Genomic DNA, 288,358 nt, shown 5'->3' with positions numbered 1-288,358 from the left:
AAGTATATGTTTGAGTAGTGTTAAGTATATTCACACTGTTGTGTAATAGATCTCCAGAACTTTTTCATCTTATATGACTGAAACTCCATACCTACTAAACAACTTCATTTTTCCCCTACCATAGCCCTAATAACCACCAGGCTACCTTCTGTTTCTATTTTTTTTCAAAAGTAGCCTTCTTAATGGGTGTGAAGTAGTATCTCACTGTGGTTTTTGTTTGCATTTTCCTGTTGATTAGATATGTTGAGCATCATTTCATGTGTTTTCTGGCCATTCATATATATTCTCTGCAGAAATGCCTGTTCAAATGCTCTGCTGTATTTTAAATTGGGTTGTGTTACTGTTGTTGACTTGTAGGTGTTCTTTATATATTCTGGATATTAACTCTTTGTCACTTAAGTGATTTCCAAATATTTTTCTTCCATGTCAGGGATTGCCTTTTCACTCTCTTGATTATGACCTTTGCTGTTCCTTCCACATTTTTAGTTTTCTTTAAAAAATGCTCATTGGATTTATAGGTTATTAAAATTATATAGGTTTCAAGTGTACAATTCTATAATAAATCATCTTTATGTCGCATTGTGTGTTTACAAAACCAAGTCAATTCTTCTTCCATCACCATTTGTCTCTTTACCCTCTTAAACCTCCCCCCACTCTCCTTTTCCTCCAATAATAACCATACTCTTATCTGCATTTATGAAGTATTTTTTCTTAATCCCTTTAACTTTTTCAACCAACCCTCCAACTCCCCTCCCCTCTGAAAGCTGTCAACCTGCTCTCTGTACTGAAGAGTATGTTTTTATTTATTTTTTATTTATATTGTTCATTAGATTCCACATATAAGGGAAATCATATGGTACTTGTCCTTCTATGACTGGCTTATTTCATTTAGCATAATACTCCCCAGGTCCATCCATGCTGTCATAAATGGTAAGATTTCCTTCTTTATACTACTGTGTAGTATTCCATTGTGTAACTACCATAGCTATTTTTATCCACTTACCACTGATGGAAGACACTTGGACTACTTCCAAATCTTGGCTATAGTAAATAACACTGCAATGAACATATGGGTGCATGTATTTTTTTCAAATTAGTATATTGGGTTTCCTCAGATATATTCCCAAAAGTGGACTTACTGGGTCATTAGGCAGTTCCATTTGTAATTTTTAAAATATTTTTTATTGATTATGCTATTGTTACAGAACAAACAAGGGGGGGGTCTTAGACGATATACTATTACTGAAAGAAGCCCCCAGGTCCGTTATGTCTGCCGCCAGAGGAAAGACGTCTCTCAATATCAGAGATTTGTGAAAAGGAAAGGAAATGTTTATTTAATGCTATACAAACTTAAAGTAGGGACCTAATGTCTTCACCAAAAATCCTAAAGTCCCTTAAAGCACCCACAAACAGACACAGTCCTTCCTTCCTTCCTTCCTCCTTTGCCCAGTCCAGAGTACCGTATCTCCTAAAGCTGCGGGGGTCCCTACTCTGGCAAAGGCACGTGGTCCTCTCTCCCTGGACCACGGGAGTCCCCACTCTGCCAGAGCCACGTGGTTCTCTCCCTCAGGGCCGTGAGAGTCTTCACTCTGCTAAAGCTGTGTGGTTCTCTCTTGCAGGGCTGCGCATGGTTCTCCCCCTTCAAATGGCTACCGCATCTCGGTTTAAATCCCAGCGCCAATCTTCCTCTGAAGCCCCATTTCTGGCTCCTCTCACAATTGGCTACAGCTGCCAGATTCTGGGCAGGTGTGGCCCTGTGATGTGGAGCCAATTATTTCCAGGCTCTTCTGGATCTTATTGCAGATCCCTATTTGAGGCTCCCCTCTTGGCTGCACCCTGTTACACTATTACAGTTCTCCCATTTTTTTTTCTCTTCCTTATTTCTCTCCACCCTGCACCCCTCATCCCACCAGCATTCCCCGCCTTAGTTCATGTCCATGGGCCATACATGCAAGTTATTTGGCTTCTCCATTTCCCATACTATTCTTAACCTCCCCCTGTCCATTTTGTACCTCCTATTTATGCTTCTTCTTCCCTGAACCTTTTCCACCATTCTCCCCCTACTCCTCCTCACTGATAACACTCCATGTGATCTCCATTTCTGTGATTCTGTTCCTGATCTAGTTGTTTGCTTCGTTTATGTATGTATGTATGTATGTATGTATGTATGTATGTATTTATTTATTTTTAGGTTCAGTTGTTGATAGTTCTGAGTTTGTTGTCATTTTAATGTTCATATTTTTATCTTCTTTTTCTTAGATAAGTCCCTTTAACGTTTCATGTAATAATGGCAATGTAATTGGTGATGATGAACTCCTTTAGCTTTACCTTATATGGGAAGCACTTTATCTGACCTTCCATTCTAAATGATAGCTTGCTGGATAGAGTAATCTTGGATGTAGGTCCTTGCCTTTCATGACTTTGGACACTTCTTTCCAGCCCCTTGTTGCCTGCAATGTTTCTATTGAGAAATCAGCTGATAGTCTTACGGGAACTACTTTGTAGGCAATTCTGTTTTTCTCTTGCTGCTTTTAAGATTCTCTCCTTATCTTTAATCTTGGATAATGTAATTATGATGTGTCTTTGTGTATTTCCCCTTGGGTCCACCTTCTTTGGGCCTCTCTGAACTTCCTGGAAGTCTGTTTCCTTCAGCAGACTGGGGAAGTTTTCCTTCATTATTTTTTCAAATATGTTTTCAATTTCTTGATCTTCCTCCTTTACTTCTGACACCCCTATGATTCAGATGTTGGTAAGTTTAAAGTTGTCCTAGAGGTTCCTAAGCCTCTCCTCATTTTATTTTTGAATTATTGTTTCTTTATTCCATGGTGGTTGAAGGTTTCTTTCTTACTTCTGTTCCATATCATCGATTTGAGTCCCTTTTTCCTTCCCTTCAGTGCTGATTCCCTATATATTTTTTATTTCACTTTGTGTAGCCTTCACTTCTTCATTTTGCATCTGTACTCAATCATTTCTCTGAGCATCCTAATTACCAGTGTTTTGAACTCTGCATCTGATATGTTGGCTATCTCCTCATAACTTAGTTCTTTTTCTGGAGTTTTAATCTGTTCTTTTTGTTAGTCTTTGATTTTCACTTTATTTAACTGTGAAAGAACTGAATGGCCCTTTCCCCAAGGTCTGAATGGTTGAACATTTAACATTTCCAACTAGCAAACATTAGCTATACCCCTATTCTCAGAACTGAGAGTGCACATGATCCCTTCTTTCATTTGGGCCATATTACTTTGTCTCAGTACACCAGTTTCATTGTTAGGGGTGGAGCATTACATTTTCACCAGAGTGGGACCACCCACTTCTCTCTCTTGTAGTGCTGTATGTGGGGGAGGGGTCTGAGAGGGAACAATGATGCTTGCTCAGCTCTTGCCCAACTTTCAGTCACTTCCTCTGCTACCCACAAGTGAATTGGGCCCTTCTGGTGCTAATTCCTGGGTAGGTGGGTTTGTGTACATTCTAGGACCCCATAGGTCCCTCCAATGGACTTACCTGTGAGACTGGGAGTTTCTCCCACCACTGCAACCCCCACAGATTTTTTCAGCCAGAGGTTTTGAGGCTTTATTTCTCTGTGCTGGAACCCTGGGTTGTGTGGTCTGTCTTGATCCCCAGTTGCTCCTTCTGGTTTATCTGCATGCAAATGTGGGACCACCTTGTCTGCCAGCTGCTGCCTTGCCATGAGTTCTCTCTGTCCCGGCTACCCGTCTCCACCCCTTCTACAAATCTGGATGAATGTTTCTTTAACTCCCTGGTTGTTGGACTTCCATACAGTTTGATTTTCTGGCAGTTCTGATTATTTTTTGTCTTTAAATTGATTGTTGTCCTTCTTTTGGTTGTGTGAGGAAGCAAAGCATATCTACCTGTATCTCTATCATGGCCAGAAGTCTATTGTTTAATAAACTGTTATTTCGTCTCCATGTCTTTGTGTGTTTTTCAGGTTTTGTATTGTGATTGATTTATTTTTTAAAGTATATTTTATTGGTTATGCTATTATAGTTTTCCCAATTTTTCCCCTTTATCCCCCCTTCACCCTGCACCCCCAACCCTCCAGCTTCTCCCCCAACTTCATGTCCATGGGTTGTACATATAAGTTCTTTGAGTTCTCTGTTTCCTATACCATTTTTGACCTCTCCCCATCTATTGAATACCTACCAATTATGCTGCTTCTTCCCTGTACCTTTTCCCCCTATTCCTCCCCTCTACCTCCCCATTGAAAATACTCCATGTGATGTCCATTTCTCTGATTCTGTTCCTGTTCTAGTTGTTTGCTTAGTTTTTGTTTTCATTGTTCTATTTTTTTTAGGTTCATTTGATGATAGTTGTGAGTTTGTTGTCATTTTACAGTTCATATTTTTCATCTTTTTCTAAGGTAAGTCCCTTTAACATTTCATATAATAATGGTTTAGTGATGATGAAATCCTTTAATTTGACCTTATCTAGGAAGCACTTTATCTGCCCTTCCATCCTAAATGATAGCTTTGCTGGATAGAGTAATCTTGGATGTAGGTCCTTGCCTATCATGACTTCAAATACTTTCCAGCCCCTTCCTGCCTGCAAGGTTTCTTTTGAGAAATCAGCTGATAGTTTTATGGACACCCCTTTGTAGGTAACTCCTTTCCTCTTGCTGCTTTTAAGATTCTCTCTTTATCTTTAATTTTGGGCAACTTAATGATGATATGCCTTGGTGTGTTTTGCCTTGGGTCCAACTTCTTTGGAACTCTCTGGGCTTCCTGAACTTCTTGGCAGTCTATTTCCTTCACCAGACTGGGGAAGTTTTCCTTCATTATTTATTCAAATAAGTTTTCAATTTCTTGCTGTTGTTCTTCTCCTTCTGTCAACCCTATAATTCAGATATTGGAACATTTTAGGCTGTCCCAGAGGTTCCTAAATCTTTCTTCATTTTTATGAATTCTTGTTTCTTCATTCTGTTTCTGTTGGATGTTTATTTCTTCTTTTTGTTCCGAATCATTGCTTTGAGACCTGGTTTCCTTCTTGTCACTGTTGGTTCCCTGAATATTTTGCTTTGTTTCATTTTGTATATCTTTCATTTGTTCTTTCATTTGTTGACCAAGCTCAGTCAGTTCTGTGATTATTTTGATTACCAGGGCTATAAATTCTCCCACAGATAGGTTGACTATCTCCTCTTTGCTTAGCTCTCTTTCTGAAGTTTTGCTCTGTCCTTTAATTTGAGCCCTATTTCTTTGTCTTGGTGCACCTGTTAAGTTGTAAAGGGGTGGGGCCTTAGGTATTCACCCAGGCAGAGCAAACCTCCTTGAACAAGACCACTCTGCATAAGACGAGATGCAGGAGCAGGTACACAGTCATGAAGAAGCTGCCCATCACCAGTTTCCCATAGCTGCAGCCTTCTGAATCATCCAAATAGTGTCCACAGAGGAATGTTCAAGCTTAACACTCAGTCATTTTGAATTCAACAGCCACATGGTACACATGCTCACTCAATGTCATCTACCACCCTGAATGACTAGTACAGTGAAGTCATCATTGTTCACACATGTGCATTTCAATCCACTCTCCTTGGCTGCCAGGTTATATTGATGTTGTACAAACCATCCTCATTATATTAACAATGACTGGACTTTATATGGACAGACCTCATAATTTCATTTTTTTAAAGATTTTATTTATTTATTTTTACAGAGGGAAGGGAGGGAGATAGAGAGAGAGAGAAACATCAATGTGCGGTTGCTGGGGGTCATGGCCTACAACCCAGGCATGTACCCTGACTGGGAATCGAACCTGTGACACTTTGGTTTGCAGCCTGTGCTCAATCTACTGAGCTACGCCAGCCCGGGCAAAATTTCAATCTTCTTAAATTTATTGAGATATGTTTTGTGGCCTAGCATGTGGTCTATCTTAAAAAATATTCCATGTGCACTTGGAAAAAATGTGTATTCTGCTGCTTTGGGATGAAATTCTCTGAATATATCAATTAAATACATCTGACCCAGCCCTGGCTGGCATAGCTCAGTGGATTGAGCACGGGCTGCGAACCAAAGTGTCGCAGGTTCAATTCCCAGCCAGGGTACATGCCTGGGTTGCAGGCCATAGCCCCCAGCAACCGCACATTGATGTTTCTCTCTCTCTCTCTATCTCCCTCCCTTCCCTCTCTAAGAATAAATAAATAAAATCTTAAAAAATATATTTAAAAATAATAAATACATCTGACCCAGTGTGTCAGTTAAAGCCATTGTTTCCTTGTTACTTTTCAGTATGGAAGACTTATCCATTGTTGTCAATGAAGTGTTAAAAGCTCCTACTATGATTGTAGTATTGTCAATTGCTTCCTTTATGCCCATCAAGATTTGCTTTATATATTTAGGTGTTCCTATATTGGATTCATATATGTTTTCAAGGTTTATATACTCTTGTTGGATTTCTCTCTTTATATTTATGTAGTGTCCTTCTTTGCCTTTTAGTATATCTTTTGTTTTAAAATCTGTTTCATCAGATATAAATATTGCTACCTCAGCTTTTTTATTCCATTTTTATGAAATATCTTTATCTATCCCTTTACTTTTAGTCTGTGTGTATATTTTTTTTCTGAAGTAAGTCTCTTGTAAACAGCATACATATGGGTCCCATTTTCTTATCCATTTATTTACCCTGTGTCTTCTGATCAGAGCATTTAATCTATTCATATTTAAAGTGATTATTGATATATACATATTTATTGTATATGTATAAATTTTGTAAAAATTTATTAAATGTATAAATGTAAAAATGGCATGTATTTATTGCCATTTTTATTATTTTAGCTATGTTTTTCTTTTTCTTCCTCCTCTTCTCCTTCTTTTTCTCCTCTTCCTCCTCCTTTATTTTCTGCAAGAAGGCTCTTTAACATTTGTTGAAATACTGATTTGGTGGTAACAAATTCCTCTAGTGCTTTCTTTTCTGGATAGCTCTTTATTTCTCCTTCAATTTTAAATGATAGGCTTGCCAAATAAAGTAGTCTTGGTTGTAGGTCCTTGCTTTTCATCACTCTGAATATTTCATACCCATCCCTTCTGGCCTAAAAATTTTCTGTTGAAAAATCAGCAGTCTCATGGGAGCTCACTTGTAGGTTACTGTGTCTTGGTGCTTTTAAGATTCTCTCCTCATCTTCAACCTTTGTCATTTTAGTTGTGATGTTCTTGGTGTGGACTTCTTTTGGTTCATTTTTTTTTGGGGGGGGGGCTCTCTGAGCTTCCTGGACTTGTGTGTCTTATTCCCTTGCCAGGTTAGGAAATTTTTTGGTCATTATTTCTTCAAAAAGTTTCTCAATCTCTTACTTTCTCTCTTTCCCTTCTGGTACCCCTATGATGCAGATATTGTTATGCATCATGTTGTACAGAAGTTCTGTTAAACTCTTCTCATTTTTAAAATATATTTTTCTTTCTGATGCTTTTATTGGGTGTTTTATTCTACCTTGTTTTCCAAATCACTGATCCGATCCTCTACTTCATTCAACCTACTTTTTATTCCTTCCAGTGTATTCTTCATTTAAGATATTGTATTCTTCATTTTTAACTGGTTTTATGCCCTTTTTCATGCTGCTGTAGTTCTCATTAAGTTCCTTGTCATTCTCACTAAATTCCTTGAGCACCCTTGTAACCATTTTTCTAAACTCAATTAAGTTGTTTGCCTTCATTTCATTTAGACCTTTTTCTGGAGATTTCTCCTCTTCTTTTATTTGGGGCATGTTTCTTTGTCTTCCCATTTTTCATTCCTCTGTGTGTTTGTATGTATCAAGCAGGTATGCTATAGTTGTCAGGGTGACGCCAGCAGAGTTTATCAGGCCCAAACAGACCAAGTTTTGGCTGTGTAAACAAAGGGCTCTGCATGAATTGGGCATGTGAGGAAAAAAATTCCCCAGGCTTAGAGCCACACAACTCAGTCTGTCCCAGATTCTTCTCTAATCCCTATCTAAGCATGGTGGGGCTGCCAAGAGTTGGGAGAGTGTGGCTAGAGGGTCTCATATGAGGTGGAGGTACCTGTTAGGCTTGGGGGATCATAGGTGGAGTAGCTCCTGCCCCAAAGCCACACACTCACTTACTGATACTCCCCTGAGTCTTCCCAGACCTCTATATACCAATGCAGGCAGCTGACTCCTCAGCTGAGAGTAAGCTCTACAGGGTGGGGCAGCAGGGAATAGAGAAGATGGGACTATTACATTCCCCCAGGCTGTTGCATTATGGAGGGGAGTGCTCCACCCAAAGAAGATGGTGTTTGTAGTGTGAGAACAGGACTCAGCTTAGGGATCCTGGCTGCTGTATCTTTAGCTTTATCCCCAGAGCAGCAAACCTCAGTCTTTCCTCACATGACTCTGGTCTGTTCCACCCTCCCTCCACCAGAGCCCAGGGTGAGTGGTTGTGAATGAGATTTTGTGCATTGGTTCTTTAAGAGGGCACTTGTGTTTCTAGCAGACTCTACCCTGTCCCTGATTTTTACAGCCAGATGTTATGTGGGCATCTCTTCCCAGTTCTAGTGCTCTGGGTTAGAGCACCAGAGATGCCCATAGTCTCTAGACTTCCAGAGTTGAGACTCCCATGCTTCTCAGGGACAACCTCCATAGCTGAGATATCCCTGTAGAATCTCAGCTATAGTCCATGAGAGCAGAGCCAGCCCTTTGTGCAACTCCATCCTTCCTACCAGTCTCAATGTGGCTTTATTTGTAAATCTTTGTTTATAAGACTTTTCTTCAGCTAGTTTTCTGTTGGTTATTCAGATTGATTGTTCTATGATTTAGTTGTATTTCCAGGTTTGTCCTTGAAGTAGATGAATGTACCTTCCACCTGCACTGACATCTTGGATCTCTTCATCTCACTTTTTAAAGACAAGAAAATATGCTATAATAGAAAAACAACCCAGTGAGAATGATGCCCAGAGGTTTGCAGCCACATTAGGTAATTTTCCCAAGTTCTTTGTGTTCTGTGTTCTTGAGTTTCAGTTCCCCGGGTGATGCTTCTCTCAAGTTCTTTGTATACTACTTTGTCTTTACCCTATTAGCTCTAGGCTGCTTCTTAGAAAGAACATGTTCCATTCTAAGTACCATTTTACTTTAATTCTCCACAACTTTCTTGCTCCTTTGTCCATTCCTGTGAGATCTCTCTTCTCATCCAACAGCATCATCAGTCTTGGATGTTGTAACATTCCAGTCTCAAATCCACTTGCAACCTCTTTGTCATCCTAGGCAGAGATAAGCTTAAACTCTTTTTTTTTTATAGCAGCCATCAAGGCAGGGCAAAGTATGAAGCCCATGTGATGCATCAAAATTTCTCTGAAAAGAAAGTTGGTCTAATGGAAAGACCATCAGACAATCACTTCCTGGCTGTGTGACTACTGACAGGTCACTTCACCTTTCTGAGTCCCAGTTTCCTATCTGTAAACATGAAGATAGCACAACCCTCCCTGCTGTGGTTTGGCAAGTCTTATTCAGGATAAAACATGTGTGCTGTTGAGATCAGATCCTGAAACACCACGGGAAAACTGCACAGTTGGTAGTTTTTCAGCAAGAAGAAATCACTGTGCCTGGTCAGGGTACATTCCACTCCAAGGCTGTAGAGCACTAAAAGACAGGGACAGAAGAAGTTCCTCACTGACCCCTTGCTTTTGGTATCCCTGTGCCTCAAGAAGCCTAAGTTCTGTGAGAGCCTGCAACTGCCTGGCAGGAGGCCACAAAACATGTCTCATATGGTGAAGCCTTTAGTTGTCTTCAGTTCTTCCTGTACTGGAGTTTTTTCTACCCTCTGACTCACTTTGAGAACTGAAACATTTACTACCTCGCCTTCCCACAGATTTTAGTCTTTCACCAAGCCCTGTAGATTCCACCTCCTAAAAGTCTCTCCAATAGTTTACTTCTTTCACATCTGCCCAAGCTGTTATCAGTTCTTGCCTAGCCTGTATCAGGACATACCCCCTCCACCCACTGACAATGTTTTTCTTGTCTCCTGCTCATGGATCCCTCCAGTCCAGTGTCCATACAACAGCAGCAGGAATGATCTATCTGTAACTTTTATCTATTCCTCTCACTCTCATACTTAAAACTCTTTAATGACTCCCTGGGTGCTCTTTATGGGGGAAGTTCAGACTCCTTCATGTGGTTTACAGACCCTACATAATGTGGCTTTTATCTGTCCAACTGGTGTCGTCTTTCAACACCTCTGCTCCATCACACTCCACATTTCAGTCATATTGGACTTCTTTCAGTTGCTCCAACAAAACAATGCTTTTTCTCAAGGCCTTCACATATTCTTTTCCCCCTAACCTAGAACAGTCTTCTTCTCCCTGGATAACTTTTATGCATCTTGAAGTCTCAGCTAAGATTTCACTTCCTCTGGGAAAGCTCACCCCCCCCACCTGCTGAATTAGGTACTGCATGAGGTTCCCCTTCCATTTTATGATTCATTGTGTCACAGCACTCAACACACTATGTTAAAATTACTGTCTACCTTAGCTAGACTTGGCATTCTGTGAGATCTGGGGCCATGTCTCTTTAGCCTCAGAACCTAATACAGTACCCAGCATATAGCATGTTGTATGTTTGACCAATGTGGTCTTTATCCACTTATTTCCCTGCATTCCAGGCCCTTCCACCTCACTGGAGGGCTTTCTGATCCCCCGACACATTAGACATGGATCATACATATCTCTTTGCCTGTTATGCACACTGGTCTCTGTGGCTGAAATGCACTTGTCCACCCCTCCCCTTTTTACCTAATACACTGCAATTTGTTGTGTAAGTCACAGCTCAAGTTTCATTCCCTTGGTGAAGCCTGTGCCTCAAGTGGTTCATTAAACGAAAGATTTATTCTAGGCAGGTTAATTCTTAGCTCATTCTTCATCATTAATGCTTTATTATTTGAACTCCAATACCTAGCAGCCTTCATCACCTCAAGAGCCAGATGACCCCTTCTCTGGGCTCTTCCAACTCTTTACAGCACCTTCATTATAGCATTTGGGTGCATTATAGCATTCTCAAGACTTTGGGTGATGGGTTTTTGTTTGTTTGTTTCTTTGGTTGTTTTAATTTATTTTCTGGAGGATTTTTTTTTTCTGGAGGAAGTAAGAAGACACAGTGTGACCTTAACCCTCTGCCCCCAGCTCCTTGTAAGGGAAACTTGGCTCATTTCTTCAATTAAAATGAGACATAGCCCTGGCTGGCATAGCTCAGTGGATTGAGTGCGGGCTGCAAACCAAAGCATCACAGGTTTGATTCCCAGTCAGGACACATGCCTGGGTTGCAGGCCACGGCCCCCAGCAACCACACATTGCTGTTTCTCTCTCTCTCTCTTTCTCCCTCCCTTCCCTCTCTAAAAATAAATAAATGAAATCTTTAAAAAAATGAGACATACATTCTGAACCCTCCCCTATCCTTTGTCTTCTCCCTCACAGTGTGCCCATTCATTACCAAGAAGCATTATTTTTCCAATTAGCCTTTGTTTGGAAACAGTGCTATTGCAACTGGACAGTTTTTAGTCCCTGCTGGTGCTAGGAAGCCCAGTCATGCAAAAAGAGGACTGATCCAGGAGTCAGGAGTCCCCAGTGCTATGCCATCTTTGCCCTCTATCTGAGTGTGAATGTGGATAACTTTCTTTACTTTCTTGGGCCTATGTTTCTTCCTCTTTCAAATAATAAGGGGTGTGAATTTGATGTTTTGTTACTTAACTTGTGGTCCACATATAAGGAGCATGGAGCCTCAGTCAGTAGCTTGTTAGAAATGTAGAATCTGCTCCTCCGCTAAACCTCATTAATCAGAAACTGCATTTGAGCAAGATCCTCAGATGATTCTATCCACAATAAATTTAGAGAAGCACTGCGACCTTCTCAAATATAAGAATCACTGAGATTCTTTTTAAACATACAATTTATCTGGCTGCTGTTCTGCAGATCCTAAAGAAGTGAGGCTATGATGTTCCAGAACTTGTATTTGTAAGAAGTGACTCGCATCCATGGGAAAGTTTGGGACACATTGGACAAGTGGTTCATAAGGACCCTTTCACCTTTTGTTTTAAGATTTTATTTATTTATTTTTAGAGAGGGAAGGGAGGGAGATAGAGAGACAGGGAGAGAAACATCAGTCTGTGGTTGCTGGAGGTCATGGCCTGCAACCCAGGCATGTACCCTGACTGTGCGAACCTGCAACACTTTGGTTCGCAGCCCGCGCTCAATCCACTGAGCTACGCCAGCCAGGGCCAGGGCCCTTTCACCTTTGACATTCTCCGGTTCTGTATGAAACTGGCTCATTACTGAGAATGGTGAATAGTAAATAGTACATAATGCAGATCTCCAGGACATAATGTCACAAATCAGGTAAAGTATTTTCAGAAACATCCAGAGCTGTGCAGGCAAGGGGAAAAGGAAGAGAAATGACAAATTTAAGCCAAGTCTTCTCTTTTTTTAATATATATTTCAATATGATATTTATTTATTTATTTATTTATTTTATTTTTTATTTTTTCCCTAGTCAGAATTTTATTTTATTCTTTTCTATTGTTGTTCAAGTTCACTTTTCTGCCTTTCCCCCACCCCTTCCCACCACCCAGCCCTGTCGGCCTCCCTCCCCCATTTCCAGCCCCCTTGTTGTTGTCCATATATCCTTTATAATTATTCCTGTAAACCCTTCACCCTTTCCCCCCATTATGCCCTCCCCTATCCCTTCTGATCACTGTCAGCCTGTTCTCAATTTCAATGACTTTGGCTATACTTTGCTTGCTTGTTGATTAGGTTCCTGTTAATGGTGAGATCATATGCCATTTGTCTTTCACCACCTGGCTTATTTCACTTAGCATAATGCTCTCCAGTTCCATCCATGATGTCACAAAGGATAAGAGCTCCTTCTTTCTTTCTGCTGCATAGAATTCCATTGTGTAGATGCACCATGGTTTTTTTATCCATTCATTTATTGATGGGCACTTAGGTTGCTTCCAGCATTAACCCAAGTCTTCTTGATTGGAGAAAATCAGCATCCTCCAGATTTCAAAGAGAAATTGTCTTACTCCAGACTGTCTCTTTGAAGCAATCAAGCTTGATAAAATCATATTATCTGAAAGACAGAATTAGAGATAGAAGAGGTAGCATCTCTCCCATTCAGGCAAAAGGATTGAGTAGAGGGGGGCCAGATAAGCTGACAAGGAAACCTAAGGAAAGCCTCTCTCAGAAAGACATCATATTTTCCAAATTCTCAGTACAGATGTGCATCCTGACAAGGGATGTTTTCCAGTTCTGGGGTGTGTTTACATAAAATTTTAAAGAAAGTTCTGAAAACAAAATCACATTTAGTTACATGTTTAACCAATCAGCTTTATTTGGGGGTGGGAAACACTTATGATCAGGACTGCCCTGGAAAATTCAGGGTAGTTGCATTTTTTTTCTTCATGTTTAGGTTTGTTTTTCTTATAAATATCCCTTAAGTTCCATTGCTGGTAGCTTTTGGCTACATCTGAGATTTATACAGGTAGAGAGAATGTGGAAGGGCATTCATAGGGTATTTTTTTGGGCAAGGAAAGAAGGGTAGACTCTGTCAGCAAGAGTGAAGTATGAATGACCATTGCATAGGCAGGGCCCATGTCAGGGGAAAGGGTGGATACAAGGGAGGCTACTGAGCTGTGCAGAACAGGGGACCATGTTTGGGGACAGGGAAGCTAGGAATGAATTGCTCATCAAGTTCAGGCTTTTCTGCTTTCACATTTACTCTATACACCCAGTGTCTACCAAATCTTTTCATTTGTATATCAACAGATCCTTATCCCCACCCCTCCTCACCATCACCAGTGCTCTGGCATTAATTCAGGGCCTCCTCATGTTGTCATCTGGACTTTGCAACAGCTGCAAAGACCCACTCTCAATACATATTTACCTATGAAAGTTGGCTCAATCTTGAAATAGTAGTCTTCAGAAAACTAAATATACAGATATCTTCCCAGATTTGACAGTCTCTTAAGTATTTGTTTTTCTGGGCAAGATGCAAACGCTGATTCAAATGGCCCATGACATTATATATGCTATTTAGGTCTTCACTTAGTCCTGAGGAAAAGGAAATGGAATTCACAAGAGCAGGGGTTCTTAAACTAGGGCCTCAAAATCCTTTAGAGGCCTTGTTAAAACAGAAATCACTGGGTCCCACTCCCAGAGTTTCTGATCCAGTATATGCGAGGTGGGATCCAAGAATGTGCATTTCTGACAAGCTCCTAGGTGGCGCTGATGCACTGCTCTGCAGTGTCAGTAACTTGAAGACAGAATCCATTTCATCTCTGTACCCCAGGTCTTTACCACAGGGCCTGGAGTGTAGGAGACTTTCAGTAGCAACTGTTAAAAGAAGGAAATTATAAAAAAAGTAGGAGTGGGTAGGAAGGGAGATGAAAGGAAAGGGGCTGAGGAAGGAGCATGAAGGAAGGGAAAGTAAGAGAAAAACCACTGGTCTAAACCACCCAAACTGTAATTCCAGACTATGAACTTGTATTTTCCTCCCACAAACCTGTATACTGGGCCTATAACCTTGTCACATCAGGTAATTATCAGTTCTTAGAGAGGCTCTTGTATTTCAGCAATTTCCACACTATTTTACCTGCTTAGAATGCTCACTGCCCATCTGGATTTTTTTTTATTATTGTTCAAGTACAGTTGTCTCCACTTTCTCCTGACCACTCCCCCACCCCATCCACCCCTACCTCCCACCCTCAATCCTAACCCCGTTTGGCTTTATTCATGGGTCCTTTATATATGTTCCTTGATGACCCTTCCCCTTCTTTACCCCATTACCCCCTCCCCTCTCCCATCTGGCTACGGTCAGGTTTTTTTTTTTTAATTCAAAATTTCATTTTTTTTTTTACTTTTACAAAAAAGGGAAGGGAGAGAGAAAGAGAAGGAGAGAAACATCAATGTGGGGTTGCCTCTCATGTGCCCCATGGTGGAGACCTGGCCCAAAACCCAGGCATGTGCCTTGAGTAGGAATCAAACTGGCAACCTTTTGGTTTGCAGTCCAGCAATCAATCTACTGAGCCATACAGCCAAGGCAGTTTGTTTTTTATTTCTGTGTCTCTGGTTATATTTTGTTTGCTTGTTGGTTTTGTTGATTAGGTTCCACTTATAGGTGAGATCATATGGTATTTATCTTTCACCAACTGGCTTATTTCACTTAGCATAATGCTCTCCAGTTCCATCTCTGCTGTCGTGAAGGGTAGGAATTCTTTATTTCTGCTGCATAGTATTCAATTGTGTAAGTGTACCAGTTTTTTTGATACACTCATTTATTGATGGGCACTTAGGCTGTTTCCAGCACTTAGCTACTAGAAATAATGCTGCTTTGAACACTGGGGTGCATAGGTTCTTTTGAATTGGTGTATCAGTATTCTTAGGGTATAATCCCAGCAGTGGAATTACGAGATCAAAAGGCAATTCAAATTTTACTTTTTTGAGGAAATTCCATAGTGTTTTCCACAGTGACTGCACCAGTCTGCATTCTCACCAACAGTGTACTAGGGTTCCCTTTTCTCCACAACCTTGTCAGCACTTGTTTGATGATTTGGTTATGAAGTCCATTCTGGCTGTTGTGAAATGGTATCTCATTGTGGTTTTAATTTGCATCTCTCTGATGGCTAGTGATGCTGAGCATTTTTTTTCATGTCTCTGGGCCCTTTGTGTGTCCTCCTTGGAGAAGTATCTCTTCAGATTCTTTGCCCAGTTTTTAATTGGGTTCTTTGTCTTCCTAGAGTGGAGTTGTGTGAGTTCTTTATATATTTTGGTAATCAAACGCTTGTCTGAGGTATCATTGGCAATTATGTGTTCCCATATGGTTGATTCCTTTTTCATTTTGCTGATGTTTTCTTTAGCTGTGCAGAGATTTTTATTTTGATGAAGTCCCATTTGTTTATTATTTCCTTTATGTCTCTTACTCTAGGGGACATATCAGTGAAACTATTGCTGCATGGAATATTGGAGATTTTTCTGCCCATGTTCTCCTCCAGGACTTGTATGGTGTCATGACTTCTATTTACATCTTTTACCCACCTTGAGTTTATTTTTGTGTATGGTGTAAGTTGGTGCTCAAGTTTCATTTTTTTTTTTGCATATGGCTGTCCATTTCTCCTAAAACCATTTGTTGAAAAGGCTATTTTTACTCCATCGTATCCTTCTGCCTCCTTTGTCAAATACTAATTAACCATCAAAACTTGGATTTATTTATGGACTCTTTATTATGTTCCATTGATCTATGCATCTGTTCTTAGGTGAGTACTAGACTGTTTTGATTACAGTGGCCTTGTAATATACTTTGATATAAGGTATTGTGATCCCTCCTACTTTGTTCTTTCTCAAAATTGCTGCAGCTATTTGGGATCATTTATGGTTCTATATAAGTTTTTGAAATATTTGTTTTATATCTGTGAAATATGTCATTGGTATTTTAATAGGGGTTGCATTGAATCTATAAATTGCTTTCGGTAGTATAGGCATTTTGAAGATGTTAATTCTTCCAATCCATGAATATGGTATATGCTTCCATTTATTTGTGTCTTCCTTAACTTCTTTCTTCAGTGTTGTGTAGTTTTCTGAATACAGATCTTTTACCTCCTTGGTTAGGTTTATTTCTAGGTTCTTTCTTTCCTTCCTTCCTTCTTTCTTTCTTTCTTTCTTTCTTTCTTTCTTTCTTTTGTTCTTTCTTTCTTTCTTTCATTCTTTCTTTCTTTCATTCTCTCTCTCTCTCTCTCTCTCTCTCTCTCTCTCTCTCTCTCTCTCTCTCTCTCTCTCTCTCTTTCTTTCTTTCTTGTAATGAAGAAACCATCAGTCTATTTTATTTTATTATTTTTTTAAGATTTTATTTTTTTAGAGAGAGGAGAAGGGAAGGAGAACGTGAGGGAGAGAAACATGAATGTGTGGTTGCCTCTCAAGTGTCCCACTTTGGGGACCTGGCCTGCAATCCAGGCTTGTGACCTGACTGGGAATCGAACCAGTGATCCTTTGGTTCGCAGCCTGCGCTCAATCCGCTGAGTTATACCACCCAGGCTGGTACTTTATTTTTCTTGTTGCCATAGCAAATGGGATTTTTTTTCCTGATTTTTGTTTCTGATATTTTGATGTTGGTGTACAAAAATTCCTCAATTTTTGAATATTGACTTTGTATCCCACTCTTTTGCCAAATTCACTTATTAGGTCCAGTAGTTTCTTGGCAAAGTGTATAGGGTTTTCTATGTACACTCTCAGGTCACCTGAAAACAGTGAGAGTTTTACTTCCTCCTTTCCTTTCCTCCTTTTAATGTTTTTCTTGTCTGATTGCTGTGGCTAGGACTTCCAATACTATGTTGAGTAGAAGTGGTTTAAGGGGGACACCCTTGTCTTGTTCCTGATCTTAATGGGGAAGCTTTTGGGTTTTGCTCATGGGAAAACTTTTAGTTTTTGACCATTGCTTATGATGTTGGCTGTAGGATTCTCATATATGACCTTTATTATGCTGAGGTATGTTCCTTCTACTCACACTTTTCTGAGTGTTTTTATCATAAATGGGTGTGGTACACTATGAACTGCTTTTTCCACACCTATTGATATGATCATGTGATTTTTGTGTTTCCTTTCATGTGATGTATTACATTTATTGATTGGTGAATATTGGACCATCCTTGCATCCCTGGGATGATTCCCACTTGATCATGATGTATGATCTTTTCAATGTATTGCAGGATGCAGCTTGCCAAAATTTTGTTAAGGATTTTAGCATCTATGTTCAGTGATATCCACCTATAGTTTTCTTTCTTTGTTGTATCTTTATTTGGTTTTGCTATTAGAATAATGCTGGCCTTCTAAAAAGAGTTTGGGAGTCTTCCCTCTTCTTCATTTTTTTTTAATAATCTGAGAAGGATAGGGGTTAGCTCTTCCTTAAGTGTTTTGTAAAATTCTCCTGTGAAACCATCTGGCCGAGCGCTTTTGTGTGCTGGGAGTTTTTTTATTACTGCTTCAATTTTGTCAGCTGTAATTTGTCTGTTCAGGCTTTCTGCTTCTTTTTCATTTAGTTTTGGAAGATTATATTTTTCTCGGAATTCATTCATTTCACGCGGATTTTCAAATTTCTTGGCATATAGTTGTTCATAGTAATTTCTTACAATCCTCTGTGGTATTGGTTGTAATTTCTCCTCTTTAATTTATGATTTTATTTATTTGGATCCTCTCTCTTTTTTCTTGATAAGTGTAGTTAAAGGGTTGTCAATTTTGTTTATCTTTTCAAAAAAACAACTCCTGGATTATTGATTCTATGATTTATTTATTTTATTCTCTATTTCATTTAATTCTGCTGTGATCTTGGTTATTTCCTTCCTTCTACTTGCTCTGGGCTTTGTTTGTTTTTGTTTCTCCAATTCTTGTAGATGTAGGGTTAGGTTGTTTATTGGAGATGTTTCTATTTTTCTGGTAGGCCTGTATCACTATGAACTTCCCTCTCAGGGCTGCCTTTACTGTGTCCCATAGGTTTTGGACTCTTCTGTGTTCATTTTCATTTGTTTCCAGAAATGTTTTGACTTCTTCCTTTATCTCATTCTTAATCCATTCATTGTTCAATTATATGCTATTCAATCTCCATGAATTTGAGCGTTTTTGAGTTTCTCTTTGATGTTGGTATATATATATATTTGCTTGGCATATTTTTTCCAACCTTCCTGTCCATTTGCTTGGCATATTCTTTTCCAACCTTCACTTTCAGTTTGTGTTCAGTTTGTGTTCAGGTCTTTTGTTCTGAGGTGGGTCTCTTGCAAGCAGCATATGTATGGGTCACATTTTCTTGTCCATTCAACTCCCCTATGTCTTTTGATTGGAGCATTTAATCAATTTACATTTAAGGTTATTATTGTTAGGTACTTATTCATTGCCATTTTATTCCCTTTGTACTTGTGTTCCTCTCTCTCTCTCACTGTTTCTCTTCATCTTCTTATAGCAGTTCCTTTAGCATATCTTGCAGTGCTGGTTGGGTGAACATGTATTCTTTCAGCTTTCTTTTGTGTGGGAAACTATTTATTTCACCTTCCATTTTAATTGAGAGCCTCACTGGGTAGAGTAGTCATGGTTTAAGGCCTTTGGTTTTCATTACTTGGAATAGCTCTTGCCATTTTCTCCTGGCTTGCAGTGTTTCTGTTGAAAATCAACTGCTAGCCTTATTGGAGTTTCTTTGTATGTTACTTCTTTCTCCCTTGCTGCTTTTAAGATTCTCTCTTTGGCCCCTGGCTGGCATAGCTCAGTGGATTGACCACGGGCTGTGAACCAAAGTGTCGCAGGTTTGATTCCTACCCAGGGTACATGTCTGGGTTGCAGGCCATAACCCCCAGCAACCGCACATTGATGTTTCTCTCTCTCTATCTCCCTCCCTTCCCTCTCTAAAAATAAATAAATACAATCTTTAAAAAAATTCTCTCTTTGTCTTTGAATTTTGTCATTTTAATTAGCATATGTCTTAGAGTAGGCCTCTTTGGGTCCATCCTAATTGGGATCCTCTCTGCTTCCTGAATTTGTACAATTTTTCCCCTCTCCAAGTTCAGAAAATTTTCTGTCATTATTTTTTCAAACAGGGTTTCTATCCTTTGCTCCTTTTCTTCTCCTTCTGGTGTTCCTAGGATTTGAATGTTTTTGTGTTTCATGATATCTTGTAGTTCCCTTAAACTATCTTCATATATATATATATATTTTTTAGTCTTTGTTTGGTGTAGCTGCTCTACCCAGGCATTTCTTTCTACCTTTTCTTCCAGTTCACTAATTTAGTCCTCTGTTTCATTCAGCCTTCTTGTAATTCCTTCTAGTGTATTTTTTAAAAATTTCAGATATTGTATTCTTCATTTCTTCCTAGTCCTTGCTTCTAGTTTCTATTTTTGTTTTCATACTGTTGTAGTTCCCACTCAGTTCCTTGTAGTTGTTAGTTAGTTCTTTCTGCATCCTTATAACCATTTTTTTTGAAATCTATATATCATAGTTTGCTTGCCTCCATTGCATTTAGCTCTTTTACTGGAGAATCTTCCGTTTGTTTTGGTTGCAGGTTTTTTCTTTCTCTCCCCATTTCAGGTAACTCTTTTTGTTTGTTTCTGTGATTTCAGATGCTCTGCTTTATCAGTTGTCTGCACTGGGTGAAGTTCTGTGGTAGAGTTTCTGTGGGACTCAGTGGTGTAGTATCTTTGGTCTTTTTGTCTGGATGCTCTAGGGTTGCCCTTTCTTCCATTTGTGTGAATTCTATTGTTGTACTTGGGCTTTACCTGTTGGTGGCTCCTTTGTTGGTAGGTTCTTCCCTTCAGCAGGTTTACTGGTATTCACAACTCTCACCACGCCTTGTATGCTGTTGTACAGGTGTTGATTAACACAGCAGTATTATCAGACAACCAAACCTATGCCAGCAAAAAGAATCCCCCTTACTACATCATCAGTCTCAACTGCAATTTAACTAATATCAATAAAGGTGAAGAGAGATTGCATATATTATAAGATATGACAAAGGGAATATGAGATGACTAAAAGAGGGGAAAATGTTCTGTGGTAAGAGGGAGGAGAATTGATAAGATTGGGATAGAACCAAGGGGAAGAATGTGAAAGAACAAAATTTAAAACTGAAGTAAAACACAAAAGGATGATGGGAACAATGGGGTGAGAAAACAGTAGAGTATACTATGGGGTTTGAAGTAAAATTGAAAAGGTATTGGACCAATGGGAGCAAAACTGCAGTAAAACCACAGCAGAGTCAATAGCAACAACAGCTGAATGCATTTTAGTAAAGGTACAATGAGACGAAGAATATTGTACAAAAGTGAAAAGTGACTATGAAATGTCTATATAAAGAAAAATGATTTTGAGATGATGGGGAAGTAAACTAATAAGATTAATAAGTGAAGCCTATGTCAAGAGAGGGGAAACAAGAAGAAAAAGGGAGAGAGAAAACAATGAAATGAAATTCCTCACTCAACTGATCAGGTGCAGGGTGAATGCAAAACTGAGTAAGACAGTGGGAGAGTATTTTATGGGATTTAAAGTACAAACAGGCAGTGAGCAAATAGTAGTTCCTTTAGAGAAGTATAGCAATAACCATGATATTTCACACAACTAGCTACTGTTTATAGAAGGTGAAAAAGAAATAAGACACTGATTAGAAAGGAAAAAGAACTTGAGCTCTCTTAAGAAACAAGAGCACTTATGTAGGTTAGATGGAGGATTAATAGTTAAAGTAAGGGATAGAAACTTGGTGTAGTGTGAGAGAAAATAAAGTTAACCGTAACAGTAATAAAGCTCAGGAAAATGGTGAAATGCATTAAGATCAGGGAAGGGTGCTGTGTGGGATTCGGAATAGTAGTATGATAAAAATATATAATCTGAATAAAAAGAATAAAAATTTAGAAGACCAAGAGTGGTGTGGTATTTGGAATATGAGTGAAGTGAAAGAATTAAAATTAAAATGCAATATGAAAGGGAGAATAAAGAAAATAAATCAAACAATAAAAACAAACAAATAAAACAAAATAAACTAAATAAATGGTCAGAAGATAAACAGGATAGCAAAGTGAAATTTGCCTTAGGTGTTGATGTTCACCTTCTGACTTCTTTCTGGATCTGTCTCCATTTTTCTCACAACTCCAGGTCTTATTGTCTTACTCTTGAAAAAAAATAAAAATAAAAAACCTCCTACTGATTTTAAATCTGCCAAGCTGGTTTTGTAGGCCTGCTTGGATCCTGCAGGCAGAGGAGGGCTGGGCTTTCCTGTGGCTTACAAGGATGGGGGTTCAGCCTAGGCTACAATAATCACAGGTGCCCAATTTCTAGCCCATGCCCTCAGAGCCCTGTGTGGCCTGCACTATCCACTCTATGCATTTGCACCAACAAGGAACCAGTAATCCACCTCATTCTGCACCCCTTTGAGCAGTCTGAGTCTTCGAGCAGCACTGAGTGGGAGCAAATTGCGTCCACCCTTCTCCCTCTTTGTTGGCCCAGGTGCTGCACATGCTCAAGGTCCGTACACTGGGGCTCAGTTCACCTATTGAAGAAAGTCTCTCTGGGCACTGCTGTTTCTCCAAGCACCTACTGCCCCTCCTTTCGCTAATTTGTGAGGCACCCAGATTAAGAACAAATCATGCCTACACTCCTGCCTCTTTGCTGGCCTGGCCACTGCACGTCCCTGCAGAGAGCCTAAGTTCCACTTTTGAGAAAAGACCCTTTGAGTACCACCTGCTGCTCCTAACAAGCACATGGCTTTCCACACAGACCAACTCTCTGGCCCATCTCTTTTCCTAGCTCCAGGTGTCACCTGGCTCCCCAGTTTCTCTGGTACTGCCCCAGCCAGCGACTGCTGTACCAGCTGGTGTGCTCTGCCCACAGTATGTCACTTATTGCCTTTTTATCTCCCCTGTGACTTTACACATCCAGTTCTCTCCTGGCATGGGCCTGTGACTTACCCACTCTGGGAAGGGAGGGAGCCACTAGGCAGCTATCACTGACCTGGCTTCCCACCAATGCTCCTGCTGCAGCCATAGTCTCAGGCACAAGGCACAGGGACCTTCCCAGCAGCCTACGAAACCTCCTTAGTGCCTGTTTCTAAGAGTCCTCTGCACACTTTGACTTCCAGACGTATCAGCTGGGATTCTGTTGATTGTTCACTCTGTTCTTCAGTAGATCAGCTAGATGTCCCAGTTGGATGCACAAACAAATGGGCTCAGCTCCCACCTTCATCACCACCATCTTCATTCCCCCACATGAAAAATTCTTATTTTTTACCCCAATACTGCTAATTCTGTGAAGTTTTCCTGACCTTCATTATCCTGGGACATTAATTGACCCAACTTTGGTGTTCACCACTTGCTCCTTTGCACTCAATTCATTTATTTGCAGGTCTGTATTTACTAAGCTGGATCTCCTGGAGGCCTAAGGGTAATGAACATAATTAGTGCTCCAGAGATGCCTTACTGAAAACAATAAAGAGCAGTTGGATTTGATCTAGTGGGCGATAGACAGCTATCATAAACTTCTGGTAAGAGGAATGACACAATCAAAACAATATTTTAGAGAGATTTTATTTGCAATGCAGACCAGGATATAACATTGTGGGAGAAAGTAACATCGTGAGAAATTGATGATGAGAAGGGCCTGATGATAGTGGGGATAAATATTGGCCTGGCTAGCCTGATTATTGTATCTAGCTTTTCTTTGGATAAGGAACACTGAGAAGTTCCTTCTCCATCTACTTTATTTGTCTCTACCAGAGTGATGGTCATGGTGCTAGCTGATAAAATAATGTGTAAAGGAAGCACTTCTAATCATCTCAGTCCTTGGGAATACCTACGATACTTGTATCTTTTCTTCTTTAAACACAGGTCAGGTGGGAGCACCAGGGTTGGCCTTCGTTGTGAGGTTGATCAAACAGTTTTCCAAGATCTCAGTCTCCTTTTTCTATGCCTTTTCTCCCTCCCTTTCTATCAACCTCTTCATGAGCCCAATGACTTATATTCTCCCTATTAATAAAACCTTATCTAAGAAAAATATTTAATTAGGCACTTATGCCTGAGAGTGAATTCTTGTTTAGGTGTTCCTTATCCCAAAGAGTGGTTGTACCATCAGCCTGTGAAGGGAGAATACCCACATTGTCAAAATAATTACAGGCAACAGGTAAAGGTATTTTTGAGGAACCTACATAGAGTCTTCATTCAGTCTCTGAAAACATAATACTAGAAGTGATCACTTATTCTGATGTCACAGAATGACCTTGGCCAAAGCATCTTATGCATAAAAAGAAACCATTTGATTCCTGCTAACTCTGGAAGGGAAATCAAAGATTTTATATATTGCAAATATGCTGTGCTATTAATTATGGTGTTTCCATCATACATTGATCCTCTGCTTCCTCATCTATAAAATTAAGGGTCGGACAAAGTAATGTCTAAATTTCCTGCCAGCTTGGACACTTTGTAGTTATATAATCATCAGTTCAATGCTTTTTTGAAAAAAACAAAGAGCGTCAGCCAGAAATATTGAAATCAAATTTTATTTTTGGAAAATGACATTACACACATCTTGCAAATGTACACAGAAATGAGAATAAGAAGAAGAACAAAGCTTGAAAGCCAAAATTATGCAAGAGCAACTCTTTGGCTGCCCAGTATTGAATGCTATGAATCCTTAGCGTTCAGAGTTCACAACACGCTACACACATGGGGAACTTCTCTAGACTTTGAAGTCCTCTGACCAAAGACAGCCTTCATCAAATTGTAGAAGGAGGAAGAGGGAGATTAACAGGCACAAGAGATGAAAAGGGTCTGCTCCAGCTGCTTTACATGGGTCTCCATGTGGGAACAGCAAACTACAAAGGAGAATGCATTCTTGGAACACTGCTTTTGAATCAGTCTAAGAGCAGGTTAGGCATTGCCTGGGGAACCAATAGCAATGCATATAAACCTATGTCTTTGTATTTTCTGGCTAGAAATATTCTAAAGGGGCAGCTAAAATTTCCTAAATATCTGTTGTTCTTGGTTTTTCTTTTTTCTTTTTAAATAATTATTTGTCATTGGTTGAGCAGATCGTTCTGAAGCCTCCAAATACCTTGAAACTGATGCTAGTATAAGGGATATCATTATCCACTATCTTCTGATTATATGTGATTCTTAGAACTATTCAATTCTGCTAATAAAATGGTCAGTGCCACTCCCAATTTGCCCCTGACTTTTTGCAAAAGGGAGTTGAGTCTTTGATGACAATGCTGTTCTTTGGGAAATGGTCAATAACTGTTGAAAGACTTTTGAGAAATGCCCTTTTTACCCTTTTGGTTTGTTTGTTCTTTTTTTACTTGGCAAACTTTGTGGGCCCTCAAATAAGTTATTTACAACTGTAAGACACCTGAGAGCAGGGAGAGTGAGAGGGCAAGGGAGGGAGGAGGGACCACAAGGAAGAATATATTCTTTACAGAGGCTAAAATGAGTGATTTAAGAAATGTGATGTACAATACCATGCATTTACTCTCCAAAGCTAGTCACTAGCAAGCTAACACCTCTAACACTACAACCACCAATTAAAGCCGTTTTGCTACATTTACTGAGTTCTAACTACAGCTATAGGTCATAAAGGGTAGACTGTTTCCATTTTAACTTTCTCCCTTTGAAATTGGCCATAAAAACATTTTCTGTACAAGTTTAATGGCACAAAAAGATGACCAAAAACATTTAAAGGACTTACCACACATGAGAAATATAAAATTCAATCAAGACATGTGTTAGTTGTAAACAGGTCATAAGAGATCATTGGCTTCCAGCTGCAATATATTATGGGACCAATCATTGAAGATATTTGGAATAACCTGTTACTCAAATCTTTTTAAGAGAATTTATAAAGAAATGACATTGGAAAGGGCACTCCATAAGGTATTGTCAAGCAGTTACAGTCCCAAGGAATGTGCACCCTGTTGAATAATTTAGCCTGGACAAGTTGCCTTCCTTACTTTTATTAGTTAATTTTATATGGACAACCTGAACAGGATCATGAACAATTGGTGTAGATAGTAAATGTTCAGGTGAATTTAGTGATTGAAGAAAAATATATACTTCTATTAAGTGAACATTTCTTTTTATAGTATAAATTTGTTAAATGTCCTTTTCATTTAAATTAACTCCAAGTGCCTATAAGTTTAGCTATAATAATTCAACAGTTGGCAAGCCCAAAACATAAGATTATTACAAAGAGTTTAATGTGTATTGGTAAAACTTGAAACAAATTGCTCCCCACCCAACACCGCCACCCAGTCAAGCCAAATGAAAGGAGAAATTACCTATGGTCTCTCATTATATTATATTGCAGCTTTTCCAACCATGAGCAAATTAAAAACAATTAATAGCATTTAGCCGAGATGAATCCATGGGTGGATTTTTCTGTTCAGCTGATATTTCTCTGAGCACACTTCACTGCTCCACACAATGGCAGACTAAAAAGGAACCACAAAGTATTCTGTACAGTGCTTGGAAGGCAAAGACCAAAAGATCCATCAGCTATAAGGAAACTGCTCGTGTGGATTTACTTCAGGGTATTGCAACTGAAAATGAAGAAGAAGAAAGGGCCAGGTTTGGATTATTTCCACCAACATACTTCTGACTAGACTGGGGTAGGAACAGGGGTGGCTGAGTATGAAAATAATTCTCACCACCAAGGCAAAATCACAGGGCTAAGAAGAGGCATGTGCTAAATTCCTTCCTCCTTAGGAAGGAAAAAATAAGAAAGTTATGAGAGACAAAGAATTGCAGAGAACAAAGGATGGGTGTGTGTACTATGGAGCTAATGTAATAATACAGAATATAAAACTAACAGCAAAAATAGTGAGCTAGAGAAAGAAAGAAAGAGAAGACAAAAAGATACACAGGGGAGGTAGAGAGTGGCAAAAGGCCACTGATTTTCTCAGATTAACCCAGAAATAAGAAGTTCCAAAGCCTGTAAGTTTTTTTTGCCTTAGTTCATAAGGTGTTTGCTCTGACTTCTATTGTGCCATCTGACTTCTCCCAACAAGCCTGTCTAATCAGGAGCAGGAAAATGCCTTAATTTCCAAAGGAAATTCTATACTTTCCTAACCACAGGAATCCAAGGTAAAACAACATTGCCTCTAATACCAGAAGATATTGATGACTATACACTAAGAGATTAAAAATTAGGGAGTCAGAAGGGGGCTTGAAGAGTTTTGTCATATGACAACCAGTGTCACACTACCAAGGCCAAAGTCAAAAGTCTGCATGGATCCTTAATGGGAAACAAGCAGAAAGAACACTAATACTGAGGGGCTGTTGTAAAGATCATGCTAGATCTTTGGGAATGCAGACAAATTCTGGCAAACAGGGTGAGGGAGACAGGAGGAAGTCACATTTTACTGAAGAGATAAGAGTGGCAAAATTCTTTAAACAAGAATACTGAAAGACAGGTGATGGAGATAGAACCTTCTAGTCTCTGAAAAGAAAAAGTGAAGAAGCTAGGAGAAGCTTCGGACAGTCCTAGACCATAGTATGTTGCCCATTGGAGTCAGTGCTCTGTAGGTTTAGAAATGCATTTTTCTCCCAACACACATGAGTTGGCTACTGTGTGACAAGAACCTCCATCCTTTTACCTACCAGAGAAGTGAGGTCTGCTAGCTAGAGGAGGAATAAAATTGGGAGTTCCTTTTAAAGAAAGTATATGTATTGTCTTAGTCCAAAATCACAGCCCTTAAGGATGATTACAAATAATTCACTGAGTATTAAAGCATTAGACTGGGTCTGTGCTATCAACAACCAGAGAACCTGTTGAAGGTACTTCTGCAATTAAAAGGTAGGCATGAGGAATCAATGTAGTATCCTTGCTTCAGGTGGTCACACTTCTATGGAAAAGAAAAACTTGCATAAAAATCATAGAAAAGTAGACAAGGCTACCTACAGGGCCCTCTTTTTATGACAAAGGCAGAAGTTCAACAGATTCAAAGTTCCATATTAAGAGAAAGACCAAGGAAGACCAGCAATTGCAAAGCTCCATTGATATACAAGAGGTGTCAGAACACTTCTGGCATATCAATGACTAGGCTTTTATTCTTTCTAGATTTCAGGTCCTAAAACAAGACTAACCTCTCTTCTATCCAAGATAAGCTTCAAAACACTGATCATTTACTTAGAAAATCAGCCTAAACCTAAGAACTAAATCCCTTAATGCATTGAGGGCAATACATGAGTGAGGAGGCTGTCCTTTGAGATCCAAGTAGCCCCATGTAGTCAAGAACAAGTCCAAATGTTCCTTTTCTTAATTAAAGAAATATCTAATGCCTTTTGTTTCAATAGCAAACTAGATGGTGTAGGAGGTTATTCAAACCCTACAGTCCTAATACATCTGTCTGTGGAAATATCTTGGCATGGCTTTTTCTGAGATGGGCTGGTCTTTGGGAACACTCTCATCAGTCTGCTAGAGCTCATTTTGATGACATTGGCTGGCTTGTTCTCTTATGCAAGGAAGACATGTTTTTTTAAAGCTATTGAGATCCAGATATGAGGTGAATTAGGAGCATGTCCATCCAGAGTATGGAAGGGACTAAGGAAGTAAATACAATTTTGCCCAAGGCAAGCACTGGATTGCTGTTCTAAGACTTGGGTGGATAATTCAAAGAAGGATCTAGGCATTCAGACCCCTTCCTCCTCCTCTTCTTCTTCTTCTTCTTCTTCTTCTTCTTCTTCTTCTTCTTCTTCTTCTTCAGATAACTATACATTTACTTTAAGTTTCCTTAGTCACTTCTGATTGGGGAGAAGAAGCATGAATTAAAGAGAATTTCCTGAGGAATGGGTTATGTAAGCCCAGGTAGAGGTCTCTGGGAATTGAACTAATGAATACCCTTTTGCTCCCAGGAAGAGCCTTGCTGTGAAGAAAACTATGTGTTCAGAACTTATTGCCCTGGTTTCTAGCATGGAAGGCCACGGGAGCAGTGTATACAAGATCAGTATGGTGTGTAGAGCATATAGCTTGTTTATTTTAGTGCAAACACAAGGAACCAATGTTTAACATTGGCCAGAGTACATTTTAGTTGCAAAGTCCCTTGCTTTTACTTGGAAATTGTCCCCATCATGGTAGAATAGCTATGGGGACATTGTGGATAAGGACAATCACAGCAAGGCCAGGTTATTTTCTCTAGCTAGCCTCACTCCCATATATTCAAAGAAATCATTGCCAGTTGAATTGTAGTCATACTCATTTTAAAAACACTGAAAAGCCATCTCAGGAACTCAGTATGAACAAAGCTATTGTTTTCTTATCCTTCCTTCCTTTCTTTGCTCTAAGAACAAGAAACATTTTCCTCAACCTATGAAGACCAATCATTATTATATGAGATGAGGTCAGCTAAGAAAACCAGCCTTTCTATATTTCCATTTGTACAGAACAGAATCTCAGGACTCCTGAAGCCGGGGCAGTGATGCCCCATGTTTGGTGGACATGGTCATGGACCCCATTTTTCCTATTGGTCCTCAACACTTCCTTCTCTTTGGGGACATCTGCAGTCCATGTGGATGGGAACCATGTGAATACAAGGAGAAAGAGCTGTATTAGGTTGCTGGGTAGATTTCCCACTGAGATCAGGGCAGGAGCATATAGCTCCAAGATGTAACATGACTGTGGGAAAGAATTCTTAGGAGCCTAGTGGAAAACAATGTAGTTCAGTAGGAAAAAGCTCTGGAATAAGTGTCAGGAAACATGAGTTCTAATCCCTGGCTTGTCCCTAGCCAGCTGTATGACCTTGGGGAAATTACCTCTGTATCTCTATTCCTGGCCTAAAAATAAGGAATTCAATGTAGATGATGTGATCTTAAGGTTCCTTCCAGCTAAACAACTCTATAATTCAATCTAGGCTAATACTAAAGTTCATAAGGACACAACAAAGTCATGCTAATGGCTATCCTTTCCAAAACAGTGAAGAGAAAAAGAAGTTTTCTCTCAATTTACCCCTAGTTAACACTACTTATGCATTTGTTCAGCCCAGACCCCATATATACATTTTCCCCTTCTTTGTCCCTATTTCTATTTCTGTAAGGGAGAAAATTCAGGAGGTAGGAACAAGCAAAACATAGATTGTGTGTGTGTGTATGTGTGTGTGAAAGAGAGAATTGGGGTAGTGGAGGCAAATTTTTGCTGAATGATATTTGCTAACTATGCAGGAGGTAACACAACGTGACTTTAGTGGTAAAAATGGATTGGGTAAAATCGGCAATGAATAACAAAGGTGAAGAAGCTCAGTTACATTTTATTTGTTGTCTTGAAAATGGGGCCATTTAAAATGCAAATATTGAAGGCTAGAATTTTGAACTATACCAAATCCCTCTGAAGTGGGAATACACAAACATTTCCTTATAATTTATTAGAAGAAAGATGGAAAATCTACTATTATTATAGATTGTTGGTTTAAAGATTATTATAAAGAAAAGGTGTCCACTTAGTATTTCCTAACAATACATATGCTATAAGCATAGAAATGCTCAAAGAGGTAGCATAGGGCCCAGACATAAGAAAATTTCAATTCCTCTTCTGGTCCTGCTTTTTCCAGCAGGTCATTTAGTGGCTTCGGACTCTGTTTCATCTTAGATTGAAATAATTAGACTAAATGAGATCTAGAGAAAGGGTGGAATCTTTGGAGGTCTGATCTGAAGTTTAGAAACAACTCCTACCGCTCTCTATACCACTTTCCTATCCCAAGTACTAATTTTTCCCATTTAACTACAAATTGTTCTGGGATGAACTAAGAAATCCTTGAATTTCTAGAAAGAAGTAAGGGAGCAAGTAAAATGGGCTTCTTAATGGTTTGTAACAAGCCTACAAATAGACGAGAAGGGCAAAAAGACATTTTCACAATTTGAGGTTCTTCAGTGGTCAATTTAACCAGAAATCAATACTACTACCATCTGGACTTTTCTTGAACTAAAAATAGTTCTTGTAGCTTAGGGTATTGGAAACTTATCTAGGGCCATCTGAACTACTCCTTTCACCACTGAATTCTCTCCTTCCCAGTGCTCATCAGCAATGCCACCAAGTTGCCACTGATACATGTTGGGGCATCCTGTAGTATATCTCCTAATTATGAAGTGGTTGCATGCACACATGTGTAAGCATGCACACACACACACACACACACACACACACAGCTCATTCCTGTTAAAATGGAGAAATAGCTGCAAGTCATTCAATAGCCAAGCAGTCACTTGGCACTGAATGCTGCAGTTTTCCAAGTATCTGCACAATTACAAAGAAATAAGGAAATCTTCATATCTTCTGAAAGCAAACAAAATTGGCATGCATGGCTTTCATTTAAATCTAGTTGTCTTTGCCATTATGGGCTATGATTACAGACAAAAACAGTGCTATAAATGTGTACTTCAAAGACTGAGAATTATTTCAAATGATCAGTCTTTAGCAAAGTGAAATATTTTCTAGTATTAAAGACAGGAGAAAGATTTCCATGTCTTCAGTATGAAATGTCAGGGTTATAGATAAAAAAAGGGTCACTTAAAATATGCCATAACATTTCATTTAAAATATAATTAGAATGTCTGGTCCACATTGAAATTATTAATGTAAGCACAACTGTTAAAAAGTTATCAAAAGACTGATTCTATTGAATTGGCCTCTGCTATTTATCTTGTTTTCTCCTAGAGGTCTCTGTTTGGCAGTGATAGCATGATTTCTAAACTACATTACTCTGTATTTTTGGGGGGTAAATTTTCTGCATGTGTTTTTTAGACAAAAGAAAAATCACCAGTCTATAAAAAAAGGAGCCTGAAGAGTTTGCTCCTGAAATACAGACATGAGGTTTTATAAAAAGGATATTGGTTTCTTGCTATAAAAAGCGACTGAAAGGTGTCAGACCTGAAAACAAATTCTCACAGTTTTTTCAGTGTTGGCTGTTTACAAGGCATTCAATAGAACAGAGATAGATGGATACCACACCATTTGTGTAATAACTTGCTATGTTAGATAGCCTCCTAGAGGAACCATATATATGAAGTCCCTTACACCGACTCTTATTATTTGCTTATTAATTCTAAATTGCCCCAGTGGAGGAGTTAACAAAAAATCACTGTGTTTGTTAAACTCTACCAAGATGTCTACAGTGTTTATGAATTCTACCCAGTCTGTTTCAGCCACTCCTCTATCAGGGTCCTAAGCATCTGGTGTCAGAATTATAAGCTGCTGGTGTTTCTCCCTACTGACAGCCAGAATTGATATTAGACAACAAACAAGGGGGTTCAATCAGGAGTGAAAACAAGACTGGGGATCTGCCTTGCCATCTTCCCAGGATCTTACAGCATTCTTGAAATCAAAAAACAAGGAATACTTGTGTTTGTCACTCTAGGATTTGCCAATGATTTTTTCCCACACATAAACATTTTAAGTGCTATGTATGTAAACAACTCTCTACAAAAGGAAGACTATCGTGTATAAACAAAGCAAGATGGGGAAAAATAAAGCAGGTGCCTAAATATTCAATAGAAAGGTCATAAACTAGCACATTTTGCATCCCTAGAGAGTTACCCCAAAGGATGGTTATCAATCTATCTCTTATAATTGGTAGGTATATATCCGTGGCCCAGAGGAGAAATCACAGGAAAATAATCCCAATGCGTTACACTGTATTTTTAAAATAACAACAACAACAACAACAACAACAACAACAACAACAAAATAAAAACTTGAAAGCACCATTAGCCCTGTCAGACACTTGAGTAGAAGTACCCTATTGTAACAGTAAGATTGGATTTGGACTCTGAACATGCTCTCCTCCTTCACATGGAATCACCAAGTGAGTCTGAGTCATCCAAAGACAGAGGCAGGTACAGGTCCTATAAGAAGATAAGAGAAAAAGTTAATCCTCCTTTTCTTAACAAGTTGGGCTCTGAAATGGGAAAGATTATATGACCGCTTTTTAAATTAATATTTTCTCCAATTTTATTTTGAAATAATTATAGATTCATAGGAAGTTGAAGTACAGGGAAGTGTCTTTGTACCAATGTAATCTTCACTCAACTTCCCCAATGGTAACATCTTGTAGTTCCATTTACTTGTGTGTGTGTGTGTGTGTTCCTATGCAGTTTTACCACATGTGCATATGTGTGTGACCATCACCCACAGTGTAGATACAGAGCTGTATCTTCATCAGTGGGCTTCCTTGTGCTATACCTTTATAGCAACATCCACTTCTCTTCCATCTCAAAGCTCTGGCAACCAATAATCTGTTCCCATCTCTAAAATTTTGAGATTTCAAGAATGTTATATAAATGGACCATACAGTATGTAACCATTTAACCATTGAAAGAAATGTGGGATGATTGCAGTTCTGAGCTATTACAAATAAAGCTGCTATAAACACTCATGTGCAGATTTTTGTGTGAACATAAGTTTTTCATTTATCTGGGATAAAGTTGAGGGTATAATTGCTGAATAGCCTGATATTGCATGTTTAATATTGTCACTCAGAATGGCTATATCATTTACATTTTCACCAAAAAAGTATTAGTGATCCAGTTTATCCATATCCTCACCAGTATTTGGTGTTTTCACTACTTTTTATTTTAGCCATTCTTGTAGGTTTGTATTGATATCTCATTGAGGTTTTAATTTCCTTGATGGCTAATGTTGTTAAATATCTTTTCAGGTATATAGTTGATGTCTGTACTTTTTCCTCAGTAAAATGTTTCTTAGTGTCTTTTGTTAATTATTTCAATTGCATTTTTCTTACTGTTAAGTTTTAAGTTATTTTTACATTCTACATATGTCTTTGGTAAGATATGTGGCTTGCAAATATTGTGTCCCAGTCTATAGTTTGTTTTTTCAAACCCTTGGCATAGATTTTGACAGAGCAAAAGTTTTAAATTTTGATGAGTTCCAACATACCATTTTTTTCTTTTAAGATGTTACTTTTTTGTCAAAGTGTTAGAATTCTTTGTGTAGCAAAAGATCAGAAGATTTCCCCTATATTTTCATTCTAAATGTGTTACATTTACATCTAAAAATCTACTTTAGATTTTTTTTTGCCTATGGATATCCAACTGCTCTGGTGTCAATTATTGAAAAGGCTATCTTTTCTCCATTGACTACTTTTTGCATACTTGTCAAAAGTCTGTTGTGGAGATGAGAGATGGTGTCAGGGTAGGAGAGAGCATATTCCACTTCCCCTACACACCAGAGAAAATCCTAGCAGATCTACAGAGTAAAAGAGCAAACATCCAACAGTACCTCAGCATACATGAAAATAAGAGACCAAAAATTGTAGCATACATGGAAAAACCAGATGGTAAGGAGAGTACTTCAGGACAATAAGGTCCCAGGGACCAGTGTGGGGACCAGGGCGCTGCAGACCCAGGCCTAGCAGGTGCTGGGTCTGCCATAGAGTCTTCGGGAGAGAGCTGGGGCAACTGCTCCCTCCCCAGCCAAACAAGGTTTGAGCAGCACTGGGAGAGACGTGGTTGCTTGAAGTCGAAGAGAGGGGAATAAGGTCTAAATGGCAAACACACAGGGGCTGCACCCGCAAAGTCTGTGGATGCTGGCAGAGTTGAGAATCACACAGTGATGGGCCTTGACCCCTATAGTCACCCATTTGACTGGAGAATTGAGCTATGGAGAGGCCAGGCCACTGCACAGAGTGGCAGGCTTGAGTAGGAGGAATTTTTCTAAAAGAAAAAGTGAAGAGACAGACACTGTTTAGGGAATTCTCCTGCAGCAATCACTTTGGTCTCCCTGCCACCCAGCCAGGCAGCAATCCCGAGGTCACATGGAATGTTGTGCGGAAGACCCTGTGCACCCCCATAGCACTGGGAAGGGTGTGCACATGTGGGACCGAGGCAGCCTGGCCAAGTGCATGTGAGCCTGCACCCCAGCCCACAGCGGTAAAGCGGGGGGAGGCCTGGATCCTGCACCCAAGATGCTGGGTAGAGGCGCCAGGCTAGCTCTGGGAGACTGATGGAGTGTAAATGGGAAGGAAGAAAAGCCATACCAGGCACCCATCAGCCTGCTGAAGCCAGCAAGACCAAAAAAACCAGTTTGGCCACTTTGACACCAAGAGGCTTTTTAATTTTATTCTATTTTTATTTTTAATGATTTTTTATTTTTTATTATTTTTTATCTTTCAATTCCTTTTTCCTTTCTTTTCTTCCATCTATTTTTATTCCTTCTTCCTTTCTTTCCAATTTTATCTCTTCTTCCTTCTTTCTGCCTTTTTTTTTTAGCACTTACAAGTGAGACAAAAAAATAAAAAACCTGGAACTGTGAAAAGACCAGAGTTGGACCCAAAGAAGGGGCATAACAACAGCTAAGAGAGTGAGACAGATTTCACTTTGCTATTACAGAGAACCTGCAAGTTATTGCATATTTGTATCATTATTTTTTCATTATTCTTACATCATTTATTTTAATAGTATTTTTGTATTCCTCTTCTTTCTGTTTAGTTTTCTTTGCTTGGCTGGTTATATTGTATCATCTGACAGGTTTCCAATGATCTCTCTTTCATAGTGTATTGCTAATTTACTGTCCTTCACCTCACTTGTGTCCCATTAGCAGACTAATCAAGGTCCTATACTCCCTATTCTTGTTATCCAGATCACATAGATTCTGTCATATGATTCTTGCTTTAATATTATTGTAAATAATAGCTATTCCCTACCATTGTAAATACAACAAACACCCCTCCCAGATATTAGCCCACTTCACGGTTTCCTAAACTTTATTGCTGTAGTGGATAACTCTATTCTCTCACACACTACACCTATTTACTATTCTTTACTCTCACCCTACCTCAGAATCTGCCCTCCCACAGCCTCACTGCTTTCTAGATCCAACTTACAATCCTTTCCTCCCCAATAAGAGTCTTATCTTCTTTCCATCCTTTCTAAAATCTGGCTAGTGGGGTGGAAGATCACAGTTAACACTATACATAGCCAAAGGATCTCCTATTTCTTCTCTACTGGCTGTTACTGTAAATATCATAGAATACTCTCTTGCTGTCTTAAACCATTTTGCCTTCCCCCACCAACTGATCACAAAAAAGAGTAGATGGAAGTTGTGAACACCAGGATACCCACTGAAAGAGGAAACCCCAAAACAAAGGAACCACCAAGAGATAACAGCAAAAGAAAGTGAAGGAGAGAGTGGAAGCCACACTAATTCAACTGAGGACCTATCTGGACATACAACTAAATAGTGGAGACACTACCCAGTACAAACAACTGAACAAGAGCAAGAGAGAATCCTCAAAACTTTGTACACATGGAAGAACCAGTTTCAACACAACCTGCCCTCAGTAGCACAACAAAATACAAGAGGTGGTAGACAGAGTGACTCTCAGTTAACCAGCTGGTGGGAGGACCAACCAGAGAAAGAGCCAGTAACAATCAAAACCCAAAGACAAACACAGAGCCAGCTTAAACAACAGCCCAAGACCAGTGAGCTCGGGAGATCAAGGAGACTGGACCACTGAATCTCACAGGTATTCTACCACAGAAGTTCACATCATAAACCCAGGGAGCCAGAACAGATGAATTTAAGAACCTGAGGCTAACAAGAGGAGTCTCACAAACAATGGGAAAACAAAGAAACAATCCCCAAATGAAAGGGAAAAAGGAAGTCTCAGAAAGAATGTTAAATGAAATAGAAGCAACTCAACTATCAGATATTGAGTTCAAAGCAGTGGTTACAGGAAGCTCAATGAACTCACAATGAACTATCAGAAACTACAGGGAAACTACAATGAACTCACTGGAAACTATATCAACATGAAAAAGGAAATAGAAACTATCAAGAACAGCCAAGAGGAAATGAAGAATACAATTTCTGAACTGAAGAACACAAGAAGGAATCAAAAGCAGGACCGATGAAGCAGAAGATTGGATCAGTGAGGTAGAGGACAACGTAGAAAAAAACTGCCAGAAAGAGCAAGAAAAGTAAAAGAAGCTCAGAAAGAATGAAGGGGGATTAAGAAAATGCAAGACAATATGAAACACAATAATATCCGTATAACAGGGATACCAGAAGAAGAACAAAAAGAGAAAGGGATAGAAAACCTATTTGAAAAAGTAATGATGAAAAACTTCCCTAATTTGACGAGACAAAAAGTCACACAAATCCAGGAAACACAGAGAGTCCCAATCAAAAGGAACCCAAAGAGGCCCATCTCAAGACACATCATAATTAAAATGGCAAAATTTCAAGACAAAGAGAGAATATTAAAGGCAGCAAGGGAAAAACAGGAAGTAACATACAAGGGAGCCCCAATAAGGCTAACAGCTGGCTTCTCAATGGAAACACTCCAAGCCAGAAGAGAATGGCAAGAAATATTCCAAGTAATGAGAACCAGAGGTCTACAACCAAGGCTACTTTACCCAGCAAGGCTCGCAATCCAGATAGAAGGCCAAATAAGAAGCTTCCCAGACAAAAGAAGTCTAAAAGAATACACTTCCACCAAACCAGCTCTGCAAGAGATGCTAAAGGGACTGCTTTAAGGAAAGGAAGGAAAAGAGAGACAGAGAGAGGAACACATGTACATAAAAGACAATGAATAAATACCTATCAATAATAACCTTAAACGTAAATGGATTAAATGCTCCAATAAAAAGACATAGAATAGCTGAATGGAGAAAAAAATGACTCACACATATGCTGCCTACAAAAGACCCACCTCAGGATAGCAGACCTGCACAGGCTGAAAGTGAAGTGCTGGAAAAAAATCTTCTAAGCAAATGGACAGGAAAAAAAAGCCGGGGTAGCAATATTCAAATCAGACAAAATAGACTTCCAAAAAATGTCCATAAAGAGAGACCCAGAAGGTCACTTCATAATACTCAAGGGAAGAATCCACCAAGAAGACATAAATATTGTAAATATATATGCACTCAACATAGGAGGACCCAAATATATAAAGAAAATCTTGGAGGACTTCAAGAAAGATATTGACAGCAACACAATTATAGTACGGGATTTTAGCACCCTACTGTCAAAAATGAACAGCTCTTCTAAACAAAATATCAACAAAGATATTGAGGCATTGAACAATGCCCCACATGAAATAGAGTTAACTGATATATAGAGAGCCCTTCATTCCAAAGAAGAAAAATACAAATTCTTTTCAAATGCACACGGAACATTTCCAAAGATAGACCACATGATAGGACACAAAACAAGTCTCAACAAATTCAAGAAAATTGAAATCATACAAAGCATTTTCTCTGACCAAAAGGGACTGAAACTAGAAACTAACCCCAAAGGAAAAATCTGAAAAAACTAAAAAATCATGGAGATTGAATAGTATGCTATTAAACAATGAATGCGTCAAGAATGCAACTAGGGAAGAAATCAAAAAGTTTCTGGAAACAAATGAAAATGAACTCACAACAACCCAAAACTTATGGGACACAGCAAAGGCAGTCCTGAGAAGGAAGTTCGTAGTGATACAGGCCTACCTAAAAAAGATAGAAACATTTCAAACAAGCAACCTAACCCTATGAGAACTCGAGGAACAACAAAGACAGCCCAGAGCAAGTAGAAGGAAGGAAATAACCAAGATCACAGCAGAATTAAATGACATAGAGACTAAAAATAAAATTCTAATGATCAATAAATCCAGGAGCTGGATCTTTGAAAAGATATACAAAATTGGCAAGCCTTTAATAGGCTCATCAACAAAAAAAGAGAGAGGACCCAAATAAACACAATCAGAAATGAAAGAGGAGAGATTACAACTGACACCACAGAAATACAAAGGATTGTAAGAAATTCCTACGAAGAACTGTATGCCAAGAAATTTTAAAACCTAGGTGAAATGGACAAATTTCTAGAAGAATATAATCTTCCAAAACTCAGTGAAGAAGAAGCAGAAAGCCTAAACAGATCAATAACAGCAGATTAAATTGAAACAGTAATCAAAGAACTCCTGACACACAAAAACCTGGACTTGATGGTTTCACAGGAGAATTCTACAAAGCATTTAAGGAAGACATAACCCCTATCCTTCACAGACTATTCCAAAACATCCAAAAAGATGCAAGACTCCTAAAGTCTTTTTATGAAGCCAGTATCATCCTAATCCCAAAACCAGATAAAGAGACAAGAAAGAAAACTTCAGGCCAATATTGCTGAAGAACATAAATGCTAAAAACCTCAACAAAATATGTGAAAACTGCATCCAACAATATGTTTAAAAGATCATGCACCATGACCAAGTGGGATTCACCCCAGGGATGCAAGCATGGTTCATCATTCGCAAATCAGTAATTGTAATACATCACATAAACAAATATAAAGACAAAAATCACATGATCATATCAATAGATGCAGAAAAAGCATTTGATAAGGTACAGAAACCGTTTAGGATAAAAACACTCAGCAAATCGGGCACTGAGAGAGCATTCCTCAACATAATAAAGGCCAATAGGAGAGATCTACAGCCAACATCATACTCAATGGGCAAAAACTAATATCTTTTCCATAAGATCAGGAACTAGAAAAGGTTGTCCACTTTCACCACTTCTATTCAATATAGTACTGGAAGTTTTAGCCACAACGAACAGTCAAGAAAAGGAAATAAAAGGCATCCAAATTGGAAAGGAGGAAACAAAACTGTCATTGTTTGCAGATGACATGATAGTGTACATAGAAAATCCTATAGACTCGGCCAGAAAACTGCTTGACCTAATAGATGAATTTGTCAAAACAGTGGGATACAAAGTCAATATCCAGAAATCAAAGGCATTTTTGTGTACCAACAATGAAACAGCAGAAGCAGAAATCAAGAAAAAAATCCCATTCAGTATACCAACAAGAACAATAAAATACTTAGGAATAAACCTAACCAAGGAGGTAAAAGGCCTGTACTCAGAAAACTACACAACACAGAAGAAAGAAATTAAGGAAGACAGAAACAAATGGAAACATATACCGTGTTCATGAATCTGAAGAATTAGCATCATCAAAATGTCCATACTACCCAAAGCAATTTACAGATTCAATGCAATACCTATTAAAGTACCAATGGCATATTTCACAGACATAGAACAAACACTTCAAAAATTTATATGGAACCCATTTATGAATGACCCTGAATAGCTGCTGCAATTTTGAGAAAGAAGAGCAAAGTAGGAGGGATCACAGTACCTGATGCCAACCTGTATTAAAAGGCCAATGTAATCAAAGCAGCCTAGTACTGCTATAAAAACAGGCACATGGACTAGTGGAACAAAACAGAGAGCCCAGAAATAAACCCAAGTTTCTATGGTCAATTAATATTTGACAAAGGGGGCAGCAACATAAAATGGAGTAAAAGTAGCCCCTTCAACAAATGATGTTGGGAGAACTGGACAGCTATGTGCAAAAAAAATGAAATTTGAGCACCAACTTACACCATACAAAAAAATAATTTCAAGGTGGATAAAATTTTTTAAAGATTTTATTTATTTATTTTTACAGAGGGAAGTGAGGGGGAGAGAGAGAGAGAGAGAGAAACATCAATGTGCAGTTGCTGGGGGTCATGGCCTGCAACTCAGGCATGTACCCTGACTGGGAATCGAACCTGTGATACTTTGGTCCGCAGCCCGCACTCAATCCACTGAGCTACGCCAGCCAGGGCAATGAAAGTTTTAAGTATAAGCTGTGACACCATTAAAGTCCTAGAGGAGAACATAGGCAGCAAAATCTCAGATATTTCATGCAGAAACATTTTTACTGACATGTCCCCTAGAGCAAGGGACATAAAGGAAAGAATAAACAAATGGGATCTCATCAAAATAAAAAGCTTCTGCACAGCTAAAGAAAACAGTATTAAAATAAAAAGAGAACCAAGTGTATGGGAAAACATATTTGCCAATGATACCTCAGAAAAGGGTTTAATCTCCAAAATATATAAAGAACTTACATGACTCCACTCTAAGAAGACAAGCAACCCAATTAAAAAATGAGCAAAGGACTTGAACAGACACTTCTCCAAGGAGGACATACAGAGGATCCAGAGACACATGAAAAGATGCTCAATATCGCTAGCTATCAGAAAGATGCAAATTGAAACCACGATGTGATACCATTTCACACCAGTCAGAGTGGCCATAATAAACAAAGCAACAAACAACAAGTGTTGGAGAGGTTGTGGAGAAAAGGGAACCCTAATGCACTGTTGGTGAGATTGCAGACCGGTACAACCACTATGGAAAACATTATGGAATTTTCTCAGAAAACTAAAAATGGATCTGCCTTTGGACCTAGCAATTCCACTGCTAGGATTATATCCTAAGAACCCTGAAACACCAATCCAAAAGAAACTATGCACCCCAATGTTCATAGCAACACAATTTACCATAGCCAAGTGTTGGAAGCAACCTACGTGCCCATCAGTAAATGAATCGATCAAAAAACTATGGTATGTTTACATGAGGGAATTCTATGCAGCAGAAAGAAGGAGCTCCTACCCTTTGCTACAGCATGGATTGAACTGGAAAGCATTATGCTAAGGAAAATAAGCCAGGTGGTGAAAGACAAATGCCATATGATCTCACGTTTAACAGGAACCTAAACAACAAAACAAGCAAGCAAAATATAACCAAAGACATTGAAATAGAGAACAGGCTGACAGTGACCAGAGGGAAGACGGGAGGGAATTTCAGGGGAAAAGGGGAAGCGTTTACAGGAACAACTATACAAGACACATGGACAAAAACTAGGGGGCAGTTGAAATGGGAGGGAGGTAGGGAAGGCTGAAAAGGCTATTCACAGGGAGTGTACTCTGAGTAAGGTCAAATAAAAAAGAGCCTTACAAGTGGGAATTTCCAGACAGGTCAAAAAGTGACAAAGAACACATGGAAAAAACCAAGAGGGGGTGAGATCAGGGGAGGGAGGTGGGGATGGTTGGGGTGGGGTGGGCTGGCATGGGAGTAAAAGACAGAAAACTGTACTTGAACAAAAATTAAAATAAAAATTCAAAAAAGTCTGCTGTGAATATTTGAATGTGAGCTTATTTCAGGCTCTGAGAAAACTGCCTGTACAAATGCCTAACCAAGACAATGTACCCCATCTACCTACTTCCAAAGTATTTCCTGATGCTTCCATTTCCAAGAATTAGAATTCATGGCTTTAATAGTGTCTCAAGCATTGTCTTTTGTTTTGAGGGGATGAGAGAATAAAATGGCATTTGATTCCCCATTGTTCCCAGAGCTCTATTTGGAGATCCTTGGGACTTACTTCACCCATTGTCAAAAAATTAATGATTTTCAAATCTATTACTCTTTCTTTCAATCTCTCTCTCTTCTCTCTTTAAAACTATTCATATGAAATTTGCTTGGATGCCCAATACATCAAAAATAAGGTGTAGTTGTTTTAGTGGAATCAGACAATTGGGAGGCAGAATCTCATCTACTTCTAAATGAAGCACAATTTGAAGCCCACTATTTTCATTCACATTATCAACAAAATACTAAAGGCAACTAGAAAATTTAGGGACAATTCTGTGCATATTCAAGAGACCTACCTTGCTAAAATGGAGACACAAAACTTCTGTAGGGAACTGTCCAAGAAAATTGGAAAATACAGTTTGTCTTTGAGGTAGAAGTAAGTAAAGATGAGGAAGAAGAACAAGAATGGAAAGAAGAAGGACTTATTTATCTAACATTGAGAATGCTTTTTGATGGGACAAATAGGGCAGAAAAAGTTTTAGGCAGCTTAGATTGGAAAGAGGAGTAAAGTATATTCAGAAAAATATGGTTTTAATTCTGGCTAATTAGTACTATGGCATTGAACAGCCTTTTGAGTCTTGGTTTCTTCATCAATAAAATGCAGACTTTAGAATGGACAATCTGTAATGTCTCTATTATTTGGAACTGTTAAAATATTAAATCATTAAAAAACACAACAAAGGCAACTACAGAAAACTGACTCACCTCACCAATCCACCATCCTTTTACTTTCACAAATCAAGGGTTTGAAAACTTTTTTGTAAATGGCTAGACAGTATATATTTTAGGCTCCCTTTACTTGCCAAATACAGTTTTTGCTACACAGTCTTATTTGTGTTTTATTTCATTTATGACCCTTTAAAAATGTAAGAAACATTTTTCACATCAAAGTTTCATCTACAAACAACCAAGACAAAGGCAGGATTTGACAACCTTGTTTTGTTTTAAACTACCAAGCAAGAGTTCTTAAAAACTGATAAACAAGTAGGAATTACAAGACTGAAAAAACTACAGGAGTGCAATAAAAACTTGTGAAATTGAACTGAGGCAAAATGGCATAGAATGAAGCTGCATCTCTGAAGAGATTTAATTCTTCAGTACTTGAGTAAAGTGAAAATTGAAAAATAGTCAAAAGTACCTTTGAGCTCTGGACTTCAATAATAGTGGAGAAAGATTCTCTGAAAATCTGCTTTTACATAAATGTAGTTAACACTGGGAAAATGGTCAAAGTCAACTCTTTCAGAACTCTAGAAATTAACCAAAGGCTTGCAACAAAATACCCAAAGTATTTTGAATAAGGATTCAAGAAAAAATGGATAAATCTCAGTTAAGAATATGCATGTGCTGGTGCTTTAATTCATCTTATTTCCATTCTCCCTCTCCCCAAATACAGGGTAGCTTTTAAAACACAGGTGGCAAACACAAGGCCCGTGGGCTGAATCCACCCCTCCACCGTGTTTTATCCGGCCCAGCACCCTGTTTCTACATGGCGGCAGCACCGAGCTCTTTGCCCCTAGTTAAGGAGTAGTTATATTTACATTTACACAGTCCTAAAATTACATTCGGCCCTTTGAAGGCAACCGTGAGGCTGATGTGGCCCCCAGTGAAAATGACTTTGACACCCTTGTTTTAAAACTAATAAACTCTCCACTACAGTATCTGAAAAAACTGCACCCTAGCAGTCACTGGATATTACAGAATGGGGTGGGAGCTCCCCCAAATGTCCCATACTCTGAGAATTGTCACTTTTTATTTTATTTTTTAATTGTTGTTCAAGTACAGTTGTCTGCATTTCCCACCACCACTCTACCCCACCCCAACCATCCCCATGTCCCTCCCCTGATCCCACCCCCTCTTGGTTTTTTCCCTGTGTCCTTCGTCACTTTTTGACCTGCCTGGAAATTCCCACTTGTAAAGCTCTTTTTTATTTGACCTTACTCAGAGAACACTCCCTGTGAACAGCCTTTTCAGGGAGCATTCATTAGCTGCAATTGTTTAAAATCACAGCTGCCTAAGATGGGAGAAACATTTGGGGCAAACAAAGCTACTTAAAGCATTAAAAGGAAAAGCTGGAAAATTAATGTCCATAGGAGACTATGAAAGGCTCCAACATATTTCTAGTTGTCTCTAAAGCCAGGTACATGTTCAGGACAGTGTGTATTCTCAAAAAAAAAAAAAAAAGACCCGAAAAGCTCCTAAAATCTCACCTCTGGTTAGCCTTGAGGCCTTGTGCAAGCAGCAAATGAAAGCTAAGACATAGTTGTAAACTACCTGACAGAACATCGAAATTTTGCCCCAGCACACACACAGAGCCCTCAGCAAAGGCTGGGAGACTTATTGAATCAAGGCATTCAAGGAAATGTAGAATAATTGTCCTTCAAGTACTGAGGATAAATCAAGACAATTTCTAGGTAAACAAAGACAGATTATTCATTACTAAAAAAACATGTCCTACAAGAAATACTAAAGAAAGTCTTTCAGGGAGAAATGAAAGGACAACAGACAGTAATTCAAATCCCCATAAGAAATAAAAACATTGGTAAAAATTAATTTTTGTACTCTTCTTCTATAACCCAATTCAAAAGACAACTGCAGGAAGTAGTAATTGCAAAAATGTGTTGATGGACTTATATATAATGATGTAATTTGTATGTCAATAAGAGCACAAAGGGAGGGTAGAAAGGTACAGTGCTATATTATGACAAAATGTATATATACAATAGAAATTAAGTTGATATTAACTCAAAGTAGATTGTATTAAGCATTGTTGATTATAATCTACAGGGAAAACACTAAGAAAATAACTCAAAATAAATTAGTAAGAATACAATAAGGGAATTAAAATGATATACTGGAAATATGCTCTGTTCAGAAATCAAGGGATAAAGGAACAAAAATGATATAAGACAAATACAAAATAGCAAAATGGGATATAATTCCCACATTCCTAGTAATTGCATTAAATGTAAATAAATTAAAAACTCCAATGAAAATGTGGAGACTGGTAGAATAAAGATGAAAACACGATCCCATTCTATGCTGTTTGAAAGAGACAAAATTTAGATTCAAAGACACAAATACATTGAAAGTAAAGAGATGAAAAAAGACTTATGCAGTTAGTAACCAAAAGGGAGTTGGAGTGACTATACTAATATCAAAAAAATAGAATTTACACTGTATTGAGTGTTTACCACCTCAAGCTGAGTTTCCTTCTATTATCATTTATCCCGCCTAGGCACTCCTGCAACTCCACACACACCCTCTCCCCGGCAATCACCACACTGTTGTGTGTGTCCATAAGTTTTTTCTCTTTTTCTCTTTTTTGCTCAATCCCTCCATTCCCCCCAAACCAGTGCCCCCAACCTACACCTGTCAGCATGCTATCTATGATTCTGTCTCTATTTTACTTGTTAGTTTACTTTGTTCTTTAGATTTCACATATGAGTGAAATAATATGGTATTTGTCTTTCTCTAACTGGCTTATTTTACTTAATATAATGTTCTCCAGGTCCATCCATGCTGTTGCAAAGGGTAGGTGTCCTATAGTCATTGAAGGCCAGGCAGGTTCACATGGGATTCAGGCAGATGGAATAAAATTTGCAGAGCTGGTGAGATGTCTGACATGCCTTTATTCTGGAGTAAAGCAATCCTTGTTCCCTGCAAGCCAAGAGATGTACTGTAGGAAGAGCTGACTCCCTTATATACGAAGTGCACACAAAGTGCCAATATTGACCTTCTAGTTATGTAACAGAACTTCATTTTACACATGTGGGCACTTACTCAAGGCCATATGAATGCTGCCAAGCCACAGTTGCCCAGACACCTGTGTGAGGGAGCCTGACTGACTCCATTTTCCCTACAGTAGGATTCCTTTTGTTTTGTGGCTGAGTAGTATTCCATTGTGTAAAGGTAACAGCTTTTTTTTATCCACTTATCTACTGATGGACACATGGGCTGCTTTCAAATTTTGGCTATCGTAAATAATGCTGTGATGACCCCAATAAATTCAATAGAAAGGAAAAAAAGAAAAAATAACATTCCCTCAAAAGAGAAAAATATAGACTTCAAGACAAAAAATTGTTACTAGAGACAAAGAAGTACATTTTATAATGATAAAAAGGTCAATACATCCAAAAACATAGTTATAAATATATATGCACTTTAACAATAGAGCACCCAAATACATGAAACAAAAATAATGACTGAATTGAAGGGAGAAATAAACAATTCAACTATAATAGTTGAAGACTTAAATACCCTGGACCTTTAATAATGGATAGAAAAACTAGGCAAAAAATCAATAAGGAAAAAGAAGATTTGAATAATACTACAAACAATTACATATCTCCAAAGTATTCCATACAACAACAGTAGGATATAAATTCTTCTCAAACATTCTGCAAGGTTGATCATATATTAGGTCATAAAACAAGTCTCAAGAAATCTAAAAGTACTGAAATTATACAGAATATGTTCTTTAACTATAGTGTAACTAAATTAGAAAGCAATAACAAAGATATTTGGGAAATTCACAATGTAAAAATTAAACAAGGCACTGCTAATAGACAATGAAGAAATTGTAAGGAGTACTAGCAAATACTCTTAAGATAAATAAAAATGAAATAAATAATATAGCAGAAGTTACAGGATCCAGCTAATGCAGTGCTCAGAAGGAAATTTACATGACATGTTCAGTATGTGCTAACTCATAGGAAACAGATAGTAGTAGATTAGTGGCTGCCAGGGCAGGGAAGTGGAGGGGAAAGGGCTCTGACTACCAATGGGTGATGAATATATTCCTGCAAAAATGTGTTACTATATATACTAAGAACCATTAAACTGTACACATTAAAAAGGTGTATATTGTAGTATGTGAAATATATCTGAAGAAGTGCTTATTTTTTTAAAAAATAGTAGTTTTGAAAATCTCTTACATCAACAATTAAATACTATTTATGTGATTTCTGAGTATGAAACCCTATACAGTGATATGCAAGTATATGCATATAGTAATATTCATCGTGTAATGACATGTACAAATATGAGAAAGTTTTGTAGCAGTTTTTTCCTATGATTCCATTGTAACTATTGATGAATTCCACAAGTTAAATTTACATAAAATACAAATCACTGTAGTAGATTGAGGTCAGAATTAGGATTCAGTAGATCTAGGTTCTAGACCTAGTTTGCCATTTAACTTCCCCCTTTTAGAGCCTTTGTTCCTATATCTGAAAATAGTGGCATATGTGGACTATAAAATCTTAAGGGTTCCTTGTAGCTCTAAAATTCTGTAAAATATAATTCAGATAATTTCATTTTGGTTTTCCTTAGTTATACCAAAGCAAGGGAAATGAAACAGACACTGCCAAGTTAGTTCCCTGGACATTTTCCAAGCAGTACAAAAGGCCTTTTCTTTTTTAAAAATACTTTGTTTATTTATTTTTAGAGACAGGGGAAAGGAGAGTGAGAGGGAAAGTCACATTACTGTGTGGTTGCCTCTTGCATGCTCCCAACCAGGGACCTGGCATGCAATGCCCTGAGTGGGAACTGAACCAGCGACCCTTTGGTCTGCAGGCCAGCTCTCAATCCACTGAGCCATACCAGCCAGGGCCAAAAAGGCCTTTTCATTATGGAGACCACTTTGAGTCTAACCACCATGTACCACTGAGCTTCAGCATTCACCTCTGCTCTTAATTGTTCATGGAACAGACCCTTCAGTGTAGTTGGTTGGCTGGTGGAAATAATTATCTGAGAAAATTGTTCCAGTCTCTTATCTCAGAGGACAGGGAGATAGGCCTCAGGGCAAAATTTTGAGTAGGCTCCACTAGCAGCTGCTATGATTTGGAATGGGTAGGGTATGATGAAGGCTATGGAGAGAATCCATATAACTAGGCCTAAGTATGAACTTCTGTTCTCCATCAATTTATTTAATATTCAAAATATACTTCCTTGTATGGGTAGAACAATGTTCAGGAAAATGAATTATCTCAGCATTCTGTTTTTTTATTGATATGTAGAAATACAGAAACACAAGTGTTGCTTAACGATACCAATAATTTGCACCTGAAATTCATTTGCTAAGTCCCTTGGAGCCCTACAGAACAAAATGTTTGTAACAAATACAGCTGTGCTGGCTATACTCTTGCATTAGATAAAAAAATCTTGGTCTCTGGTCCAAGATGCTTATAGTGTGAGTGAAGTCAGAGAGAAGTTTTGAGAAACCTGGCTTCCAGTTTGGGTTTACTTTGCCTCAAATATGCCCTGAGCCTTTCTGATGATATGGTTTTGTTTTTGCTGATTTTTTTAAAGCTGTAATTTCCTGTTCTCTTCACCAGCCATCAAATGCCTACCCAGGCTTAAAGGCCCCACTTAAAAGTCACGTAATCTGTAAAGCTTTCCTTGTCTTCCACCCTCTTTTGTGCTCCTGCAGTCCTTTTGTTTGCTCTTGATTACACTACCAAAATCCACTTACAGTGGTGTCCGTGATTTAAGGGTCAGGACTCTCCTTTATTCACCCAAACTCTCTCCCCAAGCACTTACTGGATGACCCCCCAAAAAAAGTCTGGAAATGCAGAGGAAAAATATATTTAAATAATATTAGTTATATTTATAAATAGTATGTCTAATATATTTTCTTCAATCTCCAGACAACTCTGCAAGCAAAATGCCTCCAAATTTAAAGCCATGAGTACAAATACTGATCTGGAAAAAATATAAAAATAAATGAAAAATGTTCCCTATGTTTCCAAGCTTCTTGGACATCTTTAATATGTTACCTTTTCCAAATTGTTGAATCATATTTGGACTTCTTTAACCTCAGCTCTTCCTTTTTCTCATCTGTAAAATAGAAATGCTACCTGCCCTATCTTTTTCACGAGGTTATCACAAGAGTAAATGAGAAAATGGCTATGCAAAGCATGAAATGTGCTTTGTGCTATGCAGCACAAAAATGTAAAATGTTGTTCTCATTAACTATATGAAGATTTACTTTGTGTCCATATTGTAGCACTTGAGTATGTGGACTTTGGCTAACCTTATCTCAGCTGCATTAAAGATAATTCTCCATGAGCTGCTTAAGAGAGGAAACCAAAAGGTTGATTATAGCTCTGGGCCCTGCCACAGCCATCAAAAGTTACAAAAGGGATGCTGGGACTTCAAGTTTGTTTCCAATTGCACAGGAGGAAAGTCATGGCCTTAGCCACCTGCTTCCTTTCTCCACTATGACTTCCTTTTAGGTCCACTTGGATGGACATTCAGATGAGATCTGCTTAGGCCCACTACCCGAGGACCTTAATAGGGCTAAAGTTCAGGTAGCTGTGTGAAAGGAGGAGCAAGAAGCCAAGACCTGAGCCCCAGGGGACTGAGCCAAGGTCACAAGATTCTTTTTAGCTTATTTAGAAAAACCAGTTTACTTTCCATCATTGATGGCCTAAGCATGAGGCTCTTGTTTCCTGGTAGGATGCACTGAGAGGCACAGAATCACTACTATGACACTTGTGCTTAAATGCACAATCTGAATTTAATCACAAGGAAATAACAGACAAACCTAAATCAAAAAACACTCCACCAAATAACTGGCCTGTACTCCTCAATTCTACAATACACTATTCTAAAAGGTTTTTTTAAAAAACACTGAGGAACTTTAATAAATTAAAGAATACTAAAGAGACATTACAACTAAAGACAATGTGTCATCCTGGATTGGATTCTGGACCAAAAAAAAGAAAGTTATTAGGGCAATCGATAACATTTGAATATGGATTGTAGAGTATATAATAGTATCACAACAGTGCAAATTTTCTGATTTTGATAATTATAATGTGTTTATGAAAGAAAATGTTCTTATTCTTAGGAAATATACACTAAAGTATTAGGAAGTTAAACAGCATGAAGTCTGCAATTTAGCAACTTAATCCAAGATGGTTAAAATATTGTAAAATATGTGTATGTGCATGTGTGTGTGTGTGTGTGTGTGTGTGTGTAAAGAGAGAGAAAAATAGAGGGAGGGAGAGAGACAGAACACAAAAAATAAAGTCAATGGTGCAAAATATATGCAACTGGTCAATTCGTGTATAGATTATACAGAAATTCTTTATTATTCTTTCAACTTTTTGGTAAATTTGGGATGATATCAAAGTGATAAATTTAAAAATTAGTGAGAATTATACCAAAACATAATTTTTTAAAAACTTTGTTCCAAAAATTATATAATTCATTATTTAATGTTTGTTTGCTTAGCTGTCATAAAAACAGTTTATTTAAAAATAAATTGAAACACTGAATATCCCACAGTGAAGAGATGAGGGTATGACAATCTTGCCATCTATATCTTGTTCTAGTCCTTCAGTTGTTGAACTATATTTTAGAATGAAGTCCTAAATAAATAAATAAATAAATAAATAAATAACACAAATAGCCTGCAAAGGCAACCAGGAGAAATAGTTTAACAACACCAGTACTCACCTCAGTGGGCTTATGAATTGAGCACTCAGCCTAAATGAACTGAACATACATGTGAAAAGCAGAGAACTCAAGTGTGCATACCAAGTAAATGCCCATGTTGCTCCCAGTTTTTTGGTGAAGGTACTAATGTAAGTTGCTGGTGTAGCTCACACTTTCCAGGAAAAAATTAAGGACAGAAATGCATAAGGAAAAGATAAAGTAAGAAGTAATGCAGCATAGGATGTTCTGTGTAGACAGTGGAACAATAGAAGTAAGCTATTCCCCATCTTCGAATGTCCACACTAACAAGCTTTGCTGCTCAGAAGAATAACTGACAGCTGACTGTGAAAGCAATTTTCATCCACCTCACAATCTCTGGGTAGTGTTGGCTATAAAGACAGTTGAGCAACTCCTCCTTTGGGGAAACCAAATAGCTCAGCAGGACAATTAGGAGGTCCTGGTCAGGGTCAGTACCAGCAGTTAAAAGAGGCACTAAAGGAATGCAACAGACATTAGGAATGATGGAGCAGGTAATGGTCAGATTAACCAGGAAATTAAAACCCTGATGCAGAGAGAAGGAAATGAAAATGGATGTCAGACAGTAGTGTGCTGTTAAATATTTAACCACTGACTTTATGTGGGAAAAAACAATCTTGATATGTAATCTTTGCTGATTTCCATGGTGTAAATCTTCCCACCACAGCAGCATTCTAGTTAACAACACAATGCTACTGAACACTGAGTTGGGAAGCAATGTACAATCAAGTCTCATGACCTAGTGCAAACTGACTCTAGCATACTGCTGGCAGTGACCTGGGTACCAGTCTTCTGTCTGCTACTACCTAGCTATGTTATCCTACTAAGTGACTTAATGATTCTAGGTTGCAACTTCCTCATCTGTAAAATATTAACCTCACAAGATCACTGAGAGAATCAAATGAAGCTAGTTTATTTCCATCCAAGATCTCCAGTTCTGACTATTTATGGTTCTGTGATAAAGTTGGCCACATTGGTGGCTGTTGCCTTTTCTCATATCATACCAAGTCTTGTGAACAGGCAAAAGACAAGAGAATCCTACAGGAAGCTGCTCTAGAGTGTGGTAATCAGAGCAGAAACCACATTTACATCACCTCAGAGATGACATCCAAGGCAGTGACCACTCCAGATTTTCTATACTGGAGACATTTCAAAGTGGAGATCTATTTGGGAAGTGGAGCTAGAGAATCTAACACTTCTGTTATTTTAATGTTATATTTATTTGAGATGACTTAGAAGTGTACCATGGTGCCTAAGGCCAATGCAATATATATGCTTTTTCTCCTATGTTGTACCAGACTATGCCTGGTAAAGAATACATAGAGAAATTATGGTTTGTTCATATTTTGATGTCCAGCAAATCTAAAGTAACTCAGTGCTAACTTTCTTTGATTGCTATATATTTATGTCATTCCATTGGCTGGTGCCTGGAGGACATAAATTGACTTTAAGGCCCTCTTTGCTATGCCTCTGAACTAGACAAGTGCTCAACCCATCCCCTGAGCCATTATTTAGTGACTATTAACTCAGAATGTGTTTTTGAGACCTCTGTACCTCTTCCTTTTGGTTAAATGTAATCTGGAGTAAATAAATAAGGGATCAGAGGTACAAATAAAAGGGACTGGAAGCTTGGCCCCTGCTGGGATTCCCAGGGTTTCATGCAGATGGACCACATGAAAGGCAATTCTGGCCTTGATGTGCTGTTGAAGTTGATGAAAGAAAACTCATCCAGCTAATCACAGAAGTCCAAAGTGCAAAGGTGTTTAGTAAGGTATAAGAGACATAATACCTTGTGCTTCCGGAGGCTGCCGGGACTGGTGGGCGTAGAGATGGGTGACTGCTTAGACTTTGGGGTAGAGAGCTGGCTGCTGGAGGTTCCATTTGCTAGCCCAAGGCAAGAGAAAAGGAAGGGATAAAAATCAATAGCATACAAAAAAAACCCCAACTTATCCTTCCCCTCTGAAAACACCAAGGACACTGAAACAAGGCACACATATAAACAAATGATAAGATGAGTAGGACAAAGGTAGAAAGAAACATATTCCTCAGAAAGATAAGAAGTGCAATCCTCAAGATAATTAGAACCCTGAGCAGTGCAAGGCAGCAATCTTCCCACCGTTTCCCCTGAGTGCTTCCAATTACAGGATCTGGTTCTTTTCAAACCTTTTTCATATTCATTACCAAGTTTGACCCTAACACCATTTCTGTGAGATAGTCTGGGAACACATTTTTTTTGTTTCAATTTTGTGAGAAAATTTGTGCCTTGCTTTAAATGAGAGGAAATATGGGTGGTTTGGACCAGGGCATATCCGTTTTGGTGACAGATGATGTGGGACATGCAGGACAGCCCCATTGTCAATCTCTCCCTACTCTCTCTTTTCCTGATCAATTTATTGCCCTCTACATACACACAAACACACACACACTCTCTTTCTCTTCCCTGCCTCATCCTAGGCAAAAATATCAGAAGGAAAGAAAGAGAAGGAGGCTAATCAGGGAGAGTAAAAAGTATAGGAAAAACACAGAATGAAAAATAAAGAAAAGCTCACACAGCAAAATGAAGGGAGGAGAGAAATAAAAAATAAGTGAGAGAGATGCCCTGGCTGGTGTGGATCAGTGGTTGAGCACTGGCCTGAGAATTATAGGGTCGCTGGACGGATTCCCAGTTAGAGCACATGCCTGGGTTTCTGGCCAGGTCCCCAGCTGGGGGCACGTGAGAGACAAGCACACACTGATGTTTCCCTCCCTCTCTTTCTCCCTCCCTTCTCCTCTGTCCATAAATAAATAAAATCTTTAAAAAATAAGTGAGAGAAACAAACAAAGAATGGAGGATAGGGGAGACAGGGAGATAGGGTAAGAGATTAGGAGAAGAGAAGAATGAAGAAATTTGAATAAGGACAGAAACAGACAGTCAAAAAAGGTGGCCAAAGTCAAAGTGCACTCCAATTTGTCTCCAGTCAATAAAATGCTAAAAATGAGAGATTTAGTATTAAAAATCTTCATATTCAGTTGTGTTTGCAATTATTTTATGTTCCCTTGCTAATGATGTTTTCAAATATCCAATCAATTAAAAAGAAATGCAATGCATTGAATAGGACAATTAAACAGCTTTCAAAGTTGATTCATGTTCAGATATCTCATGCTAAAATTATATTTTTAATCTAAGCACCTGCATTATTTATCAGAGATATTCTGAAAGGTGCTTTACAGATAAAGGCAAATATGCCAATGGTGTGAGGATAGGGGAAGAGGGAGGGAGAAGGAAAGAAAAAGAAGAAGGGAAGGCAGGAGTGAGGGAGGATAAGGAGAGAGAGAGAGAGAGAGAGAGAGAGAGAGAGAGAAAGAGAGAGAGAATAAAAAATTGAAAAAGTTAAGCAGGATCATGGCCCAAGTGTACTGCCAATAGTCCCACAGGTAAAGCACAAACTGCTGTGTTGTAAATATTTTCTGAGGGTATATTTCTTCTACACCACTTATGGTAATGTTTCCCTAGATTCTGTGACCTGCATACCAATTGTAGAGATGGAATGGACATTGGTGTTTTGTTTGCTGCATTTAACCAACTGCAAGTGAGCTGAAAAATGGGGACTTAGGCATCCACTGTCTGGCTTTGCCTGTGTATTCACTCATCTATTAAGCATTCATTGAGAGACATTTCTCTCTGGTACAGCTTTCTGGAAATCACTCATTCATGTGGCCAATCATTACAGGGCACTTTCTCTAAGCTAGGCCAAGCATTAGACATTGGAGTTTCAGAGATGAGTAAATTACTTCCTGTAGGGAGATAAGCAAGGACACAGTGGGCTAAGTGCTATGAAAAACCCATGTAAGGGTATTACTGGAGCTCAGAAGAAAGGCTTTGAAATCAGGGAACTGGGAAATAAACAAGAGGAGGCAACACCTGAAAAAGGCTTGAAAATGACTGGAATAGACAGATTTATAGAAACAGGAGGTACATCAATTGCTGCTAGGGGCTTGCTAGGAGGAGTGGGAGGAAGGATGGTCTGGGAGAAATAGTGTCTGCTAATAGGTAAAGAGTTTCTTTTAGGGGAATAAAGATGTTTTGGCATTAAATAGTGGTTATTGTTGCACAACTCTGTGGCTAAACTAAAAACCATTAAATTGTACATTTTAAATGAGTAAATTGTTTGCTATGCGACTTGTATCTCAATAAAGTCATAAAAGAGATGAATTGGAACTAGTTAGGCAGAGACAGTTCAAAGGGTATTCTATACTTCAGAATTGCACCAATAGAACCAAAACATGGAGGAGTGAAAGAATATAGTATCTTTACTGAAGTGCAAATAGCTCAAAATGGTTGAACCACACAGTGCCAGCAGTGAGTTATGAGATGAGACTGGGAGGAGGATAAAAGCCAAAGCCTGAGGGCTTTTGTGGGGACTTTTGTGAAGTTTCCATTTGATTTGTGAAAGAAATCTGGAGTGATATCACCAAACATGCATTTTAAAACTATTATTCTACTTACTGTGGTAAGACTGAGATGAAGTGGGTAGGGAAAGAGTAGAAGCAGAGATGAGTTAGAAGACACTGCATTAATCCAGATGAGAGGTGATGATGGCTTAAATTAAAGCACTGGGAAGGGAGATAGAGGACCTGGTGGAAGACTGAGACCTAGAGGTCAGACAGACTTAGAGTACTATGTGCACATACCATATAAACCACTCAAAGAAATACATGACCTGTGCCAAATAGCACAGAAACTGGGAGAACTAAGCTTAGGGCACTAGGCTTTGTGGTGAATATATCAGGCATTTTAGCCATCATTTTCTAAGAGATACACCTAACATGGTCACCAGAATAACAAGTGTTTGATTCCCAAAACAAAAAGTGCCAAAAAGAAAAGGATTTTCTCTATTTTGTTGAATGTTGCATCCCAGTTGCTGGAATAAGGCCTGACACATAGTAGATGCTCAGTAAATACCTACTGAATATTTTTGAAAAGGCTTTTTGGAAAAGGCAAGCATCTGTGAAACCACAGGGGGCCAATGTAATCAATTACTGTTCAGGAAAAGGAAGGAGTTATTGGACTACCTACACTGCCTGAGGGCCTCCCCAGTAGGACCTGCCCCTAGTATTTAAGAGAGAGAGCAATCTTGGTGATCTGTCTGAGAGGACATAATGGAAGTCTTCCCAAAGAGCCCTGACCTCAGCCAGGAAGTCTTACAGATGCAGGCATCCCCAGGTAAGTTATGACATTTTGTTCCACATGATTGCTGTATCCTTTGGTAACAACTATTCTAGTTTCCCAGCATCTGTCAGCAATATTAGAAAGTGAAAATGGTCTTTTCCTCCTACAGTCTTTTTTTAGGTATATTTTATTGATTATGCAATTACAGTTGTCCCATTTTTTTCTGCCCTTCATTCCCCTCCACCCTACATAACCCCTCCCACCAGCATCACCCACCCCCACCTATCGCCTACTTAGTTCATGTCCATGGGTTGTACGTAAAACTTCTTTGGATTCTCCATTTCCTACAGTATTGTTAACCTCCCCTTGTCTATATTGTACCTACCATTTATGCTTCTTATTCCATGTACCTTTTCTCTCACTTTCCCCTCTCCCCCACCCTGCTGATAACCCTCCAGGTGATCTCCATTTTTGAGATTCTGTTCCTATTCTATTTGTTTGCATAGATTTTCTTTTGTTTTTAGGTTCAGTTGTTCATAGCTGTGAGTTTGTTGTCATTGTACTATTCATAGTTTTTGACCATCTTCTATTTCTTAGATAAGTCCCTTGAACATTTCATGTAATAAAGGCTTGGTGATGATGAACTCCTTTAACTTGACCTTATCTGGGAAGCACTTTATCTGCCCTTCCATTCTAAATGATAGCTTTTCTGGATAGAGTCTAACTTGGACATAGGTCCTTGCCTTTCATGGCTTCAAATACTTCTTTCCAGCCTCTTCTTGCCTGTAAGGTTTCTTTTGAAAAATCAGCTGATAGTCTAATGGGAACTCCTTTGTAGGTAACTGTCTCCTTTTCTCTTGCTCCTTTTAATATTCTCTCTTTATCTTTAATGTTAGGTAATGCAATTATGATGTGTCTTGGTGTGTTCCTCTTTGGTTGGATCCAACCGCTTTGGGACTCTCTGAGATTCCTGGACTTCCTGGAAGCCTATTTCATTTGCCAGATTAGGAAAGTTCTCCTTCATTAGGTTTTCAAATAAGTTTTCAATTTCTTGCTCTTGTTCTCCTTCTGGCACTCCTGTGATTTGGATGTTGGAACATTTAAAGTTGTCCCATAGGTTCCTAAGCCTCTCCTCATTTTTTTTTTAATTCTTGTTTCTTCATTCTGCTCTGGTTGAATGTTTATTTCTTCCTTGTTCTCTAAATCACTGATTCAAGTCCTGGCTTCCTTCCTATCACTGTTGGTTCCCTGTATATTTTTCTTTATTTCCCTTTGTATAGCCTTCACTTTTTTCTCTATTTTGTGACCATACTCAGTCATTTCTGTGAGCACCTGGATTACCAGTGTTTTGAACTCTGCATCTGATAGGTTGGCTCTCTCTTCATTGCTTAGTTTCCTTTTTGGAGTTTTGATCTGTTCTTTCATTTGGGCCATATTTCTTTGTCTCAGTGTAGTGTTTCATTGTAAGAGACAGAGGCTTAGGTATTCACCAGGGCATGGCAACCCACTTTGCTGCATTGTGGCACTGTATGTGAGGGAGTGGTCAGAGAAGGAACAATGCCACTTCCTCGGCTATTGCCCCACTTTCAATTACTTCCCCTGCTATCCACAAGCAAATTGGGCTTTTCTGGTGCTGATTCCCGGGTGGGTGGTTTTGTGTATGGGTTCTAGGACCCGTGAGTCTCTCCAATGAACTCTCCTGTGAGGCTGGGAGTTTCTTCCACTGCCTCAATGCTCACAGATTTTTACAGCCAGAGGTTTTGAGGCTTCCTTCGTCCCAGTATGCCACTTTACCACACGTCCTCTCCTCCTGGCTGCCTGCCTCTGCCCCTCCTATCAGTCTGGATGAATGTTTCTTCTTTAACTCCTTCATTGTCAGACTCGATTTTCTGGCATTTCTGGTTGCTTTTTGTTTTTAAATTTGTTGTTGTGCTTTTGGTTGCACAAGGAGACCAAGTGTATCTACCTATGCCTCCATCTTGGCCAGAAGTCATTTTCCCCTATACTCTTGTCTAGGTGAGGATGAGCCCACTGATCAGCCAAAATGTGGAAAATCATTAACCACAGCGTATCTGCATGTGAGCTAGGTTCCAACTATCGGCCATAGATATGCACACAAAGGTTCTTTTGCACTTCTGGTTCTTTTCTCAATATCCTCTGAAACTCTCTGGCCCCAAAGCTTTAGGGTTAAAACTTAAATACATATTCCATCATTACTTCTCTATGTATTCTCTGTGTATATGTTCATATATGTTTCCCTGCCACTCCCCTAGCTAATCAATGTTAAACTATCTGTAGAGGACTTTATTTTGTCCTCAACACTCAAGAAGCATTTTGGAAATCAGTTTTTAATCATTTAACTGTCACTCACTACATTGCTGAGAAATGTACATATTTTCTCAGATTTCCTGATGGAATGAAACCCAAATATGGACATGAGAGAAATGAGAAAGTGTAAACTTTTACCAGCTGAACTTTTGCCTACACTTACAAATTAGAGAAATACATTAATATATGCATTTTTTCTATGGATTCTGTGTGAAAAACCTGGGTGCCATTTGATATGGATTCTGAAACCAATTCATTTAAATATCAAGTAAAAGAAGTAGCAGGGAAAAATGCAAATGTGGTCTGATGAACTGTCCATGGTCTTGGACTGGCAAATCCACATGGAAATCTGTCACAGTTCATTTTGATAGTGGCTGGAAATAACATGACTGTGTGATATCTCTCATTTGTCTTTATTATTCTTTACTAAAAGTCTTTTGCACTTGTCTCTGAGCTTCCATTTTTCAGCTGCAATTTGGAAAAGCATTGGGGGAGTCTTTGCTCTCTTTTAATTGTCTTGCTCTCATTTTCCTCCTCAGAACCACAGCATCATTTCATTGTTGTCATCCTTCACTTACTCATAGTCCAAATTCTTTCACACCTTTCTTCTCATTGTACAGTTAACTTTTTCCCTCTACAACAAGGTATATCAGGAACTTTTCAATCTCCTAAGCCAATTTATCAATCATATCAATAAATACCAGGATAATAATGAATGCTTATTAAGTGTCTATTTCTTTCTTTGTTTCTTCTTCTCCCTATTTGTCATTCTCTCTTTCTCTTTCTCAGACACAGAAACACAGCCACATTTATTCACATTCTTATTTTAGAAATAATTCAACCAAGTTTTAAAATAAGTTTTTAATTCTCTTTTATTGTTGTTCAAGTACAGTTGTCTCCATTTTCCTACACCACTTTCCCCCACCCCACCCACCCCTACCACCCACACTCCTTCGTTCTCCCCCTTTGGCTTTGTCCATGGGTCCTTTATACATGTTCCTGAAAACCCTTCCTCTCCTTTCCCCCATTATCACTCTCCCCACTCCCCTCTGGTTACTATCAGTTTGTTCTTTATTTCAATGTCTCTGATTATATTTTGCTTGCTTGTTTGTTTTGTTGATTAGATTTCACTTATAGGTGAGATCATATGGTGTTTGTCTCTCACTGCTTGGCTTATTTCACTTAGCATAATGCTCTCTATATCCATCCATGCTGTCACAAAGGGTAGCAGTTCCTTCTTTCTTTCTGCTGTGTAGTATTCATTCCACTGTGTAAATGTACCATAGTTGTTTGATCCACTCATTTACTGATGGGCACTTAGGTTGTTTCCAGCACTTAGCTATTGTAACAAGGAGGACACACAGAGGGCCTAGAGACATATAAATAATGTTTTTATCTTTCAATTACAGTTGGCACACATTATTATATTGGGTTCAGGTATACAACATAGTAATTAGACATTTATATAACTTGTGAAGTGATTGCCCTGATAAATCTAGCACCTACCTGACACCATATATAGGTTATTACAATATTATTGACTATATTCCTTATGCTGTATTTTATATCACCATGACTATTCTGTAACTACCAATATGTGCTTCTTAATCCCTTCACCATTTTCACCCATCTCCCCAGCCCCCTCCCATCTGGCAACCATCAAAATATTCTCTGTGCCTATGAGTCTGTTTCTCTTCTACTTATTCATTTATTTTGTTTTATTGATTCCACATATAAGTGAAATCATCTGGCATTTTTCTTTCTCTGACTTATTTCACTTAGCATAATACCATCTAGGTCCATCTATGCTGTTGCAGATGGCAATATTTCATTATTTTTATAACCATTTCATATTCCATTGTATCTATGCTCCACTTCATCTTTATCCATTCATTTATTGATGGATACTTTGGTTTCTTCATGCCATGGTATTGTAAATAATGCTGCAATGAATATATGGCTGCATATGTCTTTTCAATTTAGTGTTTTGGGTTTCTTCAGATAAATATTCAGAAATGAAATTGCTGGGTCCTTCTTTGTCTCTTGTTATAACCTCCATTTTAAAGTTGATTTTGTCTGTTATAAGTATTGCTACTCCAGCCTTTTTTGTTTGTTTATTTCCATTTTCATGAAATATCATTTTTCATCCTTTTACTTTCAGTCTGTGTGTGTCTTTCTATCTGAAGAGAGTCTCTTGTAGACAGCATATGTAAGGGTTTTGTTTTCTTACACATTCAGCCTCCATGTCTTTTAATTGGGGCATTTAATCCATTTGCACTTAATGTAATTGTTGATAAATATGTATTTGTTGTCATTTTAATTTTTATTTTGATCTTTCTTCTTAAGAAAGAGCCTTTAACATTTCTTCTAACACCGGTTTGGTGATCATGAGCTCCTTCATTTTTTTCTTGTCTGGAAAGTTCTTTATCTGACCTTTGATTCTAAGTGATAGTTTTGATGGATAATCTTGGCTGCAGATCCTTACTTTTCATCACTTTGAATATTTCTTGCTAACCCCTCTGGCCAGAAAAGTTTCTGTTGAAAAAAATCAGCTGACAGTCTATGGGAGCTCTGTTATAGGTCACTCACTAACTGCGCTTCTCTTGATGTTCTTAAGGGTCTCTCTTTATTTTAAAACTTTGGCATTTTATGATGTGTCTTGATGTGGATCTCTTTGGGTTCATTTGTGCTTCCTGGACTTCTATGTCTATTTCCTTCATCAGGTTAGAGAAGTTTTCTATCATTTTTTTCAAACAGGTTTTCAATTTCATGCTCTCTCTCTTCTCCTTCTGACATCCACATTATGCGAATGTTGGTACACTTGTAGTTTTCATGGGGACGCCTTAAACTATCCTTGTTTTTTGGATTCTTTTTTCTTTTTGCTGTTCTGATTGGGTATTTTCTGCTTCTTTGCTTTCCAAATTGTTGGCTTGATCTTCTGCTTCATCTAGTCTACTGTTGATTCCCTGTAATGTATTCTTCATTTCAGTTAGTATAGTATTCATTTCTGACTGGTTCTTTCTCTATGTTTCCTGTCTCTTGGTTGAAGTTCTCACTGAGATCATCAAACATCGTTATAAGCAGTATTTTGAATTCTGCTTCTGGTAGATTGCTTGTCTGTATTTTCTTTTACTATCTCTCTGGAGTTCTGTTCTTTCATTTAGAACATTTATTTGTCTCCTCATTTTGGCTGCCTTCCTATGCTTGTTTCCATGTATCAGGTAGAGCTGCTACATTTCCTGATCTTCATAGGTGTTCTATAAGGCCCAGTGGCACAAACTTCCTGGTCCCCTGATCTGAGAGTTCCTGGAGGGAACTGGGATCCACTAGAGACCAAAGTGATTTAATTCTCATTCACTTAGCTCTGGCTTTCCCTCCCATTTTATTTTTATTTTATTTTATTTAAAAATATATTTTATTGATTATGCTATTACAGTTGTCCCATTTTTTCCTTTCATTCCCCTATGCCTTGCACAACCCCTCCCACCAGCATGCCCCCACACTTAGTTCACACCCATGGGTTGCACATAAAAGTTCTTTGGCTTCTCCATTTCCTATATTATTCTTAACCTCCTCCTATTTTGTACCTACTATTTATGCTTCTTATTTCCTGTACCCTTTTCCCCGTTCTCCCCACCATACCTCCCTGCTGATAACTCTCCATGTGATCTAATTTCTGTGATTCTGTTCCTGTTCTAGTTGTTTCCTTACTTTACTTTTTTATTTGTTTTTTTTTCTTCAATTGTTGATAGTTGTGAGCTTGTTGTCATTGTTTTATTCATGTTTTTGATTATCTTCCTTTTCTTAGATAAGTCCCTTTAACATTTCATATAAAAAAAAGGCTTGGTAATGATGAACTCCTTTAACTTGACCTTATCTGGGAAGTACTTTATCTGCCCTTCCATTCTAAGTGATAACTTTGCTGGATAGAGAAATTTTGGATGTAGGTCCTTGCCTTTCATGACTACAAATACTTCTTTCCAGCCTCTTCTTGCCTGTAAATTTTCTTTTGAGAAATCAGCTGATAGTCTTATGGGAACTCCTTTGTAAGTAAGTGCCTCTTTTTCTCTTGCTGCTTTTAAGATTCTGTCCTTGTTTTTAATATTGGCTAATGTAATTATGATGTGCCTTGGTGTGTGCTTCATTGGGTCCAAATTTTGGGGGACTCTCTGAGCTTCCTGGACTTCCTGGAAGTCTATTTCCTTTGCCAGATTGGGGAAGTTCTTCATTATGTTTTCAATTTCTTGCTCTTCTCCTCCTGGCACCCCTATGATTCAGATGTTGGAATGTTTAAAATTATCCCAGAATTTCCTAAACCTCTCCTCTTTTTTTTTTTTTTTTTTTGAACTCTCATTTCTTAATTCTGTTCTGGCTGAATATTCATTTCCTAATTCTGGTCCAAACTGCTGATGTGAGTCCCAGTTTACTTCCTGTCACTATTGGTTCCCTGTACATTTTCCTTTGTTTCACTTTTCATAGCCTTCACTTTTTCCTCTATTTTGCGACTATACTTAACCAATTCCGTGAGCATCTGATTATCAATATTTTGAACTCTGCATCTGATAGGTTGGCAATCTCTTCATTGCTTAGTTTTCTTTTTTTCTGGAGCTTTGGTCTGTTCTTTCATTTGGGTCATTTTTTTTTTGTCTTGGAGCGACTGTTATGCATAGTAAGGGATGGAGTCTTTGGTATTTGCCAGGGTGGGGCAACACATGTCACTGCATTGTCATGCTGTATGTGGGGTAGGGGTCTGAGAGGGAATGATTCCACTTGCTCAGTTATCACTGGCTTTCAGTCACTTCCCCCACTACCCACAAGAAAATTGGGTCCTTCTGGTGCTGATTCCTGGGGGTGGGTGGGGATTGTGTACATTCTAGGACCCTGTGGGTCTCTCCAATGAAGTCTCCTGTGAGGCTGGGAGTTTCTCCTGCTGCCACAATCCCCACAGGTTTTTTCAGTCAGAGGTTTTGAAGCTTTATTTCCCTGCACTGGAGCCCTGGGTTGTTCAGTCTGTGTTGCTCCCATGTCGTTCCTCCCAGTTTATCCATACACAAATGTGGGACTGCCAGGTCCACCAGCCGCTGCCTCATCTGGTCTGCCAGGTGACACCCACCCTGGTCTTCCAGCCACCTCCTTGCCATGAGTCCTTTCCACCCTGGCTGCCCATCTCCACTCTTCCTACAGGTCTGAATGAATGTTTCTTCTTTAACTCCTTGGTGGTTGGACTTCCATACAGTTCGATTTTCTGTCAGTTTTGATTGTTTTTTGTTTTTAAATTTGTTGTTGTCCTTCTTTTGGTTGTGTGAGGAAAGTGTATCTACCTACAGCTCCATCTTAGCTGGAAGTCTCCCTCCATTTTAATCTTAACACTTGAGCTCAACACAAAATCAAGCATATTGATTTTTGTTTGATGCCTATTTTGAAATATTGCTCACTAAAAACAAGCCCAGTGTATCAAGAAGAAGCAATAATAATAATTTCAGAGCTGTCTTAATCATTGCAGTGTTTTAAAATATTTTATTTATTTATTTTTTGGGGAGGGGAATGGAGAGAGAAAGGAGAGAAGCATCAATGTGTGGTTGCCTCTCATGCACCCCCTACTGGGGATCTGGTCCAAAACCCAGGCATGTGCTCTGACTGGGAATCAAATCGGTGACCCCCTGGTTCGTAGGCCTGCACTCAATCCACTAAGCCACACCAGCCAGGGCTTCATCATTGCAGTTTTATTTCAAAAGTTGTTTTCAAAGCATTTACCATATATAAATTCACATGATTCTCCTGATAACTCTAAGAACTGGTGGCCAAGAATCACTGGTTTCCACTTAATCATAAGGATATAGAGGCTGAGAGAGAGTAGGACTTGCTTACATGGTATAAACCATTTCTGCTCGATAGGTAGAGTTTTGGGGATTTGCTCACAGATTCATTTCAAAATTCCCTTAAGGTTAGAACATCACATAACTCACGCCATGACCTTTTAGTAATTGATTCTCTGTCTTGTCTTCTCTAATCCCTTAATGCCTTACGGAGGGAGGTCTCAACACATAGTTCATCTACTTCTTCATTTTTTTGTCTTATTGAGATGCTCTAAGTGTTCTTTCATTCTAGTCTAAAGATACCCTGTATTCTCCCTACATATGCTGGGGGCTTTTTTCTGGAAGACCAACCAACTAGAAACAAGGTGGTTTCAACTTACTTAGGCCAGGAGACAGAACCTGTGGTTTTCACACATTCTTTCCAGAGAGCTGTTGGGTGGGCTGTTTGGATTAGTTTGGCTAATTGTTTCTGCTTACTGGGAAAACTCCGAAGACCCATAAATTAGGGAAGCAAGAATTGACGGCTTAGGAACAGTTCTTCACTGATTTGATCATAGGACTGGTTCTCAGGCCAAATTCAATTGTAGGCTGTGAGATACCATAACTTGAATGTTAAATATATTTCCTACAGAGCTTTGGACAGCATGAAGTTCTGTAAATAAAAGAGAAAATTCAGAGTGTTCCCAGTTGCAAAACTAATATATGTACCCATTCCAGAAATATTTTAAAGATTATTTATTTATTTATGTATTTATGTATTTATTTATTTTTAGAAAGAGGAAAAGAGAGGGATAAAGAGAGGGAGAGAAGCATCAATGTGTGGTTACTTCTCGTGTTTCCCCAACTGGGGACCTGTTCTGCAACCCAAGCATGTGCCCTGACTAGGACTCAAACCAATGACCCTTTGGTTTGCAGGCTGGCACTCAATCTACTGATCCACACCAGCAAGGGCTCCAGCAATATTTTGACATAGATCATTTTCCCTCAAGAAGAGAGCATATGTAAGAAGGCTGCTAGAAGTTCCAGGATAGGTTTTTCACAAAAATTTTCTGATGGGGAGTAGAAAACAGTTTTTTTCTCAAAGTAAATGCTAACATTTTCCATTGAAGGTGGTTCTGCTGAGAATATGTTTCTGGAGAAGCAAGTTTGCTAACAACCAGTTTTATGGGGCAGAAACCAGAACAGACTACACTGCTCTTAATTTTTGGAAAGAACAAATGATTTGAAATCAGTCTAGGTTTTAAATCCTGGATTAACTATTTTTCTAGATGTGTATACTGGAGTGTAACCTAACCTCTGAGAGTCTGCTTCCATATCTGTAACATTTGAATAAAAATAATGTACGGTGTACATCTCAATTATTTGAGGATTACAAAACAGACTATACATATAATGCTTAGCCAAGTGACTTAGTACAAAGAAAGGGCTCAATGACATCTTCAATTGATGTTATTGTGGCCACTACCAAAAATTGAACGAACTGAGTAATTATGCAATATATATACACTGAGTTAGAAAGCCCCCTTTCATAAGAGATGGTATATCAATCGTTACTGGCTCAAGACTAATTCTTTGGCTAGCAGGTCAGGCATTAGAGGACTGACATTTTCTTCAATGAAGATTATTACCTCTGATTTTTGCATTTTATTTCTGTGTGTCCTCAAACCCAGCCCTTGGACCTCTCTTCTCTCTTTTTACTCTCTCCGTATTACCATGGTGAGAAAGGATGTCAGTGAATGCAATGTGGAACCATTGAAGGTTTTGCAGCAGGAAGTAACACAATGGAAATGGTGCTTTAGGACAAATAATGTGGTACCACCACAACAGATGCATAAGGGACAGAGATTTGAAGCAGAAATACTACTTAGGAGTCTGTACAGTAATCCAGGCATCAGGTGATTAGGGACAGGAAGGGACTTCTCTGTGAGTGATATGGAGATGTTTCAATGATTCAACAATGGTGGCAGCAGCATATGGAAAACATGAAGAATTAAAGAGTGGAAAGAGTTAAAATAACACCAAAGTGTTGGGTCTAAGGCATAGAATAATATTGATTCTATTGTGAGAGGAAAAGTGCTTAATTTTAAGACACTTTGGCACATATAAGCAGGGTTGTTGCTTAGGCATTAATGAAATAGATATTCAGAATGAAGATTGGGGTTAGATATGTAGATTTAACAGCTGACTCCCTGTACCCTGATATGTTATATTTATCACTAACTCTGCTCTATGTTCTGATTCCTCCCCACCAGAAATATTCATTTTCTTACAAATTGAAATATAATTTCCCAGAGTTTCAGTCAAATGGTGGAGTATGTAAACACTATACTCATCTCCTCACACAACCACATCAAAATTACAGCTAAGCTACATAATAACCATCATTCAAAATCACCTGAAGTCTAGATTAACCAAAGTCCTATACCTAAACATATGCAGAAGAAGCCACAGGAAGCCTGGTAGAAGATGGTAGAAGAGACAGAGACACTGTACAGGCTGGACCCACACTCATGTGTGGCAGTTTAAAATCAGGAAAGAGAGCTCTGTTTCAGAGTTCCCTGCATGAGAAGTGAGGGCTCTCAGCACCACACAGAGTTCCAATGCTGGAAAGAGAAGTCCCCATTACTTATGGCAATGAAAACCAGCAGGGACTGTGGCTGCATGAGATGGAGGGCTTCTGGAGTCCCAGATGATCCTCTTAAAGGGCACAGATTTACTTTGCTCTGAGCTCCAGTGCTGGAGCTGCAGCTGAAAATGCACCAGGGATATATGGGAAGAAACAAAATTGTTTGGTTTCAAGCAAGGACTTGAGGGCAGCTTTCTTCCACACATAAGTACTAGCAGAGCCCATTGTTCCTTTGCTGAGCCCCTGACCCCCTGAAAACACAAACAGGCTGAATATCTGAGTCTGCACCAACAGGGATAATTGTCCACCCAACCCTGATAATTCCCTGAGACCTCACCCCACCCAGTTTTCAGAAACATCCAAACTGCTTCCAGTGTTTTTTTTTTTTCCATACAAATGGTCTATCTTAGCTCATGCTGCAGACTTTCCTAAAATCTCTCAAAGGTTTACAAATCCCAGACAAGTATACATGGTCTCAGCATGTCCCATACCTCTAATAAGCAGCCTGAAGCCTGGCACTAAAGGCAGCTGGCCTCAGTGTGCAAGTTAGCTCTCCCATGCACCTCCAAACCCAGCACAAGTGGCCATCACCTGCAGATCAATTTGTAGCTCATACAAAGAGACACCAGTCAGGGCACAGGCAGTGGCTGACTTCGGCTTGCATCTCCTAAGAGGCCTCAGAAATGATGTATCTGGTGCCCAGCTTCAGACAACACCAGAGCATCACCCAACCAACTTCACCAATGACATAGTCAAAGGGAAGACTGGGCAGACATCAGAGCTCTGCTAAAGTGAATCCTGCTCCATAGAGTAAGCCCCTGCACATCAGCTCCTCATTGTAGTCATGGCCACTCCTTACATCCAATCTGCCTGAGGGTCATTCTTCCCATTGATGTGACAACAGCAATCAAGCTTCAACTATAACAAGAGGGCACACACAACCCACACAAAAGGCACACCTGATGCATCCAGCTTAGGTGACCAAGGAGACTGTACCAGTTGGTCCTACAGGATACTTACTATATAAGACCATTCTATCAAGACCAGGAGATATAACAGCTCTACCTAATGCATAGAAACAAATACAGGGAGGTATCCAAAATGAGTAGACAAAGAAACATGTCCCCAGAAAAGGACAAAACAAAACTCCAAAAAAAAAAAGAACCAAATAAAATGGATATGAAAAATCTACCAGATGAAGGGTTCAAAAGACTGGTTATAAGGGAGCTCAGTGATCTCAGTGAACTTTAACAAAGAGATAGGAAATGTAAAAATTGAGATAGAAAACATAAAAAGGAACCAGTCAGAAATGAAGAATGCACTAGCTAAAAGAAGAATAAATTAGAGGGAATCAACAATAGATTAAATGAAGCAGAGGATAAAACCAGCTATTTGGAAAATAAGGTTGCAGAAAACACCCAGTTGGAACAGCAAAAAGAAAAAGAACCCCCCCCACCGCAAAATGAAAGTAGTTTAAGGGACCCCTGGGACAACATGAAGCATACCAACATCCACATTACAGGGGTAGGTATCAGACAGAAAAGAGAGAGAACAAAGAATTAAAAATCTAATTGAAAAAATAATGATAGAAACTTTCTTAACATGGTGAAGGATATAGATTATAAGTCTAGGAACCACAGAGAGTCTAAAAGAAGATGAACCCAAAGAGGCCCACATCAAGACACATCATAATTAAAATGTCAAAGGCTTAAGACCAAGAGAGAATCTTAAGAGCATCAAGAGAAAAGCAGTTAGTGAACTACAAGGGAGTTCAGTTCCCATAACACTGTCAGCTGATTCCTCAAAAGAAACTTTTCAGGCTAGGAGGGATTGGCAAAAAATATTCAAAGTGATGAAAACCAAGGACCTAAAACCAAAATTACTCTACCCAGCAAACCTATCACTTAGACTCAAATGATAGATAAAGAGTTTCTCACACAAGAAAAAGTTCAAGCAGTTTATCATCAGCAAACCAGTATTAAGAAGTTAAAGGAACTTCTTTAAGGAGAGCAAAAAATCAAAATATGAATAATAAAATGGCAATAACTACATATCTATTAACAATTACTTTAAATGTAAATTGGTTAAGTGCTCCAATCAAAATGTAAGGTGGCTAAATGGATAAGAAAATGTGAGCCTTATATACCCTGTCTACAAGAGACTAACTTCAGATGAAAAGACACACACAGAAACTAGAGTAAAGGCATGGGAAAAGATTTTTTTGCAAAAATAGGAATGAATAAAAACCCTGGGATAACAGTACTTATACCAGACAAAATAGACAAAACAAAGGCCATAACAAGAGACAAAGATGGGCCCAGCAATTCTACTTCTGGGAATTTATCCAAAGAAACTATAAACATTAATTTGAATAAGACATACAACCATAAGTTCACTGCAGCATTATTTACAATAGCCAAGATATGGAAGCAACCTAAGTATCCATCAATATGTGAATGGATAAAGAAGAAATGTGCATATATAAGTGGAATATGACTCAGCCATAATAAAGAATGGAATTTTGCCATCTTCAATATGTATGAATGAAGAGAATATTGTGCCAAGTGAAATAAGTCAGATAAAGGCAAATGCCATATGATTTCACTTACACGTGGAATCTAAAAAAAACGAACAAAAAAAACAGAAACAAACTCATAGAAACAAAGAACATTTTCATGGTTGCCAGATGGAAGGGAGTTGGGGGGATGGGTATAAAAGGGAGAAGGTGTAAGAAATACAAATTGGTAACTATGAAATAGCCATGAGAATGTTAAGCAGAGCATAAGGAATATAGTCAATAATATTTTAATAAATATGTATGGTGTCAGTTGACTATTCAGCCTGATTTGTCAGACTGATCACTTCATAGGTTATGTAAGTGTTTGGTCATAGTGTTGCACTCCTGAAATATAATATTGTATGTCAACTGTATTTGAAGAAATATTTAATAAAAATACAACTTTTGTTCAAGTCCCAGTTCTTCTAGGAAGCCTCCCTTTAGCACCCAAGCCTCTAATGAGCTCTCTTTCCCATTAACTCAAATAGTTCCTGTATTTCTTGTTTACTTGGCATTTATTTTTAAATTTTTTCTTTAAATTTTTTAAATTTATCAATTTTATTTTTAAAAGTTTTTATTATTGACACCATTACAAAGGTTCCCCATTCACCCCCCCATTTGTTGATTTAATTTTTATTTTTTTTTATTGTGCAATCACAGTTACTTGGTATTTAAACAAACTATTACCTATGAACTCATATTTAGCACCACAGTGCAATAGATAAATTGTGGACTGTGGAGCCAAATTTCCTGAGTTTGAATCCCAGTGTTACCACTTATTAGCTGTGTGACATTGGGAAGGTCACTTAACATTTGTAAGCCCTAGTTTTCTTTTTTATCTCCAAAGTGAGGATAATAATACCTATCTCATAAGGTTGTTTAAATGTTAAATTGGTTAATACAAGTAAAGTGATTAGAAGAGTTGCTTGGCACATAATAAGAATGATATATGTATTTGTAGATAATTTTTGTTAAATTTATATGTATACTGGTTCCCCAAATAAATTATAAGCTTCTTAGTGACAGTGAATTTTTCTTATCATTTCTTTTTCTTACAGCATGTAGCCTTACTAGGTATACCACCAAAACTTTGGAGATTCAAGCCCTGGCTGGCGTAGCTCAGTGGATTGAGCGCGGGCTGTGAACCAAAGTGTCGCAGGTTCGATTCCTAGTCAGGCCACATATGTGGGTTGCAGGCCATGGCCCCCAGCAACCGCACCGCACACTGATATTTCTCTCTCTTTCTCCCTCCCTTCCCTCTCTAAAATTAAATAAATAAAATCTTAAAAAAACTTTGGGGATTCAATTGTATCTAAACAGAAATCCCAAGATATGTCAAGTTGCTGCAAAAACAACAACACTACATCCCATGTCCTGTAGCCCCCACTATACTGTTTCATCCAACCGTTTGGTTAGTAGCTCTCCAATGACAATGAGAAAGTTGCCTTACATATAAGGCAGTTCTTCCATTTAAGCTACACATAAACTGTGATTTTGGAAAGAATAAGAATGAGGTAGGGGGATGGGAAGTTGCTGTCTTCACATAGCTTTGCCAAAGGCATCACTTCTCTTGGGGTGATAGTAAGGGAGCTGATGGAATGTCTATAACTGGGCACTGTAAACAAAGGTTATGCCTAATTACTCATGGCTGTGTCTGTACATCACAAAGAGAATGACACATATACCATCCCATCTCTCTATCTCCCCACATCCTTTGCCTGGAGGTGGGGGAAGGTGGAAGAAAGCAGAGAAGCAAGAAACAGCCTATGGAGACCTTCCTCTTCACCACTCTAGAACTTCGAAACCCTGCCTCAGGTAAACTGCAAGATTGCTTTCCAGGAAGTCAGGAGAGCTGGACCCTGGCTTTTGGGTACTAAATAGTTGTGTGACTTTGGAAAGACCACAGATACTAAATCTCTTTATATATTTTAGTTTCCCAATCTAAAGAAATGCATAAATATCCACTTCTAACCTAATTCATGGTGCTATTATGAATGACAAACAAGGTGACAGATTTGGAAATATTTTGCAAAGTACAGAGCGGTCAAGTCATGTAAGAGATCATTATTTTGGCCCTAGCTGGTGTGGCTCAGTGGATTGAGTGCCGGACTGCATATCAAAAGGTTGCCAGTTTGATCACCAGTCTAGGGCACATGCCTGGGTTGCAGCCATGCCCCCAGTAGGGGGTGTGTGAGAAGCAACCACACACTGATGTTTCTCTAACTCTCTTTCTCCCTTCCTTCCCCTCTCTAAAATAAATGAATAGAGTCTTTAAAAAAAAGAGATCCTTATTTTGGACCTCTCTTAGATAGTGATTTCAAGTATGGCCTTTTGCCTTTTAGATCACTGTCACTCAAAGTGTGGGTACAAAACTTTATACCAGAACATAAACATACTTCTGCCTTCATCAATAAAATCATGTTATGAAAAAAGAGTCAGCTGAAGTAAACAGTTTGCTCAGTGGCATGATTTACATTTGGCACAAGCCCCTAATCTAGTCACAGTGATAAATTGTTCATGGATTGGCAGTAATACATAGACCACATTCTTCAGGTCACTTACTATCCACCAGATACAATTCTATATGACAAATCTCTTTTCTTTCTTTCAGAACTTAGCCTGATCTAACTGTGATAATGGTGCAATTTATCTTGTTTCTCTTTTTTTGAATGTTATAAAGTTCAAAGTCAAATTTGAAGCTCAAGTACATCAGCTATGTTGACACTTACAGGTGGTATTTTTTAACTTCTTGTTTTTGTTTCTGATTTTTTATTTCAAATTTATGTTTGAAGATTATTTCATTACTATACTTTTGCTGGATGATGTCAAAGATGATGACAATTAAGACAATCACAACAATAAGCATTACAGCAAGCATGGCAAAATAGGCCAGATTTCTGTTTTGCATCTACTTGGGTAGAATCAGGATTGCGGGTATGTCTCCATGACTCCAAACAAGTTTGACTGTTTGGTGTCTGAATTCACAGAATTGGTATCATGGAGATACAATGGTGTTCATGAGGGGACTCATCCTCTGCATGCAGAAGGTACTGTCTTCTGTGAATGAAACCATCATACACAGTTAGGAGAACACTCACCATCTTGGTCGTTACCTGAGTCAGCTGGAGACTTGCTCCGGCGCATGGGGCCAGGGCTCTTGGCTAAACTCTTCTGAGGTGTTGGAGATGCCTTGGGGCCTGCTGTGGCTGGAGGGTTTCCTTTCATGACTCGGCATTCTGGTGGGAAAAGGACAAGACAACTTATTAGAGCCAGGGGAGAACTGAGACTGAGCATATTACCAACCTGTGGAAGTTGGAATAACTACCACAGGTCAAAGCACCTAATGGCTCAGGACAACAATGTGGTCCTCATTTTTTGCAAGAATGGTGGTTCTGGGGAGAGATCCATGGGAGAAACTTTCAAAAGTCACCTGGCTAAACCAGGTGCTTACACTCTTGGATTATGAAAACAAGGGAAGAAGTTGAAAAGCAAGTTGTATAGGTAATTAGTCAACTCAGTCATTATTGGAAAGACCAGTCATGTCTCAGAATAGCACTTGTTGACATGACTAATTAACATCTTTGGGGAAAAGGTAGATAGTTTAGAGGTAGCAGCCACACAGATGAAACATTCACTAGTATTTTAAAGGAGTGGAAGGGAGATACCATTTATTGTTTATTACATGTTATGTATTGTACTAGGCATGTTTGGGATGTCATGTTATTTTACAAATAAGCACAACTACCATCACCACTATCTTGCATTTATAGAGTTCTTTTTCGTTTAAATTCACATGTTTTCATAATCTCCTATGCTGATTTAATGAATAAATGCAAGCAGTGACTCAGCCACTTGTAACTTATAGAAAATTCATAAGTGTGTAGGAGAGTCTGTCAAATGTTCTTGCTACTTGCCCCAATCCCAGTCTGACACATTTGGAGCTGAGCATCTTTTCATTCAGGTCACTAAGCACCCCTACTATGGCAATTTGGGGCACTGATTGTGATAATGTATTAGAAGTATTATACTCACTTTACTGATAAGAATACAAAGAGCTCAAGCCTCTTGCTTAGGGTCACAAAGGAAGAAGAAGAAGAAGAAGGAGGAGGAGGAGGAGGAGAAGGAGAAGAAGAAGAAGAAGGAGGAGGAAGAGGAGAGGAGAGGAGGAAGAAGAACTAGCAGTCAAGTCTCCTGAGTCCAAGTCTAGTGCTCTTTCCACTCTATTTTATAGTTTTTCCATCTTTGTGCTGCTCATAGTAGAATCAAAGAACTTGATAGGGGTTCATTTATTTTTGATACTTCATTGCGACCTTCTACTTAAAGATATTTTAAAATATAATTTAGCCAAAAAGATTAGGAGATCTTTTCTGGTAATCTGAGATTTTCAGGAAACTGAGTTGAGCAGAAAGTTAATTTTTGTTTGTTTTACTTTTTGTTTCGGCTGATGAACTTTAGTTATCACTGTCCAGAGCTACAGACATAGAAGGTATAGAAAATTGGACACAGCCTGGAATTTATTTAGCTATTTTATGGTCTTTGTCTCTTCTAAAGGAAACATAGCAGAAATGCCACCACTCTCAGGGTCCTTCTCATTTCAGTTGTCTGTAAAGTCTGTATTACTACAACTCAGTTTGTTTCTCTCACACTTTATTCCTCATAAATGGGAAATATATTTTGAATGTGTCTTTCCAGCATGATCATTTCCTAAACCTTGTGCTGTGTCACCTAATTCGCCATTAACTTACATCTGGTTCTTGGACTCGGCAAAGGGAGATGAGCAGATGTTTCACCTCCTTCCTGTAATTAACAATCCTCTGGACTCTTGAGTCAAAAAGCAAGAAGTATAGGGCAGCAAACCAGAGGGTGGGAAAAGGAGAAATATTTTATAGTATGAAAACTCTGGGAAAATCTTTTAAATAGAATCATCAACATGGGCCAAATAGCTAGAGGATATTGACTGGAAAAAATGCATACATACACTATCCAAGTTGATTTCAAATGTTTCTTCCTGTGGTCTGATTGTATCTGTGAGCCATGTGACACAATATGTGGTTTAAGAAATATGGCCAGTGTTGGGATTGAGAGTGAGATTTATTGAGTTTGAAGGGTGGTAATTTGGAACATCTAATCAACCTTTCAATTAATGACTCATGTATTCAAAAATATGAGAGAAAGACTAACAATATTTGCCCTTTAGTGACCAAGAATGGATGTGATCCAGGCCATATGAACCCATGAATATCCTAAGGGATATAAGGAAGGAGAACAATAGAGCAATAAAATCTAGTGGCTGTGCTTACCATTTTCATCAAGAGAAAAGTCATCCTGAGCATAACGAAATTTTTCAGGACCACAGGCAATAAATACATCGTCATCACCAAAGAAATCATGGAGACAGGTTACCTGTGGAGAAAGTAGAATCACTGAATTGGTATCTAATGGTTTTATAACAATGAACTTCATACCATGTTTGCAGAGGGGGAAAATCGCATCTGAGCCATTATATCTAGCCCCCAAGGATCTCCCAAAATACTAGGCTCATAGTCTGTACCACAGCTACTGTGAGTAAAGATAACTGAGTGCCATTGTCTTTCTGTGTTTCACATGTTATAGTCTTGTATCAAGAGTAGCTTTGGAACTATGTCCAAATGAAATGTCCCCCTCTGAATAGAAGTCAACAACCAGATGGCTCTACAAATGTTCCCTTTCCTTAGAGCCTCAGAGACAGAGTACTCCCATCCCAACTCTGGGGCCAGGAGTCTAGGCTAAGGCAGATGAGAAAGATCTGTTGAAGCATGTTGTGGATACACTCTGTGACTGACCAAGAAGTATAAATTCCTCTCTTCATCTTCATTAGCTTTAAAAGAAGGACAACAACTCTTTTTTAAAAAATATTTTATTTATTTATTTTTAGAGAGAAGGGAAGGGAGGGAGAAAGAAAGGTAGAAAAACATCAATGTGTGGTTGCCTTTCATGTGTCCTCCTGCACTGGGGACTTGGCCTGCAACCCACGCATGTGCTCTGACTGGGAATCAAATTGGTGACCCGTTGGTTCGCATGCTGGCACTCAATCCACTGAGCCACACTAACCAGGGCAAGAAGGACACCAATTCTTAACTGCTTTGGACACTCCCCAAAGATTGAACTTTTGCTAAAAAGGACCCAGAACCTGATCAAGGCCCAGAATACCATTTCTCCCTAAAGAACAAGGAGGGGAAAACTGTCCTGACTACTACTTAAAACCTAATCAAGAGCAATGGATCCCCACAGGCTTGAGAGTCTGCCAGTAAAGTCATGGTCTCAGGATTCTTCCCACCCTCTAGTGCCCTATGCATTGTTGCTTGTACACAATAGAGAGATGGTCTTATAAACCCATTTTCTACACAAAGAAACAAGGGTCCCTGTGAAAATATGCTGAATTTTGCAATCACCCCAATTCTCAACTTCCCTAATTACACCTGATAGTTAATTTGGCACACTAAGGAAAACCCAGGAGAAACCATGGAGTCAAAGTACTGTTATCCAAAACTTAGCTTGAAAGTATTAAAAGCTTCTAGTTTTTCTAAGCTACCCACTCAAGCTTCTAGCAATGAATTTCCAGAGGCATGGTGTTCACAAACTATCAACACTTTGTTGGGTGCACAGAGGAATATGTTACATTTGAAAAATGTTTATATTAATAATATTATCACCCACCCTGGGTCTATTTAATTTCTGTTCCCCTAGCCAATATGATTGCAAACTTTACACAAAGCAAAAGATGCCTAAAGATTACCTCCATTTTCTCAGCCTCCCAATCATCCAATAGATGCCAAGAGAAGGGAAGGAGACTTGGGAAACTGCCAGGGTCATTCCTATTAAACTTCCAAGCCCTGGGTTTGGACCTCATCAAATAAGCCAACATCCTTCTTCAGCCCACTTGTCCCTCACTCATTCACTCATCCCATGATCATGTAATGTCAATCAGAGCTACCATTAATTAAATGTTTACTCCATGACAGGCACTCTGCTAAGTACTTCCAAATCTGTCATCTCATTTAACTCTTACAACAAACACTAGAAGTCAGTATTATTATCTCCACTATTTTACAAATGAGAAAACTAAGGCCCAGAGACAATAAGTAAATTATTCAGGTGGAAAGTGATGAAGCATAACAAATGCAAATTAAACTCCATAGTCTGTGCTTTTGGCCATTCAATAATACAAAGCACTTACATATATTTCAGACATTGGGGAGACAAAGATGAATCAGACTCAGGTCATGACTTCATGGAGCTCACAATCTGATGGAGTGAGACACATTGAAACAGAGGACTTCAATGACTGATAGGATGCCAGGATATGTAGGTGCCATGGGAGTTATTTAGTAGTACATCTAAGTGAACCTGTCACTGACTGGCACTGTTAGTTCAATAAGTATCCTGTATACTGTCCTGGAAGCAGATCCAATGACAGAGATTACATGGCTTGAACCGGGCCACAGATTCCTACTGACATATTGGGCCTTGGCTCAATAAAATCTGGAGCCTCTAACTTCAACACATTGTGTATCTCTGAAATTTTTACTCCCTGACATCTCCTTGATTCTGAAAAGGTTGACCCTGATCCTAACTGGCTGCCTTTAGTTTTGATCATGACTGTGGGAAACCTTACCCTTGGGTGTCCCTACACCAGTAATCTCTAGAATTTATCACTTTGTTTTAAGACTTGCCTATATTTTCATGAGTACTCACCTAGTCCTTCCCATTAGAGCACAAGCTTCCTGAATGTAAATGCCAAGTTTATCCCTCCTGCTGCATCTATCCATGGTTCCTGGTAGAGAGCTTATCACATAGTAAGAATGTAGCCAGAACTGTTTTTGCCTCAACAAAATGTAAAAAACAAAACAAAATAAACAAAGAACAATGAAGCTTTGTAAGGATATATAATGGCAGACAAGTAGAAACCAGAAAGAAGAATTTGGTTGTGGCAGACAATAAAAATTAGCCTTCAGGTGTTTTGAATGATAATGAATACACAAATTTAGGAATAAGAAAGGAACAATGACTGTGATGTCAGAAGTTAATGTTTGCATAACTATGCCAACTAGTTTTAAAACTTAGATGAAATGCATTATTTAAAAAAACCCTAAATAATGAAATTAGCTAAAAAATATATAGAAAACCTGAAGCAACTAACTACTAGCCATAGAAAGAATTTAGTAAATACTTCAAACAGCAATGCTTCACCAAAAGGCACCAGAGTATTCATTTTGGAGGTATTTGTGGAAATTTCTTCCCAAGAAGAAAACTGAAAAGTTCAAAAGCAGCCATTTCAGTGACATGCCATGATATCCTATTGTAGGTCAGAAAAGCCTTCACATATTGTTCTGGGGGTTGTTGTCACAGTGACCTATCCTTCTCCAACCCCAACCTTATTTGCCCCAGCAAGCTTTGGGAAATCTTTGGATAACCCCTCATTTGAGGAGATTTAAAAAAAAAACAGTCTGACAAAGTCACAATGGTGGGACTGGCTTCAAACATATTCATTTTGCAATCCAGCTATTTAGCATCAGGTTTCTTGTGTGATCCCACCCCACATTTTACTGGCTCCCAAATTTAGACAAATTCACATTGTCCATGTGGATATCCAAGTTTCCCAAATGATTTGGATACTAAAACACAACAGCCCTCCTCCACTTTGTTACATAGCTAGGAAAATAGGAAGCTCTCCATCTTAAATATGAGGAATTTAAGTACAGAGTCAAAGTGGCTCAAGGATACATAGGTAGCTCATGCAGAGTTGAGACTAGCACTCAAGTGTCTTGATTCAATTGAGGACAAAACAATTAAATTTTCTGATAGAATATGCCTCCTAAAGCCCTGACTTGAAATGCTTGAGTCCCCATTTGTTCTCATCAATGCCTGATACACATTAGTCCATTTTACTGGATTGAAGAAAAGAAAGCATCTTTTTTTAAAGATTGTATTTATTTATTTTTAGAGAGGGAAGGGAGGGAGAAAGAGAGAGAGACAGAAACATCAACGTGTGGTTGCTGGGGGTCATGGCCTGCAACCCAGGCATGTACCCTGACTGGGAATCGAACCTGCGACACTTTGGTTCACAGCCCGCGCTCAATCCACTGAGCTATGCCAGCCAGGGCAAAAAAGAAAGCATCTTAACAGATCATATTTTTAATCTATGAAAAAGAGAACTCATATTCATTACTCTAACTGGCAACTGAGTATGCTATAGGGGAGAACAAGGAGAAAGAGAATGAGAATAGGAAAAGAAAGAGGAAGAACGAAGGAAGAAGGAGGACAAGAATGGAGTATATGAAATAATTCCCAAATGAAATTCACACACACATTTTTTTTAATTCCATGAAGTAATGCAACACAAAGTACACCTGAGTTTATGTTGCAAATATATAATTTCTAAATTAAATTTTTTGAGATAAAATGTCCATGATGAAGAGGCAACACAAGTGGTAAAAATAGTAATCATTATAATACTACTCACAGCATCCTCAGAGAGGAAGAGTCTTGCTGACATAAATTTTTGTATGAATCACACTTGAGTATTCAAGTCAGAGATAAGAACACAAAAGCATTACACCTGTCTTTGTAATTAACAACTGCAAGCACAAAATCAATAAAATCAACTCACATTAACATTGAACCATTAAATCAATTTTCTTCCTTTGAAAAAATCAGTAGCTATTGGGGGAAGGGAAGCTTGATTGTGCTTTAGTGTGAACATTTGATTGTATGGACCACCTAGTGGCTTAAATGTTAAAGTACAAATGGGAAAATAAAAACAAAAGATCATCATGTGAGAGCAGTTTGAGTCTATTAGCTGCACATCTCAAATTCATTCTGTGACTTTATTTAACCTTGATTAGATTCTCCATACAGATACTGGCAGTTAGTTCTCATATGTGCTTATGGCTGGTAGATTCTGGATTTCACTATCTAATCATTTAGAAAGAAATGTTATTTTTGGAAGTAAGATTTTGCTTGTATATCTATTAGACCCACTTTCAACATGCAAAAGATTTTCTTTTTATTGAATTTATTGGGTTGACGTTGGTTAATAAAATTATATGGGTTTCAGCCCTGGCCCATGTGGCTCAGTTGGCTGGGTGTCATCCTGCAGACTGAACGGTCACAGGTTTGATTCCTTGTCAGGGCACTTGCAGCATAATCAATTGATGTTTCTCTCTCACATTGATGTTTCTATCCCTCTTTCTCCCTCCCTTCCCCTCTCCCTAAAAATAATTTTATGAGTTTCAGGTGTACAGTTCTATAATACCTCACCTGTATATTGTTTTTTCTGTTCATCACCTCAAGCCAAGTCTCCTTCCATCACCATTTATTCCCCCTACCGTCTTTTACCTCCTTACTCCCAACTTTTCCTATGGTAACACCCTACTGTTGTCAGTGTCTATGAGGGGTTTTTTTTGGCTAATCCCTTCACCTTTTTTACCCAACTCAACAACTGTCCTCCCATTGAAAGTTCCATTCCACTAATATCATAATTAAGCACTATGGAAAAAGATACAGAGAGAGAGATACAGAACTGTACAATAAAAAGCCTCTGTCTTTGAAAGTGACAGCATAATAAGAAAGTCAGTCCTATAGAAATAATTGAAACACAAAGCAGTGTTAACACTATTATAGAGGCAAAAAGAGTAAGGGGAACACAGAAGACAAAGAGAACAATTCTAATCATGAAGGATATGGGTTGATGGAGACAAGAATAAAGAGTATTTCAGGTAATACTGCACAAGTAAAGGCAGAAAAGCAGGAAGATACCTTTTTCTTAACAGCCCTGGAAAAAAGAACTGTATCTTGTAGATTATAGTCACAGAGATGCTACCTCCCCAGAGCACAATTTTTTTTATTTTAATTTTATTTTTTTAAGTTTTTAAATTGTTCAAATACAGTCTTCTGCCTTTCCCCCCCAACCACCCCAGCCCTCTCTGCCTCCCTCCCCAATTTCCATCCCCCTTGTTATTGTCCATATGTCCTTTATAATTATTTATGTAAACCTTTCATCCTTTTCCCCTATTATCCCCTCCCCTTTCCCTTCTGATCACTGTCAACCTGTTCTCAATTTCAGTGTCCCAAAGCACAATTTCTTAAACTCATCTGCCAGGTTCTGCACAGACAAAACATAGAGTTGCCTACTGGTAGAATTCAGGGTGAATAGAAAGGCAGAGAGTGTCTATGGGGAGAAGAGTGACCCTGGTGGTGAAGAAGAGGGAATCTTGTGGCAAGGAAGACAAACCACACTGATTTCCCAGTCTTGCCAACAGTGTGCCCTGCCCATAGAGTGGCTAACAAGCTTCATAAAATAAATTAATGAAAGATTCAGTAAACATTATGAATGAGATTTTTTTCAACTCTCATTCTGGAGCATTTCCTGCCTGCCAGCCCTAGATGGGCTCCAGTCAGAGGGTGGCACAGTGTTGTCTTGAAGAATGTGGGCAATGTTTCTGAGATAGCCCTGGCATTCTTATCAAACATGTTTTCATGAAGTTATCTTGAGGTCTTACTTGTGGGTTTTTCCTGTCAACATTTTTGCCTGAGTAAACAGCTCCTGTGTTCTGCAGTGCCTCTATTGGCACAGCTCTCTTTATTCAATGTTTTAAACTTCCTTAAGATCTCTGGTGAAATAATAACAATGACACTTGTATGTGCAAAATATATTTAGTGTTTTCAAAACACTTCCACATTTATAGGATGTTATATTTTCTTTTATACTTCCAATGTTCCTCTCAACCCAATCCAAACAGGCTTTCTTCCTCATCCCTCCACCAAGGCTGCTCTCATCGAAGTCAACAATGACTTCCACATTGTCAAATCCCACGATCACTTCTCTGGCTTCATCTTACTAAATGACTCCTCAGAAGCATTAGATGTAAATTGAGCTAGTCCTCCTCCTTAAATACTTGTCCCTCTTAGCTTCTGGGATACTGCAGATTTCTAGAATTCCTCTTACCTCAATCTCCACTGCTGGATTCTCTTCCTCTTCCAGACTGCTCAATATTTGGAAGCCACAGGGATCAGTTCTCAGACCTCATCACTTGTTTATTTACATTTATTTACTAAGTGATCATATCTAGTCCCAAAGCTTTATATACCATCTATACAAGATGACTCATGCATTGATATCTTCTGGCCCTTTTTATCCTTCAAGTCTAGACTCATACAAGGTCTGTCCAGAAGGTATCCAGCCATGTAATATAAAAATGGAATCTTTCATTGAAGAAAATACAAGATACAAGAAATATTGTACATAGGACAATGACCCCTCAGTCCCCTTCAAAGTAGGCACCTTGGGACTTCACACAATTCTCCCAGTCACCATCAGTTGCCCCGTCATATTTTCCTCAATCTCATTGGCAGTATGAAATCTCTTCCCTTTCAAAGGTGATTTTAATTTGGGGGAAAGCCAGAAGTCACAGGGTGCAAAATCTGGGATGTAGGGGGTGGAGCAGAATCACCTGGGTGATTTGATATTTTACCAAAGAACCCTGCATGAGATATGTTGCATAAGTAGGTGTATTGACTTGAAGAAGCTGCCCATCACCAGTTGCCCACAGTGGCTTTCTGAATCATCTGAATGGTTGCTGCAGGGGAATGTTCAAGCTTAATGCAAAATTTGATGCAGATTCATTGCTCTACTAGCTCAGTCATTTAGAATGTGACAGCCCCACAGTACACATGCTCACTCAATGGCATCTACCATCCACACTGACTAGTACAGTGAAATCATCATTGTTCACACATGTGAATTCCAGTCCATTCTCCTTGGTTGCCAGGTTACATCGATGTTGTGCAAACCATTCTCATTATGTTAACAATGGCTGGACTTTTTCCGGACAGACCACCTATATTCAACTTCCTTCTTGATAACTCCTTTTTGTTATCTGATAGGCATGTGAAATTTAGTATTTTCTCAAGACTAAACACTTATTTCTCCCCCTCTAAATCCTGCATCCCTCTTGCTTTCCTCATCTCAATTAGATAGTACCATAAATACCCTAGTTGCCTAAACCAGAAAACCTTTTTTTGCTGAAAGTCATATTTTTCCCCTATTGTCACTGTCTTAGTTCAAGATAAAATACAATAGCTTTATAGCCAGTTTCTGTACATCCACTGTCGGCAACACAATCCTGTCCCCACCGCCTATACAAACACATATATTGTTTTCCATACTGCAGTAACAGTAGTACTTTACAATTTTACTCAGGCATATCACTCTGCTCCTTAAAATTCTGCAAGGCCTGACCATAAAAAGAGAGGATAAAATCCAGACCTTTTATCTTGGCTTTGTATTATCCAATCTCTTCTACCACGTGTGCCAGCTAACTCCAGTCACACTGGCCTTCTTTCTGCTACTCAAATACATCAAGACCATTAATTCCTGCTTGAAGCCCTTCACTCTTGCAGCTCCTTCTATGTAGAATATATTCTTCCCAGATATTTCACAGGGCTAATTGCCTCTTCACAGTCAAGTCTAAAGTATCACATATTTAAGTCTGTGCATCCTTCAACTTACATGTTATTGTTACTTAAAATTTAAGTTATTTTATTTAATCCCACAAATTAGCCATTATTATTTTAATGATTATATATATAAAATATTGTTTACAGTTATTTATATATTTATCAGTTTATTTGCTCACCATTTCTTATTATATGTCAGGTTTTTGTTCTGAGGTCATTTTAAAAATAGGCAAATATTAGACTTAACCACCCTATATTCCATGTCACAACTTAATCTTCATGTTTCATCTTCTTAACTCTTGGTGCTACATTCTGGAAAATACTTTCAAATTTTGCAGTTCATTCCTTCTCTCCTCAGATGTGTTTAATTTTCCATTTAACCCATTCATTGAGCTTCAAACATCAGTGATTATAATTTTGATTTTTAGAAATTCTATTTCATTTTCCCTCATATTTACCTGGGAACAGCTGATAGTCTTTTTTGCATATCATAGTTTGATTACATGTTTTGTTTCTTTAAACTATCTGTATAAAGTTATTTTATATCCTGTAGCTGATCATTCTAATATCTAAAGTCCTTAGGGATACAAATCTGTTGTTTCAGCTAAACTTCCCTCATTGTGTCTTGTTTCCTTGTATGTCTGATACTTTCTTTTTAATGTGAGTTCACATTTGGTCAAACTAAATCTCTGAGGATCTTGCAGGGTCTAAGTTGGAGGTGCTTTTCTCTGAAAAATATGGGAATTTGCTTATGCCAGATGTCAGGGGGCACTGACAATGTGGGACCATCTTCTCTCAGCTATGGTTTTGCTAGTGACATGAGTAGTATCAATTTTAAATTCATACTTTGTGAGAGCAAGCTTTGGGTTGCAAACTCTCAAACAGATACTTGCAGTAGCAGCAGCCACAGCAGCAGTAAAGGAAGTGCTCTTATTTTTTTTAAAACCTCACCTGAGGACATGCTCATTGATTTTCCAGAGAGGGGAAGGGACAGAGAGAGAGGCAGAGAAACATCAGTTGGTTGCTTGTCACTCACACCCTGACTGTGGACAAACCTGTAACCTAGGCATGTGTCCTGACTGGAAATTGAACACATGACCTTTCAGTTTATAGGACAATGCTCCAACCAGCTGAGCAACACAGACCAGGGCAGTAGTGTTCTTGTTTATTTCCTACCTGGAGTCATGATAGAGACAAAGTTTATTGGTAGATTTCCTTTAAGGGTCCTGACTTAATGTGAAAGTTGTAGCTTTCTGTCCCTCACTTCTTAAGATTTTGTGTGCCCTGCTTTTTTGTGAATACCCAAAGCTCTGGGCTCCAGTTAGGGGGGTTTTCTTCCTTGGAAGCCCAGTCTTTTACATACTGTCTGCTGCTTAGGTTTTAACTTCTGGTTCCTTTTCCCTCTCTTGTCTTTCTTTTCTGCAAGCTTAGAAAAGCATTTCAAAAATGTTTGTTGCAGGTTTCTCAATAATCTAAAAATAGAATTACTGTATAATTGGGTTCTTGATCCAATTTTAACATGTGAGAACGGTGGGAAGTGATTTTCCACACCCTCTGTAAGCAATGATCTGACACCAGCTGAATGTTTACAATTCAACTCAATTCGGACACTCTTAATCCAGATATAACATCAGATTGCACAGGTAAAGAATTCAGTTCTACAAGAATGCCACTCCATTCAAATATTAGTGAAAAGTCTAGGTTGTTACCTGTAACTCTGACTGACCAGCTGTAAATCAGAAGTTAAATTTCTCTAAATTGGGGTAAGTAGCAAAGACTTGTTTAAGATCCTTTAATGTTGGGGGCCTAGCAGAGGACCCTTAAGCCTCCCAACCTTTGGTATTGCTATGTCAAAACATTTATTTTAACCCCATCAATGTCAATTTTAGTTATCCCATTTCTTAACATGGTCATGCATCACTTAATATCAGGGGCACAGTCTGAGAAATGCATCCTTGGGCAATTTAGTCATTGTGTGAATATCACAGAGTGTATTTATAGAAACCTAGACATTATCATCTGCCACACAACTAGGCGATATACTATAACATATTGCTTCTAGGCTACAAACTTGTACAGTATATAACTATACTAGCTATAGAGTAGGTAATTGTAACCCAATGGTATTTTCGTATCTAAACATATCTAAACATAGAAAAGATACAGTAAAAATATGGTATAAAATATAAAAAATAGTATGCTTGTATAGGGCACTTACCATGAATAGAGTTCACAGGGCTGGAAGTTGCTCTAGGTGAGTCAGTGAGTGAGTGTTCAGTGACTATAAGGCCCAGGACACATTTTACACTTAGGATAGGCTAAATTTATAAAAAAAAATTCCCTTTCTTCAGTAATAAATAAACCTTAGCTACTTAACTTTGTTTTTACTTTAGAAGCCTTTTAATTATTTAACATTTTAAATTTTTGTAATAATACAGCTTAAAACCCATATTGTACAGCTTCACAAAGATATGTTACTATTTACACTCTTATTCTAGAAGCTTTTTTTTTCCTATATTAAGAGTTTATTTTTTGGAGAGATGATGGAAGTGAGATAAGTGGGAGTAGAGTCCACTTCCCCCTGCACACGGGTAAAACATCTAGCTGATCTTCTGAGGAACAGAGTGAACACCCTTCAATATATGAAGATTGGAGACCAAAACTTGTGCAGGACACTGAAAAATCAGACAAGTAGGTGGAAGCTGTGAACACCAGGATACCTGCTGGAACAGAAAACCCGACAACAAAGGAACCACCAACAGATAACAACAGAAGAAGATGAAGCAGGCAATGGAAGGGCAATAACTCAACCCAGGACCTATCTGGAAATACAACGAAATGGTGTAGAAGTTACCCAGAACAAACAACTAAACAAGAACAAGAGAGAATCCTCAAAATTTTTTACACATGGAACAACCAGCTTCAACACAACGTGCCCATACCTGCACAACAGAATACAAGATGCTGTGGACAGAGTGACCCTTAGTAGAACAGCTGAAGGGAAGGGCCCACCAAAGAAAGACTCACAACAATCAAAACACAAAGACATACAGAGAGGCAACATAAGTGACATCCTAAGACCAGTGAGCTCAGGAGATCAAGGAGACTGTACCACTGAATCTCATAGGCATTCCACCATAGAGGTTTACAACATAAACCCAGGGAGTCAGAACAGAACAATTTAAGAAACAGAGGCTAACAAGAAAAGTCTCAAAAACAATGGCAAGAAAAAGAAACAATACCCAAATGAAAGGAAAGGATGAAGCCTCAGAAAGAATAGTAAATGAAATAAATGCAGGCAAGTCAGCTATCAGATACTGAGTTCAAAGCAATAATTACAAGGTAGCTCAACGAGCTCACAGAGAATTAACAAAAACTACAGGAAAGCTACAATGAACTCAGTGAAAACCACATCAACATGTAAAAGGAATAGAAACTATCAACAAGAGACAAGAGGAAATGAAGAATACAGATTCTAAACTGAAGAACACAGTAGAAGGAATCAAAAACAGGCTAGATGAAGCAGAGGATCAGATCAACAAGCTGGAGGACAAGGTAGAAAAAACACAAAGAATAAGCAAGAAAAAGAAAAGAGGCTCAGAAAGAATGAAGAGGGGTTAAGAAAAATTCAGGACAACATGAAAGATAATAATATCCATATAATAAGGATTAGATAGATTAGAATAGGAGGAGAAGAAGAAAAGCAGGGATAGAAAAGCTGTTTCAAAACATAATGATGTAAAACTTCCCTAATTTCATGAGAGAAAGTCACACAAAACCAGGAAACACAGAGAGTCCCAATCAAGAAGAAGCCAAAGAGACCCACTTCAAGACACATCATAGTTAAAATAGCAAAATTCCAAGACAAAGAGATAATCTTAAAGGCACAAAGGGAGAAACAGGAAGCAACATACAAGGGACCGCCAATAAGTTTAGCAGCTGACTTCTCAATGCAAATGCTCAAAGCCAGAAAGGAATGGCAAGAAATATTCCAAGTAATGAGAAACAGAGGCTGGCAACCAAGATTACCTCAACCAGCAAGGCTCTCAATTAAAATGGAAGGTCAAAAAGGAGTTTCCCAGACAAAGAAGCCTCAAAGAATAGACCTGCTGCAAACCAGCTATGCAAGAGATGCTAAAGTTTTTGCTTTAAGAACAGAAATAAAAAGAGAGAAACAGAGAGAAAAACAGGAACAAAAAAGGGCAATGAGTAAGTATTTATTAATAATAACCTTAAATATAAATGGATTAAATGCTCCAATCAAAACACACAGAATAGCAGAATGGATAAGAAAACATGACCCACACATATGCTGCCTACAAGAGACCCACTGCAGAACAGAAGACTTACAAAGATTGAAAGTGAAGGACTGGAGACACATATTCCAGGCAAAAGAACAAGGGAAAAAAAGCCAGGGTAGCAATACTCATACAAGACAAAATAGACTTCCAAAAAAAGGGCCATAAAAAGAGACCCAGAAGGTCACTTCATAATACTCAAGGGAAGAATCCACCAAGAAGACATAAACAGTGTAAATACATATGCACCCAAAAAAGAAGCACTCAAATACATAAAGAAAATCTTGGAGGACTTCAAGAAAAATATTGACAGCAATGCAATTATAGTAGGATATTTTAACACCACACTGTCAAAAATGGGCAAATCTTTTGAACAAAATATCAACAAAGATATTGTGATATTGAACAATGCCCCACATGAAATAGACTTAACTGATATATAGAGAGCCCTTCATTCCAAAGAAGGAAAATAAAATTTCTTTTCAAATGCAAATGGAACATTTTCAAAGATAGACCACATGATAGGACACAAAACAAGTCTCAAAAAATTAAAGAAAATTGAAATCATATCAAGCATTTTCTCTGATCACAAGGGACTGACACTAGAAACCAACCCCAAAGAAAAAAATACAAAACACACAAACTCATGGAGATTGAATAGCATGCTAATAAACAATGAATGGTTAAAGAATGAGATTAGGGGAAGAAATAAAAAAGTTTCGGGAAAAAAAGTGAAAATGAACTCACAACAATCCAAAACTTCTGGGACACAGCAAAGGCAGTCCTGAGAGGGAAGTTCATAGCTGTACACTCCTACCTAAGAAAGATAGAAACATTTCAAACAGAAAACCTAACCTTATGCCTACAAGAACTCAGGGAATGACAACAAAGATAGCCACAGCAAATAGAAGGAAGGAAATAACCAAGATCAGAGCAGAATTAAATAACATAGAGACTAAAAGCAAAATTCTAAGGATCAATGAATAAAGGAACTGGTTCTTTGAAAAGTTAGACAAAATCAACAATCCTTTAAGCAGGCTCATCTGGAAAAAAAAAAAAACAGAGAGGACCCAAATAAACACACTCAGAAATGAAAAAGGAGAGATTACAGCTGATACCACAAAAATACAAAGGATTGTAAGAAATTTCTACAAAGAAATCTATAAAGAAATTTGAAAACCTTGGAAAAATGGACAAATTTCTAGAAAAATATAATCTTCCAAAACTCAATGAAGAAGAAGCAGAAAGCCTGAACACACCAATAACTCCTGATGAAATTGAAACAGTAATAAAAAAAAAGTTCTGACACACAAAAGTCCTGGACCAGACAGTTTCACAGGAGAAGTTTAAAAAGCATTTAAGGGAGAGCTAACCCCCATACTCTACAGATTATTTCAAGAAATTCAAGAAGATGGAGGACTCCAAAATTCTTTTTATAAAGCCAGCATCATACTAATCCCAAAACCGGGTAAAGAAATAACAAAGAAAATGTCAAGCCAATATTTCTGATGAACAGAGAGGCTAAAATCTTCAACAAAATATTGACAAACTGCATCCAGCAATACCTTGAAAAGATCATACACCATGATCAAGTGGGATTTAACCCAAGGATGAATGGATGGTACATTATTAGCAAATCCATAAACGTGATGCACCACATAAACAAAACAAAAGGCAAAAATCATATGATCATATCAATAGATGCAGAAAAAGAGTTTGATAAGGTACAGCACCCATTTATGATAAAAACACTCAGCAAAGTGCGAATAGAGAGAGCATTCCTCAACATAATAAAGGCCATATAGGAGAGACCTACAGCCAACATCAAACTCAATGGACAACAAGTTAGAGCTTTCCCACTAAGATGTAGAACAAGACAGAGATGCCAGCTTTCACCACTCCTATTCAACATAGTACTGGAAGTCCTAGCCACAGAAAGGAGACAAGAAAAGAAATAAAAGACATCCAATTTAGAAAGGAGGAAGTAAAACTGTCACTGTTTGCAGATGACATGATAGTGTATATAGAAAATCCTTTAGACTCCACCAAAAAACTATTTGACCTAATAAATGAATTTGGCAAAACAGCCAGATACAAAGTCAATACTGAAATAATCAAAGGCATTTTTGTACACCAACACTAAAAAATCAGAAGCAGAAATCAAGGGAAAAAAATCCCATTTGATATAGCAACAAGAAAAATAAAGTACCTAGGAATAAACCTAACCGAGGAGGTAAAAGACCTGTACTCAGAAAACTATGTAACACTGAAGAAAGAAATTAAGGAAGTCACAAACAAGCCACAGCGATCAGACAAGAAAAGGAAGAAAAGGCATCCAAATCAGAAAGGAGGAAACAAAACTGTCGCTGTTTGCACATGACATGATAGTGTACACAGAAAATCCTATAGACTCTACCAAAAAACTGCTTGATGTAACAAACCAATTTGGCAAAACAGCGGGATACAAAGTTAATATCCAGAAATCAAAGGCATTTTTTTAGTATATCAACAAGGAAACAACAGAAGCAGAAATCAAGAATAAAATCCCATTTGATATAGCAAAAAGAAAAATAAAATATGTAGGAATAAATCTAACCAAGAAAGTACAAGATCTGTATACAGAAAACTACACAACACTGAAGAAAGAAATTAAGGAAGACACAAACATATGGAAACATATACCATGTTCATGGATCGGAAGAATTAACATTATCAAAATGTCCATACTACCCAAAGCAATTTACAGATTCAATGCAAGACCTATTAAAGTACCAATGGCATATTTCACAGACATAGAACAAACATTTCAAAAATTTATATGGAACCATAAATGACCCGAATAGCTGCTGTAATTTTGAGAAAGAAAAGCAAAGTAGGAGGGATCACAATACCTGATATAAAACTGTATTACAAGGCCACTGTAATCAAAACAGATTGGCACTGGAATAAGAACAGACATATGGACCAATGGAACAGAACAGAGAGCCCAGAAATAAGGCCATGTCTCTACAGCCAATTAATATTTGACAAAGGGCGCAGCAACATAAAATGGAGTAAAAACAGTCTCTTCAACAAATGATGATGGGAGAACTGTACAGCTACACGCAAAAAAAACTGAAACTCGAGCACCAACTTACATCATACACAAAAAATAAATTCAAGGTGGATAAAAGACTTAAATATAAGCTTTGTCACCATCAAAGTCCTAAAGGAGAACATAGGCAGCAAAATCTCAGATATTTCACACAGAAATATTTTTACTGACATGTTCCCTAGAGCAAGGTACAAAAAAGGAAACAATAAACAAATGGGATCTCATCAAAATACAAAGCTTCTGCACAGCTAAAGAAAACAGTATTAAAATAAAAGAGAACCAACCATATGGGAGAACATATTTGCCAATGATACCTCAGACAAGGGTTTAATCTCCAAAATATATAAAGAACTTACATGACTCCACTCTAAGAAGACAAGCAACCCAATTAAAAAATGGGCAAAGGACTTGAACAGACACTTCTTCAAGGAGGACATACAGAGGATCCAAAGATGCATGAAAAGATGTTCAATATTGCTAGCCATCAGACAGATGCAAATTAAAACCACAATGAGATACCACCCCACACCAATCAGAATGACCATCATAAACAAAGCAACAAACAACAAATGTTGGAGAGGTTGGGGAGAAAAGGGGACCCTAGTGCACTGTTGGTAGGATTGCAGACTGGTATAACGACTTTGGAAAACAGTATGGAATTTTCTCAAAAAACTAAAAATGTATCTGCCTTTTGACCCAGCAATTCCACCGCTAGGATTATATCCTAAGAACCCTGAAACACCAATCCAAAAGAACCTATGCACCCCAATGTTTAAAGCAGCACAATTTACAATAGCCAAGTGGTGGAAGCAACCTAGGTGCTCATCAGTAAATGAATGGATCAAAAAACTGTGGTACATTTACACAATGGAATTCTATGCAGCAGAAAGAAAGAAGGAGCTCCTATCCTTTGCAACAGCATGCATGGAACTGGAAAGCATTATGCTAAGCGAAATAAGCCAGGTGGTGAAAGACAAATACCATATGATCTCACCTTTAAAAGTAACCCAAAGAACAAAACAAAGAAACAAGCAAAATATAAACAAAGACACTGAAATAGAGAACAGTCTGACAGTATTCATAGGGGAGTGGAAAGGGAATTTCAGGGGAAAAGGGGAAGGGTTTACAGGAAGAAGTATAAAGGACTCATGGATAAAAACTAGGGGTGGGTGGAAATGGGAGAGAGCAGGGGAGGGCTGGGTGCGTGGGTTGGAATGGGAGTAAAAGATAGAAAATTGTACTGCAACAACAATAAATAAACTGAAAAAAAAAAAGGAAGACACAAACAAATGGAACCATATACTATGCTCATGGATTGGAAGAATTAACATAATCAAAATGGCCATACTACCCAAAGTGATTTATAGATTCAATGCAATCTCTATTAAAGTACCAATGACATATTCCACAGATATAAAACAAACATTTCAGAAATTTATATGGATTCATAAATGACCCCGAATAGCTGTAGCGATTTTGAGAAAGAAGAACAAAGCAGGAGGGATCACAATACCTGATTTCAAACTGTATTACAAGGCCACTGTAATCAAATCAGCCTGGTACTGGCATAAAAAGAGGCACATAGACCAAAGGAACAAAATAGAGAGCTCAGAAATAAATCAAAGTCTCTACAGTCAATTAATATTTGACAAAAGGGGAAGAAGCATAAAATGGAGTAAAAATAGCTTCTTCAACAAATGGTGTTGGGAGATCTGGACATCTACATGCAAAGAAATGAAACTCGACCACAAACTTACACCATACACAAAAATAAATTCAAGGTGGATAAAAGATTTAAATATAAGTCATGACACCATAAAAGTCCTAGAGGAAAACATCAGCAGGAAAATCTCAGACATTCCACATAGCAACATCTTCACTGATATGTACCCTAAAGCAAGGGACATAAAAGATAAAATAAACAAATGGGACCTCATAAAATTCAAAAGCTTCTGCATGGCTAAAGAAAACAGCATTAAAATGAAAAGAGAATCAACTATATGGGAAAACATAATTGCCAATGATACCTTGGAGAAGGATTTGATCTCCAAAATATATAAAGAACTCACATGACTCTACTCCAGGAAGACAAACCACCCAATTAAAAAATGGGCAAAAGACTTTAACAGACACTTCTTTAAGGAGGACATACAGAGGGCCCAGAGACATATGGAAAGATGCTCAGCATCACTAGCAATCAGAGAGATGCAAATTAAAACCACAATGAGATACCACCCCACACCAGTCAGAATGGCCATCATAAACAAATCAATAAAAAAGTGTTGGAGGGGATGTGGAGAAAAGGGAACCCTAGTGCACTGTTGGTGGGAATGCAGACTGGTGCAGGCTCTGTGGAAAACAGTATGGAATTTCCTCAGAAAACTGAAAATGGAACTGTCTTTTGACCCAGCAATTCCACTGCTGGGATTATACTCTAAGAACCCTGAAACACCAATCCATAAGAATCTTAGTGGCCATAAGAGTCGTGAAACACCCATCCAAAAGAACCTATACACCCCAGTGGTCATAGCAGCACAATTTACAATAGTAAAGTGCTGGAAGCAACCTAAGTGCCCATCAGCAAATGAGTGGATCAAAAAACTATGGTACATTTACACAATGGAATTCAACACAGCAGAATGAAAGGAGCTCCTACCCTTTGCAACAGAATGGATGGAACTGGAAAGCATTATGCTAAGTGAAATAAGCCAGGCAGTGAAGGACAAATGCCATGTGATCTCACCTTTAACTGGAACATAATTAACAAAAGAAAAATGTAAGACAAATGTAACCAGAGACATTGAAATTTAGAGCAATCTAACAATCGCCAGAGGGGAAGAATTGGGGACAGAGGAGAGAAGGGTTTTCAGGAACTATTATAAAGGACACATGGACAAAACCAAGGGGGATAATGGAAGCAAGGGAGGGATGTGGGTTTGGCTGGTGTGGGGAGGTTGGTGGGGAGAAAATGCAGACAACTGTAATTGAACAACAATAAAGTAATTTAATAAAATAATTTAGTTTTCTTTTTAAATGCTTTCGTTAAAAACTGAGGCACAAACACACATTAGCCTAGCCCTACAGAACACTAAGTTCATCAATATTGCTCTTTTACCTCCACATCTTATCTCACTAGAAGGTCTTGAGGGGCTGTCTTCTCCTTTAATAATAATGGTTTCTGCTAGAAAACCTCCTGAAGAACCTTCCTGTAGCTCTTCTTAAAAAGGTGTCACTCTTTTAAAAATATGTCCATTGTGGTTGGCTTGGTTTGTTTTCTTTTTCATCATAGATTTGCTTGTAAGCAGATAATGCACTATGAACATTCTCCTCTTTTAATAAAAACCTTCCACTTAGGGTCCATATTTTCAAACCTTTAAAGGAGCTTGTGGAGGTCTGCAAAACCTTCTGCTAAAACCTTTACTGTGAATTTTCTTCTTTTCTTTTCCTGCAGTTTCCTTTTCTCTTGCCCCTTATTCAGCCAGGCATTCCTGTTGCAGTTCCAACAACTCCTCTTTAGTCAATTCTCAGGAACCACCTCTAGCTCTTCAATGTCATCTTCATCCACATCCAGGTTAAAATAGTTTTGTGATCTCAACCACAGTTTCACTGATTTTTGCAACCTCCTCATCGTTAGAAAATCCTTTGAAGTTATAGATGAACCTCTTCATGTCTTCTTCTGTATTCCATTTATACATTCCCTGTATAAAGGGAATGGTGACATCACCCTACACTCAAGAAAGGTTGTTGATGTAGTCATAGATGTTGTAATCCTTCTATAATTGAAGCAGCATCTTCTCAGGTCTTTCTCACTTGCACCAATAGTCTAGACAAAGGCCATTCTCAGGTAGTAGGCCTTAAAAGCTGCTGTAACTTCTTGATCCATTGCTTGGATCAAAGAGGTGTTATTTGGAGGGAGAAATACCACCTTGATATTGGGATGAAGATGACTAATAAAAGGAGGATGTCTGGGTATATCATCAACAATAAGCAAAAATTTGAAAAGTATGTTATTATACAAACAGTAATTCTCCATTTTGTTTATACAGTAATTCAGGAGAGCATCTTGGAAAAGGAGCTGAGTCATCTATGAGTTCTCATTGCTCCTGTAGCACATTGGCAGTGTGTGCTGCTTGATAACCTTGAAAGCCTGGAGTTCTCATAGTACCCAATCACAAAGTGTTTTAATTTGTAGCCTGCAATATTGCCCCAAGCAAGACTATTACTCTGTCCTTAAAAGCCTTGAAACTTGGCATTGACTTGGTTTCTTTATGAATAAAAGTCCTTTCAGGCATCTGTTTTCAGAAAAGGGAGGTTTCATTCATATTGAATATGTGCTCTGGCAAGTAGTTTTACTCTATAATCAGCTTATCTAGATAGAGTCTTCAAAAAAATTTCAGCTATCTTCACATCAGCACAGACTCACCACTTACTTTCACATTATGTAATGAATAAGAACTCTTGAATCATTTAAGCCACCCAGAGCTAGCAGTGAAATTTAACATCATAATAAAGCCTAGCCTTTTCTTTCAACATCACAAACAAACTTTTTGCTTTGGTCAGTATCGTCATGGTGCTGAGAGGGACCTCTATGTTTGCTCTTCAGTCCAGGTTGTTAGAAGTTTCTCTTTGGGTTGCAGGCACACAATGTAACATACAGATAAAGTATCATAGAAATGTACACTTTAAACCTATATAATCTTATTAATCAATGTCACCCCAATAAATTTAATTTAAAAAGTTTCTATCACCCTGGCCAGTGTGGCTCAGTTGGTTGGAGCATCGTTCCATAACCAGAATGTTGTGGGTTTGATTCCCAGTCAGAGCACATACCTAGGTTGAGAGATTGATCCCTGGTATGGGAGTGTAAGGAAGGCAACCCATCGATGCTTCTGTCTTGCATCGATGTTTCTCTTTCTTCCCTTCTTTCTCTATTCCTCTCTAAAAAGCAATGCAAAAATGTCCTCAGGCAAAAATAAAATAATTTTAATTAAAAAATAAAGATTTTCCATTTCTAATATAGACCCATCTCAAATTTTGTTGGTCTCATTGCCTTCAATGAAGTAGGTCTTTTAATGGCTTCTGTAACTTTGTTCTTGTTATTGAAGATCATAGTTATGATTCAATGGGACATTTCTGACTGGTGAGTAATAATCATCACTGGTTTTCCACTTTCATATTTTTTAATCATTTTAAAATTTATTTCCAGGTCATCACTCAATGTGGCCTCTTACTGGCAATATTAGCAGTGGCTTTTGTATGCTTAGGAGCCATGAAGAACAAAACAACACAAGATTATATCAAGCACAAGAGAAAGTGATGCAAACAAGAGATATGGTAAACACAAAGATATATGAGGCTGCTGCTGTGGAATGTGGCACATTGTTTTACGGAGAACTTGGTTTTTATATATAAGTAAAAAAAGTACACTATACAATAATGATTGAAAGTGTAGTACAGTAAATATATAAGCCAGTAACATAGTGGTTTACTGTCACTATCAAGTATTATGTACTGTACATAATTGTATTTGCTATAATTTAATATGATTAGCAGCACAGTAGGCTTGTTTTCACCAGCATCACCACAACCATGTGAGTGATGTGTTGTGCTACAATATTACAATGACTAAAACATCATTAAGTGATAGGAATTTTTAGCTCCATTATAAGCTTATGGGATCACCATCATACATGTGTTCTGTCATTGACTGAAATGTTATGCAGCACATGACTATATTTCTTATTATCACAATATCAAACCATAAGATCCAGGAATTATATGTCTAGGTATATACATAAAAGAATTAAAATCAGAGACTCACATTGATACTTGTACGTAATGTTTGTTACAACATTATTCACAAAAACAAAAAGATAGAAACAATCCAAATGTCCATCAACACATGAATGGATAAACAAAATGTGGTGCAAACATACAATGGAGTCACACTGTATTCATTTTATTCAAATAATTCAATCACAAAAGGAATGCAGTTCTGACATATGTGACTCAAACTTTCAAACTACTATGCTAAATGAAATAAACTAGACAGAATGATTCCATTTGTATGAAATATTGAGAATAGATAAATTCATTGAGACATAAAGTAGACTGGAGGTTAACTAGAGGCTAGAGGAAAGGAGAATTAGGGATTTATTGCTTAACAGTTACAAAATTTCTGTGTAAGGTGATGAAAGTTCTTTAACTAGATAGTAGTGATAGTGATACAACATTGTTAATGTAATCAATGCCATTGAATTGCATATATAAAATAGTTAAAATGAAAAATTTTTGTTATATATACTTACCACAATTAAAAACATTAATAATACATTATGTCAAAGCCATTGAATTATACACTTTAAATGAGTGACTTGTACGGTATTGAATATATATAAATAAAGCTATTAAAAAAGAAAAATGTAAAAAAAAAGTTGTTATAAAACTTACAGTAACCAGAGGGGAGGTGGAAGGGGATAATGGGGAAAAGGGGGAAAGGATTTCAGTAACATGTATAAAGGACACATGGACAAAACCAAAGTGGGGTAGGATCAAAGGTGGGAAGTGGGGGTGGCTGGGGTAAGAGGAGTGGTGGAGAGAAAATGGACAACTGTACTTGAACAACAATAAAAATTATTAAAATATTGTTATAATTTATCCAGGATTTAGTTATATTGAAGAAGGAAGACTTTAAAAATGAGTTCTAGCCAAGATAGAGGTGTACATAAAAACACTTTGCTTTCTTGCACAACTTAAAGAGGTATAACAACCAATTCAAAAACAATAAACAACCAGAAGTGCCAGAAAAATCAGACTGCATGGAACTCCGACAACCAAGGAGTTAAAGAAACATTCACACAGACCAGTAGGAGGGGCTGAGAAGAGAGACAAGCAGCCTAGCTGAGGAGATGCTCCACAAGACAGTGGACTGTATGGGCGAGGCATAGCTGGCTGAATGGGAAACTGAAGACTCAAAGCTAGCTCTAAAATACTGCAGGGGTTGTGATGGTGGGACAAATTCTGTCTCATAGGAGAGATCATTGGAAAGTGGGGCTAGAGCAGAGAAAGTGAAGAGCATTGTTCCCTCTCTGATCCCTTCCCCACAGGCAGTGCCACAACAAAGCAGAGGGTTGCCCCGCCCTGGCAAAAACCTAAGGCTCCACACCCTTAAAGCATAATAGGTGTGCTGAGATAAAGAAATGTGGTCCAAATAAAAGAACAGATAAAAACTCCAGAAAAAGAGCTATGTGACAAGGACATAGACAACCAATCTGACACAGAATTCAAAACACTGGTAATTAGGATGCTCACAGAACTGGTTGAGATCAGTCACAAAATGAAGGAAGAAATGAAGGCTACACAAAGTGAAATAAAGCAAAATATACAGGGAACAAATAGTGAAAAGAAGGAAACTGGGACTCAAATCAATGATTTAGAAGAAAAGGAAGAAATAAATATCCAACTGGAACAAAATGAAGACACAAGAATTCAAAAAAAAAAATGAGGAGAGACTTAGGAACTTATGAGACAACTTTAAGTGATATAACATCTGAATTATAGTGGTGCCAGAAGGAGAAGAACAAGAGCAAAAAATTGAAAACTTATTTGAACTAATAATGAAGGAAAATTTCCCCAGTCTGGTGAAGGAAATAGACTTCCAAGAAGCCCAGAGAGTCCCAAAGAAATTGGACCCAAGGCAGAACACACCAAGGCACATCATAATTAAATTACCCAAGATAAAAGATAGAGAGAGAATCTTAAAAGCAGCAAGAGGAAAGTGGAGAGTTATCTACAAAGGAGTTCCCATAAGACTAACAGCTGATTTCTCAAAAGAAACCTTACAGGCAAGAAGGAGTTGGAAAGTATTTGAAGTCATTGAACGGCAAGGACCTGCATCCAAGATTACTCTATCCTGCAAAGCTATCATTTAGAGTGGAAGTGCAGGTAAAGTACTTCTCAGATAAGGTCAAGTTAAAGGATTTCATCATCATGAAGCCATTATTATATGAAATGTTAAAGGGACTTATCTAAGAAGTAGAAGATCAAAAACTACAAACAGTAAAATGACAACAAACTCATAACTATCAACAACTGAACTCAAATAATGAAAACAAAAACTAAGCAAACAGCTATAACAGGAACAGAACCAGAGAAATGGAGATCCCATGGAGGGTTTTCAGTGGGGAGGGGGAAGGGGAAAGGTACAGGAAATAAGAAGCATAATTGGTAGCCATATAATAGATAGAGAAAGGTTAAAAAGGGTATAAGATACAGAGAAGCCAAAAAACTTACAAGTACAACCCATGGATATGAACTAAGTTGGGGGAGGGGAGAGGAATGCTGGAGGGCTGGGGAATGTAGGGCAGAGTGGGGAGAAAAGGGTGAAAAAATTGGGAAAACTGTAATAGCATAATCAATAAAATGTATTTTAAAATAAACAAAACTAGCTCTGAATCATTTATAAAATATAAAATAAAGTAAAATACTTAGTGTGCCATATTGCAGAAGCAGAAGTCAAATTTCACCTACAAGAGGTCTTCCTTATCTCCCAATGTAAACTAGAACCACCACCACAACCATATAAGCTCCAAGAGATCAGAGCTCACATCAGTCTTGTTCACCATTGTATCCCCACTATGTTGAAGTGCAAAAAATCAAATATTTGAAAATATTATCATTAGTACTAGAAAAAGTAAAAATAGTCTAAGAACCATAATAATTCTTAGTTTCATAATTAAGGATTTTACAGTATAATAAGGTTATTGTAATCACTGGAGATCAATTTCTTCTATACCACATGTTAGAGAAAGCTGTAAGCAATAAATATTGATTTTTAAGACTTTATTTATTTATTTTTAGAGAGGGAAGGGAGGGAGGAAGAGAGAGAGAGAGAGAGGGAGAGAGAGAGAGAGAGAGAGAGAGAGAGGGAGGGAGAGAGATATCAATGTGCAGTCGCTGAGGGTCATGGCCTGCAACCCAGGCATGCACCCCAACTGGGAATCGAACCCATGGCGCCTGGTTCGCAGCCCACACTCAATCCACTGAGCTACGCCAGTCAGGGCTAAATATTGATTTTTGTACCAAATTCTGTATCTATTTGTTTTCTAATTGTTTGAATAAAGACAGTACAATATAAACCCCTTGCCCCACTAAAGGTCATTTCTTTAAGCATTTTAGCTGTCCTATAGACTTTGCCTTTTCCTTTCATCCAGCAAAGAATCTATTTTTTTTAATATTTTTTTATTTTATTTTTTCAGTTACAATTTTATTTTGTATTAGTTTCAGGTGTACAGCATAGTAAATAGACAATTATATACTTTACAAAGTGACCTCCACCTCCTTGATATTTCTAGCACCCATCTAGCACCATACATAGTTATTACAATATTACTGACTATATTTTTAAAAAGCATTTGTAGTTTTTAAATTTTTACTGAATTTATTAAAGTGACTTTGGTTAATAAAATTATACAGGCTGGGGCAAAAGAAAGTTTACACTTGTGAGTACAGAAAACAGAGTTTATTCTTGTATTGTTATTTATTAATCATTATATTATTTTCCATATGAACAACTATAAGCTCACTTTTGCCCCACCCACTAAAGGTTTCAGGTGAACAATTCTATAATACATCGTCTTTATATTGTATTGTCTGTTCACTATCCCAAGTCAAGTCTCCTTCCATCAACATTTATTCCACCCCTTCCCTCTGGTAATCTCCATAGTGTTGTCTGTGTCTATGAGTTTTTTTATTTGCTTAACTCCTTTACCTTTTTTCACACAGCCCCCCAGTCGCCTTCCACTCTAACAGTGGTCATTCAGTTCTCTGTATCTATGAATCTGTTTCTACTTTATTTTGTTCATTAGATTACACATATGAGTGAAATCATATGGTCCTTGTCTTTCTCTGACTGGCTTATTTCATTTAGCATAATACTCTCCAGGCCCAATCATGCTGTTGCAAAAGGTAAGATCTTTCTTTTTTTATAGCCAAGTAGTATTCCATTGTGTAAATGTACCATAGCACTTTTATACATTCATCTGTTGATGGGCACTTGGAATGCTTCCAAATCTTATCTATTGTAAATAATGCTACAGTGAACATAGGGGTGTGTATGTTCTTCCAAATCAGTGTTTTAGGTTTCTTCAGATATATTCCCAGAAGTGGAATTGCTGGATCATAAGGCAGTTCCATCTTTAATTTTTTGAGGTAGCTGCATAGTGCTTTTCACAGTGGCTGCACCAGTCTGCATTCTCACCAATAGTGTACAAGGGTCCCCTTTTTTCTGTATTCTGACCAACACTTGTTGTCTGTTGATTTATTGATGATAGCCACTCTGACAGGTGAAAATTAATATCCCAGTGAGGTTTTAATTTGCATTTCTCTAATAGTTAGTGATGCTGAGCATCTTTTTCATGTGTCTATTTGCTATCTGCATGTCCTGGAGAAGTGTCTATTTAGGTCCATTGCCCATTTTCTAATTGGACTTTCTTTGATGTTGAGTTGTATACATTCTTTATAAACTTTGGATATTAACTCCTGATCAGATGGATCATTGCCAAATATGTTTTCCCATTCAGTGGGTTGTTTTCTTCATTTTCTGATAGTTTTATTTGCTGTGGAAAGCCTTTCAGTTTGATATAGTCCCATTTATTTATTTTATCTTATGTTTCCCTTGCCCAAGGAGATATCTCACCAAAAATATTGCCATGAGAAATGTCTGAGATTTTACTGTCTATGTGTTCTTCTAGTATTTTTATGGTTTCCAGTCTTACATTTGAGTCTTTAATCTATTTTGAGTTTATTACTGTTCATGGTCTAAGAAGATGGTCTAGTTTCATTTTTTTGCATGTATCCATCCAATTTTCTCAACATCATTTATTGAATATACTCTTTACTCTGTTGCATGTTCTTTTATACTTTGTCAAATATTATATGACTATAAAGTTATGGGTTTATTTCTGGGCTCTGTATACTGTTCCATTGATCTACATGTCTGTTTTTATGCTGGTACCATTCTATTTTGTTTGCTATGGCCTTGTAGTATAGTTTGATATTAGGCAGCCTGCCTGATTCCCCCAACTTTGTTCTTCTTTCTCAAGACTGTTGTGGCTATGTGGGGTCTTTTGTGGTTCCATATAATTGTTGAAATATTTGTTCTAGTTTTGTGAAATATGAAATTGAATCTTGATAAGAATTGCATTGGATCTGTAGATTACTTTTGGTAGTATGGACATTTTAGTGATGTCAATTCTTTCTCTCCATGAACATGGTGTATGCTTCCAATTATTTGTATCTTCTTTAATTTTTTTAGTGCCTTACAATTTTCTGAGTACAACTCTGTTATATCATTGGCTTAATTTATCCCTAAGTATTTTATTTTATTGATTGATTCAATTTTATTTATTTATTATTTTTAAAGATTTTATTTATTTATTTTTAGAGAGTGAATGGAGGGAGAAAGAGAGAGAGAGAGAAACATCAATGCGTGGTTGCTGGGGGTCATGGCCTGCAACCCAGGCATGTACCCTGATTGGGAATCGAGCCTGCGACACTTTGGTTCTCAGCCCATGCTCAATCCACTGAGCTATGCCAGCCAGGGCTTTATTGATTCCATTTTAAATGGGATTGTTTTTTTAGTTTTCCTTCCTGATAGTATACTATTCATGTATAAAAATGGAACTGATTTCTGGATATTCATTTTTAGTATGATGCTAGCGGTGGGTTTGTCATGTATAGCTTTTATTATGTTGAGTTATGTTTCCTTTATTTCCAATTTGTTGAAAGTTTGTATGATAAATAAGGGCTGAATTTTATCAAATGCTGAAAGCACACATTTCTCTTTTGTTTGGGTGGATAAAGAAGGGTTTTTATTGTTTTTCTATTACAGTTGTCCCAAATTTTCCCCATTGCTTTCCACTGCCCTGCCCACACTCCTCTCCCACAGTCAATCCCCACCCAGTTGTCCATGTCCCTGGGTCATTTATACTTGTACTTTAACTAGACCATTCCCCATGTATCTTCGCTTATCCCCCACCTCCTTCCCTTCTGGCCCTTTTCAGTTTATTTGATGTTTCCATGGCTATGGTTTTATTTTGCTTATTTACTTGTTTTGTTTATTAATTCCTGTTATAAATGAGATCATATGGTATTTGTCTTCCACTGCCTGGCTTGTTTCACATAGCATAATACTCTCCAGTTCCATCCATGCTATCCTGAAGAGTAGGAGCTCCTTTTTTCTTTCTCCTGTGTAGTACTCCATTGTGTAAATGTACCACAGTTTTATGACCCACTCACTTACTCATGGACCCTTAAGGTGTTTCCAGTGCTTCACTATTGTAAATAATACTGCTATGAACATAGGGGTGCATGAATTCTTTTGAATGAGTGTTTCAGAATTCTTAGGGTATAATCCCAGAAGTGGAATCACTTGGTCAAAAGACAGTTCCATTTTTAGTTTTCTGAGGAAATTCCATACTGTTTCCTACAATGCCCGCACCAGTCTGCCTTCCCACCAATAGTGCACTAGGGTTCCCTTTTCTCCACATCCTCTCCAACGCTTGTTGTTTGTTCATTTGTTAATGATGGTTGCTTTGACATGAGGTGGTATCTCATTGTGGTTTTAATTTGCATGTCCCTGATGGCTTGTGATGTTGAGCATCCTTTCATATCTCTGGGCCTTCAAGAAGTCCTCTTTGGAGAAATGTCTGTTTAGGGCCCTTGCCCATCTTTTAATTGGATTGTTTGTCTTCCTGCTATTGAGTTATATGAGTTCTTTAATATTTTGGAAATCAAATTCTTGTCCCAGGTATCATTGGAAATATTTTTCCCCATACATTTGGTTCCCTTTTCATTTTGCTAAATTTTTTTAGCAATGCAGAAGCTTTTTAATTTGATGTAGTCAAATTTGTTTATTCTTTCCTTTATTTCCCTTGTCCTAGAGGATATATTGGTGAAAATATTGCTGTGCGGGATAACTAAAATTTTACTGCCTATGTTTTCTTTTAAGACTTTTATGGTGTTGCAGCTTATGTTTAAGTCCTTTTTCCATTAAGCTTATCCTGGCATATAGTGTAAGTTGTTGGTCTAGTTTCACTATTTTGGCGTGTACCATTTCAGATATCTCAGCACCATTTGTTGAAGAGGCTATTTTAACTCCATTATATGCTCCTGCCCACTTTGTCAAGTATTAATTGACCATAGAGACAAGGGTTTATTTCTGGTCTCTCTATTCTATTCCATTGATCTATTTGGTCTTATGCCAGTACCAAACTGTTTTGATTACAGTGGCCTTGTAGTATAGTTTGACATCAGGTAATGTGATCCCTCCTATGCTGTTCTTCTTTCTCAAGATTTCTTAGGCTATTTGGGGTTGTTTTTGGTTCTATATAATTTTTTGAAATATTTGTTCTAAATCTGTGATATATATCATTGGTATTTTGATACCAACTGCATTGAATCTATAGATTTCTTTGGGTACTATGGACATTTTAATATGCTGATTCTTCCAATCCATGAACATGGTATATGCTTCCATATGTTTGTATCTTCTTTAATTTCTTTCTTCAGTGTTCTGTAGTTTTCCAAGTACTGATCTTTTACATCTTTGGTTAACTTTATACCTAAATACTTTATTTTTATATAGTGTCCTCCTTTGCCTCTATTTATGGTCTTTGTTTTGAAATCTATTTTGTCTGATATAAGTACTGCTACCCCAGCTTTTTTTTCATGTCCATTTGCTTGGAATATTTTTCCCTCTGTTCACTTTCAGTCTGTGTAGATGTTTTGTTTGAGGTGGGTCTCTTGTAGACAACATATAGGCAGGTCATGTTTTCTTATCCATTCTGCTACTCTATGTGTTTGATTGGAGCATTTAATCCATTCACATTTAAGGTTGTTATTGATAGATACTTATTCATTGCCATTTTTTTCCTTTGGTAGTACTTGTGTTTCTCTCTCTCACTATTTTCTTTCATCTTCTTAAAGTATTCTCTTTAGCATGTCTTGCAATGCTGGTTTGGTGGAAGTGTATTCTTCCAGCTTTCTTTGTCTGGGAAACTCCTTATTTCACCTTCCATTTCACATGAAAGCATTGCTGGGTAGAATAGTCTTGGTTACAGGCCTTAGGTTTTCATTACTTGGAATATTTCTTGCCATTCCCCCTGGTGTGTAGTGTTTCTGTTAAGATACCAGCTGCTAGCCTTGTTGGGGCTCCCTTGCATGTTACTAGCTGTTTCTCTCTTACTGCCTTGAATATTCTTTTTGCCTTTAAATTTTACCATTTTTATTATGATATGTCTTGGAGTAGGCCTCTTTCTATTCATCTTGATTGGGACCCTCTGTGTTTCCTGGACTTGCATGGCTTTTTCTCTCATCAAGGTAGGGAAATTTTCTGTCATTACTTTTTCAAACAGGTTTCCTATACCTTGGCCCCCTTCTTCTCTTTCTGGTATTCCTATGATATGGACATTATTACATTTCATGTTGTCCTGCATATCCCTTAACCCCTCTTAATTCTTTTTGAGTCCTTTTTCATTTTGTGCTTTGTCTGGGATTTTTATTTTTATCTTATCCTCCATCTCACTTATTTAATCCTCTGCTTTACTAGTATGCTTTTAATTCCTTCTACTATTTTCTTCAATTCACAAATTGTATTCTTCATTTCCTTCTGGCTTGTATTTATTGTTTCTGTGTCCTTTTTCATGCTGGTGTAGTTTACAGTAAGTTCTTTGTAGCTAGCTTCCCTGTTGTTCTTTGTAAGTCACACTGACCTCATTAAGTTTATTTATAACCATTATTTTTAACTCAGTGACTGATAATCTACTTGCTTCTATTTTGTTTAGCACTCTTTCTTGGGATTTCTCCTTTCCTTTCAATCGGGGACTGTTTCTTTGTCTCCCCACTTTAGGGGAGACTCTTCTTTGTTTCTGTTTCTTATATTGATCTGCTTTGACTCCCTTTCTTCATGGTGTGACCTCCTATAGTAGGAAACCTTTGGGATTCAGTGGTGCAGTCTCCTTGACCTTCTGAATTTGATATTCTTGGGATGTCCTTTATGCTATGTATGTTGGCTCTCTAGCTGTAATTGGGTTTTGATTGTTGTTGGGTCATTCTTTGGTGGGTCCTTCCCTCCAGCTGGCTGAGAGTCACTCTGCCCACCACACTTTGTATACTGTTGTGCAGGTGCTGCTAGAAGAAAACCACACAGCCCAGGAAACAAACTCATACCTGCAAAAAACCTTCCCCCTACAATCACACTATCAACAGCAAATTACCCAGTATTAATAAGGGTATAAAAAGATCAAGACTATTATAAGATAAGGGAAACAAATATGAGATTACTAACTGAAAGAAAAATTATTTTGAAAGGGTAGAGAGAGGAGCAATAATAAGAGTATGGAATCAAGGCAATACAAAGAGAGAAAGAATAAAATTTACATCAAATAAAAAGGGAATGAAGAAGACAGAATGGAAAAAGTGAGGGGAAGCATATAGTATTAGGTTTAAACAGGAATTTTAAAAATATATAGTGAGAGAAATAAAAAGAAAATAGATAGATAGATAGATAGATAGATAGATAAAAGAACCACATTGGAGAAAAATTTCCACCACAGCTCTATAAACAACAAATGAGCTAAGATTAATATTGGTGTAATAGGAATAAGAAGGAAAGAAAAGCTTAAGAGTTGTCTAGAGGAAAGGGAAAGGATTTTAGGATGATATAGGGAGAAGGAATACTAAGAGTGAGGAATGAAAACAAAGCTAAGACAGGGAAAAATTAAAATTTGAGATAAAAAAAGAAAGGGCAGGAGGAAGGCAAAATAGAGTAAGAGAGAGGAATAATAACATTTGTGATCTGAAATATCAAAATAGTGAAGATCTAGAGATAACATTGAAAAAAATCAACACAACCACCCTATCCATAACCAAGGAGCCAAGAATGATAAAGGTAGAGAGAGAACACAGGTATTTTAAGAGCGGGAAAAAGACTTTGAGATGGCCACTGACAAGAAAAATTGTTTTGAGAGGCTGGATGGAGGAGAAATAGTAAAAGTGTGGAATGGAAACAAGTTGTAGCAAGAGAGAAAACAAAATTTAAAAATAAAAATAAGAAAAGGATAGAAGAAGGTAAAATGAGGTAGGAAAAGGGAGGAGCAAAATATGAGACTTGAAATAAACTATAATATAAAATCTGATGAGTTAATATGCACACACTTGAGGACAAAAAAATGAAAGTTAAAAAGCCATGCAGGAGAGAAAATATCACAAATCATGTAGAAGGCTATGATGGGATTTGTTTTGGTGGCATCTAGTATTTACCACTGGTTTTGCTTTCTGAATCCATCTCTGGTGATGTCAGATGGTGTCCCAGTCTGGTTTTAGGCAGCCTGTTTGAGAGTACCAGGGACCCACAGTCTATTGCTGACTCTTTCAGTTATTAATCTAGTCACTCTGCACTCAGCAGTTAGGCTTAAGCACTACAAGGTGGGGCTGAGTAATTCTTGTGGCCAGGGCTATTGCTTCCCCTCAGGCTGATCCATTCAGAGATGACTGCTCTGCCTGGGGAGATGGTTCCTGCTGTATGGGGGATGACTCAGCACTGGGATCCTGGCAGCTGCTCCCTCAGTTCTCTCCCAAAAGCCACTGTCTCTAGACTCCTCAAGTGTTTCTAGTCCACTTTGCCCCATTCCCTTTGCCAGAGCCCAAGGTGTGAGTGCAAATGAAATTTATGTGTTGGCCCTTTAAAAAGCTCTCTGTAACTCCAGCTCTCTGTCCATGGCAGAGAGATACCCAGCCACTCTTCATGACTGGATGTTATCTGGTTTCTTTTTGGGCTCTGGTGCTGTAGCCTGGGGATCCCAGTTTGGAGTTTAGACCCCACACTTCTCAGGGGGAACCCCACAGCCACTGAACTATTCCTCTGCCACTTCAGCTGCCTCCCATGGGAGTATAGCCAGCCTTCTCTCATCTCTACACTCCATACCAGTCACATTGTAGTGATGCTGTTTCTTCTTCTGCCAACGGTCATAAGGCTGCTCTCCCCCTATTATTCAATTGTTTATTCTGGATGATTCCTCTACAATTTAGTTGTAATTCCAGATTGGTCCTGGAAGGAAGTTAGTGTAACTTCCACTTAGTCCTCTGCCATCTTGGATTCTAAGAAAAAAACATCCATTTCTTGAAGGCACTGACTATGTGTCTGATTTCCTTTTTCTTGCTTCATGGTGCTTTGCTTTAGCATTTCACCCATCCCAGGGCCTTCGAAAACAGTGTTGACTGCTTTATTGTGACAAAAGTAATTGATATTCTGTTCCTACTATTTTGTGCCCCACTCTGGGAATTTTCTGCCCCTCTGCAAGCAAGTCTACTTATTCCTATGGCAAGTCATATGATACTGATTCCTCCTGATACTCAAGCACTAGAGCTGACGTGCATCTCTTCTTCCTCGGCTGGTGAAGAGTGATCAGTCCTTAGATGCTCTTCTCATAGGTGTCTAGGATGTAAATTACCATGGGAGAGTCCAGGAATAGATTGTTTCTGCCAAGCAATTATTTTTCACTGATTTTTCATAAATTCACAGCCAGTGGCAACTCTTCTTTCCCACTCCATTCTGGAATTTCCCCCAGAAAACCCAGTTAAACTGAAATCTAGGTAGCCATATCTGAGGTCGGCTATCACGGTTATTCTTTTTTTTTTCTTTTTTTTTAAGTGAAAGCTCTGATCCAACAACTTTTTAAAAAAAATATTTATTTACTATTTTTAGAGAGGGAAGGGAGGAAGAGAGAGAGAGAGAGAGAGAAACATCAATATGCGGTTGCTGGGGGTCATGACCTGCAACCCAGGCATGTACCCTGACTGGGAATCGAACCTGCGACACTTTGGTCCACAGCCCGCACTCAATCCACTGAGCTACTCCAGCCAGGGCTACACTTATTCTTTTCAACCTTAAAATAATTTATCTTTGAGTAATGAAATGTCATAATAACCTCACCTAACTTTCATTGCTTTGCGTTTGTCAAGAGCCCTCACCTCCATTACTTCATTTGGTTCATTAACCTCATTTTTTTATGTATGATGCAGGAAAGCCCATCAATGTTAAGTGACTTGAAGAAGATCACATTGCTAGTTAGTCACAGAGCTGATAATAGAAGCCAAGACTGCTTCTTTCACTCTGACATATTAGGTACCTAAGTTATATCACAGAGGCACTTATTTTCTAGAGGGAGATCTGGGTAAGGAAATATAGTAGGGGACTCTGGGTAGTATGAAAATACTCATGACCTGGTAAAGTTGGGCATAGAAGGAGATATGGGAAGAAATAGGGCTTTCTACCCTATTTTATCAGGAGCAGGTATGATTTAATAACCTGAGCTAGGCAGTGCCAGCTCCCCTGGAAGTCTGGCAACCCCTTAAGGCCCAAGGATATTTTTTTTCCTATTTTTTGTTTGCCATTTTTCCAAGATTCTCTGTGTTAACTCTCGCAGGGTGCCTCACAGGGATGAGAACAGCTGCAGAGGGGCTAGGGTTGGGCTACTGAGCCCATGCCCAGGACTGACACCTGCCTCTCCACAGAGCCTTGGGGACAAGTTGGCTCAGAGAAATGGGGATGAGACAGAACTTCATTCATCAGAGAAAACCGGGATGGAAAAACCCTGCTTGATCCCTTGGCAGCAATAAGCTCTAGGGTTGGCCTCGAGCCCCACAAAACTCTAGATTCTGTTTAGCAGGATAAATTAAAATAAGAAAGTATGTTTGTAGGTCCCATTGCAGTTATCAATTGTAGCTAACACTTAGCTGGTGTCTGCTAGGCATGAAGTATAGTGGAAGTATGGCTTTGGAATTCAGTAGAGGAAGGAAAGTTTTGTTTAAAAAAAAAGAAATTAATGTCTACCTACATTCTAGGTTAAACACTGGCATTGACTTATTGTGGAATCCCGGGTAAGTTGCTTTCTCTCTGGGCCTCAGTTCCCTGAACTGTAAGGTAAAGGTATTAGTCTAGAGTCTTTTGAGGCCTATGTCTTTTGTGTATCACAAGCCTTTTTGAGTATTTTACAAAAACTATGGATCTCCTCCCCAGAAAATACATATGTGCACAGAGATAGCTGATTTCCATAGAATTTATGGGATTTAAGGATTTCCTTGAAGCCTGTCTATAGATCCTAAGTTGAGAACCTCTGGACTTGTTGATTTCTGAGTTCTCTTCCAGCTCTGACAGTGTATGAAACATTCCAGGTTGGACACAATTAATGAGCAGAGACACCAGGGCCAGAATGTTGGCAGCTGTCATGGAATCCCAGAGGCTTAACTGTACCCCCTTCCCAGGCTTCCTGAAACTCCAGTCCAAGAGAAGCAAAAGAATGTAAGTTCATTCTATGCAGACTGAGTCCAGGGGAAGTAAAGGCGTGCAAACTGGTTTACAGCAAACCAGAGACTAAAGTGTGCATCAGAAAGTTGCCTCCCAGGTTGCTTGAATTTAGCAAGGATATGAACTTTATGGGAGAGAGTAGGCACGAGATTCATGGCTCTAAATGTCTTTCAATGGTTGACTGGGGATAGAACAAAGAGCATGGACTACCCAATTTGTAAGGAACATACAGCTTGCTTATAGATGTTCTGAGATTGTGATTTAAAGAGCTATTTCTCAACATGACTAGACAGAATACTAATGGCCATAAACCTACTGCATTTTCCTTACATAAGGTCTCCTTATTTAAAACTATATATTTCACTACAAAAAAGGTCAGTAGAGAAGAAAAGAAAGACATTTAGTGGGTACATCAGTCAGAGTCCCACTAAGAAACACATGGCACAACTCAGAGTGGACAAATTGAGTCAAGTTTAATAAAGGATATTGATTACAAAAATATGGGCAGGGTATAATGAAATCATAGAAGGTACTGAAGAATCCCAGGACTAGTTATAGTGGGATCCATTACCACCCTTAGGCCTGAAAGAGAGAGGGGAAGTAGCAGTTACCAAAACCCAGAGGGAGGACAGTCAGTACATGAAAAAAACTCCCTGCTAGAAACAACCTCTCAGGCAGGATGCATTTACAAAAGCTTCTACAAGTTTCATGCTACTGTCACCCCATTGTCTCATCTGAACCATATAGTTACTATATAGGCAAACAGGTAGTTTTATTTTATGCACGAGGAAACTGATGTTCAGCTAACCTAAGGTGATTTGAAAGATCAAATATCTATAAAAAGGAAAACAGAGACTAGAACTTGAGGTTGGACTCCTAGTATAAGACCATTTCCACTATATCCTATTGTCTTTTTTGTATAATGTTTCACTTTTTTGTATATCCTATTGTCTTTTTTGTATAACTTGAGGTTGGACTCCTAGTATAAGACCATTTCCACTATATCCTATTGTCTTTTTTGTATAATGAAGGCATGTCTGTTTGAACATGCCTTCAGAGGACTCCTACTTCTGACAGACATGACAATGCATCTCAAGGGCAACAATGAATTAAAAATTGCATATATTTCTTCACATATTTCAGAAAGGGTCAGTATAAAGTGTAGTAAGAAAACAGACTGGGTTAGAAGATAGATAAGTGAGTACAATATTCCTCACAACTATTTTCCAAAGCAGAGATTCTTAGATCTAGTTTTCATCAAATGGCCCTAGTCTAAGTATTTTATTCTCTATCCTTCCTCTTCATTTTTGGCCTCTGGGTTTTCCACCTCATCAGCTACATACTTCCATTGTGAAGGGTATGGTTGGATGAAAGTAGGAAGAAATGGAAATACATAAATACAAACTCAAGGTAAATAATAAGAAAACAGAAATATAACATGTCTTTTGCAACTCACCTGTTAACAGTAAAAAGTATTTTCAGATTTGTCACAATTTTCATGTAAACCAAGAATTAAAACCATGAGCATATTTATCCTTGAGTTTGCAATTTAGTAGTATTTGAGGGAAATTCTGAGGGTTCAATATTCCTATGAACTGCAATAGTGCTTAATGGGAGAGATGAGCCATGGACTAGATATTAAAAGAAAACATTTGGGAAAGATTGGATGGCAGATCTTTAGATTCCCTGCTCTGAGAATCATTTAGATGCCCGTGAATCCTAAAAGGCTCAAGATCAATATTTTCACAATCTATATTTTCTAGAGAAGCAGTTCTCAACCCAGGCCATTTTACCTCTCATTAACTCCCCAAAGGGCATTGGACAATATCTGAAGACAGTTTTGGTTGTCACAACTTGTGGGGGGTGTGCTACTGACATCCAGTGAGTAGAGGGCAAAGAGGCTGATAAATGTTCTACAATGAACAGAACAGTGCCACACACCAAAGAACTATTGGGTCCCAAATGCCAATAATGCCAAGGTTGTAGAACCCTGTTCTAGGCCATTTCTTTCCTATCAAGATACTAACTTTGCTATGATCACCACATTTTCCACTACCCACCTGTACAGATGACTTCATTGCTCTCACCTATGGATCTCAGACCAGCTACTCCTTAGAATCAACTCCATTTCAACTGGCTTCTTGGATAAGGCAGAATTTATCTCATTTTCCAGGATTGTACTATTGTTGTTACTATTGTACACTGCTATTAATTTTTGACCCTTGGTCTTTCTTTAACCCCAATAAGCTGATTTCCTAGTTTCTAACTGCTTTTCTGGTTAATGACTCATAGACTGCCTAGACCTCTGGTTTCTGCAAAGTCCTTGGCTCTTTTAGTCCTGGCATCCTTTCCAGGCTCTGAGGTCTAACTTCATCCATGGTTTCAGAACAAAACTGTCTTATTCTATTTTAGGATACCAAATAAGGTTTGGGCTGGTAATTAGATCTGTTACCCTTGAAACTGTGTGAAAAAGTTGTCACCTGAGGAAAGAAAGAACTCAATGAAATAACACCTAGTACAAGAGGTCTTCTTGCCATGACTGTCAAAGAAAGCTGTAAGACAGAGGAAGAGAAGATGCATTCTGAGGCAGCACATCCAGAAGACTTTTGTGTCAGCTGGTTTAATTGGAGACATAAAGATGTCCTACACAATGTTATTTTAAGTCTAGTTAAGCATGCATTTCATGTTTGAAGAAGAAAAAAAGCCGAGAATAAATTGAGACCTCAGAATTAATGCCTGATTTGGTCATTTTTCGTGTCAACCTCATATGACTAGAAAGGAGTATAAAGAAGCAACTTGAAACAACAAGAAACAGTATGAAGATTATAACCTTAAAGGCAGTAGAAATAACTTGTTTTCCTAAGAAACTTCCATTCCAAAATTTTTAAAATTAGGGTGACTTCTAGTGCTGATTCTGTCCCACATTGCTACGTGATCATGGTCAGGTCATTTAAACACTCTATACCTCAAGTTCTGCATCTGAAAACTGGAACTAGCATTACTTTTAATGTCTCATAGTGGTATTTTTTTCCAATTTGAAACAGATGAGATGCTGTGTATGAAGGTGCCTGGAAAATCATTAGTGCTGTATGAATGAAAATTATTATCATTTCTTTATAAAAGATGTGTGACCTAAGAGGAGAAAATGAAGGTGAATATGGTGGTATTCAGAAAAGCTGGTAAATTAAATTGGTTTTGGCTAAGAAATAGAGACAGAGAAATAGAATGAGAGAAAACGAGAGGGCGGGGGAGAGAACCTTGTATGAACTACCTTCATCCTGATTCATAACACCCACACTGGAAGGAAAATGCACTGTCTTTCTGTACCTCTAAAGAGCACTTTACTTACATATCCTAGGTATACTAGTGTTGTATCTATCTTCTTTTATAAAATATATACAATAACACTCGCCAACACTATTTGGTAATTCATGCCAGAATCAATCTTTAAATCAAGAAATTCTTCTGAATTCCTTCACTTACTGAATATCATTCACTGAGTGCTCATGAGAATTCAACCACCATGGTAACTGTTAAGGATACAGACAGAATAAGGTGCAGCTGTTGTCCTCAAGGAGCTGTTAGTCTGGTGTGAATTTCTTGGTTAAATCACTTATTTTATTATTTGACTCTCTTCTTGTGTCTGACCTACACTTAACTGTCTGAAAATTTGACTTTTGGAACTTGTTTATACAATCATCTAAACCACTTAGCCATCCCAAGTCTTGACTCATACCATTTGTTTTGGAGGCCTTTGAGATTGATTTACATGGTTAAATTAGTTTCCCTTAAGAAGAATCCAAGTCTAATATATTGGCAAAGAACAGCAACTGGTTGCTGGGAAAGGACAAGTTGGCTGCAAATTTCTGATAAGCAAATGAACACTAGAGTGTCCGTAGATTAATCTGCATCTTACCCAGAGTTGGAGGTAATGCCTAGATAGGACCATAACTGAATCTAAGAAATAAGGAAGGATCTAATCATAGGCATATTATATCCCTTAAAATTAAGTGAAAAATTTAGTGAAAGGTATTTGAGGGCCTTTAATGTCTTCTTCAAATCACTCTCTTCATGTAAAACATCTTTAGAGTTCCATTAGTTCATCTTCCTATTATGTCAGTCACCATTGTTTAATGGCCAAATTGGTTCAAACTCAGCTAGATGTCAAATATGCAAAGAAGTAAGGCTGATGTCTATTCTAAAAGAGGGTTTCTTTGATAGCCTTAAGGAGGCTAGGAGACAAATTGCTTCTCTGAAAACATTGGGAGAAACAGCCTGTGAAAGTCCTATATTCTTCCCCCTCCTCACAAAAAGGTCTTTCTTTTTTCCTTCTTCAAATCCATCCCACCTCCCACACAGAGAGGCAAGACTAGTGGCAAGTTTAAGCAGAAATGCAAATTAAGGGATGTGTACAGGAAGACAGAAATAGCCTGTATAAAATGGCAACCAGTGTGATAATCTGGAATGAGTTCAACTCAAAACTTTCTACCGAAGGCAAAGCAACCCCTGTTTATATTTGTCCTTTTCATGGGCTTTCAATAGTTTATAGAAACAGAATAACCATTTGGGGAGCCTAAATCTTATTTCTCACTGTACCTCTTACCCAAATGAGTGGTAAGATCCACACTGAAGTGACAAGAACCTTAGCTGGATTGAGCCTGCATGACGAGATTTCCCAGTCCCAATATAGACCAGGTTTGTTGCAGCTTCTACAAAGGAACTCACAGCACTAGGTGGGGAGACAAGCTGCATCATTTTAATCTAATTTTCTTTGCACTTACAGCAGATCAAGGGTCATTTAACTAACATACAGTTGGAACAGAAAGTTTGGAAGGCCTCATTTGCTTGTCATTGAAAGTTAGCCTTTTGAAATATTTACTTACATTTTGATTCCAAAACTTGTTAAAGAAAAGGCTTAAAAAATACAGCTAAGCTCCAGAGTCTGGCTATTTTTCATTCATATATTAAAGTAGAACAGTTTTTTAAATTATTGTAACATCTTTAACATAATCTTTGCATCCTGACAGTATCTAGCTCAGGACTGATCACAAGGTAGGTTTACACACAAAAATATCTGTTGCTTTTAGTGTTCTAATGAATCACCATTTTACTGTATTTTTGTATATTTACATAACCTATATCCTTTCCTTTTCACTTGTGTACAGCATGAATTGCATCTATTATTAACTTAATCTCTTCAATTTCATGAAATTGTTTCCTGTTTTGCTTATTATCTCTGTCACTAACAGTCACTAATGTAGACCCCTATCTGGAACTCAAGACAAAGTGTGCATTCTTTTGGTCATCTTTGTGCTGAGGTTATACCCTAGCCATCCAAATTTAGCTCAGAAGTGAAAAACTACAGCAATACAAGAACATGGAACCAAGAGAAGGGAAAAAGACAAGGAGAGCCATCTGAAATGGTGCTGGGCCATGGTTCAGAGAAAACTGCCTCCCTAGAATTGGCTGTCCTTCTAGGCCAGGCCTCTGTCAATAACACATTTATTGGCCATTAAACACATTTATTGGTGAATCGGAGGCTGTCTTCAGCCTCCGATTCACCCAATTCAAATATAATTTTTCCAAGAAATAGTTCTCCTGGTCATGGCCCCTGACCATTACAAATAATGATGTTGAAAGGTCCAAATGAAAGGGGCAATTTTTTCTAAATGAGTCACCACCACCTGGAAAGTTCTTAGGAAATGGAAGAGGTGCCAGAAGGTTAAAGGCAAGAAAATGTTGCCCCAGTTTTGAAAAGAGGAAGAAGCATATCTCAAAAATATAAACCAATAATTAACTTGATGTAGATATTCAGAAAAATATCTAAAAAGGAGTATTAAAATATTGTTTGTGTACATTCAAGAAAAATTATGATCACCAGACACAAAGAAAGGTTGACATGCCCAGTTAAATTTTTTGTAAAATTATTAGACATATAGGGGAGTGTAAAATGTATTTTAAAGCATTTTTGAGTAGTGGGTATGTCCTGGGTCAGGGTTGGCAAAATATTTCCCTCCTGAGCCCATGGCAGAAATCATTAACCCCTCATGACACTCTTTGCCACTAAATTTCTACCCAATCTCACAGTCCTTCTCAGTAGGCAGTCACCATAGTCACCTGCCATTGCAGGCTCGGGGTCTGGTGATGCAGAGAATAAATAACACCCTTAAGGAATTCATAAATAGTAGAGTAAGTATGTTGCATATTAATATTTTGTTTTAGTATAGAATCAGACCTATCAATTTTACTTCAAGGGTAAGGAATAGGGACACAGTAATATTTTATAGAAGAGATGATATTTGAAATGGGTCTCAATAGATAAAAAGGACTTTTCGATATAAGGGAGGAGAAATGCCATAAAATGTGACTCTGAAGTTTTTGAAATTTGGTCTTGATTATACATTTGTTGGCAAATTAAAGAACTAAGAGTTGAGTGTCAGTATGGTGAGTCATAGCCTTACTTGAACAGTTCTGCCAAAAGAAATTGATCAATGTTGGATGACAGAATTAAGATTTAGAAAGTTTTAAAAGGAAGGACTGATGGGGAAAAACAAAAATGTCGAATGTTCCCATTTTGGAGAGATTTTATTTAATACACTTAATAAATGTAAAGTTCCACATTTAGATGTACAAAATTCAACTGTAAAAATGAAACAAATGGATATTAACAGCAGCCCTAAGATTTCAGTTGATCCTAAGGTTAATATGAGTCATTAAGTTGGGGAGGTTAATAATGAGGGCTCATTATGACATAGTAAAAAGAACTCTGAAATGGGAATTAAGAGACCCAAGTTTAGTTCTATCTTGATAAATAACTGTGTGACGACCTCAGTAAGTCATTTCTCCTCTCTGAGCTACATTGTCTTCTGAAGAAGTTGGACTCAATTTGTGGTTTAAAAACTATATTTTTCAGATCCTCTGGATTCTTCTTGGGCTACATTAGGAAAAAAAGAAGGAAGTTGAAATGATGAAGGTCCTGTACCCTCTCACCTTCTTTTCATTTCAATAAGAAAATCCAGCAAGGCTCTCAATCAAGATAGATGGCCAAATAAGAAGCTTCCCAGACAAAAGAAGTCTAAAAGAATACACCTCCACGAAACCGGCTCTGCAAGAAGTGCTAAAGGGACTGCTTTAAGGAAGAAAAGAAAAAGAGAGAGAGAGAAAGGAACACTCATACATAAAAGACAATGAATAAGTACCTATCAATACTAACCTTAAACATAAATGGATTAAATGCTCCAATAAAAAGACATAGAATAGCTGAATGGATAACAAAAAATGACCCACATATATGCTGCCTCCAAGAGACCCACCTCAGGATAAAAGACCTGCACAGGCTGAAAGTAAAGGGCTGGAAACAAATCTTCCAAGCAAATGGACAGGAAAAAAAAGCCTGGGTACCAATACTCATATCAGACAAAATAGACTTCCAAAAAAGGTCCATAAAGAGAGACCCAGAAGGTCACTTCATAATACTCAAGGGAAGAATCCATCAAGAAGACATAAATATTGTAAATATATATGCACCCAACATAGGAGCACCCAGATACATAAACAAAATCTTGGAGGACTTCAAGAAAGATATGGACAGCAACACAATTATAGTACGGGATTTTAACACCCCACTGACAAAAATGGACAGATCTTCCAAAGAAAATATCAACAAAGATATTGTGGCATTGAACAATACCCTTGATGAAATGGACTTTACTGATATATACCGAGCCCTCCATCCAAAAGAATCTAAATACACATTCTTTTCAAATGTACACGGAATATTTTCAAAGATTGACCACGTGAAAGGACACAAAACAAGCCTCAAGAATTTCAAGAAAATTGAAATCATACCAAGCATTTTTCTCACCCCACAAGGGACTGAAGCTAGAAACCAACCCGAAGGGGAAAAAAAAAAACCAAACACTCAAAATCATAGAGATTGAATAGCATGCTACTAAAGAATGAATGGGTCAAGAATGCTATTAGGGAAGAAATCAAAAGGTTTCTGGAAACAAATGAAACCGAACTCACAACAACCCAAAATTTATGGGACACAGCCAAGGCAGTCCTGAGAGGGAAGTTCATAGCAATACAGGCCCACCTAAAAAAGGTAGAAACATTCCAAACAAATAACCTACCCCTACGTCTATAAGAACTCGAGGAACAATAACAAAGACAGCCCAGAGCAAGCAGAAGGAAGGAAATAACCAAGATCAGAGCAGAATTAAATGACATAGAGACTAAAAGCACAATTCAAATGATCAATGAATCCAAGAGCTGGCTCTTTGAAAAGATAAACAAAATTGACAAGCCTTTAAGCAGACTCATCAAGAAAAAAAGAGAGAAGACCCAAATAAACACAATCAGAAATGAAAGAGGAGAGATTACAACACATACCACAGAAATACAAAGGACTGTAAGAAATTACTACAAAAAACTGTAAGCCAAGAAATTTGAAAACCTAGGTGAAATGGACAAATTTCTAGAAAAATATAATCTTCCAAAATTCAATGAAAAAGAAGCAGAAAGCCTGAACAGACCAATAACAACAAAATAAATTGAAGCAGTAATAAAAAAACTCCCAACACACAAAAGCCCTGGGACAGATGATTTCACAGGAGAATTCTCCAAAGCATTTAAGGAAGAGCTAACCCTTATCCTTCAAAGACTATTCCAAAAAATCCAAAAAGATGGGAGACTCCCAACCTCTTTTTATGAGGCCAAAATCATCCTAATTCCAAAACCAGATAAAGACACAACAAAGAAAGAAAACTTCAGGCCAATATCACTGATGAACATTGATGCTAATATCCTCAACAAAATACTGGCAAACTGCATCCAACAATTAAAAAGATCATACACCATGACCAAGTGGGATTCATTCCAGGGATGCAAGGATGGTACAATATTCGCAAATCAGTAAATGTAATACATCACATAAGCAAAAGCAAAGACAAAAACCACATGATCATATCAATACATGCAGAAAAAGCATTTGATAAGGTACAGCACCCATTCATGATAAAAACACTCGGTAAAGTGGGAATAGATGGAGCATTACTCAACATAATAAAGGCCATATATGAGAGACCTACAGCCAACATCATACTCAATGGGCAAAAATTAAAATATTTTCCACTAAGATCAGCAATAAGACAAGGCTGTCCACTTTCACCACTTCTATTCAATATAGTACTGGAAGTTTTAGCCACAGCAATCAGACAAGAAAAAGAAATAAAAGGCATCCAAATCAGAAAGGAGGAAACAAAACTGTCACTGTTTGCATATGACATGATAGTATACATAGAAAATCCTATAGACTCCACCAAAAAACTGCTTGACCTAATAAATGAATTTGGCAAAACAGCAGGATACAAAGGCAATATCCAGAAATGAAAGGCATTTCTGTACACCAACAATGAAACAGCAGAAGCAGAGATCAAGGAAAAAATCCATTTCAAAGAGCAAAAAGAAAAATAAAATATCTAGGAATAAACCTACCAAAGAGGTAAAAGACCTGTATTCAGAAAAGCACATAACACTGAGGAAAGAAATCAAGGAAGACACAAACAACTGGAAACATATACCGTGTTCATGGATTGGAAGAATTAATATCATCAAAATGTCCATACTACCAAAAGCAATTTATGCATTCAATGCAATTCCTATTAAAGTACCCATGGCATATTTCACAGACATAGAACAAACAATTCATAAATTTATATGGAATCATAAACAATCCCAAAGAGCTCCTGCAATTTTGAGAAAGAAGAGTAAAGTAGGAGGGATCACAATACCTGACACTAAACTATACCACAAGGCCACTGTAATCAAAACAGCCTGGTACTGGCATAGAAACAGGCACATAGACCAATGGAACAGAACAGAGAGCCCAGTAATAAACCCAAGTCTCTATGGTCAATTAATATTTGACAAAGGAGGCAGCAACATAAAATGGAATAAAAATAGCCTCTTGAACAAATGGTGCTGGGAGAACTGGACAGACAGGTGCAAAAAAATGAAACTCGAGCACCAACTTACACCATATACAAAAATAAATTCAAGGTGGATAAAAGACTTAAATATAAAAGGTGACACCATTGAAGTCCTAGAGGAGAACGTAGGTAGGGAAATCTCACATATTTCACGCAGAAACTTTTTTACTGACTTGTCCCCTAGAGCAAGGGACATAAAGGTAAGAATAAACAAATGGGATCTCATAAAAAAAAGCTTCTACACAACATGCACAGCTAAAGAAAACAGTATCAAAATTAAAGGAGAACCAACTGTATTGGAAAACATATTTGCCAATGATACCTCAGACAAGGGTTTAATCTCCAAAACATATAAAGAACTTACACGACTATACTCTAAGAAGACAAGGAATCCAATTAAAAAAATGGGCAAAGGACTTGAACAGACACTTCTCCAAGGAGGACATAGAGAAAACCCAAAGACACATGAAAGAATGTTCAATATCGCTAGCTATCAGAGAGATGCAAATTAAAACCACAATGAGATACCACTTCACACCAGTCAGAATGGCCATCATAAACAAAGCAACAAACAACAAGTGTTGAAGAGGTTGTGGAGAAAAGGGGTCCCTGGTGCATTGTTGGTGGGACTGCAGACTGGTTCAACCACTATGGAAAACAGTATGGAACTTCTTCAGAAAACTAAAAATAAATCTGCCTTTTGACCCAGAAATTCCACTGCTGGGACTCTATTCTAAGAATACTGAAACACCAATCCAAAAGAACCTATGCATCCCAATGTTCATAGCAGCACAATTTACAATAGCTAGATGCTGGAAGCAACCAAGATACCCATCAGTAAATGAGTGGATCAAAAAACTATGGTACATTTACACAATGGGATTCTATACAGCAGAAAGAAAGAAGGAGCTCCTACCCTTTGCAACAGCTTGGATGCAGCTGGAAAACATTATGCTAAGCGAAATAAGCCAGTCAGTGAAAGACAAATACCATATGATCTCACCTTTAACAGGAATCTAAACAACAAAACAAAGAAACAAGCAAAATATAACCAAAGACACTGAAATAGAGGACAGGCTGACAGTGACCATAGTGGAGAGAAGAGGGAATTTCAGGGGACAGTTGGAAGGGTTCATGGGAACAAAATTAAAGGACACATGGACAATAACTAGGGGGAAGGTGGTAATGGGAGGGAAGTGTGGAGAGTTGGGAGGCGGGGCTGGGTTGGGAGTAAAAGGGAGAAAACTGTACTTGAACAATGATTAAAATTTTAAAAAAAGAAAAAAGAGAAGACTGAAATAAACACAATCAGAAATGAAAGAGGAGAGATTACAATTGACTCCACAGACAAGAAAGGATTGTAAGAAATTACTATGAAGATCTGTATGCCAAGAAATTTGAAAACCTAAATGGCATGGACAAATTTCTAGAAAAATATAATCTTCCAACACTCAGTGAAGAAGAAGCAGAAAGCCTGAACAGACCAATAAGAGCAGACAAAAATGAAGCAGTAATAAAAAACTCCCAACACACAGAAGCCCTGGACTTGATGGTTTCACAGGAGAATTGAACAAAGCATTTAAGAAAGAGCTAACCCTCATCCTTCACAGAGTATTCCAAAAAATCCAAAATGATGGAAGATTCCCAAACTCTTTTCATGAAGCCAGCATGATCCTAATCCCAAAACCAGATAAAGACACAACGAATAAAGAAAATTTCAGGCCAATATTGCTGATGAACATAGATGCAAAAATCCTCACCAAAATACTGGCAAACGGCATCCAACAATACATTAAAAAGATCATACACCATGACCAATTGGGATTCATCCCAGGGATGCAAGGATGGTACAATATTCACAAATCAGTAAATATAATACTTCACATAAACAAAGGCAAAGGCAAAATTCACATGATTATATCAATATATGTGGAAAAACTATTTGATAAGGTACAGCACTCATTTAAGATAAAAACACTGGGCAGATGGTAATAGAGGGAGCGTTTCTCAACCATATATTTGAGACCTATAGCCAACATCATACGCAATGGGCAAAAACTAAAGGTTTTCCTATTAAGATCAGGAAAAAGACAAGCTTGTCAACTTTCACCACTTCTATTAAGTATAGTATTGGAAGTTTTATCCATAGCAATGAAACAAGAAAAGGAAATAAAAGGCATCCAAATTGTCATTGTTTGCAGATGACATGATAGTGTACATAGAAAATCTTAGCCTTGGCTGGTGTAGCTCAGTGGATTGAGCACAGGCTGCGAACCAAAGTGTCGCAGGTTCATTTCCCAGTCAGAGTACATGCCTAGGTTGCAGGCCATGACCCCCAGCAATCTCACATTGATGTCTTGCTCTCTGTCTCTCTATCTCTAAAAATAAATAAATAATATCTTAAAAAATAAAAATAAATAAAAATACAATTAAAAAAAAAGAAAAGAAAATTGTATAGACTCATCCAGAAAACTGCTTGACCTAATAAATGAATTTGGCAAAACAGCGGGATACAAAGTCAATATCCAGAAATTGAGGGAATTTTTATATACCAACAATGATACAGCAGAAGCAGAAATCAAGAAAAAAAAATCCCATTTGATATAGCAAAAAGAAAAATAAAATACCTAGGAATAAACCTAACCAAGAGGGTAAAAGACCTGGACTCAGAAAACTACACAACACTGAAGTAAGAAATCAAGGAAGACACAAAGAAATGGAAACATATACCATGTTCATGGATCGGAAAATATTAACATCATTAAAATCTCCATACTACCCTAAGCAATTTACACATTCAGTGCAATACCTATTAAAGTACCAATGGCATATTTCACAGACATAGAACAAACACTTCAAAAATTAATATGGAACCAAAAACAACCCCAAATAACTGCTGCAATTTTGAGAAAGAAGAGTAAAGTAGGAGGGATCACAGTACCTGATACCAAACTGTATTACAAGACACTCTAATCAAAACAGCCTGGTACTGGCATAAAAACAGGCACATGGACCAATGGAACTGAACAGAGAGCCCAGAAACAAACCCAAGTCTCTACAGTCAACTAATATTCAACGAAGGGGACAGCAACATAAAATGGAGTAAAAATAGCCTCTTCAACAAATGCTGTTGGGAGAACTGGATAGCTACATGCAAAAAAAATGAAATTCGAGCATCAACTGACACCATACACAAAAAAATTCAAGGTGGATGAAAGACTTAAATATAATCCATGACACTATTAAAGTCATAGAGGAGAACATAGGCAGCAAAATCTCAGATATTTCACAGAAACATTTTTACTGACATGTTCCCTAGAGCAAGGGACAAAAAAGGAAAGAATAAACAAATGGGATCTCATCAAAGAAAACTAAAAATGTATCTGCCTTTTTACCCAGCAATTCTGTTACAGCGTGCAGCCAAGAGGGGGGACCCCAAATGGGCATTTGAAATGGGGTCCAGAACTTAAGGTGTCCAGGAGATTTTAAGATGTCTCCATCCCCCCACCCAGGGTGTGGGTTGGGGGAAGGGACAAATGGAGCAGGGCCATTGAGATCTGTTTTGCATAGCAACAGCCTTGCAACTACCCTCTGGCGTGGTCATTTAACATATCTATAGCCTTTGGCTGGTCGCTTTGATATGTTAAATAGCTGTGATCATCTCTGAGCCAGGGGAATGGAAGTAACTTCCCCACCAAGACAGGACTGGGGGCAGATCCCCCAAGCTACAGCGCCTGCGTGGGAGCTCGGAGAAGACTGGCTCCAGGACACAGGGCCACACCTGCCCAGACTCAAGATGGCAGCCCAGTAAAGCTGGAAGGATACGAGTTCCGGCATGTGAAGCCGAGTGTGGGAGGAGTTGGAAATGAGGCTGCAGAGGAAGATTGGCCGCGGGGATTTAAAACCCAGACTTGGTGGCCATTAGAAAAGAGAACCACGCGGCTTTGGCAGAGTGAGGACTCTCCCTTCCCGCAGCCATAGGAGAGAGAACCATGCGGCTTTGATGGAGTGGAGACTCCTGCATCCCAGAGAGAACCGTGCTGCTTTAGGAAGGAGAGCCATGCGCAGCCCTGAGAAGGAGAGAACCGTGGTGCTTTAGGAGAGAGAGCCATGTGCAGCCCTGAGAAGGAGAGCCATGCGCAGCCCTGAAAAAGAAAGAGAACCACGCGGCTTTGGCAGAGTAGGGACTCTCCCCTTCCCACAGCCCTGAGAGAGAGAACCACGAGGCCTGGACAGAGTGGGGACCCCCACAGCTTTAGAAGGGGGAACCACCACCTGGTTTTAGCAGAGATCCTGGCGACTCAGCCGAGGGTGCCGGGTACCCAGGGAGGTCTCCCAGTTGAGATGGAGGACTAACTAAGAACCAGAGGACTGTCTGAGCCATGGACTTCTATTTCTTTTCCTGAGATACGGAACTCTGGACTGGGCAAAGGGGGAAGGAAGGAAGGACTGTGTCTGTTTGTGGGTGTTTTGGGGGACTTTGGGATTTTTGATAAAGACATTAGGTCATTACTTTAAGTTTGTATAGCATTAAATAAACATTTTCTTTCCTTTTCACGAATCTCTGGCATTGAGAGACATCTTTCCTTGGGCGGCGGACATGACGGACCTGGGGGCCTTTTAAATAATAGTATATCATCCCAGGCCCCGCTTGTTCTGTTCTGTAACAATTCCACTGCTAGGATTATATCCTAAGAACCCTGAAACACCAGTCCAAAAGAACCTATGCACCCCAATGTTTAAAGCAGCACAATTTACAACAGCCAAGTGGTGGAAGCAACCTAGGTGCCCATCAGGAAATAAATGGATCAAAAACCTGTGGTACATTTACACAATGGAATTCTATGCAGCCGAAAGAAAGAAGGAGCTCCTACCCTTTGCTACAGCATGCCTGGAACTGGAAAGCACTATGGTAAGCGAGATAAGCCAGGCGGTGAGAGACAAATACTATACTATCTCACCTTTAACAGGTACCTAAATCAACAAAACAGACAAACAAGGAAAATATCACCAAAGACACTGAAGTAGAGAACAGGCTGACAGTAACCAGAGGGTAGAGGAGAGAGAATTTCAGGGGAATTTCAGGGGAAAAGGGGAATGGTCTGCAGGAAAAAGTATAAAGGACACATGGCCAAAAACTAGGTGGGGTGGAAATGGGAGGTAGGTGGGGAGGGTTGGGTGGGTGGGCTGGGATGGTAGCAAAAGAAAGAAAACTGTACTTGAACTAAAGTAAGTGTACTTAAATTAAATTAAAATTAAAAAAAAGAAAATGCTACAGAACCTCAGAAGAGGGCTAGATCACAAAGCAAAAATACTCAAAACTAAAAAAAAAAAGATAATTATGTGATCTTATTTATTTAAGAAGAAAAGATATATTTATCTCCATTTCCATCTCTATGTATAAAAATATCAGGGTTTTCAACTTTGACACTATTGAAATTTAGGGCCATATGATTCTTTCTTTCTAAGGAGCTGTCCTGTGCCCTGTGGGATATTTAGCCACATCCCTGGCTTCTATCTGCTAGGTGCCAGTAGCATCCTGTCCCCAGCTGTGACAACCAAAAATGTCTTCACACATTGACAAATGTCCCCTGGGAGCAAAATTGCCAGGTTAAGAACTACTGGTATAAATACATATATTTTTAAGGGTTAGAAGGATACACATTGAACAGTCAAAAATGCTCACCTCTGGTGGGAGAAAAAAAGATGTGGAAAAGGGGAGAAGACTTTCACATATTCTTTATATACTTTTAAAATGTTTGAATCACCTAAACATTATAATGGGCTAATATATTGTGTGTGTGTTTTTTTAAAGACAACAAAAAGCAATGAGCTTCTTATCTCCAGAGATGTTCAGAGTTTAAATTGGTAAGAGTAGTTTTTATTTCGCATGGGTGATGAAACTAGGTGACCCCATAAGGTTAACTCTTTGGCCCTAAAAAGTTCCATGCTTTTAAGAGAAAAAATTGTCTCTCTCTTTCTTTCTCTCTTTTCTTTCTCTTTCTTTCTTTCTTTCTTTCTTTCTTTCTTTTCTTTCTTTTTTTCATTTTTATTTTTTATTATTTATTTTTTAATTTTTAAATTTCTTTTACCCTAATCTTTATGTAAAAAAATGTTATTACATTGTATTTCTACTCTTTTTCTGTGTAAATATATGTATTTATTTTTATTGTTTTTCAAGTACAGTTGTTTCCATTTTCACCCCTGGGGAAAAATGGGGAAAGGGCCATCAAGGAACATGTAGTTTAAAAAGTTTTTATTGTTGTTCTATTATAGCTATCCCAATTCCCTACCCCACCCCCATTGCTCTCCCCTTTCTGGCCCACACCCCCTCTCCCACAGTCAATCCTCACCTTGTTGTTCCTGTCCATGTCTGTATCTTTAAAATAGTTAGACTTTAAACTCTTTCTTTAATTTCAACACATTTTGAAGTTTGGTTTTATTCATTTCACCTAAGCTGCTAAACTGTTCTTATAAATCCAGTCTTCAGGCCTATTGGGAACTGTCTCTTTATAAAATGTGAAAAATAAACCAATCATACATACTGAACTAAGAAAATAACCAAGTTATTTTCTATCAAAGGCTCATTTGCAGCTTCTTTTTTCCTCAATAACTGGCTTTAAGTCATCTGTACATTTCTTTTACAGTAAAATTCACAGCTACAGTGCACAATGCTAATTCAGGGTTTACCCTTATCATGGCTGACTTGTTCTTGTCCTTCAATGAATGCTGGCAAACATAAACATGAAAATAAAATTAGTGATACACAAGCCAACTGCTTTATCTAGGTCTTGAGTTTATGGGATTAGTAATGGTCTCCCTGGAAATCTCTAGGTTGTATAAATAAGAGCTATTCCAGTTAGTAGTAATCGTGCAGCTGATGTGGTAAAAGCATTCATTCTTTCACCTTTCTCCTCATATCTGTATCATGTTGGGAACCACCCTGCCTGGTTTTAGAAGGTGTAACCCCCCATGGCTAAGGCTGAGTGAGAGACCTTGGGACCATAAGCCTCCAAGGAGACAAAGCTTATCTCCCTGGCAGGGGAACCACCTCTGTCCCCTTTATTTCACCCTGCTTGGCTCTGAAACTGATCGGTTAGCCAATGATGGGTACGATTCCTCAAAGGAGGGATGACCTAAGACAGGCTTGGTCATGAGGGGATCCTCAGGGAAGGACTTGGTGGGCTATAGAAAAAGGGGGTGATGGACCCTCACCCCTTGGCTTTGACATAGGCTGAGTCCTCATAATGTCTTCAAGAAGTCTCCTAATCTCTTGGCTACCTTACTTCCCCTACCTGACTTAAGCCTGAAACAATGTCAGAGGTGGGTGCAGCCCTGTACTGGAAAGGGCGAGTTCCCCAGGGTGATCAGGCCTAAGAAAGAGTGCATAAAATCCTATGAAACCTGCTTTGTTAATGCCCTCAATGTAAATGATAAGGGTCCGAGCATGAAATGAGTTTGTTTCCCAAAAGTTTTATGGCCCTTCAGCTAACTGACCCTGACTCAGAATAAGCCCTCAAAGTTCTTTGAATGTTATCTATTGTTTTATCCTTACTGCCTGACAATGATTGATGAGTTTTACATATACACCCTGTGTTCCTATGCAAATGAACCCAATAAAAGCCCATTGAGGTAAAGGCTCCTGGTCCTTCTCCCTTGAGAGATCAGCCACCTTTCCTCCCCAAGCATATCTTGTCTTGGTAGACTTATTCTCATCCGTGGTGGCTAGGGGGGCCCTGTGGGTGGAGGCCCCCCACAATATCTGTATCTTGGGTCATAGGAGAGAGTGTGGGGATGCAGTTAGAATGCTATTTTTGCTATTGGTGGTCAGAGGTATAAGTCCTTGTAAGATGTCAGTGTGATAGGTAAGAGGTCAAGAGAAGGATTGGGGAAAAAGAGCAGTGTTTGAAAAAGAGGTAAAATCAAATGGTTTAGAAGAGGTCAGAAAGCATCACTACTTTATTTCATTATAATTCTTTTGAATCAAAGCTTGAGTCAATGTTTATTAAAACACCATCTATGTTCCATTTTCAGCATGTTTGTAACACCCTTCATCTTCTCATTCCATGACAAGCAAGTAAGTAATATATTGGCAGATTCCCGAAGCAATTATGATACATGAAATGCACCAGTATAACCTTGTTTCAAATTTAATGGAAATTCAGTCCCCATGTTATTCTGCTGCCATCCCAGTTCTAATACTTACTGGCACTGTTTTACCCCGAGCCCCCAAGAAATAAAATGGTCCTCTGCCTGCTAATCTGCCTCTGTCCTGGAGAAGACAATGGCTTTCAGATCACCGGGAAATACTACTATCAAAGACAGGCTTCATTCTCAATCATACCCAACCTTCCTAGATAAAAGTACTATTGACAGATTCAGGGGATGGCTATGGCTGGGGACAGCTTATACAAAGGTGGATTGTGGACTCAACAGTATGAGATGTCTCCCTAGGGTGAGGGTAGAGAGATCATGAGATTCTCTACCCCTCACAAAGCCTTCTTCCCACTGTCCTGCCTGAATACCTGGCTTTTCTCCATTCTAAGGACATCAGAGACACAACTATTTTTTTTTAATCAACAAATTCTATTTAGCACATATGGAGCAGACACTGTGCTAGGTACTAGGAATACACTGATGAACAAAAATAGACATGGTTCTTGCTCCCATGTATGTTACAGACTAGTAGAGGAGACCGATACTGACCAGTCAGCAAAATAAATGTAAAATTACAACAGTAGTAAGGCTACTAACATGAGATACATGATGCATATACAAAGGAAACACAGTTTAGACTACTTGTCTACCTATGTACATCCATACCTGACCCCCACCTACTTCCAAATGAAGACCATCACTGTAATAGTTGATAGTAAGGCAGAGATAAACCTGCCTAAACTCAGACAAAGGTGCAGAAACCCCTGCCCTTCTCACAACACCTCTTCTGGAACTGGTGAAAACAGTCTGTTTCACCATAGATACCAGCGAAATGGAACAGTGATAAGGCAGAAGATATCTTCCACCTATGGGGGCAGAGGGGTGGCAGTCAAGCAACAAATTGGTATCAAGGATTTGAAATGTTTTATATCCATAGTCTTCCAGAAGATAGGAAGACCCCAAGGAAATAGAGTAGGATGGTGTATGCCCCAGGTGGCAAACACAAGGCCTGAAGGCCGAATCCAGCCCTCCACCTTGTTTTATCCTGCTCGGCACCTTGTTTCTGCCTGGTGGCAGCACCGAGCTCCTTACCCCTAGTTAAGGAATATTTACATTTATACAGTTCTAAAATTACATTCAACCCTTTGAAGGGAACCTCAAGGCTGATGTGGCCCCCGGTGAAAATGAATTTGACACCCCTGGATAGGATGGGGCAACCAAAAGGCTGGAGGGGATCAGAAAAACCAGATTGGGTACAATTCAATTTGACCATACCCAATCTGGCCAAGGGCCAGTTCTGCTTGTGTCTTTGGAAGACATTATTCTGATCCTGAAGGTCACTAGAACTAAATCAATCATCTAATTCATCACAAGGGGCATGACTTACAAGCACTCTAGTTTTAAATAATGCCTAACAGTCTTGAAGAAACTATCTAGTTTTATTCCTTAGCCACTACATATCCCATATTATATATTTTCCTTGCCATGTCTTTTTCAGCTTATGGTTAAGGGGAGAGAAAACTAGTTAATATAATTACTTATTTGTAGTGGTCACAATCACCCAACCCCATTTTTGATATTCTCATGTGGGCTAGACAACAGGTGTTCTTAATAAAGATTAACTTAAATTTAATGGATCTAATTACCATTTGCATGGGCAGCAGATACCATTCAGTTCACATGCTGCCTTTCATGGCTCTTTATTCCTTACCACATAACAGATTTTTGTCTGGCTGGAGGGAATCTGACTGGCAGTACCTGCTGGCTCCTCGGTGTCAAGATGCTGGCATAGCAAAGGCTCACATTACAGGGAAACCTGGAGCAGTGACAAGAATGGGCCTGGCTGATTTGTTTCTTAATGTAGTTACTTTGTTCGGTTCTCAGGAATGGCAAAAAAAAGGGTCCTTTTGGTCTGTTTGGAACTCAGAATCTGTCTTAGGTCTTAAGGATAGGCAAGACACTGGGTAGGCTGACACTCAGTTTTCATACAAACCTGATCCTGCTCTCTTTTGTTCTTAAAACTATTGGAAATGTCTTATAATACAAAAGTGAGCAAGAGATATGAACACCGCAGTCCAAAGAAGAGAATATACAACAGGTTCAACAAATACATAAAGAGGTGCTCAACATCATCAGTAACAAGAGAAATGAAAATTAAAACAAAGGAAAATTACTGTTTCTCAACCATTTGATTGACAAATATGAAACACAAAGATAAGTATCAAGTGTTAGTGAGAATGTCAGGGAATTAAATTTGTGGGCTTTTTAAAAGGCAATTGGTAGTAGCTGATAAAATTTTACATATGCGTTTTTCCATAATCTAGCAATTTTCATTCCAATACTCACTTTAGGGAACTCCTAGCAAGCATGTTCAAGGAGGCATAAATGAAGCAGCATTTGCCATAATAGCCCCAGATCAAAAATAACCAAAATGTTTATTTTGAGATGAAAAAAATAATGAGATGATGTACATTTTCTATAGCTGCATATAATATATAGTAGTCCCTTCTAATCCACAGGAGATATGTTCAATGAAACCCAGTGGATGCCTGAAAACAAGGATAGTACACAAGTCCATATATACTATGGGGTTTTTTTCTATACATAAATTGTACCTATGATACATTTAAGTCTTTGAATTAGGTAATTTCACAGATAGAAGACCTTACCAACATCAGTGTACTTTTTTTCTTTCCTTATTAAGTAGAGAACTTTCACCGTTTCACTTGAAAGAAGCATGTTACCACTTTTCTTTGGCATGTCTGAATTACCAGTACCACTACTCTTGTGCTTTGGGGCCATGATTAAATAAAATAAGGGTTACTTGAACACAAGCACTGCAACATTGCAACAGTCTTCTGACAACATGGCTACTAAGTGACTAACAAGTGGGGTAGCAATGATTCACATCCCAGGCAAGACAGTGCAGAATGACATGAGATTATATCAAAATTCTCAGAACAGCACAAAATTAAAATCTTTTGAATTGTTTATTTCTGGGATATTCCATTTAATAATTTTGGGCCACAGTTGACTGTGGGTATCTGAAATCACAGAAAGTGAAACTGCAGATGAGGGGGGACTATTGTATGTGTAAATGTATAGATAAAGCTCTGAGCCCCAGCTGATGTGGCTCAGTGGATTGATTGTAAGCCTGTGAACAAAAAGGTTGCTGGTTCAAATCCTAGTCAGGGAACATGCCTGGGTTGTGGCTCAGGTCCCCAGTTGGGGGCGTGTGAAAGGCAACCACAAATTGATGTTTCTCTCCCTCTCTTTCTTCCTCCCTTCCCCTCTCTCCAAAAATATATAGATAAAATATTTGACAAAAAAAGTGCTGAAAGTTCACAGCCACAAAACTACTTACATTTGAGAAGGGGAGTGAGGTGGGAAAAGCCAAGTTGTTCAAACAGATCTTTGGTGTTATCTGTAATACTGTAATATTTTATAAGCAGAATGTGTTCACATATTATTTATATAATTATATTTTAATTTTAAAATGTAAAGGTAGTATAGTTATATTATAAAATTTTTAAATGATAGAAAAAAAAGATGCATAATGTTGGTAACTAGACACTCCCCTAGTATAACAATGATGTATATCATTACAGTCTTTTTTATCTGCATATCTTATATAGCTATGATCTATAAATTATAGCTTATTTCTTTGTTTAATACATGGTTTCTCAATGATAGCATTATTGACATTTTGGATTGGATAATTGTTTTTTATTGGGGGTTGTCCTGTGCACTGTAAGATGTTTAGCAACATCCCAGGCCTCTACCTACTAGATGACAGTAGCACCCCTACAGTTAAGACAATCAAAAATACCTCGGGAGAGAAAGACAAAGACCATATAATTTCACTTATATGTAGAATCTAAAGAACAAAATAAACAAACAAAAAATAGAAACATTTATAAATACAGAGATCAGAGTGATGGATGCCAGATGGGAGGGGATTTGGGGCTGGGTGAAAAAAGCAAAGGGGTTAAAACATACAAATTGGTAGTTATAAAATAGTCATGGGGATGTAAAGTACAGCTTAGGGAATATAATCAACAATATTGTAATATGTAATAACTATGTATGGTGCCAGATGGGTACCTGAAATATCAGGAGGACTGTTTTGTAAAGTAGATAATTGTCCAGTGGTTATTCTTTACACCTGAAACTAATACAAAATAATGTTGAATGCAAAATGTAATTGAAAAATAGAATTTAAAAAATCTCTGGGCATTGTTAAATATCATATGGAAAAGTTGCCCCTGGTTTAGAACCATTACATCTTTAGCATAATGTCATGATATAAATTTTCATAACCTATCCTATGTTTCCAAATGTAATGGCAATGTGTTGTCTATTTTACTCTCAGATCCTGGCCTGTGGATCTCATCCCTGGCCTTGATAATTTGACCTTGCTTTCTTACTGCTCCTTTTCTAGGTAAGTTGGTTTGGAATTCCTCAAACAAAACTGTACTCTGACTTATCACTACTAACGTAATTAGACAATGAAGCCAAGCCTCTTCCTCTGACATCTGTGGACTAATTTTCAGATCATGGATCAGGAAAGAGGGATAGTGATAAGGAAACCCAATAAGACTGTAGAAAGTAATTGTTCCAGATCCACAGACGTAAGTCAAAGCCAGGGGGCTAAGGGGGCTGAGAAGTGGAACCCAACTAGATCTCACCCCAGGAACAGATTTCAGCACAATCAATAGCATGGCTGCTTGGCTAACAATGCTTCCCTACTCCTTGTCTGTTTTATGCAGGCATTGTCCAGGCTCCCAGGGCACCAATCCAGAGGACAGACATTGGCCATGGAAGGGATGGCATCTACCTGATGAAGTCAAAACAGAGAACCCAAAGCTTATATTACAAAGAGATAAGGAGAGGCTGATGACAGGTTTTAGGCTTACTCTTTAATTAAACATTTACTGAATGCCACATATTAAACACTGTGCTAGGTGCTAAGGATGCCAAGATGACTCCAGAATGATTTAGTATAAAATCTATTTACCACGTAATTTCTAGAAAGAAAACAACTCTCAACAGTTAATATGTAAAACCAGTGAGAATACCTCTCATTTGAGGCACTTAATTAGAGCATGTATCACACTCTATCCCATTCTCTCAGTATTTCAGTTTGCCTCCCACAGGGTACGGGAAGTGAAAATTGCATTGTGAGACTTTTTGCCTTTGAGGTCATGATTCAAGAAAAGGACTGAGTTCCTTTCCAGAGCATAGGGAGGCTGATATCAGATTTCATCATATAAGCTTATGACATGAAAATTTGAATTTCCTGCTCCCTAAACTTCAAAATGCTCATCTGGCCCAGGTTTCTTCAGCTCTGAGCTAAGTTGGAGATAACCCTTCTTGTTTCACTGCCTATCTAGCCCCTCACTCACCAGTGCCTTGAAGGAGTGGAGATAGTGTGAGGATTTTATTTCCTCAGGGGCTGGATCACTTCCCTGCCTGCCCATCTGGCCTTTTACTGATAAGATGTTTCCTGACAATTATGATAAAGATCTGCAGACACAAGGAAATGGAGCCAAGTTAGACTGACCCTGGTGTGAAATCTGGAGAGATGATGAAAATCTCTTCCTAGAAGGAAAAGGAGCATTCCAGAATATTATTATGCCTTGTAAATAACTCATTGTTCTCTGAAGAGTGAAATGAGTTCAATAAGAGAAGTCTCCACAATGCTTTCTTCAAAATTTAGGGATTTATTGCTTCCAGATTCACTCATTGGCCAAATGTTAGACTACCTCCTATTGTCATCCAACAGAGATAATTCTTTTTGTGGAATACATATGTAGTGACTTTACTGAATGCCTATTCCCTTTGTCTTCTTGTAGTTTTTCCTTTGTCCTATGTTTCTCTGACATTAATAGGCCCTAAGGAACTGACAAATGGCAAGTGATGTACTCCAGGGTAGCGTACACAGTGGCCCTATGGGACAGATTCACAATTCTGGGTCCCATTGGTAGCGCTGTCTCAATTTATGTTTACAAGTCCAGGAATTTCTGGTCATACTCACAGATAGGGGGAGTCTAGAACAAAATTTTAAAAAGGACCAGTTTGTTCTGTTAGCTCCCAACCTCCTAGTTGGGAACCCCTCACCCCAATACTGGGCCATTCTTTCCCAAGTTGATGAAACCGTCCTGTCCCATTCCTTAGAGATGCCTTCATTTTTAGCAAGATATAAACACTGAAAATAGCTAAATTTGCTATTTTTCTTCCCAAGGCTTTTCAAGCCACAAGTTGTAGGGTGGGAGAAGAGCTCTTTACCATGTTTGAAACTGTACAAGTTGCATGTTCAACTAGCATGAGCTCAGTCCTAGGACCAAGGGTTCTAGGTCCTAGGCCCTTCCATTTCTGTTTTTTTTTTAAGATTTATTGAAGTGCTCTGCCAGTTATGCTCCAGTTGTGCCATTCCAAACTACTTACAGTGAGTTCATGGAAAGCCACATGTAGAAAGACAGGCATTCTCCCTCTGTGACTTTGGAGCCTTTGGTCACAGGACTATATGAGATAATTGTGGTTTAAATATCACCTCTTCCAAAACCATATTCTCCATTTCAATGAAAAAATCCAATTTTATCAGGCTTCAGGTTCTGCAGCTGTTTGTAGAAAGCAACAATGGTCAGAGTGGCTTAACCTAATTTAAACAGTTTCCAGAACTGTTGGACAGTGTCAATCCCTATACTTTATTAATGATGCTAAAATTATTTTATCTTAGGAAACCTGGCTTTATTTCTTTGATGCATTCAAACATTTCTTGGATGTATGTTTTTCCAAACAAATAATCTAATGTTGAACAACTTAATAATAGTTGGGATCACTTGCAACTTGATTCAAAGGTATAGAAATAGGTTTATGGAGAGTTGAACATTTTGGGAAGAATCCCAATTCCTGCCCTACATATCTTGTTTTGATGTTTCCTTCTCTGTTGGTAGAACTATCACTTCTCTCCTATCATATGTTATTCCAGGGTCCCACTAGTTATCTCTTAATCAATATCATATATATATGACAACTTTATTGAGGCATAAGTCACATGCTACACAATTCACAATTGAAAAGTATACAAGTCAAAGGGTTTTAGTATATTCACAGAGTTGTACAACCATTACCACAATCAATTTTAGGATACTTTCATCACTCCAAAAAAAAATCCTAATACCTATTAGCAATTACTCCCCATTTCCCTCCAATCTTCCCAGCCTAGGAAATGACCAATCTACTATCTATATATACAATAATACATATATTTTAACAGGAACCTTTAGAAAACCTGCCCTATTCAAGGGGATAGTCCCCAAGGGATGTTTTCGGGTATTGTGTCAGACTCATAAAAGGAAATATGTGGAACAGTTGTGGGTGGCCTTATAGCTGCCACATCTGAAATCACATAATCTATTAGCACACATTTTCAAGAGTCTAAGGTAGTGAGAAAAAGTACCCTGACAGCAAAGCAGATTAAGCCAGCAACACTAAATGAGTCCCCTCTTTGGACCAGTTCTTTCTCCTAGGGCCTGGGCCTTTAGTTCTTACCACAAAGCTTTTTTTCTGACAAAGGAACAGGTAAAATGTCACCCCTTACTCCAAGGTCACATACCACACTGACCTTGATCTATAGGTTTCTAACTTACAACAAAGGTGAATAATAACACACAAATACTTTAAGTTGTCCTGCTTCCATCCAAGGGGTGAGGAGTACATTCCAGGAGGGTACATTCATTTCAGTGCTATCAATTTCAGTGGAAAGCTGCTGAAGAGCATTCTTTTCTGGCCTTGAAGGGATTCATGACTATCTTCTGCCCCAGTAAATATTTTTGTTTTGCTTCTCTATCATCTACCTACAGAGTTATAAATAATTTTTCACTTGGTTCAACAAACATTTTGAACTAGTTACTATGCTGGGTACCAGACATATGAAAAATGAATAAGACAGCTTCTACAAACCCAGTTTGGGTAAACCTGCTTCTAAAACCTCTGTTAAGAAAGGTTGCCATATTTCCCCAAAGGTGCCACGAAACAAAATGCATCTCTCTTGTTGGTTGTGCTTAGTTCCTGAAATTCTCATCCAAGTAAGTCTTTGGTTGAAGGCTTTGATGGCCCTGGTAACTGAAAAAAAAAACGTATTAACCAATTTCCTGCAATTACTCCTTAGTACTTTCTCAGGATAACAAAACCCCAACAGAGACTTGAAAGGATGGAACTCTAAATAGGCAGGATTTGGTGAAGGGATAAAGAGAGAATAGGTCCTTTTGTTACTCAATAAATGGTCTCCAGACCAGTAGCATGGACATCACCAGAGGGATTCTAAGAAACACAGAATCTCAGACCTCACCACAGACTTTATGAATCAGAAATTGCACCTTAACAAGATTCCTAGGTAACATATGCACTAATGAGAAGTACTAGTCTACAGCAGGTTTACTCAACTTCAACATTACTGGCATTTGGGGCCATATAATTCTTTCTTGGCAGGGGTTGGAAGAACTGTCTTGTGCATTGTAGTATATTTATTAGTATCCCTGATCCCTAACTACTGGATAGGAGTACTGTCCCTACCCATGAGTCATGACAACCAAAAATATCTCCAGACATTGCCAAATATCCCCTATGCAGGGCGGGGGGCGGGGGGGCAAATCACCTCAGATTGAAAACCACTGGTCTAGAGCAATCCTTACTAATTTATAGTCATTTAAATGTCAACTTTATACTTTTTGCCATCTCCACATATACTTTTTAAAAATGACTATTTTTAAGATGCAAATATATGTGTGTGTGTGTGTGTGTGTGTGTGTGTGTGTGTGTTTTACAGATTTTTGAAGCCCAATTTAATACAGGGTGGAGCAAAAGTAGGTTTACAGTCATTCATATGGAAAATAATACAATAATTAATAAATCATAACAGGAGTAAACTCTTGTTTTGTGTACTCACAACTATAAACCTACTTTTCCCTACTCTATATTATATATTAAACATTTTTTATGTTCCTACATATTATCAAAAACCATTGTTTTTTTAACTTTTTAAGTGCAGTTGATATACTTATTATTTTACATTAATTTCAGGTTTGCAGCATAGTGGTTAGACAAATATATAATTTACAAACTGTCCCCACCCAATAATTCCAGTACCCACCAGGCACCACACATAGTTATTGCAATATTATTGACTATATTCCCTATTCTGTACTTCATATCTTGTTACTATTTTGTAACTGCCAATGTGTACTTCTTAATTGTTTTACCTTTTTTACCCAATCCCCCAGTACCCCTCCTATCTGTCAACCCTCAGTTTCTTCTCTGTATCTATGAATACAGAGATACTGTATTCATACTGTTCTGTTTTTCTTGTTTCTTTTGTTGCTTAGATGCCACATATAAGTAAAATCATATGGTATTTGTTTTACTCTCTCTGACTTATTTCAATTAACATAATAGCCTCTAGGTCCATCCATGTTGTTGCAAATCACAAATAGTAAGAATTTATTATTATTTATGGCCAAGTAATATTCCATTGTATATATATATCACTTCCTTATGCTCTCATCTATTGATTGTCTTTGGGGTTGCTTCTATATCTGGCTATTGTAAATAATGCTGCAATGAACCTAGGGGTACATGTACCTTTTCAACTTACTGTTTTGGTTTTCTTTGGATACATACTCAGAAGTGAAATTGCTGGGTCCTAAGGTAGTTCTATTTTTAATTTTTCAGAATCTCCATCCTGTTTTCCATAGTGGCTGCACCAATTTGTGATCCTGATGTATAAGGTGTCCCCTTTCTTCACCTCATCACCAGCACTTGTTGGTTGACTTATTTATGATAGGAACTCTGATAGGTGTGAAGTGACATCTCACTGAGGTTTAATTTGCATTTTTCTGATGATTAATTACTTTAAGCATTTTTTCATATGTCTATTGGCCATTCATACATCTTTTTTTAAAAATGATTATTTTCTCCCTGCTGACCTTCTGTATCTGGCCCAAAGTCCTTTCTATGCTCATTTCTAACTGCCTAGATGCAGGAAGAAGACTGCAGACAGAGGTTTGAATCTCAGTGACACAATCTACAAGTATGGAAGCTTGGATGATACTGCCACAGTGTGAAATTTCTCCAAATTGAAATTAATAAACAATGGTATAAGAACTAGATCTCCAAGATGATGGCCTAGGTAAACACTGTTCACTTCCTTGCACAACCACATCAAAATTACAACTATAGAACAACCATCACTCAGAACCATAAGAAACTGAGTTGAATGGAAGTCCAACAACTATGGAATTAAAGAAACCACATCCACCAAGACTGGTAGGAGGGGCATAGAGATGGAGACACAGACATGCAAAACAGATTATTCCCATACCGATATGTGGTGGATAAAAATTCTGGAGGGATATCTCATGAGTGAGGGGTCCCAGCCCCACACCAGGCTACCCCCAACAGTTCATGATTCCAGGGCCAGGAAGATAAGTCCTCATAACTTCTGACTGCAAATACCATTGGGATTGAGTCAATGAAAGAATCTGCTGGACTCCAAAGCAGTTCTACTTAATGAAGCCGCACATGGACTTACTCACACACATACCTCTGAGTTCTAGCACCAACAGAGGGGTATCAGCTTGAATGGCATCAGTGGCATATGGGCAGGAACTGAATTGCCTGACATCAGGACAAGAGCTGAGGGACAGCTTTTTTCCAAACAGAAAGGCAGGCAGAGGCCATTGTTCCTTTTCTGAATCATCCCCCCACAGAGCCACAGAGCTGGCAAGCTGATGCCATATCTAAGACTCCATCAACCTGGCCACCACTGTTTGCCCTGCTCTGGAGATCTCCTGAGACTCCATCCCACCCAACTTATGGACTCATCCAAGCTGTTCGCAGTGGCTATCCCATATGAATAGCTTGTCTAGGTTTACGCTTCACATCTTCCTAGACACTCTCAAACAAGCAACAGTTAGTCTGATCAAGTCCCCAGCCCCCATATTACTTGCTAAGTGGCCCCAGGCCCAGCACTAGCAGCAGCCAGCCTAGGTTCACAGCTTGGCTGTGTCTGAGGCCCTCTAAGCCAGCACAAGTAACAGCCATCTGTAGATTGCTTTGTAGCTCATGCAGTGTGGCCCTGAGTAGAAAACAGGTGGTGGCTGAACTTCACCTGTACCACCTAGGAAACCCCAGGGCCTGCTCACCAAGTGGACTGCTACAGACCATGTCAGTGTGTCACCATACTGCTCCTGCACAGCTGATCCTTCATGGAGGGGAAAGGTTGGTGGTCAGTGGTCTCAGTCAGTCCTTCCAGCTTATTGACCTGACTAAATCCCTCCCATTGATTTGCCAACAGTAATCAAGGCTCAACTACAAGAGAAGGGTGTACTCAGCACACATGGAGTGAACACCTTGAGTACCCAGCATGGGTGACAGGGGAGGCTATGTCACTGAACCTTACAAAACACCTACTACCTTAGGCCACACTACCAAGACAGGGAGTAATAGCAGCTGTACCTAACACATAGAAACAAATGCAGGAAGGCTGCCAACATGAGGAGACAAAGATACATAGCCCAAATGAAAGAATATATGAAAACTCCAGAAAAAGAACTAAACAAAATGAGGATAAGCAATCTATCACATTCAAAGTTCAAAACACTGGTTGTAAGGATGCTCAAGGAACTTAGTGAAGACCTCAACAGCATAAAAATGATCCAGTCAGAAATGAAGGATACATTAATTGAAATAAAGAACAATTTACAGAGAATCAACAGTAGAGTAGATGAAGCTGAGAATCAAATCAATGATTTGGAATGTAAGGAAGCAAAAACCAACCAATCAGAACAGTAAGGAAAAGCAATCCAAAAAAATAAGGAAGTGTAAGGAGCCTCTGGGACAACTTCAAGCATTCCAACAAAGATCCAAATCATAGGGATGTCAGAAGGAGAAGTAAAAAAGCAAAAAATTGGCAATCTATTTGAAAAAAATAACGAAAGAAAAATTCCTTAATTTGGTAAATAAAATAGGCATGCAAGTCCAGGAAGCACAGAGAATTTCAAACAAGATGGATGCAAGGAGGCCCACTCCAAGACACATCATAATTGAAATGCCAAAGTTTAAAGATAGAGAGACAATCTTAAAAGTAGCAAGTGAAAAGCAGTTAGTTACCTACAGGGGATTTCTCATAAGACTGTCAGCTGATTTTTCAAAAGAAACTTTGCAGGCTAGAAGGACAAGGAATATGCAAAGTGATGAGATACTCTACAACCAAGATTACTCTACCCAGCAAAGCCATCATTTAGAATTGAAGGACAGATAAAGAGCTTCCCAGACAAGAAAAAGCTAAAGGAGTTCATCATCACCAAACCATTATTATATGAAATATTAAAGGTACTTAATTAAGAAAAAGAAGATTAAAACTATGAACAACATAATGGCAATACATACATATTTATCAACAATTGAAGCTAAAAAACAAACTAAGCAAGCAAGCGGAACAGAAACAAAACTATAGATATGGAGAACAGTTTTATGACAACAAGATGGGAGGGGGTGCTGGAGAATAGATGAAAAGGTGCAGGGATCAAGATGTACAAATAGGTAGTTGCAGAATAGCCATGGGGATGGTAAGTACAGTATACAAAAAGAAGTAGCCAAAGAACTTATATGCATGACTTATGGACATAAAGAAAGGTGTGAGGATTTCCTGAGGGAGTGGAGAGTGCTGGGTTGAGGGAGGGAAAGGAGAAAAGTTGGGACAACTGTAATAGCAAAATCAATAAAATGTGATTTTTACCTATAGAAATTAGCCTCATTCTAAGCTATAGTATTGATAAAATAAGATTGATGTGATTTTTTCTAATCCACCTAAAAAACAACTCACAACTACTAGAATTTGAAATGCTTCTCTAGGAATCCAATAAAAAGTATCTTGCAACACAGAAGGAATGTCTACCACCTTTTGGAAAAACCTAGACCAGAATATATTTCCTGAGTAAGGTAGACCCAAGGCTCTGGCAAAATCTGGACTTCCAGGAGTGTTAACAAGATGCATGATACTTGGGAGGTAGAGTGGAGCCATTAAAAGTAAATTTATTTTTCTACTTAATTTTGTTTCTGGGCAGGCTAACTTAGTAGTTTTGGGTATTGGAACATTACACCTACCCATGTTTTGGAGATTCCATGTGTAATCATATTGACTTAATCTAGAATATGGCTCTAATTTCATTTCCTTCACTCTGAACTATTAGTGACTGTACCGGTTCCCCAAATGAATCCACTATAGTCTGACACAAATTTCATATAACCCTCTTTGGCCATATGTTAGTCTACTTAAAGAGTCCCAGCTTCTCTTGGTAGAACTGCCTTCCCCATGCAGGGAAGAGACAATCCCCTGTACGAGTTACATTAATGATAAAAAGACCCAGTTCAGTGCTTCTCAGCTGAATCAGCAGCCAGTGACCACTGGCACATTGATTAGAGAAATAATTATTTTTCTATTTTTTTTATTGTGGTTCAAGTACAGTGGTCTCCATGTTCCCCTCACCTCTCCCCATACCCCACCCACCCCCACCTCCCACCCTCAATCCTATTCCTCTTTGCTTTTGTCCATGGGTCCATTATACATGTTCTTTGACTTGACCCTTCCCATTCTTTCCCCCATTATCTCCCTCCCCCTCCCCTCTGGTCACTATCAGTTTGCTCTTTATTTCCATGTCTCTGGTTCTATTTTGCTCCCTTGTTGGTTTTGTTCATTAGGTTTCACTTATAGGTGAGATCATTTGGCATTTGTCTTTCACTGATTGGCTTATTTCACTTAGCATAAAGATCTCCAGTTCCATCCATGCTGTCATGAAGGGTAGGAGTTCCTTCTTTCAGAAAGAACTATTTTTATGTGAATTTCACCTATGGGTCATTTAAAACATGAGTCCTTTCCCATGTACAAGTCCTTACAAATCCACAACACTGCAGTCGGGTGGAGAGAGAGACAGAGGAGAGAGAGAGAGAGAGAGAGAGAGAGAGAGAGAGAGAGAGAGAGAGAGAGAGAGAGAGAGAGAGAGAGAGAGAGAGAGAGAGAGAGAGAGAGAAATCTAGAGTAGGTACGGAGGTACACAGAAAATATGTGGCAAATGCTCTTAGGAGAGCTCACAGGCTGAAGCTCTGGGATCCTGGGGTTTCTGCTCCCTTCAAAGAAACAAAGAGTGCTTGTTTGAGAACACAATCTCAGATCAGATTCTTCTAAAGAAGAGACAATAAAACAGAAGCAAAAATTCAGGAAACCTAGAACTCCCTCTTTCATGGCCTGTGTTCAACGCTAGCTGTCTTGCCAATCTCTGAGGCAAAAAATGAGTGCTTCTTCAGCAACTGCATAATGGAGGCATAGGTGAGGCAGAACCTGAAGCAATGGTATGGTAGCTGGGAGAGGGAGGTGATTGCCATCTATAATTTATTTGACACTGTTCATTTTATTCTTTCCCATGCTGTTTTCACCTAGAAGAAATGTTTGAAAGTAAGTGAGAATGCAGGGACTAAAGATATACAAGAGAAGGAGAGATAAATTACCACTGGCTGACATGTCATTAGGACACATTCAGTTTCAGACCCAGGGACACATTGTGAATTGGTTTCGAGAACCTAGTGAACATTATGTTTATTTTAAAGATTCTTTATAATCACCTTGAGAGTTTTTATTTAACCTCTGCCTGGGCCCTACTCTAGACTAATTTATTTCTGAAACTCTGAGATAATCCCAGGCATCAGTATTTTTTTATTAATGTTTTATTGTTTATGCTATTACAGTAGTCCCAATTTCCCCCCTTGACCCCAAATCCAGCCCACTTACCACTTCTGTAGTCAATACCCTCACCATTGTTCACGTGCCTAGATCCATCATATATATTTGTTGACTAATGCTTTCACCTTATTTTAATAATTCTCCCTCCCCCCCTCTTTTCTTATAGTTGTCAGTCTATTCCATGGTTCTATGCCTCTGATTCTATTTTCCTTATTAGTTTATATTGTTCATTAGGATCCTCTTATAAGTGAGATCATATGGTATTTGTCTTTCATAGGCTGGCTTATTTCACTTAGCATAATAGTCTCCAGTTTCATCCATGCTGTTGCAAATGTAGGAATTCCTTCTTTTTTCCGATGCATAGTATTCCATTGTATAAATGTACAAGGGTTTTTTAATCAACTCATCTACTGACGGGAACTTAGGATTTTCACAAATCTTGGCTATGGTAAATAGTGATTTTATGAACATTGGGGTGCATAGTTTCTTTTGAATTTGTGTTTTGGGATTCTTAGGGTATATTTCCAGCTGTGGAATCACTGGGTCAAAAGGTAGTACCATTTTTAGTTTTTTGAGGAAATTCCATAATGCTTCCCACAGTGCCTGCATCAGTCTGCATTCCCACAAACAGTGCAGTAAGGATCCCTTTTCTCCACATCTTTGCCACTACTTGTTATTTGTTGATTTATTAATGATGGCCATTCTGACCTGTGTGAGGTGATCTGTCATAGTGGTTTTCATTTACATCTCTCTGATGGCTAGTGATGTTGAGCATTCTTTCATATGTCTGTGGGCCATCTGTATGTCCTAGGAGAAATATCTACTTAGATCCTTTGCCCATTTTTTAATTGGATAGTTTGTCTTCCTGGTGTTGACTCATATGCATTTTTTATATATTTTGGCGATTAAATCCTTCTCCAAAGTATCAATCACAAATATGTTCTCCCATATTATGGGTTCCTTTTTCATTTTGAAGATGTTTTCTCTGGCTCTAAAGAAGCTGTATAATTTGATGTAGTCCTATTTGTTTATTTTTTCCTTTATTTCCCTTCCCCTAGGAGATATATTGGCAAAAATATTTCTACGTGTGATATCTGAAATCACACATTAATTTTATTTCCTATGTTTTCCGCTAAAATTTTTATTGCCTATGATTTCCCCTAAAATTTTTGTGGGGTCACAACTTATATTTAGGTCTTTTATCCATTTTGAGTGTATTCTCTTTGATGGTGTATGTTGGTGGCCTTGTTTCTATTTTTTGCATGTACCAGTTCAGTTCTCCAACACCATTTATTGAAGAAACTAGCTTTACTCCACTGTATGCTCTCGCATATTTTTAAAGTATTTTTCTTTTCTTTTCTCTTTTTTTAAAATTTTATTTTAAACATTGATCAAGTACAGTTTTCTGCCCCTTACCCCCATTCCAGCCCACTCACCCATCCCTCCCCACCTCCCTCTCTTTTCCACTGCCCCCCTAGTTTTTGTCTATGTGTCCTTTATATTTATTCCTGTAAACCCTTCCCATTCTCCCCTGAAATTCCCTCCCCTCTCCCCTCTGGACACTGTCAGCCTGTCCTCTATTTCAGTGTCTTTGACTATATTTTGCTTGTTTCTTTGTTTTGTTGTATAGATTCCTGTTAAAAGTGAGATCATATGGTATTTGTCTTTCACTGCCTGGCTTATTTCGCTTAGCATAATGCTTTCCAGTTCCATGCATGCTGTTGCAAAGGGTAGAAGCTCCTTCTTTCTTTCTGCTGCATAGAATTCCATTGTGTAAATGTACCATAGTTTTCTGATCCATTGATTTACTGAAGGGAACCTAAGTTGCTTCCAGCACTTAGCTATTGTAAATTGTGTGCTATGAACATTGAGGTGCATATGTTCTTTTGGACTGGTGTTTCAGGGTTCTTAGGATATAGTCCCAGTGGAATTGCTGGGTCAAAAGGAAGATCCATTTTTAGTTTTCTGAGGAAGTTCCATGCTGTTTTCCATAGTGATTGCACCACTCTGCAGTCCCACCAACAGTGCACTAGGGTCCCCTTTTCTCCAAACCTCTCCAACACTTATTGTCTGTTGCTTTGTTTATGATGGCTATTCTGACTGGTGTGAAGTGGTATTTCATTGTGGTTTTAATTTGCATCTCTCTGATAGTTAGCAATACTGAGCATCTTTTCATGTGTTTCTGGATCCTCTGTATGTCCTCCTTGAAGAAGTGTCTGTTCAAGTCCTTTGCCCATTTTTTAATTGGGTTGCTTGTCTTCTTAGAGTGGAGTCCTGTAAGTTCTTTGTATATTTTGGAGATTAAACCCTTGTCTGAGGTATCTTTGGCAATATGTTTTCCTATACAGTTGGTTCTCTTTTTATTTTAATACTGTTTTCTTTAGCCATGCAGAAGCTTTTTATTTTTTTGATGAGATCCCATTTGTTTATTCTTTCCTTTATGTCCCCTACTCTAGGGGATATGTCAGTAAAAATGTTTCTGCATGAAATATCTGAGATTTTCCTACCTACGTTCTCCTGTACGACTTTAATGGTGTCACTGTTTATATTTAAGTCTTTATCCACCTTGAATTTATTTTTGTGTAAGGTGTAACTTCGTTCTTGAGTTTCATTTTTTTTTTTTTTTGCACATAGCTATCCAGTTCTCCCAACACCATTTGTTGAAGAGGCTATTTTTACTCCATTTTATGTTGCTGGCACTTTTGTCAAACATTAACTGACCATAGAGACTTGGGTTTATTTCTGGGCTCTCTGCTCTGTTCCATTGGTCCATGTGCCTGTTTTTATGCCAGTACCAGGCTGCTTTGATTATAGTGGCCTTGCAATATAGTTTAGTATTAAGTGTTGTGATCCCTCCTACTTTATACTTTTTTCTCAAAATTGCAGCAGCTATTCGGGGTGGTTTATAGTTCCATATAAATTTCTGAAGTGTTTGTTCTAAGTCTGTAAAATATGCCATTGGTACTTTAGTAGGTATTGCACTGAAATTGTAAATTGCTTTGGGTAGTATGGACATTTTGATAATGTTAATTCTTCCAATCCATGAACACGGTATATGTTTCCATTTGTTTGTGTCTTCCTTGATTTCTTTCATCAGTGTTATGTAGTTTTCTGAATACAGGTCTTCTACCTCTTTGGTTAGGTTTATTTCTGTTTTTTTTTTTTTTTTTGCTATATCAAATTGGATTTTTTCTTGATTTCTGCTTGTTCTGTTTCATTGTTGGTGTACAGAAATGCCTTTGATTTCTGAATATTGACTTTGTATCCCACTGTTTTGCCAAATTCATTTATTAGGTCAAGCAGTTTTTTGGTGGAGTCTATAGGATTTTCTATGTAAACTATCATGTCATCTGCAACCAGTGACAGTTTCGTTTCCTCCTTTCTGACTTGGATGACTTTTATTTCTTTATCTTGTCTGATTGCTGTGGCTAAAACTTACAGTACTATATTTATTAAATGTGGTGAAAGTAGACAGCCTTGTCTTATTGCTGATCTTAGTGGAAAAGATTTTAGTTTTTGCCCATTGAGTATGATGTTGACTGTAGGTCTCTCATATATGGCCTGTCTTATGTTGAGGAATGCACCTTCTGTTCCCACTTTGCTGAGTGTTTTTATCATAAATGGGTGATGTACTTTATCCAATGATTTTTCTGCATCTATGGATATGATCATGTGATTTTTGTCTTTGCTTTTGTTTCTGTGATGTATTACATTTACTGATTTGCAAATATTGAACCGTCCTTGCATCCCTGGAATGAATCCCACTTGGTCATGGTGTATAATCTTTTTAATGTATTGTTGAATGTGGTTTGCCAATATTTTGTGGAGGATTTCAGCATCTATGTTGACCAGCGATATTGGCCTGAAGGTTGCTTTCTTTGTTGTGTCTTTATCTGATTTGGGGATTAGGATCATGCTGGCCTCATAAAAAGGGTTTGAGAGTCTTCCATCTTTTTAGATTTTTTGGAATAGTCTGTGAAGGATAGGAGTTTGTTCTTTCTTAAATGTTTTGTAGAATTCTCCTGTGAAACCATCTGGTCCAGGGGTTTTGTGTGTCGGGAGTTTTTTGATCATCACTTCAATTTCATTTACAGTTACTGGTCTGTTCAGGCTTTCTGCTTCTTCTTCATTGAGTTTTGGAAGATTATATTTTTCTAGAAATTTGTCCATTTCCCCAAAGTTTTCAAATTTCTTGGCATACAGTTCTTCATAGTAATTTCTTACAATCCTTTGTGGTTCTGTGGTGTCAATTGTAATCTCTCCTCTTTCATTTCTGATTGTGTTTATTTGGGTCTTCTCTCTTTTTTTCTTGATGAGTCTGCTTAAAAGATTGTCCATTTTGTTTATCTTTTCAAAGAACCAGCTCCTGGATTCATTGATCCTTAGAATTGTGCTTTTAGTCTCTATGTCATTTAATTCTGCTGTGATCTTGGTTATTTCCTTCCTCCTACTTCCTCTGGGCTGTCTTTGTTGTTGTCCCTCGAGTTCTTATGGACATAGGGTTAGGTTGTTTGTTTGAAATGTTTTTCTTTTTTACATAGGCCTGTGTTGCTATGAAGTTCCCATTAAGGTCTGCCTTTGCTGTGCCCCATGAGATTTGGATTGTTGTGAGTTCATTTTCTTTTGTTTCCAGAAACATTTTCATTTCTTCCTTAATTTCATTCTTGACCCATTATTCTTTAATAGCATGCTATTCAATCTCCATGATTTTGAGTGTTGGGGTTTTTTTCCTTGGGGTTGGTTTCTAGCGTCAGTCCCTTGTGATCTGAGAAAATGCTTAGTATGAGTTCAATTTTCTTGAATTTGTTGAAGCTTGTTTTGAGTCCTATCATGTGGTCAATCTTTGAAAATTTTCCATGTGCATTTGAAAAGAATGTGCATTTAGCTTCTTTGGGATGGAGGTCTCAGTATATATCAGTTAAGTCCATTTCATCTAGGGTATTGTTCAATGCCTCAATATCTTTGTTGATATTTTGTTTGGAAGATCTGTCCATTTTTGTCAGTGGGGTGTTAAAATCCTGTACTATAATTGTGTTGCTGTCAATATCTTTTTTGAAGTCCTCTAAGATTGTCTTTATGTATTTGGGTGCTCCTATCTTGGGTACTTATATATTTACAATGTTTATCTTCTTGGTGGATTCTTCCCTTGAGTATTATGAAGTGACCTTCTGGGTCTCTCAGTATGGCCCTTTTTTGGAAGTCTATTTTGTCTGATATGAGTATTGCTACCCGAGATTTTTTTCCTATCCATTTGCTTGCTAAATTTGTTTTTAGCCCTTCACTTTCAGCCTGTGCAGCTCTTTTATCCTGAGGTGGGTCTCTAGTAGGAATCCTATGTGTGGGTCATGTTTTTTTATCCATTCAGCTATTCTATGTCTTTTGACTGGAGCATTTAATCCATTTATGTTTAAGGTTATTATTGATAGGTACTTATTCATTGCCATTTACATACCTGTGTTCCTCTCTGTCTCTCTCTTTTCCTTCCTTTCCTTAAAGCAGTCCCTTTAGCATCTCTTGCAGAGCTGGTTTGGTGGAGGAGTATTCTTTTAGACTTCTTGTCCGAGAAGCTTCTTATTTGGCCTTCTATCATGATTTAGAGCCTTGCTGGGTAAAGTAGCCTTCATTGCTGACCTCTGGTTCTCATTATTTGGAATATTTCTTGCCATTCTATTCTGCCTTGGAGTGTTTCCATTGAGAAGGCAGTTGCTAGCCTTATTGGGGTTCCCTTGTATGTTACGTCCTGTTTCTTCCTTGCTGCCTTTAAGATTCTTTGTCTTGAAATTTTGCCATTTTAATTATGATGTGTCTTGAGGTGGGCCTCTTTGGGTTCCTCTTGATTGGGACTCTCTGTGTTTCCTGGATTTGTGTGACTTTTTCTCTCATCAAATTAAGGAAGTTTTCCATCATTACTTTTTCAGATAGGTTTTCTATCCCTTGCTCTTCTTCTTCTCCTTCTGGTATCCCTATTATATGGATATTATTAAGTTTCCTATTGTCTTGCATTTCTCTGAATCCCTCTTTATTCTTTCTGGGCCTCTTTTTTTTTTCCTGTTTTTTTCTGGGTGTTTTTTTCTACTTTGTCCTCCAATTTGCTGATCCGATCTTCTGCTTCATTGATCCTGCTTTTCATTCCTTCTACTGTGTTCTTCAGTTCAGAAGTTGTATTCTTCATTTCCTCTTGGCCCTTGTTGATAGTTTCTATTTCTTTTTTCATGTTGATATACTTTCCAATGAGGTCGTTGTAGCTTCCCTGTTGTTTCTAGTTGCTCATTGTGAGCTCATTGAGCTTCCTGATAATCATTTCTTCAAACTCAGTGTATGATTGTTGAGTCACTTCTATTTCATTTAGCATTCTTTCTGAGGCTTCCTCCTTTCCCTTCATTTGGGGATTGTTTCTTTGTCTTCTCATTGCTCGTAGGAATCTTCTTGTTAGCCTCTGTTTTTTAAATTGATCTGTTCTTGTTCCCTGGGTTTATGTTGTGAACTTCTGTCAATATACCTGTGAGATTCAGTGGTGCAGTCTCCTTGGTGTATCCTGGTGTTCACAGCTTCCCCCTAGTCTTTTTTGTGATGAGTTGGAGGAGTGAGGCAAAATGGTTTAAGACAGCAGGAGAATATTCTATGATATTTATAGTAGCAGCCAGTAGAGAAGAGATAGGAGATTCTTGGCTATGTATAGTGTTAACCATGATATTCCACCCCACTAGCCACTTTTTAGAAAGGATGGAAAGAAGATAAGACTCTTATTGTGGAGGAAAGGATTGTGAGTTGGATCTAGAAAGCAGTGAAGCTGTGGGAGTTCAGATTCTGAGGTAGGGTGAGAGTAAAGAATAGTAAATAGGTGTAGTGTGTGAAAGAATTGAGTTAACTACTACAGTAATAGAGTTCAGGAATCCACGAAGTGGGCTGAGATCTGGGAAGGGTGTTATGTACTATTTAAAATTTTATGGAATAGGTCTTATTTACAGTTATATTAGAGCAACAATCATATGGTAGAATCTATGAGATCTAGATAACCAGAATAGGGAGTAGTGTACTAATGGAACACAAGTGAAAGACAGTAAATTAGAAATACACTATGAATGAGATAACAGGGGAAACGTATGAAATGATACAGTAGAAGTAGCCAAGCAAAGAAGACTATACAGAAAGAAGAGTAATAATAAAATACTATTAAGATAAAAAATGTAAGAATAATGAAAAAAAGGTAATAAAAATTTGCAGTAACTTGCAGGTTCAAAAAAAAAAGGAAAAAAAGCAGAGGGTGGAATGAAGAAGGGATAAATTTGGAAAGGAAGGGATAACACTAGGGTGAAAGAAGGAGAAGCATAAGGAATTGATAGATATAAAAATAATAAGAAATAAAAAATGAAATGTTATTTTTAAAAGATAAAATCAAACAATTAAACAACAACAATAAAACCTGGTGTTGGTTTCTAACTGGCCAAACCAGTTTTTCTGGTCTTGCTGCCTTCAGCAGGCTGAGGGGCGATTGGAATGCTTTTCTCCCTTCAGAGTCAGAGCTTAATCAGCCTCCCCAGTACTGTCCCCAGGGCCAGTCTGGTGCCTCTCCGCAGGGCACTAGGTGTGGGTCTGGGCACTCCCAAGCATGCTCTCCAGAGCTCACCCCTGCAGGCTCCCAGACTCCAGGATTCTGTGGAGTGCCAGCGTTTTTTCCAGGTTCACAATATGAGCTCTAGTGACCCCGAGGGGGTGTACACTTCCCCCAAGTTCACTGCTGCAGGCTCCACGATCCCACAGAGCACCCACGCCTTTTCTGGGTTCACGGTGTAAGCTCTGGGGATGCCGAGGGGGCGCACACTTCCCCCGAGTTCACTGCCATGGGCTCCAGGATCCTGTGAGCACCTGTGCCTTTTCCATGTTCAGGGCTGTGGGGCCTGGATCTTCCACAAATCCACACTATCTCTGGGAGGGGGTGCAGGCACACAGCCAGGCCACCTTTGGTCCCACAGGCTAGGGCACCCACTCTTCCCAGGGCTATGCGTGGGTGCTTGAAGCCCCTGTGTGATTGTCTCTCAGTCCTCACTCCCTTCTCTGTGCCTTCAGGCAACCAGGCCTCCCCTGGTGTTGTTCAATCCTTGTTTGGCCAAGGAGAGAGCAGTTGACCCTGCTCTCTCCTGAGTACCCTGAAGCAGACCCAGGAGCACTGTGCCTGGGGGCTGCAACCTCCCTGGTCCCTGTACTGATCTCTGGGCCCTTATTATCCTGAAGCAGTCTCCTTACTGTCTGGTTTTTCAATGTCCACTATAATTTTTGATGTGCTATTTTCATAAATGTTGTGATATTGTTGTCCCTTTGCTCTGTTCCTCCATAGATCAGTTAGTTTCTCTCTCATGCATATGGGGAAGTGGAATCTGCTGCCTTCTTCCTCCTTTTTAAAATATTAATTGACCATAAAGATATAGGTTTATTTCTGGTCTTTTTTTTCTGTCCCATTGATCTACAAGGTCTGTCCAGAGGGCATCCAGCCATGTAGTATGAAAAATAGAGACTTTCATTAAAGAAGATACAAGATACAAGAAATATTGTACATAGGACAATGGTGCTTCAGTCCCCTGCAAAGCAGGTGCCTTGGGACCACACACAGTTCTCTCAGTTGCCATCAGTTTCCCCATTACATTTTCCTGAATCTCATCAACAGTTTGAAGTCTCTTCCTTTTTAAAGGTGGTTTTAGTTTTTGGAAAATCCAGAAGTTGCAGGGTGCCAAATTTGGGCTGTAGAGGGGCTGAGCCACCTGAGTGATTTGGTTTCACCAAAAAACTCTTTACGAGATGTGATACATGAGCAGGTACATTGTTGTGATGGAGCTGCCAATCATCTGTTGCCCATAGCCATGGCCTTCTGAATCATCCAAATAGTTTCCATGGAGGAATGTTCAAGCTCAGTGCAAAATTTGATGCAGATTCACTACTCTACTCAATCATTTTGAATGTGACAGCCACATACTACACATGCTCACTCAATGGTGTCTACTGCTCCCACTGACTAGTACAGTGAAGTTGCCGTTGTTCACACATGCTTTTTCCAGTCCACTCTCCTTGGCTGTCAGGTTACAGCAATGTCATGCAAACCATTCTCATTATATTAACTATGGTAGGACTTTTCCCACACAGACCTCATATGTATCTGTTTTTATTCCAGTACCAGAGTGTTTTGATTACAGTGGCCTTGTAGTATAGTTTGATATCAGGTATTGTGATCCCTCCTACTTTGTTCTTTCTCAAGATTGTTAAGGCTATTCAGGGTTTTTTTTTGGTTCCATGTATATATTTTGGAATATTTGTCTGGATCTCTGAAATCTGCCATTGGTATTTTATTAGGAATTGTGTTGAATCTATAGATAGCTTTGAGTACTATGGACATTTTAATGGTGTTAATTCTTCCAAACCATGAACATGGTATATACTTCCACTTATTTGTATCTTCCTGAATTCATTTCTTCAGTGTTCTATGGTTTTCCAAGTATAGGTCTCTTACATCCTCGGTTAAATTTATTCCTAGGTACTTTTTTATTGCTATAGTAAGTGGGATTTTTCTTTTAGTTTCTCTTTCTGATAGTTCATTGTTGATGTACAAAAATGCCATCAGTTTCTGAATATTGACTTTTTATCCTGCTACTTTGCCAAAATTACTTATTCAGTTGAGTGGAATCAGTATTTTTAAAAAGCTACTCAAGTGATTCTAATTTTGTTTCCCAACATTTTATTATAACCATGTTCAAATATATAGTAAAATCTGTATCACTTACATTCTATAGTTAGCATTTGCTATATTGCCTTATCACTTATCTATCCCTCAATCTAGACCTCAATCAACTAATGTTATTTTTATTTATTTATTTATTTTTAGAGAGGGAAGGGAGGGAGAAAGAGAGAGAGAAACATCAATGTGCTGTTGCTGGGGGCCATGGCTTGCAACCCAGGCATGTGCCCTGCAACCTAGGCATGTGCCCTGACTGGGAATCAAACCTGCGATGCTTTGGTTCGCAGCCCGTGTTCAATCCACTGAGCTACACCAGCCAGGGAAAATGTTATTTTTTGATACATTTCAAAATAGGTTGTAGATAGTAGTACACTTCACCCTTGGACAATTCTGTGGGCATATAATTAATTAGAGTTCAATATTTATTTGAGATTAATTTTTATTAGATAACACATACAATGAAATGCATAAATTATAAGTGTACCATTTGATTAGTTCTGACAAATGCATACATGTGGATAATTTAAACCCCTAGCACCTCATGCATTTTCCCAATAAATACCCACTACAACCTCTGAGAGGCAATCACTGTTTGTTCTCTTCTGATTTTTTTCCAAGTAATTCCAGTTTGCAGCCAGGAGGCAAACCCTTTAAAGAGAAACAGACAAATTCCAGCTCCCAGCTCTTTATAATTGAGGCTGTAGAGCTTCTAGGTTAACAGCTCTGGGGTCAGGTAGCATGAGGCCAAGTCCAGCTAGGCCAGTTGCTATTTGTAAGATTCTGGGCAAGTTAACATCTCTCAACTTCAGTTTCCTCACCTATAAAATAAGGATCATAATAGTACCTACCACACCAAGTTGATTGGGAGCCTTAAATGATATAACATAAATAAAATAGTGATAAAGTCAATGTTTATTAAGTGCCTTCAATTTGTTAGGCACTAAGCTAATTACATGAATTATCTCATCTAATCCTCCCTACTGCTATGATTCCCATTACAGATAGGAAAAGAGGATTAGAAAGGGTAATTATCTTGCCCCAAATCACACTATGTGTTAGTTGGAAGAGCCAGAATATAATCCCAAAGTGGTTTGTTCCAAGAATTACATTTCCACACTGTTACCCATCACACTTCCTTCTGTATGCCTGACACACATAGTAATGTTACAGGGTGCAGCCAAGAGGGGGGACCCCAAATGGGCATTTGAAATGGGGTCCAGAACTTAAGGTGTCCAGGAGATTTTAAGATGTCTCCAAACCCCCCCACCCAGGGTGTGGGTTGGGGGAAGGGACAAATGGAGCAGGACCACTGAGAGCTGTTTTGCATAGCAACAGCCTTGCAGCTAAGCTCTGGCATGGTCACTTAACATATCTATAGCCTTTGGCTGGTCGCTCTGATATGTTAAATAGCTGTGATCATCTCTGAGCCAGGGGAATGGAAGTAACTTCCCCACCAAGACATGACTGGGGGCAGATCCCCCAAGCTACAGCGCTTGCGTGGGAGCTCGGAGAAGATTGGCTCCAGGACATGGGCCACACCTGCCCAGACTCATGATGGCAGCCCAGTAAAGCTGGAAGGATATGAATTCTGGCAAGTGAAGCCGAGTGTGGGAGGAGTCGGAAATGAGGCTGCAGAGGAAGATTGGCCGCAGGGATTTAAAACCCAGACTTGGCGGCCATTAGGAGAGAGAACCATGCTGCTTTGAGAAGGAGAGCCATGCGCAGCCCTGGGGGGAGAGAACCATGCAGCTTTAGCAGAATAGGGAGGACCTCAGCCATTGAGGGAGAACCATGCTGCTTTAGGAGAGAGAACCACGCGGCCTTGACAGAGTGGAGACTCCCGCAGCCCTGAGAGGGAGAACCATGAGGCCTGGACAGAGCAGGGACCCCCACAGCTTTAGAAGGGGAACCACCACCTGGTTTTAGCAGAGATCCCAGCGACTCAGCCGAGGGTGCCGGGAACCCAAGGAGGTCTCCCAGTCGAGATGGAGTATTAACTGTGAAGAACCAGAGGACTGCCTGAGCCATGGACTTCTATTTCCTTTCCTGAGGTACGGTACTCTGGACTGGGCAAAGGGGGAAGGAAGGAAGGACTGCGTGTTTGTGGGTGTTTTGGGGGACTTTGGGATTTTTGATAAAGACATTAGGTCACTACTTTAAGTTAATATAGCATTAAATAAACATTTCCTTTCCTTTTCACGAATCTCTGGCATTGAGAGACGTCTTTCCTCTGGCGGCGGACATAACGGACCCGGGGCCTTCTTTCAATAATAGTATATCGTCCCAGGCCCCCCTCCTTGTTGTGTGTTCTTTGACAGTAAGAGCTCACAAAATGCTATGTATTTATTATGTGCACATTGTATTTTTGATATAAATGTGTATATATACTTGCCCATCAGTTGTATAATTTATTCAGTTAAAGAGTCCAAATGAAGGCATAGGACCTCTGACACCTAAGCAGAAAAAGCTTAGAAATTTCAGCAGCCCATTGTTGCTGATCCACATTTTGGTGTGATCATCTGCATCCATTGTGTTCCTAACAAAGCCCTTTCTCTCCTGACTTTGAGAAACTCCAGCAATAAGACTAGCCACCTTGCTAACCAACACAAAAAAACTCCAAGTGATAACATCCCTCTGAAAGAAAGAACTAAGGAAAGCACTTTTTTCCATTAACATTTTCAGCTCCCTGGCACTTTTTTTGGCAGCTGTGCTGCAGTTGCTCAGACAAAGGAATTGCTGGAAAATCAGTTACATCATCCACTTCATTTTTGACAGACTGGTCAGGAACAGTTTGATTAACATCACAGAATCAGAGAGTGGGCAGGGCTTACTTAAGTTACATTATGCTATTCTTTTCCTTAATGAAAATCCCATTAAATTGGACAATTATCCACACCCAATCTGATGTGGCTGTTTATGTGCATCAGAGTCCATTTTCTTCCTAAGTAAGGCAATACCACACAGAGCTGTTTCTTACCCTTCATTCTTCCTTGTTGGACCACTCATTTCTAACAGCCTGCCTCACAGGCTTGATGGCACTAGTTGGTTGGCAAAAGGAAGAGAGTGGCACTGTGTGGGCAGGACAGCAGATGAGTGACAGCTGAAAACAGAATAGTCTGGTAAATAAATTTCAAAGTTTTTTGGAGGCTCAGTTTAGCAGGCAGGCAGAAAAGAGAATGGGGAGAATATAAGGAGAAGTGCTGAGCCTGAAAGCCCAGTGGCTCATTTGGAATCTCAGACTTCCAGGCTTCTCTTAATCATGTAAATAAAGGCTATTAGGGTCTCTTCTGCCAGGGAAGGGAAATAGATAGCAATTTAGCTAAACAAGTGCCTGGGGTTATGATGAAGTGAGCAGTCAAAGGATCCTTTTCAATGGGAATGCTGATAACACAAATTCAGTGAAATAAAATTCTGTTAGAAACGTCAATGTTCCATTAGTGAAACACCATTGGAGTTCAGACAAAGGAACTCCATTGGAGTACACACAAATGGTGTTTTCTGAGCCAAGAAAATGGGAATAAATGGTTGTATTCACTCTTGTTTCTAGGAATAATTGTAGCACCCAAGAAACATCTGTCAGACATGCCAGAAATAGACAGCATTAAGTTCTAGCCAACAAGAGAGTCTGATCCACCATGAATAGCCCAGATGTATCCAGGTTCCCTGAGAAGTAATTTTTTTAATTAATAATACTAGTAGATGCCATTTTGAATGCCTACTCTGTACCAGGCACTTCATAACAGCTATATCTAATTATCACAAGAGCTTTGTGAAGTAGGCATAGTGTCTGGCATAAAGAAACTGCTCAATAAAAAGGGCCTATTAAGCATCATTGTACTCATTTTACAGATGATAAACTCAGGCTAAAAGAGGCTTAGTAACTTACTTAGGGCCACGATCTATAATTAATTGTGGTGGTACTTTAAGAAGACTTGGAAATGGATACACCCTGTCTTTTTCTCTCCTAGACAAACCCCAGCTCCTTGAAGTAACAGCTATGGGCTTCCTGTATCTGTCCTTTTCCTACTTTGATCCCCGCAGTGACTACAGAGTCCATAAAATTGCACTGAATATGTCTAGCAGGTGTCCATGTGTAGTAAACCACCACTATAAAGACTTAGGAGTGTGCCACAAAACTTATTAAACTATAGTGCATGCCACAGTCAGAACCCTGAAAAAAAAACAAGAAAACCAAGGTCAAGTGGTTAGAGTTGGAAGGAATTAGGGTAGGCTAATTACTTCTAGTTATGTGGGTCCTGCTCTCCACCCAACTGAGCATAGCCCAGGATTGCTTTAAGAACCTTTCTTTGAATGAACTATGCAGCATTCTTCAGTTCCCTTATCTTTAAGGCTGATTTTATGGTTAAGATGATTTGTGAGTTCTACTCTAGCTTGATTGCTAATTTCATATATTGGTGTTCTCCCCACTAATTCATATTTGTAGTGTAGTACTTGGGGAATGATCCATTGCTCTTAATTAAACATACACTTTACATAGAGCCCTACCTGTCAGAATAATATATAATTACCCAAGCTAGGAGCACCTTTCTCTGCCATTCCACTGGAAAAGCACCTTGATTTCAGAGAACATTTTTTTTTTAAATTTGACCCCAATGGCAAGGGAAGTAAAGGCAAAAGTAAATGAATGTGACCATATTAAACTAAAAAGCTTCAGCACAGCAAAAGAAATCAACAAAAAAACAAAGAGGCAATGGACTAAATGGGAGATGTTATTTGCAAACAATAGTTCAGACAAAAGTTTAATATCCAAATTATATAAAGAACTCATAGAACAACACCAAAAAAATCCAATTAAAAAATGAGCAGAGTACCTAATCAGACACCTCCCCCAAGAAGACATACAAATGGTGAACAGATACATGAAAAGATGTTCAACCTCACTAAGTATTAGGGAGATACAAATCAAAACTACCATGTGATACCATCTCACATCTGTTAGAATGTGACATGTGATAATAAGTGTTGGAGAGGTTGTGGAGAAAAGGGAACCCTCATTCACTACTGGTGGAATTTAGACTAGTATAGCCACTATGGAAAACATTCTGACAGTTCCTGAAAAAATTGTGAATAGAATTACCATATGACCCAGCAATCCCACTCCTGGGTATCCACCCTTTAAAAACTCAAAAACATATTTCCATGGATATATTCACCTCTATGCTTGTTGTAGCATTATTCATTGTGGCCAAGACATGGAGACAACCAAAGTGCCCTTTTATAGATGACTGGATAAAGAAGATATGGTACATATACACAATAGGAACTATTCAGCCATAAGACAAAATACTGACATTTATTACAACATGGATGGACCTTGAGAATATTATACTGATATGTCAGTCAATAAAAGGTAAGAATCATATGATTTCACTTATATGTGGAATATAAAAATGAAACTCATGGATACATACAGCAATGTGGTGATAGCCAGAGGGAAGGGGATGGGGAGATAGGGAGTGGAGGGGACCTAATATATGATGACAGAAGATGGTTCAACTGTAGGTGGTGGGCACACAGTGCAATATACAGATTTAGTATCCTAGAAATGTACACTTGAAACCTGCATGATCCTATTACCTAATGTCATCCCAATAAATTTAATTAAAGAAATGTAAAAAAAGAAAATGTTATATATATATATATATATATATATATATATATATATATATATATATATATGTGTGTGTGTGTGTGTGTGTGTGTGTGTGTGTGTGTGTATTTGGAATATTATTCAGCCATAAAATGAAGGAAATCCTGCTATTTGTGACAACGTGGATGGACCTTGAGGGCATTATGCTAATTGAAGTAAGTCAAACAGAGAAAGAAAAACACTAAAGGGTATCGTATGTGGATTTTTTTTTTCAATTGAACTCATACAAACAGCAAATAGAATGGTGGTTGACAAGGGCTGGGGGTCAGGGAAACAGGGAAAGACTGGTAAAAGGGCACACATTTTTGGTTATGAACAAGATCTGAGGATCTAATGTTTACCAGGGTGACTATAGTTGATAATACTGCATTGTGTAAATAAAATTTGCAATTTTATTTGTCAGTTTTACCTCAGCAAACCTGAAAAAAATAAAAGCACGAGAGAAAGGCTTTGGCCTATAAAACAATATGTATAATTATCCTCTTCATCTTGAGTAAGTGATATGATGTAATTACCAAATTCATTATGTTGTCTCCAGTGGAAAATGAAAAACAAAGGATGGACTACTACAGATTGTCAAGAAACATGTATAAAGGACCCATGGACAAAGCCAAAGGGGAGTAAGATTGAGGGTGGTAGGTGGGGATGGGTGGGGTGGAGGAAAGTGGGGGTGGGAAAATGGAGACAACTGTACTTGAACAACAATAAAAAAGAAAAGAAGACTTCCGGCCAAGATGGAGGCATAGGTAGACACACTGTGCCTCTTTGCACAACCAAGATAGAGATGACAACAATTTAGAAACAGAATAACAACCAAAACTGACAGAAAATTGATCTGAATGGAAATCGGACAACCAAGAAAATAGACGCATTCATCCAGATCAGTAGGAGGGGCAGAGTCAGGAAGCCAGACATGGGTCTCAGCGCAGAGAGCAGAGCATTTGGATTGGGCGTGTGAAGCATCCGGGGTGCACAAGACCACAGTGAGTGGACCTTGAACATGCAAGTGGCAGCTGGCAGTCCCCAGCCGAGGGGTGGCAACTGTCAGACCCAGCGAGGCAGCGATTGTGAAGCAAGGCACTGTGCACAACCCAGGATCACAGCTCTGGGAAATAGAGCCTTGGGGCACTGATTGAGGGCACCTGTGGGGATTGAGGAGCAGGGAGGGACTCCCAGACTCTCAGGAGAGGTCCTTGGAGGGTCCCACAGCATGTACAAGCCCACCCACATGAGAATTGGTAACAGAGGGGTCCAGTTTGCTCGGGGGAAGGAGTGTAAGGGACTGAGGTCCCACAGGGAGCCGAGAAAGCACCATTGTTCCCTCTTGGACCTCACCCCCACATACAATGTTACAACCCAGTGACAGGGGTGCCCCGCCCTGGTGAAAACCTAAGGCTCTGCCCCCATATGTAACAGGCACAACCAGACCAAAGGGGGGGGGAAGATGGCTCAAACAGAATTGAAAGTCCCAGAGCCAGTTTTTTTAAGTGACCGAGAGATAGCCAGCCTATCAGATGCACAGTTCAAAGCACTGGTGATCAGGATGCTCACAGAGTTGGCTGATTTTGGTCTCAAATTAGATGAACAAATGAAGGCTACAATAAGTGAAATGAAGAAAAATGCACAGGGAACCAACAGTGATGGAATGAAAGCTGGGTCTCACATCAATGAAGTGAACCAGAAGGAAGAAAAAAACAAACAACCAGAAAAGAATGAAGAAATAAGAATTCAAAAAAAAATGAGGAGAGGCTTAGGAACCTCCAGGACATCTTTAAATGATCCAACATCTGAATTATAGGGGTACCAGAAGGAGAAGAAGAAGAGCAACAAGTGGAAAACTTATTTGAACAAATAATAAAGGAGAACTTCCCCATTCTGGCAAAGGAAATAAACTTCCAGTAAGTCCAGGAAGCTCAGAGAATCCCAAGAAGTTGGACCCAAGAAGGAATACACCAAGGCACATCATAATTACATTAATCAAGGTAAAAATGCAGGAGAAAATCCTAAAAGCAGCAAGAGACAAGGAGACAGTAACTTACAAAGAAGTTCCCATCAGACTGTTAGCTGATTTCTCAAAAGAGACTTTACAGGCAAGAAGGGGCTGAAAAGAAGTATTCAAAGTCATGGAAGGCAAGGACCTACATGCCATATTGCCCTATCCAGCAAAGCTTTCATTTAGCATGGAAGGGCAGATAAAGTGCTTCTCAGATAAGGTCAATTTAAAGGAATTCGTCATCAACAAGCCCTTATTTTATGAAATGTTAAAGGGACTTATCTAAGAAAAAGAGGATAAAAAACATGTGTTGTAAAATGACAGCAAACTCACAATTATTAATGACCACACCTAAAACAAAAACAAAAAGAAACTTAGCAAACAACTAGAACAGGAACAGAACCACAGAAATGGAGATCACATGGAGGGTTAGCAACAGGGGAGTGGGAGGAGGAGAGAGGGGGAAAAGGTATGGAGAATAAGTAGCATAGATGGTAGGTAGAAAGTAGACGGGAAGGCAAGAATAGTATGGGAAATGTAGAAGCTAAAGAATTTATGACACATAGACATGAAGTAAAGAGGGGGAATGTGGGTGGGAGAGGGTGGGCAGGGTGGAGGGGAATGAAGGGAGGAAATGGGACACCTGTAATAGTATAATCAATAAAATATATTTTAAAAAAGAAAAGAATAAAAAATGAATAGACTACTACAATAATTCAGCTTATCCTCCTTTGCCTATGTTTTCCACAAAGATTTCTAAGGTTAGGATAAAAAAAAAAATTCAGCACCATGGACAACATTACTGGATGCCAGTTATTATGAGAAACAGGCTATGGGATACAGTGGCTCCTGGAGTTTCTCCTATAGATTCTGCTTTCCTCCCTTAGTAATAAGATATTACTGAAGACAGAGAAATGGGGTTCTGTACTGTTCTATAGGAAGAAACAGGAATGAGGCAGGGGAGGGGCTTTTGAAAACAGACTTAGGGAAAAATTAGAATTGAGGACAGCTGTGATTCAAAACAACTTAAGTGGATAGAAATGTGTCTTTAGCCAGTTACTCCTACATATCAATACTCCCATGGACAAAGTCCTTTGTCTAGTGCTGAGATGGAGCATGCCTGCAGCAGTCAAGAACCTTGCTGACCCTTGCAGAAACCATCTTCACACTGGCCTTTGGCAAAATGGACCCTAGAATTCCTTGCCAATTTTGTCAAAGGAGGAGATGGAGTGTATGAAAACGAGAGGCTACAAGGGCAAATAAAGATGAAAATATAAGGAAGATCTTTGTGTTATGAAAGAGAGTTCTCCAAACTAGTTTGGAATAAATACCTAAGGAGAATGGGAATGAGGAGTACATGCTATTTCAAATAACCAGCTGACTCCTGGGGCTTGCCAAGCAGTAAACAGAATCGGTGAAAGAAAGAGCTGAAAGGGTCCTTAAAGATTCTCTAGCTTGGCCCTGGCTGGTGTAGCTCAGTGAATTGAACGCAGGCCTGTGAACCAAACCATTGCCAGTTTGATTTCCAGTCAGGGCACGTGCTTGGGTTGCAGGCCATATCCCCAGTATGGGGTGTGCTAGAGGCAACCACACATTGATGTTTCATTCCCTCTTTCTCCCTCCCTTCCCCAGCTCTCTAAAATAAATAAAATCCTAAAAAAAAAAGATTCTCTACAGTGGTTCTCAAACGTGAACTTCCATTAGAAACACCAGGAGGCCTTATTAAAACAGATTGTAGGGCCCCAGCTCCAGAGTTTCTGATTCAGAAGGTGTGGCATAGAGCCTGGCAATCTGAATTTCTAACAAATTCCCAAGTAATGTTTATGCTTCTGATGGAGGAGGGGGCATACTTTGAAAACAATACTCTAGTACAACTCCTTTAGAGCACAGGAAAGGCAACTGAGGCCTAAAAGAGCAGTGACTTAACTAAGATCACACAGTTGGTTAACAGTCCATCCATCAAGCCCCAAAACCCAGGCCTCCTGGTTTCCAGTCATGTGTTTTTACCCTAGAGCATCACACTCTGATTTAGTCACTAGGCTAGCATCTGATGGCTAAGTAGATGATAGCGATAGAAATGGATTCAGCCTTTTCTTTGTTTGACTCTATACAGAACTCCTGACTTCAGCTTCTAGTATATTGGTCAAAGCACTGCCAAAGCAGAGGCTTGACCCTCCATAACAGCACCACAATCATGTCTATCCCTACTTCTACTACTCTTTTGGTATCAATCCCACACAAAATTCATGGGAAATTGATTGAATACTAGGTAGGGTTGCCATATTTAGCAAATAAAAATACAGAATGCCCAGTGAAATTTGAATTCTTCAGTGTTTATCTGCAATTCAAATGTAACTTGGTATTTTGTATTTAATCTAGCAATCCTAACCCTAGGAAACTGTTGGTCAGTTTGAAGAAAGGGGGTTAACTTCTTCGTTGATGGTTCAGCTATGCCCCCACTCTAGCCTAGATTGTAAAGAGGCTAAGGAGCAACTTGCCCCTCCACCTCCCTTCCACCTGCTGGGCTTGTTGGGTCTCTATTTAACAAGAGTAGAAAGACTATGATTTGAAGAGCAGGAAAAAAAAGCAGCAGCTGAACTTGTATCCTCTAGTATTTCTCAGTTCTATAAAAAGTTTGATTCTGGTTTCATGCCCTGCGATTAACCAAAACAAGAGGAAGACAAATAAAATTCTGTACAGATGTTTCACACTGACAGACCTGACCTTCCCAGCTGAGGGTTCTTTGTGCTGGGAATTGTTGCCTAGCAACCAGGCCTTGCAGCTGCCACTCTGAACACTGAAAGCATGGCTTACAGAAAAGAAGCCAGGAGAAGAAGGGTGAGGTGGGTATACATCAATCTGAGCTTTATCTTGGCATTTAATACTATATTCCCGTAAGGGTAAATAAACAGGAATTGAAGCTCTTTCCTGTTGTGATTAAATTGCTAAATTAGGCTGGTTGGGTTCAGCAGTCACCTGCTCTGGCAGTCACCCCTGGGTGAGAAAATGGTAGGGTTGAGGGAGGAAGGGGAATGAAGATGCTTCCCAGAGATGTCAAATACTCTGCCTGGTACACATAGCTTTTTTTCTTTGACACTGGAGCACATCTCCAGTCTCCAATACACATCTCTAACAATTGGGCATTTCTTTCCCCCCCCCACCTCTTCCTCCTCATATTCTTTTCTTCATTTCCTACTCTTCCCCTCCCTCCACTCCCTCCTATAATCTCTCTCAAAGTGTAAGCAAAAGGGCCCACCATCTGTTTTTTTAAAACTCCCCAGGTGTTGAGAACTTGCCAATACTGCAGAAGGTGAATGATTACCTCAGTGAATTTCACATATTAGTACTTAAATGAATCGCCTTGCCCGCTCCTTTTTCTTCAAAATTTTTTATTATATTTTATTGACTATGCTATTACAGTTGTCCAAACTTTCCCCTCTTTCCCCCCTCCACCCAGCACTCTACTCCCTCAGACAATTCCCACACCTTCATTCATGTCCATGGGTCACACAAATACATTCTTTGGCTACTCCCTTTCCTATACTGTACTTACCATACCTATGACTATTCTGTAACTATTTGTACTTATTTGTAACTATTTCTACCTATTTGTACATCTTAATCCCTGCACGTTTTCATCTATTCTCCAACACCCCCTCCATCTTGTTGCCATCAAACTGTTCTCCATATCTATGATTTTGTTTCCGTTCTGCTTGTTTGCTTAGTTTGTTTTTTAGCTTCAATTGTTGATAGATATGCATGTATTGCCACTATATTGTTCATAGTTTTGATCTTCTTAATTAAGTCCCTTTAATATTTCATATAATAATGGCTTGGTGATGATGAACTCCTTTAGCTTCTTCTTGTCTGGGAAGCTCTTTATTTGCCCTTCCATTCTAAATGTCTTTGTTGGGTAGAGCAATCTTGGCTTGTAGGTCCCTGCTTTTCATGACTTTGAATATTTCTTGTCATTCCCTTCTAGCCTGAAAAGTTACTTTTGAGAAATAAGCTGACAGTCTTATGGGAACTTCCCTGTAGGGAACTAACTGCTTTTCTCTTGCTGCTTTTAAGATTATCTCTTTATCTTTAACCTTTGGCATTTCAATTATGATGTGTCTTGTAGCCTCTTTGCATCCACCCTGTTTGGGACTCTCTGTGCTTCCTGGACTTGCGTGTCTATTTCATTCACCAAGTTAGGGAAGTTTTCTTTCATTACTTTTTCAAATAGATTTCTGATTTCTTGCTCTTTCTCATCTCTTCCTGGCACCACTGCGATGTGAATGTTGGAATACTTGAAGTTGTCCCAGAGGCTGCTTATACCATCTTTATTTGTTTGGATTCTTTTTTCTTCTTGTTCTGATTGTTTTTTTTTTGTTTTTTTTTTTTTTTGCTTCCTCACATTCCTTGGCTTCATTCACTTTATTGTTGTTTCCCTATAAATATTTCCTTATTGAATTAATGTATCCTTTATTTCTTTTTAAAATATATTTTATTGACTATGTTATTACAGTTGTCCCACTTTTTTCTGCCCTTTATTTCCTTTCACCCTGCACCCCTCCTACCACCAGCATTCACTCCCACTTTGTTCATGCCCATGGATTGTACATATAAGTTCTTTGGCTTCTCCATTTCCTATACTATTCTTAACCTCCCACTCTCTGTTTTGTGCCTACCAATTATGCTTCTTATTCCCTGTACCTTTTTTTCAAATTCTCTTCCCTGCTCCTCCCTGTTGATAACCCTCAATGTGATCTCCATTTATGTGATTCTGTTCCTGTTCTTGGGTAATGCCATTATGATGTGCCTTGGTGTGTGCTCCCTTGGATCCAATTTCTTTGGGATTCTCTATGCTTTCTAGACTTTCTGAAAGTCTATTTCCTTTGCCAGATTGGGGAAGTTATCCTTCATTACTTTTTCAAATAGGTTTTCAATTTCTTGCTCTTCCTCTTCTCCTTCTGGCACCCCAATGATTCAGAAGTTGGAATGCTAAAAGTTGTCCCAGAGTTTCCTAAGCTTCTCCTCATTTTTTTTTTAATTCTTGTCTCTTCATTCTATTCTGGTTCAATATTAATTTCTTCCTTCTGCTCCAAACCATTGATTTGAGTACCAGTTTCCTTCCCTTCACTCCTGGTTCCCTGTACATTTTCCTTTATTTCACTTTTCAGAGCCTTCACTTTTTCCTCTATTTTGTGACCATATTCAACAATTTCTGTGGGCATTCTGATTACCAGTGTTTTGAACCTTACATCTGATAGGTTGGTTATCTGTTCATCACTTAGTTGTATTTTTTCTTGAGCTTTGATCTGTTCTTTCATTTGGGCCGTATTTTTTTGTCTTGGTGTGCCTGTTACATAGTGAGTAAGAGAGGGTGCCTTAGGTATTTTCCAGGGCCGGGCAACCCATATCACTGCATTTTGGCATTCTATGTAGGGGAGGGGTCTGAGAGGGAACAATGCCATTTGCTCAGCTCTTGTCCATCATTCAGTCACTTCCTCCACTACACACAAGCAAATTGGGCCCTTCTGGTGCTGATTCCCAGGTGGGTAGTTTTGTGTACATTCTAGGATGCTGTAGGCCTCTCCAATAAACTCTCTTCTGAGGCTGGGAAATTCTCAACCCCCACAGGTAAGAGGTTTTGAAACTTTATTTCCCCACACTGGAACCCTGGGTTGCACCATCTATCTTGCTCTCCAGTTGTTCCTCCTGGTTTATCCTCATACAAATGTGGGACTACCTACTCTGCCAGCCACCACCTTGCCACGAGACCTCTCCACCCCCAGCTGCCTGTCTACACCCCTCCCACCTGTCTGGATGAATGTTTCTTCTTTAACTCCTTGGTTGTCGTACTTTTATACAGTTTAATTTTCTGGCAGTTCTGGTTATATTTTCTTTTTAAACTTTGTTATCCCTCTGTTGCTTATGTGAGGAGGCAAAGTGTATCTACATATGCCTCCATCTTGTGTGGAAGTCCCATACTAAACGATTTCCATCAGCATCCTAATTATCAGTGTTGAACTCTGCATCTGGTAGGTTGGCTATCTCTTCATTGCTTAGATCCATTTTTGGAGTTTTGATCTGTTCTTTCATTAGGGCCATTTTTTTTTTTTTTTGGTCTCACCATGCCTGTTATGTTGTAAGGGATGAAGCCTTAAGTATTGGCCAGGGAGGGGCCACCCAACTCTACGTTGTGACACTGTCTGTGGTGGAGGGATCAGAGAGGTAACAATGCCACTTGCTTGGCTCTTGCCAGCTTTCAGTCACTTCCCCTGCTACCCAAAAGCAAATTGAGTCCTTTTGGTGCTGATTCTGTGTGGGTGGGATGTGTACATTCTAGGACCCTGTGGGTCTCTCCAAAGAACTCTCATGTGAGAATGGGAGTTTCTCTCACCACCACAACCCTCACAGGTTTTTTACAGCCAGAAGTTTTGAGACTTTATTTCCCTGTGCTGGAAGCCTGGAATGTGCAGTCTCTCTTGCTCCCCAGTTGTTCCTCTAGAGTTATCTGCATGCAAATGTGGGACTGCCCAGTCTGCCAGCCACCACCTTGCCCACCCAGTCCTCAAGCTGCCACCTTGCTGCACATCCTCTCTGCCTCAGCTGCCCATCACCTCCCTTCCTACCAGTCTGAATGAATATTTCTTCTTTAACTCCTTGGTTGTCATACTTCCACACAATTTGACTTTCTGGAAGTTCTTGTTTTTAAATTTGTTTTTGTCCATCTTTTGGTTATGCAAGGAGGCAAAGTGTACCTATCTATGCCTTCATCTTGGCAGGAAGTCTATATCCTTCATTTCTGACTGGATCCCTTTTATGCTGTTGAGGCCCTCGCTAAGTTCCTTGAGCATCCTTATAACCAATGTTTTGAACTCTGTGTCTGGATAGATTGTTTATCTCCATTTTGTTTACTTCTTTTTCTCGAGTTTTGATATATTCTTTCATTTGGGCCATGTTTCTCTGTCTCCTTATGTTGACAGCCTCTCTGTGTTTGTTTCTATGTATTAGGTAGAGCTGCTTTGACTCCGTGGCTTGTTAGTGTGGCCTAATGTAGTGGGTGCCCTGTAGGTTCCAGTGGCACAGCCTCCCCTATCACCCAAGCTAGGTACTCTAGGCATGCCATTTGTATGAGCTGAGTACACCCTGCTCTTGTAGTTGAGCCTTGATTGCTCTTGGAAGGTCAATGGGAGGGATTTACCCAGGCCAGTCAGTTGCAAGGATTGGCTGTGACCAATGACCACCAACCACTGCTCTCCATGCAGGGGCAGGGTGGTGGTGTCCAACATTTTGTGTAGCTGTCCACTGGGTTCACTGGCCCTGGGATTACCTGGGTTGTGCAGGCCAAGTTCAGTCCCCACCTGTGTTTTTCCTGGGGCCACTCTGCCTGAATTGTAGATCCATCTGAGATGGCTTATACTTGTGTTGGGCTTCCTGCTGTGGAGATTCCCAAGTGAAGGCAAGCTGTAAATCTAGGCTGGCTGCTGCTAGTGCAATGTCTAGGGCTACTTAGCAAGAGGTACAGGGGCTGGAGCTCACTGAGGCCAGCTGTTGCTTGTTTGAAAGGATTTAGGGAGTTGTGCAGCTTGATCCATGACCAGCCATTCATATGGGAAAGCTACTGTTAACAGCTGTAAATTGGGTGGGCTGGAGCCTCAGCGAATCTCCACAGCAGGGCAAACATTATTAGCCAGGCTGATGGAGTCTCAGATATGGCACCTGTCCGCGGGCTCTGTGGCACTACCCACCTTTCTGTCTGGGAGAAAGATGTCCCCCAGCTCTTTCCTGATGTCCTACACTTCAGTCCCTCCCTTTATGCCACTGGTGACTTTCAAGTTGTACCCAGGTGCTGGAGCTCAGAGAATGAATCTGAGTAGGTGAGTCCATGTGTGGGTTCTTTAAGAGGAAATGCTTGGGTGTCCACATGTTTCTTCCACCAACTGAGTCCCTGCTGGGTTTTGCAGCCTCAGATATGGAAACTTATCTTCCTGGCACTGGAACCTTGGGATGGGATGGGGGCCTGATGTGGAGTTGGGACCCCTTGTTCCCAAGATATCCCTCCCAAAGTTTTATCCACCACACATAGTTATGGGACCAGCTTCTTCCACATCTCTGCCCCTCCTACCAGTCTGAATGGATGTGGTTTCTTTAATTCCATAGTTGTCATACTTCCATTTAACTTGATTTCTGCCAGTTCTGAGTGATGGTTGTTCTATAATTTAGTTGTAATTTTGATGTGGTTGTGTGAGGAGATGAGACATGTTTACCTATCCTGCCATCTTGACTGAAAGTCAGGAAGTCTTTTTTTTTTTTTTTGCCATCTCCTTAAACTGAAGAGTCCTGTGTCCCACTCTCTAGCTGCTAGAGTCTAGCAAACTTGATTTAGTAGGTTTGAAATGGGGTCCAGTAAATCTTCATTTATAACAAGCTCCCTACAAAATGAGATCTATGAACAACACTGCAAAATAAATATTTATGCTATTTTTTGAAATAAAAGGTTTTTTTTTAATTTTTATGTAATTAAATAGTATTCTTCACACCAGTTTACCAATCTTCCCTAAGAGATAACCATCTTCCAACTTCATATGTTTAATGGGGAAGGACCCAGTTTCTGTCTCTGGGTGTGAAGAGCCACTTCAGGGGGGGCCATTATTGGCTTGAGCTACTACTATAGTTGTCTGTCTACTAAGCATCCATTTTGTTTTTGTATCCTACTACATTGATATAAAAACAAGATTGGAATTGAATGGACTGCCATTTCAGAGACTTCACATTGGTTACATTGTGATTGGGTTATTCAGCTCACAGCCCTTTAGCAACAGCAAATATCCAAATTCAGATGCAAAAGATAGCACCTACCCCTTAACTTCATCTCACCTTCTTCAATCCCATATTCACAAAAAGTTTGTATAGTTTTCTATTGCTGTGTGACAAACTTAGTGGATTAAAACAATGTCCATTCATTATCTCAGAGTTTTCAGAAATCAGGAGTCCCTTCACAGCTTAACTGGGTCCTCTGCTCACACTTTCACAAGGCTGCAGTCAAGGTATAAGCTGTGTTGTAGTTCTCACTGGGTCCCATATTTTCTTCCAGGTTCATTCAGGTTGTCATCAGAAGTTAGTTCTTCACAATTATAAGACCAAGGTCCTTCCTTTATTGCTGACTGTCAGTCAGCAATAAAGGAAGGAGCCACACTCAGCTCCTAGAAACAACCTACCCACAGACACTCTTATATGACAATATAGTAGTTCACTTTTTCACCAGTGGCAGAAAAACTTTCTGACTTCTATCTCTGACCTCCAGGCTCTCTTCAATATTTTTTACTTTAAGTCTGTTATTGTATGTGATCACTTGGAGATTTTGTGTTTAAACTTTAAAGCAGTAAAGCATTGTAAACTGTGATATATATTTAATTGATGAGAGTCCATTGTACTTCATACCTGAACTATATTACTGAATTTGAGTAGCTTTAAAATATAAACTTATTTCTGTTTTTTTATTTTCTTTTTATTTATTTTTGTGTTGTTGTTTGGTTACAGTTGTCCTTCCTTTTTTCCATTACTCTCCCCTGACCCATCCCCATCCCTTCTCTCACAGTCAATCCCCCACATTGTCTGTGGCCATGAGTCCTCTATTCATGTTCCTTGACTACACAGTTCCCCTTATTTCCCCTGTTATCCCCCTTCCCCCTCCCCTCTGGTCACTGTCAGTTTGTTCTTTATTTCAATGTCTTTGGTTCTATTGCACTCATTTGTTTGTTTTGTTGATTAGGTTCCACTTACAGGTGAGATCATATGGTATTTGTCTTTTAGTACCTGGCTTACTTCACTTAGCATAAGGCTCTCCAGATCCATCCATGCTGTTGTGAAGGGTAGGAGCTCCTTCTTCTTTCTGTTGCATAGTATTCCCGTGTGTAAATGTACTAGTTTTTTTATCCATTCATTTACTGATGGGCACTTAGGCTGTTTCTAGCACTTGGCTATTGTAAATTGTGCTGTTATGAACATTGGCATGCATAGGTTCTTTTGAATTGGTGTTTCAGGAATCTTAGGGTATAATCCCAGCACTGGAATTGCTAGGTCAAAAGGCAGTTCCATTTTTAGTTTTCTAAGGAAATTCCATATTTTTTTCTGCAATGGCTGCACCAATCTGTATTCCCACCAACAGTACACTAGGGTTCTCTTTTCTCCGCAACCTCACCAGCACTTGTTGTTTGTTGATTTGTTTATGATGGCCATTCTGACCAGTGTGAAGTTGTATCTCATTATGGTTTTAATTTGTATCTCTCTGATGGTTGGTGATACTGAGCATATTTTCATGTCAATGGGTCCTCTATGTGTCCTCCTTGGAGAAGTATCTGTTCAGGTCCTTTGCCCATTTATTAACTGGGTTGTTTGTCTTCCTGGAGTGGATTGTGTGAGTTCTTTATATATTTTGGAGATCAAACCCTTGTCCAAGGTATCATTTGCAAATATATTTTCCCATACATTTGGTTCCCTTTTCATCCTGCTGATGTTTTCTTTCGCTGTGCAGAAGCTTTTTATTTTGATGAGAATCCATTTGTTTATTCTTTCCTTTATGTTGATTACTCTAGGGGACATATCAGTGAAAATATTGGTGCATGGAATATCTGAGGTTTTCATGCCTATGTTCTCCTCTAGGATTTTTCTTATTTCTTGAGATAGACCTCTAATGATGTAAACTGCCCTCTTATTATCAAGTTTGCTGTATCCCAAAAGTTTTGATGTCATATTGTCATTTTCATTTGTCTCTATATATCTTTTGATCTCTCCTTTTATTTCTTCTTTAACCCAGTCATTCTTTAGTAGCATGTTGTTTAATTCCACATATTTGTTGGCTTTCTCACTTTTTTGGCAGTTGATTTCCAATTTCAAAGAATTGTGATCAGAGAATATGCTTGGTATTCTGGGGGTAATGTAGACCGGTACAGCCACTATGGGAACAGTCAGGACATTCCTCAAAAAAATTAAGAATAGAGTTACCATGTGACCCAGCAACTCTTCTGGGTATCTACCTGAAAACTTTGAGAACTGTTATTCCTAAAGATATATGCACACCCCTATATTCATTGCAGCATTATTCATGGTGGCTAGGATGTGAAAACAATTGAAGTGTATTTCAATAGATAATTGGATAAAGAGGATTTTATATATATTTAGATATAGATATAGATACCTAGATATAAATATAGAAGATTTTATATAGAGAGATATAGATATATATGTATATAGATATATATGTACATAGGTAGATAAATACACACAGAGTCAGACAGAAATAACATTTGCTTGAGTGTGGTTGGTAGGGTAATAATATGGGTATAATAATTTATAGTTTTAATCTGAACATTTCACCTAAAATGTCATATGGTGTGCTTCAGTGTGATATTGTTATGTTACAGAATTACATGATTATAATTTTGTAATAAAACGGGGTGTTATTTGTGCTGGACCATGTGTGTGTGTTTTTGTATATATTCTATATATATATATAGAATATATACAAAAATATAATGAAATATATATTATTTCATATTATATATATATAATGAAATAATACTCAGCCATCATAAAAGATGAAATACTGCCATGTGCAACTTCGGAATGTTATGCTAACCAAAATAAGTTAGATGGAAAAAGTCAAGAACCACACGACTTTTATTCATGTGAAATATATAACTGAAAGCAACAAATGAAAAAACAAGACAAACAAACAAATAAAAACTCATAGACAACAGTATGGTGGTTGCAAGAGGGAAGATGATTAGGGAGGTAGGAAAGGGTAAAGGGGGTCAAGTATATGGTGAAGAGGGGCAAATATATGATGACTTTGGGTGGTAAACACAAAGCAATATATAGGTTATGTACTATAGAATTGTACACTTGAATCTTATATAATTTTATTAACCAATGTTACCCTAATAAATTTAATAAAATTTTAAAAAAGAAAACCACTGATAATTTGAAAACGTTGGGTGTTTTGTTTATTATGTATGTTATATATAATTAAAATCTACTAATATCTGAGATTATTGCTAGTGTGGAATCACTTCTAAACATCAAGAAGAAGCAGTATAAGCTTGCCTATCTGAGATCTTCCAGATTTGAGTTAAAGAATCATAAAACTTTAAGTATAGAAAGGACTAAAGTACATAGAATGTTTGCACTATGAAAGAAAGTTTTGGGGTAATCTATTCTACAAATCAGAAACTGAGATCCAATAAGGGGTAGCGATTTACTCTAGATTACCCAGTGCTTTAGTGACAGAGCAAGAGTCCCTGGGTCTCTTGCCCAAGGCTCTTCTCCATCATCCTTCTCTCTATTGCAGTGATTGGCAAACTTGTTCTGTAGAAGATCATGCCTTCAGACTCCAAATTTAAACATCAACTCTTTGCTGGGTCTTTTGCCTGCTAGCCAGGCCCCACAATCAATTAAGCCAACTCCATAAAATAAATTTCTTTATAATTATACACATCCTATTGGTTATGTTTCTCTGAAGAATCCTAGTTAACACAGGCCTTATAATAGATATGTTGGACTTTGTGATCCCCCATGGACTCTCTTCCATATTTTTCTTCCTTTTTAAAAAACCTATCATGTGCTGGCCCTGATCTATTGTATTATAATGGAAAATCAAGTTCTCCTTTTTATTTCAAAGGAAAGATTTCTAGAGTCTGCAAACACTGATCAACCTTAATTTTTATAATTATATTTTACTCAGATTATTCTTGTTGTGTATCTCCAATTCATTGGCCTTTTGTGTGAAGATTTACACTGTCTGTACTTTGCATTTATGCTTTATGTGTTACATACACAAACCCAGCTACCCAACACCATTCTGTTGTACTTCAGGTTAAGACTTGATGGGTAAGGGCAATGTGGAGCAGATGCTATCATCCTCAAAAACCACTGTCAGCTGAGGAGATGGAAAAATATTGACTTAAACAGATTATTTTTTGCTTTACAAGAAGGAAGGGAGTGAGATCGCTTAATCTGACCTCAAGGTCCCAGCAAGATCACTATGGAATGCCGAACTCCATACCGCTCATTGAACTAAACCACAGCCAAGACTGTTAAACTGAGTAGGGTAACTAGGGATTTGTTAGCTTGCTCGGTAACAGCTTTTTACTCTGGAGTCTGAGTCCTAGCCCTAGTCCCAGTTGGAAGAAAATCTGAAAGCAAAGGTGGCTATATAACCTACAAGAAGACACATTTAAATGCTCACTTTCTACATTGGTTCATTCCCTATCCCATTAACTACCAACTTTCAGATAGGGCTTATTGGTAGACCTTTAGCTAACAAACTCTTCAGCAGCCAACAAAACAGCAGTGATACCAGTGTTGACATTCAGAACTGCATTCCAGGCTGTTGCTAAGGAAGATTATGGGTGGGGTTGAGATAGAGGTGTCTATATTAAATACCACTAAGAATAGACATGGATTAAAACCAGTCCCAACACTGTTTTCTCTGGATGAGCTACAATAATCTATCTCCTTGCTAATCAACTTCCACACCCTCTTTTACTCAGCTGCCATCTGCAGGGTCACAGGCTAACTGACAGAAGCAGTTCCAGCCTGGAAATAAATGATACCACATATCAATCCTAGCAGTGTCTCCTTGAAGATGCTGAAGAGGCAGATTACTATTCCCAATTCTGAGTCCAACCAAGCCAGAGAAAATGCTGACTATTGACAGCATTTTATCATGCTTTGTACAGTGGGTAAAGCATGTTAGAAATAAACTAGAAGGGTTCTACATGGCATTGATCAATTATTAGTTAGGGGGGTCTAAAAACCTACCAGCCTCTTGGAGTGAATCCTTAATCATAGCATTGCTATTTATTGCTTGGCTGATGTGAGGTTATAATATCAAGCCAGGAAACATAACCCACTATATCCTAATTTAGTTATTCATTAGTTACAGTAGGCACAGTGCCTAGAGCCCACCATACTTTCATGGACCCATAAAATGATTTAATTAATTTTAAAATCATAAAAAATAAATTTAATGTTGAAGAAAATACTTAAATATATTAAATCAATATATTTCTTTTAATAACAGCACAGTGATCATTACCAGTTTTAGTGGAGGAAAGGGCCCACAAAAGCAAAAGTACGTAGAGCCCACAAAAGTCATAATGCAACTGTAAGTGTATGAACTACTTCTGAAGATCCAAAATCTAAAGGGTAGGATTGCCCACTACAGAACCCTCAGTTTTTTAAATCAGGGGAGTCCATGGGAATGCACAAACATCAATTCCCAGAAGGCAGCGAGCCAAACACTTGACACTCCAAGCAAACAAGTCTCTATTCTCTTTGCAAACAAGAGGAAATTCACCTATCAACTGCCATATTAAATAAACTGTGGAGGCAAAGACTGCCAGAGGAAACCATTTTATCATGGCTGTAATGTCTCTGGTAAGACCAGAAATGTCCTGACATACAGCTATTTATATACAACTTCATCAGATGAGACGGCCAATAAGGGCACCGACATGCATAGACAGACAAAAAGACACTTCAGAAGGTATTGGTCTCTGGACCAAAACCTGTTTTAAGAAATTTTATCATGCTGGGTGAAACATTTCACCTGCTATGGTCTTCCAAATTGTTGCCAGCTAGAGAAGCATGGACTTGGTGCAATCTATATACAAAAGTGTGCAGTATGCATATGTGGCAAGCATTACTTATGGTAGTTAAGTCTAATTAGTTAACTAGTCTCTGATTCCTCCAGTGAGACTCTGCAATATGGAAGGAGTGCTGGTTGTACAGGACTAAATCTATTGTGAATATTCTAAACCTGGCAATGGATTTGGTGTTGCTACCTCTTTACCACAGTGGTCAGAGAAGCCAAACTGTAATGCCTGTGACCAAAAGTTGTAATCTCTTACAACTTTGGAGGACTCTTGACACATCAAGACAAATCTCACCTTTGAGCAATTTCTGCTTTTCCCTCTTGAGTCTATATCAGAGACTAATGCTCTCAAACCCTAGCCTGACTATGGGAGAATAGGTGCTACCTTTGTGGTGATTATCAATACTCTTACCTACAAAAGTCCTCTGCCCCAGTTTATCACCACTGTCAAAATGTAATGGTGCCTGTTTTGTTTCCATCTAATTATTCCTTTGGACCTTGAAGGTTTTTTTTCTTTTCAATATTCTCTTACTAAAGCATGAATAAATACCCAAGGTAGAGGCCTGTGGTTCCCAAAGTGCAATCTACCATATGGTTCTAGTTATTATTTTTAAAGGTTTGATGTTCAAACAAGTTTAGGGAGAACACTGGACTAAAGCAAGTCAAGAAGGTTTCTTTACATTTTGTTTGTTAGTTCATTTTGTTCATTAGATGCCCCTAATAGGTGAGATCATATGGTATTTGTCTTTCACCAACTGGCTTATTTCACTTAGCATAATATTCTCCAGTTCAATGCATGCTGTTGCAAAAGGTAGGAGTTTCTTCCTTCTTTCTGCTAAATAGTATTCCATCCTGTAAATACCACAGGTATGGAAACATGGAACAGACTGAAAGTGACCAGAGGGGAGAGGGGAGAAGGATAATGGTGGAAAAAAGCAGAAGGGTGTAGACAAAGAACATGTGAGAACATGTGTGAATGACCCAGAGACCTGGACCACAGTGTGGGAACTGACTGTGGGACCGTGGGGTGGGATGAGCTGAGGAGGGCAAAGGGGGAAAATTGGGACAACTGTAATAGAATAACAGTAAAAATGATTTTAAAAAGGGTTCTTTACAGACAGCTTATTAGACTCTTTTTCTAATAAGTTTTGCTTCTATGGAATGTTACTAAACTTATTCAACCAAAGAACATTTGATTAGACTAGTATTATATATAACATAATTTTAAAAATATGTTATAAACATATCGGAGCTCACATGTAGAGTGAGGATTGATTTGTTAGAGTCTTCTCAACTGAATCTATGAGCTGAGATTGAGGCTCTGAGAAAAATCAAATCCAAAAAAGGTTTAACTTATCTGAATACAGGACCTTAAGTTATAAGGTGGGACAGCACAATTGGACAAAGGGCCAGGTCTGCATACTAAAATGCATATATGACATAAATTATATCAAGGGAATTTTAGCGAACATGTATAACACAAGAGTGAGAGGACATGAAGGCCATAGGAAAATGGAACAGGCACATTGTAATCGATTTAGAGGATGAGGAGCTGCCAAAGAAGCATCGAATCCCATAGCTTGACCCAGTCATGACTCCATCTGCCTAGGTGTCTCTGAGGCTCTTCCTAAGCCAGCTCATGCCAGCCAATATACTAGAGATTTTGTCTCCTGTTCCCGGTAAGATTAACTATTCAAGTAACCTAAATTTGGCTGGTTTGATACCCTAAATCTTCATGTGAAACAGCCCTTAATCTGCCACATTTGACATAGTTTCATACTCCTGCCTCAAAACTATTCTCTTGGCCTCTCTGGACACATCTTCATCTAGTTCTCCATGGTTCTCTCTAACAATTCCTGGATTCTTCCTTCTACCTATACTTTGAATGCAAATACTCCTTTAATGATATTTTCCTAGAACAACTTCTCACATAAACCCTTGGTGAGCTAATTTACCTGCCTGATTGTAACAACCTTTATAGTAGGTACCAAAATCTGTACCTCCAGCGCATGCTTTTTTCCTGAGTTCCAGACCCATATATACCTCTACTTTCTGGAGATTCCACTTATATAGCAAGGCATCCCAAGTTCAGTGTACCCAAACTTTACTTCTTGCTCTGGATTTCCCTACATAAGTGAATGGCCCTACCATTCATTCATATATTTAAGCCATAAACCTCAGAGGCATCTGATCCTCCCGCTCTGTCATCTGCAGTAGGCAGAATTCTAAAACTGATCTTTGCCCTTGTATCATCTCCTCCCATGAGTGTGCTAGGTACCTGTGAATATGTGTCATTCCTAAGATTATGTTCTATAACATGGCAAAAGAAGACTTTTCAGGTATAATTAAGGTTAATAAGCAGTTGATTTGGAATTAATCAAAGGGAAGATTATTATACAGGTTGTAGTAATTTAATCACATGAGCCTTTTAAAAGCAGAAAGTTTGCTCTGACTGGTGGCAAAAGGGGAAGTTAAAGAGATTCTAAGCATGAGAAGGATTTGATGTATACTTGTTGGCCTGAAGATGAAGAGAGCCATGTGAGAAGCGTGTGGGTAGCATCAAGCTGCAAATGGCTTCCAGCTGATAATCAGCAAGGAAATGGGAACCTCAGACCTACAGGTCCGAAAAACTAAATTATTTGAAAACCCTGAATGAACCTATAACTGGATTCATCCCTAGAGCCTCAAGATAAGTTCAAACCATCTGACTTTACTTTAGCTATATGAGACCCCTAACCAGAGAACAGAGTCAAGTCTGCTGTAACTCTGACCTACAGGACAGTTCAATAATAAATGGATGTTGTTCTAAGATGCTATGTTTGTGGTAATTTATATATGGTAGTAGAAAACTAATACATACCCAAATTCAATTAAGCACTAAGCTTTCCAATTTCTTTTTTAAAAATTATTTTATTGTTGTTCAATTACAGTTCTCTGTGTTTGCCCACCACCACTCCCCCCCCCCAACCCTAGCCAAACCCACCTCCCTCTCTTGCTTCTACACCCCTTGGTTTTATCCATGTGTCCTTTATAGTTGTTCCTGAAAACCCTTCCCCTCATTATCCCCTCTCACCTCCCCTCTGGTTACTGTTAGATTGCTCTAAATTTCAATGTCTCTGGTTACATTGAGCTTGCTTTTTTCTTTTGTTGATTATGTTCCAGTTAAAGGTGAGATCATATGGTATTAGTCCCTCACTGCCTGGCTTATTTCAATTAGCATAAGGCTCTCCAGTTCCATCCATGCTGTCACAAAGGGTAGAAGCTCATTCTTTCTCTCTGCTGCATAGTACTCCATTGTAAAAATGTACCATAGTTTTTTGATACATTCATTTACTGATGGGCACTTGGGTTGCTTCCAGCACCGGGCTATTATAAATTGTGCTGCTATGAACATTGGGGTGCATAGGTTCTTATGGATTGGTGTTTCAGGGTTCTTAGGATATAATCCCAACAGTGGAATTGCTGGGTCAAAAGGTAGTTTCCTTTTTAGTTTTCTGAGGAAATTCCATACTATTTTCTACAGTGACTGTACCAGTCTGCAATCCCACCAACAGTGCACTAGGGTTCCCTTTTCTTCACATCCTCTGCAACACTTGTTTATTGATTTGTTTATGATGGCCATTCTGACCGGTGGAAGGTGATATGATATTGTGGTTTTAATTTGCATCTCTTTGATGGCTGGTGATGCTGAGCATTTTTTCATATGTCTCTGGGCCCTGTGCATGTCTTCCTTGGAGAAGTGTCTATTCAAGTCTTTTGCCCATTTATTAATTGGTTGTTTGTCTTCCTGGAGTGGAGTTATGTGAGTTCTTTAAATATTTTGGAGATCAAACCCTTGTCCGAGGTATCATTGGCAATTATCTTTTCCCATAGAGTTGGTTCTCTTTTCATTTTAACACTGTTTTCTTTAACTATGCAGAAGCTTTTTAATTTTATGAGGTTCTATTTGTTTATTCTTTCCTTTATGTTTCTTATTTTAGGGGTCATATTGGTGAAGATATTGCTGCAGGGAATGTCTGAAATTTTCCTGCCAATGTTTTCCTCTAGGTCTTTTATGGTGTAACAACTTATATTTAAGTCTTTTATCCACCTTGAATTTATTTTTGTGTATGGTGTAAGTTGGTGATCGAGTTTCATTTTTTTTTTTTTTGCATGTTAAGCATTCCAATTTCTACCTCCCAAAATTTTTTAAGATTTATTCATTTATTTTTATTTTTAGAGAGCAGGTGATAGTGGGAGAAAGAGATGGAGAGAAACATCAATGTGTGGTTGCCTCCCATGTGCACCTGCTCTGCCACTGAGAACACAGCCTGCAGCCCAAGCACACGCCCAGACCAAGAATCAAACTGGCAACCCCTTGATTTGCACCCAGTGCTCAATCCACTCAGCCACACTGGCAAGGGCTATTTTTGAAATTCCTTACTCCTTTTCTATGCCCACTACCACTGCCAGAGTTTAGATCTGTCTATTCTTCCTGTACTAGCACATAGTCTCCTACCTGCCTACCCTGTTTTTTGTCTTTCTCAAGTCCAAAGCAACAGAGTGAACTCCGCAAACTGCAAATATGATCATGTTATCCCTTTGCTTGAAATCTTTCAGTGGCTTCTATCCCTACAGGATAACATCCAAGCTCCTTAATATAGATTTTACAAGGTGTGCCTTGTGTTTCATCCTATAATGTAGTGTGTCTCAACCATAGCATAACTGACACATTGGATCAAGTAAATCTTCATTTGAAGGGACTTTATGTGCATTGTGTGATATTTAGCAGGATCCCTGCTAACTTTTGAGGTCAGGGTACTCCTGGATGTGAGGATATGAGCCACTATTATTTCTAAGTGTCAGATTAAATTTAAAATATAAGAGACCTCACTTTTTTTCAAAAAATTGATGCTGGATAAATTAGATATATGTGTGTGCTTCCAAAACAAACAAACAAACAAAAAAACAAAACAAAAACCTGGCCCTTATTTCATGCCACACACAAAAATTAACTCAAAATAGATCACATACTTAAGCATAAGAGATAAAACTATAAAGCTTCTAGAAGAAAACATGGAAGAAAAATTTTGGAACCTTGGGTTAGGTAAAGAATTCTTATTTATGACACCAATGCATAATACATATAAGAAAAAATAATAAATTACACTTCATCAAAATAAAAAACCTCTTTTGAAAAGTTAAGACAGCTGTTAAGAAGATGAAAAGACATGCTACAGATTGGGAGAAAATATTTCTAAATTGTATATGTGACAAAAGACATTAATCCACAATATATGAGAATACTTATAACTCAATAAGAAGAAGACAAAGGAGATTCAGAGATGTGGAATGGGCTTCCACACACACATGTAGCAATTAAAAAATAGGGAGAGATGACCCTGGCTGGTGTGGTTCAGTGGATTGAATGATGGCCTGTGAACCAAAGGATCACTGGTTTGATTCCCAGTCAGGGCACATACCTGGGTTGCAGGCCAGGGCCCCAGTAGGGGGAGTGTAAGAGCCAACCACACACTGATCTTTCTGTCCCTCTCTTTCTCCTTCCCTTCCCCTTTCTCTAAAAATAAATAAATAAAATCTTTTTAAAAAAATAGAGGAGAGATGTCTCAGCTACAGAGTTTCCCCTTGAGGAGTGAGGGGTCCCAGCCTCATGCAAGGCCCCCAACCCAGGATTTCAGTGTCAGTAATAGAAGACACAATAACTTCTGGCGGTGAAAGCCAGTGTAAATTCTATCCCAGTGAGATAAGGGTTTCTGGAGTCTCAGGCAGTCCTCTTAAAGGGCCCGTGCATAAACTTACCTGCTGATGAACTCATTCACTCTGAGCTCCAGTATTGGGCAGCAGCTTGAAAAGCACCAGGATTGTACCAGGAGGAACTGAATTATCTGGCTTCAGGGCAAAAGTTGGAGGGGCAGCTGTCTTCCAGACAGAAGTGTTGGCAGAGGCCATTGTTTCCTTTTCTAAGTATTTCATCTGCAGGTGGTCACCATATTTGAGTCTGTATCAATTGAGCTAACACTGTTTGTCCTGCCCTGATGATTCCCTGAGACCCCAACTCACCCAACTTGCTTCCAGTAACTTTTCCATACAAGGGGCCTGCCATGGCACATGCTGCATACTTTCCTAAAATCTCTCAAAGATTTACAAACTCCAAACACACAGAATCTAACATTAGCATGCCCTGTACCTCTTGCTAAGCAGCAAGCCCTGAACTAGTTTCAACCAGCCTCAGTTTGAAGCTTAGCTACTCTCAGGTACCTCCAAGCCCAGCATAAGTGACAAACATCTGCAGATCATATTGTAGCTTGTACTGAGTGGCCCTAGGCAGAACACAGGCAGTGGCTGACCTAGGCCTGTACCTCCCAAGAAAATAGGTACCCAATTGCCAGCTTCAGGCAACACCAGAGCACCACCCAACCACCTTCACAAGTGATATAGTCAAAGAGAATACTGGTCAGGCACCATAACCCCCCTAAAGTGACTCCTACTCTGTAGAGTCAGCCCTGGCACTTCAGCTCCTCATTGTAGTCACAGCCACTCCTTATATCTAATCTGCCTGAGGGTCAATCCCTCCCATTTGTATGCCAACTGCAATCAAGGTTTAATTATAACAGGAGGGCACACACAATCCAAAAAAAAAGACACAATGGAAACACCCAGCTCAGATAACTAAGGAAACTATGACACTGGGCCAGACAGAATACCTACTATATAAGACCATTCTGTCAAGACTGGGAAACATAGCAGCTCTACCTAATACAGAGAAACAAACAAAGGGAGGCTGCCAAAATAAGGAGACACAGAAGCATGTCTCAAATAAAAGAACAGAACAAAATTCCAGAAAAAGAACTAAATAAAATGGTGACAAGCAATCTACCATATGTAGAATTGAAAAAATCAGTTATAAAGGAGTTCAACGATCTCAATGAGAACTTTAACAAGGGGATAGAAAACATAAAAATTGAGATATAAAAATAAAAAAATAGGTGAGAAATGAGTAATATACTAACTGAAATGAAGATGGAATCAACAGTAGATTAAATGAAGCAGAGGATCAAATCAACATTTTGGAAGTTAAGGTAGAAGAAAACACCCAATCAGAATTGCAAAAAGCAAAAAAGAAAATTAAAAAATGAGGATAGTTTAAGTTGTCTTTGGGGCAACACTAGGTGCATCTACATTTACCTTACAAGGGTACCAGAGGGAAAAGAGAGAGAGCAAAAAACTGAAAATCTATTTGAAGAAATAATAACACCTTACCTAGTGAAGGAAACATATATACAAGGCCAGGAAGCACAGAGAGTCCCAAACAAGATGAACCCAAAGAGGCCCACAACAAGACACATCACAATTAAGATGCCAAAGGCTTAAGACCCAGAGAGATTCTTAAAAGCAGCTAGAGAAAAGCAGGTAGTTATCTACAAGGGAGCTCCCATAAGATTTCTCAGTAGAAACTTTGAAGGCCAGAAGGGATGGGCAAGAAATATTCAAAGTGATAAAAAGCAAGGACCTACAACCAAGATTACCCTTCCCATCAAAGCTATCATTTAGAATCAAAGGACAAATAAAGAGTTTTCCAGACAATAAAAGCTAAAGGAAGTTCATCATCACCAAACCAATTTACAGGAAATGGTAAAGGGACTTCAAGAAGAAAAAATACATAAAAATGTGAATAGTACAATGGCATTAACTCCATATTTATCAACAACTACTTTAAATGGAAATGGATTAAATGTTCAAATCAAAAGATACAGGGTGGCTTATTGGATATGAAAAAAAAAGACCCTTACTTATGTTGTCTACAAGAGACTCACTTCAGATGTAAAGACACAAACACTAAAAGTAAAAAGACGGAAAAAGATATTTCATGAAAATGGAAACAATAAAAGCTTGAGTAACAATACTTATACCAGACAAAATAAACTTTTAAAAAGCTAATGAGACTAGAAAGACCCAGCAATTCCTCTTCTTGGTATTTATCTGAAGAAACTCAAAACATCAATTCAAAAAGACATAATCATTCATATATTCATTGCAGCATTATTTACAATAGCCAAGATATGAAAACAAACTAAGTGTCCATCAATAAATGAATGGATAAAAAAGTGGTAAACATATGCATTAGAATATGACTCAGCCATAAAAAAATGAAATCTTTATATTTGAAACCACACAGGTAGATCTAGAAGGTATTTTTCTGAGTGAAATAAGTCAGACAAATAAGTCAGAAAAGACAAATGCCAGGTGATTTTGCTTCTATGTAAAATCTAAAAACAAAATAACAGATTTCCAGATACAGAGAACATTTTGATGGTTGTCAAAAGAAGGGAGGTTAGAAGGATGGGTAAAAAAGGTAAAGGAATTAAGAAGTACACATTGGTAGTTATAGAATAGTCATCGGTATGCAAAGTACAGCATAGGGAAATATAGTTAATACTATTATAATAAATATGTATGGTGTCAGATGGGTACTAGATTTGTTGGGGTGATCATTTTGTAAAATATATAAATGTCTAATCATTGTGTTATATACCTGAAACTAATATAATATTATATGTCAATTGTAATTAAAAATAAAAATTATTTTAAAATAAAAAGGCAAATAACAATTTTAAAAGTGGGCAAAGGATATAAATATACTTTTTTCCCCAGTAAGGATATACAAATTCCAATAAATATGTGAAAATATATTCTATATCATTAGTCATTAGGGAAATGCCAATAAAAACTACAATGAAATCCCACTTCTCCCCCACTAGGATGACTAAATAAAAAGATAGATAATAACAAGTGTTATTAGAGCATATGGAGGAAGTGGAATCCCCATACATTGCAATTAAGGATATAAAATGGTGCAGCCAATATAGAAACAGATTGGCAGTTTCTTAAATCTTTAAACATACATATAACTGTACAACCCAGTAAACACCATTGGTAAATACCATTCCTAGGTATTTACCCAAGATAAATGAAATCATATGTCCACATAAAATGTGAACATGAATGCTCATAGTAGCATTACTCATAATAGCAATAAGGTATCAGCAACCCAAATTTCCATCAACTGATGAATAAATAAATAAAATGTGGCATATCTGCAACAATAGAATGTCATTCAGCCATGAAAAGAAATAAAGTATTACTATGCTACCACATGATGAACTTTTAAAACATGCTAGGTTGAGAAGCCAGTAAACCAAGGATCACATATTATGTGATTCTATTCATTTTAAATGTTTAGAATGGGCAAATTTGCAGAGAGAGAAAGTAGATAGATGATGGCCTAGGCATTAGTGGGATTGCAGGACTGGGGCATGATGTCTAAAGGGTGTAGAGTTTCTTTTTGTGGTGATGAAATTGCTTTAAAATCAATTGTGGTGATGACTACAAAACTCTGAATATACTATAAATCATCGAATTGTACACTTAAAATGGGTGAACTGTATGATATGGGGATTTTATGTGAATAAAGCTATTTTTAAAACTGTATTTGGAGAAAATGTGTGTTTTTTTTTTGCCACTTTGAAGAAATGACAGTAATGACAAAGATTAAAATAAAGAACTAAGAACAAGATACTATTTACTTCACTGGGTGGTAGTATAGCAGTCTGCATCTCTGGATAAATCCCCACTTGATTCTCTTCAGTTTAATCAAGCAGTAACACTGATGCTAACCTCCATTGGCAACAGTCCTTTCCAGGACCTAAAAGAACACCACTGTGGAATAGATGCCTTAATAATGGCACTGTCAAATGCTTGTCACAATTTTATCAGGCTGGCTTGTATCTTGCTTTGCTTTTTCTGAATGATTTGTCTACTCAGTACTCATATCCACATTGGAAAGAAAAGGAAATCAAATAAAAATTACAAGTTTGAAAATATTCTTTGATCATGTCAACATAAGTGGCAAAAAAAGATCTGAATATAAGGGCTGTGCAAATACCATTTAGGGTCCACCCTAGAATACAATGTATCCACCACGATGAGTATTACATCATATTGGAGATTCTAGAAGCATAGAAAGGTGGAGGGTATTGAGAAGATTAGAAGCTTGGTTACAAATATCTAGAAAGAAGCAACATTGTGAGATATATACTCTGTTATCATAGAGTTAGAAGTACTCTTAAAGGTCATGTACTTATCTACACAACTAAGGCCCAGAGAAGTGATTGTCCCCATAATACATAGCTAGTAGAGAATAGACTAGAACTCAGGTTTCTAAATCCCAGTCTAGGTCTCTTTCCATATGTTGATTGTTGGATATCAATAGACTTAACAGTGTGGAAGACTGGAATACTATGCCAAAGCTTTTGATTTAAAGGGCCAACCCTACCTTATTCACTGCTCAGAGCCAGGAGCATCTCATCAATGATAAAACTCTAAAAAGTATAAATTAATTAAATAACCAATAACAAGGTTACACTTGTTTTTTTTTTTCTCTCTCCAGAAGGACAGTATATTTGATGTTTGGCCACCTCCATAATAAGCACTCTTTTAAAGTACAAAATCTACCTCAGCATGAGGTATCTTGAAGTATACTCTATATATGGCAAGGAAGTTTACATACTGTCTCCTTTCACAGAGCCCAGCCTGGCTCCCCATATTTGCTTTTATTAATTTCATGTCCAAACTAATCCTCTTAAAGTTTGTCTCCAGGAATCAAATCTGTGAAAGGTTGCAGGAGGGTGGGGGAGAGGGCAGAATTTTGGTAATACTAACATTGCCTTTCCAGCCTTGATTTACTTAAGGTAATGTGAATGATAAATGACTTCCCTCTTGGGGCATAATTTATAGCCATGTGGCCTTTTCCTTTGAGCCCAATGTTGACTGACAGGGTCATAATTCTAGGAGGAGAGAGAGGCTGGCTCTGGGAGAGCTGGAGGCCAGGTAGTATAAGTAAGGCCAGATGTGACTAGAGGGGGCAGAGATGATGGAGGGAGGGGAAACCCAGCTACACAGGCCCAGTAAAGACCTTGGGAAAAGCATTTAAAATTTGTAAGGTTAAATCCAACTTGTCTTCCTATGTTTCCTGCAATTGCCTTTGTGCTTGCAGCACCCAGTTATTTAGTATAGCAAACTGGAAGGGATAAATCTTTCCTGGAATACTTGGCAGTGGTTCAAACATCGTGTCCTCATTTTCTTATTCCACCACCGTATGGTTCAAACCATTTCTTAAAACTCTCTTCTAGCTTCAAAAGGTACAGATAATCTTGGAATCAGCTTAAATCTCTTTTTTTGTTATTCTAAGACCCAAAATTCCTTATCCAAGTAGTTGGTAATAGAAGGATATAGACAGAAACATGAAATAAATTCACTCAATTAAAAATTGGCCTAACAAAGCTAATGCAAATACTAAGAGCCAAAGTTATCCCTTAGGTACTTATAGTGAGGCAATAGTGAATCTTTGACTTCACAGATCTTGAATGTGGACAAAACTGACACTAGAGATGCCAGTAAATGTAGCATAGAAATGCATGGTGTTAGGACCAGCTGTACCCCTGTGTAAGAGGCCAAAAAGCTGGGATAACTTTGGCTCTTAGTATTTGCATTAGCTTTGTTAGGCCAATTTTTAATTGAGTGAATTTATTTCATGTTTCTGTCTATATCCTTCTATTACCAACTACTTGGATAAGGAATTTTGGGTCTTAGAATAACAAAAAAGAGATTTAAGCTGATTCCAAGATTATCTGTACCTTTAGAAGGTAGAAGAGAGTTTTAAGAAATGGTTTGAACCATACAGTGGTGGAATAAGAAAATGAGGACACGAGGTCTATTATTAAAGCTCTGCATTACTAACAGAAACACCATGCTTTGAGCTTTACAGAAATGAATTTAAGGCTAGATAGACCATGTATGTACTGAGCCAGAAAGTTAACCAGAAATTTGGATTCCAGGTTTTATGCATCCATGATCTTTAAGCATAAAGGTAAGTGTATCTTGATCAAAGAAATTAATTGTTGGGTAATTTTGTCAACATACCACAACAACTCCAGCTACTAAGGAATCAATAGAATAATGTCACCTGAGAGTGAACTAATATACATCATTATCTAACCCTTCACCATGTTTTCCCTGACCAAAAAGAAATCCATTACAGCCCATGGGAGTATCTAGGGAGCTACCCCCATTCCTAATTACATTAGCAAATTGTTTTTGAGGTGAGGAATGAATTGGGACTCCTTTCTACTGGTGATGGTTAGTTTCCCTGCCTATACAAACTGTAATACCTTAGAGGCAAAACGTCGGGAATTCAGTCTTTTATACTGGCAAAACATGAGACCTAAAAACACCAAAGGTTCCAAAAGCACATCCAATCAAAATAAAAATGGAGATAAAGAGATGAGAACCATGTCCGCAAATTGTTTGTCAAATGGTACACATGGAAATAGAAGCAACAATCAATCTGGTATGATCAACCGGGTTGTTTGAAACATAGGAGAAAAACATTTGTTCTAATTTATCTGGGATCCAGTTGGAACAAGACAAAAATCAAGTGAAGGCCTTAATTTCATGTTAAAATTGTTAATAAAAAATAGCCTTGACCATACTTTGTCCTTTCTACTAAAAACAGGCTAAACGGGATCTCATCCAAGCAAGTCCAAGCCATTACAACATATGTGCCTTCTGCCTGAATAGAGGAAGAACATATTCCCAAGTAGTAAGAATACCCACCAATAATCAGTGACTGATAGGTGTTAACATTAGAGCTGTCATCACTAGAATTGGGAAATGGGCTGGGATCCATGATTTTGAGTTTGGCACCAACTTTCAGTATACTTAGAGCCTGTTCTGTAATTAGTAGATTTGTCCCTGTACCCCCAAATATTGTTATTTAATGTCCTTGCTGTAACCACACAACAATGTTTGATTAGTGGGTTACCCCATGCATACCAATCTTACCAGTGAGGTTAGAACAGTTACTTTTCAATTATTCAGCATCTCCTGTAAATAGCATTTCCTAGTGTGCTTTGAAGAATATATGTGTATGTGTATATTCCACTATATATATTCCATTATATATATTCCACAATACATACATTCCATATTATATATTCTACAATGCACATTCTTTTTAAGTGTATCTTATCAATTATGCTATTACAGTTGTCCCACTTTTTTCTACCCTTTATCCCCCCTCCACCCTGCACCTCCCTTCCCTCCAGAATTCCCGCTCCCCTTAGTTCATGTCCATGAGTTGTACATGTAAGTTCTTCGGCTTCTATATTTCCTATACTATTCTTAACCTCCCACTGTCTATTTTGTGCCTACCAATTATACTTCTTATCCCTGTACCTTTTCCCCATTCTCCCTCTCCCCCTTCCCACTGATAACCCTCCATGGGATCTCCATTTCTGCGATTCTGTTCCTCTTCTACTTATTTGCTTAGTTTTTGTTTCTTAGGTTCAATTATTGATAGTTGTGAGTTTGCTGTCATTTTACTGTTTGTAGTTTTTCAGCTTATTCTATTTCTTAGATAAGTCCCTTTAACATTTCATATAATAAGGGCTTGGGAATGATGAACTCCTTTAACTTGACCTTATCTGGAAAGCACTTTACCTGCCCTTCAATTCTAAATGAAAGCTTTGCTGGATAGAGTGATCTTGGATGGAGGTCCTTGTCTTTCATGATTCTGAATACTTGTTTCAAGCCCCTTCATGCCTGCAAGGTCTCCTTTGAGAAATCAGCTGACAGTCTGATGGGAACTCCTTTATAGGTAACTCTCCTCTTTCCTCTTGCTGCTTTTAAGATTCTCTCTTTATCTTTCATCTTGGGTAACTTAATTATGATGTGCCTTGGTGTATTCCTCCTTGGGTCCAATTTCTTTGGGACTTTCTGAGCTTCCTGGACTTCCTGGAAGTCTATTCGGTTTGCCAGATTGGGGGAGTTAACCATTATTTGTTCAAATAAGTTTTCAATTTCTTGCTCTTCCTCTTCTCCTTCTGGTAGCCCTACAATTTGGATGTTGGAACATTTAAAGTTGCCTCAGAGGTTCCTAAGCCTCTCCTCATTTTTTTGAATTCTTCTTTGTCCATTTTGTTCTAGTTGGATGTTTATTTCTTCCTTTTCTTCCAAATCATTGATTTGAGTCCCAGTTTCCTTCCCTTCACCATTGGTTCCCTGTATATTTTGCTTTATTTCACTTTGGGTAACCTTCTTTTCTTCCTTCATTTTCTGACTGAGCTCAATCTATTCTGTGAGTATCCTGATCACCAGTGTTTTGAACTCTGTATCAGATGGGTTGTCTATCTCCTCATTGCTTAGCTCTTTTTCTGGAGTTTTGATCTGTTCTTTCATTTGGACCATATTTCTTTGTCTTGGCATACCTGTTATGTTATAAGGGGGCAGAACCTTAGGCATTCACCTGGGTGGGGCAAGTCTCTTTGCTACATTGTAGTGCTGTCTGTTAGGGAGGGTTCAGAGAGGGAACAATGCTGTTTGCTCATTCTGCTGTTGCCCCAATTTCCAATGAACTCTCCTGTGAGCCTGGGAGTTTCTCCCATCTTTATAACCCCCTCAATATTTACAGCTAGACCTTTTGAGTCTTAGCTTCCCTATGAGCCAGCCCCTCCTCACCAGTGCAGTTCAGTCCACTGCCTTGCTGCTGGTCCTCTCTACCCGCTTGGCTGCCCGTCTCCTCATCACCCCTCCTACTGGTCTGGATGTATATTTCTTTTTTAATTTTTTATTGTTCAAGTACAGTTGTCTCCATTTTCACCCCACCACAGCCCCTCCCCCACCCTTCCCCACCTCCTACCCTCAAACCTACCCCCTTTGGATTTGTCCATGTGTCCTTTATACATGTTCCTTGATGGCCCTTTCCCTAACATCCCCTATTATCCTCCTCCCCCTTCTTGGTTACTGTCAGTTTGTTCTTTATTTTAATGTCTCCGGTTATATTTTGATTGCTTGTTTGTTTTGTTAATTAGGTTCCACTTACAGGTGAGATCATATGGTATTTGTCTTTCACCCTGTGGCTTATTTCACTTAGCATAATGCTCTCCAGTTTATTTAACACCTTGGTTGTCAGAGTTTCATGCAGATTGCTATTGTGGCAGTTCTGGGTTATTTTTTATTGGCTGTTATCCTTTTGGTTATGTGAGGAAGCAAAGTGTTTTTATCTACACCTCCATTTTGGTGGGAACCCCTGTCCCATTACATATTCTGTTATATATTGATATATATTCTATTATATATATTCATATATACATATATAAATATACATACATATGTATATGTGTGTGTGTGTGTGTATATTTCATACAACATATTTGTGTTAAATAATACTGGGAAATTCTGGGGCTAAATTAAATGGATTTCCTTTCTGCAGGACTTCTCAGAATATTTAATATACTAATAAACACTATGAATCTCTAAGAAAGGCATATGATTTGTAGCATTTTTACAAACTTATTTGGCCACAGCAACCTTTTATAGAGTTTCTCAGGCCAAGGTTGTAGGGATAGTTCTTACCATATACTTTGGGAAATACTGCTTTAAAAGTCTGCCCTCAGTGACTTCCAAATAAGTAAGGTACAGGAGCCTCTCCTGTAGAATATCCACTCTTTTGGAAAGGCATCTATCTCTTCAGATAGACCTAAGGAAAGTGTCTAGAGCTTTGAAAGCAGAGGGTGTCTCAGAACATCTACCTGAGCCATATGAGAATCTCTTTATGTTAGTTCATTCAATCGGCAAACATTTATAGAGCATCCACAATGTATCAGGAACTGACCATTTAAAAACGTTAAGATTGTTTTAACTTTGCATAGTGGAGACAGAGTTTCAGAGATAACATAACATGAACCAGGCCTTAAAAGATAACTCCCAGGGGTCAAAATAGGCAGAGGGAAACTTTTTAAAGAGAAGGAACACTATCAACAGTAACACTGATGCCTGACAAAGCATTGTTTTGCTCCTTTGAGCACTGCCTATTGACACTTTTGTACACACATCATATCATACACTGGCATCTTGTAATGTACTGCCCCCCAGAATGGGAGATGATGCTTGAAAGAGTTGGATTGCTATTCTGTGTGTCCTGCTATAAGGTAAAAATCTACCCATCACTGGACTGGAACTTGCTTGCCCAGGAGGTGGAGATGTCCCTTTATTTATTATTAGAAGAAGTCACAGAATGCCAAAGTATGATATATCACCACAAAAATGTTGGAAGTTCAATCTAAGAATGATTGAGGTAAAGGGAAGAGATCTAACATTTATTTATATATACATATATACATATATATTACATTTCCATTTACATATTTATCTTATTTAATGAATATTATGCATACATATTTATATCATGTGTTTTACTTTATAGAGTGCTTTCAGATCCATGATTTCCTTTAATCCTCATGAGAATCCTGTGAGCATGGGTAGAGCAGGTGTGATCATCCCCTTTGTTCAAACACCAAAGGTATTTTATGAGGTAGAAAGTATAGACTAATAATAATCTACACTTATCTTCTCTGATGGGGGACTAGGATTCTCTTTAGAGCCAACAGACCCAGCCACTCTTCCAATTTCCTTGGAACATTTTTTTTGTCACATATTTACAGCTCCCTATGCTCAAGAGAATGGTGCATCTGTCTAATGGTGATGTCTGGCTACATTCTTTCCCAGATATTAATATAGGTGGTACTTTAGTAGCATAACCAATGACATGAAGATACTGATTTGAAAGAGAACAGATGGCAGCATCTTCCTGGGCTAATTTTAGGATCCTGAAACAGTCCCTTTCTCACACAAACCATCAGCAGAATGAAAATAAGATAGCCACATACATGGAAAACAAAGAGAGAAAAAATACATGGTGTAGTGAGGCAAAGACAACAAACCAGATATTTTAGTGCTTCCACCAGATGTGACTTTTATCATAGGATACATGAGTTACTTCAATCTCTTTTCAACAGAATGAATGCTGAATACCAATGTAAGGAAATCGAATAATAAATGAGTGGGGGAAGCCCATTTTTAGTCACATACATTGAACAAGGGAGCTTGCCTTATGTAATAGCTAAATTCATATACATAAAAATGTAGGACATAGGTTCTAACACATCTTTTCTTAAAAGGTAAGAAAGTTGAGGCTGTGATCATTTTACTTGGTAAGTCAGAAGCAGACTGAATTTAAAAGCCTCAGATTCTTGGTCCATTGCTTTGTCTGCTAAAAAGACTTTTCTTACAAATGAGACATAAAATATCAGATTGCAATGATGAGAGGTGGAGGAAGAGTCCCTTAACCAGAAATGATGCCTTATGTATAAGATAACCATCCACGGATTTAGAACAAATGAGAAAAAAAGTAGTCTGAAAAAGCCACATACCTGTTTTCCATCCAGGGTGTAGAGTTTTTTGACAACCCCGGTCTCTAGTTTGATGGCTTCAGTGATGTCAGTGAGGACTTGCTCAAAAGAGTGGGCTGTTTTCTTGTTCAGAAGCACACGCACAGCCTTCCGAGGCTTCACTCCACTGCGGATGATGGTCACCAGCTTGGGGCGCACAAAGTCCTTGTTCTCCCTGGCCTGGGCACTGTTGCTGCTAGCCAGGGACTGGGGGGCTTTCATATTGGCAGATGTCTTCACATTGACAGACCAATTGGGATTGACATTCTTGGTGTACTCCACCTTTTTAAAGAAGTTGTCTGAAGAACAAACATAGCTTTCCCCTAAGGGAAGACATAAGAGGTAATTAGTTTAATAGCAGATATATGGACTATTCTACCAACTAATATACACTGATCTGAAAGTACAACTTTTGGAGAAACAGTGATAATAAACAACCTTAAGTACAATTTCTAATTGGGCTCTCTAACAACTTAGCTTATTCAAATTCAAGAGCAAGTAATCAGAAAAACATTCTTCATTATAATGGCACACTTGGTTTAATTAAAAACCCTATAGCCCTGGCTGGTGTGGCTCAGTGGCTGAGTGCTGGCCTGTGGATCAGGGGGATGCCAGTTTGATTCCCAGTCCAGGGCACATACCCGGGTTGTGGGCTGGGTCCTCAGTGGGGGGCGCATGTAAGACAACCACACATTGATGTTTCTGTCCCCCTCTTTCTCCCTCCCTTCCCACCTCTAAAAAGTAAATCAAATCTTTTAAAAAATCCTATGAAACTAAGGGTCCCAAAGACAATGAACACACTTAAATATAACCTAGCAAGTATGGTCTTATTAGAATTGAAATGTTTATGTTAATTTCTAGGATGTTTGTTAACATCTATGGGCATTCCTGGAGTGTCTCTCACATGTATCTCTTCCTTAATGTCCCTGTCCTGTTTCTGGGCTCATAGCCCTGTCCCATTGTTATATTATAAACCAAGAACTTTCAAAGTTGATAATTTTTATTCCAAATTAAAATGACACGATAACCCTGTATATTGGGCATATAGTACATACTTGCCAAGAAGTCAGATTGTCCTTTGCAGAGAGAACATAGCTAACCAGCAGAATATTGAAATGGGAAATATATGTGTGTTGAATGTACATATGTATTAATAATTGTGCCCTCTATTGCTCACACCCAGCTGGAAAAATTGTCTGAATAACAACCTGTATACACACAAACACAATATTCTTTGTGTCTGCAAGTTATAATTCTTGCTTGAGAAAAACTCTTATTTGTCTCTACCACCCACCCTCATCTTTGCATCTTCTCAAATGCATCACTGTGTTCAAGGCCATCTTCATCAGTGTTCACCCTTGCCTGCTGCAAGTAATGAGGTTAAGATGTAAGAGTATATGACATAGCCTGATTTATGGATTGGAGGGATCCAGTGTAATTTTCACATGTACCTTGGGGATAAAGAAATAACTAATACTATGAAGAAATACAAGGGCCAGACACAAAAGGAGGTGATTAGACACCTGAGACTAGAAGTTGGGAAAAACAAAAGAGGTAGACTCAGCCTGGGGGAGAGAATATTGGAAAAGGTTGAATTTGTTAAATAAAATTCATTTGCCTTAAGGTATGCAGAAGTTCATCCAGAGGTCAAGCTGGAGAAAAACAGTATGAGTTAATTAGGCTTAACTTACCAGTAGTGACTCAAATACATAAATAAATAAATAAATAAATAAACCAACTCTAGTCAGTACAAAGAAAACACTAAATATACTTATGGTCTGGTGGCTCTTCTTCCTTTGGTCTCAGCAGGACAAGCATGCAGAGACATTCAGAAACACTGGGTTGGTAATGCACTCTATTTGCAAATATTGATTGCTTTGCTGTAGCACCAAATCCTTTAAGTCATGGTAATTAATAAATTTCTCAGTTACTGCTGAGAAAAGATTAAGTCAGAATCTCTAGGGCACCTTTGAGAACATTTATGGGTGTGTGTGGAGGGAAAGGGTAAGTGGCTTCCAACATATGCTCAGTGGCTTCCAACACTGTTCTGAGTGCCAGAAGCTGCTAGTGTCCTCTCATGCTTTGTATGTAACCATGGGCACCCTGGTGCACACACATACACACACACACAATAGGGTGGTTAAAAACCTTAGATAAAAGAAACCCTGATTTCTGTGGCTCTCTTGTTGGTTAATACAAATCAACCAGCGTTATAGTCTAGGATCTTTCATTTGTGACTTAAAATGATGAAAGGAAGGGTCTTTCAATTCCCCCATATATTTATAGCCAATATCCCCCCTACCCTAGAAACATCCTATTGCTTAGCACTTCACCAGTTTCATGGGCACTTTCTAAGAGACCACTGTCTTTACATCAGATGTTTTTCATAACTTGTCATACACTTTAAAACTCAGACAACTAGACAACTAGTGGTGTAGAAATGTGTGAGGCTATATATTTCTTATTTCACTAACCTACAGTCTCTTCTAGGGAGTCAGCTCTTGACCCTATTAGGAATTTGGACTTTTTTTTGCTCCCATATCTCTTAAACCTCTTAATCCTCTGAACTATGAATATGATTAAGTACTCCCAGATGAAACTGAACATGATAGTAGAGAGCTACAGCATCATATGGCATCCAAGAATTTTCCAGAGAGCCCAGCCCTCAGCCAAATCTACATTAAGCATCTTTGAAAAGTACCTTTCAGTCTCTCCACTCTCTCTCCTTTGGCCCCAAACTGAAGTAATGGAAAAAGAGCAGCTGATGTGATGTCAGTCAGAATGAGGTCCTCAGTACTTACTCCTATATCATTGGGCAAATTATCTAACTGCCTTTGGCTCAGTTACTTGTACGCAAAGTGGGGACTATAGTAACAATCCCTACCCCATAATGTTATTTTGAGGCACAAATCACATGACAGACATGAAGTGTTGAGCCCATAGCCTGGTACATAGTAAGCACTTGATAAATTACAGCTATACTTATTATTAATGCTTTTATTTGAAGAGAACAAGAAGGAAAGAGCAAAAATGGAAAAGAGGAAGAAACAGCTGGCAGGAAGAAAAAGAGGAGGAATAGAAACTGAAGGAAAGAAATGGGAAAGTAGCAAGGGCAGCCATCTTAGAACTGAGCTATAATCATCACAGAACATGAGGACAGCCTGGGTCTCATGCCTCAAAGATAAGATTTTCTACCAGTTAAGAGGAGGCTCCAGTTGCTGCAAATTGGAAATATAGAAGCTCTATGGCTAATAAAGCGATATGCTGTCACTGCTTATGCATACTGAGGGCAAGATTTTTTTTAATTTTATTATTTAGAGAAGTTTTAGGTTCACAGTAAAATTAAAAGGAAGGTACAGAGATTTCCCATATACCATTTGCCCCCAAGCATGCATAGTCTCCTCCATTATCAGCATCCCTCATTCCACACATACACAGAAGCAGAATATTTATAGTGGTTAAAAGCAGTGAAATAGGGAGTCAGACGTTCTTGGATTCAAATCCCAATCAAGCATTTACAAACTATGTGGGTTCAGGCAAATCACTTAATCTCTGAGTCTCAGCTTTTTCACCTATAAATTGAAGATATTACACTAGTGACATGGAGTCCTTTCTAATTCTAGAGCTCTATTAGAAGGAATTTTCTTTTTTTTTTTTCTGTATCCCAAATGGACTTTAGAAGACAAAGCTATTATGGCACTTAAATATTAAAGAAATCATTTCCTACCACTGAGGAATCTCCAATTCTACTATTAGAAAGACATCAAATATGCTAATTTCTCTAGACCAAGGCTTCCTTGTTCCAATTTTGCAAATGTCTGCAACACCTGCTGTCAGAGCTCAAATGTTTCCTGCACATTGAGTTGCCTGGCACTTGGAGTTGGGTGGGGTGTGTTACCACTTTACACAGCTGAGTTCTCATTTTGTCACAGATTCCAAGGGCCATTTCCTACCCATTGGGAGCCCAAAAGAAAAACTGACTTCAGAGAGCCAAGCAACATGACGATTTGCTGGAATTGACAAAGTACTTCAGTGTGAGGGGGTAAGGAAATAAAGTCATTCAAGTACAGCTAAAAGCGCAGGAAGGGAACAAATTGTGGGCTCAAGATGATCTAATGTCTACCTCCCTTCATTTTTAGTAGGGCTCCATTTTAAAAAAACATTAAACATTTATATTTTCTCAGTGCAAAAGCACTTCTGCCTGGGCTCTCTTCTTTTTTCCATGGCTTCATTACTCAAAAAGAAACATATAAAATGGTACTTTATTGTATCATCATACCTATTAATGATACATCTCTCCCAGGTATGCTAAAGTCTTCCTCTTTGGCAATGTACTTGCTTTAGTAGTCAGAGAATAAATTAGTGAGAAGGTATTTTCATCTCATTGGAACAAATGATCTATGGCAAAGGAAATAAATCATAGCTAGTGTCACTATACAGCTCATATTTTCTAACAACACTGTCTCAATTATACATATTCTGTCCCATGGTCTGCATAATAATGCTCAAAATGCCTGTAAGATTGTTCTGAATATTCATATATAAGAAATTTGAGAAAGATTTGGATAGGATATTAGGGGAAGGAAAAAGGTTCAATGATGAAGACTAAGCAAGACAAAAGGAAAAGTCACTCATGGATTTTAGTCCTTGGGAATATAGCTAATAAGGACCATGTTCTACATTACTTTGCTAAGATCCTTGGTATAACCAGAGATCTATGGAAAAGCTGACATCAAACTGAGTTTGGTCCCAAATTTTCCCCTTGCTACTTTCAGTATCTAGCAGCAGACACTGGACTAGAGGCATTAGACAAAGGAGTGCCACAAGGCAAGAGTGATTATTAGATGACTGCTTTTTATTTCATTTGATTTTAGGCTAGATATTTAATAATGTGGCCATTTGAAAATGTAGTATGTTCTATGCTCCATTATTCCTTTAAGATCTAAAAAAAAACAAAAAAAACCCACAAAAAAAAACAAGGATTTCTGCATGCTAAGGAACTCCCACCACTGTAGTTAGCTGAAGGGGACCATCAATATCACCTAATCCAGTATTTCCAAGTCTAAGTGGTGATAGGAATCACCTGGGAATTTTGTAAGGACACACATTCTGGAGCCATTGTCATGGGGATTCTAATTCAATAGATCTAGGATGTGGCCCAGGAATTTATATTATTCTAAAACTCTGAAAGATTCTTAAAGGCAGACAGATATGGAAACCACTGACCATTCCAATGCCTCACAATCATCATCATCATTATCATCATCATCATCATTATTTTTACATCATTGACAATAATGGTACCTTGCAGCTGTAGTTTTACTTTGGCAATGTGCTTTGACATCTATTATTTGATCCTATCCTTACAACTGCCATAATAGATAAAGAAGATAGGTTTACTAGTTTCATTTTATAGATAATTATATTACAATAAACACCAAATATATTCTATGCATATATAGAATATTATTCCTCAATAAAAAAATGAAGTGTATATACATGGTATAACATGGATAAGCCTTGACAACATTTTTCTAAGTGAAAGGAGCCAGTCACAAAAAAGTACATAGTGTATGAATCAATTTACATAAAATGCCCAGAGTAGGAAAATCTGTAGAGACCTAAAGTAGATTGGGACTGGAGAGTAAGGAAAATAGTCAGTGGCAGCTAATTGCTACAGAATTTATTTTCTTTTTGTAAAAAAATATTTTATTTATTTATGTTTAGAGAGAGAAGAAGGGAGGGACAAAAACACCAATGTAAGAAAGAAACAACAATCACCCCGACCAGGGACTGAGCCCACAACACAAGCATTTGCCTTCACCAGGAATCAAACTGGTGATCTTTTTGTTTTGGGGGATGATGCCCAACCAACTGAGCCACAATGGTCAAGGTTGGGTTTCTTTTTAGGGTGATGAAAATGGTCTAAAATGAATTATGATGATGGTTATACCAGTTAGTAAATTTTCTAAAAAGTAATCAAAGTATACACTTAAATGGGTGAGTTTTATGGTATGTGACTTATACCTTAGTAAAGTTGTTTTTTAAAGATGAGTTGTTTTAAAAAGAGAGAACATTAGTCACTGTGATGAGAATGATAAATCTATGGTTATATAGCTAATGAACTATAAAGTAGGATGATTCAAAGACTAATACCTACCCTTTATTGAGTGCTACTGTGTGCAAGGCAGAATACTAAACACAATATACATTGTCTTATTTAATTCTCAGAGCAGTTATTCTAACTTTATTGATGAAAAATTGAGGCTCAGGTAGTAAAAATGGTTTCCCCAAGGTTACAAGGTAACAATTGGCAGATCTTGAATTTGAATCAAATCTAATTACAAATAGTTTTCCATTTTTATCTTCTCCCTCTAAGACTGGAACCTAATGCCCCTGATTCTTCACCCAGAGATCTTTCTAAACTTTTTCAGTTTGAAGTCTCATGGGAAGCAATGTATATGACTTTTTATATCTTTCATTCAACTTCTTCCAAAAGTGACCAAAGTAAGGGACTTCTGCTCTCCATTCCTAGATGAGTAGTTAGTTCCAAATGACAAAATGAGAGAAGAAAATACTCTTTTTTCTTTATCCTCCTCATTCTGATACCTTTTCTTATTTTCCTCTGTGGTAGTGGGAAAACCGATTACATTTCTCAACACTATGTCAGAGATACCCCAGAATTTCCTTGACTAAATGGGCAGTAATGATGAGTGGGGGGGCATTGATGGCCACTGAAGCCTGTGGTTGTAGATGACATGTGAATAAATGCAACTCAGACATGTTTATACTCTACATAGTCCAGTAATTCACCAGGAAGTATTATCGCTGCAGGTAGGAATTGTAAATGAGAGGAGTACAATCTAACAGGACTCAAAAGGATCAAGAAAAAAGGAAGCTACAGCCTTCAAAATTATACTTATTACCTACATTGAACTGAGATTATTATAACATACACACAAATCTGAGGTTGAGGGAGAATCAATAGCAAGGGCTTATATGAGCAACACATGTTAAAAATAGATTTGGGGAAAAATCAGTGCATGACAACTTTCTTATATCAAACACAAAAACATTCTATTCTTGCTCTGAATACAATGTCACTTGGTTCAGAAGCTTGTGGTAGTGTCTATCATGGTCTTTAGAAGATCACAGCTAGTGAAAATGAGGATATATTGGGTAATTCACGTTGCTTTGTTTGTGAAAATTATTACAGAAAAAACCCTCAAATTCAACTGAGATGTGTATTTTACAGGACAAAAGACACACACCTTATCGATTACTCTGTTGGATAGCTCCCTCAATCTAACTTGAATCCCTTCTTCCAGTTTTCCCTGACTCTCCTTTATTTTAAGATATACACTAGGATGACCAATCCTTCAATGTTCAGTAAAAGCCTAGGATTAACCTCTGTCTGGCCATCTAACACATGATCAAATAATCTAAGATTCCCTTGCATCATTTTCCAAGGTCACTTATATAGAAAAACCTCAGACTTGAACCCTGAGACCTAGATCCAGCAGCTATATAGACACTGTCTCTTAAAAGTAACTGGCCCCAAATCTCTTGACCTGACTTGGAAAATAGCAGCTACTTGCAAGAATAGCAGCTACTTGGCTGTACAAGGGAAGCCCTCATGCTCCTTTGTCTCAGAACACAAGAAACCTAGAAGCAATGAAGCAGAGGCGGGGCACTCCCACACCAAGTCATTGAATGTGCTGTTTCTCATTCTTTGTTGGCTGTTTTATAATTTGATTTCCCTAGAAATCTGTGTGCTGTAAACTCACCATTGCTCAGGGAATGAAGAGTGAAGAAGAAAGGTTGGAGTGTGGGGCAGAGGTTAGGCAGGAGTATTTTTATTATTACCACTATTTGAGGCTGACCTTTAAAGCATTGTGTTCAAGTTAAATTGATCAAATATATTATACCAATTTAAAAGTGGGGGTAGGGAGGCATTCCTAATATAATTTATTTGATCAAGTAAAATATAAGAATGCACCCTAAGATCTATTTCTAAATGACTACAAAAAAGGCTTCATGAAAGACCAAGTTTTGGTAAGAGCTGGGCCCCTGTTTGGGGGTGGGTAGATAGGTTGTCAGGATTTTCAGCAATCTAGTCATAAAATTCAATTGCAAAACCAAAATGTAAAGAGGATTTAAAAGAATTTATGTACAGTGAGTCAGTTTCTATTCTAATAGAAAGAGTCTTTATTAAAATACCAGACATACCTACAGCTTTCTTTGGTATTTCTCTTAATGACCTCAGCCTTAGGGACACACCCTGAAGTGGGCTTATTAGAAGCAACAGCTGAGCAGTGACCACTTACCTAAAAGTATAATCCTTTGTGAACATGTCCAGGAAGTCCTGCTTTTAGGATGCACATTTCCATGAGTTGTAATTCACAAATAGTCTCTTAGCAGTTCAAAGGATATTTGGGTATATTTCCTTTCTGTTAATCCAACCAAACTTCTTTCCTCATTTACAACCCTTAATGATTTCACGGTTTGCCTTAATAGTGCTTCTGAGAGATAATTATTAAGATCTAGAGTAAATGATGCAATTCAGGTTTTCCTTTGTAAACCCTGGCAAGTAAGTACAATGCATTATTGCCACCAACTACACTTCAACCCCAGCAGAGACTGAAGGCCATGAAAGGTGATAGCTAATGGTTCTGTTGATGCCTATAGAATCAGAAGCCTGACCATCAACCTGGTGTTTAACAAATACACTCCCTAATTTCTTTCAATGAAATCCAAGAAATGTAGCCATAACCAATGATACCACCTCCCACAAAGGGCCACCACCCACTCCTTGAATTACCTTCCTCCAGTTCATCCATGCTTCCGATTTTCCTGGATCCATCAATGGTGTAAATGTAACGCACTCCCTGAGGCAGGTTGATATTGTCAGACAGAGATCGAGTTAGGTCAGCCAGCAAGGCATCGAAGCTGCGAAAACGGTCAGAGGACACAGCGTACACAATCCCCTTGAAGTAACGGTCCCCATTGCGGTAGAAACGTACCTTCTTGGCTTTCTTCTCATTGCTCAGTGCCTGCAAGGTTCTGGTTCGGTAGAAGCTACAATGCGCACTGTGAGTGGGGCTAGGCAACCCATTCATCCGTGAACCTCGCATGTTCCTGGATGTCTTATCTCTTTCATCAAAATGTCCAAAATCAAGTTCCATATTTTGGTGGAACCTCAGAGACCTGAGTGTTGGAGAAAAGGGTCAGGGTGAAAAGAGGCCAAGAAAAAAAAAAGTGGTCGGGGAGAAAAAGAAATCAAATATTAGCCAGATACAGATCTGCAATCTGCTCCTTGTGAAAAGAACTGGTTGGAAAAAGCCTGTGACCCATCTGCTGCTTGCTCCTGAGCTGCAGGAATATTGATCTTAAAAGAGAAAAAGGAGGGGCTAAGGGAGTGCTGATGGTTGTGGGGGCTGGGGTGACAGCTAGAGAGAGGCAAATTTGGCACTGTTCTAAACAGGAGTAGGAGGGATTTTGAAATAGCTTAAAATCCTGAGACCTACTGACACTGGCTCCTATCAAATTGTAACTTAGGGTTAAATACATTAAAACTGACATCTGTTTCCTCACACATGCTTACATGACTACCAGTTGTAAATTAATCCTTAGCCTAACAAAATTCTCCTTGAAGAGAACAGAAGTAGCTAGGCAAGGTTAGCATCTCCAGTTTAGAAATCAATTTTTGCACCTCAGTAAAATGACTATGAAGGGGAGTGTTTCAATATTATTCCAAACTCTCTTTCTTACCCTAGAATAAACTAGGATTCTCCTTTAAAGGGACAGCCTCCAGGGAATAGCCAATGTCTTTGTGCTATTCATCAACCCCTTTCCTCCCAAGCTGGTGCAGCTATCCAACATTCATAAGAAATAAGCTGGAAAAAAATGATTAGGCAAATCAGCTATTTAACGTTATTAGATTGCTTCCCTCTGGTACAAAATTTGGTCACAAAATCCTTTTCTAGTTTTTTAGATGCTTTATCCCCTCCACATCGATGCATCCCCACTCTTAATGGAATAATTTAATTGTTGAAAGATTCCTAAATGAGTCCATGAATAGCATAGGTGGCCTTTAGAATCAAGCACACCTTTCATTGTTCTGAATTTCTACCCTGACTGAAGGGACATTTTTACCCCACAGCAGACAATTCACCCCCAACTTGTGTATTGTGCAGGTATGTAACCAGAGAAAAATATGGTCATTTGTAAGATTTTCTTTCCCCCCTTCTGAGGAAGGAAGGAAAGAAGGAAGGAAGGAAAGAAGGAAGGAAGGAAGGAAGGAAGGAAGGAAGGAAGGAAGGAAGGAAGGAAGGAAGGAAGGAAGGAAGGGAGGGAGGGAGGGAGGGAGGGAGGGAGGGAGGGAGGAAGGGAGGAAGGGAGGAAGGGAGGAAGGAGAGAGAGAGGGGTGGGGAAAGAAAGAAAAGAGAAGAAAATCACAACATGAAACAGAAGACACAACAGAAGTCTGAAATGCCAGCAAAGGTGGTGACAGCTTTAGAAACAAACTATTAACATGCATCTCACATACTGGGATAAAAAGACTCACAAAGCAAGCAGGATTCAGCTGCTATACATTGTCATGTTGAGATATTTGCAAGGGACCAGGACGACAGGAGATAAAGGAGGACTGGTGCCTAACAGGTTTGCCAGGCTTGGCCCCGCTTTTCTCCCAATGTCATCATGACCTGTGCTGAGCTCAGCATTGTCTTTGTCAGACAACCTGCAGTATTGAGAAACCCCACCTCCTCAAGACCAGTAGCAAGCATTTCCCCAGGCTTGCTTTAACGCTTGGCTTTGCTCTAGTGTCAGGGGTTATTATTCTAAATCAACATCATGGTGAAAACAAAGAAACATCAAACTCACTTTTCCAAAGGGAAATTCCAGGTAGATGCTTAAGGAAAGAATCCAATAATAAGGAAGGGGGAAAGAGACAGGAGAGGAGAGGAGAGGAGAGGAGAGGAGAGGAGAGGAGAGGAGAGGGAGAGGAGAGGAGAGGAGAGGAGAGGAGAGGAGAGGAGAGGAGAGGAGAGGACGAGCACTTTGCCTTGTGCTTTTCCCATTTGACATATGTTACATGCTGCCTGAAAATAACTTGAAAGCCCCACTCACCGGTTTTCTGCTGGTTGGGTGGAGATGCTGAGAGAAAGAAAACCAATCTCTCTGTGCCTTTGTTGTCCGAGCTCCAAGCAAGAAATTCCTGCCAGGGTGGATAGATGCCTTCTAGGTCCTAGTGCCTTGTTCAGCTTCTCCCATATACTCAGGCTTAGTGAATCCTCCCACCTGCTATGATTAATTGCAAGTTTTTTTTTTCAAATCACAGGTTGGATTAACAGATAGAAAGGTTTCATTTACAACCAACAGAAAATTGCATGGTAGCAAAAAGATTTCACAGGCAAATTTAGAATGCTCTAATGAGCAATGTGCTAGCCTTTTCTTTTAGGGAACTGGCAATTTTGCTTGGTCAAAACCTTGGCTTAATCTTCCTGAAAGCTAGACTGAATCAGGCCAGGCTTCTTAGAAACTGTTGCTCTCTTCCTTTCACCTTCTTGAGAAAAAAAAAGCAATAAAATCAGCAAATTCTTTACAGAATTTTAGTTCTTGCACCCAACAACTGTGTATTTTTAAAATAAGGATAGTGGAGTAGACTAAGAGGGAGTAGGAAATATAACACAAGGGAAATGTATTCTAGAATTTCATGGAGGATGAAGGGGAAAAAAGACCCAAAGACCTTTTAGGTTCATGTAATAATTTGGTTAATGGGATCTGTGACATTTACCTTTGAGAGTTTGAAAGTTCTGGATTTGGTTGTAAAACCCAGAGACCTTTCTATGTGAAGTGAGTCTGATGACTACAAGATAAATAGTAAGAGCTTTCTCCTCAAATTGCCCATTTGTTACTAATCAGCTTCATTATATCAAAAATATAAAGGTCAAGAAAGCATCCAAGTTGAAATCATTAAATGTAGCCAAAGTATAAGACAAAAGAAGAGAAAGGTTAGAGACAAAAGTGGGGTAGGCTACCATTTTCATAACTGAGTATACACGATGCATTAATATTTAAGTCTTGAACTATTATTGTTCCATTTTTACTTGGCTTTAAGGAAGTTCAGAGATAGCATGCTGAGTAGTTGTCTTATATCTGATTCCTAGTATCATGAACCCTCCTTTTTTATATATAGCTCCTGCTGATTTACAGTTAAGCACTCTCTGTGCATGTGTTTTACTGTAAGCGACCTCAAAGTGGGATAAAAAATATGATTTTTCTTCTCTGCAAGATGTTGGCTCAACAAAGCCTAAACTATATGTTAGCTGGGCAGTGAGCCTCAAGTGTGCAATGTACACAGTCAAGTCCTCCTTGCTGCTGCTCTCCTGATTTCTAAATAAGTCCCTGAGGTAACTGCATGTGTCTCTCCTGTTCTCTTCCATTTATTCCTGCCTTACATTGTGTCTACCTCTTGAAAAAACAGGGTTATTCAGATAAGGGGCACAGAAATATAAAGGAATTGATGAGGGACTCAAATGTTAGAAAAATTTTAGTTTTAGGTAATGCTGATAAGCTTAGCAATCAATGTATGCAAAAAGCTATTGTTTTAGGAACTGAAAGTATGACTCACCTTGACTCCAGGAGACCATAAGTAGTTCCACCTTTGTGCCTCAAGAGGACTGCAAGCAATCAAGGTGGTATCTGAGCCATTGTACTCCAGGGTGAGACACCCACCACCCAGGGCACAGATGAAAGAACGCTGCAGCTTTTAACTAATTAACTATCTAATTAACTTTTCCCCTGAATTCCAATCCCCTTAACTATACTTTTCTTCTCCTTATAAAACAGGTTGGCTTAAAATGGAATTTAAGATTGTCTGTTAGGGTCTTCTCAGAATGCCAATTGTCTGAATAAAGTGCCCATAAAAATTCAATCCCTGTCTCTACTTACTGGTTTGGTAGTGACAGGCAACACAAAAGCTGGCTTTTCTGATTTAAGAAAGGGAGCAGGAAAATATGGAAATTCCATTCAATGGTTGCAACTTCCTTGTCCAGCAAGGCCAATGTCTTAAATATTTTTGGCACAGCATAAGCATTCTGTAAATATAACAAATGATTTTTCATCAAAATTAAAACTCACTTTTTTCCAATGAGGATATAAAAATGGATAGGATTGTAAAACTTAAAGGATTTGGAATATATTTTAGAGGAAATTTCTTCATCATGTAAAATTTCTAACACTACTATGAATGTTGCAAAATGTTTTTTTAAAATTTTGATTGATTATGCTATTACAGTTGTACCAATTTTGCCCTCTTTGCCCTCTCTATCCAGCAACCCATACTCCCTCTGGCAATCCCCCCTCCTTTGTTCATGTCAATGGGTCACATGTGTATGTTCTTTGGCAACTCCATCTTGCTTATTCTGTACCTACCAATTTGTGCTTCTTAATCCCTTCACCTTTTCTGCTGTTCTCCCAGACCTCCCTCCCACTGGTCACCACCCCAATGTTCTCCATATCTATGATTAGTTTCTGTCCTGCTTGTTTGCTCAGTTGTGTTTGGATTCAATGTTGATAGTTATGTATTTATTGCCATTTTATTTTATCTTTTAAAGATTATATTTATTTATTTTTAGAGAGAGAGGAAAGAAAGGAGAAAGAGAGGGAAAGAAACATCAATGTGTGGTTGCCTCTGATGCACCCCCTACTGGGGATCTGGCTTGAAACTCAGGCATGTGTCCTAGACTCAGAATAGAACTAGTGACTCTTTGGTTTGAGGCCGGCACTCAATCCACTGAACCACACCAGCCAGGGCTATTTATTGTCATGTTAATGTTCATAGTTTTGATCTTTTTCTTAAATAGGTCTCTTTAACATTTCGTATAATAATGGCTTGGTGATGATGAACTCTTTTAATTTTTTCTTCTCTAGGAAGCTCTTTATCTTCCCCTCCATTCTAAATTACAGCTTTGCTGGATAGAGTAATCTAGGTTGTAGGTTGTAGGTTGTAGGTAGCCTTTCATGACTTCGAATACTTCTTGCCAGTCCCCTCTAGCCTGCAAAGTTTCTTTAGAGAAATCAGCTGACAATCTTATGGGAAATCCTTTGTAGGTAATTACCTGCTTTTCTCTTTCTGCTTTTAAGATTCTTTCCTTATCTTTAACCTTTGGTATCTTGATTATGATATGTCTTGGTGTGGTCCTCTTTGCATCTATCTTGTGTAGGACTCTCTGTGTTTCCTGGACTTGCACATCTATTTCCTTCACTAAATTAGGGAAGTTTTCTTTTATTATTTTTTTTCAAATAGGTTTCTGATTTTTTGCTCTTTCCTTTCCCTTCCTGGCACCCATATGATGTGAATGTTGGAATACTTGAAGTTGTCCCAGAGGCTCCTTACACTCTCCTCAATATTTTGAATTCTTTTTTTTTTCTTGTTGTTGAACTGATTGGTTGTCTTTTTCTTCCTTCAGTTCCAAATCATTGATTTGATTCTCGGCTTCATGCCCTTCACTGTTGATTCCCAGTAAATTTTTCTTTGTTTCAATTAGTGTCTCCTTCATTTCTGATTGGATCACTTTTTTATGCTGTTGAAATACCCACTGAATTCCTTGAACACCCTTATAACCAGTGTTTTAAACACTGCATCTGATAGCTTATCTCCATTTTGTTTAGTTCTTTTTCTGGAGTTTTGGTCTGTTCTTTCATTTAGGCAATATTTCTTTTTTTCCTCATTTGGTAGTCTCCCTGTATTTGTTTCTATATATTAGGTAAAGCTACTACTCTGTGTCTTGGTAACATGGCCTAATATATTAGGATTAGGGTCCCTACACTTCTAAGGTCCAATGGCACAGCCTCCCCAACTCCTAAGCTGGGTACTCAAGGTACATACTCCATGTGAGCTGAATACTTACTATCTCCTCTTATAGTTGAGTCCTGATTGCTATCAGCAAGTCAATGGGAGAAATTTACCTATTCCAAACAGCTGGTTGGACTTCCTATGTCTCCTGGCCTGCAACCATCTCCCTCTATGGTTAGTGGAGATATTTAGGGGGTGGTGCTCTGATATGGTCTGTAACTGTCCATGGGAGTTCAAGCTCGAGTTTCCTGGGTGGTGTAGGTAAAGGTCAGTCTCCACCTGTGTTCTGTCTGTAGCCTCTTGGCATAAGCTATAACGTGATCTTCAGATGGCTGCTTCTAGTGCCAGGCCTGGGGTCACTTACTGAGATGTTTGGGCACTGAGCTATTGCTTGTTTGAGCATATTTAGGATCATCTGAAGCCTGAACCTAGCCCAGCCATTCACATGGAAAACCCACTGTTACCAGCTTGGATGAGCCAGTAAGTTTGATGGGGCAGAGCCTTAGGTAATCATCAGGCCAGGATTTTCCATGTAAGCCAGGTTGATGGAGACTCAGATATGGTGCCACTGTACTGTGGCTCTATGTGGGAGAATGCTCAAAAAAGGATCAATGCTGCTGTCTGCAGTTCTGTCTGGGAGGAAGCTGTCCCTTAGCTCTCTCCCTCATGCCAGACACTTCAGTTCCACCTCATATGCCACTGGTGTCCTTCAAGATGCCACCCTGGTGCTGGCACTCAGCAGGTGTGAGTCTGGGTAAGTTTGAGGAGATGCCTGAAAATCCCGCAGTTTCTTCTGCTGACACAACCCTCACTGGTTTATACATTCAGAAGTTATGGGAATTTATCTTCCTGACACTGGAACCCTTGGCTGGGTGGTCTGGTATGGGGCCAGGATCCCTTGCTCCCAAGATATCCCTCTGTTTTATATCCAGTACATATGGGTTTGGGACCAGTCCATTCCATGTCTCTGCCCCTCCATTCCTCCATGCATCTGGATGAATATGGCTTCTTTAATTTCTTTGTTGTTGGACTTCCATATAGCATGATTTTCTGAAAGTTCTGAGTGATATTGTCCTGTAGTTTAGCTGCAATTTTGCTGTGATTATGCAAGGAGGTGAGTTGCATTTACCTACACTGCTATCTTGACTGGAAGTCACAAAATGTTTCTAAGAGACAGTCTAGAGGGAGATCCAAGATGGCAGAGGGTTAAGTGGAAGCTACACCAACTTTCTCCCAGGACCAATCTGGAATTACAACTAAATTGTAGAGAAGTCATCTTGAATAACCAACTGAACAATAATAGCTGGAGAGAAGCCTTATAACCACGAGCAGACAGAAGAAAACACTTCAGCACAACATGACTGGTAGGGAGTGTAGAGGAGACACAAGAGGGCAGGCTGGGCTCCCACTGGTGGTATCTGAATGGCATAGGGATATTTCAGCAGCCAGGGGGTTCCCCCTGGGAAGGATGGGATCTAAATCCCAAGCTGGGCTCCCCAGACTAAGCACCAGAGTCAGAAAAGAACCCATATAACATACAGCTATGAAATTAGCAGAGGTTCTGTTGGCTGGTGATGCAGAGAGCCTTTTAAAGGGCTAAGGAAAAAAATTCATTTGCAGAGACTTACCCTGGGTGCCAGCAAAGGGAGGGCAGAGTGGACTAGAGATACTTGGGGAGAGTCTGGGATTGGTGGCTCTGGGGAAACAGTCACCAGGATCCATGTATTAAGTCACCCCCATACTACAGGAGCCATCTCTTTCAGGCAGAGCATTCATCTCTGAATGGCATCAGCCTGAGGATAAGCAATAGCCCCAACCACAGGGACCAATCTGCCCCACCCTGTGGTGCTTAAGCCTGACTGTGGATTCCAGTTTGATTACACTAACAACTGATCAGATTGACAGCTGATTAGTTTAACACCTAAGGCAGAAAATACAAACAAGCAGCCAAAATCGGAAGACAAAGAAACAGACCCCAAATGAAACAAGAGAATTTCCCAGAAGAACTAGATGAAATGGAAGTAAGCAATTTATCAGAGAGTATAGAGTAATGATTATAAGGATACTCAACAGCATGAAAAAAGACATAGAAACCATATAAAAGGATCAGTCAGAAATAATGAATGTGCCCTGAGTGGTGTGGCTCAGTGGACTGAATGCTAGCCTGAAAACCAAGGGTTCGCCAGTTCAGCTCCCAATGGGGGCACATGTCTGGGTTGCAGGCCAGGTCTCTGGTTGGATACATGCAGGAGGCAGTCATGCATTGATGTTTTTCTTCCTTTCTTTCTCTCTCTCTTGCCCTCTTTCAAATAAATATAAATAAATAAATAAATAAATAAATAAATAAATAAACTATTTAAAAAATAAAGAATTCAATATTTGAGATAAATAATACACTGGCAGGAATAAACAGTAAGTTTGAAGAAGCAGAAGATTGAATCAGTATTTTGGAAGACAAGGTAGAAAAAAAACAACCAGGAAGAGTGACAAAAAGGAAAAAATATTTTAAAAATGAGGAGAGCTTAAGAAACATCTTGGGCAACATGAAGCATAACAACATCTTCATCATGCAAATACTAGAAGGAGAAGAGAGTGAGCAAGGGATTGAGAACCTATTTGAAGAAATAGTGACTGAAAACTCACGTAATCTGGTGAGGGAAAAAGACACACAAGTGCAGAAAGCTCAGAAAATCCCAAACAAGTTGGACCCAAAGATGCCTACACCATGACACATCATAATTAAAATGACAAGACTTAAAGGTAAGGAGAGAATCCTATTGGCCACAAGAGAAAAGCAAATAGCTACCAAAAAGAGAGTACCAATAGCACTGTCATCTGATTACTCATCAGAAACATTTTAGGCCAGAAGGGAGTGGTGTGAAATATTCAAGGTGATGAAAAGCAAGGACCTACAACCAAGGTTACTTTACCCAGCAAGGCTATCAGTTAAAATCAAAGGAGAAATAAGGAGCTTCCCAGATAAGAGAAAGCTAAAGGAGTTTGTTATCGCCAAACCAATACTGCAACAAATGTCAAAGGCTTTACTTCAAGAAGAAGAAGAAAAGAAGAAAGGAAAAAAAAACAGAGGAAACAGTCTAACAATAAAATGACACTACATATGAATCTATCAAAAATCACTTTAAATGTAAATGGCTTCAAAGCACCAACCAAAAAACAGAGGGCAGCTGAATGGATAAAAAAAGAAGACGTATATATGTGCTGCCTCCAAGAGACCCATCTCAGATCAAAACACATACACAGACTAAAAGGAAAGGGTTGATCAAAGATAATTCATGCAAATGGGAAAGAAAAAAAAAGCTGGGTTAGTAGTACTTATATATGACAAAATAGACTTTAAAACCAAGGCTATAGTAAGAGACAAAGAAACACACTATACAATGGAACAATCCAATAAGAGGATATAACCCTATAACCATTTATACACCCAACATAAGAGCAACTAAAAATGTAAAGCAAATCTTGATGGACAAAACAGGAGAGATTGATAGAAATACAGTTATAGTTGGGGATTTTAATACCACATTGACTTCAATTGATGGATCTTCCAGACAGAAAATGAGCAAGGAGACAGTGGTCTTAAAAGGCACACTAGATCAAATGGATTTAATTGATATTTTCAGAGGATTTCACTCCAAAGAAGTAGAATATACATACTTTTCAAGTGCACATGGAACATTTGCTAGGATAGACCATATGCTAGGACACAAAACAACTCTCAATAAATTAAAAAAGATTGAAATACCATATGATCTCACCTATAAGTGGAATGTAATCAACAAAAACAGCAAGCAAGCAAAATATAACTAGAGACATTGAAATTAAGAACAAACTGACAGTAACCAGAGGGGAAGTGGGAGGGAATAATGGGGGAGAAAACAGGGAAGGGTTTTCAGGAACATCTATAGAGGACACATGGACAAAACCAAAGAGGGGTAAGATCAAGGGTGGGAAGTGGGGATGGCTGGAGTATGGGTGGGAGGGAGGGGAATGGAATCAACTGTACTGGAGTAAAAATAAAGTAAAAAAAAAAAGACTGAAATCAAGCATCTTCTCTAATCACAATGCTATAAAACTAGAAATCAATCAAGTGAAGAACTCTGAAAAAATTGCAAAGATATGGAGGCTAAATAGCATGTTATTACATAATGAATGGGCCAACAACTAGATAAAGAAATCAAATGATACCTTGTAACAAATGAAAATTAGGACAAAACAATCCAAAATCTGTAGGATACTGGGAAAACAATCTTAGGAGAGAAATTCATAGCATTACAGGCCTATCTAAAAAAAAAATTAAAAAGAAAAAGCTCAAATAAACATCTAACTTCACACTTAAAAGAACTTGTAAAAGAACAACAAACAAAGCTCAATGTGAGTAGAAGGAATTACGATCAGATCACAAATAAATGAAATAGATTCTGAAAAATGATTTTTAAAAATATCAATGAATCCAAGGGCTACTTCTTTGAAAAGATGAAAAATATTGACAAACTTTTAACCAGACCAAAATAAATAAAATCAGAAATGAAAGAGGGGAAATAACAACTGACTCCAAAGAAATACAAAGAACTGTAAGATGTTATGAACAACTAACTATATGCTAACAAACTGGACAACCTGGACAAAATGGATAAATTCCTAGAAACATACAATCTTCCAAAACTGAATCAGGAATAATCAGAGACTCTGAATAGACAGATTACACCTAATGAAATTGAAGCAGTAATCAAAAAACTCCCAGCAAACAAAAACCCTGGACCAGATGGCTTCACAGGTGAATATTACCAAATATTCCCAGAAAAACTAACACCTCTCCTCCTCAAATTATTTCATAAAATTCAAGAGGAAGGAAACCTCCCAAAGTCATTTTACAAGGCCAGTATTATCCTAATTCCAAAACCAAATAAAGATACCATAAAGAAAGAAAATTATAGACCAATATCCCTGATGAACATAGATGCTAAAATTCTCAGCAAAATACTAGCAAACTGAATACAGCAATACATTAAACAGATCATACACCATGATCAAGTGGTATTTATTCTGGGATTGCAAGATTGGTACAACATTCACAAATTAATAAATGTGATTGACCACATAAAGAAAACTAAGGATAAAAACCACACAATTACATCACTAAATGCAGAAAAAGCATTTGATAAAATCCAGCACCCATTTCTGATAAAAACTCTCAGCAAAGTGGAAATAAAGAGAATATACCTAAACATAGTAAAGGCTTTATATGAAAAACTCACTGCTCATACTCAAAGGGCGAAAACTACAAGTGTCCCCATTAAGATTGGTAGCAACACAGGGATGTCCACTTTCATCTCTCTTATGCAACATAGTACTGGAAGTCTTAGCCACAGTGATCAAAAAAGAATAAAAGCCATCCAAATTGGGAAGGAAAAAGTAAAACTATCTTTATTTGAAGATTACATGATACTGTGCATAGAGAACCCCAAAGATTCCACCAAGAAACTATTAGAACTGACAAATGAATACAACATAGTAGCAGGGTACAAAATTAATATTCAGAAATCTGTTGCACTTTTATGTCAATAACAAAGCAACAGAAAGAGAAATTAAAAAATAATTACCATTCACAATTACTTCAAAAAAAAAATACTGGAGGTCTGGCCAAGATGGAGATGTAGGCAGAAACACTTCACTTCCTCACAAACCAAAAAAAGGTTGACAACCAATTTAAAAACAAAAAACAGCTAGAACTTCCAGAAAAAAAACAAACAAACATTGCATGGAAGTCCAAAATGAAGGAATTAAAGAAACATTTATGCAGACTGGTAGGAGGGGCAGAGACCAGCAGCTGGGCAGCTGGGTGGCGAGGACGTGAGGCAAGGCATCAGCTGGTGGACCATATGGGTGATCCCACATTGGCATGCAGACAAGCTTGTGAAAACAATGGGGGAGCAAGACAAGACAGAAAAACCTGGGGTTTCAGCATGGGAAACTAAAGACTCAAAACCTGAGGCTATAAAAAGTCCATGGGAGCTGTGGCAGCAGGATAAACTCCCAGCCTCACAGAAGAGTTCATTGGAGAGATGCACAGGGTCCTAAAACAGACACAAAGTGACCCACCTGTGAATTGACACATGAAAGGGCACAATCCACTTGTGGGAAACGAGGGAAGTGACCGAAAGTGGGATGACAGCGGATCAAGCAGCACTATATCCTCTCTGACCCCTCCTCCACAGACAGACCCACAATGCAGCAAAGAGGCTAGCCCTGCCCTGGCAAACACGTAAGGCTCCTCCCCTTACCACATAACAGGTGTGCTGAGACAAAGAAATATGACCTAAATGAAAGAGAGATCAAAACTCCAGAAAAAGAACTAAGCATTGAAGAAGTAGACAACCTATCTGATACAGAGTTCAAAACACTGGTAATCAGGATACTCACATAATTAGTTTGAGCTTGGTCACAAAATGAAGGAAGAAATGAAGGCCACACAAAATGAAATAAAGCAAAATATACAGGGAATCAAGAATGAAGGGAAGGAAACTGGACTCAAATCAATGATTTGGAACAAAAGGGAGAACTAAGCATCCAATCAAAACAGAATAAAGAAACAAGAATTCAAAAAAACAAGGAGAGGCTTAGGGACATATTGGACAACTTTAAGTGTTCCAACATCTGAATCATGGGTGTGCCAGAAGTAGAAGATGAAGAACGAGATATTGAAAACTTATTTGAACAAATAATGAAGGAGAACTCCCCCAATATGGCAAAGAAAATACACCTCCAGGAAGTCCAGGAAGCCCAGAGAATACCAAAGAATTTGGACCCAAGGAATAGCACAACAAGACACATCATACTTAAGTTACCAAAGGTTAAAGATAAAGAGAGAATCTTAAAAGCAGCAAGAGGAAAGGAGACAGTTGCCTACAAAAGAGTTACCATAGACTGTCAGCTGATTTCTCAAAAGAAACCTTGCAGGCAAGAAGAGGCTGGAAAGAAGTATTTGAAGCCATGAAAGGCAAGGACCTCCATCCAAGATTACTCTACCCAGCAAAGTTATCATTTAGAATGGAAGGGCAGATAATGTACTTCGCAGATAAGGTCAAGTTGAAGAAGTTCACCATCACCAAGCCCTTACTATATGAAATGTTAAAGGGACTTATCTAAGAAATAGAATACCAAAAACTATGAACAGTAAAGGACAACAAACTCACAACTATCAAAAACTGAACCTAAAAAACAAAAACAAAAACTTAGCAAACAACTAGAACAGGAACAGAATCACAGAAATGAAGACCACATGTAGGGTTGTCATTGGGGAGGGGAAAGGGGAGATTGGGGAGAAAAGGTACAGGAAATAAGAAGCATAATAGGTAGGCACAAAATAAATGGGGGGAGGTTAAGAATAGTGTAGGAAATAGAGAATCCAAAGAACTTACATGTTCAGCCCATGGACATGAACTGAGGGGAAGGGAATGCTAAAGGGTAAGGGAGGCTGTGCAGGGAGGAGGGCAATAAACTGGAGAAAAAAAAATGGGGCAACTGTAATAGAATGATCAATAAAATATACTTAAAAAAGAATAAAATACCTAGGAATAAACCTAACCAAAAAAGTAAAAGACCTATACATGGAAAATTATAAGACACTGAAGAAAGAAATTAAGAAGACACAAATAAGTAAAAGCACATACCATGTTCATGGATAAGATGAATTAGCATCATTAAAGTGTCCATAATACCCAAAGAAATCCATAGATTCAATGAAATTCCTATCAAAATTCTAATGAAGTATTTCAGTAACTAGAACAAATACTTCAAAAATTTATATGGAACCACAAAATGCCCCACATAGCAACAGCAATCCTGAAAAATAGGAACAAAGTTGGAAGAATCGTGTTACCTAATATCAAACTATATTAAGGCCATAGTAATCAAAACAGCCAGGTACTGGCATAAAGGCAGACACATAGATCAATGAAACACAATAGAGAGCCCAGTAATAAACCCATACTCTAATAGTCAATTAATTGACAGGTGAAGCAAACACATACAATGGGCTAAAGATAGTTTATTCAATAAATGGATTTGGAAAAATTGAACAAATACATGCAGAAGAAAGAAACTACACCACCTTCTTATACCACACACAAAGATAAATTCTAACTGGATCAAAAACTTAAATGTTATACCTGAATCCATAAAAATCCTAGAAGAAAACATAAGCAGCAAAATCTTGGACATTGCTCAAAGTAACTTTGTATTGGATATATCTACCCAGGCAAGGGAAACGGAAGAAAAATAAATGGGACTTTAGGAAGACGGTGGCTTTGTTGGAGGGAGTGTAATCCCCTTCCTCTATGCAGGGGAGAGAAACTCACAGATCTGCGGAGGAACAGAGCAAAGGGCTAGGATATCGCAACATTTATGAAAACAGGACATCAAAAATTATAGCGGACATTGAAAAACCAGATGGAAAGGAGACTGCTTCAGGATAATAAGGGCCCAGGGATTAGCGCTGGGACCAGGGAGGTTGCAGACCCCAAGCCTGGTGCTCCCAGGTCTGCTTCAGGGCACCTGGGAGAGCAGAGTCTCTGCTCCCTCCCTGGATAACAAGGATTGAGCAGCACCAGGGGAGGCCTTGTTGCTTGAAGGCCTAGAGAGGGGAATGAGACTGAAAGAAAATCACACAGGGGCTGTGAGCACCCACGCCTAGCCTTGGGAAAAGTGAGTGCCCCAGCCTGTGCAACCAAGGGCAGCCTGGCCAGGCACCCATGCCCCCAACCCAGTGGGAGTGTGGTTCTGTGGAAGACCCAGACCCCACAGCCCTGAGCAAGAAAAGGGCTCGAGCGTTAGTGAGTTTCTGGAGCCTGTGGTGGTGAACTGGGGGGAGCGTGTGCCCCTTTGGGATTCCCGACTCTCACACTGTGAACCCAGGAAATACACGGCACTTCATGGGTTCCTGGAGCCTGCAGCAGGGAAATTAGGGGAAGGGCACAACCCCTTGTGATCCCTGGAGCTTATGCCATGAAGCCGGAAAAAGCACCGTTGCTCTGCGGAGCCCCGAGCCTGGGAGACTGTGGCAGTGAGCTCTGGAGAGCGTGCTTGGGAGCACCCATACCCATACCCAGGGCCCTGCAGGAAGGCATCAGATCAGGCTATGGGGAGCAAGATGCTAGCCCTCAGGACAGTACAGTAGAGACTGACTGAGTACTGACTGGGAAGAGTGAAAAGCATTCCAATCGCTCCTCAGCCTGATGAAGTCAGCAAGACAAGAAAAACTGGTTTGGCCAGTTAGAAAACAACAAGAGGGTTTTTTTTTTCTTTTGTTTTGTTTTTTTGTTTTTTTTTTACTGTTGTTGTTTGATTGTTTGATTTTATCTTGTTTTTTTGAAGTGACTTTTTATTTTCTAATTTTTATTATTTTTATATCTCTCAGTTCCTTATGTTTCTCTTCCTTTAATCCTAGTGTTACTCCTTCTTTTCCAAATTTATCTCTCCTGCATTCCATCTTCTGCTTTTTTTCTTTTTTTTGAGCCTGTAAGTTACTGCAAATTTGTATTATCTTTTTTCTCACTTTTCTGACATTTTTAATTTTAATAGTATTTTGGTATTCTTTTTCTTTCTGTGTAATCTTCTTTCCTTAGCTGGTTATACTGTCATTTGGTAGGTTCCCCCTGTTATCTCATTCACAGTGTGTTGATAATTTACTGTCCTTCATATGTGTTCCATTAGTACACCACTCAAGGTTCTATACTCCTTATTGTTCTTATCTAGATCTCATAGATTCTGCCACATTATTGTTGCTTTAATATTACTGTAAATAAGACCTAGTTCATACAGTTGTAAATACTACATGACACCCCTCCCAGATCTCAGACCACTTTGCAATTTCCTGAACTCTATTATTATGGGGATTGTCTCTATTCTTCTACACACCACTCCTATTTACTAATCTTTATTCCAACCCTACCACAGAATCTGATCTCCCACAGCCTCACAGCTTTCTAGATCCAACTAACATTCCTTTCCTCCCCAATAAGAGTCTTATCTTCTTTCCATCTTTTCTACAACGTGGCTAGTGAGGAAGAAGATCACAGTTAACACGATACTTAGCCAAAGGATATCCTATCTCTTCCCTACTGGCTGCTACTGTGAATATCATAGATTATTTTCTTGCTGTCTTAAACCATTTTGCCTTACTCCTCCAACTGATTAAAAAAAAAGAGTAGGGGGAAGCTGTGAACACCAGAATACATGAAGGAGACTGCATCACTGGATCTCACAGGTATTCTACCACAGAAGTTCACACCATAATCACAGGGAAACAAAACAGATCAATTTAAGAAGCAGAGGCTAACAAGAAGAGTCTCATGAACAATGAGAAAACAAAGAAACAATCCCGAAATGAAGGGAACAGGGGAAGCCTCAGAAAGAATGCTAAATAAAATAGAGGCAACTCAACTATCAGATACTGAGTTCAAAACAATGATTATCAGGAACCTCAATGAACCCACAATGAGCTACCAGAAACTACAGGGAAGCTACAACAATATCACTGCAAACTATATTAACATGAAAAAAGGAAATAGAAGCTATCAACAAGGGTCAAGAGGAAATGAAGAATACAATTTCTGAACTGAAGAATACAGTAGAAGGAATGAAAACCAAGATCAATGAAGCAGAAGACCGGATTAGCGAATTGGATGACAAAGTACAAAAAAATAAACACCCAGAAAGAGCAAGGAAAAAAAAAAACAGGCTGAGAATGAACAAAAAGGGATTAAGAGAAATGCAAGACAATATGAAACGTAAAAATATCCATATAATAGGGATACCAGAAGGAGAAGAAGAAGAGCAAGGGATAGAAAACCTCTTTGAAAAAGTAATGAGGTAAACCTTCCCTAATTTCATGAGAGAAAAAGTCACAAAAATCCAGGAAACACAGAGAGTCCCAATCAAGAGGAACCCAAAGACACATCATAATTAAAATGGCTAAATTTCAAGACAAAGAGAGAATCTTAAAGGCAGCAAGGGAGAAACAGGAAGTAACATACAAGGGAGCCCCAATAAGGCTAAAAGCTGACTTCTCAATGGAAACACTCCAAGCCAGAACAGAATGGCAAAAAATATTGCAAGTAATGAAACCAGAGGTCTGCAACAAAGGCTACTTTACCCAGCAAGGCTCTCAATCAAGACAGAAGGCCCAATGAGAAGCTTCGCAGACAAAAGAAGTCTAAAAGAATACACCTCCACCAAACCAGCTCTGCAAGAGATGCTAAAGGGACCGCTTTAAGGAAAGAAAGGAAAAGAGAGAGAAGGGAACACAGGTATGTAAATGGCAATGAATAAGTACCTATCAATAATAACCTTAAACATAAATTGATTAAATGCTACCATCAAAAGACATAGAATAGCTGAATGCATAAGAAAACATGACCCAAAGATAGGCTGCCTACAAGAGACCCACTTCAGGACAAAAGACATGCACAGACTGAAAGTGAAGGGCTGGAAACAAATTTTCCAAGCAAACAAACAGGAAAAAAGAGCCGAGGTAGCAATACTCAAATCAGACAAAATAGATTTCAAAAAAAGGGCCATAAAGAGAGACCCAGAAGGTCACTTCATAATACTCAAGGGAAGAATCCACCAAGAAGACATAAATATTGTAAATATATATGCACCCAACATAGAAACACCCAAATACATAAAGAAAATCTTAGAGGACTTCAAAAAAGATATTGACAGCAACACAATTATAGTAGGGGATTTTATCACCCCACTGTCAAAAATGGACAGATCTTCCAAACAAAATATCAACAAAGATATTGAGGCATTGAACAATACCTTAGATTAAATGGACTTAACTGATATATACCGAGCCCTCCATCCAAAAGAATCTAAATACACATTCTTTTCAAATGCACACGGAATATTTTCAAAGACTGACCACATGATAGGACACAAAACAAGCTTCAACAAATTCAAGAAATTTGAAATCATACCAAGCATTTTCTAGGATAACAAGGGACTGAAGCTAGAAACTAACCTCAAGGAAAAAAACCCAAAACACTAAAAATCATGGAGAATAAATAGCATGCTATTAAACAACGAATGGGTCAAGAAGGAAAGTAGGGAAGAATTCAAAAGGTTTCTGGAAACAAATGAAAATGAACTCACAACAACCCAAAACTTATGGGACGCAGCCAAGGCAGTCCTGAGAGGGAAGTTCATAGTGATACAGGAATACCTAAAAAAGATAGAAATATTTCAAAGAAACAACCTAACCCTACATCCATAAGAACTTGAGGAACAACAACAACAGCCCAGAGCAAGTAGAAGAGAGGAAATAACCAAGATCAGAGCAGAATTAAGTGACATAAAGACTAAAAGCACAATTCTAAGGATCAATGAATGCAAGAGGTGGTTCTTTGAAAAGATAAACAAAATCAACAAGCCTTTAAGCAGACTCATCAAGAAAAAAAAGAGGGAAGACCCAAATAAAAACAATTAGAAATGAAAGAGGAAAGAGTACAACTGATACCACAGAAATACAAAAGAATGCAAGAAATTACTATGAAGAACTGTATGCCAAGAAATTTGAAAAACTAGGTGAAATGGACACATTTCTAGAAAAATATAATCTTTCAAACTTAATGGAAAAGAAGCAGAAAGCCTGAATAGAGCAATAACAGCAAAAGAAATTGAAGCAGTAATCAAAAAACTCCCAACACATAAAAGCCCTGGACCACATGGTTTCACAGGAGAATGATACAAAGCATTTAAGGAAGACATAACCACTATCCTTCACAGACTATTCCAAAAAATCCAAAAAGATGGAAGACTCCCAAACACTTTTTATGAGGCCAACATCATCCTAATTCCAAAACCAAATAAAGACACAACAAAGAAAGAAAACTTCAGGCCAATATCGCTGATGAACATTGACAGTAAAATCCTCAACAAAATACTGGCAAACCACATCCAACAATACATTAAAAAGATCATACACCATGACCAAGTGGGATTCATTCCAGGGATGAAAGGATGGTACAATATTCGCAAATCAGTAAATATAATACATCACATAAACAAAAGCAAAGACAAAAACCACATGATCATATCAGTAGGTGCAGAAAAGCATTTGATAAGGTACAACACCCATTTATGATAAAAACACTCAGCAAAGTGGGAATAGAGGGAGCATTCCTCAACATAATAAAGGCCATATCTGAGAGACCTAGAGCCAACATCACACTCAATGGGCAAAAATTAAAATCTTTTCCATTAAGATCAGCAACAAGACAAGGCTGTCCACTTTCACCACTTCTATTCAATATAGTACTGGAAGTTTTAGTCACAGCAATGAGACAAGAAAAAGAAATAAAAGGCATCCAAATTGGAACGGAGAAAACAAAACTGTCATTGTTTGCAGATGGCATAATAGTGTACATAGAAAATCCTATAGACTCAGGCAGAAAGGTGATTGAGCAAATAAATGCATTTGGCAAAAGAGCAGGATACAAAGTCAATATCCAAAAATCAAAGGCATTTCTGTACACCAACCATGAAACAGCAGAAGCAGAAATCAAGAAAAATATCCCATTCGATATGGCAAAAATAAATAAATAAATAAAATACCTAGGAATGACCCAGAGCTGCTGCAATTTTGAGAACGAAGAGTAAAGTAGGAGGGATCACAATACCTGACACTAAACTATACTACAAGGCCACTGTAATCAAAACAGCTTGGCACTGGCATAAGAACAGACATATGGACCAATGGAACAGAACAGAGAGCCCAGAAATAAGCCCATGTCTCTACAGCCAATTAATATTTGACAAAGGAAGCAGCAACATAAAACGGAGTAAAAATAGCCTCTTCAACAAATGGTGTTGGGAGACCTGGACAGCTACGTGCAAAAAAATGAAACTCAAGCACCAACTTACACCTTATACAAAAATAAATTCAAGGTGATAAAAGACTTAAATATAAACTGTGACACCATTAAAGTCCTAGAGGAAAACGTAGGTAAGAAAATCTCAGATATTTCATGCAGAAACTTTTTTACTGACATGTCCCCTCAAGCAAGGGACATAAAGGAAAGAATAAACAAATAAGTCCTCATCAAAATAAAAAGCTTCTGCACAGCTAAAGAAAACAGTATCAAAATAAAAAGAGAACCAACTGTATGGGAAAACATATTTGCCAATGATACCTCAGAAAAGGCTTTAATCTCCAAAATATGTAAAGAACTTACACGACTCCACTCTAAGAAGACAAGCAACCCCATTAAAAAATGGGCAAAGGACTTGAACAGACACTCCTCTAAAGAGGGCATACAGAGTATCCAAAGACACATGAAACGATGTTCAATATCGTTAACTATCAGAGAAATGCAAATTAAAACCACAATGAGATACCACTTTACACCAGTCAGGATGGCTATCATAAACAAAGCAACAAACAAGTGTTGGAGAGGTTGTGGAGAAAAGGGGTCCCTAGTGCACTGTTGGTGGGACTGCAGACTGGTACAACCACTATGGAAAACAGTATGGAACTTCCTCAGAAAACTAAAAATGGATCTGCCTTTTGACCCTGCAATTCCACTGCTGGGACTATATCCTAAAAACACTAAAACACCAATACAAAAGAACCTTTGCACCCCAATGCTCATAGCAGCACAATTTACAATAGCTAAGTGCTGGAAGCAACGTAGATGCCCATCAGTAAATGAATGGATCAAAACTGTGGTACATTTACACAATGGAATTCTATACAGCAGAAAGAAAGAAGGAGCTCCTACCCTTTGCACCAACTTGGATGGGGCTGGAAACCATTATGTTAAGTGAAACAAGTCAGGCAGTGAAAGACAAATACCATATGATCTCACCTTTAACAGGAACCTAAACAACAAAACAAAGAAACAAGCAAAATATAACCAAAGACACTGACATAGAGGACAGGCTGACAGTGACCACAGGGGAGAGAAGAGGGAATTTCAGGGGACAAGGGAAGGGTTCACGGGAACAAATTTAAAGGATACATGGACAAAAACTAGGGGGAGGGTGGTAATGGGAGGGAACTAGGGAGGGTGGGGGGGCTGGATTGGGAGTAAAAGGGAGAAAACTGTACTTGAACAATGATTAAAATAAAATAAAAAAAACAGTAGGATCTAGGGTGGGGTGATATAAGCAAACAGGGAGTGAGGTTGGAAATATATACATATTGTTTATATAGACAACAAAACTATAAATCACACAGGAAAGAGTCAAAAAAATATATGTAGCAATTTTATTCTGAAAAATCAGAATTATTGAACAACATAACAGATGCTGTATATAAATATAGAGCTAGGCCATACTAGTGGATGGCAAGATGCAATATTGTATGGATATCAATCCTCTTTAGAGTAATCTAAATAAAGAAATTCAAACTGAAATCCCCAACAAAAATTTTTGTGAAATTCACAAATATCAGTTCTTGTGAAATATCTGTTATGATGATAATTACACTAGTAAATATAAAGACTTAAATGTGAGTCGTGACACCATAGAGGTCCTAGAGGAGAACACCGGCAGAAAAATCTCAGATATTCCACACAGCAATATTTTCACTGATGTATCCCCTAGAGCAAGGGACATAAAGGAAAGAATAATCAAATAGGATCTCATCAAAATAAAAAACTTGTGCATGGCTAAAGAAAACAGCATTAAAATGAATAAAAAAAAAACTAACCATATGGAAAACACATTTGCCAATGATACCTCAGACAAGGGTTTGTTCTCCAAAATATATAAAGAACTCACTCAACTCCACTCCAGGAAGACAAAAAAAACAAAACAAAACAAAACAAAAAAAAAACAATTAAAAAATGGGAAATGGACTTGAACAGACACTTCTCTAAGGAGGATCATACAGAGGGCCAAGGGACATATGAAAAGATGCTCAGCATCACTAGCCATTAGAGACATGCAAATTAAAACCACAAGGAGATACCACTTCACACCATTGAGAATGGCCATCATAAACAAAGGAACAAAGAACGAGTGCTGGCAAGGATGTGGAGAAAAAAGAACCCTAGTGCTTTATTGGGGGGAATGCACACTGGTGCAGCCACTGTGGAAAACAGTATGAAATTTCCTCAGCAAACTAAAAAGGGAACTGCCTTTTGACCCAGCAATTCCACTGCTAGGATTATACCCTAAGAACCCTGAAACATCAATCCAAAGGAACCTATGCACTCCTATGTTCATAGAAGCACAATTTACAATAGCCAAGTGCTGGAAGCAACCTAAGTTCCCATCAGTAAATGAATGTATAAAAAAACTGTAGTACATTTACACAATGGAATACTATACAGCAGAAAGAAAGAAGGAGCTCCTACCCTCTGTGACAGCATGGATAGAACTGGAGACCATTATGCTAAGTGAAATAAGCCAGGAGGTGAGGGACAAATACCATAAGATCTCACCTTTAAGTGGAACCTAGTCAACAAAACAAATAAGCAAGCAAAATATAACCAGAGATATTGAAATTAAGAACAAACTGACAGTAACCAGAGGGAAGGTGAGAGGGGATAATGGAGGGAAAGGGGGAAGCATTTTCAGGAATATCTATAAAGGACACATGAACAAAACCAAGGGGAGGTGGGATCAGGGGTGGGAGGTGGGAACGGCTGCAATGGGGGGAGTGGTATGGGGAAAATGGAGACAACTGTACTTGAAAAACAATAAAAAAAGAAGAAATAAATTAGTAAATATATGTAAAGCGCTTAGTACAAACCATGGCACATGGTATGTATATTAGCCTTATTATCCCCCAGATACACACATGCAAATTCCCTCCTTCTTTTGAGTCTTTGCTCAAATATTAATTTTTAATGTGACCAATCTGGACCAACATATTTAAAGTTACAATTTCTCTCCCAGTACTTCCAATTTCCCATATACTGCTCAGTTTTTTTCTATACTACTTGTTGTCTTCTAACATACTACATAATATACTAATTTATGATGTTTATTATATATTTCCAAAAAATAGACTAAAAATTCCACAGAGGAATAAATATTCCCTCATTTTTAAAGGAAAAAAATGTTTTATTTGACATGATTATTCCTCAGCAGTCTCTTTTACTAAACTGTGCATTTTTGTTCATTTTAAGTATATTTTGTTGATTATGCTATTATAGTTGTCCCAGTTTTTGTCACTGCTTAATCCCCCCTTGGCCTACACCCCCACTCTCCAGCACCCCACCTTAGTTTATGTCCATGGGTTGTACATATAAATTCTTTGGATTTTCTGTTTTGCATACTATTCTTAACCTCCCCCTGTCTATTTTGTACCTACCAATCATGCTTCTTATTCCCTGTACCTTCCCCTTATTTTCCCCCTCCCTATCCCCACTGATAACCCTCCAGGTGAACTCCATTTCTGTGAAACTATTCCTCTTCTAGTTGTTTGCTTAGTTTGTTTTTGTTTTTTAGGTTCAGTTGTTGATAGTTGTGAGTTTGTTGTCATTTTACTGTTCACAGTTTTTGAGCTTCTTCTATTTCTAGATAACTCCCTTTAACATTTCATATAATAAGGGCTTGGTAATGATGAACTCCTTTAACTTGACCTTATCTGGGAAGCACATTATCTGCCCTTCCATTCTAAATGGTAACTTTGCTGGGTAGAGTAATCTTGGATGGAGGTCCTTGCCTTTCATGACTTCAAATACTTATTTCCAGCCCCTTCTTGCCTGCAAGATTTTTGTTGCAAAATCAGCTGATGGTCTTATGTAGGTAACTGTAGGTAAACTCCTTTGTAGGTAATGTCTCCTTTCCGCTTGCTGCTTTTAAAGTTTTCTCCTTATCTTTTAATCTTGGGTAACTTAATTATGATGTGTCTTGGTGTGTTCCTCCTTGGGTCAAATTTCTTTGGGACTCTCTGAGCTTCCTGGACTTCCTGGAAGTCTATTTCCTTTGATAGATTGGGGAAGTTTTTCTTGATTATTTGTTCAAATATGTTTTCTCTTTCTTGCTGTTCTTCTTCTTCTGGCATCACTATAATTCAGATGTTGGATTCTTAAAGTTGTTCTATAAGTTCCTAAGCCTCTCCTCATTTTTTTTAAATTCTTCTTATTTCTTCATTCTGTTCTGGTTGGATGTTTATTTCTTTTTCTTCCAAATCATTGATTTGAGTCCTAGTTTCCTTCCCTTCACTCTTGGTTGTCTGTATATTTTGCTTTATTTCATTTTGTGTGGCCTTCATTTCTTCCTTCATTTTGCAACCAAGCTCAATAAATTCTGTGATCATCATGATTACCAGCATTTTGAACTCTGAACCAGAGGTTGTCTATTTCTTTGTTGCTTACTTCTTTTTCTAGACTTCTGTTCTGTTCTTTCATTTGGGCCATTTCTTTGTCTCAGCACACCTGTTATTGTAAGGAGGCAGAGCCTTAGGTATTCACCATGGTGGGGAAACCCTCTTTTCTGTGTTGTGGTGCTCCCTGTGTGGGAGGGGTCAGATAAGGTAAAATGCTGCTCACTGGCTCTAGCCCCACTTTACAATGAACTCTCCTATGAGGCTTTCTCCCACTGTTGAAACTCCCAAAGTATTTTGTAGTTGAAGGTTTTGAGTCTTTAGTTCCTGTTATGCCATCCCTGCCTCACCCAGATAGCACGCTGCCTTACTTCACATCCTCTCTTCTCAGCTGCTCATCTCCCCCACTCCTAGCATACTGCATGAATGTTTCTTTAACTCCTTTGTTGTCAGAGTTCCATAGAGTTTGATTTTCTGTCACTGCTGGTTGTTTATTGTTTTTAAATTGGTTGTTATCCTTCTTTTAGTTTTGTGAGGAAGCAAAGTGTTTCTACCTATTCCTCCATCTTGGCCAGAACTCCTAAACTGTCTGTTTTGGTTTTAATAAATATAATTCACAATACAATTGGTAATAGTTTGTTTTTCTTTTAATTTTTATTGTTGTTCAATTAATGCTGTCCCCATTTTCTCCTGATTACTCTCCCCTGCCCTACTCATCCCCAGTCTCCCACATTAAATCCTCCTCTCCACTGTTGTCTTTGCCCAAGGGTCCTTTATACATGTTCCTTAAATTGAACCTTCAAATTCTTTCTCCTCTTATCCTCATCCCTCTCCCCACTGATCACATTCAGTTTGTTCTTTATTTCCATGTATCTGATTCTATTTTGCTTGCTTATTTGTTTTGTTGAATAGTTTCCACTTAAGGGGAATATCATATGGCATTTTTCTTTCACTGCCTGACTTGTTTCAGTTAGCATAATACTCTAGGAGTTCTATCTGTGCTGACAGGAGAGTTAGGAGTTCCTTCTTTCTTTCTGCTGCATAGTATCCTATCGTGTAAATGTACCACAGTTTTTTGGTGCACTCATTTACTGCTATGCACTTAGGCTCTTTCCACAACCTGGCTATTGTAAATAGTGCTGCTATGAACATTGGGGTGAATAGGTTAGTTTGAATTGGTGTTTCAGGACTCTTAGCGTATAATCCCAGCAGCGAAATTGTCAGGTGAAAAGGCAGTTCCATTTTCAGTTTTTTGAGGAAATTCCATACTGTTTTCCACAGTGGCTTCACCAATCTGCACTCCCACCTATAGTGTATTAGGGTTCACTTTTCTGCACATCCTTGCCAGTATTTGTTGCTTGTTGCTTTGTTAATGGTGGCCATTCTGACTTTTGTAAAATGGTATTTCATTGTGATTTTAATTTACATCTCTCTGATGGCTAGTGATATTTTATATTTGTTTATGTGTCTATGAGTCTTCTGTGGGTTCTCCTGGAGAAGTGTCTGTTCAGGTACTTTACCCAATTTTTAATTGGATTGTTTGTCTTTCTGGAGTGGGGTCATGTAACTTCTTAATATATTTTGGAGATCAAACCCTTGTCCGAGATATCATTGGCAAATATATTGTCCCATATAGTTTGTTGCCTTTTCATTCTGCTGATATTGTTTTTACCTGTGCAAAAGGTTTTTGAATTGATGAAACTCCATTTATTCAGTTTTTGTTTTACATCCCTTGCTCTAGGAGACATATTGGTGAAAGTATTGCTGTCTGGAAATCAGATTTTCCTGCCTATGTTCTCCTCTAGGAATTTTATGGTGTCACAACCTTTTTTTATTCTTTTATCCATCTTGAGTTTGTTTTGTGTATGGTATTAGTTGGTGGTCTAGTTTCATTATTTTTTTGCATGTAGCTGTCCCAATCTCCCAACAGCATTTCTTGAAGAGGCTATTTTTACTCTATTTTATGCTTCCCCACCTTGGTTGATATTAATTGACCATGAAGACATGAGTTCATTTCTGGGCTCTCTATTTGTTCCATTGATCTATGTGCCTGTTCTTATGCCAGTTCTTTTGTTCTTCTGTTTATGTGGCCTTGTGATATAGTTTAATGTCAGGTATTGTGCTCCCTCCAACTTTGTTCTTCTTTCTCAAAATTACAGCAGCTAGTTGGGGGCATTTATAGTTCCATATAAATATTTGAAATGTTTGTTCTATATCTGTGAAATATGTAATTGGTATTTTAATAAGGATTGTATTGAATATATAACTTCCTTTGGGTAGTATGGACATTTTGATGATATTAATTCTTCAGTCCATGAACACGGCATATGTTTCCATTTGTTTGTGTCTTCCTTAATTTCTTTCTTCAGTATTGTGTGGTTTGCTGAGTACAGGTTTTTTCCCTCCTTGCTTAGGTTTATTCCAAGGTATGTTATTTTTCTGCTTGCTATATCAAATGGGACTTTTTTCCTGGTTTCTGTTTCTGATATTTCATTGTTGGTATACAAAAATGCCTTTCATTCCTGAATATTGACTTTGTATCACACTGTTTTTCCAAATTCACTTATTAGGTCAAGCAGTTTTTTGGTGGAGTCTGAAGGATTTTTTATGTACACTTTCATTTCATCTGCGAACAGTGACAGTTTTGTTTCCTTTCTTTCAATTTGGATGCCTTTGATTTCCTTTTCTTGTCTGATTACTGTGGCTAGGATTTCCAATACTATGTTGAATAAAAGTGGTGAAAGTGGACAACCTTGTCTTGTTCCTGATCTTAGTAGGAAAGCCTTTAGCTTTTTGCCCATTGAGTATAATGTTGGCTGTAGGTCTCTCATATATGCCCTTTATTATGTTGAGGAATGCTCCTATTCCCACTTTGTTGATGGTTTTTATCATAAATGGGTGTGGTACCTTATCAAATGCTTTTTTTCTTCTGTTGATATGATAATGTGATTTTTGTCTTTGCTTTTGCTTATGTGATGTATTACGTTTGTTGATTTGTGAACATTATACCATCCTTGGATCCCTGGAATGGACCCCACTTGGTCATGGTGTATTGTTTTCCATTATTTGGTTGAGGATTTTAGAATCTATGTTCATCAGTGATATTGACCTGTAGTGTTCTTTATTCATTGTGTCTTTATCTGGTTTTGGAATTAGGATAATGCTGGCCTCATAAAAAGAGTTTGGGAGTCTTTCCTCTTCTTGGATGTTTTTGAATAGTCTCATAAGGATAGGGTTTATTTCTTCCTTAAATGTTTTGTAAAATTCTCCTGTGAAACCATTTGGTCCAGGGCTTTTGTGTGCTGGGAGTTTTTTTTATTACTGCTCCTATATCACCCGCTCTTATTGGTCTGTTCAGGTTTTCTGCTTCTTATTCATTCGGGTTTGCAAGATTATATTTTTTCTAGAAATTTGTCCATTTCACTCAGGTTTTCAAATCTTGGCATGTACTTCTTTGTGTTAATTTCTTATGATCCTTTTTATTTCTGTGGTATCCATTGTAATCTCTTATTTTTCATTTCTGATTCTGTTTATATGGGTCTTTTATCTTTTTTTTTCCTCATGATGAGTTGTGTTAAAAGCTTGTCAATTTCACTTACCTTGTCAGGGAACCAGCTCCTGGATTTATTGATTCTTTGAATTTTTCTTTTCTTCTCTATGTCATTTAATTCTGCTCTGATATTGGTTTCTTCCTTCCTTTTACTTGCTCTGGGCTTTGTTTGTTGTTGTTTCTTCAGTACTTGTACATGTAGGGTTAGGTTGTTTATTTGAAATTTTTCTATCTTTTTTAGGTAGGCCTGTATCACTCTGACCTTCCTTCTCAGGACTACCTTTGCTGTGTCCCATAAGTTTTGGACATAAGTTGTGTGTTCATTTTCATTTGTTTCCAGGAACTTTTTGATTTCTTCCTTGATCTCATTTTCCAACCATTCAGTGGTTATAGTATGCTGTTCATCTTCATTAGTTTGAGTGTTTTTGAGTTGTGTTCTTGAGGCTGGTTTTTAGTTTCAGGCCCCTGTGGTCCAAGAAAATGCTTGATATGATTTAAATTTTCTTGAATTTGTTGAGGCTTGTTTTGTATCCTATTATGTGGTCTGTCTTTGAAATGTCCCACATGTATTTGAAAAGTGTATATTTTGCCTCTTTGGGATTACAGGTTGTATATAATCAGTTAAGTCCATTTGATCTAGGGCATTGTTCAATGCTGCAATATCCTAGTTGATACTTTGCTTGGAAGATATATTCATTGTTGACAATGGGGTATTAAAGTCCCCTAGTATATGTATGTTGCTGTCTGTATCTTTCTGGAAGTCCTGCAAGATTTTCCTTGTACATTTGGGTGCTCCTACGTTGGGTGCATATATGTTAATAATGTTTATGTCTTCTTGATGGATTCTTCCCTTGAGTATTATGAAGTGTCCTTCTGGGTCTCTTTTTATAGCCTTTGTTTTGAAGTCTGTTTTGTCTGATATGAATATTGTTACCCTGGCTTTTTTTCCTGTCCCATTGCTTAGAATATTTTTTTCCAACCTTTCCATTTCAGTTTGTGTAGGTCTTTTGTTCTGAGGTGAGTCTTTTGTAGGCAGCATATATATGAGTAATGTTTTCTTATCTGTTCAACTCCCCTATGTATTTTGATTGGAATATTTAATCCATTTACATTTAAGGTTATTATTGACAGGTACTTATTCACTGCCATTTTACTCACTTTGTACTTGTGTTCCTCTCACTCTGACTGTTTTATTTTTTTTTCTTAAAGCAAACACTTTAGCATATCTTGCAGTGATGATTTGGTGGAGGTATGTTCTTTCAGTCTTCTTTTGTCTGGTAAACTCCTTATTTTGCCTTCCATTTTAATTGAGAGCCTTGCTGGTTAGAGTAATCTTGGTTGCAGGCTTTTGCTTTTCATTCCTTGGAATATTTCTTGCCATCCTTGTCTGGCTTGTAGTGTTTCAGTTGAGAAGTCAGCTGCTAGCCTTATCAGGGCTCCCTAGTATGTTACTTCCTTTTTCTCCCTTACTGCCTTTGAGATTCTCTCTTTGTGTTGGAATTTTGCCATTTTAATTATGATGTGTCTTGGATTAGGCATCTTTGGGTTCGTCTTGATTGGGATTCTCTGTGTTTCCTGGATTTTTGTGACTTTTTCTCTCATCAAATTAGAGAAGTTTTCCTTCATTACTTTTTCAAATAGTTTTTCTATCCTTTGCTCTTCTTCTGCTCTTTCTGCTATCCCTATTATATGGTTATTATTATGTTTCATGTTTTTCTGAAGTTCCCTTTAGCCCCCTGTTGTTCTTTTGGATCTTTTTTCCTTTTACTGTTGTTTTTCAGAATTTTTTTCTATCTTGTCCTCCAGCTCACTGATTCGATCCTCTGCTTCATCAAGTGTGCTTTTGATTCCTTCTACTGTGTTCTTCAAATCATAAATTGCATTCTTCATTTTCCCTTGGTTCTTGTGGATAGTTTCTCTGTCTTTTGTCATACTAATACAGTTTTCAGTAATTTTCTCATACTTTCCCTGTAGTTTTTGGTAATTTTCACTGAGCTCATTGTGTTTATTTATAACCATTGTTTTGAACTGAATGTGATAGTTGACTTGCTTCTATTTCATTTAGCACTTTTTCCTGAAGATTTCTCCTTTCTTTTTGATTGAGTGTTGTTTCTTTGTATTCCCATTCTTTGTGAGACTCTTCTTGTTAGCTTCTGCTTCTTAAATTGATCTGTTTTGACTCCCTGAGTTTGTGTTGTGAACTTCTATGGTAGGATACCTGTGAGATTTAGTGGTTTAGTCTCCGTGATCTCCTGAACTTGATGTCCTTTTTGCTATTTATGTTGTCTCTCTGGATTTAATTAGGTTTTTATTGGCATTTGGTTGTCCTTTGGTGTGTTCTTCCCTGAATCTGGTTGACTGAGTGTCTCTCTGCCCACCACGTCTTGTATGCTATTGTGCAGTTGCTGTCAGAACAAAACTACAAAGCCCACGGAACAAACCCACATCTCAAATATATCTCCTTCCCACAATCCCACTATCAAGAGTCAGTGAGTGAGTATTAATAAGGGTATAAAAAGATTAAGACTATTATAATAAAGTGATATTATAGTTTATTTCCTATAACACAAATTCTAGTGACTTAATAAGCACAAAGTTGCTGGACAATAAAGAATGTTAAAAAGCTAAGCCTGAAAGAAAATATCACTGATCATGGAGAAGACCACAGTAGATTTAATCTCTGTAGCCTCTAGTGTTTACCACTGTCTTTTTCAGTGTTGTTTGACTTGTATTTAAAAATTATTTTATGCATGTTTTCTATCTTGATAAGTTGTCCCTTGTCTGGTTGTTTGCTTAGAGAGAGCAGAGTTTTGTTGGGGTTTCCTTTATATCTACTGGTGTTCCTGGATTGCTGGTTTCTTCAACTTCAAGTCTGGGAAATATGAGATAAAAAGAGAAATCACCATTGTGTCATTCTTTGGGTCCTGAGACCTCTAGTCAACCTCCCTTCTTTCCTCCACCTTTTAGAATTTTTGCATGTTTGTTTTATACATAATGATCATGGTTTCCAACAGTACTTACTGAGAGGAAGAGGAAATCATACATCTACTCCTTATTCCTGGACCTGATTTATGTTTGCATTGCCCTAGTCTCTTTCATTCCTTCAGTGTGACTTCCAATGTTATTTCACACAAAGACCATAAGACTGGAAATGTGAGAAATAATAAATCAAAAGTATGTTTAATTGCGGACACAGAGAAAGAAATACAACTTGATTTATTTGTGTCTGTGTGTTTTTATAGACAGAACCAATAGAAAATTAGTTATTCTCATTGCCACTATCCCAAATTGATCAAATTCTGTGGGGATAGAACACAGAATAATTTTTTTTAGGAGAGACAGGGAAGAAGCAAGATGGATACACAGGCAGGAAAATAGAAGTGACATTTAAGTAGTAATGCCAAGCGTAACCCTCTTTACTAAGGAGACTTGACTTTTTCTGAATACATATTTTTATAAAATGTAGTGCAGACAAATCCCCTAATTGTTACTGCCATTTCTACACAGATTGCTGCTCTTAAGCCTCTGCTTATAATCTATTCTAAAATTTATACTGGCCTAAGGCATAGTCCAGAGCAAGAGGACAGAAAGATTATGAACCTATGGGCCTATGGTGAATGCAGTGCTAGTCCAAAATACTTACCTGAGTTGCCAGGAAAGAGTATCCCACAAAAGATTACATCTAAGCTAAATCTGAAAAGATGAATGGAAGGTTTTGTTTTGTTTTGTTTTGTTTTATAAAAGGATGAAGGATGGTAGGTCCACTCTGGCTGCATGAGAATATTCTAAGAATCTTCCTGTGTAAGTCCACTTGGTCTTCCATAAAAAAAATACTATAGAAATGTCATTTAAACAATAGACATTTGTTTTCACACAATTGTGGAGTTTTGTAGTCCAGGGTCAACATAAGATTCTGATGAAAACTCTCTTCTTAGCTTATAGATGGATACTTTCTTCCTGTGTGCTCACATGGCCTTTTGTTAGTGCATGTGCATAGACAAAGAGGGATTATCTCTTTTTACTCTTATAAGGCCACAAATCCCACTGCATTACTACCCTATCCTTGTGATTTCATGACCTCTATTAACTGTAGTTTCCTCACAAAAGCCTTATCTCCAAATATAGTCATATTGGCAGTTAGAGCTTTAACATTTGAATTTTGAGGGTACACAATTCAGTTCATAAAACTTGCTAAAAATTAAATTTTAACACAATGTAATCATTTGTGTATCTAAACATAGAAAAGGTACAGTAAAAGTATGGTATAAAAATAAAGTATATATCTGCACACATGTTGTTGGTATACGAGAAGGGCTGTGAGAGGATGTGCCACCTGACAGACAGTAGAAGTCAGGAAAATTGAGGAAGGGACAGAGAGAAGAAAGAAAAAGGGAGAGAAAAGGAGAGCAAAAATCAAGAGACCCTGAGAAATAAAGCCTTAGGTTAGAAATGACAAAATGGAGAAGGGAAGGAGAGAGAGGGACTGAGAGAGTATGGCAGGGAGGAAAGGCACTGGGAAGAGAGATAAAGAGAAATGGAGGGAAGGGAGGTGAGTTTGTGTGCCAAGTGTGTATGCATGTACATGTGCAGGGGCTGGCATGGGCAGAAGGGAAGTGAGCTCAAGCTCCACTACTCCCTGTCTTGCTCCTGTTGCTTCCTTGCCAAGTCCAGGCACCAGCCACAGGCAGGTGCAGAGTAGTTGGACAGCATGTTGACTCTACTCATCCATTTAAGCTACCAAAAAAACTAACAGTAAATTCAACATTGTAGACAGGTCCTGCCTTTTCTGTCAATATTGCAGACAAACTTCCTGCTTATACTCTATTATAATTTCATGGGACCACCATTGTATATGTGGTCTGTCATTGACCAAAACATAATTATGCAGTGTATGACTGTATATATTTGCTATAAGTTATAATATTACAACAATATAGTTGAGCAGTCAAAGGTGATACATTAAATAATAGGTGCCTGTTACAAGAATGCCATTAAGTGTTGGCCTGGTTAGTATAAACACTAGTGGTAGCAGGAGGAAGGGACAACTGAATGAACAAACACAAGGAGGTAGGAATAAGTATGATGTTATTTCTGGGGATGAAGGCCCATCTACCTGATGGAAGACCTTTACATAGGAGCAGGGAGAAAAGGAGTTGGTGGGTTAGGTGAGGCCAAGTATATACAGAAGTCATGGAAAATAAGAGGAAAGTATTTTTACTTGATATGGTAGACCAATGGCTCAACACTTGCTGAAAGAACCACATGAAAGAACAGCCAAACTGCAACCACATTGGGTTTCTCCCCTCACTTCTCTAATGAATTGCTTGGCACTCCCCAGGCATAGTGGGTAGAAAATGATCTCTTTGTGAGGAACTATGCATAGAGAAGTGGTGGAACAACTCTGATGACAACCTAAGAACTCTAGGATTAAGGGATCAGATATAAAAATAGAATCTTTCTAAAAGAAAAAGGTAGTGATGCAAAGATACAAGAAGTAATAAGATGAGGTCATACATAGTGATATACCCAGAACCAGGGACTTTTAGGGATTATCAATGTCTAATTTCATATCTTGTGTTTCCCAAAATGCCTATGCACTAATAATGTCTAAGTGATTTGAGCAGAAAGAAAATGATTTGTTTTCATTTAGCCTCCTGATCATACATTCTTTTTTATATTGTTCAAAACAGTTGCCTTCATTTTCCCCACAATGCTCTCTACCACCCCACACACCCCCACCTCCCACATTCAATCCTAGCACACCCTTTGGCTTTGTCCATGGGCCCTTATACATGTTCCTTCATGACTCTTACCCATCTTTCCCCTATAATCCTCCTGCCCCTCCCCTCTGGTTACTATCAATTTGCTCTTTATCTCAATGTCTGTGGTTATACTTTGCTTGCTTGTTTGTTTTATTGACTTAGGTTCCACTTATAGATGAGATCATATGGTATTTGTTTTTCACTGTCTGGCTTATTTCATTAGCATAATGCTCTCCAGTTCTATCCATGCTGTCACGAAGGGCAGGCATTCTTTATTTCTTTCTGATGTGTAATATTCCATTGTGTAAATGTTCCACAGTTGTTTCATCCGCTCATTTGCTGATGGGCACTTAGGTTACTTCCAGCACTTGACTGTTATAAATTGTGCTGCAATGAACATTGGGATGCATAGGTTCTTTTGAATTGGTGATTCAGGATTTTTAGGATATAATCCCAGCAGTAGAATGGCTGTGTCAAAAGGCAGTTCCCTTTTTAGTTTTCTGAGGCAATTCCATACTGTTTCCCACAGTGGCTGCACCAGTCTGCATTCCTACCAACAGCATTCTACACACAGCAATATTTTCACTGATATGTCCCCTAGAGCAAGGGACATAAAGAAAATAATAAACAAATGGGACTCCATCCAAATAAAAAGCTTTTGCATGGCTAAAGAAAACATCAGCAAGCTCTCGCTGGTGTGGCTCAGTGGATTGAGCACCAGCCTGCAAACCAAAGGGTTGCTGGCCAGATTCCTAGTCAGGGCACATGTCTGGGTTGCAGGCCAGGTCCCTAGTAGAAGGTGTGTGAGAGACAACAACATATTGATGTTTCTCTCCCTCTTTGTCCTTCACTTCCCCTCTGAGAATAAATAAAATCTTTAAAATAAAAAGAAAACATCAGCAAAATGAAAAAGGAACCAACAGTATGGGAAAATATATTTGCCAATGATTTATACATTCTTAAAGCTCCTAGAGTAAGATTAACTGAATAGTCAAGACAATCTTTCTTCAGGAGTAATGCAAGACCTTAATCAAAACAGCTCTTATATGTTTAAAACACTACTTGTACAATAGACTGCATAACTGCACCTTCCTAGAAAGATTAATAACATCCATGATTTCAATTTCCACAGGCAGATACTATTAAGAGAGGCAGTGTCATGTAATGGTTAAGAACATGGATTTTTATTTTAGGCTCATCTATATTTTAGTCTTTGCTGTGTCAATTACTTACAGTTTGACTTTGGGCAATTTACCTTCTCTGTACCTCATTTTGCTCAATTATAAATGTGATAATGATAGTACCTACCACCCAGGATGTGGTAAATTAAAAATTAATGAAGCTAACATGCTTCATTAGTTCCTGGAACATGATAAGTTTTTAGTAAATTTTAGATATTATTATTATTATCACTCAGCCTCTCTTAAGCATCATCTTTTATTGATATTAGTTATTAATATAATTGGTTAACTGCACATAGATCTTAGCCAAAAGTCTTATTGACTATAAATATACTGTTCTTATAGCTATAGGATAATTGCTACTGACCTTCTTGCTCTGGTGAGAAAAATACAGGTAGATTGCCACTTGCAGGCTTTGGAGTCAGATTGCCTTGGTTCCAATATAAGTTCTGTTTTATACTAATGGTGTGAGCCAGAACAAGTTACTTTAACTCACTGAGCCTTTAGGATTTCTCACCTGTGACTCAAGGATAATATTATACACCTCATAGGGTTATTGTGAGGCTTAAAAGGGATAATGAGTGTAAAGTGGCACAGTTCTGGCTTAGAGTAGGTGGTTAATAATAGATAAATGGCACACACTGTAACCCTTGGAAGGAAGAGGAACAAGGGATTGGAACTCCCTCCTTCCACTTAGCATAAGTGTTCTAGTGTAGAACAAGAATAAAATGAACTCTGCAGTTCACAGAGTCATACAAGTAGACTACCCTGCTAGGGTGGATTTACAGGAAACATAAATAAAACTGGCTTAAGGCAAACAAACTGTAGCTTTCTTTTGGCTCTCTTGAAGCCTTTCTTTCCTGTATAGTTTGCTCTTTTTATTCCTTCTCATCCCAGTGGATTGGTGCAGTAAGACAGCATTCTCCAGCTCTTCAAAATTTGTACAGGACCAAGGTGTAGCTCAGGGGAAAAGAGATATAAAGTAAATGACTTAGCTCATTAAGGTCTTATAAAAAATGAAAAGGGAGATGAGACAGATTGGGGAAAAGAACACTTTTTTCCCATGCCCTCGCTTATTTCCTCCTTTCAGGCTAGGTTCTAAAATCTAGTAAAGAAGAATGTGGTGTGAACCATGAAGAGAAGCACCAAAGAGCATCCTCAGATCCTTATGAGCTTGACTTCTTGTATAAACCTAGTGCTGGATGGGAAAAAGGAGTCTTTGGCAGTATACATAACCATATCCAGGACTGAATAAAGAGTGCTTTCTCAGTGTTATTTACCTCTTGGGCACTGTATATGTTATTTTTGATGGCCACAGATTCACTGAAACTCCTCTCATTGAGGTTTGGAGTCTATGTTCCATCTCTTTGAATCAAAGTAGCCTTGTGACTGCTTCAATGAATACAATGTGACAGAAGCAACATTATATTACTTCTGATGTTAAATCATAAAAAATGTGCAACTTCCACCTGGTTCTTTTAGGATAATAACTCTGAGGGAAGCCTGTTATACTGTTAGAATTTCAATAACCCTGAGGCTGCTATGCTAAAGAAGCCACATGTAGACACTATAGGAAACAATGTCAGCAGATCCAGTCTTCCAGCCATTGCCACCAAAGCAACAGACACGGAAGTTAAGCAATCTTGGATCCTTCATATCTCAATTCACACCATAAGGAGTGAAACAATCACTGAGCCAATCTCTACCCAAATTCCTAAACCACGGAATCCATGAGCATAATAAAAATGTTGTTGTGTCACTAAGCTTGGGGTGGTTTATTATGCAGCAATTGTTGTTGAAACAAATAGTTAGGATCTGAAGATGGCTAGTTGAGGTTTGAGGCACCCAAAGTAACCCATTCAAATATCTTTCTATGGAATATGACTCTAACTTTAAGGTGATGCTTCTCTTTTGCCTCATTTTAGCTCATTTTTAATAATATGTGTATGGCCAAACACCAGCTATGTGGTAATGGGGCCAACTTGACTAGGTCCAAGAGTTGGAAGAGCTGAAAGAGAAAAATAAACACAGGAGGTAAATGTAGTACTTCTTATGTGATTTTGAGAAGAGGAAGTGCCAGGTGGACTTGGGCAAGTTTCTGAAGCTGTTACTAGCTCTCTTTATCTTAAGACTTTATCCCTGCTTGTTCCAGATCCAGGGGGACAGCCACAGATGTCAGTTCATTCCCATCATCAGCATAGCTGCCTTCTCCTATTACTTCATGTGAATTCATTCTGAAAAACTGGGAGTGATAATAACCATGATCATCTTGTTTAAAATCTTTGTGAAGGCCAGTAAGGTTGGTGCAAACTGAGAGGAGGACTTAGAAATGGCAAAAGAACCAATGTTTTACCATCTGGTTTTCAATCATAAACTTTGATAATTTAAAGGAAATTGTGACATTTACAAGGAAGCATACAAGGTGAGGTGTCTACTGTTAGTTAGAATCCTAGAATTTGGGGGCATAAAGACCCTCAGAGTTCTAGTCCAATTCACTCATTGTGCCCACGATGGCCCTGAAGCTCAGAAAAAGGAAGTGATTTGCACAAATTTATTAAACAAGTACATGGCAGAAGCAGGGGGAAAAAAACCTGTTTTTCAGACTGGTCTTCCAGTCAAGATGGAGGCATAAATAAACATGTCTCACATCCTTGCACAACCAAAGCAAAAATTACAACTAGACTACAAAACAAATATTACCCAGAACTGTCAGAAAATTGAGCTGTATGGAAGTCTGACAACCAAGGAATTAAACAAGCCACATTCATTCAGATAGGTAGGAGGGGCAGAGAACTGTCAGAAAAATTGAGCTGTATGGGAGTCAGACAACCAAAAAAATTAAAGAAGCCACATTTATCCAGATGGGTAGGAGGGGCAGAGACATAGAGAGGCATGGAGACATAGAACAGGCAGTCCCATACTCATGGGTGTTAGATAAAAATTGGGAGGGGTATCTTGGGAATGAGGGATCCCAGCCACACATCAGACCAACCAGCTCACAGATCCAGCACCAGGAAGATAAGTGCCCATAACTTCTGGCTGTAAAAACCACTGGGGGTTGGGGTGGCAGAAGAAACTTCAGGATTCCCAGGAGCCTCCTCTTAATGGGCACACAATGGACTTAGGACTTATGTATATGAACTCCTTCTGGATTTCAAAACCAGGGCAATAGCTGGAAGGGCACCAGTGGCATACAGGGGGACACTGAAGTGTCTGCTATCAGGATGAGTGCTGGAGGACAGTATCCTCTTGGACAAAACTCCAGAGGCCAGGCAGTGGCATTGTCCCCTCTCTGAGCCCTCCTCTACACAGAGCCATAGAGCAGTAACAAAGATTGCCCAACATTGGCAACTATCTAAGGTTCTGCCCATTCCAACTTACTGGTGAACTTTTCTACAATACGCCACACTACTAAAACAGGGAGTCAAAGCAGTTCTACCTAATACATAGAAACAAACACAGGGAAGCTTCCAAAATAGGGAGACAAAGAAATGTGGCCCAAATGAAAGAACACAACAAAACTCTAGAAAAAGAACTAAATGAAATGGAGATAAACAATCTATCAGATATAGAGTTCAAAACACTGGTTATAAGGATGCTCAAGGAACTCAGTGGGTACTTCAGCATAAAATGATCCAATCAGAAATGAAGGAGACACTAATTGAAATAAAGAACAATTTATAGGGAACCAACAGTAGAGTGGATGAAGCTGAGAATCAAATCAATGATTTAGAACATAAGGAAGAAAAAAAATGCAATCAGAACAGCAAGAACAAAAAATAATAAAAAAAACAAAGATAGGCTAAATAGCCCCTGAGAAATCTTCAAATGTAGCAACATTTGAATCATATGGGTGTCAGAAGAACAGGAAGAGCAAGAAATGAAAAACTTATTTGAAAAAATAATGAAAGAAAACTTACCTAATTTGGTGAAGGAAATAGACATACAAGTTCAGGAAGCTCAGAAAGTCCCAAATATGATGGACAAAAAGAGGACTACACCAAGACACATCGTAATTAAAATGCCAAAGGTTAAAGACAAAGAGAATCTTAAAAGCAGCAAGAGAAAAGCAGATAGTTACCCACAAAAGAGTTACCTTAAGACTGTCAGTTGATTTCTCAAAAGAAACTTTGCAGGCTAGATGGAACTGGCAAGAAGTATTTAAAGTAATCAAAAGTGAAGCCCTACAACCTAGATTACTCTAGCCAGAAAAGCTATCATTTGGAATAGAAGGGCAGATAAAGTGCTTCCCAGACAAGAAAAAGCTAAAGGAGTTCAATGATACAAAGTCATTGTTTTATGAAATGTTAAAAGGACTTAAGAAAAACAAGAACATCAAAAATATGGACAACAACAAGGGGGGTGGAAATGGGGGAGGGAGGTGGGGAATATTAGGGTGGTAGGGAGGGGTGGGGGAAAAGGCAGAAAACTATGCTTGAGAAACAATAAAAAAGTAAAAAAAACTATGAACATTAAAATGACAATAAACTTGCCACTATCAACAATTAAATCTAAAAAACAAACTAAGCAAACAAACCAAATAAGCAGAATCATAAATATGAGGATCATTCGAGGGTTATCCGTGGGGAGGGTGAAGGGGAAGAATGGGGGAAAAGGTGCAGGGATTACAAAGCACAAATTGGTAGGTAAAAAATAGACGGGGAGGTTAAGAACAGTATAAGAAATGGAGTAGCCATAGAACTTATATACATGACCCTTGGACATGAACTAAGTGGGTGATTGCTGGAGGGAATAGGGGCATGGGGTGGAGGGAGGCAAAGTGGGAAACTGGAACAACTAATAGCATAATCAATAAAGTATATTAAAAAAAACACCCTGATTTTCCAATCCTAATCCAGAGTATCCTCACCATACTCTACATCAATGCCTCACAAGCTTCAATGTACACACAAATCACTTGGGTAGCTTGTTTTAACTGAGAACCATTAAGGACTAAGATTCTGAATTTTTAAACAGCTCTCAGGCGATGCTAGTGCTGCTGGTCCTTGGAATATGCCTTGAGTCTCAAGGCTATTGGGCATAACTAATTGAAGAAGCCAACAGATCCTTTCTCTAGAAATGTAACCATCACTGTGAGTGATCTGTAGTTTGTGTCTTTTACCCTGAGTAGACTATTTTTTTTACTTGCCATCTTATAATCCCCCTTCCTTCTGAAATTTTTGACACTTGCCTTGAAATTAGCACCAGGTGATAATAATATAAGCACGCACAGGAGAAAAGATATGAAGGAATGTAATGGCATGGGTAAGTCCATTTTACTTCTTAGTGGAGTTTTGCAAAAGATTTGTTGAAGATGGAGGTAGAAACTGGCTTTAAAACGTTTGAAGTTATTTCTGGATTTCGTGTCCCCTGTATTCATGGAAAATCTACAGCATGCACTATGAATATATAATAGTATGCCTAGTTTTCTTGTGTGGTTTTTGTAAACTGGTCACATTTCTTTATAGCCACACCACATATATTTAAAGATTATAGATATGTGATGAGGTTTTAGTGGAAATGATTCAGAAAATTGCTTTAATCCTTTATTTTGCCAATAAAGTTCTGGCTTGAGCTTACAGAAGAAGCAAAATAAGAACAGGGAAGATTATGCCTTCTATTTATACTAACCAGGCCTTTCAACTTAAGCAAGATTATTTCCCTTCCCAATTATATGTATGTATGTATGTATGTATATATGTGTGTGTATTCATATTCAAATATGTGTGTGTGTGTGAATATATATATATATATTTACATGGAAACTGGTCCTATGCCTTTCCAGCTCTGTGACCCCTATTACCTTAAGTAGTTCACTTTGCCCTCTGGAACTCAGTTCCCTCATTTGTAGAATGAGGGACTGGACTACTTCTAAAATTTTATATTCCAATTACACCTCCAGGTATGGATAGTAGTCACTGATAAGCAAGATGATGACTAAGACCTTGAAAACATCTGCTTCAACCTAGTCTTCCAGGTGCTCTTACTTTGTAATGTAGAAAAGAGACACACATATTAGAAAAATTTTCAGCAACAAAGATTGAAACAATACCTTTTCTGGTTATCTGTTAGTTACCCTGAAAAATAAACCAGAAACTTTCTCTCAGTCACCAAGAGTTCTGGTAACCTGGGGCTTTCCTCTGATAAGCTTTTCTGCTTGCATCCTTAATGCTTGCTGGTGACAAGTAGGACTAGACGTAGGACTCAGAATAGCTGGAGTCTAGACTCAGTGGAATGCAGGATGGGCTGAAAATCATCTCTTTTTTTTTGTTAGATTTCAGGAATGACCTTGAGTGATATATGAAATATGTACAATTTCAGGAAGTGTTTAGCAGATCTTTCAAAGGAAGTTCAGATTAAAATTCCTTTGTCACCATTTAGAAAGAAAGCAGAAGAGAGGGAAATGTCAGGCTAAGGTTGACTCCCTGACCTTATAACTTAGGTCTTCAAGAGTCCCCTTGATTCACCAGTACTATGCCTCTCATGCATGTAGGCACTCAATGTTTTAAGAACTGACTTGAATGCTTATGGTTTAGGAAGAAATTTTAAAACAAAATTATATACTAAAATATGGATTAGCCCAAATCCAACTGCATTATATCTCTATAGGTCCTCACCTTGGAGTTAGACACTACCTGTTTTATTTCTCCTTTATTTATTTATCTATTTTGGGGGGTTACCTGGCTTGTGAGAGAAATCTAAAAGGCCTTCTAATGTACAACATTATTTCACTTGGATCTAATTCTACATAAAGCAGGCTTTCTTAACCTTGATATTATTGACATTTGGAGCTGGATAATTCTTTGTTGTGTGGGAGATGTCTTGTGCATTGTAGGATGTTTAGCAAAATCTCTGGTCTCTACCCATTAGGTTCCAGTAACAACTTCCTCCCAGTTGTGAGAGTCAAAAATGTTTCCAGACATGGCCAAAAATTTCCTGGATGTGTGGGGTGGGGGGTATGGGTGGAATAACCCATCTTCTTCCAATATATCTGGACCCCATGTAAGAAGCCCGTATTTCAATTTAAGGTGATCAAAAAAATTGCTATGCATACCTTGGAGCCTGTCCAAAGATCCAGGTTATGAGGACAGATATCATTTGTCTTAGCTTGACACTTTCATCTGCCATGATCTCTCTCCTGGAAGTTCTCTATAACAATGACAAATGAATTACAACACAGAGCTAAGATCTGGTTTGTTTAAGAAAACCGTTGCACTTAATTTTGAGTTTTTGGTTCTGAGAAGTATTGGCAGCTTCTGTAGTTCAAATAGAGATAAGAGATGAAGGAAGGGAGGGAGGGAGGCTAAAAGAAAAAAGAAAGAAACAGAGAGAGAGGAAAAAATAGAGCATGCCTGGTCTATTCTTCACATCTAAAGAAGTAGAAACCTAAGCCAGCTCAGGAAGAATTGGCCATAAAATGTTTTTAAATGCCCATATATGGAAATTTCACACTGCAACCTTTCAATAATGGTAATTCTAATCATGATTATCCTATTTCATATAAGACTTCTATTTTCTTGAGTTATAAAAGGAGGTCCACTTATAATTTATAAATCTTTTATCCCATATCACGTTAGGAAGGAAACAGAGCTGAAAATAGGAATTTTTAAGTGTAGCAGACAAAGCTGATAGCCCAGAAACCTGGGTTTTCAGCTCAAGGTCTTCCAACCAGGAGTATGATCTTGAGCCAGTCATCCTTCTACAGCCTTAATTCTTTAAACTGGGAAATTAAATAAAGCTGGACTGTAAAATCTCTAAGTTCTCTTTTTCTAAAACAATATACCAACTCTTTGGTTCTTAAAATGTGCTAAACAGCACCTTGGAATTTAATTTCCAAGTAACTAATGGCACCATCTTGTGGCCAGAACAAGGGTTTTTCTTTGTTTTAAAGATGACTCTCCAGATAAGGCACAGATGATAATTTGTAGTCACTCAGTGCATTTTCTTTCATTCTTTCTATCTATCTATTTACCTATCTACCCACCTAGCTATATATTCATCTATCCACCATATTTTTACTTTTGTTGAGGTATAACACTATTCATAGGTTGATAAATATTCACAAACTGAGCATACCTAGCACCCAGATCATGAAACAAAACATTACTATATCCCAAAGCCCCATTATACCCCTTTTTAGTCACTCCCCCATACCTATAGACACAATGAATTTAATAAATGTAATGTTGAGGAAAAGGATCCAAATGCAAAGTTTACAAAGGCTCTCTCTCCAAGAATTACCATTATCCTGATTACTAATAGCATTAACTAGTTTTGCTTTACATTGTACTTAATATAAATTGAATTTTGTAGTATGTACCCTTCTGCATAGTATCCTTTCACTCAGCATTATGCTTGTGAAATTCACCCATATTGTTGCATGTGGTCATAGAACACTCTCTTTGCTATGTAGTATTTCTCAAGAGCCCTTTAAAAAGTATCTGTAGTTAAAATAAGTTATATTTTTAGTATAAAAGTAATGTGATGTGCAAGGTAGAAACATTAAAAAATGTTACTGATAATCCTCCACTGAAAGGCAATGATCATTAATATTTTGGTATACAATAACTTGGTGTGTAAATATCTTAAAATTAAAAACTCAATGAACATCCTTGATCATAAAATGTCTTCTGTTTTTCAGGGGATTTTCTTGTAATAGTATATCAGAACTAGGACTATTGGGTTGAAGCCTTTAGAATCAGGAGACAGCTTTAGTTTGTGCCTAGAATGCAGTGGTAAGAAGATGGGGAAGGAACTGACACATACTGAGTTCTTAGTAATATATTTCCCAGACATTGTGTTGGGTGCTTTGCTGACATTCTTTCATTTAATTATCACAAAAACCCTACAAGGTCCATATAAATTGCATTATTGAGAGAGAAACATTAAGGTTAAGAAAGGTTAAATAACTTTCCCAAAGGCACATAAAGAGTAAAGTGGTAGAGCCAAAATTCAGACATTTTGTGTCTGTCTGGCTACAAAGTTTGTGATCTTTCAACTCTACCACCTTGCCCCTAAAAGTTCAATTTCAGTTAGGTTACTGTGATGTGCCATCTTCTCTAATTATCTTCTCCACATGTCTGTCACAGTTCCTAAGGAACTGATGATATTCTCTGAGCAGGGGTAAATTATACTTTTCTCACCCTTTACACTGAACCAAGACTGTCAAAGTAGGTTTGGTCTTCCAGTGAACCTAAGAGATAGAGATTCGGCCCCAAGAAAATGTGAACTATGCTTTTCATTCATGTTTATACTTCTTAAATTTCCTCTACAGTAAAATGAGCATTTTCTTTTCTGATTTGTTTCTATTGTATCAACCCATCTGGGTACTCTCTCTTTCCAGTCCCACCCCTTTGACTTTTCTCTGACTTCAATGTTGTCATAGCCAACTGTGGCACTACTGAAATTGTTCTGTCTTTCCTTTCTGCAAAAACTAAAGCCCTATTGCTGAGTTTTTGGATGCCCTTTTTGTTCATAGTCCAGCTACTTTCTATTTTTTTCATTTCTTCCTCCTCCTGTTAAGTCCATGTTCTTTATTCCCGCATCTCTTCTTATTAGTACCACCACCACCACCACCACCACCACCACCACCACCAGTAGAATCTTAGTTGATCTCCCAAGTTATCTGCTATCACTTTGGGAAGAAGAGAGTAGAGTACTGAAATGATAGGAAGGGGAAAGAGGAAAAAGGTCTGTGCTTGGGTCCATGAGAAGTCAAGGCCTCTCAGCTCAATTCACTTGCTGCATGTTCTCAAGAGCAACATGAGCACTAAAAATGCCTACTATGAAGACAAATCCATTCTTCTGCACTCTGGTTTAGGGCCAAGGCCTGAGGGAGATGTCAATATGTCCTTCTTTGTTCTGAATTGCCCAACAAGAAGGCCCTTTCTCAGATGTGTACTTCCCACTCCTCCAAACTGGCACCAAACTAAAACTCAATGGAACAACCTCAACCTGATGCTAAACTTTATATCAAGTTTGGGCCACTGATGGACACAAGGCTACTAAGCATTAATATTGTATTAGTTTAAAAAATGTTGCAGGAACAATTGGTTACCCATGTGCAGAAATAAATAATTACCCTTATACATCATATGATATACAAACATTAACACAAAATTGATCATAGACCTAAATGTTGGAGCTAGAACTATAAAAGTCTTACAAGAAAACACATAAGTAAATATTTTTACCTTGAGTTAGTTAATACATATGATGATAAAAGTATGAGTGACAAAAGAAAAAGTAGAAAAATTGGATTTAGTGAAAATTTAAAAAGACTTGCAGCAAGGTGTCAGCTGGAAGACCAGGAGGTTCCACATTTGTGTATGGATAAACTGAGAAAAACAACTGGGGAGGGAGATGGAGTGAGCCACCCAGGGTTCCAGAATGGGGGAACAAAACCTCAAAACCTCTGACTGTAAAACCTGTGGGAGTTCAAGCACTGAGAGAAACTACCAGCCTCACAGGAGAGTTTGTTGGACAGATGCACACAGTCCTACAACATACACAAATCCACCCACCTGGGAATCAGCACCAGAAGGGCCCAGTTTTCTTGTCGGTAGTGGAAGTTACTGAAAGCCAGCAAAAAACCAAGTAAGTGGAATTGTTCCCTTTCTCCCCTCCCCCAAATACATCATAACAACACAGCAATATGGGTTGCCCTGCCCTGATGAATACCTAGAGCTCTGCCCCTTACTACATAACAGTTGTGCTAAGACAAAAAAATATGGCCCAAATGAAAGAACAGATCAAAGCTCCAGAAAAAATACAACTAAGCAATGAAGACATAGCCAATCTAAAAGATGCAGAGTTCAAAAGACTGGTAATCAGGATGCTCACAGAATTGGCTGAGTATGGTCACAAAATAGAGGGAGAAGTGAAGACTAGACAAAGTGTAATAAATGAAAATGTACAGGGAACCAACAATGATGGGAAGGAATCTGGGACTCAAATCAACCATTTGGACCAGGAGGAAGAAAGAAACATTCAACCAGGACACAATGAAGAAACAAGAATTCAAAAAAAAAAAAATGAGGAGAGGCTTGGGAAACTCTGGGACAACTTTTAACATTCCAACATCTGAATCATAGGGGTGCCAGAAGAAGAAGAGGAAAAGCAAGAAATTGAAAACGTATTTGAACAAATAACAAAGGAGAACTTCCACAGTCTGGCAAAGGAAATAAACTTCCAGGAAGTCGAGAAAGCTCAGAGAATCCCAAAGAAGTTGGACCCAAGGGAGCACACACCAAGGCACATCATAATTACATTACCCAAAATTAAAGATAAGGAAAGAATCTTAAAAGCAGCAAGAGAAAAGGAGACAGTTACCTACAAAGGAGTTTCTATTAGACTGTCAGCTGATTTCTCCAAAGAAATCTTGCAGGCAAGAAGGGGCTGGAAAGAAGTATTCCAAGTCATGAAAGGCAAGGACCTACATCCAAGATGACTCTATCCAGCAAAGCTATCATTTAGAATGGAAGGGCAGACAAAGTAATTCCCAGATAAGGTCAAGTTAAAGGGCCTCATCATCACCAAGCCCTTATTATATAAAATGTTAAAGGGACTTATCTAAAAGAAAGAAGATCAAAATTATGAATAGTAAAATGACAACAATATGGATATGCCTATCCATAACCAAACTGAAAATTAAAAACAAAAACAAAACAAAACTAAGCAAACAACTAGAAGAGGAACAAAATTACAGAAATGGAGATCACATGGAGGGTTATCAGTGGGGAGGGGACGGGGGAGAATGAGGAAAAAGGTACAGGGAATAAGAAGCATAAAGGGTAGATACAAAATAGACAGGGGGAGGTCAAGAATAGTATGCAAAATGGAGAAGCTGAACAACTTATGTGTATGACCCATGGACGTGAACTAAGGTGGGGGAATGCTGATGGGAACAGGGGTACAGGTTGGAGGGGAATGAAGGGGAGAGAAAATGGAACAACTGTAATAGCATAACTAATAAAATATATTTTTTAAAAAAGTAAAAAAAATACTATTTTGATCAGTGGAAAAATGTCTAGATAGGCATATTGCATCAAATGGAAAATACTTTGAAGGTGACTGAAGTTTAAACATGAAAAACAAATATACAATTTTTGTAAGTAAATTCCAGGTTTTTGGGGTCCACCCTCATATATCTTAATAAAGCTCTTATCAAAAAATAAAAATCTGTGTTAGAAATGTTAATGACTCTTAGCTATCCAGTGAATCGTTAGACATATGTCTAAAATTGAGAGGAGAGGTTCAAGATGGAGATATAATGTTGAGAGTCATCAGCATGTTGATGGCATTTTTTTCAGTAATCTATTGCTATGTTAAAAGAAACCCCATAACTGAATAGCTTAAAGCAACAGTGAATTATTATTTTGAATGATTCTGTGGTTTTGTTATGACTTATGTGGTTGCAATGATCTGGTAGCTCAGCTGCAGCTGGCAGGTACATCCATGTCTGAGATCTTGGTGCTGTCATCTGAGGTATTTTTGCTCTCCTCCATGTTACCTTTGCCTCTCCACATGGCCTCTTTTCACTTACTTGTGTAACACAAGCTTCATACGGGAGAACTGAGTTCCAGGAAACAGAAGCAGAAACTACTAGACCTCTTAAGCTCTAGACCCAGAACTGGCATATTCCAATTTCACCACAGTCTGTGGGTCAAAGCAAGTTATAAGGCCAGCCCAGATTTAAGAAGGAGAAGAAGCAGTCACCACCTCTTCATAGGAGAAACAATGTGGACATCCAGCAATGGGAGGAATTGTTGGCCATCTTTGCAGATAATGCATCACAATATTTAAAGTCATGAAATTGAATGAGATTGTTAAGGGAGTGAATACACAGTTGGCCCTTGAAAAACACATGACTATACAGGTCCACTTACATGTGGATTTTTTCAATAAATATATTGAAAAAAATTCTGAAGATTTAAAAAAAGGTTTTATTTACATACTTTTTTACAGAGGGGTAGGGAGAGAGAAAGAGTGGGAGAGAAACATAAATGTATGGTTGTCTCTTGTGCACTACCTACTGGGGACCTGACGGGCAACCCTGACTGGGAATCAAACTGGCAACCCTTTGATTTGCAGGCCTGCATGCAATCCACTGAGCAATACCAGCCAGGGATTCGAAGATTTTCTTAGCACCATGAAGCAATTGTGTCAGTTACACTAAGCTATCATAAAGCACCCATATTGCTGCATCTTCATTATAAATGCATGAATTGTTATACCTGTACATAAATATAAATTTCTTTTCAAATTATCTTTCAACTTTTGATGTCTAGTGTTAGTAATACATATAACATCTACAGTGTTTTGCATCATATTAGACAGTATTGATGTAGATAATTATGATTCATTTTGTAAACAGATTATGTAAATTTATAGTATTGCTAAATATAGTATAATACTATAAGTGTATTTTCTCTTCATTATGATTTTATTAACAACATTTAATCTTTTCTAGCTTACTTTATTGTAAGAATACAGAATATAGTAATATAACATACAAAATGTGTGTTAATTGACTGTTTATGTTATTGATAAGGATCCTGGTCAACACAGGCTGTTAGTTGTTAAGTTTTGGGGGTGTCAAAAGATATGTGGATTTTCACCTGCACGGGGTGGGGGATGAGGGAGGGGAGCCAGAGCCCCCATCTCCCATCTTGTTCAAAGGTCAATTGTAAATAAACATAAGGTTTGAGGATTGAGGTTTGGGACACTCCAATGATGGAGAGGAACCTGTAAAGGAGACTGAAAAATAGTAATCTATGTGGTTTATGAAAACCAGGAGATAGACCTAGGTTCAAATTCTGGCTTTTCTACTTACTAGCTGTGTTACCTTAGATACCTACTTGACCCTGAGTAAACTTATTAACGTTGCATAAAATGAGGATAATAATAGTACCTACTTGTTTACTCTTGTCTTTATCACAAGGCAGAGAAATAATTAATGATTAAGTAAATTCAAGGTCTGTCCAGAAGGTATCCAGCTCTGAAATGTGAAAAACAGAGACATTTGTTGAAGAAGATACAAGATATAAGAAACATTGTACACAGGACAATGACTCCTCAGTCCTCTTTAAAGTAGGCACATTGAGACCTCTCACAGTTCTCCCAATCACCATCAGCTACCCCACTGTGTATTCCTGAATCTGATGGACAGTCTGAAATATCTTCTCTTTCAAAGGTGATTTTAGTTTTGGGAAAAGCCAGAAGTCATAGGGTACCACATCTGGGGTGTAGGGGGGCTGAGTCACCTGGGTGATTTAATGTTTTGCCAAGAAACTCTGCACAAGATGTGATGCATAAGGAGGCACATTGTCCTGATGGAGCTGCCAGTCACCAGTTGCCCATAGTTGTGGCCTTCTGAATCATCTGAATAGTTTCTGGAGAGGAATGTTCAAGCTTAATGCAAAATTTGATGCAGGTTCATTGCTCTACTTGGTCATTTTTAATATGATGGCCACACAGTACACATTCTCACTCAAGGACATCTACTGACACTCACTGACTAGTACAGTGAAGACATCATTGTTCACGCATGCACATTCCAGTCCATTCTCCTTGGTTGCCAGTTCACATTGATGTCACACAAACTGTTCTCTTTATATTAATAATGGCTGGACTTTTTCCAGACAGACCTCAAATATAAATATATAAAATACATAAATAAATGTATACATAAATAATATTGTCCTTTGGATCAAACACAAGAAAGCTGTTAGTTACTTTGGAAAGTGAGATATTGGGAGCAGAGGAGAAACTGGCTGAGGGATGAATTGCAGCCTCTTTCAGGAAGCTTATTTATAAAGAAAATATAGAGGCTAGAGTGCAATGAAGTATCAATTATGAAGTTTTTTTAAGTATAGTAGAAAAGAAGGAAATTAGCAATGACATGGATGGACCTTGAAAGCATTATGGTAAGTGAAATAAATCAGAGGAAGACAAATACTGTATTATTTCATTTATATGTGTGATCTAAAACAAACAAGCTGAGCTCATGGATACAAAGAACATTTTGGTGGTTGCCAGAGGTAGGGGTAGAGAGTCAGCAACATTAACAAAGGGGGTCAAAAGGTACAAACTTCCGGATATAAACTAAATAAGTCATGGAATATAACATACAGTATGGTTGTTACAGAACAAACAAGGGGGGCCTGGGACAATATACTATTATTGAAAGAAGGCCCCGGGTCTGTTATGTCCGCCGCCCTAGGAAAGACGTCTCTCAATGCCAGAGATTTGTGAAAAGGAAAGGAAATGTTTATTTAAGGCTATACAAACTTCAAGTAGTGACCTAATGTCTTTATCAAAAATCCTAAAGTCCCTTAAAACACCCACAAACAGACACAGTCCTTCCTTCCTTCCCCCTTTGCCCAGTCCAGAGTACTGTATCTCAGGAAAGGAAATAGAAGTCCATGGCTCCGGCAGTCCTCTGGTTCTTCCCAGTTAGTACTCCATCTCGACTGGGAGACCTCCCTGGGTTCCCGGCACCCTCAGCTGAATCGCTGGGATCTCTGCTAAAACCAGGTGGTGGTTCCCCTTCTAAAGCTGCGGGGGGTCCCCACTCTGTCCAGACCACGTGGTTCTCCCTCTCAGGGATGTGGGAGTCTTCACTCTGCTAAAGCTGTGTGGCTCTCTCTCTAATGGCCATGATCCTCTCTGCACCTCCACAGCCACATGGTTCTCTCTCCTAATGGCCGCCAAGTCTGGGTTTTAAATCCCCGCGGCCAATCTTCCTCTGCAGCCTCATTTCCGACTCCTCCCACACTCGGCTTCACATGGCAGAACTCATATCCTTCCAGCTTTACTGGGCTGCCATCATGAGTCTGGGCAGGCGTGGCCCCATGTCCTGGAGTCAATTATCTCCAAGCTCCCACGCAGGCGCTGTAACTCGGGGGACCTGCCAGCCCAGTTACATCTTGGTGGGGAAGTTACTTCCATTCCCCTAGCTCAGGGCATGGCCACAGCTATTTAACATATCTAAGTGACCAGCCAAAGGCTATAGATATGTTAAATGACCACGCCAGAGCTTAGCTGCAAGGCTGTTGCTATGCAAAACAGCTCTCAATGGCCCTGCTCCATTTGTCCCTTCCCCCAACCCACACCCTGGGTGGGGGGGGGGGAAATGGAGACATCTTAAAATCTCCTGGACACCTTAAGTTCTGGACCCCATTTCAAATGCCCATTTGGGGTCCCCTCTCTTGGCTGCACCCTGTAACATGGTGACTATAATTAATAATTGTACTGTATATTTGAAAGTTGCTAAGAGAGTCAATCTTAAAAGTTCTCATCATGAGAAAAGTTTTTGTAACTTTATATTGTGGTGGATGTTAACTGAACATTATGTTGTGCACCTGAAATTAATATGTGGTATGTCAATTATATTCCAATTTAAAGAAGATAATAGATACTTGAACATGATTAAATGCTGATGAGTAGAAGCTAGTAGAGAGAAGATAAAAGATGAGACATGGTCTTCACAGTATGAAAAGAATGGAATCAATGTACAAGTGGGATCACTAAGTTTGGGCAGGAGGGAGGAGTCCTTTTCTTCCAAATCAGGATGCAAACAGATTATGGAGGAGTACAGGTTTAGGTAAGCTTGTAGGCAGTATTTGTTTTTTAGTGACTCAGAGAAGAAATGTGTATAATGGAGAGAGGCTGGTGGTGAGGCTGAGAGTGACAAATGTTGAAAGAGTATGGAGAATGAAAGCAACTTCTGAGGAGGTGGGACAGATCAAAGGGTAGTCCCCTGCTGAGCCACCAATGAGCATGCTGCTGTGATTTCCTCCAGCAGAGCTCTGCAGTCCTGGAGAAGAAACAGAGATGACCTGAAGGGATGGCATGATACAGGCTTGAGTTTTATAGGGTAGACATTTTGCTAATTTTAATGCTGCCTTTTAGGAAGACTGAGGGTGAAAAGTCAGGTAGGGAGTCTGTGCTGAGCTTAAATTCTTTTCAACACATGAAACATCCAAACCTGTAAGAATTTTTATGAGTTTATTTGAGCCAAACGCTAGGAAGCAAAATCTCAACAGACTATGAAAAAGCTCCAAAAAATGCAATTTCACCACTTATTTTATACATCAGAATCAAAGGGTAACATGTAAGAGGGTTACATAAAATTAATTGCTGGTAGATTAAGGAGGTGGGAGAAAACAAAGGGGAGGGGAATCTCTAGGATTGGATAAGAATTAAAATAATAGACACACACTACTTTTACATTGGTGGGTACAGGATATTTAACAGTTAACAATTAACATGATAACAATAACAATGAGGGGCTCTGTGGTCTTACAATCTGGTGGGAGATTGTGCCCTGAGGGATCTGGAAAAAGGAAATTGCCCTGACATTTCAAAGATGTATCATTTTAGATGCAAAAATCAAATAATCAGGCTCAGTTAAGGTAAAAATTGACCTTTGTCAAGAAAGACACCTGCCTAGGATATGACTACCTGCCATGACTTGCATTTAGCTAGAAAGTTTTAGTTTCAGACCATTCTATGTGGTAACTTTACGTCTCTGAGTTTGTAAGGCCCACCATGCAGGCTTCCCCTGAGCTTGTCAGGTTTAGAATATGGCCCCTTTCTCATCCATATTCTTATTCATGGTAATAACCAATGATGTAGAAATGTCCAGGAACTAAGAAAGAAGGAAACTGAAAATTTCTGAGAACCTACCATTCACCAGGGGCACAGAATACATATGTACATTTTATCATTTAAACCTCACAACCACCATAAATTATCTTTGTTTTAAAGATGAAAATCATCAAGGCTCATTGAGTCTAAGGAACATGCCTGAGTCTAATTTTCTGGTTGTGCTTCCTTGGGAATTCGAAGACAGACTGAATATTGATGGGGCAAATTGCACATGGGGCATGATTAGCTTTATGACATTAGTTGGAGACTTCACACATACTGCATGCTTGGCGTTCATCTGGAAAATAATGGAAAGGAGGCCAATCAGCAGGCCTCTCTCTGCCCGGATGAGGGGGAATGTACTCATTTATAATTCTGTCTTTTAAGACACCAGTATTACTGCTAGAGACTCCATCTAGCCTTGCTCTCTTTCTCATTACATTTTCTTGAAGGAGAGTGTCTCTTCTTTTTGCCAGCCCTAGCCCAGACCCTGTCTTTTAAAATCTCATTCAGTGGCTCCTCTAGTTCCCTTTTTGTAGTGGTCTCTCTTAAATTTCTTTTTGATTAGGGTCAGAAGGTCACTACTTATTGTCATATTGTAACAGAATACAGCCAGGGCCCCCCTAAAGGCAAATTTATAATGGGGTCCAGAACTTCGGGTGTCCAGAAATATAGGATATCCCCACCCCCACAATCCTGGCTGGGGGATGGGACACATGGAGCAGGTCCCTGAGAGTTACTTTGCATACCAATAACAGCAGACTATAGATCTATATGCAAAAATGGTTATAGACTTCAGATCTATATGCAAAAATAGTTATTTGGCATATCAACAGGATAGCTAGGGATATGGGCATGACTTTGATGCATGATGTAGCTGGGAGGCAGCTCTCCTTACATTACCTGCATGAGAGCTTGGAGATGGTTCACTCCATGCCACAGGGCCACGCCTGTCTGGACTGACTATGGCAGCCAAGAAAGGCAGAAAAATACGAGAGTGGTGGCAGGTGTAGCCAATAGTGGGAAGATTCAGACCATGTGGGAAGGAAAGCAGTGAAAGGACTCTAGCTGGTGGGTCATGAGGAGGTGCCTCGTGGTTTTGGATTAAGAACTGGGGATTGCAGCAACACAGCTGGTGGTGCTAGGGACTGCAGGAGACCTGCCCAGCTGATCATGGATTACTGGAAAGAACTGGGAGTCTAGCCAAGCTATGGACTTCTATTTCTTTTTCCTGAGATACAGTAACCCCGACTGGCCTGGTTGGGCAAAGGAAGTGGGGAGGCAGTACTGTGCGTATGTGTGGGTATATGTTTCAAAGGGACTTTGGGATTTTAACAGCAACATTCCACCATTACTCTAAACCCATATAATTTTTGAATAAATAGTTCCTTTCCTTTTTACCAAACACTGGCATTGAGAGTCATAGTTCCTACCTGGAGGTAGACAAGATGAACCTAGTACAAAAGGACCCCAGGGGGCTTCTTTTGGTAACAGTATTTAGGCTCTCCCCCACAACAGGTTCCTTTCGATAATAATATCTTTATATTGGATTAATGACATCACCAATTACTTTCCTCACCAGCTCCCTTACTTAATCACAAAGGGAATCTCTCATGTTTTAGAGATAGAGAAACCAAGACACAACCAAGACACAGTGTCAGCCATGACCAGGTTTGTGGGATGTTTGCTAATACTATGTCTCAGCTGTGAATGATTGTTACAGAACAGACAAGGGGGGGCGGTCTGGGACGATATACTATTATTGAAAGAAGGCCCCGGGTCCGTTATGTCCGCCGCCAGAGGAAAGACGTCTCTCAATGCCAGAGATTTGTGAAAAGGAAAGGAAATGTTTATGTAGTGCTATACTAACTTAAAGTAGTGACCTAATGTCTTTATCAAAAATCCCAAAGTCCCCCAAAACACCCACAAACAGACACAGTCCTTCCTTCCTTCCCCCTTTGCCCAGTCCAGAGTACTGTATCTCAGGAAAGGAAATAGAAGTCCATGGCTTAGGCAGTCCTCTGGTTCTTCCCAGTTAGTCCTCCATCTCAATGGGAGACCTCCCGGGGTTCCCGGCACCCTCGGCTGAGTCGCTGGGATCTCTGCTAAAACCAGGTGGTGGTTCCCCTTCTAAAGCTGTGGGGGTCTCCACTCTGTCAAGGCCTCTCTCCTAAAGCAGCACGGTTCTTCCTCAATGGCTGAGGTCCTCTCCATTCTGCTAAAGCCGCAAGGTTCTCTCTTCTCTCAGGGCTGCGCATGGTTCACCTCCTCAGGGCTGCGCATGGCTCTCCTTCTCAAAGCAGCATGGTTCTCTCTCCTAATGGCCTCCAAGTCTGGGTTTTAAATCCCCGCGGCCAATCTTCCTCTGCAGCCTCATTTCTGACTCCTCCCACACTCAGCTTCACTTGCCAGAATTCATATCCTTCCAGCTTTACTGGGCTGCCATCATGAGTCTGGGCAGGTGTGGCCCATGTCCTGGAGCCAATCTTCTCCGAGCTCCCATGCAGGCTCTGTAGCTTGGGGGATCTGCCCCCAGTCATGTCTTGGTGGGGAAGTTACTTCCATTCCCCTGGCTCAGAGATGATCACAGCTATTTAACATATCTAAGCGACCAGCCAAAGGCTATAGATACGTTAAATGACCACGCCAGAGCTTAGCTGCAAGGCTGTTGCTATGCAAAACAGCTCTCAATGGCCTTGCTCCATTTGTCCCTTCCCCCAACCCACACCTTGGGGGTGGGGGGTGGAGACATCTTAAAATCTCCTGGACACCTTAAGTTCTGGACCCCATTTCAAATGCCCATTTGGGGTGCCCCCTCTTGGCTGCACCCCGTAACATGATCAGGGACTTAAAAATCTTGAGTTAACTTCATGTAGATGTGAAAGCCAAAAGAGGTTACCACCTGTATTGGCCTACCAAAACTAATTAGAATGAACAGTAGCTTAGCCCTGGAGCAGGGTTCCCAAGCCCCTTATTGAGCCATCCTTCACCCTTTAGTTGTGAGGTCACTGGAAGTTGAGTGCAGGGCAAGAGGGGATGGACCAGTCAAGGGGGTTAGTTGGGGTCTTAGAACAGTAGCTACTAATGAAACAGTGTAAAAAGATTTCAAGGATTTCACAACTGGAAAGGTCTCATTTGGACAAACCTGCCTCAGTGGCTATAAAGGCTATCTAGGTGTATTTATGGTCAGAAGGCAAGCAGGTTAATACTTTTAAAAACTCAAGTACATGAACTATTTTAAAGACAGTTCAGTGTTCCAATATGTCTATTCTGTCCTTCTTCCAAAGTAAAAGTCTTATTATTTGGGTACGTGGTCACCAAACTTAAAAGTACATTCCCCATGCTTACTTTCAGCTAGTTGTAGTCATGTGATTAAGCTATTGCCAATAGGATGCAGCTAGAAAAGACATGAAAAACTTCCTCTTCAAACTCTTAAAGGAAGAGAGCATCTCCTTCTTCTACTTCCTTCATCCTGCCATTTGGTTGTTTAACATTGTGGAGAGCAATTGTGTGCCCTATGGACAAGGAAAATACCCTAGTATTGGCTGAGTCACAGGATAGAAGGAGCCTGGAGCCCTGGAAACCTTATACAGCAGAGTTGCCAAGAAGCCATTGCAGCCTGGACTGTAATGTGAAAGCAAAACAACCTTCGACTCATTGAAGATATTGTAAATTTGGGTCTTTGTTACAAACAGCCTAAACAATATCAAAAATAAGAGTGTTTTATGGGTTTCTCTCTTTGCTACTCTTTTCACATATACATAGATGTGGTACCTGAGTCACATGTATGTATAAGTATTTCTTTCTATCAGGTTGAGAGGTAATGCCATAAAGGCACAGGTGCTGAGATCTGATTTTGATTTTAAATCGCTTGTACTGTCAGAGGTTGTGTTGATCATTTCCATGGCCTTATGTAAATTTTTGAATTAGGAAACATATTAATGTACTACCCTGGAAGTGAAATGGAACAGACCTTAACCTTTTTATTTTTTGCTTGTTCAATAAGGTTATTATCTTTATCTGAAAAATCTTCATAGAAAATTGTGGTTTGGTTTACTAGCTCTCAGCAGCCCATTCCTGAGTTCTGAGGAAGCTTGCTTTTTTCTGAGCTACCTGATCTTTCTTCTTGGCAAGAGACTTTTTGGGATGATTCCACTTCTTTTTAACTTCTTCCTTAGGCTTCTTCTTGTAGACTGGATTCTCTTGTATAGCAGCATGAACCTTCTTATATATATCCTACATCATGTCTGGAATTATATTGTTCTTTATGTACTGAGAGAATTGTTTCTTGTAAGCATTTTTGTCTTCTTCCATTACGTAGTGTATATAATCTGCCACATTCTGACCCATGATGTGCTTCCCATGCGCTTCCCATGCGCTTCCCAGGCACTTCCACATTGAATTGCTTGCTTTCTGAATCACAACCAGGGAATCATTTGGTACTGTGAGGAATAGAAAAGCCTCCATCCACAGTTCCCTTCAGGGCCCCCACAACTTTATTTCCAATAGTAGTTCTGGCAAGCCCTGCATTCAAATAGCAGGTGAAGGCACCAGGTTGACCACTAGGGCTTTCCACATTGTATTCATCTCCAGTCACCTGCACTTGGCCTTCACAAATCCTGTCCATGCCAAACCTGTTGAGAAGCCTGCATGCCAGCACAATATGCTGCAGTGTAATTTGTCAGACCTACCTTCATATCATACTTTGGGAGTTCATTAACATAAGCTGAACAAACTATTATATCTCCTTCTATACAGGCATAAGCAATTGACAAACGGTGTCTCTGTTGGTTACACAAACTATCATCCTCTGTTTGGGTGTCTTGTACTTATTTTTATCCTGGATTACCAAGTGTTTCCGGGCATAGTAATCAGTTTTACTCTCTCATCATCTTCTAAATTTCACTTGGTATCTCTTGAAGTAGGGCTTATTTTTGACAACTTTTACAAACCCCATCCTGCAGAGGAAAGACCCACATCCACAGCTTGCCACAGACCTACAGGCCCAGCAGAGCTCTGGTAGGGGGAAAAGCTAACCTTACTTTCTGTAGTCTGTAGTTCAAGTGTTACAGAACAAGCAAGGGCGGGGGGGGGGGGGCTGGGACAATATACTATTATTGAAAGAAGGCCCCGGGTCTGTTATGTCTGCCGCCAGAGGAAAGACGTCTCTCAATGCCAGAGATTCGTGAAAAGGAAAGGAAATGTTTATTTAATGCTATACAGACTTCAAGTAGTGACCTAATGTCTTCATCAAAAATCTTAAAGTCCCTTAAAACACCCACAAACAGGCACAGTCCTTCCTTCCTTCCCCCTTTGCCCAGTCCAGAGTACTGTATCTCAGGAAAGGAAATAGAAGTCCATGGCTTAGGCAGTCCTCTGGTTCTTCCCAGTTAGTACTCCATCTCGACTGGGAGACCTCCCTGGGTTCCCGGCACCCTCAGCTGAATCGCTGGGATCTCTGCTAAAACCAGGTGGTGGTTCCCCTTCTAAAGCTGTGGGGGTCCCCGCTCTGTCCAGGCCTTGTGGTTCTCCCTCTCAGGGCTGCGGGAAGGGGAGAGTCCCCACTCTGCCAAAGCCGCATGGTTCTCTCTTTCTCAGGGCTGCGCATGGCTCTCCTTCTCAAGGCAGCATGGTTCTCCTTCGTAAAGCACCACGGTTCTCCCTCTCAGGGCTGCGCATGGCTCTCCTTCTCAGGGCAGCATGGTTCTCTCCCCTAATGGCCTCCAAGTCTGGGTTTTTTATCCCCGTGGCCAATCTTCCTCTGCAGCCCCATTTCCAACTCCTCCCACACTCGGCTTCACATGCCGGAACTCGTATCCTTCCAGCTTCACTGGGCTGCCATCTTGAGTCTGGGCAGGCGTGGCCCCATGTCCTGGAGCCAATCTTCTCGGAGCTCCCACGCAGGTGCTGTAGCTTGGGGGATCTGCCCCCAGTCACGTCTTGGTGGGGAAGTTACTTCCATTCCCCTGGCTCAGAGATGATCACAGCTATTTAACATATCCATGCAACCAGCCAAAGGCTATAGATATGTTAAATGACCATGCCAGAGGGTAGCTGCAAGGCTGTTGCTATGCAAAACAGTTCTCAATGGCCCTGCTCCATTTGTCCCTTCTCCCAACCCACACCATGGGGGGGGGGTGGGTGGAGACATCTTAAAATCTCCTGGACACCTTAAGTTCTGGACCCCATTTCAAATGCCTATTTGGGGCCCCCCCTCTTGGCTGCACCCTGTAACACAAGCAGGGACAGATTCATATTCTCCTTGAGTCTTAATGTTCCCATGAGAAGAAGGTGATACAACATAACACATGGAGCAGTGAGAAAGGAAGTAGCCACCTCTAAAGTCAGTCAGATTGAGTTGGCCCTCAGGATCACTGGGGTAAGAGACAACATAATTGGAATGGAATATATCTTTTTGACCAAATTGGATAGTAGAATTAGTGATTCTCTATATCAAAGAGTAGCCTTATACCTGTTAGACTTAATGCTGGCTTTGCTGCAGAAAAGTTGCTTGCTCCCTAAAATAATTTATCTTAGGTCATAATGAACAGAACTGAAACAAATGAGATGGTAAAATACCATAGAGCAAGATATGTGCTCTCTGGTTGTAGAATTTAAACTGTAGTACCAGAACTGTCTATCAAGAGTTTATTGTAAGACTTTAGTCAGGAATTATGATTTATTCAGCTAAATCTGGAGAATCACAGGGCAAGAACCTGGCCCATAAGTAGCTACAACAAACATTTTCCAATCCCCTTATCATTTATTGATCATTTGTACATGTGTGATGTCATTTACTGCTCACAACAACCCTGTAAGGTAAATACTATTGTCCACGTCTCATAGGTAAGAAGATCAAGAATTGAAATGGTTAGCCTCAAGCTAGTACTGGGAGTGAGATAAGACTTGAACCCAAGTTTGTCTTCAACCAAAGCATAAACTGAAAGTTAAGTTCTGCATCAGAAGTTAAGCTGTGAAGGACATGAGATGGGGCAGATCTCTTCGCATAGGTTAGTTCTCATCTTGAGCCCTAAAGTTTATTGGAGACCTGTGTTTTGTTTTTTTTTTTCTTCAAAAATACCCAATTTCTTATGAGACTTAGAAACTGAGTGACAGGTATCAAGGACAATATTTTAGCTTCAGTAGGCCTGCTGACCTGCTATAAAAAGTCCAAAAATCCAGCAGCATGGGGATACTGGGGAGAGGCCAAGTGCATGAAGAATCCACAACTTATGTCATTAGTTAGCCTAGAAAGAAAAAGGACTGTATCTTTGGTTGTTTGGAGCTTATCTTGGGGAGAGAGATACCTGATCAACAGACAATTTTATTCTAGGAAACAGCTTTACTTCTAGGCACAGGAATTGTTTATATGTTTTCCAGAAAGTGCTCTTCTCCCTTCAAAGTAATCTGTAGGGTGTTTAACAATCTTTTCCACACTGGACTGTAATTCCCTGTACTCTCATCTGAGAGTAAAGATGGAAAACCCAGTTTTGACATGAACTCCAGACATCAGGAGAGAAAGGGAAAAGGCTGTCAGGATTTTGTTTTGTTTTGTTTTAAGGCAAGAACTGCTGCCCATCCAAGATGGAATCAAGACACAGGCTTAGGGATCTATTATATTGTATACTTCATTAGTGATTGGGTAACTTTGGGTTCAAGGTGAGTGTGTAACAGGGTGCAGCCAGGGGACCCCAAATGAAGGATTTGAAATGGGGTCTAGAACTCAGAGTGTCCAGGAAATAAAAGAATATAGGATATCCCCACCCCCACAAGTCTGGACTGGGAGATGGGACACCTGGAGGAAGGCCATCTAGAGTTATTTTGCATACGAACAGCTGGCCAGCTTTGTACCTGATATGCAAAAATGGTTATTTTGCATATCAACAAGTCTAGTGAGGGAGGTATGTATAACTGACCCATGATGTAACTGGGAGGCAGCTCCCCTCTACAGTTTGCATAAGAGCTTGTAGATGCTTCACTCTACCTCATGGGGTCACATCTGCCCAGACTTACCATGGCAGGCCAGAAAGGCCAGAAAAATGCAGGAGTGCTGGTAGGTGTAGTTGATTGTGGGAGGAGTTGGAAATGGGGTTCCAAATTTGCACTGGGATTTAAACCCAGTCACAGCATCCATGCAGGTTCTAACCATGTGGTTTTGAGGGTTCCCTTAACCACATGGCTCCAGAAGCAGGAAAGCAAGATGTGGCGACAGTACAGTGCTCTCTCAGTGGTTTGGAAGAATGTGGGAAAGACAACGCATGAAAGAAAGGGGTGAAGGGACTCTCGCTAGTAGACCATAAAAATGTGCCACATGGTTTTGGATTAAGAACTGGAAATTGTGGTGGCAACATAGCTGATGATGCTGGGAACTGCAGGAGGCCTGCCAGTCAAGCATGGATTACTGGGAAGAACCAGGAGTCTGTCAAGTCGAGTTACAGATTTCTATTTTTTCCTGAGCTATGGTACCCCTTACTGGCCTGACTGGGCAAATGGGGGAAGGAAGGACTGTATGTATTTGTGGCTGTTCTAAGGAACTTGGGGATTTTTAACAGCAATATTCTTCCTTTACTCTAAATCTGTATAACTTCTGAATAAATAATTCCTTTTTACCAAACTCTGCAATGGAAAGCCTGGCAGTGGGCAAAAAATCTACAGAGAGGATTTCTGTGACAGGGAAACCCTGTATCTCGGTCCCCCTCACAGATCCATTCTGTAAGAAGTGGACTAGGCCTTTTTCTTCTGGGACCTGATGAGAAAGATCTGTTGTTTGGGCACTTAGCTAAGCCTAGTGATTTAACAACAAATAACAGGGAAGAAAAAAGTCCCTTAGGGAGACAAGATAGAGTTTTCAAAAGACTCTGAGTTTATAAGCAAGCCTCTGGGGCAACAATCAACTCCTATGCATACCTCACCTATCTGCAGGTCAGCACCACAGAATTATTACACCATGGAAGACATTATAAATACCAATAATCAAATTAAACATTTTTAATCATTCATCAAACATTTGAATGCAATTCTAGTTTTTCTTTAACCATAATATACACCTTTTTCTAGTCAGCCCTCTATCATTCAATGACTGCCAATTATCAACCTCCCCTAACATGGTAGTTATATAGTTAGAATTCACTGCAAGTCTGAGATTGGCTATTTTATTGTTGATTTACCTGGTACATCAAATAAGATGCTGCCGACTCCAAATAGCAGAACACCTTTGTCCCTTTCTAAATCAGGTGATTTTTTTTATTGTTGAGTTGTGCTTAATGACACGTGAGGTGGGAAGATTATCCTGGAGAATCTGAGTGAGCTACGAGGGTCCTTATGATAGGGAGTCAGAAGGGTCAGAGTCACAGAAGGAGATGTAAAAATAGAGGTAAAGGTCGGAGTTGTATGGGGTCATGGGACAAGAAATGTGAGAACATCTAGAAGTTAAAAAGGGCTAGGAATAAAATTCCCACTAGAACTTCTAAAAGGAATGAAATTCTGCCAACACCTTGATTTTAGTTTTCCAAGACCCATTTCAGACATCTGACTTCCAGAACTGGAAGATAATTTGTGTTGTTTTAAGCCTCTAAGTTTGTGGTAATTTAAAACAGCAGGAATGTGAAACTAATACACTACTGTATTGTTTAAGTCAGACCAGACTTCAGGGTTTGTTGATTCAACAGTTTAAAAGTGTCATCAGGTACAACTCAATAAAAAACCAACCTGATTTTAAAAGAGGCTAAAGTCTTGAATAGAAATTTATCTAAAGAAGATATACAAGTGGCCAATAGACACATGAAAAAATAATATCACTAGTCATTAGGGAAATGTGAATAAAAAACACGGTGAGATTCAACTTCATATACATTAGGATGACTGTTATTAAAGAGAAAAAAATAATTAAAAAAAGGAAAAACAGCAACCCCCACCCCAAAAATAACCAGTGTTGATAGGATGTGGAGAAAATGAATCCCTCATACTTTGCTGGTGAGAATGTAAAATAGAATGGCTGCTAAGAAAAACAGTATGGTGATTCCTTTAAAAATTAGGCAGAGAATTACCACATGATGATGCAATTCCACTTCTGGTTATATACTCAAAACAATTTAAAGCAGGGATGTTACCAAATATAAATTGGGGTATGGCTTCCTACTGCCCCTAGGCAAATTCTGAAGAAAGAGATTTGGTTAAAAAAAAAAGCAAAGAGTTTTCATTCAAAAATTGCACAATTTGGAAGAATGGCAGGCTTCTGCCTCAAAGCCCATCCCCTCCAGAATACCCAGAGGAAAACTCTTGCCACTCTACCACACCAGTCCAAGGATGTACCCAGAGTTCCTCCTCCCATTTAAAAATACTGTCTTTTAGGAAATGCAGATGGCTACAGCATGATTATCCAAGCAGCTCAGCCTCTTTCCCTGCCACTGTTGGACCTAAAGCTTCTTCCTGGAGTCTGCACAAATGGCTGGCACCACCACAACACAACCACCACTTCCTGCACCAGGAGCCCAGGGCTGCTGCCAACAGCTGCAGCCAGCAGTTCAGGGGCTCTGTTGCACAGCTCCTGCTGGTCCCACAAACACTCTGGCCAGTATGTCTGTGCCAGTGGGACACTGGGTCCTTGAGAAGAACAGGGGCCTGTTTCTCCTTTCCCTGCATTTAAATCCCTTGGCACAAACTTCCACTCACTTCAGAAATGTCTAGCTCCCCCAGCCAATACCATCCTTTTCCCAGATGACAGGAAAGATAAACTGACAGGAGAGCCTTTCTCCCAACCACCATGTTGATCTTTACAATACATGTTAGGCTGTACCCTCTGGGGCCAACAGGGAGTAGGAGGGCTGTTCCTTCTGTCAATCACTCTTGCTAGACTCACACAGACTCCATCCAAGGCTTCCTCCTGCCACATCTCAGGCAAGGCTGGGAAAATCTGTCCACATGTGCCACACTGGCTTGGTTACCAGGGCAACATAATGCTGCCATGCTGCCTTGGTTAGCCTCCTTCTAAAGCCCCTCCCTCACTCTGGGATCTGGACAGTCCATCTCTCCAGGTCTACCTGTATCAGGGACTCAAAGAGATATTCGTGCACCCATTTTCATAGCAACATTATTCACTGTAAACTAAAGGTAGAAACAGCCCAAGTTTCCATAGACAAAGGAATGAATTTAAAAAGTAGTACCTACATACAATGAAATATTATTCAGCATTACAAAGGACGAACATTTTTTAAAAGATTTTATTTATTTTTAGAGAGAGAGGAAGGGAGGGAGAGAAACATCAGTGTGTGGTTGCCTTTCACACACCCCCTACTGGGGACCTTGCCTGCAACCCAGGCATGTGCCCAGGCTGGGAATCAAACTTGTGACCCTTTGGTTCACAGGCTGGTACTGAATCCACTGAACCACACCAGCCAGGGCCAAAGGAAGAAAATCTTTACACATGCTATAAAATAGATGAACTTTGAAGATATTTTGCTAGGTGAAATAAGCCAGTCACAAAAGGATAAAAATTGACTACTCTTATATAATGTTTCTATAATAGTTAAATTCATGGAGATAGAAAGTTCAATGGTGGTTGCCAGGAACAAGGAAGAAGGAGAATGGAGGAGTTACTGTTTAATGGATACAGAGTTTTAGTTGAGAAAGATAAAAATATTCTCGAGATAGATGGTAATAATGGTTGTACAACAATATGAATGTATTTAGTGTCTCTGAACTGTACATTTAAAAATGGTTAAGATGGTAAATTAACATTTTGTTTATCTTATCATATTTTTTTAAATTTCACCAAAGATCAGATTTATTCCATTAATTTAGTTTGTTATCCAGAGATCAACTGCTAATTCAAGCTGTTATTTACCTCATGGTCATGAGAAAGTTGTGAACAGCAATCCAAGCCACATGCTTTTGGTTTAAAACCAGGATAAAAGCCTATCTCTTAAAAGCAAAGACAAAGTTTCCCAAAAGACTCCAATAAACCTTTACTTGAATTTCAGGTAGTTTGAGTGTCTGAACCATAAATGGCAAAACAGATGGGTTTATCCTCAGACCAATTTGGTTTACCCCTTGAGGTGAAATAAATTTCCCAAATTACCTTGCTGTAATTCAATGAAAAATGGATGAAATGAGTCCTGAGGGGTCAACCACAATGGTCACTACTGTCACTTTACAACTTTTGTAGCAACATCAAACTCAAATGCACAAATTTGGGGGAAAAAATCTCTATGCAAAATTCAAACCACCTTTTCAAGTCCTTCCCACTGCTGGCAACATTCTCCTAAATCTCAGTTCTGATGTCTCCCTGTTTCTTACCCTATAGCAACAAGAAAGGTCAGAATACAGGCCACATTTACTTTGGTATCAAGATTACCTGGAAAGTGCCTTGATAACAGGGTTTCCTAAATCCAACCCAAGAAGTGCTAAATCAGAACCTTAGGTAAAAATTATATTAAAATTGTATCTGTCTGCCATGAATTTGCATTTTCCTAGGTATCTTAGAGAATTCTAATGCTGATCCATGGAATATGAATTGAGAAGCCCTGGTCCTATCTTTGCTAAGAACTATCCTAGGTGCCATAGATAGAGCAACAAAGATGATATGGGTCATACTTTTGAGGAATTCAAGTCTGTTCAGGAAAACATATACATAGATAATTATGACAAGACCTGATAGATGCCATAGTAGAGATATGAATAGAATTCTCTGAGTCTGATACTGTCTAAGGGAGTCAGGAAAAGATTCACAGAATATTTGGCTATAGTGAGAGAGAATTACGGGAGTGCATCTACATTGAAAAAGAGAGACACACAGAGGGGAAGGAAAGAGAGACAGAGAGAATTAACAATTTTATTAATTCATACTACCAGGAAGATTCAGTGAGTCCCATTGTTAAGTGATCATGAGAAAGCAGAAGTGAATTTGTGAGTTCTTTATGGTATTTCAGCTCCCAACTTCTCATAGCTTTAGCATTACGTTGCACTGCTCTGAATGTGATTCTAGTATTTAATGATACAATGTTTTTACATACATATTTATGTACAATATTGTATTAAAAAACCATATGTCACATACTTAAGCATGGTTTAATACATTCCAAGGATAGTTTTGACTATATATAGTTAAACATTGTATAGTTGCTTTTAAACTAAACCCCACATCCCAATCTCTACCCCATACTGGCACCTTAAACAATGATTCTGAAGAAAGAATGAGTTATCTAGGTGAAAAAATGGGAAGAGAGATTCCAGGCAGAGGACCAAAATTGTTAGATAACGGAGTTACTAAAGAGAATGGCACATTTGGTGAACCAGTCAGCATGTAGCATGTCCTTTAGAAGGTTTATGAAGTAAAGCAACAGGAGATGCAATCAGGCAGTTCAGGTGAGGTTAGATTATTAAGTGTGGCAGACTCTGGCCTACAGAGTCTGCATGTTGTGACTGAAGATGAAAACAAATGCACAGGCTATAGCAATCCTGTGGAGAAAAGGGATGGCACGGTCACTCTCTCAAGAGGAGAGCACACCAATCCTTGCCTGGACAAGCTTTTATTGTTTTTCTCAGGTTTTACATCAAAGGATTATCTATTACATAGAATATTATTGTCTACATTTTAGGTACAATCAAAGAAATGAAAATAACAAATGCAGAAAGGAAAGGCAGCAAGCTGATTAGCTCTGTCCTTGGGAAAATTTACACAGGCTTTGGAAACTACCTTGAAGATAGGCAATGAACATCTACTGTTTCAGACCAGGGTGAGGGAGTTTTAGTAAGAGCATGCCATAACAGTCTTTATGCATTTTCTAGGCCTGATTCCCATGGGAAAACCCAGTTTAAGGGTCTGGCTCCTGCCCACCACATCACTTCTGTAGGTTTTCCATACAGAGCTGAGTCATATTTGCCAGACCAAAACAAACCAATTCCCTACAATTAAAGACAAAGCTAAGGAATTTAAACTTTAAATGGAAGGCATTGAAGGGGTTTAAATACATTAATGATAAGATTATATGTGCATTCTAGAAAGATCATTAATTGGCCAGGTGGTTATTACAGTAAGCCTTCACTTAATGTTATCAATAGGTTCTTAGAAACTGAGACTAAGTGAAACAAGGCATAATGAAACAAATTTTACCATCAGCTGATTGATAACAAAAGTGGAGTTCCTGCAGCATATTTCTGGTCACAAAATATTACCAAAATTCTAAATAAAAACCCCAAACACTTCTAATATAAAACATTGAAATAAATGTAAACAGCACATACATTTAAGAAACACTAGTAAAAACAGATAAGATCAATATATTCCAAACCACTCTGGTTCAGTCACAGGGGACAGGAGCCATCCTGGTAGCTCAGGGTATATGGCAGGAACCCACCCTGGGCAGGATACCTTTGCATCACAGGTGCACTCACACCCACACCCAAACCCACTCAGACTGGGGAAATTTATTTTTTAATTATATTATATTGATTATGCTATTATAGTTGTCCTGATTTTCCTCCTTCACCCCCTTCCACCCAGCACTCCCCCACACTCCTTAGGCAATCTCCCCACCACTGTTCATGTACATGGGTCATGTGTTCTTTGCCTACTCCATTTCCTATACTGTACTTCACATCCCCATGACTATTCTGTAACTACCTATTTGTACTTCTTAATCCCCTCACCTCTTCACCCATTCCCCCCAACCTCCCTCCCACATGGCAACCATCAAAATGCTCTTGGTATCCATGATTCTGTTTCTGTTCTTCTTGTTTCCTTAGTTTGTTCTTTAGATTCCATTATTGATAGATATGTATTTATTGCCATTTTATTGTTCATGGTTTTGATCTTCTTTTTCTTGATTAATCCCTTTAATATTTCATATAATAATGGTTTGGTGATGATTAATTCCTTTAGTTTTGTCTTGTCTGGGTAACTCTTTATCTGCCCTTTGATTCTAAACAATATCTTTGATGAGTAAAACAATCTTTGCTGTAGGTCCCTGCTTTTCATGACTTTGAATGTCTTGCCAATCCATTCTAGACTGCAAAGTTTCTTTTGAGAAATCAGCTGACAGTCTTATGAGAACTCACCTGTAGGTACATAACTTCTTTTCTCTTGGGGCTTTTAAGATTCTCTTTATCTTTAAACTTTGGCATTTTACTTATGATGTGTCTTGGAGTGGGCCACTTTGCATCATTCTTATTGGGACTCTCTGTGCTTCCTGAACTTATATTTTCTCCACCAAATTAAGGAAGTTTTTGTTACTTATATTTTCAGATAGATTTCCAATTTCTTGCTCTTTCTCTTCTCCCCTGGCACCCCGATGATGTGAATGTTGGACCTCTTGAAGTTGTCCCAGAGGCTGCTTATACTATCCTCATTTTTTAAATCTTTTTTCTTCTTGTTCTGATAGATTGGGTTTTTTTCTTCCTTATATTCCAAATCATTGATTTGATTCTCAGCTTCATCCACTCTACTGCTGCTTCCCTATAAATAGTTATTTATTTCAATTAGTGTATTTGTTTCAGATTGAGGCTTTATTATGCTGCTGAGGTCCTTACTGAGTTCCTTGAGCATCCTTATAAACGGTGTTTTGAACTCTGCATCTGATAGATTGCTTATATCCATTTTGTTTAGTTGTGTTTTTTTTTTCTGGAGTTTTGATCTGTTCTTTCATTTGGCCCATGTTTCTTTGTCTCCTCATTTCAGCAGCTTCCCTGTGTTTGTGTCTATGTATTAGGTAGAGCTGTTTTGACTCCATGTTTTGGTAGTGTGCCCAAATGTAGAAGGTGTCCTGTAGGGCCCAGTGGAACAGCCTCCCCTATCACACAAGCTGGGTACTCGAGGTGCACCCTTTGTGTGGGCTGATACCTCTTGTAGTTGAGCCTTGGTTGTTGTTGGCAGATCAATGGGAGGGATTTACACAGGCCAGTCAGCTGCAAGGATTGGTTGTGACCACTGATCACCAACCTCTGCCCTCCATAGAGGATCAGCTATGCAGGTGCAGGGTGGTGGTGCTCCACGTGGTATACATCTGTCCACTTGTGCACAGGCCCTGGGGTTTCCTGGGTCATGGAAGCCAAGGTCAGCCCCCACCTGTGTTTTGCATGAGGCCACCCTGCCTGAGCTATAAAGTAATCTGAGATGGCTGCTACTTCTGCTTGTTGGAGATTCCCAGGCAAAGCCAAGCTGTGAATCTAGGCTGGCTGCTGCAAGTGCCAGGCCTGGGCTCAATGAGGTCAGCTGTTGCTCATTTGAGAGAATTAGGAAGTTGAACAAAGACCAAGCATTCATATGGAAAAGCATCTTGGGTGGACCTGAAAGTTTGGTGGGGTAGAGTCTCTGGGAAACTCCAAGGTGAGTCAAACCATATTAGCTAGGTTGATGAAGTTTCAGATATGGCACAGGCTTGCCAACTCTGTGGCTCTGTGTGGGTAGGGCTTAGAAAAGGGACAATGGCCTCTGCTCGCCTTGATGCAAGATACTTCAGTTTCTCCCAGTATGTCACTGATGCCTTTCAAGCTGGTACCGCAGTGCTGGAGCTCAGATGGAGTGAGCCTGAGTAGGTAAGTCCATGTGTGGGTTCTTTAATAGGAAATGCATGAAGCTCCAGAAGTTTCTTCCACTGGCTCAATCTCCATTGGTTTTTGCATTCAAAAGTTGTGGAGACTTATCTTCCTGGCACTGGAACTCCTCACTCCTGAGATATCTTGCCCAATTTTTTACCCACCACACATGGGTGAGGGGCCAGCCCATTCCATGTCTGAGTCCCCCCTACCAGTCTGGATGGACATGGTTCTTTAATTCCATATTTGTCAGGATTCCATCAACTTGATTTCTGATGGTTCTGAGTGATGGTTGTTCTATATTTTAGTTGTAATTTTGGTGTGGTTGTGCAAAGAGGTAAACCATGTCTGCCTATGCCACCATTTGACTGGAAGGCTATACTGGGACAATTTAGACATGCCAATTCACTTAACATGCACTTTTTTGGGATGTGGGCAAAAAAGAGTAGACAGGGAAAACACAAGCAAATATGGGGGGAATTTGCCAACTCCACATAGAGAAAAGCCCCAGCTGGGAATTGATATTTTTCTTTTTTTAATGTAAACTTTATTTTTTTAATAACTATTTTATTTTTTTTTCAATTATATTTGTCTGCATTTCCCCCTATCACTCCCTCCGACCCCAACCAAACCCACATCCCTCCCTTGCTTCCACCCTCCCCCTTGGTTTTCTCCATGTATCCTTTACAGTTGTTCCTGAAAACCCTCCCCCCATCCCCCCCTTATCCCCTCCCACCTCCCCTCTAGTTACTGCCAAATTGTTCTTAATTTCTATGTCTCTTGTTATATTTTGCTTGCTTTTTTCTTTTGTTGATTAGGTTCCACTTAAAGGTGAGATCATATGGTATTTGTCCCTCACCTCCTGGCTTATTTCACTTAGCATAATGGTCTCCAGTTCTATCCATGCTGTCACTGAGGGTAGGAGCTCCTTCTTTCTTTCTGCTGTATAGTATTCCATTGTGTAAATGTACCATAGTTTTTTTATCCATTCATTTACTGATGGGCACTTAGGTTGCTTCCAGCACTTAGCTATTGTAAATTGTGCTCTTATGAACATTGGGGTGCATAGGTTCTTTTGGATTGGTGTTTCAGGGTTCTTGGGATATAATCTCAGCAGTAGAATTGCTGGGTCAAAAGGAAGTCTCATTTTTAGTGTTCTAAGGGAATTCCATACTGTTTTTCACAGTGACTGTACCATTCTGCATTCCCACCAACAGTGCAGTAGAGTTCTCTTTTCTCCACATCCTCTCCAACACTTGTTTGTTGATTTGTTTATGATGGCCATTCTGACCAGTGTGAAGTGGTATCTCATCGTGGTTTTATTATTTTTTCGTTTTCTTTTTTATTTTATTTTAATTGTTCAAGTACAGTTTTCTATCTTTTACCCCCATCCCAGCCCACCCACCCAGCCCTCCCCACCTCCCTCCCATTTCTGCCCTCCCCCTTGTTATTGTCCATGTGTCCTTTATACTTGTTCTTGAAAATCCTTCCACTTTTCCCCTGAAATTCCCTCCCCTCTCCCTTCTGGTCACTGTCAGCATGTTCTCAATTTCAGTGTCTTTGTTTATATTTTGCTTCTTTGTTTGTTTTGTTGATTAGGTTCCTGTTAAAGGTGAGATCATATGGTATTTGTCTTTCACTGCCTGGCTTATTTCACTTAGTATAATGCTTTCCAGTTCTATCCATGCTGTCACAGAGGGTAGGAGCTCCTTCTTTCTTTCTGCTGCATAGAATTCCATTGTGTGAATGTACCATAGTTTTTTGATCCATTGATTTACTGATGGGGACCTAGGTTGCTTCCAACATTTGGCTATTGTAAATTGTGCTGCTATGAACATTGGGGTGCATAGGTTCTTCTGGATCAATGTTTCAGGGTTCTCAGGATATAATCCTAGCAGTGGAACTGCTGGCTCAAAAGGCAGTTCCATTGTTAGTTTTCTGAGAAAATTACATATTGTTTTCTATAGTGGTTGTACAATTCTGCAATCCCACCAAAAGTGCACTAGGTTTCCCTCTTCTCCACAACCTCTCCAACACTTGGTGTTTCTTGCTTTGTTTATGATGGCCATTCTCAACAGTGTGAAGTGGTATCTCATTGTGGTTTTAATTTGCATCTCTCTGATAGTTAATGATACTGAGCATCTTTTCATGTGCCTCTAGATCCTCTGTATGCCCTCCTTGGGGAAGTGTCTGTTCAAGTCTTTAGCCCATTTTTAATTGGGTTTCTTGTCTTCCTGGAGTGGAGTCATGTGAGTTCTTTATATATTTTGGAGATCAAACCCTTGTCCAAGGTATCATTGGCAAATATTGTGGCATACTCTGCCAGCAGAGTTCCACCTTGTTGTGGCTGAAAGAGAAAATAAATGTACAAGTGATAGCAATCCTGTAGGGAAAAAGGGAATGGCACGCTACTCTCTCAAAGGGAAAGAGAGTGCCCCAACCCTTGCCTAGACAGGCTTGTATTGTTTTCTTAGGGCTTACATCAAAGAGAGATTTATTATCTATTACATAGAATATTGTTGTCTACATTCTAGGTACAATCAAGGAAATGAAAATAACATGCAAAGGGGAATAGCGGCAAGCTGATTAGCTCTGTCCTTGGGTGAATTCACACAGACTTTGGAAATTACCTTAAAGATAGATAATGCACATTTGTTGTTTTAGACCAGGGTGATGGAGTGTTAGCAAGAGCAAGCCATAATAATCAGTATGCATTTTCTAGGCCTGATTCCCATGGGAAAACTCGGTTTGAAGGTCTGGCTCCTGCCCACCACTTCTCTTCTGTAGGTTTTCCATATAGAGCTGAGTCACATTTGTTAGGCTGAAACAAACCGGTCTCCTACAAAATATGCTTTCCCATATAGTTGGTTCTCTTTTCATTTTAATGCTGTTTTGTTTGGCCAAGCAGAAACTTTTTAATTTGATGAGGTCCCATTTGTTTATTCTTTTATCTTTTCTTAATACTTTCATTTTTATTGAATTTATTGAAAGACACTAGTTATCAAAATTGTATAGGTTTCAGGTGCACGATTTTACAACATATTATCTGTACACTCTTTTGTGTGTTCAGGACCCCAAGTAAAGTCTCTAACCATCATCATTTATCCTCCCTCTATTCTTGGCCAGCTCCCTTTACCCCCACCCATTATCCTGGCGTCCACCACATTGTTGTTCATTTCAATGAATTTTTTTCTCTGTCTTTTGCTCCATCCCTCCATCCATCCACCCCAACCACTTCTTCAGAAGATGTCAGCCTGCTCTCTATATATGAATCTGTCACTGCTTTGTTCGTACAGTTTGTGACTGACATATTTCACTTAGCATAATTCTCTCCAGGTCCATCCATGCTCTTCCAAAGGGTAAGGTTCCTTCTTTTACACAGCTGAGCAGTATTCCATTGTGTAAATATATCACAAAGTGTTTTATTCACTCATCTAATGATAAATACTGGGACTAGAATCTAGGCTATTGTAAATAATGGTGCAATGAATGTAGGCATGTATAATGTAATTTCAAATCCAATTTTGTGTTTCTTCAAATATATTCTCAGAAGTGGGGTCACTGGTTCATAAGGCAGTGACATTTTTAATTTTGGGAGGAAAGTGTAACCCTATATTGCTTTCCACAGTGGCTGCATCAATCTGAATTCTCACCAAAAATGCACAAGGGTTCTCTTTTCTACAAATCCTCACCAATACTTGTTGTTTGTTGATTTATTGATGGTATCCATTCTGACAGGTGTGAAGTGATACTTTATGGTAGTTTTAATTTGTATTTCTCTGATGATTAGTGATAGTTAATATCTTTGCATATGTCTAATGGCCATCCGTATGTCCTCTTTGGGTATTTTTTAATTGGATTTTTTGGGGTGTTCAGTTCTATAGATCTCTTTATAAATGTTGGGTATTAACCCTTTACCAGATATACCAGTGAATAGTCTCCCATTCAGTGGTTTACTTTTCATATTGTTCATTGTTTTCTTTGCTGTGAAAAAACTTATTTGATTTAGTCACAGTTAATTTTTTCTTTTGTTTCCCTTGCCCAAGGAGATACATCAGAAAAAAAATTGGTATAAGAAATGTCTGAGACTTTACTGCCTATGTTTTATTCTATAATTTTTATGACTTTTAGTCTAATATTTGTCTTTAATCCATTTTGGGTTTATTCTTGTGCATCATGTAAGAAGAGGGTCTAGTTTCAATTTTTGTATGTATCTGTCCAATATTCACACCACCATTTATTAAATAGACTATCTTTAACTCATTGTATGTTTTTGCTTCCTTTGTCAAATATTAATTGACCATAAGGGTATGGGTTTATTTATGGGCTTTCTATTATGTTCCATTGATCCATATATTTGTTTTTATGTCAGTACTATGCTGTTCTGATTACTATGGTTTTGTAGTATAGTATAATATCAGGTAGTGTGATTCTTCCAACACTGTTTTCCTTTCTAAAGATTGTTGTGGTTATTTGGGTTTTTGTATGGTTCCATATAACGTTTTTTTAATATTTGATCTAATTCTGTGAAATATGCCATTGGTATCTTGATAGGAATTGCATTGAATCTATAGGTTGCTTTGGGTAGTATGGACATTTTAATGATGTTAATTCTTAATATCCATGAACATTGTACATGCTTCCACATATTTGTATCTTCTTCAGTGTCTCATAATTTTCTGAGTACAACTTTTTATATCTCTGATTAAATTTATTCCTAGGTATTTTATTCTTCTTAAAACAATTGTGAATGTGATTGTTTTCTTGATTTCCCTTTATAATGGTTTATGATTAATGTATTAAAATGCAACTGATATCTGGATATTTATTTTGTATCCTGCTAATTTACTGAATTCATTTACCAGTTCCAGTACTCTTTTATTGGAATCTTTAGTTTTCTCTTTACACAATATATTTTCATTTGCAAATAATAACAGTTTTTTTTTCCTTCCTCTCCAATTTGAATGCCTTTTATTTCTTTTTCTTTTCTGATTGCTATGGCTAGGAATTCCAGTACTATGTTGAATGAGTAGTGAAACTAGACATCCCTGTCTTTTTCCCAATCATAAGGGAAATGATTGTAGTCTTTGATCATTACACTGCGGGTTTCTTATATATGGCCTTTATTATGTTGAATTATATTCAATTTATTTCCACTTGGCTGAGAGTTTTTATAATAAATTGGTGCTGGATTTCATCAAATGCTTTTTTTGCATCTATTGATATGACATATCAGTTTTATTCTTCATTATTTTTATGTGGTGTATCACATTTATTAATTTGTGGACATTATACTAATCTGGCATCTCCAGAATAAATCCCAGATGATCATGGTGTATAACCTTTCAAATACATTGCTGGATCCACTTTGCTAATATTTTCTTATGCATTTTAGCATCTAGGTTCATCAGAGATATTGGCTTGATTTGTTTTTCTTTGTAGTCCCTTTATCTGGTTTTAAAATAGGGGTAATGCTGGACTTATAAAATCTGCTTTGGGGTGAATCTTTCTTCCTCTTAAATTTTTAAAAATTGTTTAAGAATGGTAGGTGTTAGTTCTTCTTTGAACGTTTGGTAAAATTCACTTTTGAAGCTATTAAGTCCACAACTTTTGTTTGTTGAGATTTTTGTTTATTACTATTGAATTTCACTAGTTATAATATATATATTCAGTTTCTTTGATTCTTTTTGATTCAGTTTTGTAATATTGTTATGTTTCAGATTTTATCTATTTTATCAGAATTGTCCAGTGTATTGGCATATAATTCTTTATAATATTTTCTACTATTCTCTGTATATTTTGGTGAAAGTTTTACTTTTCCAATTTCATTTCTGATTTATTTATATGGCTCCTTTCTTATTTTATGAGTCTGGTTAAAGGTTTGTCAATATTGCTTATCTCTTTGAATAAACAGCTCTTTGTTTTATTTTTTTATATTTTTTATTTTTAATTATTTTTTTACTGTTGCTCCAGTACAATTGTCTCCATTTCACCCCACCATGCCCCCATGCCCCACACATCCCTGCATCCCAGACTCAAGCCCACCCACTTTGGATTTGTCCATGTGTCCTTCATACATATGTCTTGATGCCCCCCATTATCCCATATTATCCCTCTCCCCACTCATCTCTGGTAGCAGTTAGATTGTTCCTTATTTCAATGTCTCTGGTTGTATTTTGCTTGCCTGCTTGTTTTGTTAATTAGATTCCACTGATAGCTGAGATCATATGGTTTTCTCCTTCACTGCCTGGCTTGTTTCACTTAGCATGAAACTTTCCAGGTCCATCCATTCTGTTGCCAAGAGTAGGAGCTCTTTCTCTCCTTCTGCTGCATAGTATTCCATTGTGTAAATGTACCATAGTTTTTGGATGCACTCATTTACTGATGGGCACTTAGGATGCTTCCAGCACTTGGCTATTGTAAATTGTGCTGCTATGAACATTGGGGTGCATAGGCTATTTAGAATTGGTGTTTCACAATTCTTTAGGTATAATCCCAACAGTGGAATTTCTGGGTCAAAAGGCAGTTCCATTTTTAGTTTTCTGAGGAAATTCCATACTGTTTTCCACAGTGGCTCTACCAGTCTGCATTCCCACCAAAAGCGCACTAGGGTTCCCTTTTCTCCACAACCTCTCCAAGACTTGTTATTTGTTGATTTGTTTATGAGGGCCATTCTCAATGGTGGGAAGTGGTATCTCATTGTGGTTTTAATTTGCACCTCTGTTGGCTAGTGATGCAGAGCATCTTTTCCTGTGTCTCTGGACTCTCTGTATGTCCTCTTTGGAGAACTATCTGTTTCAGTCCTTTGCCCATTTTTAAATTGGGTTGTTGGTCTTCCTGGAGTGGAGTCATGTGAGTTCTTTATATATTTTGGAGATTAAACCCTTGTCTGAGGTTTCATTTGCAAATGTGGTATCCCATACAGTTGGTTCCCTTTTTATTTTGCTGATGTTTTCTTTAGCCATGCAGAAGCTTTACATTTTGATGAGATCCCGTTTGTTTATTCTTTCTTTTATATGTATGCTCTAGGGGACATATTGGTGAAAATATTGCTGTAGGGAATATCTGAGATATTCCTGCCTATGTTCTCCTCTAGGACTTTTTAATGGTGTCATGAATTATATTTAAGTCTTTTATCCACCTTGAATTTATTTTTGTGTATGGTGTTAGTGGTTAAGTTTCTTTCTTTCTTTCTTTTTTTTTTATGTAGGTGTCCAGCTCTCCCAACACCATTTGTTGAAGAGGCTATGTTTACTCCATTTTATGCTTCTGCCCCCTTTGTCAAATATTAATTGACCATAAAGATTTGGGTTTATTTCTGAGTACTCTATTCTTTTCCTTGTGTCTGTTCCTTTGCCAGTACCATAGTGTTATGATTACAGTGACCTTGTAATATAGTTTGATGTCAGGTATTGTGATCCCTCCCACTTTCTCAAAATTGCTCTGGCTATTTGGGGTTGGTCACAGTTCCATATAAATTTTTGAAACGGTTGTTCTATATATGAGAAATATGTGATTGGTATTTTAATAGGGATTGTGTTGAATCTATAAATTGCTTTGGGTAATATAGATATTTTGATGATGTTAATTCTTCCAATCCATGAACATGGTATATGCTTCCATTTCTTTCTGTCTTCCTTAATTTCTTTCTTAAGTGGGGTCTAGTTTTCTGAGTGCAGATCTTTGACATCCTTGGTAAGATTTATTCCTAGGTTCTGTATTCTTGTTGTTTCTATAGCAAGTGGGATTTTTTTTCTTGGTTTCTGATTCTAATCTTTTTTTTAAAATATTTTATTTATTTACTTTTTAGAGAGGGAAGGGAGGGAGATAGAGAGAGAGAGAGAAACATCAATGTGCGGTTGCTGGGGGTTATGTCCTGCAACCCAGGAATGTACCCTGGCTGGGAATCGAACCTGGGACACTTTGGTTCCCAGCCCGCGCTCCATCCACTGAGCTACGCCAGCCAGGGCTGATTCTAATCTTAATGTTGTATAAAAATGCCTCCAATTTCTGAATATTGACTTGGTACCCTGCTGTTTTACCAAATTCACTTATTATATCAAGTACTTTTTTGGTGGAGTCTATAGGGTTTTCTAAGTACACTATCATATCAGCTGCAAACAGTCACAGTTTTACTTCTTCCTTTCCAATTTGGATGGCTTTTATTTTTCTCTCTTTTGAACTGTTCTAAAGAGTTCTTTTTGACTGCTCTTTTATTTAACTGTTCTTTGAGTATAGTGGTCTCCATTTTACCCCCACCATTCCTCCACACCCAATCCATCCCCACTCTCCATCTTGATCCTACTACCCCTTTTTGGTTTTGTCCAAGTGTTCTTTGTAAATGTTCCTGGAAACCCTTCCCACACTTCCCCCCATTGTCCCCTCTCAACTCCCCTCTGGTTAGTGTCAGTTTGTTCTTTATTTCAGTATCTCTGGTTATATTTTGCTTGCTTATTTGTTTGGTGGATTAGGTTCCACTTATAGATGAGATCACATGGTATTCGTCTTTCACTGCCTGGCTTTTTTCATTTAGCATAATGCTCTCCAGTTCCATCCTTGCTGTTGCAAAGGATAGGAGCTCCTTTCTTTCTGCTGTGTAGAATTTCATTGTGTAAATGTACCACAGTTTTTTCATACATTCATTTACTGATGGGCACTTAGGTTGCTTCCAACACTTGGTTATTGTACATTGTGTTGCTATAAATATTGGGGTGCATAGGTTCTTTCAGATTGGTGATTCAGGATTTTTAGGGTACAATCCTGGCAGTGGAATTGCTAGGTCAAAAGGCAGTTCCCTTTTTAGTTTTCTGAGGAAATTCCATGCTGTTTTTCACAGTGGCTGCACCAGTATGCATTCCTATCAACAGTGGACTAGTGTTCTCTTTTCTCCACATCCTCTCCAACATTTGTTATTTGTTGCTTTGTTCATGATGGCCATTCTGGCCACTGTGAAGTGGTATCTCATTGTGGTTTTAATTTGCATCTTTCTGATGGCTAGTGATTCTAAGCATCTTTTCATGTGTCTTTGTGCCATTTGTTTTTCCTGCTTAGAGAAGTGTCTGTTCAAGTCCTTTTCACATTTTAATTTTTTTTTTTTTGTATTCCTAATGTTGAGTCATGTTGAGTCAGTTCTTTATCTATTTTGGAGATAAAACCCTTGCCTGGGGTATCATTGGCAAATATGTTTTCCCATATGTTTGGCTTGCTTTTCATTTTAATTCTGTTTTCTATAGCTGTGCAGAAGCTTTTTATTTTGATGAGATCCCATTTGTTTATTCTTTCCTTTATGTCTCTTGCTCTAAGGGACATATTGATGAAGACATTACTGCATGGAATATCTGATATTGTCCTTCCTATGTTCTCCTGAAGGACTTTTATGGTGTCACAACTTATATTTAAGTCTTTTAACCACCTTGAATTTATTTTGTTGATGGTATAAGTTGGTGATGAAGTTTCATTTTTTTACATGTAACTGTGCAGCTCTCCCAACACCATTTGTTGAAGAGATTATTTTTAGTCCATTTTATGCTTCTTCCCCCTTTGTCAAATATTAATTGATCATAGAGACTTGGGTTTATTTCTGGTCTTTGTATTCTGTTCCATTGATCTATATGTCTGTTCTTATGGCAGTTTCAGGCTGTTTTGATTACAGTGGCATTGTAATACAGTTTGATATCAGGTATTGTGATTCCTCCTACTTTGTTCTTCTTTCTCAAGACTGCTGAAGACATTCAGTGTCATTTATGGTTTCATATAAATATTTGAAATGTTTGTTGTATATCTGTGAAACATGCTATTGGTACTTCAGTAGGAATTGTGTTGAGTCTACAAATTGCTTTGGGTAGTATAGATATTTTGTTGATGTTAATTCTTCCAAACCATGCATATGGTGTATGCTTCATTTGTTCATGTTTTCCTTAATTTATTTCTTCAATTGTGTGTAGTTTTGTGAGTAGAGGTCTTTTACTTCCTTGGTTAGGTTCATTCCTAGGTATTTTATTATTTTTTTCTTTTTTCTATATCAAATGGGATATTTTCCCTGATTTCTGTTTCTAATATTTCATAGTTGGTATACAAAAATGCTTTCAATTTCTGAATATTGACTTTGTGTCCCATAGTTTTGCCAAATTCATTTATTATGTTGAGTAGGTTTTTTGTAGAGTCTATAGGATTTTCTATGTACACTATCATGTCATGTGCAAACAGTGACAGTTTTGATTCCTTCTTTCCAATTTGGATGCCTTTTATTTCTTTTTTCTTTTTTTTTGTCTGATTGCTGTGGCTAGGACTTCCAATACTATGTTCAAAAGAAGTGGTGAGAACGGGCATCTTTTTCTTGTTCCTGAGCTTAGTGGGAAAGGTTTTAGTTTTTGCCCATTGAGTATGGCTGTACATCTTTTATATATGGCCTTTATTATGTTGAGAAATGCTGCCTCTATTCCCACTTTATTGAGTGTTTTTTTATCATAAATGGGTGCTGTACCTTTTCAAATTATTTTTCTGCATGTATTGATATGATCATGTGATTTTTGTTTTTGCTTTTGTGTATGTGATGTATTATGTTTATTGATTTGCAAATATTGTACCATCCTTACATCCCGAGGGTAAATCCCACTTGGTCATGGTTTATGATTTTTTTAATGTAATGCTGCATGTGGTTTGCCAATATTTTGTTGAGGACTTTAGCGTCTGTGTTCATAAGTGATATTGGCCTGAACTTTTCTTTCTTTGTTGTGTCTTTATCTGGTTTTAGGATTATGATGATGCTGGATTCAAAAAAGTGTTTGGGACTCTTCCTTCTTCTTAGAATTTATATAACAGTCTGAGAAGAATAGGGACTAGCTATTCCTTAAATGTTTTCTACAATTCTTCTGTGAAACCATCCAGTCCAGCGCTTTGTGTGCTGAAAGTGTTTTGACTACTGCTTTGACTTCATAACCTATTACTGGTCTGTTCAGGTTTTCTGATTCTTCTACATTCAATTATGGGACATTATATGTTTCTAGAAATTTGTCCCTATCACCTAGGTTTTCAAATTTCTTGGCATATATTACTTTGTAGTAATTTTACAATCTTTTGTGTTTCTGTAATATTGATTGTAAATTTTTCTCTTTCATTTCTGATTTTGTTTATTTGGGTACTCTCTCTTTGTTTTCCTGATGAGTCTGAATGAAGGCTTTTCAGTTTTGTTTATCTTTTCAAAGAAGAAGCTCCTGGATTTATTGATTGTTAGAATTATTTCTTTAGTCCCTATGTCATTTAATTCTGCTCTGACCTTGGTTATTTCTTTCCTTCTACTTGCTCTGAGCTGTCTTTGTTGTTGTTCTTCATGTTCTTGTAGATTTTGGGTTAGGTTGTTTATTTGAAATGTTTCTATCTTTTTTAGGTAGGTCTGTATTGCTATGAACTTCCCCCTCAGGACTTCCTTTGCCGTGTCCCATAACTTGTGGATGGTTGTGAGCTCATTTTCATTTGGTTCCAGAAACTTTTTGATTTCTTCCTTGATCTTTTTCTTGACCCATTCATTGTTTAATAGCATGCTATTCAATGTCCATGAGTTTGAGTTTTTTTTGTTTTTTTCCTTGAGGTTGGTTTCTAGTTTCAGTCTCTTGTGGTCCAAGAAAATGCTCTGTATGATTTCAATTTTCTTGAATTTTTTAGGGTTGTTCTGAGTGTATAATGTGGTCTATCTTTGAAAATGTCCCATGTGTATTTGAAAAGAATGTGTATTTTGCTTCTTTGAGATGAAATGTTTATATATATATATTCACTTTATATATATGTATATATATATATATATATGTGTGTGTGTGTGTGTGTGTGTGTGTGTGTGTGTGTGTGTGTGTATATATATATATATGTTCACTTAAGTCCATTTGATCCAGGACATTGTTCAATGCCACAATATCTTTGTTGATATTTTGTTTGTAAGATGTATCAATTTTTGACAGTGGGGTGTTATCACCTAGTATAAGTGTGTTGCTGTCTATATCCTTCCCAAAGTACCCCAAGATTTTCCTTTTATATTTTGGTGCTCCATGTTAGGTGTATATATTTTTATAATTTTTATGTTTTCTTGATGGATTCTTCCCTTGAGTATTATGAAGTGTCCTTCTGGGTCTCTTTTTATGGCCTTTGTTTTGAAATCTATTTTGCCTGACATAAGTTTTGCTACCTCAGCTTTTTTGTTCCTGTCCATCTGCTTGGAATATTCTTTTCCAACCCTTCACTTTCAATATGTGTAGTTCTTTTTTTCTGAGGTGGGTCTCTTGTAGGCAACATATGTGTGGATCATTTTTTTTTTATCTATTCAGCTACTCTATGTCTTTTGATTAGAGCATGTAATCTATTAACATTTAAGGTTATTATTGATAGGTGCATATTCATTGCCATTTTATCCCCTTTGTAGCTGTGTTCCTCTGTCACTCTTTTTCTTGTCTTATTATTTCAGTCTCTTTAGCATATCTTGAAATGCTGGTTTGGTGGAGGAATATTCTTTTATCCTTCCTTTTTCTTGGAAGCTCCTTATTTTGCCTTCCATTTAAATTAAGAGCTTTGCTGAGTGAGTAATCTTGAATGCAGGCCTTTGCTTTTCATTACCTGGAGTATTCTTTTGCCATTCTCTCCTGGCCTGTAGTGTGTCTGTTGAGAAATCAGCTACTGGCCTTATCGTAGTTTTCTTGGATGTTTCTTCTTATTTCTCCCTTGCTGCTTTTAAGATTCTTTCTTTTTTAAAAAAAAAATGGCATTTTAATTATGATGTGTCTTTGGAGTAGTCCTCTTTTAGTTCATCTTGATTGGGACCCTAAGCGCTTCTTGTACTTGTTTGGTTTTTCCCCTCTCCAAATTTGGAAAGAAGTTTTTTGTCAATATTTTTTTCAAATAAAGTTTCTATCTCTTGCTCCTGTTCTCCTTCTGGTATTCCTATGATTTGAATGTTGTTCGACTTTTATGTTGTCTTACAGTTCCCTTAGATATCATTATATTTTTTGAGTCTTTTTTCATGCAGCTGCTATACCTGGGTATTTATTTCTGCCTTGTGTTTCATCTCCCTAATTTGGTCCTCTGCTTCATCCAGCCTGCTCGTAAATCCTTCTAGTGTTTTTTTTTTATTTCCAAAATTGTATTCTTCATTTCTTCTAATTTCTTGTTTATAGTTTTTATTCTCTTTTTCATACTGTTGTATTTTTTTGCTCAGTTCCTTGTAGTTATCTGTGAGTTCTTTGAGCTTCCTTATAAACATCCTTTTGAATTCTATATCTGATAGTTTGCTTGCCTCCATTTCCTTTAGCTCTTTTATTGGGGGGTATTTCATTCCTTTTGATTGCAGGTTTTTTCTTTGTCTCCCTATTTTTGGTAACTCTTTTGGTTTGTTTCTGTGCTTACTGGTGCTCTGCTTTGCTACCTTTCTTTGTAGGGTGAACACTTATGGTAGGAGTTCTATGGGATTCATTGGTGTGGTCTCTTTAATCTCCTTGTCTGGATGCTCTAGGTTTTCCCTTTCTTCCATTTGTGTGGGCTCTCTTGTTGTACTTGGGTTTTATCTGTTGGTGGTTCCTTTATTGGTGGACTCACTCCTCCAGTGGGTTTACTGATGTTCACAACTCCCACCTTATCTTGTTTTTGATCAGTGGTAGGGTGAGGGAAAAATGCATTAAGGCATCAGGACAGTATTGTATAGGATTTAAAGTACCAATAAGTAGAGAACAGATAGGAGATCCTTTTCAGAAGTACAGCAATAACCATGATATTTCACCCAACTAGCCACTTTTTATAAAATGTGAAAAAGAGATAAGTCTTTTATTAGAGGGGAGAAGAAATGTGAGCTGAATCCAGAAAACAGAACACTCATGTAAGATTAGATGATGAGATACAGTGAGAGTAAAGAATAGAAATCATGCATAGCATGGGAGAAAATAGAATTAGCCACAATAGTAATAAAGCTCAGGAAGATAGTGAAATGGGCTAAAATCAGTGAGAGGTGCTGTGAAGTATTTACAATTATATGAAATGACAATTATTTACAATAATACTGGAACAACAATCATATGACAGAATCTATATGATATGAATAACAAGAATAGAAAGTATACAATCAAGAGTACTATGCTATTGTAACATGAGTGAAATGAAAGAAGCAAAATTAAAATAAAATGTAAAAGGGAGAACAAAGAAAACCAGTTAAACATTCAATTGAACAAACAAACAAAACAAATAAAATTAAGGAAAGAAAAAGAAAGAAATAATAAAAATAAAAGATAAACTGCAAGTTCTATAGGATAGCAAAGTAAAATTTGTCTCACTTTCTCAGTTCTTAGCTTTACTCTTATAATCCCTCTCTGGATCTGTCTCTGGTCCTTTCACAGCTCCAGGTCTTATTGTCTTATACTTGGGTGTGGGAAAGCCTCCTGCTGACTTTAAACCAGATAAGGGAGTTCTGCTTGTCTTCCTGGATGCTGCAGGGAGAGGGTGGCCAGGCTTTGCTTTTCTCCCATTCTGTGGCTTTTTGGGGATGGGGGCCAGGTCTGGGCTGCAATATTCACAGTTGCCCAGCCTTCAGCCCACATCCTCTGTGCACTGTTAGCTCCCACTGTCTATCTGTGCCAGGTTGGCACCTTTAAGCCACCAGCTGTGCCATCTGTGAGGTGCACTGATGAATAGCAACTCTCACTCCACCTCCTCCTACCTCTTTGCTGGCCTGGGTGCTGCACACTCAAAGTCCCTTCAGGGAAGTTCAGCTCCCCCACTAAATTAAGTCTCTCTAGGGACTGCTAACTCCCTGAGCCCTGCTGCCTTCCTCTGAATAGTAAAAATTACCTTGTTTAAGCCCGCCATTCTTAACAAGCACCCAGCTTTGCACTCAGTCCAACTTTCTGACCAGTCTGGGGACTCTCCAGGTCAGGGTCTGACATGGGCCAGCTCTTCTACCTTTTCCAGGTGTTACCCAGCTCCCCAATTCTCTGGTGATGATGTAGCTGGCATCCACAGTCCCAGTGGGTAAACACCGCCTCTGTGCATCTCCCACTTTGTCTTTATTCCCCCCAGTGACTTCAAGCATCCGGGTCCATCCTGGTGCCATGCTGTCTCCCCTGCTCTGGTAGGGGAGGTAGCTACTGATCCAGTTTCTCTCCAAAGCTCCTATGGCAGCCACTGACCCTGGCTTCATACACCAAGCTTGGGACTGTAGCAGCCTTGGTCCCTGCACCAGTCACAGGGATCTTAAATTCCCAACACAATCTCCTTACCATCTGCTTTTCAACATCCTCTACAGTTTTGGCCTCCAAACTTCATATAAACTGGGATTCTGTTGGCTTTTCACTCTGTTCCTCAGAAGATCGACCAGGTGTTCCAGCTGAGTGCAGGAATAAGTGGGCTCCACTCCCACCTACTTCACCGCCATCTTTGCCACATCCAATTTTTTATATGTTTAGTTGTTATTTTATTTCTTTCTGCTCGGATCCTTATTATTTCCTTCATTCTACATACTTTGGGTTTTGTTTTTGACTCTTTTTCAAGTTCCTTTAAGTGTAATTAGATTGTTTATTGAGATTCTTCTTGTTTCTTAAGGTAGGCCTGTAATGCTATAAATTTTTCTCTTTAGGACTGCTTTAGCTGCATCTTATAAATTTTCTGTTGTTGTGTTCTCATTTTTTTAGTTTCAAAGTACCCCTCAATTTCCTCTTAGATCTCAATATTAACCCATTCATTATTTTTTTTAATTTTCATTGTATTTTTTCGATGACCATTTACTCCCAATTTATCCCCTACACCCCACAATCACCATACTGTTGTCCATGCCCATGAGTCCTTTTTCCTTTTTGCTCAATCCCTCCATTCCCTATTCTCTCCCCATCTTATCTGTCATCTTGCTCCATATCTATGAGACTGTCTCTATTTTGCTTGTTAGTTGAGTTTGTTCATTACATTCCAGACATGAGTGAAATCATATAGTATTTGTTTTTCACTGACTGGCTTATTTCACTTAGCATAATGTTCTCCAGGTCCATCCATACTGTCACTAAAGGTAAAATTTTCTTCTTTTTATAGATGAGTAGTATTCCATTGTGTAAATGTCCCATAGTTGTTTTATCTATTCATCTACTGAGGAACACTTAAGTTACTTTCAAATTTTGGTGATCATAAATAAAGCTGCAATGAACATAGGGGTGCTTATGTCCTTTCAAATTAGTGTTTTGGGTCCCTTTGGATATATTCCAAGAAGTAGGATAGCTGGGTCAAAAGGCAGATCCATTTTTAATTTTTTTGAGGTGTCTTCATACTGCTTTCCACAGTGGCTGCACCAATCTGCATGCCCACTAACAGTGCAAAAGGGTTGCCCTTTTCTCCACATCCTTACCAGCACTTGTGGCTTGTTTATTTATTGGTGATAGTCATTCTGACAAGTGTGAGGTGATATTTCATTGTAGTTTCAATTTGCATTTCTCTGGTGATTAGCGACATTGAGCATCTTTTCATATGTCTATTGGTCATCTGTATGTCCCCTTTGGAGAAGTGTCTATTTAGGTCCTTTGCCAATTTTTTAATTGGATTGGGTTTTTTTGTGTTGAGTTTTGAAAGTTCTTTGTAAATTTTGGACCATAATGCCTTATCAAATATATCGGCCAATATGTTCTTCCATTCTGTGGTTGTCTTTTAATTTTGTTGATGAAGGTTTTTTTTTTGTTTGCCTTGCCTGGGGAGATATATCTGATAAAATATTGCTACAAGCAGTATCTCAAATTTTGCTGCTTAAGTTTTCTTCTGTAATTTTTTGGTTTTAGTCTACCATTTAAGTCTTTAATCTATTTTGAATTTATTTTTGTTTGTGGTATAAGAAGGTGGTCTAGTTTCATTTTTCTGCACGTATCTGTCCAATTTTCTCAACACTATTTATTGAATAAATTATCATTAACCCATTGTATGTTCTTACTTCCTCTGTCGAATATTAATTGACTGTAAGTTGTGGGTTTACTTCTGGGCTCTGTATTCTCTTTCATTGACCTATGTGCCTATTTGTTTGTTTGTTTGTTTTTCAGTATCATGCTGTTTTGACTTCTATGGCCTCATAGTATAGTTTCATATTTGGTACTGTTGTAACCATTCAAACTGGGTTTCAGCCTCTTGGTACCTTTAAAGCTCATGATCCAGCTATTTGTGTTGAAGAAAATAGGTTTATTGACAGGGTTTCAACCTTCAGGGGGCTGAGAGAACTCCTGCTCTCAGCTCTTCTGTCCCCCAAGACCCAGAAATTCCCTTGCTCCCCAAAAGACTATGAGCCAAAATCATGTCCACAAGTTCCCCTTTTCCTTATCTGTCCTTAAGTTGGTCACACAAAATATCTCCATCCTCTTCGGAATGTGTACTTGCAGGTTTCAGAGTCACCATTTTCTCCCAACAGTTCTTTCTTTAAGGATCTGTGGTGTGCTACTCTCATTCTCCATGTAGTGGTCTAAGAACCATGAACCATTCCCAGAACCTCGATCATAGTGTCCAAGATGCTGGAACCCAAGGAGGCACATGTCTCAGCATGGAACTCTGCCTCCAGGAGTGGGCACTCATACTTAGAGCAACTTCTGCATACCAAGAGCATGAGAGACAGAGAGAGTGCAAGACTTTTTGCTGTTAAGTCCCACTCCCTTTAAAAACTCTCCAAAATTAATAGCCTTGCCTCCTTCTGCCAAGCCAGACCAGTTTCAGAATATGCCACTCAAGGAGACTGAAGATGATGGCGAGGTAAGAGGCAGCAGATTCCCCCTGCCCCTACACACGGGAGTAAAACCTAGCCAATATACAGAGGAACAGAGCAAACAGCCAACAGTAACCCAGCATATATGAAGATAGGAGACCAAAAATTGTAGAGGACATTAAAAAAACAGATGGTGAGGAGAGTGCTTTAGGAAAATAAGGTCCCTTGGACCAGCACGGGGATCAGGGCAACAGCAGCCCCAGGCCTGGTGCCTGCTGGGTCTGCCACAGGGTTCTTGGGAGAGAGCCAGGTCAAAGGCTCCCTCCCCTGCCAAACAATATTTGAGCAGCACCAGGAGAGACCTGTTTGCTTGAAGTCACAGGGAGGGAAAATAAGGATTAAGTAGCAAACATACAGGGGCTGTGAGCACCCTCAGAGTTTGTGGGCACCAGCTGGGGAGACTTGATAAAAGGGCCTTGATGGACCCTGACCTGGATAGTCCCAGGTCTGGTTGGAGAATAAGGCTGTACGAGAGGCCAGGCCTCTGTCTGAAGAGGCAGGCTTGAGCAGGAGGAATTTCTCAAAAAGAAAAAGTGAAAAAATTCTCCTGCAACAGCCACTCTGGACTCTTCCCCACCCAGATGCAAGGTATTCCCTAGGTGGCACAGAAGGCCCTGCACACACTCCCATAGTCCTGGGAAAAGTGCGCACCTGAACCTGAGAGACCACTGGAGGAGGCCTGGCTGAGCACACATGCTGGAAACCTGGGAACAGTGAACTCTGCAGAAGGCCCTAAGCCCACACCCAAAGCCCCAGAGAGAGGCCCACAGGCCCACACCCATAGCACCCAGGAGAGTATGCTCTGAGGAAGGCCTGTCGACCATGCCCAAAGCCCTGGAAAGAGGCACATGGTGCTCACATTCGTAGCCCTGAAGAGAGTGTGCACACAAACCTGTGGAACCTGACAGACCAGAAACTGCTAGGGAGCTGGGCTGGAGGCTGACTGAGTGTGGATCAGGAAGGGAGAAAAGCAAAACCAATCCCCCCTCAGCCTGCTGCAGCCAGCAGGACCAGCAAAACTGGTTTGGCCAGTTTGAAGCCAGCAAAAGGCTTTTTTTTGTAAGTAATTATTATTTTTTTAATTTTTTATTATTTTTTTAATCTTTCAACTCCTTTCTCCTTCTTTCTTGTTTTATTCCTTCTTCCTTTCTTTCCCACTTTATCTCTTCCTTCTTCCTTCCTTTTTTTTTTACATCCCCACAAGTAAGGGGAAAAAACCCTGGAACTGTGAAAAGGCCAGAGTTGGACCCAAAGAGGGGTCATGCCAACAGCTGAGACAGTGAGTCAAATTTTGCTTTGCTACTATGAGAACCTTCAAGTTATTGCATATTTGCATTATTTTTTCATTATACTTATATTTTTATTTTATTAGCATTTTTGTATTCTTCTTCTTTCTGTTTGGTCTTCTTTGCTTGGCTGGTTAAATTATATTGTTTGACTGGTTTCTCCAGTTCTCTCTTTCATAGTGTATTGCTACCTTACTGTCTTTTACTTAACTTGCATTCCATTAGAATACTACTGAAGGTCCTATATTTCCTATTCTTGTTATCCAGATCACATAGA

At 38.6% G+C, this 288,358-nt stretch overlaps 1 protein-coding gene and 1 pseudogene across 1 annotated transcript; both read right to left on the bottom strand.

The window, feature by feature from the left end:
• Nucleotides 1-48,311: 48,311 nt before the first annotated feature.
• Nucleotides 48,312-202,397, bottom strand: DCX (doublecortin). The gene is made up of 7 exons (XM_045817453.1): nt 202,341-202,397; nt 200,032-200,417; nt 191,193-191,533; nt 73,930-74,032; nt 71,728-71,865; nt 51,943-52,037; nt 48,312-48,377 (listed from the first exon to the last, which is right to left on the bottom strand). Exons 2-7 carry the CDS (start codon nt 200,393-200,395, stop codon nt 48,312-48,314), a joined length of 1,107 nt encoding a protein of 368 aa, XP_045673409.1. The 5' UTR covers nt 200,396-200,417; nt 202,341-202,397.
• Nucleotides 202,398-256,575: 54,178 nt separating this feature from the next.
• On the bottom strand, nt 256,576-257,476 carry LOC123805188 (annotated as a pseudogene).
• Nucleotides 257,477-288,358: the final 30,882 nt, after the last annotated feature.

Source organism: Phyllostomus hastatus, unplaced genomic scaffold (genome assembly GCF_019186645.2).
Source record: "Phyllostomus hastatus isolate PE091 unplaced genomic scaffold, TTU_PhHast_1.1 phas_scaffold_28, whole genome shotgun sequence".
NCBI lineage: Eukaryota > Metazoa > Chordata > Mammalia > Chiroptera > Phyllostomidae > Phyllostomus > Phyllostomus hastatus.
The sequence above is the reverse complement of the archived record's forward strand: the minus strand, read 5'-3'. Positions and strand labels throughout refer to the sequence as shown.

Coding starts and splice junctions, on each gene's coding strand:
- DCX (XM_045817453.1), bottom strand. CDS start 200,395: ATGGAACTTGATTTTGGACATTTTGATGAAAGAGATAAGACATCCAGG. Junction 52,038..71,727: donor CTCAGGTAACGACCAAGATG/GTGAGTGTTCTC, acceptor GCCTTGGGCTAG/CAAATGGAACCTCCAGCAGC. Junction 48,378..51,942: donor GCAGCCTCCGGAAGCACAAG/GTATTATGTCTC, acceptor TATTTTTTCCAG/ATCAGTATTTGTACTCATGG.